This window comes from Lytechinus pictus, chromosome 15 (assembly GCF_037042905.1).
Source record: "Lytechinus pictus isolate F3 Inbred chromosome 15, Lp3.0, whole genome shotgun sequence".
NCBI lineage: Eukaryota > Metazoa > Echinodermata > Echinoidea > Temnopleuroida > Toxopneustidae > Lytechinus > Lytechinus pictus.
The window spans coordinates 337,053-625,410 of NC_087259.1; the positions used below are offsets into that span (position 1 = coordinate 337,053).

General features: G+C 38.0%; 5 protein-coding genes and 1 long non-coding RNA gene across 7 annotated transcripts; 5 read left to right on the top strand and 1 right to left on the bottom strand.

The window, feature by feature from the left end:
- The first annotated feature begins 3,713 nt into the window (after nt 1-3,713).
- LOC129278120 (centriolin-like) lies at nt 3,714-40,394 on the top strand. Its single transcript, XM_064110359.1, has 3 exons — nt 3,714-5,540; nt 37,082-37,207; nt 39,814-40,394. Exons 1-3 carry the CDS (start codon nt 5,289-5,291, stop codon nt 40,066-40,068), a joined length of 633 nt encoding a protein of 210 aa, XP_063966429.1. The 5' UTR covers nt 3,714-5,288; the 3' UTR covers nt 40,069-40,394.
- An 8,571-nt stretch (nt 40,395-48,965) lies between these two features.
- On the top strand, nt 48,966-68,586 carry LOC129278125 (myosin-4-like). Its single transcript, XM_064110606.1, has 6 exons — nt 48,966-49,014; nt 51,116-51,225; nt 56,053-56,250; nt 56,827-56,980; nt 65,424-65,617; nt 68,509-68,586. Exons 1-6 carry the CDS (start codon nt 48,966-48,968, stop codon nt 68,584-68,586), a joined length of 783 nt encoding a protein of 260 aa, XP_063966676.1.
- Nucleotides 68,587-86,367: 17,781 nt separating this feature from the next.
- On the top strand, nt 86,368-121,370 carry LOC129278122 (golgin subfamily A member 2-like). The gene is made up of 9 exons (XM_064110607.1): nt 86,368-86,436; nt 87,068-87,343; nt 88,108-88,200; nt 96,399-96,494; nt 98,247-98,411; nt 102,015-102,164; nt 107,708-107,861; nt 115,416-115,523; nt 121,336-121,370. Exons 1-9 carry the CDS (start codon nt 86,368-86,370, stop codon nt 121,368-121,370), a joined length of 1,146 nt encoding a protein of 381 aa, XP_063966677.1.
- Nucleotides 121,371-125,589: 4,219 nt separating this feature from the next.
- LOC129278128 (uncharacterized) lies at nt 125,590-126,948 on the top strand. Its single transcript, XM_054914346.2, has 3 exons — nt 125,590-125,744; nt 126,146-126,624; nt 126,877-126,948. The coding sequence occupies exons 1-3, from the start codon at nt 125,594-125,596 to the stop codon at nt 126,940-126,942; spliced, it is 696 nt and encodes a 231-aa protein (XP_054770321.2). The 5' UTR covers nt 125,590-125,593; the 3' UTR covers nt 126,943-126,948.
- A 1,057-nt stretch (nt 126,949-128,005) lies between these two features.
- On the bottom strand, nt 128,006-132,363 carry LOC129259149 (uncharacterized). Of its 2 annotated transcripts, XR_010295944.1 has the most exons (5): nt 132,102-132,363; nt 131,321-131,507; nt 130,545-130,662; nt 130,025-130,139; nt 128,006-128,347 (listed from the first exon to the last, which is right to left on the bottom strand). It is a non-coding gene; the product is annotated as an uncharacterized LOC129259149 (long non-coding RNA). The 2 variants fall into 2 exon arrangements; XR_010295945.1 differs by lacking the exon at nt 130,025-130,139 and having other exon boundaries at nt 128,068-128,347; nt 132,102-132,357.
- Nucleotides 132,364-134,131: 1,768 nt separating this feature from the next.
- Nucleotides 134,132-202,307, top strand: LOC129278129 (centriolin-like). Its single transcript, XM_064110608.1, has 9 exons — nt 134,132-134,158; nt 138,415-138,578; nt 149,551-149,758; nt 153,223-153,494; nt 159,743-159,869; nt 165,493-165,711; nt 176,752-176,916; nt 181,880-182,155; nt 202,086-202,307. The coding sequence occupies exons 1-9, from the start codon at nt 134,132-134,134 to the stop codon at nt 202,305-202,307; spliced, it is 1,680 nt and encodes a 559-aa protein (XP_063966678.1).
- Nucleotides 202,308-288,358: the final 86,051 nt, after the last annotated feature.

Consider the following 288,358-nt stretch of genomic DNA (forward strand, 5'->3'; position numbering starts at 1 on the left):
AACGTTAAAGTTTACATGCAAGACTCTTGTGACACGTAACTCCGCAACCATAAGTCACTTTTCAACCAAACTTGGATGGTAGATGGACTTGGGGGGCCTGCATGTTATGCTGCAGTCAGAGGTCACATGGTAAAGTCAAAGGTCATTTTCAAGTCAACGTTGAAGTTTACGTGCAAGACTCTCTTTCTCCGCAACCGTAAGTCACTTTTCAACCACACTTGGATGATAGATGGGCTTGGGGGACCTGCATGCTAGGGTCATTGTCGCCATGATAATTGTATTTATTTGTCAAATTTCTGTGTGAGCTCTATATACATGTATCACAATGACGGATGACGCGGTGGGTTCGGGGGATACATGTGCTCGGCTGCGCAACCCCCCGAGCATCTCTATTTTTTGTTCTCTTTAATCGTCATAAGAGGGACTTTATTTTTTAATATGATATTTACAATCGTTTTTACAAAAGTCACATACAAAAATATACATAGATAAACTAACAAAACAGGAACTAAAGGATTGAAAGAACCTTTGAGACCTGTTTTAAATCAAGTCTCTTCTGATTACATTTTTTTCTTAAATAACTTAAAATTTCTACCTTTAGATCTTTCATAAAATAAAAAGCATGAGTCATATGCTTGTCGTTTCCAAAACATTTTCTAATATAATTGCTATAGATTACAAATTGTGAAAAATTTAAAATTTCTGTTTTTTTCTATTTCATGACCTTTCACGATAATTTTTTTCGTTCAAAACAATCTTTACATCAAACAAAGCATTTATTAATTTAGAAACAATTTTCCAAAATACTGTTACCACTTGACAGGTAAAAAGAATATGAATACTGGTTTCTGGAACTTTACAAATATTACGTAAAATATCATTTTTAATTTTCCATTTGCAAAGATTGTATTTACTTGGTAGTATTCTATGAATAAATTTAAAATTAAATTGTTTAATCCTGTTTATAAAATCAAGTTTAAACTCTAATGATCGTTTCCAATTAAATTCAAGAGGCAAGCTAAAGAAATTGTTCCAAAAATGAATACAAGGGAGGTCTCTTTTCTCCTTTTCGATCATCAAATGATAAAAATGTCTGGCTTTCATGCCATTGATTTCTATACAGTCACCTGTTGATATTTCAATAGTGCTGGATTTCGATACCATGCTGTTTACATTTAGTGCACTATTAAGTAATTTGTCAAGCCAGAACTTCGGGAACGCATGTTTTATTTCCACCAATTCAAAGGTAGAAAGTAATTCTCTTTAAGAATAGTGCATATTGAATCAATCTTCTTCCATTCACCACCTGGTAGGATTTGTTTAACTTTCAAAATATTGTTTTTTTGTCCAGTTAGGAAAATATAATACATCCTTTTTATACTTAATGTTTCTATTGTACCAAATAATTTCGTTTTCAATATTCGTTACTTTAAACATATCAATATACTTTAAATCAGCCCATGAACAGTACATGTCAACATAAAATATGGACAAATGTTTTTTCATATAAACATGATACATATCACTCTTTTTGCAATTAAAAGTCAAACAAAGAGGCAAATCCCTGCCGATTTTCTGAGTCCAATATTGAAACAGGGTTTTCCAAGCACTGTCTTCACCTGTCAAATATTTATTGATCCATGATAGACGTAGTGATCGACATTTTGTCTTTAAGTCAGCCATTCCTAATCCCCCTTCTTTTTCGGGATTATGAAAAACATTACATTTCACCATTTCTTTTTTTAGAATTCCCCCAAAAATTGTAAACTAGTTTATTAATATCTTTGATTATTTGAGAAGGGATTGGTACTGCCGTAGCAGTATGTACTATCTGTGACATTACTAAAAATTTTATTACCACCACTTTTCCATGTACGGATAGTTTTCTCATTTTCCATGAGTCAAGTTTATTTTTTATTTTTTGAACTTTATTTTCCCAATTGAGAGATTGGACAACAGAATATTTTTTTCCAACTAAAACACCAAGACATTTTATAGGATCTTCTGTAAAAAGAAGATTGTTAATTTCATTGTTGTTTATATTCATTTTCATAAGATTTATTTAGTCCAATTGATTTTTGGCCCAGCATATTTTCCAAACGTCTCGACTTCTTTCATTATCTTTTTGATGCATTGTATAGAATCAGTAAAAATGGTTGCATATTGTACGATACGTATATCTCTATCGTTCAATCTATGTGGAATTTGGATCCCTTGTATTTGATTATTTTGTCTAATTTTCTGAGCTAAAACCTCTGCAACAATAAATATATATGCCGAAAGTGAGCAACCTTGCCTTACGCCTCTCTATTGCAAATTTATCTGATATCCAACCAAAATTTTAAACACGTCCACATGCACCGTTATATAACGTTTTTATCCATCTTAAAAACAAATCTTTAAAATTGAGTTCTTTTAACAATAAGAATAGGAAATCATGATTAATGGTATCGAAACCTTTTTTGAAATCTAAAAACATCACAACACCTTGTTTCTTTGTAAACACACAATAGTCAATAGTATCTTGAATCAATCTAATACATTCAGAAGCAGATCGATTTTTTAAAAATCCAGCTTGATCTTGTGATATCAGTTTATTTATCACTTTCTGTAATCGTAAAGAAAGGATACGGGCAGCAAGTCTATAATCAATGTTTAGCAACGAAATAGGGCGTCAATTATCTAAGAGTTTTTTATCACCCTTTTTATACAATAAGGTAAGTATGCCCTGTATTTGTGTACAAGACAACTGTTTCTTTTCATGACCTTCATTGAGACTATCAATTACCATATATTTGATTTCCTCCCAAAAGCATTTATAAAATTCGACGCTGAGTCCATCACTCCCAGGTGATTTGTTCAGCTTCATTGACTTTAAGGCCTCAAAACATTCATTTTCTGTAATCTTTCCTTCACATAATTTTGCATCTTCTTCATTCAGAACATTTAAATTGACATCAGATATATAATCTTTAAACCCATCTTTAATATCACTTCTTTTATAAAGTGAATTGTAAAAATCCTGTATTAGTATCCCTAAATTAGACCCCAAAATAGCCAATCTGGAATAAAATTATGGGAAATGGTTTTTTGACTGATTTGAGTAGGTATGGGTGTCAACATTTACCAAAAAAAGTTAGGAGGAATACGGGTTGGGGAATGTGCTTTTTTTCAAGGTCAAAGGTCAATGACCTTTTCATATATACTGTATAATGGTGTCTCTGAGATGGAAAGGTGCAGGTTGGTGATTATGGTGTCAAAATGCACAAATTCTTACCAGAATATCAAATAAAATAATTTTAAGTACCTAGAATGCACATTCCCCCACAGAATTTAAGGCCAAAGGACCTTTTATACATTATATACCATATTATACAGTGCGTCCCACAAAAAACGAAACCAAGATTTATCAATGATTTATCATAACTTAATCACAAATACAATAGACAAATGACCTACCATTATAAAGCTTAGAATCTCCCCTTTCATCTGAAATTACTCAGATTATTTCTCATTCATGCATGAGTGAGCAAACACAATTTGAAGAGGGGATACCAAAAAGTCATTTGGCGGGCTGTACCAATTACAAGAAGCTGTATAATCAGACAATATTTAGATGGATCTAGTCGTCTAGAATATGTTGGCTTTGGCATAGACATTTTCATTATCAAGGCCTTTTCTAGTAGGGCTGATTGAATATTCATACCCCTGAGGATAAGGTTAATGCCACTTAGTTTTTTTTTTTACCCTTTTTTGTACTGGTGGGTAGCATTTGTATCTCCTTATCTTTAAAATCTGTAAATTGACATAATAAAGTAGAAATATTAAATGAGAACAGGTTTGAAATTCAATATTTTATTCGGAGGGAGAAACTAGAAGCCTGTGTTTTCCTTCATTTACCCATCTTTGTCTCACCTGCATAGCAGAGTGAGACTATACATGTAGGCGCGGCTTTTCCGGCGGCGGCGTCAACACCAAATCTTAACCGAAGGTTAACTTTTTGAAATGACAGCATAAACTAGAAAGTATATGGACCTAGTTCATGAAACTTGGACATACAGTTAATCAAGTATAACTGAACATCCTGCCTGAGTTTCAGGTCACATGACTAAGGTCAAAGGTCATTTAGGGTCAATGAACTTAGACCATGTTGGGGGAATCAACATCAAAATCTTAACCTACATGTAAGGTTAAGTTTTTGAAATGTCATCATAACTTAGAAAATATGTGGACCTAGTTCATGAAACTTGGACATAAGGTTAATCAAGCATAACTGAACATCCTGCCTGAGTTTCAAGTCACATGACCAAGGTCAATGAACTTTGGCCAAGTTGGGGATGTTTGTTTAATTATATGTACCATCATAACTTTGACAGTTTATTGGTCTAGTTCATAAAACTTGGAAATCAGAGTAATCGAGTATCACTGAACATCATGTGCAAGTTTCAGGTCACATGACCAAGGTCAAAGGTCAATGAACTTTGGTCATGTTGGGGGTACATGTATTTGTTGAATAACCATCAAAACTTTGAAAGTGTATGGATCTAGTTCATAAAACTTGGACATAAGAGTAATCAAGTATCACTGAACATCTCATGCGAGTTTCAGGTCACATGACCAAAGTCAAAGGTCATTGAACTTTGGCCATTTTGGAGGTTTCTATTAGATTGCTGTCATTACTTTCAAAGTTTATAGATGTACAGTAGTTTATAAAATGTGGATATAGGGGTAATCAAGTATCACTGACAAGTCGTAGGTCGCATGATCAAGGTCAAATGTCATTTATTGTCAATAAACGTAGTATTGTATCATTATATGAATGGTGTTTTTTGTGAAAAATTATTTTACAGTAGTTTTCAAAGTCAGCACTGCTGCTACCGCGTGATGCAGGTGAGACTGCCAGAGGCGCTCCACATGTTTTTTATTTCAACCCTAACTTGTTCTAATTTAAATTATTAGTCTTTCAGGTTTACTGCAGGATTGTTGCTTTGAATAATAGTTGGCATGCCGGATCTCCTGTAATCTTTCCCTTTGAATTACTCATAAAGTACATGTAAATATATTTCAAACCCTGTTCTCATTTAATTAATTTATTAATTTATCTATTTTTATCTGTTTATGTATTATGTAGGCCTGTTTATTTTTATTTCATTTACCAGTATTTCTTTATTTCTGTTTTCTTTAGAAAGCATGTTAAACTGCTTTTTTTAGATCATTATACAGTGTATGGTAATGAACAGTAAAAATAATATAATAGAATTCAGTCTTAAATAAAAGTGTTGATTGTGATGTTAAAATTGAAATATATAATTAGTAACCATTATTGCCATAACCATTATTTATCAGAGGAGATTGAAAACCTTGAGGTTCAGTTAGAAGCCAGAAAGAAGAGCTTCCAGGCTCTTGAAGCAGATCACACTACCACCTTGGATGAGAAGAAGAAAACTGAAGGCAAGGCTCAAGAATTGAAAAAGAAGGCCAAATTCAACCAGGAGAAGGTCAAAGAACTAGAGAATGAACTCAAAGCTAAGGATGAGCTGGTGAGTATGGTGACAAATAATTGTTCCTGTTGTTAACAAAGGTTATTTTCTCAACCATCTAACCAGCCTATTTTAGTAGCTCAAACAGCAGAGGGAATGGGTTTTTGATTTGTACATGAAATCTTGTTTTTGTGCAATTTTGGTCTGAAGTTCATAAGCTGTGTACCCAAGCTTCGCAAATTTGGTCTCAAAAGTAGCATATGTCAACTCTTTGCCCGCCACGGACGACTCGCGGCACATACGGCGGACTGCCAATGACGACTCAAGTCACAGTTCACACACAATGCATACGGAACGCATTTAATTGTAATTGTGTGCACACACATACAATAGCGACACGCGTATTGCATTGTTTACGAATCTAGCTTTCGTGTTATAGCTTTCGCCGACGTTGTTTACATAGAGATTTTTCGCGTAAAATTGAGTTTTTTAAACTGCTTTAGGATATATTTCGATGAGCTTTCAATAGCTTGCACTGCTTTCCTTGTAATAAAAGAATGATACAAATTGCCACCTCCCTATAACAATAAGGGGATCAAAGTATCAATAGAAGTCTCCCAAGACGGGAAGTCTATTGAGAAGTAGCCAGGGTCAATTTCAATAGAAGAGTTTAGTTCATTGTCAGTTTACTCTTTTTGAATGCCCCATTTCAATCCTAAACTGCTTAGCTCAAAATGACCATAAAGACATGGATTTGGTATGTAATGAAAGCTAAAGAACACATCTTTTCAATGGACTAACTTAGAAATTTAACCTTCATTAGGAAGTATTGAATATAAAATACCCTCCTAAACGAAAAATTGGAAACAGAATGTAAAGTTGAAATTCTCAAAATCTATGATTTTATACATAGCAAAAATGATAACATTTGCAAGAGTATTCATTTCTCTAAAACTTTGCTACACAATTTTTTTCAATACGACAAACCAGTAATAGGTTATTGCGAGTTGAATAAGACAGTGCACGCAAACCCCCTCTGAATGTGGCACCCCAAAATTAATGTGGCGCAGGGGGGATAGTGTACGTGGCAGGCAAAGAGTTAAGAAATACTGTGGCAAATAAATTAGGTGATTGGACTTTATATCTTACGAAGAGCAAAAGCAGTCTGGAAGGGCTCCCCACCCTATTTACGCTTGCGATAACCCTGGATTAAAGACTGGACCAAAATGTGAAATTTACCAGTCATATAATGTACCTATCAAATATAAGTGAAATACGACAATGGAAGTTGTATGCATTTCACTGCTTGCCAGCTGAATATTTGGCTTATGAGTAGCTCTAATTATTGGGTTTCGAAAATAAACTTTCCTGTGCTTTTCACCATCAAGATCGTGACATCATGTTGTGTTAGGAACATTGAGATTCCTTAGGTTTGTTGATCTTCACAGGAAAACTTGGTGATTTTACTGCTCTATCAGATAAAGATATTATAAATATATTTTTCTGCAAGCTGGAATTGACAAAATCTACAGCTTTGGAATACAATAGTTTTCGCCATATTTTATTTCCGGCAAATATTTTTTGATGGGGGTGTGCCACACGAACCCCTGAAATGGGGGTCTAAGGAACTGACCACAAGGGTAAAATACTTGGTCTTGGGAACTAAATATATAATGGGCAGTGTGCAGCTCTCTCATGCGAGCTCACGCTGGACAATTTTGGCAGGGCAAGGGAACTGAGATGTTTTGTTAAGGGGGTCTTGCGAGCTGGGCGGGGCAGCTTTTGAACAGAACTTTTGTCATTTGGAGTATCTAGAGAACTGAAAATTAGGTCTGAAAAAGGGGGTCACCCCCGGGGGGGGTCTCTCTCCACATGGACTGCTACCCACGCGTGTCCGACAACCTCAGAAATGCACCCTAAATGGCGTAATGACATTATGTAAATTTGCAACCCTAAACGGCGTAACCCAGAAAAGCCACCCTACATGTAAGTGGCGTGAACAGGGAAATCCCCTAATTTGATACCCTAAGTGGCGTAAACATAAAAATTGATAATGTGATACCTGTGCTGTGGGCCGTGTGGGTAACACGTGCTGCCTAGTATAGAGCCAGGTGTAAGAGACTAGCTAGAACTGTATGGGGTGGGGGGGGTAACTCTTATCATGGATCTAATATAGGTCCATGCTCTCATAAGTGCTGCGCTGGCGTGTGGGAGGATTATTTTTTATCCCTAAAATCGTCTGTCATGGTGTTTATGACTTATGTCTGCTCCCGGGTCTCCTCAAATTTGCCCAAGTTTGCACCCCTAAAATGGCGTAATTTTCATAACCAAATTAGGAACCCTAAACGGCGTGAAGAGAGAAAGAAAAGGCTACCCTTATCGGCGATTTACGAGCAAATGGTGCTGAAATGCAACCCTTTTTGCCAAAGACGTTGACGCCGCCCGAGTGCCTGAAACGGGACCCTTTTCGACGCTTTTTCTTGACGCGGGTGCGTAGCAGGCCATGTGGAGAGTGACCCTGGGGGGTCACCAAAGCGGCATGTCCCCGTACCACCAATACATTTGAGTGCCCCCTGGGAGACTACAGGCGCTGCTTTACCGATGGTGGCGTTGTCAACATTGAAATCTTAACCAAGGTTAAGTTTTTGAAATGACATCATAACTTAGAAAGTAAATGGACCTAATTCGTGAAACTTGGACATGAGGGAAATTGAATTTTCTTGCAAAATCAATTTTTTTAGGAGACACCTTAGGAGAATTTAAAGCGAAAGTGTATTTCTTTTTGGTCGATATTTTCCGTTGTTTACTCACCTGTTACGTAATGGCAATGATGTTGTTACTCAAAGAAGTAAAAGTAGTTCCTCAGATTTATAGCTGATTATTCTCATAAATGATGTGTATGATTTTTGTGTTAAAAACATAGTTGTTTTCATCATACTTTTCCATTGATACTAAATCTAGTAATATGTCATAAATATTTGTGATGTTGTGGAAGGATATTTATATCAGATAGCATCATAGCGTTCAACTGTAGGTGGCGCGAAAGAACAAGCGTTTTTGTTGTTACGGCGGTATGATAAATCAGAAAGCGATTGGTGACGGCAGTGCACGTTAGGGCTATGTTGTTCGTTCTTCCAAGCCATGCTCGACAAGGAGGCATGGAATTTCATTTGACGTACCATGTATGAGCGATGTCGAGTGAAATCTCCGGAATGTGACTTGGTGGATGTACCCTGTTATCTCTTGGCCAATAGTAGGGTTTTTTTCCTTGTTTTGTATGATCTACCCGGCTTTCAATAAATGGCTGACCCACCCCCCTACTTCCTGTCTATGGTTGCATGTCCTGACTGAGTACTTGAACCCCAACCCATACTACCACTCGAGCCCAGTTTACTACAATGGTGTCAGAAGTGGGATCACCGGTTCGAGATTGATGCAACCCCCTACTACATCAGAGGACGCCAGCAGGTCAAGAGGATAAGAAGACGCCATTAGATATAGGCTATTTTAAGGTTGGAAGGTAATTTGGTTAAAATAATTGAAACAAGTTAAGAAATTATATTTATATTTTGTAAGAAGTTGTGTTTCAGAATTGTCATAGATTTCTTTCCCCAAATAAACCAGCAGGATGCCTGGAGGTAATGACTGGGGCTGGTGCAACCCCTAGCACTAGCCTCGAAGACATGATTGCTTCTATGACTGGTGCGTTTCGAAGTATGTCCATGGTAGGTCAATGCCCTCGATGAAGTTGCCTAAGTTTAAGGGTATTCCACAAAAGCCTGGTGATTTGACTGTACGTGAATGGTTTGATGAATTCAATGAATACTGCCAATATTACCAGTTATCAGAGAGGGAGAAGGCACAAGTTCTTGTGACTCATCTAAGTGGTCCAGCCAAGGATGAGGTCATGTGTAGGGAGGCAAGCCTACGTGATGATCCGACTGGCCTGAGAAGGGTTCTGATGACTCGGTTTGGCTTAAGAGAGAGCGTCCAAAGCTTGAGTAGTGAAATTCACAGTCTTGTCCAACTTGACGGAGAATCACTTGCCGATTTCAGTAGTGTTCTTACCCGTTTGCATGATAGGATGGAAGCAGCCGCTTCCATACCTGAGTAGGAGGCTCTGCAAAGATTAAGAGACATGACCCTCAAGGAAAAATTTGTGAGAGGGGTGCGGGACAAACAGATCCAGAGAGAGCTGAGGAGGATCCTAATTTCTAGCGGATCTGGGACATTCCTGACGATGAGAGAAGAAGTCCTGAATTTATTCCAAGACACAAATACGGTCCCAAGACCAAGGGTGAGAGAATGTGAAGTAGAGACTGCTAGGGTCGAAGCATCTTCTGAGACAGCTGAGATAAAAACAATGAGGGAGGAAATATCTCTTCTTAAAGAGGGACTTAGTGAAGTTGTCAAGGAAATTCAGGCCCTACAGCTCCCCCCTCATCTTCGACAAAAGCCAAAGAGGAAAGGAGAGTTACATTGCTTTAATTGCAAACAGAAGGGCCATGTACAGAAAAATTGTGTTAAACCACCTAGATGTTATGCCTGTGACAAGCCAGGTCACTTTAAGAAAGATTGTCCAGATGTTATGGAAACGGTGAGGAGTAATCCTGGAAATCAACTGAGTGAAGGATCCGCTGAAGTCCTCACAGTATCCAACTCCTCAAATTATCTTTCATCGCTAGTATCAGGAAGTCCAAAAGCCATAGTCAAGATAGCTGGAGTAGAGACTGGATGTATTCTAGACACGGGTGCCGAAGCGAGTCTGGTTCCACTGAGTTACTACGAGAGATGTTTAGAAGGGATCATTGGGGCCCTCGAAGGCACTGATAGTGGTTTAAGAGTGACTGGCATCTCAGGAGCTGTCCCAATCGTAGGTTACTTCAGGGCACCAGTTACAGCCAATGGGAAGACTGACGAAGTAGGATTTCTCGTGATTAAGGATGTAGTCCCTAGTAAAAGAAAGGAATACCCAGTTTTATTAGGCTCCAATGCTCTTTATAGCTTTGTGGGAGATGATGAGTCCCAAAGTGGAAAAAGTGACTGGCAGATGGTTGTGGAGGTCTTAAAGGCATTTCCCAAGCCTGTGTTGAACCAGGAGACTTCAACTGTGCTTAAGACAGGAGATAACAATGAGGTGATACCACCACTCACTGCCAGGAGATTAGAGTGTCACATGGATAATGCAGTCCAGTGGGATGGTCGAGATGTTCTTGTCCAAGTTGTACACGATGAGTCAGAAGACAGACCAAGACTGAATTCGATCGACCTTTTTGATGGTTGCACTCAGGTGAAGGGAGAAAGGCTTCATGTGACAGTAGCTAACCGGAGTGAGCAGCAACTTCTCATTGAGCCCAATACAATACTAGCATCTGCTACAAGGATTGAAAGAAAGAGTGAAATAGTACTACAAGGACAAAACAATACAGTAGAAGTCATGGTCACTGATATAGAAGTTGAGCCTGGCGCAGTTAATAATGAGGCTCCAGTGAGTGATGCGATTGACGGACCAGAAACTAATAGCCAAATTCACACTTGCCTGGACGGTCGCAATCTCAAACTACCTATGGGGGTTAATTTAGATGGACTGGAAGCTGAGAAAGCTGATGTTATTGCTTCACTTTTGGTCAAGAATGCGGCTGAATTTTCTGAATCGGAGATGGATTTGGGTTGCTGTACAGTCATTCCGCATCAAATCCAGACGTCGGAAGGTCCACCTATCCGGTTGCCATACCGTCGTGTTCCTCCTAATCAGGCTGCGGAGATGAAGAAGTTACTGCAAGAAATGTTAGATAAAGGAATAATCCAGCGCTCCAGGAGTCCGTATGCAAGTCCCCAGTTCCAGTAAGAAAGAAAGATGGCTCGTTAAGGCTTTGTATAGATTACAGACAGTTAAATGCTCGTACAATTCGGGATTCCTTTCCCTTACCACGTATAGAGGAAACCCTTGAGGCCCTAGGAGGAGCTTCATATTTCTCCTCCCTAGATTTGGCTAACGGATATTTTCAGGTAGCCATGGACAAGGATTCCATAGACAAGACAGCGTTTCGTGCTCCTTGGGGTCTGTTTGAGTTCAAGAGGATGCCACAAGGCTTAGTTAATAGCCCCAGTACATTCCAGAGGGTGATAGAATTGGTCCTTGGAGATTTGAATATGACACAAGTAATCATATACTTAGACGACATACTTATCTATTCAACCACATTTGAGGAACATATAGAGAGGCTTCAGGCTGTTTTCACAAGATTGACTAACAATGGTCTTAAGCTCAAGGGGAAGAAGTGCAAGTTCCTTCAGGAAAGGGTGAACCATCTGGGTCATGTGGTGACTGCAGAAGGCATATCTGTAGATCCAGGGAAGATAGAACGAATCAGGGACTGGCCAACCCCTAACTCACCTGAGGAACTTCGGTCATTTTTGGGCTTGGGATCATATTACCGTAGATTTATCACAGGTTTTGCACAGATTGCCTCCCCTCTACATGCCTTAGTCGGGAAGACACAGAAGTCATCGAAGAAGTCCAGGCGGTATCAGAAGAAGAAAGGTGACGTATCAGCAAAGTTTGAATGGACAGATGAAGCAGAGAAATCATTTGCCACACTCAAAAGATTGTTGACATCGACACCAGTTTTGAGCTATCCAGTATTTGGGCATGAATTTGTCGTAGAGATCGACGCTTCACTGAAGGGCTTAGGAGCCTGTCTATCTCAACATGGCGATGATGGGAAGTTACACCCATTAGCATTTGCTAGTAGAGGTTTGAGAAAGGCCGAGAAGAATTATTCAGATTATTCTAGTTTTAAGATTGAATTATTTACTACACTGCGCTATACTTACCTATACCATCTCATCAAATTGCTATTCGTTACCCTGACTCGAATAGCCACCGGTAAAAAACTCCCCAAAAGAGGCTAACTGCAATCAGGTAGCCCGGGAAACCCGTCACGGAACGAGACCCATAAAACCCGCTCGCCGCATATAAGCCTCCTCTTTCGTGACCGCGACGTCACTGAGTACACTCGAAACGTTTTAATAGCCACCGCGCTTCAGTGCCTTTCTTTATGAATCACGATGTCTTAGAAATAACTGACATAAACATTGATAATTCCCAAGCCTCCCCCATCCCAAGAGATCTCAATAAAGGGGAGAAAAACTCGGTCAAGACAAAGCCGAGAAATAATAATAACAAAGATGATAAGGCGGCCAAGACAAAGCCGAAGAACCCTATCACTAATAACCCGGCCGGCCAAGACAATGCCGGCTGATGACTCTACACAATCAGACACCCAGTCCCATAGGCGGGAGGTAGACAAGGGTACGGATAAATCGGAAGAGACTGTTTACACTCCTTCCGATCGGGGTAGCTCCTCATAAAAAATAAATAAAATAAAATCAAAGGGTAGGGTGGGCAAGAGGCCTCGCGATGACCACTCGTGTTCTAATGTCAATCAGGCTCGAATTAACGACTCACTACTACCCCCTGTAATTCAGAAGAAGAGCCTACTGGCCCGGGATTGTGACCGGTCAGTCCATTCATTGCCAGACCCCACCGAGGCGGGTAGTTGGATCTTGGAAGCCTTGCAGGTGATCCTCCCCCAGCGGGGGCCGCCATCGACCTATACCGACCCACTGGACTTGATTACCGCCGGGAAACGCAGCCCGGCTAATAGTAGACAAAGCCGCCCGAGACAACGGGCTAATGAAAACTCGACTCATTCTAGACGTAGAGAGAGGTCTAGATCGCCTTGTACCGGTCGCGGAGTGGGTGCTAATGATAACTCGCCTCGTACTAGCCGTTGAGAAAAAGCTAGCGAATACTCGCCTCTAAGGGACGGAAAGAAACAAGTTTTCCATTGTGGGAGAATCTGATTCGGAATTCGATTACCCCCAACCTGTTACATCTCGCAGAAGAGATTGGGGCAATATCTCCCCGTCAAATTCTAATAGCAGCCCCGTGCATTCCCTGCAAGCTGCCCAGCAAATGGGATTCGAACGAGGAGAATCACCATTAGGGGTACGAGAGAGTTCTGGCATACACGAACGCGATACTCCGGCTAGTGGGAACAGGCATCAGCCAGCCCTGATCTGACTAAATACTGCCCTCTACTTCGGGCCGAAGACAGTACCAGTAGCGAAACTGTGCGAGAGAAGTCAATCTTCCGCCTGAACTCGTCCCTTAGTAGTTGGGACGAAGTCAGTCCTGCGATCAAGATGGACGCTCCGTATAAATCCTGTTTTCGGGGCCTAGATAAGCAACACTCTCGGCTTATACCGATCAGTAAAGAAGTCTCGAAGGATTACTGGTTTGTCGCTCGGTCCCGGACGTTGCTTTCCGTGTCGGGGATGCGGGAGCGAGGAAGTCTAGATCGGGCTGTAACCCTCTCCGCGGCACTGCCACTGGTTACCGCTCAGCCGACTGTATCAGCTAGCAGCGCTGGAGGCGGCCACCCGGAGCGGTATGAGACTCGCGATGTACCAGGGGTGCCTGTTAACCGCTCTTAGTGAGGCTCAGAGGCTTAGTTGGAGTCTCTACCATGACAAGAACTTATTGTTAGAGTCACAAAAATCACTGATCTCCAGTATAAGCAAGCAGCAAGATCAACACTGCTATGCACGAGGGCAAGGAGGGCTAAAGTTCTAGATGCTCTCAAGATCGAGAAAGGGGCAGCCAGACTTCTCAATAAGCTTCCTTTCGAAGGTAAGGACTTGTTTCATGGACACTTTCAAGAAGTATTGGACGAGTCTATTTCAGCCAGCATCACAGCTGACAAGATATTTTATAAGCTCTCCTGGAGTAGACCTAGTCCGCCGGGCCCTAGACCGGCCCAGGGCCAGGCCCAAAGATCCCCTTATGCTAGCTCGAGCTCCAGACCCCGGCCCAGACCTACAATGAACATAAGGGGTCATCCCTCTCCTTCCCTCGCTCTGATGGCGACGCCAGGAATGAAAGGGGCCGCGGGGAAAGTCATACGAAACCTCGGGGTGGGGGACGGGGCCGCCAGTCCCACTGTCAGCGCACCGAATTCAGGGCCCCCACTCATAACCGGGACTTTTGACAATCAAACACTAGTCCTTCCCCACCTTCAGCAAGTCCCAGTAGGGGGAAGACTATTTCTTTGCTATTGCATTTTATTTTCTGAAATCTGTTCCAAGTCCACAGCAATATGTGATATTGTTGTTTTTTGTGTGTGTGGTGTTCCTGAAAGTCTGTCATAATAAGAGGTGTTCAAGTTGATTTGCAGTAAAAATCTTTTTCATATCAGAAGAACATGAAAAGGAGGAAATAGTGGTGATGGATGAGGTTGTCAAAATCATACCATGCATAATGGTAAAACTTGCCAAACATGGGTTACATACAAGTTGAGATCACTCGTGTTGAATGTAGACCTAGTAGTTCTGTTCATGATGTTTATGTGGCATCTGACTAATATTGGCTTATAAAGGAATGACAGAAGCGCCATTATTAAGAGACTACTACAAAGATGGACAACCGGTCACAATGGAATAATGTTTAAGCATTTATTCAACATACTCACGCAACGCAAGCTGCCGGCCGGAAGGGGCGAATACCCCAATGAACAGTAACAGCAAACTGTAAAACCTAGGCCGCAAGTGGGCGGCATACAACATAAAGCCATGGCGCAACCACTTTTTCTTCCTTCCTTCTTTTGTCATATACCGGTAACAATAAAACCCTAAGCAACACAATCTAATTCAATACACGTTCATAAAAAGTTGCAAAACAATCCAACCTGCTAAGTCATTATCCTAAACTATGTAAGCACACTGGTTTATGGAAGTTGCAACTGACAGTAAGTAATATGTTAGTCAACAACAACTATGCTCAATAAAAGTTTTCAAAAAAGGAAGGCACCTAAGTACTTTGTGACAAATGTACCTCATAGTAACTCATTATGATCTAGGCTAATAAAAGTGAGTTACCACTAAAATCAAATACACAGAAAACAATATATATAACAAGGAAATAGTCATAAAATCTTAAACAACAAAATCTATCTCAAACTACAAATTCATCTATCTGAGATCATGTGTATCGATATCAAACTCACAGTCTGTCTTATCTGTCCCCCTAAAAACCAAAAACAACTTTATTATACAAGCAAACTTAAAGGTACAGGACATACTGCATAAGCATCACATACATTAATGCAGCATTCTACAGTGTAGTGACCACACTACACAAATACACCTGTGTGACTAGTGGGCATTTTTAAATGTTTTGCATAAGTACTATGACTAATAGTCATCCTAAACAAAATAATGTAAAAAGCAATATAACAAAACTATAAAAATAAATCAATACGCACAAAATATGCAACATTTCAAAATCTGGCTAAGCAGAAATCAGTGTAAGGCATTAGCCTGCATGTGCAATAATGCAACCAACATTACCTGATGGGAAGTAACATACAATGACCAAACATTTATATTAATGAAAGGAAAATCAACAATTAAAATACAATATCTTAATACAAAATACTGCATAAAAAACTAAAATCATTGGTTCTAATTTTTTTTTTCAAAAAAAAAAATACATTCCAAATATATGTAAAAATAAAATTAAACACATGGACATGCCATATAACGAAATTTAAACAAATGAGTAACTTTTACATTATCCATCTCTTATCCCTTAACAGCCTGTATCATAAATTACATGTATATAAAGCAACACAAGCAATGATTTTTATAACACCAATCTGCTGGTCTGTACAAGCCTGCAACATAAATACAAAAACAAAAACTTTAAGCAACCTGATAATATAACAGTACATGGATGAAGAAACAATTAAGTTTGATTCATTTATGCATATACAAAAGAGTAAATAAAAAGTATAACAAAAGGGTTACTCAACAAATCTGGTAATATAGGGCAGAGACGTATCAGAAAATAATGACTAACAGTCTAATACGCATGTTCATAGAAATATATTACAAAATACATTAAATACCATCACATCCTGCAAAGAGTAATATAAATAACAACAAAGTGAAAAACATAAAGTATTAAATAAGGCTGTTTGCTGCATGTAGAATTGTATACGAACTCATCTAAAACAAAATGCACAACCACAGATGCATATAAACCCAAAAAGCAAAAATTACAAGCATAATTCCCGATATCACTCTCCTTGCTTTGTAATTTAAATGACAAATTTAGTGACGCAATCACCGCATACATTAAAGTCAAACCACACACAACACTCACCAATCCAGCAGTGAATCGACGCACAACCTTAGGGGAAAAAAATAAATAGCAAAAGTACAATTGCCCTTCACTAACATCATAAGCATACACAAACTTTAATAATGGAAAAGTATAAAATCATTACATAATAAAACATCCGACTAGCAAGAGGCAAAATAAGGTATTGCAATCAATGTCCATCTAGTGTCAACATTTGCAATAAAAATTTCAAGCCAGTAATGCAGTTTTTCATAAGCTCATACTATCAACGTCGTCAAGGAAAGCAGTCATGGCCAAAGGTGAAGGTAGGACTCACAAGCGCAGAGGCATTAAGTTAAATGTCCTGTGGGCGGCCCAAATGGAGTCCCAAGAACAAGCTAGTGAAGTGGCCCAGACGAAGCGTTGCGATAGGTGGCCTGTCAGAGATGGGCGACGCCAAGAAATGTAAATGACGACAATATGTACCAGGAGACTTGACAGAAAAGAAGTCAGAAACGTCCCTAGTGGAGACAGCATCGAATCCACCGGGAGCACCTGGCGGGGGGCCAGGAGGATCACTTGGGGAGATAGTACACACTCTGTTTCGTCTACCGGGAGCACCTGGCAGGGGGCCAGGAGGATCTTCGACCTGCACTGTATGTGGGATGTCATCAGGGCCACTGATTGGAGAGTAAACTGTGGCCTCAACATCAGCTCTGAAATTCTCTTCGTCAACAAATCGGGTAGCTGGAGAATTCTCATCGAGACACCAGCCAGCATCAGACGAAGGAAGACGGACAAAGGGGTCAGACAGCTGGAGACGGATGGACAAAGCTCTACTGGCAGAATCTGGAGGGCGACCAGGAGGGTCCTCAACCTTGATGGTGTAGGGTTGAGAGGGTTCACCGAGTTGGAGGGGAGTGGCAACGCCACCGACGTGGAGTTCAAGCGAGCTGTCTGCGAGCTGGTAAGTAATGTCCATGGTGGGCTGGCAACTGTCTGTTGAATGCTTGTTAGCAAGATGAGCAGCACTATTGCAATCGGCATTGACGTCAATAAGCATGGTGCTGGATACATGTGGGCTAGAAGTAGAGGCTAGTCCAAGCTGCCTGGGCTGACATGTAGCATCAGGGTCAAGATGTCGGGTGGGCTGGTCCACGGACAAGCTGTCTGCGCCAGGTGATTGAGTTGGTGCAGATCTTTCACTGTCAAACGAGCAAGATGAGACATTTGCGCGAACGCTGAGCGGCACCGGAGGCGATCTGTCTAACTTAGCGGAGACGAATGGAACACAGTTTTTACTGTCTGTGCGTGCGGTACGCTCGGGACCATAGGTATACGAGGGTCCATCACCGAGTACGATACAGTGTCTTGCAGGACGGATAGTGATATCATGACGTGCAATGAACGGAATGCCAGCGTGTATTGTTACATCTGAGGACTCTACAACAAAGCCTTCAAAGAGAAAGACCTGGTCTTCTCTCGTAAAAGTGAGAGATGTGGTCCCAACAATATTACCAGGAAAGGACGGTTTTTGTGTAACAGAACAAGATGTGTCTATTATAAGACCTCCAAGATTTCTAACAAGTGAGGAACAGATTAGATTCACTGAGGAACCACTAACCAGGTATACTCGGACACACTTTGAGCCATGGAAAATATCAACGTGTGGAGACGTAGCCTTACTAGGTAACTCAGAGAATCTGGCCACTGGAGACTGTGGCAGAAGATCACAAACCCTGTTGTGGACATCATCTAACTCTGATGAGCCACTCGCATCACTGCAGAAATCTTCTCCCTGAAGCTGTGGTGACCTGCCTAACTCATGTAGGTCCTCGAAGCAACCAAAAGTACCAAGCAGGGGTTCCAAAGAAACCCTAGCAGTCAAGTTTGGACTTGAACCTAAAGCACTACCAAGATCGTAACAATCTTCAACAATGTCATCATCCGATAAGTCACTGTCAGTGTCAAACTCAGAATACATGAGATCATGATCAAGACTATCATAAGTACTCGAGCTACGTGATTGGTCTGAACAATAGCGTATTGACATTGCCCGGCGAGCGCATGCAATTATTCTTTGTTCATGTTCCGGCAGAAACGGACAATCGCTAATGTGATGTTGGAAATCAGAACGACTAGCTGCAAGGCATAAAGGGCAACACCTATGGCTAATTCTATCATCACATTTACAATCAGGTTTACTAAAGCCAAAAGTAATAGCACTACTAGAAGATCTGTGTGAACTAACATGGCTAGTTATGGTAGTGTGCATTGCCCTTATTGTCTGGGGATGAGGTTGGTATGGATCCCTGATTGGATTATCATCAAAATCATCATACAAATCATCATCATTATAACCGAGACTCGAATCACTCTCGGTCACATATCCATTCATCTCATTTCCATTGATTTGAATTGACTCAAACTCTACATCAGATTTATCAGGGCTGCAAGCTCTAGGTCTACTTGAACTGACATAACCAGATATGGTAGCATGCATTACCCTTACCTGCTGGGGATGAGGTTGGTATGGAACCCCCATTAAACTACCATCATCAAAATCATCATCATCAAGACCAACACTCAAATTACTCTGTCACATATTCATTTCTCTCATTTCCATCGATCTGAATTGACTCTGACTCTTGATTACAACAAGTAACATCAATATAAGAATGATCAAAATGTAACTGTTGATTATTGCGCCCTTTATCTTGGGCCTGCTAGAGACGAGGTTGTGACCACCGCCTCGAAAAGGGACAGGGAAAAGCCATCGAAATGGGCTATAAGTGGGACTACGGCAGTGCGAGCAAACATTAACCACCTATCACGACAACGGCTTTGTCGACCGACTGGCTGCAAGAAAACGCATTAAGTCCATCGCAAAATAAATCAATGGTGAGTACGAAATTCCGCAGCTGCCACCACGCCATTATTAAGAGACTACTACAAAGATGGACAACCGGTCACAATGGAATAATGTTTAAGCATTTATTCAACATACTCACGCAACGCAAGCTGCTGGCCGGAAGGGGCGAATACCCCAATGAACAGTAGCAGCAAACTGTAAAACCTAGGCCGCAAGTGGGCGGCATACAACATAAAGCCATGGCGAAGGAACATTTAGGTGTGGTTTATGGAGTAGTCTGTGGATGCCCAGACAGTCTTGAGCTCTCAAACCAAAGCCTGAGGGTGGTGAACCCTGCAGTAAGAATTGCTACTATTGTCCATCAGATTCTACCACACTTGCCACAATGATGTTCAGATTAATTTATTGTTGATCCATGATAAAATACATAGAAATTTGGCCTCCACTGGCTGTACATACAAATGATATAAAGTTTACAAACACAAACGACATATTCATTGGGCGAATATATTGAAAGAAAATATACATAAACAATAATTTCCTTCGAAATAATTATGACAGTTAACAATCTACTGTGTGTTCCAATGATAAAGTTTCCCATACAATCCCAGAGTTCTCAATCAGGGATTGTGATTAAGAAAATATGTTATTGTTCGTATTAGAATTCTGAGAATAGAAATATTCCGAAAATTCATTTTACCCAATTGATCGTGAGCCCGGCAGCCACTGTGCAGCTCCAGATCGATGAGGCTCTATCCTCTAAATGTTGAACGCCAAACAGGGTAGCAGCAAATCCCCCCCACCTCCCGGTTGTGAGACTTACATTCTACCAACTGATCCAACACTCTGGTTCTGAAAGTGTACAAGGGGTGGTCAATTCTTTCCTGCATCAAAATTGACCTGATATTTTTTCCAAAGAATCAAATATTGATAGGCTAATATGGTATCTCGTAAATCTTGGCTTCAACTTTCATTATGAATTGGTTAATAATAATAATGCAGTTCTTGTATAGCACATTTCACATTATGTCCAAAGACTTGGATATTTTTACCCTGGCTTTTCGAGGAATGAAGTCCTGCCAGGTACCCATTCATCTCACTTGGGTTGAGTGCTGCGCAATGTGGATGAATTTTTTTTTGCTGAAGGAATTAAGCCATGGCTGGGATTCGAACCCACAACCCTCTGTTTCAAAGTTGGAAGGCTAATTCACTGGGCCACAACGCTCCACAACATCAACATCTGTATGATATTCATTACTCTGCAAATGTCATTGGTTTGATCATGGAGACCTCGATGTTTGGATCTAAGAAGTCCTTTGTATTATATTATCAATTAAGTCACTATGGACCTTGCAGCAATCCAACAACTATCAAAAGGGTTGAGCAAATACTGTGTAAAGAGATTTCCATCCATATGTACTATTTGAAAAGGATAGAAAAGACAATTCTAGATTTGTTGGGGATTCCTCCAGAAAGGTTACATCCTGTGATGCTATGACAGGTCTGTTCACAAACCAGGGCCCCGTCTTACAAAGAGTTACAATTGATCCAATCAATCGTAACTCTATGGAAATCCATCAGTGTCATAAATTTTTCTACAGGAAATTTGCACAATATCATTTGTAAACAAAGAGAAGCACACTGAATTTTCAAGAAAACAATGAATGCATGAATATACATCATAATTAGAACACTTATGATTCTAGACTCCAGAGATACTTCCGGTGGTGTGGCAGTTTACAGATTGATCCATCCTCTGCCTCTTTAGGTAAGATAGCAGATTTCTTACTTCTATTATTTGACGAAGGTTTATCAATCTCCTCCATAGGGGGTTACAGATCAGCCATAGCAGCCATTCATTCAGACTTCTCTAATGGGGAGACTATCTCATTTTCAGTTGTCCTTGCCAGACTAACAAGATCATTTTTCTTACAAAATCCTCCTAGCCGAAGACTCTTCCCCAAATGGGACCTTCCACGGGTCCTTCAGGCCCTAGCCAAATCCCTCTTTGAACTTATGCATAAATGCTCCCTCTTTGATCTGTCCATTAAGAAAGCCTTCTTGTTGGCTATAGCTTCGGGTCAAAGACATAGTTTGCTTCATGCACTCACGGTAAGGCCGGGTCATTTCCGTTGGGAGAAGGACAGAGTCCACTTGATCCCTAGACCAGGTTTCCTAACTAAGAATAAAAAAGAAACCTCTAAACCCTGTGAAATTTGTTCTTCCAGCCATCAGCAATCTCTCGTCAGTTTCCGAAGATAGGTTACGGTGTCCCGTACGTGCCTTTAAGTGGTACATTGATAGGACTAAGTGTATTCGCACTTCCCACCAACTGTTCATTAGTTCAATAGAACCTCACGGCCCTGTTAGTCCAATTACGATTTCTCGATGGTTAATGCAGGGGATAAGGTCGGGTGGAGAGGACGCCATATTATCAGAGTCCATTAGAGCCCACGTTACACGGGGCATAGCAGCATCTTGGACGCTCTTTCAGGGTACCTCTATGGAGGATATCCTCCAGGCAGCCTATTGGACCAATTTCAATACATTTGTATCTTATTACTTATCTGATATAATTAGCCGAGACACAGGTTTTGCCTCGACGGTTCTGTCTTGTCCTAATCGTTCCTAGACTATTTCCAGTTGATATATTTCATTAACGAGGTTGATGATATTAATATCCCTTTATTCCTAGAGTAGCTTCTCCAGTTGGGAGACTACTCCATTTTATAGTCAATCGGTATCTTTATCGTTGTTATGCTAACATGTCTGGTAAGGGTCTCAATTCTGCCCCTCCTCCAGTTTTTCCGTGCTATTCTAGCAAATTGATGAGATGGTATAGGTAAGTATAGCGCAGTGTAGTAAATCAGAATGCTCAGTAGTGAGCATATTATTTACTGACAAGCTATACTTACCTATAACTCCCCACCCGTCCTCCCCAGCAGACTTCGCCCCTCCTTGGCTACGAAAGAGGAGGCTTATATGCGGCGAGCGGGATTTATGGGTCTTGTTCCGTGACGGGTTTCCCGGGCTACCTGATTGCAGTTAGCCTCTTTTGGGGAGTTTTATACCGGTGGCTATTCGAGTCAGGGTAACGAATAGCAATTTGATGAGATGGTATAGGTAAGTATAGCTTGTTAGTAAATAATATGCTCACTACTGAGCATTCTGATTAGGGCTAAAGTGGGCAGTCACAGAGAAGTTTAAGGACTATCTGATTGGGAGCCACATTGTGATACTTACGGATCACAATCCTCTAGCCCATCTACAGACAGCCAAGTTAGGAGCAACGGAGCAGAGGTGGATCGCCCAACTAGCTCCCTTTGACTTGGAAATCAGATACAGGTCAGGGCGTTCCAATAGATGTGCTGATGCACTTAGCAGGTGTTCAGTTCTTCCAGTGGAGTTGTCGACTGAGTCTCAAAACAAGAGGAAAGAGTTAAAGGAAGAGCCATTGCAAGCAATTGGCCCTGGAATCTTTTTTTTTTTTTTTTTTTTTTTTTTCAAGTTTCAAGTTTCCTTTATTTCATTTCGACTCAACATATTACACAAACATGAAATAATACCCATACAAATCAGTACAAGGGAATATACATTGTAAGCAATATGACCATACAAATGAAGTAGATAAATGTATTTGGTAAAACTTTAAACATTAATGTTAAAGCAAGGCTAGTTATATTTATCTTTTTAATAAAATAAAAGTTGAGGAAATGGAGGGATGCACTGAAAAGCTGGGTTGTGGATCCCTCAAAGAATTGGATAACAGATTTAGTAGATATAAGTATAACATATGAAGAGGGGGAAATAAATAAAGTTGAAGTGATGGTTGATAATTGAATATGGAGTTAATGAAAGAAAGAAAAATAATCGATATGATAGGTTGTTGCTTATGTGTGGGTGAAAGAGGAAGAGGGGAAGGGGATTTTATTGGCAATCAAAAATCAATAGGTACAGAGCACAATGAATAATACAATCACTGATATAAACAATGAACTGACAAGTATAACAAAATAATTTTACATGTTGAAGTCAAACAGTACAAAGATTTTTCAACCGAAACCATCTTTTGTCAAATCTGCGTTGTTTGAAATTAAGTTGGGCAATGTATTTCTCATTTTGATAATAATTGATTGAGGATTTAATGATACTGAAAAGAGGAATTGTATTGTTTATTTTACAATCATATACAGTTTTTCTTACTATAATAAAAATACAATTAAGTGCACAATTGTTTTTTCCAATAAATCCGAATATTTTATTTTCATCTGAAAAGTGTAGAGTCTCACTGGTTTTGGTCCTAATCCAAACCTCTAACTCTTTCCAAATGTGATTAACATGCCTGCACTCCGAGTATAGATGCAAAACCGTTTCGATTTCTTTTCGGCAGAAGGTGCATTTGTTTACTGAAACTAATTTCAATTTGAAAAGCAAATCATTTGTAAATAATATACGTTGCACAACCTTATATTGAAACCAACGCAATGTTACATCAATGGTACACTGAAAACCCAATGAGCAATAGGATTCCCACCTTTTATCGTTCAGATCAAATATGCACTTCTATTTAAGAAAGCTTTTGTTTTCTGTTTTTCGTCGTTTCAATAGAATGGAATAAATATGCGAGCATCCTTTTTTATGTTTAGTAATAAATGATAGCACATCTGGAATTAATGGTTGATGGATTCTATTGAAAGTGGACCTTTTGTAGGCTTCCTTGATAGCAGCACACAGTGAATGATAAAAAAGAAAATTTGACTGGACATCATAAAGATCCTGAAAATCTTTGAAAGATAAAAAATGCCCTCCTTCATCCAAAATATCATTAATGAAACGTATACCCCTTTCACTCCATTTCTTCATATATATTGGCAAATTGCCTATTTTTATGTTATTATTCCATAAAGGATGTGAAGGTATATTGACATGATTATTATAATAGATAGTTAAGAAATTACTATAAGCAAAAAACATTTCACTCCAGAAAGAGTTATAGGTCTGTTTTGATAATTCTCGAAAGTAGTGACTACCCATATATGTCATATACAAAAGAACATCTTGTAGTCTTGGCAAGGATAACGTAAGAAAGCTTAGAATGTAACTATCAATTGATCCGTTTACAATTCTCCTAATCCAAGAAATCTTTAATGATTGACAGTGTGAATATATGTCTATCATTTTAACCCCACCGTTTAAATATGTTTGGGACATTTGAATCCTACAAACTTTGTCCGGTTTTTCCTCCCATATGAATTTGTAAAATAATGAATTTAAATCCTTTAAAACTTCGTCACTAGGATTCGGAAGAGACATAATGAGGTAATTAAGCTTAGAAACCAACAAGGATTTAACCACAGTTACTCTTCCTAACACAGTTAGATATCTTTTTAACCATGATGTCATTTGACTCTTTATTTCTATAATTTTTTCGTTGTAATTATATTGTACCATCTTCTGCAAATCCGTACAAAAATCAACACCTAGATATCTAAAGAATTCATCAAATACCCATGTTAAATTACGATCAATAAGTATCTTGTCTTTTTTGTTTTTATTTAGCCCTATCCAAATCGCTCGTGTCTTATGAATATTTATTTTTAATCCAGATATTGCAGCATATTCATCTAAAATATTTAATGCGATATTCAATTCCGAAGCGGTACCGTTTAACGTGAGTAAAGTATCATCCGCATACTGAATCAATTTCAAATTTTGTTCAGATATCCTTATTCCATTAATACACCTTGTATTTCTAAATAAAATTCCAAGAATCTCTGCACACAAGAGGAAAATATAGGGAGATAATGGGTCCCCCTGGCGACAACCTCTTTCGATTCTAAATCTCGGAGTGAGGTGTCCATTTACCACAATACAAGATTGAATATTTTCATAGAAGACATTAAACCATTGTATAATCGATGGGCCAAAATTAAAGTATTTAAAAACTTTTATAATGAAGCTGTGAGAAATCGAATCGAAAGCCTTTTCGAAATCGATTAAAAGCAATAAACCGGGGATATCGTTCACATCTGTATACAAAAGCAAATCATATAACAGTCGAATATTTTCACCAATAAACCGGCCCTCCATGAAACCTTTTTGGTTCTCATGTATTAAAAAAGGAAGCACCTTTTTGAGTCTATTTGCGATACATGCCGAAGCTATTTTGTATGTAAATCTTCCCTTCGTTCAGCCTCAAAGAACTGAAGAGACTCCAAGAGCAGGATGAGTTACTTGGGGTGATTTGGGACTGTTATCGGAAGGGATGGCAACCAGGTCAAGTAATCTCTGAGGATAGTAAAGAGGTGCGAAGTTGGCTGAAAGAGTGGACAAGTTTGACTGAGAAGAAAGGAGTACTATATCGACAGGTCCAAGTGATGGGGAAGAACATCTTACAATTGTTAGTTCCTGAGAAGCTTCGGAAGACCATTCTTGAATCCGTTCACGACAGATGGGGACACCAAGGAGTGTCACGAACCTTGAGTCTGTTGCGTGAACGGTGCTTCTGTCCTGGTCTACATGCAGATGTAAGACGTCATGTGAGGAACTGCTTGAATTGTAATGTGGCCAAAGCTCCATCACCAACAGTGAAGACACCCATGAGACATCTTATAGCTTTCAGACCATTGGAAGTTTTGGCCATAGATTTCTTGAAGGTTGACAAGGGGAGAGGAGGCTATGAAGATATTCTAGTCATGTCTGATGTTTACACAAAGTATGCCCAAGCTGTTGCGTGTAAGGACCAAACAGCGGTGACAGTAGCAAAAGTACTTCGTGACTCATGGTTCTCACATTATGGTATACCACAGAGAATACACTCTGACCAAGGCAGGAACTTTGAAGGGAAATTGATACAGGAGCTATGTAAGTTGTACAATATCACCAAGTCCAGAACCACCCCCTACCACCCAGAGGGAAACGGGCAAATTGAGCGTTTCAACCGCACTTTGTGTACTATGATTAGGTGGATGGAACCTAATGAGCGCAGACACTGGCCAGAGATGTTATTTCAGTTGGTGTACATATATAATAGTACACCGCACCGAGTTACTGGTTACTCACCTTACCGACTGATGTATGGGAGGGTCCCATCAATACCTCTTGATCAACTCTTATCTCAGCAACAAGGAGACTGGGATCAAGACTATGTTGCAGCTCAAGCTGATGCTCTTACTAGGATGAATGCAATAGTAGAAAACAACACGAAGAAGGTAGCAGAGTATAACAAGAGTAGGCATGATCTTGGGCTGAAGGAAAAGAAGATCACGATTGGGCAACATGTATTATTGCGAAGGACCGCGTTCAAGGGAAGACATAAATTAGCTGATCATTATCATAGAGACAAGTATGTCGTAGTTTGGATCAATCCTGAAGAAGATGTGTGTAGCATCAGACCTTTACATGGAGGCAGAGTACAGACAGTGAACAAGAAGTATCTATTGGATTATCCGAGAGAATCTGAAGAAGAAGGGGATCCACCAGAATTATGGCCTCCAGTAGAAGATGATGAAATGTCAGACACCTCTAGCAGTGATGAAGATGACGAGAACCATATCATGCTCCCTAACTTCAATGATAGACTTCCAGTTCGGGAGGAAGTAGGTCAGAGGCAACTACGACGCTCAACGAGAGTAACTAAGAAGATGCATAGCAACCCTTATAACCTGCCCAGGATGGCAGTGAGATGATTTTCACTTTTCTTCTGTCATTTTTCTTTCCATAATGTTGGATATTTACATTTTTCATTTTAGAGATATTAAAACTACTCAGATGAGAATTTTTGCTTGAAGTTTAGGTATAGATTGAAATATTTCATAATAGGAGCATATTAAATAATATATCTGGTAAAAATGCAATTTTTGTAAAAATATTAATGTTTAATTGAAGAATTGAAAAATAATTCTAATAGAATGAATATTATCTATAACATGGAGAAAATGTTATTTTGTCAGGATGGATTGTGGGAAATTGAATTTTCTTGCAAAATCAATTTTCTTAGGAGACACCTTAGGAGAATTTAAAGCGAAAGTGTATTTCTTTTTGGTCGATATTTTCCGTTGTTTATTCACCTGTTACGTAATGGCAATGATGTTGTTACTCAAAGAAGTAAAAGTAGTTCCTCAGATTTATAGCTGATTATTCTCATAAATGATGTGTATGATTTTTGTGTTAAAAACATAGTTGTTTTCATCATACTTTTCCATTGATACTAAATCTAGTAATATGTCATAAATATTTGTGATGTTGTGGAAGGATATTTATATCAGATAGCATCATAGCGTTCAACTGTAGGTGGCGCGAAAGAACAAGCGTTTTTGTTGTTACGGCGGTATGATAAATCAGAAAGCGATTGGTGACGACAGTGCACGTTAGGGCTATGTTGTTCGTTCTTCCAAGCCATGCTCGACAAGGAGGCATGGAATTTCATTTGACGTACCATGTATGAGCGATGCCGAGTGAAATCTCCGGAATGTGACTTGGTGGATGTACCCTGTTATCTCTTGGCCAATAGTAGGGGTTTTTTCCTTGTTTTGTATGATCTACCCGGCTTTCAATAAATGGCTGACCCACCCCTACTTCCTGTCTATGGTTGCATGTCCTGACTGAGTACTTGAACCCCAACCCATACTACCACTTGAGCCCAGTTTACTACAGACATACGGTTAATCAAGTATTACTAAACATCCTGCCTGAATTTTAGGTCACATGACCAAGGAAAAGGTCAATGAACTTTGGCCATGTTGGGGGTATCTGTTGAATTACTACCATCATAACTTTGAAAGCTTATGGATGTGATTCATGAAACTTGGACATAAGAGTAAACAAGTATCACTGAACATCTCATGGGAGTTCCAGGTCACATGACCAAAGTCAAAGGTCATTTAAGGTCATTGAACTTTGGCCATTTTGGAGGTAATTATTAGATTGCTGTCATAACTTTCAAACTTTATAGATATAGTGTATAAAATGTGGATATAGGGGTATCACTGACATGGTCTAATGTCATTTATTGTCAATGAACGTAGTATTGTATCATTATATGAATGGTGTTTTTTGTGAATAATTATTTTATAGTAGTTTTCAAAGACAGCACTGCTGCTACATGTATATTGAATCGCGTGATGCAGGTGAGACTGCCAGATGCGCTCCACTTGTTTGTATTTAATGCCTTTTAAGATAATTCTTTATAATTATTATCCATGATTCCGTTTCTTGCAACTTTTTTTACCATCAACACAATTTTTCTTTAGATTAGATATCATTATCAAGCATACCAAGAACTAGGCCTGGGAGTAAACATTGATCTATCGAACGATTTGAATGGCTTGCCGCCAATTGCTGATCGTTTAGCAAAATTTACACTGTTCGACAGATACCGATTAGACACTTGGGATAACTCGGAATACTCAAGTAATAGTAACTAAATGACAAGATAACAGGGCTTATTATAATCACTCGGGTCGCGTTCGCGTTCGAAATCACTCGGGTCGCGTTCGTAATCACTCGGGTTTTGGATTTTTGGCGATTTTTTTTATTTCGATGCGATTTGATGTCTTCATTGGGACAAACACGCTGGGAAAATGAAATGAAATTGAAATTCTAGTTTCGTGTTAAGCTGACAAGTGCCTCAAATAAAATGCACCCGCCTACTGCTTAACATAACAAACAAGCAAATCAGCCATGTGGCTCAACTATCCTAGAATACATCCAGACTTCTACTATTTTTATACGAGGACTCCGAGTCGGAACTTGCCATATCTGCCACATCGATATGACATCGCAGGGGCCGTGGAACGGTTTTCAAAGTGGGGGGGCTGAGCCAAAAGTGGGGGGGGGGGGGGCTGACCATGCAAAAAATCACAATCATATGGTAATTTTTACGTTTTTGTACACGGTTTTGGAAAAAAGTGGGGTGGCTGAAGCCCCCTCAGCCCCCCCGCTTCCGCGGCCCCTGCATCGTCATTTCCATGTGCGGACATGCATGCCTGCATGCAATGGCCCCAAGGCGGAACCGGCCACGGTTGGACACGGCGTGCATCGGTAGCATGGAGCAAAGTAACGTGAGTCGAGCCGAGTTAGATCCCACGTTACAGTGCCAGTCAGTCCGCAGCTCGTCCAAAAGTATTTAATTCAGCGGTATGCATAGCCAGCCATCCGTGGTTTAATGCATATATACGTAATTAGACCAAGAGCTTCGGTCTCTGCAATGTTCGTTGTTCCGCTGAACTTCGTTAGCTCCACTCACCAATACAGAGACGGAAGTTCTAGCTCGATCTGTACAGGGACTCAATGGCCATATGTTATGCATTAAGTTCCAATAAAACGGGGAAGTGAAGTTGCGCGACAGCCGAAGCAATTAGTTACTGTTGTTTCCCCTTTTAAGTTTATTTTCCCTTTTTTTGGTGCATTTTAGGGCAAAACGGAATAATAATCTTTATTTGATACAGTTCTTTTCATATATTTTTATGAAATAAAGACAAAAATCGATGAGCGCCGTCTGGGGGATTTTGCATTGTTAACCCCGTAATGATGATTGCACCATAGCGAGCCGTCTGTGTACGAGGAGAAATAAAAATGTAAAAGAAAACTCGAAACAGACGGCTGCCAGCTGTCTAATACGTAATGAGCTTTGAGGACGATCTTTCCGATAGGCGTTTTAAAATTCTGCTCTTAATTACTGTCCATTTCTCATAAAATTTGTCTTATTTTATAGATAAAATGGCCATATCATGTTTTAAGTAACTGGAGACTTAAAAATTTCCCTACCTAAATTCTCGAAACATTGCATTAGGTGATGTGCTTAATTGATCTTCTTTGTGCTCGCGTGCCAAACGTATACGTTGAGCTGAACGGGGATCAGTCTTTCTCTCTCTCTGTCTCTCCTACCTTTCCGAAATTAAAACGGTCCCTCGATCGGACATAGTTATTTAGACGCAGGACAAATAATGCTCTGACAACCAAACTAACTTTTCGTCAGCATCAGTAAAAATGTGAATGGGCTTTTAAAAACTAATACTAAAACTGATCTAAAATTGATCTTAGATCGATCTTAAAATTGATTTTGGAAATCGATTTTAAATTAATTTTAAAATCGTAATTGTACCTGTTCTAATTAACCGATTTTAAAATCGGCTCCCGATTTTACCACAATCGGCGATCACCTGCCAATCTTCGATCATGCCCCTTGAAGGGAAAATCGGATATAAAATATCGGCGTAGATCACGTTACCTTGCTCCATGCTACCGATGCACGCCGTGTCCGACCGTGGCCGGGTCCTGCCTTGGGGCCATTGCATGCAGGCATGCATGTCCGCACATGGGAATGACGATGTAATATCGATGTGGCAGATATGGCAAGTTCCGACTCGGAGTCCTCGTATAAAAACAGTAGAAGTCTGGATGTATTCTAGGATAGTTGAGCCACATGGCTGATTTGCTTGTTTGTTATGTTAAGCAGTAGGCGAGTGCATTTTATTTAAGGCACTTGCCGGCTTAACACGAAACTAGAATTTCAATTTCATTTCATTTTCCCAGCGTGTTTGTCCCATTGAAGACATCAAATCGCATCGAAATAAAAAAAATCGCCAAAAATCCAAAACCCGAGTGATTACGAACGCGACCCGAGTGATTTCGAACGCGAACGCGACCCGAGTGATTATAATAAGCCGATAACAGTGATGACAATTGTTTTTAAATACTTGATACAGGCTTAAATATGATGTTACCGATGTAATTTGTCAAAAATGAACAATGATTGTATCACATGTAAACACCAACCTGAAAGAATTCTGAAATTTTAATCCCACCCGGCCTTGCATGCCCTCAATACACAATGTATGTTGTATGCATAAGTGTATATAACTCTGTGGTTGCATGTCTGTGTGCTTAAAACAGAAAGTATACACACACACAACTAGGTGACTTGAGCTGATATGTGATTGGAAAATGGATGGCCAATGAAACTTGTGGGAGACAAAGAAGAAGCTACATGTATGTACGTGCGTTGATCCCATTAAGGTCGTGACTTGAGAAGCAAATTGACCCCTCCCCATCTTTGTGTGTGGGTGGGTGTGTGTGTGTGAAAGAGAGAGAGGGGGAGAGAAATTAGCGGTGGGAGCAAGAATTCTTTTCATGTATCAAAACAATGCAATCTCTTTTAGCCCCGGCTCCTCCCCCACTCACACAATCAAAACAACATTCCAACACGTGCCATCTTCTAATTACAGATGTCGCTAGTCTCCCAAAATACTGTAGACCCAGTTATAGGTTCAAATGATAAAAAATTGTAATTTTGAGAGGTACTTCAAACAAAAATATTTTGCAAATTTTTAACATCGTGGGCAGTGCCACAGATGGGAGTTGGGGCATGGTGTGGGCAATGGATGAAATATTTCAATAAGTAAAAGGCACCACATGCATGTCTGTCTCAAAGAATACTTTATGAATGAGTTGTTTACAGAGACGTAAATTGGACCCAAGACTGTAGCCTGATTAGAGGGATGCATAATACAAGCATTGATTTAGGAAAGATTTGTTGTTGGAACAATAAAGTTAAAGTTTTAATCTCATTTCAAATAGAAATGAAAGAGAAGGGGCTTACTTTTATTTATGAGGAACAGATAATACTCTACCCAACATGTAGATGTTATTGACCCAAGTTTGGGAGGTCTTCTTAAGTAGGTCAACTATTGGCTTAGAAGACTTGATCCCTGATGAACAATTGAATGATTCAATTGTTTTTTCAGGAAATAATTGAATGGTAAAATTGACATTCATCCCAGGCCTACCAAGAACAATCCCAACCCAGATTTCTGTTTTATTTTGAAATCTTTTGTATGGAATACATGTTTCCCTCTTTCAGCTGGCTTGGTGTAAAAATGGCAGAGGTGAAAATGGCAGAGGTAAAAGTGGCAAAGGTAAAAATGGCAGATGTAAAAATGTCAAAGGTAAAAATGGCAGAGGTAAAAATGGCAGAGGTAAAAGTGGCAAAGGTAAAAATGGCAGATGTAAAAATGGCAGAGGTAAAAATGGCAGAGGTAAAAATGGCAAAGGTAAAAATGGCAAAGGTAAAAAAGCAGAGGTAAAAATGGCAAAGGTAAAAATGGCAAAGGTAAAAAAGCAGAGGTGAAAATAGCAAAGGTAAAAATACTAATAATAAAACAGCTCCATAGAATGGTACCAAAGAAACACCCATAAATTTAAATCCCTGATTCACTACACATTTCAAAATTCATGCGGTAACTGTTACCATAGAAACTAGTTTAGGAACCTGACATCCACTTGGACTAGCTGCAATGAGCTATTGCTCTGAAAAACTGAACACTGATTGCTATTATTATATCATTTACATTGAACTATATACATATCATATCAATATCTATTCGGATCCATTACGATGTTGAAATATGAAAAATTACTTTTATTACAGAACGTTTTGCTATTTTCCTGTTATCCAAGTTATGCAAGTGGTTCAAAGAAATCCCGAATTTGTATATTTTAGTGTGTTAATGGTAGCACACGTTGATGTTTAAATTAAAATTTGTTTGGTATGTATGTGATGATGTGCTGTTCTACTATACAAACTGGCCAAGATAAATCCTTTCATCACTCACTGGCTAATTGAAATCATTTTGGCATGAAAATGTTTGAGTTTAATCATATCAACAATAAAGTATAGACCTAAAATGATGAAAAATAATCCAATAGGAGTCCATTCAATGTCAATAACTGTGACTGATATTAACCGGAAAGGCTCTGTCTTTTCCTTTTTGATGTAGCATGTCATGATCTTTACCTCTGCCATTTTTACCTCTTCTATACACAACAAAAGAGTAAGTCCATCCTTAAACAAACATCCATAATTTCCGAACCAATGCAAGTTTTAATATATTTTCACATGAGCGTGTACAAGCTACCCTCTGAGTAAATGTAATGTACGTATTTTATGTCATGCTTCAGTGAGCACCGCCAGAAGGCAAAATTGTCACTTTTCAAAAGTCACAAGCCAAATATCATGATTTTGATTCCACTTTATTGGAACGAATTCCACATTCTCATCATGAAAAATAGTCAGAAGGCTTCTAAAAGGTACTTTCCAAAAGACGATAAAAGGTTTTTGGCTAAATTTCAGGGTTGAATAAACACAATTAAAAATTTGCTATAATTGGATTTTTTACACATTTCTATCGATAAAAATGATTGAATATGATGACAATTATTTTTGAGAAAAGTATCTTCAACAATATTCATCGTTTCACGGATCAATAAACATTTAATGAAACCAAAGAATACGAATTTCAAATATCATAGGCAAGTATTGTTTCATTTTGGTAACTGAAATGATCTTTTCTCAACTTTTTTCGTTGTGTTCATGACCAATTAACAATGCTTCAATGATTCAAATGCGTTTAATTAAACATTCACGCTTGAATCAACATGTAAAATGTGATTAGCTCTTTTTTACGTTATTGAAAAAAATGCAATTGCTAACTATGGATATCTGCCACAAACCTCCTTCCATAGTTCATTTGATTTGATTTTTATGAAAATCCCGATGTTTAATGCTTCAGTGAGCACACAATATACGAAAATTATGCAAACAAGAAGAAAGTTTAAGGCCTTGGCCTCACTCTCTGCCATATTGAATGATTATTTTGGTGTGTGCGCCTTATGGATAGTGTCAATCTAAAGCTATGTGCAAAGTTTCATGAAAAAATTGTTGGCAGAAGTAACAAAACCGTCCATGAAACAAACCCTCGTTTCATTTTTGTTAAAATTTTGACTTCCTCTCTCATAGACATTGTGTACACTATGGGTGCATATGTTTAAGAATAAGTGACCCCATTCAATATGGTGGAACTTTTTTTCAAGGCTGTCTTTAGCAATGTCATTTGGCAGTTATGTTTATCAACCTATGGGCAGAATTCTGTGCAAAAATGAAATTGATATGTTCATGGATGAGTGAGCATGCATCACTGCCTCATTTTGAGGGGGTAATTAAGTGAATAATGGGGGCGAATTCGGTTTCAAATATGACTTAATTGCTGTTGTTTTTATCATCCATCAATTTTATCACCACACCCTTTCCGAACTTTTTACATTTTCATGGTTGAGCGAGTGCATTCAAAATCTTGGGAATGAATACTCTTTATACTGCATGAATGCATTCTTTTCCTAACAATTTCTCAGGATCAGTTGAATTTATGGACAAATCAGAAATGGATCCAGAATTTTAAAATGGGGAGGGGCCGAGTAATTGGGGGAGCCACCATCATTTTCCAATTTTAACATGCTTTAACAAGTTATAGGGGATACTGCCATAAACCCCTATGATGATACATGTACAAAAAATTGTGCTCACTCAGCTATAAACATACGATATCAAAATTTTGTGTGAAGTGGCTAAACGATGGGTAGGAAAACAGCATTAACACCATAAAATTCACCTAAAAACAACCTTTGCCCAACTTTGTATTTACACAATCTGGAAAACGACTCTTGTGACTTTAAAAAATTGTCATTTTTAATTCAAACTTTGATTACTCAAGCATGACTCAATCGATCAATCTCATTTTTCTCCAGGAGTTTTTTTAGTGAGTGTAGAAAACCACCTACGAAATTTCATATTTTAAAATTATTCCGTTCAAAAGTTACAGCAATTTGATTTAGGGAGGACTTACTTTTTTTTGTTGTGTATATTTTTTACCTCTGCCATTATTACCTCTGCCATTTTTATTGCCATTTTTACCTATGCCGTTATTACCTCTGCCATTTTTACCTCTGCCATTTTTACCTCTGCCATTATTACCTCTGCCATTTTTACCTTTTCCATTTTTACCCGGCAGCCTTTCAGTTTACCCCTTGTTAATAGCTTTTGCTTGTTTAAAAAAAAAGTATTATTTCATACAATCACTCTTTAGACAGTTAGAAATTGCACGGATATATATTGTTATCCTTTCAATATTGCTCAAATATATACATTTATATAATTATGTTAAAAATGTTCATTGTGTAAAATGTTCATATAACTTTAGTCTACTCCTTATCTTTTCCCATTCTTCTTTCTAACATTACTTCTTTCTTTGTATACCTTTCTCTCTGTATCCCCATCCCTATATCATACATTGACATACGTTGTTTTTTGTGGTTTTTTTTTACTGTTTATCTGTTTGTGTACTGAAATTTTACCCTGTACAAATTTATATAATTCAGCCTTTGGCTGCTAATTGAATTTTATCAAAATAAACACCATTTATCTATATATCTTATCTATCTACATGAAGAAATAAAAATTGCAGGAGTGGTTTATGATACACAATGTGATAAGTCCTAGATGGGCTATATATATGTAAGAGAAGTGCCTGGGTAGCGGTAGAAGTGAAATGGAGAGGCAAAAGAGTGGAAGGTTTGACTGGGAAGTGTTCTTTTTTTTAAAGAAAAAAATATGTTTTGGGTAAGGTTACAAAATTCCTGAGAATTTTTGGGGCAATTTTATTCTCTGTATTGTTAATCTAAAAGATAAAAGACCAACTATTTACAAGAATAGTCAATGAGACACCACACATAGTATTGCCATTAAGAAATATTGAACCAAAGATGATTGTTCTCATGAGGGTTTTCCAGACTCTTTAAGTAGAGTTATACTATGGTTGGTTCCTACATTGTACATGTTAAGCCCTTGACATTCACAGAAACTAAAAAAAAAAATAACTGTGTGAGGATCTTATCCTTTTTTCATATTCAATTGATGTAGAAGTTTCATTTTGAATATTATGCTCTATCCTTGTAAAGGGTTCATAGGGCCTACATTGTACATACATATAATGTATGTATGTACACTTTGATATTAAATGTCCTGGCTTTGTTATACACTGAGCAATTTATGAAAAGTATAATAAATGAGCATGTGAATTGTAATTTTGTTTTTGACAACACAATTTTTCAGTTTATGTTAAAAAATATAAATTCCCAGTGGCTGAAAATTTCTGAAACTTTCCATGGAAAATTGCATGAAATGTTGAGTCTTCTCTGCTGCTGCTGTACAACTCCACTTATCAACTCAAGCCAGCTTTGTCTTATCTCTTCATCTACTAGCCTCTCAACTTTTCTGGTTTACAATTTTTAAAGGGCTACACTCATTTTCAGAAAAGAATACTCTACTTTCCAACCTTCCACTTTCCATACCGTTAACCTACCACCATGCAAAACTTCAAACATCATTAAAAACACTGCTTTGTGAAACATGAGCATAACTTCAAAGTGCCATTTCTTTCTTATTCAACATCTAATATTTCAATGATATTGACATCACTATGTTTGATTTTCTTGATTTGGTCAAACAAACTATTTGTTGGGATGGACTTGAATTTGAAGTATGATATCGTGTATGAGTGAGAGAGAGATAGGAAGATGGAAAGAGATAGAAACTAAATGTGATTGTACATGTACAATTGGTATGTGGATGAATGAATGAATGAATACATGCAAATACATGAATTGATTATTAATTCACTGATTAACTTGAATTATTTGTGTATACAGTTAAGGCGTAAGACTGCTGAACTGACAAAAGCCTGTGAGAAACAGTATCGCCTGGAGCAGGAGCTAGCATTCCATAAGATTGACGCCAAGTTTGAACCCCTTCCTGATATGGCTTTCATTGACCAGGTGATATGAATTGCTTAATAATAGCCAAGACATTGCTTATTCCTAGGTTACTTTCAAGTAATGAAGAATTTTGGGAGAAAAACGATGGAGAAAACTTAACAGTAAATAATGTTCAATATCAGGGCTTTGTAAGTAATATTTTTTTTTAATTTGCACTGGCAAGCCAAATTTGTAGTTACATACACAATTTGTTTAAAGGTCAAGTCCACCTCAGAAAAATGTTGATTTGAATCAATAAAGAAAAATCAGGTAAGCACAATGCTAAAAATTTCATCAAAATCGGATGTAAAATAAGAAAGTTATGACATTTCAAAGTTTCGCTTATTTTTAACAAAATAGTTATATGAACGAGCCAGTTACATCCAAATTAGAGAGTCGATGATGTCACTCACTCACTATTTCTTTTGTTTTTTATTGTTTGAATGATACAATATTTCAATTTTTACGAATTTGACGATTAGGACCTCATTGCCTGAACCACAAAATGTTAAAATAATGGAATTCTACGTGTTCAGGGAGGAATGAGACTTCATTTCACATGACAATGACGAGAAAATTTGAATATTTCATATTTCATATAATAAAATACAAAAGAAATAGTGAGTGAGTGATGTCATCGGTTCCCTCATTTGCATACCGACCGGGATGCGCATATAACTGTTTTGTGAAATGAAGCGAAACTTTAAAATGTCATAACTTTCTTATTTTACATCCGATTTTGATGAAATTTTCAGTGTTATGCTCGTTGAATTTTTCTCTTTTTATTCAAATCAAGTTTTTGTTGGGGTGGACTTGTCCTTTAACATACCCACTATCACACATTTCTTTCTTATTCAACATCTTATATTTCAATGATATTGACAGCACTATGTTTGATTTTCTTGATTTGGTCAAATCAACTATTTGTTGGGATGGACTTGAATTTGAAGTATGATATCTGAATTAGAAACTTTGCCATACTCCAAAAATGAAAAAGTTTAAGAAAAATACATGAAGTCACATGGAAGGGAAAAAGGGCCTTCACCAGAAGAAAATAATCTTCTTCTTTGTCTTCAAGTTATTTCTTGAAGCAGGGTCAGCAAAGTAATAGTGCTTTCTTTCGGCTAGACAAAGGCATCATTTTTGTCTCGCCCACCAGAGATGAAGGCGAGACTAAGGGATCCAAATGTCTGTCCGTCAGTCGTTTGTCCGTCATAAACATGACACATAACTCCGCAACCATAAGTCACTTTTCAACCAAATTTAAGGTGATAGATGTACTTAGTGAACCTGCATGTTATGCTTCAGTTGGAGGTCACATGGTAAGGTCAAAGGTCATTTTCATGTCAACGTTAAAGTTCATGTGCAAGACCCTCTTATGACACATACATGTACCTCCACAACCGTGAGTCACATTTCACCCAAACTTGGGTTGTAGATGTACTTTGTCACATTGTAAGGTCAAAGGTCATTTTGAGGTCAATGTTATGACACAACTCTGCAACCGTATTTCACTTTTATACCAAATTGGGTTGTACATGTGTAGTTGTAGTTAGGAGACCTGCATGTTATTGTGTTCGGGGGTCACATGGTAAGGTCAAAGTTCATTTTGAGGTCAACAAAGTTTACGTTCAAGACTCTTATGACAAATGTTATTCCATCCCAGTTATTTCACAATGAAATTTTGATACAATTCTGTTGCGTGGCCTCGCAAATCACGATATTTTTGGTTATTTCATAAGTAGGCAAGACACAAAATCGCTTATGCCTTGTTCAGAGTTCAAGTTGTCTTTGGTGGTGAACCCAATCAACAGATGGATGATAACAAGCAGTATGTAAGACAATCGAACTTGCCTAATTTGCATGTGCTAATCGAGAATCATGAAAATAGCTTCATAGCTTCACCATTGAAACGAATGACCTACAGGATCAATATAATGGTATGGAAATTAGAAATTGAAATCAGTAGCATGAGCCAAAAATATAAGGGGGAGACACGGCATATAGGGAATTTTTTTTTTTAAGTTGAAAGTGAACGAATCTATAATTATAATTTTGTGTTATATTTTGAGATAATATTCAGAGAACGATGTCATTTCACCACTTTTTCCCTTATTTTTTGGGGTTGTGAATATTTTTCGGGTCCATGGCCGTCTACAAGCCCCCCATCTGTACACCAGTGATTAAAATAGAATGCTTTAGAATACCTCTCACTGAGAAAAAGTCTAATTATGTATTAAATGAATTGATGGCCCCTGAAATTTAGAAAATTTAAGTTTCCTTTTTGAAACATTAAGTACTGAATTGAGGTTTCCATGGCATACATGTATGCTACAACTGTCATGGTGGATATTGATATAAGATGTCCAACTTCGTTTTTTTCTGCTGTTTCTTTTCTCCATCTTTTTCTTTATTCTTTCTTCCTCCTTCCCTTTTTCTTCATATTATTTTCATTTTTCTTTATTATTCCTTTTTTCTTCCATCATTCATTATTCTTATTTTCCTTTATCTTTCTAATTTCATCTTTCCTCTTTGTTATTCATCTTTCCTTTTTTATCTTCCATCTCTCCTCTTTTTTACTCTTCTGCTCTGTTCTCTCTTCTCCTCTTCCCTCTTTCCAACCTCAGATGGATGGTGGTACACAGGAGAGTGCATACATTGGTCAAGCCAGTTTCAAGCGTAATGAGTTTGCATCTGAGCAGTACTTGACACCCAGAGGCCAGAAGTTGAGATATAACCTCACTCCTGGGAGTGTAGAGGTGGACCCTTCTATGAAGAGACAACTCAATCAGACCCTAGATATTACCTTAGCAGACAAAGAAAAACTGATTCAAAGGGGTATGGATATTTCTTTTGTGTTCCATTTGATTTTTTTTATATGAATCAATATTTTGTTACTTTTCAGACAAAATTATATAGACCCTTGTCTGAACTCTGATGTAGGGGAGGGGGCCTTAAAGACCCCTCTCTACATTTTTCACGACTACAATGTGAGAAGTTCATCCTGCACTGTTGCATTATTTTTATTTTAAATTTGCAATGCCTGGGTAAAAAAAAAGACGGTTTTGAAATTAAGCAACATTAAGCGTGACTTTCATGTACAAATCAAATGCAAATTTTCTGTACAGCCAAAATTCCTAATATTTACATTTTTAACTGATTGAAGTGAATAAATTTTGTTTTATATTGATCATGACATTTCCATCTGAAAACAATAAAAAACAAGTAAAAAAAAAAGAAATCTAAAAAATCATGAAATACATAAAACAGTTCGATATAGATCAGAATCCCAGAAAGAGTCTTTGGGATGGCCATTCAAAAATGTTCTAAGAGATTAATTTTATAGAGTTAACAGTCATATCCTAATTTCATGCATAAATTTATAATAAATTTGAATGATTTGGGACAACTATATATACAATTTAATAAATTACATTATAGATGAGGTGATATATGTCATGATCATGTGATCAACAGCCGAGATCTTTGGGGTTTATTTTTGGTGTTTATTTTGATAAAATTCAATTAGCAGCCAAAGGCTGAATTATATAAATTTGTACAGGGTAAAATTTCAGTACACAAACAGATAAACAGTAAAAAAACCCCACAAAAAACAACGTATGTCAATGTATGATATAGGGATGGGGATACAGAGAGAAAGGTATACAAAGAAAGAAGTAATGTTAGAAAGAAGAATGGGAAAAGATAAGGAGTAGACTAAAGTTATATGAACATTTTACACAATGAACATTTTTAACATAATTATATAAATGTATATATTTGAGCAATATTGAAAGAATAACAATATATATCCGTGCAATTTCTAACTGTCTAAAGAGTGATTGTATGAAATAATACATTTTTGTTTTGTTCTCAGACTAAGCTTAGATTTTATTACTAACTGTAACACTGACATGTATATATAACTGGTACAGAAGGGGGGGGGGGGGCGGTGGCTGTCTAATGCCCCCAAAGATCTCGGCTGTTGATCACATGATCATGACATATATCACCTCATCTATGATGTTATTTATGAAATTGTATATATAGTTGTCCCAAATCATTCAAATTTATTATAAATTTATGCATGAAATTAGGATATGACTGTAAACTCTATAAATTAATCTCTTAGAACATTTTTGAATGGCCATCCCAAAGACTCTTTCTGGGATTCTGATCTATATCGAACTGTTTTATGTATTTCATGATTTTTTAGATTTCTTTTTTTTTTACTTGTTTTTTATTGTTTTCAGATGGAAATGTCATGATCAATATAAAACAAAATTTATTCACTTCAATCAGTTAAAAATGTAAATATTAGGAATTTTGGCTGTACAGAAAATTTGCATTTGATTTGTACATGAAAATCACGCTTAATGTTGCTTAATTTCAAAACCGTCTTTTTTTTTTTACCAGGCATTGCAAATTTAAAATAAAAAATAATGCAACAGTGCAGGATGAACAAGGTTAGCTAGCTTCTTTGCTCTTGCACCTGTCCCTTCTTCCTGTTTTCAGTGTCCATGGCAACAATGCAAGGGAACAAGATTTTGGTGAAGAGATATTGGTTGCATGTTGCATTCCCTTTCTTTTTTTGAAGAACACTTTTCATCAGAAGATTACAAGTATAGGGTCGTAATAACAAAATATAGAGATTTTATAGAGATTTTTAAGTGTTAGTTGTTGGCTCAGGTCTTTTTATATTTCAAACCATTATTTCATCATCTTCAAGATCCTGTTGGTAAGTCCACATGGTAATGTCATAGAATGACACAGTTTGAAATTCAGATATTGTTGCTTTTCAAAATAATTGGTTTTAATTTCATGTACTTGATTTTAGACTAATTACCCATTCAAGGTCAAAGCAAGGTCACAGCTAAAACAAGACCGTTCGAAGGTACATTGACCTTGGTCGATCCTGAGTTTTCTTTGTTTTTTAATACAAAATTGAAGGTACGTTAATTCTGTTTGTTTAATATTACAGTGTAGTTTATGCTTGATTCCTACATGTACATGTATTTCTTTAATGTTTTTAAGGTGATTAGGGTCAATTTTAGGCCTGTCTTAAAAGATGGATAATAGGAAATTAAGTAAGATAGAAACATGTTCAAGATGTCAGCGTACCGAGTGAAAGTGCAAGTTCAATTCATGAAAATTTGTTAATGTTATTCAAGGCAAATGAGAGAAACAAAAATGTCTCATGATAGTTTGTCAATTATTTGAAAACATGTATTTTGTTTAATTTGGTTCAACAAATCATAAATTTGAGGTTAAATATGAGACATATTACAATTAACTGACACACTGACAAAGGGAAACTTCAACATAAAGAAGTGGCAATCTTATGTCAAAAGGGAATGTGATGAGACAGAAAACACTGAAACTGCTACAGTTCTCGGTACCAGTTGGGATGTATCTAAGGATACACTGAGCATGAAGAAGGTCAAACCCTCTGACAATATTACCCTGACCAAATGGAAGATTCTTGCTCAAACAGCATCCCATTACAATGTTTTTGGAATGATTTCTGGTCTGTTGGTATGCCCCAAGATTCTTCTTTAAAGGTTATGTCAAATAGACCTTGACTGGGACTCCCATATTGACAAAGGCAGTGAATTGTATGCCATGATGAGTAAGATCAACAGAGACCTTGACTTGGATAGCATTGAGATTCCAAGATGTCTGATACCGGAGCCTTACAGGGGAAAGAGACCTCTACCAACAGCATACGTATGCATGGGTTTAGCGATGCATTGGAGGACGCCATGGGTTTCGCAGTTTGGCTGAGTTGGTCCCACTAAAGCAAACAAGTACATGTAAGCTTGGAAAGAGTTAAAGCTCTTCTCCTTCTATCCAGATTGATGTTCACCATCTGAAGTGCTCTACACCTCAACATAGAAGGATGTAATATATGGACAGACAGCATGACGGTGATTAGTTGGCTAAGAGGGCAATCAAAAACCTTCCGCTCATATGTTGCCAATTGAGTTGGTGAGATCACTTCTGAATTTGACCCCTACAGTGATATCGCCTACGTTCCCACAGATGAAAATGCAGCTGATCTCATTTCTAGAGGAGGCTATGTCACAGACATGCAGGAGGTCTTTGATGGACCAAGATTCTTGAGATTACCTCCTCAATCATGGCCACCTGAAAACATTTCCGTCAAACCAGGAGATCCTGAACGAAAGTAATTTCACTCCCAAAACAGCAAGACTTTCGCATTAGCTGTGAATGCTGTGTCCAAGAATTTTCCAATTGTTGATGCTACCACAGTCTCTTAGTGGTCTAGACTCCAGATGGTCATAGCCAGGGTGTTATCCCTCAAGGAGCTTCCACGGAATCAGTGGCTTAAGCAACTCATCCGGCAGATCTCTGAATGGCCATCCCAAAGAATGATCAACGAAGCAGAACTACATGTATATTGGGTCAGGCAAGCAAAGAAAGAGATAGATTTCCAAGATCCCAATATACAGAAACTCAATCCATTCCTTACATTGTGATGTTTCTTTTTCTTTCTCCTCTCTCTCACTTTTGTTCCTCTTTCTTTCTTTATCCCCTTGATCTCTCCTTTTTTCTTCCACTTTTCTCCAACTTCTCTTTTCCTGATTTCATCACACTGTTATCTGCATTTTAAATCTTTAGACAGCTTTATATTCACAAAATTGCTTATTCCCCATATCTCAATTTTTATGTGCTTGTCAGTTTGCTCATTTTGGGGATGATTTTTATTTTAATGATTGCTCAAATGTAATTAAAATGTAATTTTTAAACAGCTATCTTTCACATGTAAAGTACATGTAAAGTTTCGGGCAGGTTGACTGTCCGTCTTCAGGAGAAGACGGACAGTCAACCTGCCCGAAACGTCGAGTCTCTCTACTACTCATCATCTCTACTCGCAGACTCAAGCCAGCATCTCCTCACTAGCTCTACTACTCAAGCTGTTCTCAACTCATCAATCTTACCTGGTTTACAGTCCTTTTCAGGACTACTTTCAAGAAAGAATACTCTAATCTCAAATCTCCACTTTCTCGCCTATCCATTTCTTCTCTTCTTCTATCCACCGTTTCTATAACACTTCACATGGTGTACCGTAAACCACATCAGCAACCTCTATTCAGTATTGCAATTATAAGAAAAAAAATTAAATCAGAGAAATTCTTGAGAAATTCACAAAACAATAAATGAAATACATATTAAATCAATTGTTTGAGCATATTTTGGGGGGTAAATAGTCGTTAGAAATTTCAAAATTCATATTTTTTACCCTAAATTAGCAGTTTACTAGCTAATTAAGTGAGTTCAAGGCAAATCATAATTTCATACATTAGTTTTCATAATTATTTGCGTTAAAATTGTAAAATAAAGGGGTACTCCAGGCTGAAAATTATATGAATTGAGCAGATAAGTAAAATCAAGCAAATAAAACACTGAAATTTCATTAACAAAAATCAGACTTTGTTGAAACAGTTCTATGAATATCTTCTTGAATAGCAAGATTATGATGTCTTTCCTCCATGTATTCTTTTCTTTTGTATACATGATATGATATATCAATTCATATCTCCTAGGTATACTTGTATCTGAAATAATTTTTGTCTCGCCTGCATAGCAGAGCAAGAGGACATATGTTGCTTTTCGGATAGCAACATTGGCAGCGGCATCAACATTGAAATCTTAACAGAGGTTAATTTTTTGAATAATCATAACTGTAGGCCTATATAGACCTACATGTATTTCATGCAACTTGGACACAAGGATAATCAAGTATCACTGATAAGCTTGCATGAGTTTCAGGTCACACGATCAAGGTCAAAGGTCATTTAGGGTCAATGAACTTGGACCATGTTTATGTTTGAAATGTCATTCAACTTTGAAAGTTTATAGATCTTGTTCAATGCTTGGACTTATTAGAGGGTAATCAACTATCACTCATCGTCTTACGCAAGTTTCAGGTCGCGCAATTAAGGTCAAAGGTCTTTTAGGTTTCATGAACTTTAACAATGTTGGGTGTATCAACATTGCTATCTTAACCAAGATTAAGAATTTGAATGTCATAACTTTACCCTAATTAGACGGGAGGTGGGGAGCTTGATTCAGCGCCCTCTCAACACTTTTTGTGATAAATCATTAACAGAATGGTGCTGCACGATGATATTACTTTTTCTTTCAAGTCTTGTTATACACCCATCCAATGACGGGACATATTATGGTATCACGCTCGGTGTCCATCCGTCCGTCCCTCCGTTAACTTTTCCTTGTAAACGCGATAACTTCAGTTTGACTTAACCGAGGCTCATATAATTTGGTGTGTATGATACTAGCATGGATCCCAGGAAGCCTACTGATTTTGATGTCAAAAGGTCAAAGGTCAAGGCCACATTGACATATTTTCATCTCACCCTTCTGCATTCCTTGTATACTCGATAACTTCAGTTTAACTTAACCTAGGCTGATATAATTTTGAGTGTATGATACTAGCATGGATCCCAGGAAGCCTATTGATTTTTAGGTCAAAGGTCACAGTGACATATTTTCATCTTACCCTTCTGCAGTCTTTGTAAATGCGATTACTTCAGTTTAAGGCCCTGTCACATCGTTCCCTGCAAGCCTTGCGGGCGACTTGCGGGTAACTACTTTTGCTACCCGCAGGTCGCCCGCATCGACAGTATCTCGCTCGCATCTCACACACATGTTGCCCGCAGAGGCGCACGCAAGTCTGAGTTGCCCGTAGAAAAGTTTTGAACATGCTCAAAACTTTGTACGGGTGAGTTGCGGGTGATTGCCCGCAACTCACCTGCAGAACACCAGTAGGGGGCCGTAGCGGCCGCAACTCACTCGCAATCAACCCAAATGAAGACCGTGGATTTCTGCTCGATGCCAACAAACATGCAGTGAAAAATAAATCAAGTTAGATTTAACTCAATATTTTGAAATAGAATTTGACACATTCTTTTCTTAAGAAATTAAATTGGATATAAGAATAATAATGATGATATAGGATTTATCCACCTTGTTAGGTGTTCATGGCGCTCCTATACTCCAGTAAAGCTAGTCTACCGATTCCTGTGCTTACAGCTTTTTGAGGAATTACTTCCTGTTGTTATCCATTTGCCGATTTATGAAATTAAATATTTAAAATGATGATTAAAAGTTATAAGATGAGTTTGTTTGTTTGTTGGACAGCTTGAGATTGCATGCACAGTGTAATTTTGTTTAGGACAATTCGTTAGTATTCTTTTTAAAAGTGTGTTTTGATTTTATACAAAGCTTGATTATTGTTAAAACAATATTTCATGATTTGAAAATAATTATGTCTCAAATGGTTGGTGTTCACAATACTGCAACCAATTATGTAAAAGTGTATGCAGATGATTTTGTTTTAAAAAATAAACTTGTCAAAAGAACCGATACTTAATTTAATGGAGAGATGAATAATAATGATAATCAAAAGTTTTAAATCTTGCCAATATTTTCTGATTCATCTTCGTCGGGATTTAGAATATCGTCTGTCTCTGTGGCATTGGCCGTCGCTAAAAGGGGGGTGCGACACCCACAACCCCCCCCACACACACACACACACACTAATTTGGATATCGTCGGTAAATCAGCGCTGCCTTCGGGAAAAATGATTTTTTTTTTAAAGGAGCGAGAAGGAAATAAGAGGAGAAAAAGGGAAAGAAGAGAAAGAGAAAAAAAAGAAAGGAAAAAGAAAAGAAATAAAGGAAGGAAGGAAGGAAGGAAGAAAGAAAGGGACAAAGAGGAAGAGGAAATTAAACCAAAGGGAAGGAGAAAAATCAGAGGAGAAATGGGGTTGACAATGTTTTGATTAGGTAAGCCCGTGTGTCGGAGTGACGGTGTAACTCAAGATGTGGAGTCTTAAATGTTGGAAAAATTATAAATTGTCTGTTTCGCAAGCGCAGGGTCAATGGTCAATCGCGGGGTCACACGTATTTAGGGAATTTTTCCAAAGCTTTTTTTAAGGACTAGCCAAGCGTGTTAAGCGTATGTTTTTCCCCCAAGCTGTTTGCCTTTTCCCCGGGGTCATATTCTGGCAACAACTTGTTTCAGGGCCAAAATGTGCAATGAAGCCCGTGAACAAACTTGTTTAGGGGTTTATTTGCAGACAGAAAAACTTGTTTAGGGGGTGTTTGGAAATATTTTGGTCACGCATGTGTACATCAATACATTTGACTGCCCATAGGGTGAAAATAGGGTGAACGTGCGAAAATGTTAAGTTTTCAAGTCAAAGTATCAAGAGTGCTAGCTCATACTTCTGTACCGACAGTGAACCATTTTCTTTCGTGTTGGACAGTGCTTAAAATGTTCCTTTTCGGGTCAGTAAATCAAAATTTCAGCTCGCGCTCGTATTATGTTTATTGAGATACAGAGCTTGTTCAATTACAGATGCATGAACTGAATTTGTTTAATGTAAAAACATGTAAAAATTAAGTTTTCAAGTCAAAATATCTAAATTTTTTAGCTCGCTTCACGCTCGCATTTTGTTTGAGATACATGTACACAGCTTGTTTAATCACAGATGCAGAAACTGAGTTTGTTTTAATATAAAAACTGACATGAAAAATGTTTAATTTTCAAGTCAAAATATCCACAATTTTCAGCTCGCGCTTCGCGCTCGCATCATTCAGTGATACCCTTCCTCTTCATGATTACCAAAAAAAAATGCATGGAATGCAGATAACCATCATGTTCATGATTGCAAAAAGTTTTGAAAATGTCAAATTTATAGGTTGTAAAATTAAAAAAAATCAGTTCACGCTCGCAACAGGTGCTTAGTTCTATGCTGAAATTCTTTATGGTTACACAAATGTTCTGTTTTTAGTTCTAATTGTGAAGAAAACTTCAGCTTGCGCTTCGCGCTTGTATGATGTTTATTGTAATACACAGCTTGTCTAATTAGGTCTACAGATGTGGAATCCGAGTACGTGTAGAAAAAGTTTAAGTTTTCAACTTAAAATATCAGAAATTTTCAGCTCACACTTCGTGCTCGCATTATTTATTGATACCCTTTTCATGATTATGAAAGTGCATGAAATGTCCGATTTCAAGTCTAAATCTAGAAAAAAAAAACCATCTTGTGCTTCGCGCTCGCACTACTTAATTGTTTGATTTGATAAACATCGTGTTCATTATTGCAAAAGAGTATTTAGAATGTCCAATTTTCAGGTTTTAAAATAAACGAAAATTTAGGTTGCGCTTGCAAAAGTTATTTAGTACTATGCCCACCTTCTTCATGGTTACATTAAACTTGCTTATTTACTGTCTTTATTAAAATGTACTTAATGATTTCATTTTTCAGCTTGGATATCTAAAAATTTTTTTTTTTCCAGCTCGCACTTCGGACTCGCTCTAATTAATCAGTGCGAAATGTATTCTATTAATGAGTCACTGCATTTATTGCATTATTGTTTAATTATTAAAGCATATTATTCATAATTAGTGTTTATAATGTCAAAATTTCAGATCGTACATGTATATCCATCCTCTTCATGATCACAATCGATTATTCAGGTCGAAATAAAAAAAAATTCAGCTCGCGCTTGCATGGTCATTTATATTGAGGCCACATGAAATACTTTGTCTTGTTTCTAAGAATGAAAGTTTATTTAGGACTAGTCGCTAAGATTTGGGTGGCCATAACGGGGGAAATGTGAATGAAATATATTTTCCCGCCCCCTCCCCTTCTATTGATAACTTGAGCTGGATCTGTCCCTTGGTATGACGAAAGAAAATGTGACTGATGATAATGAAGAACCGTACCATGACTCATGATCGTGGGACGTCGGGAATCGGTACTGATATTTTTGTCGGTAATCAGCAGAGCCTCCATCCCCCACTGTGGACTCCGAGTCGTCGACCTCGTGGTCGCTATATCGATTCGATCGGCAACGGTCTCAGCACGAGGCGTGTTTACTTATGGGAATTACTTGAGAAATTATGAAATGCCCAATGCTTGCACCTTGCACGCATTTTACACACAGGTAACACGCAGGTTGGCAGTAGATAACACGCAGGGCACGTATGTCGCCCGCAACTTACACGGAAGATAGCACGTGCCTCGCCCTTTTGATAAATCACACGCAATGCATGCAAGTCGACAGTAGAATGCACGCGTCCCGCACGCAGAACTTGTGAAAGTTCTTGTTTGCCTGCAGAAATGTTGTTGTGTGCTGGAAAATAGTTACTCGCAAGTCGCCCGCAAGTCTTGCACGGAACGATGTGACAAGGCCTTTAACTTAACCTAGGCTCATATAATTTGGTGTGTATGATACTAGCTTAGATCCTAGCAATTCTATTGATTTTGAGGCCAAAAGGTCAAAGGTGAAGTCGCCACCTTCTGCTTTTCTTGCTTGACCAATAACTCCATTTTCTGCGTTACAGACGCGTATTATGTGCTCGCCTTAGCGACACTCTTGTCTAACTATTGAGACCAAATTTGGGATCCCAGATATGAGGTTCTGAAATTGTGCAACAATTCTTTAAGTACATGTCAGACCCAATATTACTCACATTATTAATGTAAGATTATTTTTACTGTCATTGATAAAACTCAATTTCATCTTGTTTTTGGTCAGAATTAAGTTGCCGACTTCCATCAAAAGAAGCAATAAGGAACAGAAATATATCATAGATTTGAAAAACAATAATATATTTATAAGAAAAAATTGTTACATTGAAATTTTAAAGGAAAATTTGATCAGAATAAGCAAATTGCAGGCATTATTAACAAGTAGTTAATTAACAAAAAATTGATTTTACACAAAAGTTTACGTGATTAATCAGTATTGATATATTTCAAAGGATTTGATCTTACTGTTTTGTAGATTATGCCATAGTTAATGTGCACACCAATTTTCATCGTGATCGCATGGTCAACGGTTGAAATCATATTAGAAGGTGGCTGAATCACCACCTCCCCCCACATCTTCTTAGGCATCAAAATAACCCAGTCTTTTTAGGGTTAAAAGCATATGGACATATTTCATGAATCCGAGACATAAGGACAATCAAGTATCATGAACTCTGACCATGTTATTTCAACATTAATAAATCTTAATCAAGGTTGATTTTTTTAAAATGTTAACTTTGAAAGTAAATGGATCTCGTTCATAAAACATTGAAATAAGGATAGGGGTTCATCTTTTATCACGGAGTCATTTCCTTTTCATTTCTTTTGAATATGCATTTGTGATTATGTATTTTGATGTCAATGTTTGTAAACGCTGTGTACTAAATGTTGGTTATTATTATTATTATCATGAGTTGCTGCACACATGATCCAGACCTGCCAACCAGTACGTTTTTAGGGTATTTAGTATGTCTTTACAACCAAAATATGGCAGAACGTTTTTTCTTTAAAAAATATGTTTTTACAAAATCGTAATTTACAGAGAAAAATCATATCTATATGTCTCTATTTCATAAAACTTACACAAATATGATTATTAGATCAATGTAATTTCAGGTAACTTTTTTTTTTTTTATCATTTTGTAAAAACCAGGGTGAGATATACACATGTTTCAATTGTTTTTTTTTCATCTGCAAGAGCAGCGCGCATTTTAGCTTGCATGCAGCTTGAGCGCCGCGATGAGCGAGTGCGCCACGCATTTTATTATGAATACACTTTTTTGGGGAAAAATACAGTTTTCTTAACACAATACAATTTTTCATTCCCAGAGGTTGGCAGGTCTGATGATCAAGGTCATACATGTAGGTCATTTAGGGTCAATGAAAGTGGTATTTGATTGTCATATGATTGGGTTGTTTTGTGATTAATTACATGTACATGTATTAGTAATCTTAGTTGTTTTCAAAGTCAGCACTGCTGCTATATTGAATCGTGTAATGCAAGCGAGACTGCCAGAAGTGTTCCACTTATTATTCTACATGTACTTATTTAAACTATATAGCTGAAGTACGACTTGAGAAATTACACAAGCAACTGGCTGATGCTGATGATGAAATCATACTAGCAAACAACAAGTTACGGGAAGCAGAAAGCAGAATGGAGAAAAACCCTGTAAGTTATCCAATTGTAAGCTGGACATTTTTTTAGCATTATGTTTGGTATGTGAAGTCAGTGATCAGAATTTTGTTCTTCAGTCAATCTCTTCTGTCTTAATTTGTGTAAAGACTTATGGCTTGGTCCCACTGCACTTAGGGATGCAGAGAGAATGTAAAATGGAAAAGAATCTTGCCATCTGTTGGAAAACGTTATATATCTGTTGTGTACTCTTTGCACACAGTTTCATACGCTCTGTATCCATTAAGGCCCCCATTCCACAGAAGGGAGAACTTTGAAGGACCTTTGAAAGACCAATAGACCAAAAATTGACAAGGTCTTACAGCAGTCTCCAAGATCACTGAAATTTGTCATCTCTGTGGAATGGCTCAGAAAGACCCCTCAAAGAACTCTGAAAGACTGATGGATATTTCTTGTCTGTTCTTAGACTAGTCCTATCTTTCAATGGTCTTTCAGAGATCTGTTATGCAACAAGTGATCTTTCAGAATTCTCTCCATAGACTTTGCCTGGTCTTTCAGTGATCTTTCACTGACCTTTCATTGATCTATCATTAGTCTTACAGTGATCTCCGTAAAAATGTTGAGAGACTGTCTAAAGATCATGCAAAGAAAGTTCATCGAAAGACTGCTGAAAATCCATCAAAAGACCATTTTCCTGTAAGACTTCTGAAAGACTGTTTTAACCGTTTCAAAAAGTTTTGGTGATAATGGAGACCACGAAGACCACTGAAAGAGCCATCAGGAATTGTGAAAGACCTCAGAGATCTTTGAAAGTTTGTTGAAAGACCTTTGAAAGATCAAGCAAGCTTCATGGTCTTACAGCAATCTTTCAGAGGTCTTGTTTTCTGTGGAATGGGGACTTAAGCATCCGTTCCTTTAGGGTTAATGTTGCGATGGGTACAGAAACTGGCATGGATGTTATTACATACATGTATACTCAGAAAATTGTCTATGGCTGTGAGGATGATCCCATGATGTTACATGTAGGACTTAAGTAATCAGCCATGCACATCATGGGTTCTTTCATGCAACTCTAGCTGGGTAGATTTATGTGAATATACTAATCTTACAATAAGTAGAGAGTTGTTCCATCTTTACATTTTAGTCCTATATTTCCTTACTGGTGACATACAAGGTACATACAAGTAGTCCAGGCTAGGCCCTCGATAGAAAATGGACCGAACATTGCTTTTTAGATACAAGTAATACAATGTTTTTATTCATGGTTTCTTGTCAATTCGAGAGTAGCATCTATATGAAAAAAGGGAATGTATAGATGATATTAATTCTAGATTTTTAATGATTTATGCAGGTGTTCTACAAGGAGGTATTTTTTCTGAAAACATACCTGTATAAGAGTGTTTTTTTGTTTTATAGACATTGACTTATTGTTCAGACATGTACATGTATTATATGTAAATAGTTTTTGTTGTTCTGCTCTGAAGCACCTTGAGCATCTAATCAATATGGAAAGTGCGCTATACAAATCTCATGTATTATTATTACTTATATTAACAATATGTAAGCCTAAAATTTTGCATAAAACTCTTTACCTGAGAAAACTCAGGTGGTTTTTTACCAGAGTTTTTGCCCTGTGTTAACGTCAATGGCAGAAATCAGACTAATCGTAGTTTTCAGTTTTTACCAGAGTTTTCTCAGGTAAAAAGTTTTATGCAACAGGCCCCTGAACTTCCAAAATTGGAGCTACATGGCGTGTGTAACCTAATATATGACAAATCTGGACTTTGATTAGTAATAAATCTAATTATTTTAGAGATTTAGTATTCAAAGGTTATAAACATTAAAATGCTTAGTCGGCTATCATTTTGAAATATTTTTTGTTGTCTCCAATATGCAATTTCAAGGTCAGAGATCAAAAGAAGTGGGTCACATGTGTGACTTCATACGGAAGCATGATTTTGAAAGTTTAATTTCATTTTTAAATTCCTGTGAATTTCAAAATGAAATTAAACTTTCAAAATCATCATACATGTAATTAGTTATACATGTAAATCTCTAAAAAAATTTAGATTTATAACTTTTTAAAGTCAAGATTTTTCATCATTTACGTCTTACACATGACCAAGTATGGTTTTTGGCTTTCATACATTGTACATGTTAATTCTAAAAAAACTTATATGATATTCAAGCAAAAAAAGGAAACTTTCTGAATGAATCTGTGATGTTACATTACATGTACATGTATATACTCTACATCATGTTTTAAATACCACATTTCTTGGAGTGACAATTGATGAAAATCTTTCTTGGGCTCCTCACATTAATATTATCCTGCAGAAGATGTTGTGCGCAGTTGGTATATTATACAGAAAAAGACACTTTATTCCTTTGAAAATATTGCTTAAACATAATTATGCTATCATTCTTCCTCATCTGTCATTGTACATGTACTTTGAATTTATTAATTTTGCCAAAACTCTTCTACATGTACATACAATGACAAATGACAACTTCCTCTGAACCTATTTTTAGTTTACATGTACATATACACTATAATTTCAGATACATCTACATAAACTGCAAGTTTTATAACTTATTAGCCGACATTTTTATACGCCCCTCCTACAGGACGTACATGTACATTGTATTATGGTATTACGCTCGGTGTCCGTCCGTCTGTCTGTTAATTTGTCCTTTTAAGCGCGATAACTTCAGTTTAACCTAACCTAAGCTCATATAATTTTGTGTGTATAATACTGGCATGGATCCCAGGAAGCATATTGATTTTGAGGTCAAAAGGTCAGAGGTCAAGCTCACAGTGACATGTTTTCAACTTCAGTTTAACTTAACCTAGGCTCATATAATTTGGAGTGAATGATACTAGCATGGATCCCAGGAAACCTATTGATTTTGAGGTCAAAGGTCAAGGTCACAGTGACATGTTTTCATCCTACCCTTCTGCAGTCCTTGTAAACGCGATAACTTCAGTTTAACTTAATCTAGGCTCATAATTTAGTGTGTATGATACTAGCATGGATCCCAGGAAACCTATTGATTTTGAGGTCAAAGGTCAAGGTCACAGTGACATGTTTTCATCTTACCCTGCTGCAGTCCTTGTAAACGCAATAACTTCAGTTTAACCTAACCTAGGGTCATATAATTAGTGTGTATGATACATGTACTTGCATAGATCCCATGAATTCTTTTGATTTTGAGGTCAGAAGGTCAAATGTGAAGTCGCCCCCTTCCACTTTTCTTGCTTGACCAATAACTCCATTTTCCGCATTACAGGCAGGCATATTATGTGCTCACCTAATGATAAGTTCAAAATGACCAAAGATGTCCATCCACATTTAATGCTACATGTAATGATTTGAACATGTATTTTCCTCCGCTAAAATATCAGACTTCATGTAAATTGGTAAAATGTTCTGTGTGATTACTTAAAATGCAATGCCAGTCGATTAAAAAAAAATGTGCTCGTCCATTAAATGAAAGTATGTACAATGTACCAGTAAAGCATGTCATGGAAGAATCATGAGTACATGTATAATCTAGTCATTATAAATTACACATTCATGTAGTTAGAGTTTGGCAAGAGTTTTGGAGTAAAGACAAAAAAGTACTTTCCCGAATCAGGTCAGCAAAATTCACACCTGTAGTGAAATGAAACTTTATAAATCTCGTATGAAAAATATTTTTTCTGCCAAAATAATAACACGATTATGAAAATTATACAGATTCTGAAATTACTGATTTGGTGTTGTGATTGGAGGAGCAAGTTATTGAGTTATAAGTAGTTGTTTCAGTATTTGTTTTGAGTCTTGTTGTGATTAGTGCAGACTTGTAATGGGAAGAAAGGTGCATATGCTGCAATGGTTCATCTAATTTTAAGTTTGACAATGTTTCACTTTGAAATTTTACTCATTTTAAAAACATTTTAGTATTTTAACAATTTTTATAATGTATTTTCAGAGCATTTCTTTGAAAACAAATATTAGTAAAATTTTTGTTATATGTTTGATATTTTTTGTTTTAAGTTTGATCTTTCCTCCTCTTTATTTCTGTCTTTTATTTTTTTTATTTCCTTCTTTTCCTCTCTTCTATCCTTTATTCCTTTATTATTCTTTACTTCATTTTTTCTTTCCTTCCTTCCTTTCCCTTCATCTGGAGCTTTTTCCTTCAGGCCTTTTTTCTTTCTCTCCTTCATTCCTTCTTTCACCCATTCGTTCATCATCCCTTCCTTTCCTTTCCTTTTCTTCTTTCTTTCTCTTATATTGACCCTAATTTTGGTCATGGCAGGCATGATGAAATCACTTTGGAACAAAAATGCAAGTACACAGTTCATGTCAAAGAGAGAAAGAAAAAAGTAAATGGTATATAAATCCACAATACTTTCTTATGAAGAAGTAAAACTGTTTTGAATGATTTTTGGGGGGGCAAGTGAAATATATTTTTGGGTCAGTATTTCTAATTATTGAAAAATTTACTTGCCAGACCTGGCAAGTGCTTAAGAAAAGTTATGTACATGTAGTGCCCTGCTCATACCAAAACAAGGATTAATATCAGTCATACTCGTGTGTCAAATACTCAACGCTACATGTATTCTGCAATGGAAGACCCTTTCTTTTGAAAGTAGTTTCCATTCAGTTGACACTGGCTTTTGTATTGCTAATTTATATGTATTTGTATTACATTTGTATCCTTGTCTTCATTTTTCACATTGTACCAAATGAATGAATAAACAAATGGATGAATGAATGAATACTAGTAAACAAAAAGATGAATAAATAGTAAAAACATATAATCCCTGTGAAATGAGATAAACAAAAAAAAATTTGAAGGAAACTGTCTATTTTTCAGCATCTAGATGAAGAAGAGCGGCATCACCTTGAGGGGTTGCTGATGGACCACCTTCAAGCAGTTAGAGGGCTCAAGGACCGTGTGACTCAGCTAGAGGAAGGCATGGCAACCACTCTAGATATCATAGAGTCTAAGGATAGAGAGATGGCTGATCTGAAGAGGCAGCTTGCACTCGTGGAGGAAGGGGACCCCAGACATGTATGTACATGTATAAATACATTTCTTTTGATGATCTTTGGAGGTTTGCATGGTGGAGTTTATAACGTGGAGAAGGTTTACGGTTCACCATGACTCCTGAATACGGACAGTCAACCTGCCAGAAACTTTGAGTAACCTCTCTTCACTTCATCCTGCTACTACTCAAGCCATATTCAGGTCTTCTCATCTGGTTTACAGTCCCTTTCAGGACTTCACTCACTTTCAAGAAAAAGAATACACCTGTACTTCTAATTTCCTCTTTTCATCCTTTCTCGTTTTTCCAATTCAATCTTTCTGCCTGTATTTCCTTCCCTTGTTCATATTACACATGGTGAACCATAAACCTTCTCCACGTTACATTTTTTCTGTAGAAAAATAGTTACATTGGTTGCCAATTCGCAATTATAGAATGTGCATCAAGATAAAAACATAAGTCAAACAGTCAGAAAATTAAACGATGTAAATTATACCATAGACAAGGACATACAGCCCTGTAAATGTAGATAACATTCATAGATTTATGTAACAAATAAAAATATTAATTATGATGATGATTTTCTTATCATTATATTTCAGGCTGAACTTGAAGCTCAGCTGGCTGACAAGGAATTGCAAGCAGCCCAGGTGGCTAAGGACTATGCAAACATTCAGCATGACCTTGACAATACATTAGGCAGACTTACTGCAGAGATGGATAGAGTTAAAGGTCTAGAACAACAACTAGTAGATGGTAAGAGGTTCTAGTCGCGGGGGGTGGGGGGGGGGCACTTCCATTGACGAGTGGATACCATGCGTGACCATGGGGTCTTGAAAAGCACCCTTAAAAAAGTATTTTACATATTCTGAAAATGCACCCCTTAACAAGTATAGGCGTGTGAAACCCTACCCTTAACAGGTATTGGAAACAAAACAACACTCCTGGCAAGTATCCCCTGAATTGAACCCCTAAACAAATACAGCGATATTAATTGTTACATGTATGTCACAGACATTGGTCGTTGGTTTTACCTTTACCTACATCATTGGGTTAAGTACGGCCTCATCTCCCACACCTCGCACAAATCGTACTCTAAACACGGCTGTTGGGGCAAAAAGTACATCCTTCATAAAACATTTGTCTTAATTTTTTATACCCTCGCAAATCTGACCCTAAACATTTAGCTTTCCTACATGTAGCTAGTGTTTTTGACACCCTTATTACGTTACGCACGTAACATGCCCTATTTTGAAAAAGACATCCTTTTACGTGTTTTTTTTTTGTTGCCTATGGTATCCATTCGTCAATGTAAGTGGCCCCCCGAGGTTCTAGTACAACTCCCTTGTCAGGTGATCAACTCTTATGGTAAAGTACACATGTAGATGGTATGGTGATCCACAAAGTGATGACCCTAGAATATAGGCAGGGGCGGCAGTTACATATAATGTCTTTGGAGGCTTAAAAAAAAATAGTAATGTCTTTGGAGGTTTAAAAAAAAATAGTAATGTCTTTGGAGGTTTAAAAAAAAATAGATGAGAAAGGTATCTTTACTCTGAAAGTAACATTGATTTCATTACATGTATATGGCCTAAATGAAGAAACTGTTATTTTTGTGACCAACTTAAACCATACACGATGAAGTTTATGTTTTATTTTATTTTATTTGTCTTCTCTACCCAGGGTAGCCTGTTCAGTGGTTTAGACACAATACATGTACATATATACATAAAACAATCAAAAGAACACATTATATACAACACATTATGAAGTCGACATTGTTACACTGCAAAACGATTAGAGAGAAATAATTTGAGTACATGTACTTGAAAAAGGAAGCAGTATTGGAAATTGACAGGAAAATAAGGAAAATTGATAGGTATGTATTTTCATTATTATACATGTACATGTAGGTTACTATGTTTTTATTATTATAAACTTATCAATTTGAAATTGCAGGGGTGAGTTTAGAAATCGATCTATCATACAAAAAACCTCATTGAAAGAACTATGAGTACATGTATATACCAGATACACAATTTACTTATACTTACACTTATACTACAGAGTGGTTATTATTAATCAATAATGGTTCGACTAAATCATATTATTATAGTTAAATAACAATTATTTACATTTACTTCACACAGCATATACATGTAATAGATTACATATGATAATATGAGTATTGAAGATTCAATAGTGACTGTATGTTACATGATAATATAAATTTAAATAAGATTGCTATTTAAACAATTTACACTCACTGGCGAGCTAACAACTGCATAAACAAGTAATGACAACCCCTCATGAGTTTTTGCTAACCTCCAGTATAAGGTGGTGAATGCTTCTTTAGTTGTTGCATATTTAAGAGCTCAAGGAAGTCCGTTCCACAAGATCGACCCTTCATGAGAAAAAGTTTTTTCCCCATCTTTGTTTTGACCATACTTACCAGCAAGCCTTGTGAGGTGGCACCTCTCGTACTGTGAGTGTGGACACTATTTCAGTGCATTATACATTAATTTACATTTGTTGAATTTCCATCTTTGTTTACCCATTTCAGTTGTGACAATATATCAAAAGTAGGTGTCATAAAATTGCATCTAAGGACAAGGCTTGCCATTTTCTTATGTTGGGCAATGAGAACATTCTTCATGTACATGTATTGTGAACAGTTAGCCCAGGAAGGACTGCAGTAGTCAAAATGAGGTGTTATCAAGGCATTAGCTAGTTTGGCACTATCGATAGTTAAGTACTTTCTATTTAATAAGGCAATACGTGAGCCAATCTTTTGCCTCATTTCATCAACTTGTTTTTGCCAGGTGAGTGACTCGTCCAACCAAGTGCCCAAGTATTTGAAATTTGAAACTCTTTCAAGGACATGATTATCAACTTGCACATTTAAGGGATTTGCATTTTCAATTTGTTTGAGGTACCAAATTACATAAATTTTGACTTTTCAGGGTTTAGTGTATGTCGATTTAATATTAGCCATTGACTTATTCTCTGAAGATCTGCATTGATTTCTTTTTTCAATTGTTTCAGTACATTTAGCGCTGTACATTAATGCAGTGTCATTAGCATAGAGCATGATCTTACATTTCTTAAGTACATTGGGCATGTCATTCACCATTATAGTAAACAGGAGAGGCCCCAAGATTGAGCCCTGAGCCTATTGATCTTCCACTTTTAGCTCATCCGGCCCGAAGGGCAAGATGAGCTTATGCCGTGGCGTGGCGTCCGTCGTCTGGCGTCCGTTGTCTGTCGTCCGTCGTTTGGCGTCTGTCATGCGTCCACAATTTCAAAATGCTTCTTCTTCGCCATTTCAAGTCCGATTTCAATTCTGTTTGCTTTATATGATAGCACTAGGTGGGGGATTTAAAACTTCTACACAGAATTTTGAAACTCAAAATACATGTATGCTAATTTATGCGCATTTTTCAAAATTCACAAAAAATGCTTCTTCTTCTTTATTTATTGACCAATTTTGATTTTTTTGCTTCCATCTGGTAGAGCTTTATGAGGTTCACCAAATTTTTACACAGAATTTTGAAATTTTTACTAGAACAATTTTTATGCTCATTTATGCGAAATTAATTTATGCATATTTTTAAAAATTCACATAAAATGTTCTTCTTTATTTGTTGACCGATTTCGATTTTTTCTTCCATCTGGTAGAGCTTCATGAGGTTCACCAAACTTCTACACAGAATTTTTAAATTTGGAGTAGAAAATTATTTATGCTAATTTATGCGAAATTCATAAATCACAGAAAATGCCCCTTTTTTTATTTGTTGACTGAATTTCAAAATGCATCTTCTTTGTCATTTCAAGTCTGATTTCAATTCTGTTCAATTTATATGATAGCATTAGGTGGGAGATTCAAAACTTCTACACAGAATTTTGAATTTCATTAAATATGCAAATTTATGCGTATTTTCAAAAATTCACATAAAATGCTTCTTCTTTAATTGTTGACCGATTTTGATTTTTTTTTCTTCCATCTGGTAGAGCTGCATGAGGTTCACCAAACTTGTACACAAAATTTTGAAATTTTGTCAGAAAATTATTCATGCTAATTTATGCAAAGTTTATTCATAAATCACAAAAAACTTTTTTTCTTCATTTATAGATCAATTTCAATTTTGTTTGCTTCATATGATAGCTCGAGGTGAAGATACAAAATGTCTCTTTCTATCCTCTCTTCCTTCTTCTTACGCTTTTATTTTGTTTTCTTGGATGCAAAACCAGTTTGGTGCTTCAACCAATCAACCTTTTAGCTTACATGTATGTTCCAACACCTTTGTTCATTATTTACTTGTGTTTTATATATATTTATATATTATCTGTGCATTCTTTTACATTGTACAGTGTACATTGTAAACATACATGAACGAATAAATAAAAATAAAATAAAAAAATTCAACATGTGAAAAGCATGAAGAATAGCAATTCAAGTGGTTTTGATGGTACATGTATATTGTCAAAAGTCATAAAGCATGTAATTTTTTCCATAGCCGATCCGTTATGTTATATTTTCAATCAATGTTTAAAGAAAGGTATATTTCCCGATAAATTAAGTTTCTAAAACGATTCCAATTTTCAAAAAGGGTGACAAACACGAAGTAAATAACTACAGACCTATTTCTATTCTGCCATTTTTTCCCCAAAATACTCGAAAAAATACTTTATAAAAGATTTTCACTCTTTATTGAAAATTGTGGTATAATCTATAATTGTTGCATGAATTACCTTTAAAAACACTTTATGTACTGTATAATAGCTTCCTGGGATCCATGCTAGTATCATACATACCAAATTATATGAGCCTCGGTTAAGTCAAACTGAAGTTATCGCGTTTACAAGGAAAAGTTAATGGAGGGATGGACACCGAGCGTGATACCATAATATGTCCCGTCATTGGACGGGTGTATAACAAGACTTGAAAGAAAAAGTAATATCATCGTGCAGCACCATTCTGTTACTGATTTATCACAAAAAGTGTTGAGAGGGCGCTGAATCAAGCTCCCCACCTCCCGTCTAATTAGGGTAAAGTTATGACATTCAAAATCTTAATCTTGGTTAAGATAGCAATGTTGATACACCCAACATTGTTAAAGTTCATGAAACCTAAAAGACCTTTGACCTTAATTGCGCGACCTGAAACTTGCGTAAGACGATGAGTGATAGTTGATTACCCTCTAATAAGTCCAAGCATTGAACAAGATCTATAAACTTTCAAAGTTGAATGACATTTCAAACATAAACATGGTCCAAGTTCATTGACCCTAAATGACCTTTGACCTTGATCATGTGACCTGAAACTCATGCAAGCTTATCAGTGATACTTGATTATCCTTGTGTCCAAGTTGCATGAAATACATGTACATTTAGGTCTATATACATGTAGGCCTACAGTTATGATTATTCAAAAAATTAACCTCTGTTAAGATTCCAATGTTGATGCCGCTGCCAATGTTGCTATCCGAAAAGCAACATATGTCCTCTTGCTCTGCTATGCAGGCGAGACAAAAATTATTTCAGATACAAGTATACCTAGGAGATATGAATTGATATATCATATCATGTATACAAAAGAAAAGAATACATGGAGGAAAGACATCATAATCTTGCTATTCAAGAAGATATTCATAGAAATGTTTCAACAAAGTCTGATTTTTGTTAATGAAATTTCAGTGTTTTATTTGTTTGATTTTACTTATCTGCTCAATTCATATAATTTTCAGCCTGGATTACCCCTTTATTTTACAATTTTAACGCAAATAATTATGAAAACTAATGTATGAAATTATGATTTTGCCTTGAACTCACTTAATTAGCTAGTAAAGTGCTACATGTACTTAAATTTGTACAAACAAATTCTGCCACATATTTTTGACAATATGTTTTCTACAGCAGACTCCTTTCATTCTCACTACACAAGACATACATGTAACACATATCTCTGCACCCCATTTATGAAATCAAACATGCTTTTTTCAAACTAGATCACAGTGAATGGTTAAAAGCTTTGGAATAATACGCCATTCTTAAATACTTTAAAGAAATATTACAAGTCTTTTCTACAAGCTCACATTAAATGAAAGCATATGTACATTACATCAGGGTATTCATCTGTGTATGTAGTTGTTGTTGGTTTTTGTGTTGGGTTTGTCTGGCCTTTAGGAATGTCTCCTTTTATTATAAACTTGCATATTTTTATTCAGTCTCTCTTGCTCATCTTTTCTACTTTGGAGCTCATTTTATTCTTCGCTTTTCTCCTACATGTATCTTTCACTTTCCCTTTTATTTCCTTCTACATGTACATCTACCCCCTTCTCCTGACTCTTCTCTTTACTTGTACCATTTTTAGCTCATCCGGCCCGAAGGGCAAGATGAGCTTATGCCAAGACGTGGCGTCTGTCGTCTGTCTTCTGTCGTCCGTCCACAATTTCAAAATGCTACTTCGCCATTTCAAGTCCGATTTCAATTCTGTTTGCTTTATATGATAGCACTAGGTGGGGGATTCAAAACTTCTACACAGAATTTTGAAATTCATTAAATATGCTACATTTAATTTATGCCCATTTTTCAAAATTCACAAAAAATGCTTCTTTATTTGTTGACCGATTTTGAATTTTTTGCTTCCATCTGGTATAGTTTCATGAGGTTCACCAAACTTCTACACAGATTTTCGAAATTTTGACTAGAACAATTTTTATGCTAATTTATTAATAAATTAATATTATTCATATTTTTAAAAATTCACATAAAATGCTTTTTCTTCTTTAATTGTTGACCGATTTTGATTTTTTTCCTTCCATCTGGTAGAACTTCATGAGGTTCGCCATACTTTTACACAGAATTTAGAAATTTTAAGTGGAAAATTATTTATGCTAATTTATGCGAAATTTATTCAGAAATCACAGAAAATGCCTCTTCTTCTTTGTTGACCGATTTTGATTTTTTATCTTCCATCTGGTAGAACTTCATGAGGTTCACCAAACTTCTACACAGAATTTTGAAATTTTCAGTAGAAAATTGTATATGCTGATTTATGCGAAATTGATTCATAAATCACAGAAAATGCCTCTTCTTATTTGTTGGCAGATTTTGATTTTTTTTCTTCCATCTGGTAGAGCTGCATGAGGTTCACCAAACTTGTACACAAAATTTTGAAATTTTGTCTGGAAAATTATTTATGCTAATTTATGCAAAATTTATTCATAAATCACAAAAAATGTTTTTTCTTCTTCATTTGTTGATCAATTTCAATTTTGTTTGCTTAATATGAAAGCTCGAGGTGGTGATACAAAATTTCAACACAGAATTTTGAAATTCATTAAATATGCTAATTTATTCATATATTTTCAAAACTCACAAAAATTACTTATTTATTTGTTGATTGATTTTGATTATTTTTGTTCCATCTGAGAGCTACATGAGGTTCACCAAGGTTCTACACAGAGTTAAGAAATTTTGACTAGAAAGTTATTTATGCTTAATTTATATGAAATTTATTCATAGATCACAAAAATGCTTCTACATGTATGTCATTTCTTCATCGATTTCAATTCTTTATCCTCAATTCAAGTACAGTGTCAACTGGGCTGAAATTAAAATTGTGTTAAATTTCGTTGTGAGATGCCGGATGAGCTCCACATCATTGATGTGCTAGTTCAGCTTTCTGCTCCAACCCTGTGTTCTTCTCGTTTATCTATAGCTATTTTTTTCTTATTCAGGCTACCTTGCCTGCAGGCCTCTAGGCCTTTTTAAGTGTGCCTCACGAGCCTTTCATTATTTTTAGAACACATCCTTTTATTTTTCCTTTTCACTGTAATGATTAGTTACATGTACAGTAACATATATTTTATTTTACCTCAATGCATTATGGAACATCTACATTATAATGTGATGAACTGCTCTACATTGTTATCTTTGAACTGTTTGTACTGTATTTACATGTATGTTGTTTTTAAAAGAGCCTTTTTAATCGGCTTGTGAAATAAAGATGAATTTAATTTAATTTAAAAAAGTAATCTTTAAGATTTTAATAGGATGATTTTCAGAATCACAACGCCGGGCATTCAGTTAAAGAATTTTTTTCAATACAAAGTTTTCAATTGAAATGTGTTTTTTCATGACATTTTGTTTAAACTAAAGATCACCAATACTGAGTGCTATACATTTTTTTATACTGTAAAGGAAACAACTGAGCACTTCTTAAACTTTTGTGCTTTCTGTAGAAACATTTGGAGTAAATGTGGATATCATTACTTCTAATGTTTACTCTTACTCTCTACAGAATATATTGTTTGGGTACATAGAAAAGCGAAATGATGCTTTAAATTGTATTATGTTAGTAAAACAACAATTATTCTTCTGAGGCTTGTTAGGATATTGCAACAAATAACTTAACAAATAATCAGAAGAATGAAGTTAAAGTATTTTTCCACTGTTTATTTACACGAGAAAGAATACAAACTAAACAAAATAGAAATTTATCATACATACGTATCTTGAAGAGTCAGTTCTGGATAATCCACAAATAAACCTGTATTAATTCGGAATAATGAATAATGTTTGGCAAGCAATAATTCCTTAAAGTCCACAATGCTGGTGATGATGAAAGTGATGTTGAAAGGCAATGGATAATTACAGTCACTGTAGTGAGTTGAAATGTCCATGAAGATGAAGTAGATGATGACAAACAGTCAATTTCAACATGGACCTACTACTCTGATGATTTCAGCAATCCATGGGTTGACAAATGTTCATTAGAACAGGTTCATGATTTCGATGAGAACTGAGAAATCCTCTCTCAGAATTACTGTAAACAGTTTATTGATGGTGTGCAAATAATTCCACAGAAGTTAATGTTGTATTTCACATAGAAGTGAACAATGCTCTGAAATGAAGACTGGCATGAAACTCTGACTTCTGATCTGATATGATCCTTGAAGAAACTGCTAGCTTATATATATATAGAAATTCCCACAATTCTGGAAGCTGCTAGTATTGTCTTTAAAAAGACCATTCTTCTTTCTAGAGCAGTCCCATTCTAGGTAGGATGGAAGATTTTTGTAGTCCTTCTGCAAGGAATTATTGTTAGACCAAGTGTGCTTAGACCAAAAGGATTATTCAGTCCCTTTGAACTTCCAATATTGATCTAATTGGCATTGTATTCTGACTTGTACAGGGCAAGCGGATCTTAACAATGAGCTTCGGAGTGAGCTTGAGAACATCGTTCGAGGCCTGACCAACTACCTGAACCAGGTCAAAGGTCAGGTGGTGGAACAGCAGAGGGAGAATGCTAGACTGCAGCAGGAGAGAGAGGAGCTCCTTGTCAGACTGGCTGAGAGAAAAGATGGGCAGAAGAATGCACTTGAAAAGGTATGTAAATATATCTAACCTTGCAAATTATTTTATATACTGTAGAGGTGTTGTGACTCAGTGGATAAGTCTCCAGACTTTTAACCACAAGATCTAGGGTTCAAATCCCACAGCAACAATCATATCCTCTAACAAGATGTTTATCTAGATTTCCCTCTCTCCATGGGTAACCAGTAGGAAGGAATGTCTTTCATGTTTGAGCATTCCATCAGGGTAACCATGCTTAAAGCCTGTGTAATATTATGTACAAAAAAATTTAAATTGCTGTATACATGTACATATTGTATACATGACGAAAAACCTCCATTTGAGAACACTATACCCCAGTTTCTTTTTCACCAATTCTCTTCTCCAAGTACTATAAGCCCCAAGCAAGCAATTTAAGTATCAAAACACCTGTTTCTTGACCTCGGTCCGAAGATAACACGACAGCCCAGCACATACAGTCACAGCAGGGGGCCACACACGATGGATTGCAACGTGTCTAAGAGCCTGCTATGGAGTTCCGTGTATACACGCGGTGAAGTGCAACTTTTTTCTTCTTTCTTCCTTTCTTTCTTCCTTCCTTCCTTCCTTTCTTTCTTTCTTTCTTTCTTTCTTTCTTTCTTTCTTTCTTTCTTTCTTTCTTTCTTTCTTTCTTTCTTTCTTTCTTTCCTTCCTTCCTTCCTTCCTTCCTTCCTTCCTTCCTTCCTTCCTTCCTTCCTTCCTTCCTTCCTTCCTTCCTTCCTTCCTTCCTTCCTTCCTTCCTTCCTTCCTTCCTTCCTTCCTTCCTTCCTTCCTTCCTTCCTTCCTTCCTTCCTTCCTTCCTTCCTTCCTTCCTTCCTTCCTTCCTTCCTTCCTTCCTTCCTTCCTTCCTTCCTTCCTTCCTTCTTTCTTTCTGTCTGGCTGTTTTTTTTATCGAACGTTAGGACTGTATCAATGCGCGAGCCAACGGCATGCATCCCATATTTTCTTGCTGGACGGACAGAAACTATGGGATGCATCGCAGCGCTGAGGGTGGTCCCTGCATGCAAAGTATACCGTAATTTTTATTCGCTTATTTTCCTTATTTCGAGGTCGATTTTCTTCGTTCGAAATTGAAAAAGGACTAATATTGGATGTCTGAATACAATATGCCTTTGGAAACGTGATTAAATATCGAATACAATAATTTCATTCCGAAGGTCCTTCTCCAGGCAGAGAAGTCTTACGTAATAGCACAGCTGTTGTTTATCATTTCGTCCTTGGCTTTACTGGCCTGTGGAGGTGAAATTGAGACAACGGGGATTACCTGGCCAAGATGGGTTTATCGGGGCTTGGAAATGTTCAAATGAAAAATGAGAGTTTCAAATGAAAAATGGGGTCTAAAACCGCAGTTTGCGATCCGAACTGCGGTGACGCCTCAAATGGGGTATTTTCGTAATGAATATTAGAAAGCCAAGACATGGCCAAGCGCGATTGGTTCATAGCGCATCACATGATATGATCAAAATCAGTTTATTTTCCCAGCCGGTCCACTTTCGATGAATATATTGACCAGCTGGTCCATGAATATATTTTTCTACGTGTATAGCTCCCTCTTGTGCATTAGATGTTACCAATTACACGGAAATGGCATATGTGGGACTAAAGTAGCAATCGTTTGCAATCGATCAACACTCAACCGGACCGCTAAATTTAAGTGGGTCCGACGATGACGTAGGACTATGAGCCTTCTATGAGTTGGGTTTAATGTTAGACCTACATGTACATGTAACGTTAGGCCTTCTTCATTTACTAAAATGGAGCCGAGCTTTGTGTAGACAGGAATAACCGTCGTTTTCAAGGTTCTGTGGATTTCTTAAACAATTTCTGGATATGTATTGGTGAGTGGAGCCAACGTAAGGGAAGCTTAACTTAAGCCTTACATTAGGCTAGTATAATCTAGAGCCTAAGGCTTACATGTAGCTTATACTCTATACAGGCCTACATGTAGGTCTAGACTTAACGTTAGTTTTAAAACTTTTAGTTTTGGATTTGGTCTAATGTCAAAGATTTGTGGTGATGTCTGATGAGCAATGAATGAGGAATAAGATCAGCTTTTGGTTTGTGGACGATGAAATTGGGTAAGTAGATCTAGATCTAGGCCTAATGTGGTTACACTTCGTAATTCCGAAGGTTCGTAATTCCGAAACACGTAAATTGCCCATACCTCGATGTTCGTTAATCCGAAAACGTAAAAGGGTTTGTTAATCCGAACATTTGTGGCGTTATTCCGAAGGTTCGATAATCTGAAAACAAAATAAGGTTCGATGTTCCGAAAGCGAAATAAGGTTTGTTAATCATTTCGTTTTCGGATTAACGAACCTTCGGAATTACGAACCTCACTTTGTTTTCGGACTAACGAACCTTCGGAATTACGAACCTCATTTCGTTTTCGGACTTACAAACCTTCGGAATAACGAACCTTCGGAATATCCGAACCTTCGGAATAACGAAGCTTCGGAATTACGAATGTATGCGCCTAATGTTACATGTAGATCTATAATAGGGCCTATAGGTCTAGAATCTTGATCTAAGTTAGATCCAACATTTGGTCTAGAGTCTAGGTCTAACTTTTTAACATGTTAGATCTACATTTTTCATCTAGATCTAGGACTAGGCCTACGCTAGAGTATAAATTTAGATCTAGATTATAGTTAGAGAAATCTAACGTTAAATCCTGCTAAGGACAATGTAATTTAGTGCTAACGAAACATTAGGCCTAACGTTAGATCTAGTTAGATTTGGTCCTGGACATGGTTCGACAACAGAAAGATCAGGACCACCACCAATAGTACATCTGCAACCTAACTTAGGCCTAGTCTGATATGTAATAACAGATCTAGATCTAGAGAGGCTTTAGTCATGTTTTTTTTTCTCTCATCCTAAAGTTAGATCAGAATCTGCACCTGATCATGGCTCAACATGCATTCTCGCCATCTTGGTCTGCCTTGGGTCCTGGACCTTGACCGTATTCGAACGTAGATCTAGATTAGGCCTAAACAAATTTAATTTTAGTCTTACTGTACATGTACGTACCTTCGAAGCAGAGTGAGACTATACATGTACATGTTGGCGCCGCTTTTCTGACGGCGGCGACGCCAACACCAAATCTTAACCAAAGGTTAAGTTTTTGAAATGACAGCATAACTTAGAAAGTATATAGACCTAGTTCATGAAACTTGGCCATACGTATTACTGAACATCCTGCCCAAGTTTCAGGTCACATGACCAAGGTCAAAGGTCATTTAGGGTCAATGAACTTAGACCATGTTGGGGGAATCAACATCAAAATCTTAACCTAAGGTTAAGTTTTTGAAATGCCATCATAACTTAAAAAATATGTGGAACTAGTTTATGAAACTCAGACATAAGGTTAATCAAGTATTACTGAACATCCTGCTTGAGTTTCAAGTCACATGACTAAGGTCAAAGGTCATTTAGGGTCAATGAACTTAGACCATGTTGGGGAATCAACATCAAAATCTTAACCTAAGGTTAAGTTTTTGATATGCCATCATAACTTTAAAAATATGTGGAACTAGTTTATGAAACTCAGACATAAGGTTAAATCAAGTATTACTTAACATCCTGCCTGAGTTTCAAGTCACATGACCAAGTGAAAGGTCATTTAGGGTCAATGAACTTAGACCATGTTGGGGGAATCAACATCAAAATCTTAACCTACATGTAAGGTTAAGTTTTTGAAATGCCATAATAACTTTAAAAAGTATATGGAACTAGTTTATGAAACTCAGACATAAGGTTAATAAAGTATTACTGAACATCCTGCATGAGTTTCAAGTCACATGACCAAGGTCAAAGGTCATTTAGGGTCAATGAACTTTGGCCATGTCGGGGGGTATCTGGTGAATTTCCATCATAACTTTGAAAGTTTATGGATCTAATTCATGAAACTTGGCCAAAAGAGTAATCAAGTATCACTGAACATCCTGTGCGAGTTTTAGGTCACATGACCAAGGTCAAAGGTCAATAAACTTTGGCCATGTTGGGGGTATTTTTTTAATTACCATATCCCTATAAGTGTAATGGTCTAGTTCATGAAACTTGGCCATAAGAGTATCAAGTATAACTGAACATCTCTTGCGAGTTTCAGGTCACATGACCAAAGTCAAAGGTCGTTTAAGGTCATTGAACTTTGGTCATATTGGAGTTTATTATTAGATTGCTGTCATAACTATCAAATATAGTTTATAAAATGTGGATATAGGTCTGGGTAATCAAGTATCACTGACAAGTCTTACAATGTACATGTACATGTAGGTTGCATGATCAAGGTAAAATGTAATTTATTGTCAATGAACGTAGTATTGTATCATATGAATGGTGTTATTTGTGAATAATTATTTCATAGTAGTTTTCAAAGTCAGCACTGCAGGTGAGACCGCCAGAGGCGCTCCACTTTTTATTAGAAAAGGGTCCTTCACTGTACCTTACGTTACTCATACCAGTTTCATCAGTCACTGTAAATTTCTTAAGTCTTGATCTACTGCATGCATCATAGACCTGACTTTAGATCTTTCTTTGTCATTCAAGGCTATCTAATATAACAGATATTGACTGATGGGGTGTGTAAAAAAACATTCTTTGGACTGCCTAAAAGATATTTTCCCTCAGCGCTGCACTGAAAATATAACGCTTCAGGAAAATATAAATCCGGCGGTCCACAGAATGTTTATATTACACATCACATCAGTCAATATCTGTATATTATTATTTTATTGTTTATTATCTCATCTTCTAGTGTAAATATTATTTTGGTTCAGACAGTAATTCAAGAGCCCTTAAATCTAATTATGATCATGTCTTTCAGCAGGAATCTTATCAAGTAATGCTCTCCAAAGCCACCTGTTGAAGAGCACAGAGTAGGCCTATGATCCTAAAGCAGGGATTCTCAAATGGTGGCGCGCGCGCCACTTGTGGCGCACCGAGCCTTGCGGAGTGGCGCATGGGAGCCAGTAAAAATAAGAAAAAAAAAAAAAACATGGGGAAAAAGTTTGATGATCTATTAATCTGTAATTGAGATTTGATGATCGTTTTATTAGTAAGGGAAAACAAGAAAAGGAAAACAAAAACTTGGCTATATTTTAAAACTTAATGTTTTATTGATTTCCTCTGATTTTGTATGATTTTGCATTCGATAACCCCAATTATGGGGGATCGATCGTGTTACTTATTCTCTGCTTGGTGTATTCATGTACGACTGGTACAAAGACTATATGCATCACAAGTGGTATGAAAGTCTCGCTCTTCGAAAGTATACGACGTGTAATTTTCTCACTGCAAGAGTGTACATTTTTGGTAAGTTCTAATAGTCGAATAATTTGACAGTCAAAGAACACCCTGTTCATAGAAATAATAAATTTTGGTACCGAAGCTGATTTAAATCCAAAGTTGTAAAAGTAAAATGAGGTGATGTATTGTTTGCCGCGATTTTTTGAATGCACCTGTCACCTGTGCTTAACTGAATGAATGATGCCCGACGTGCACGTGGGTCGAGTGAGGGAGAGAGAGGCTGCAGTTTGGGGCGTCAGTGCAGTCTCGCGCCGGGCCAAACCCCGACAAAATACACCTGACTATTAGTCACATTCGATTATCCTTCTCATCAGCTGGATAGGGCGGTATAGGTGCACAAGTTTATTTCCTGATGTCTGACAAGGTATGACACTGCACTTGCGCCAAATTAAAATCAAGTTTATTTGACATACAGTGTTGTCCCGATTTCTTTTTTACGTAATAGGTTCACATCTTAAGTTGATAACAAAAACTGTGTGTTTTTCATGAAAACTTACTTGAAAGGGGCGGTTTTTAGGGTGATATGCATATTTTGATGAGAATATTTTTAGAGATTGAATTATACTGCACGGGTAATAAATAAATGTGATAAATCAGTGAGTTTCATTTTCTATCTTCATTTCATCTTCCATACTGAATTGATTGTGATGTAATTATTTATATCAAATTTTTGGTGCTGAAGTTATAATCTTATCGAGTAAGTTCTTGTTGTTGGTTCTTTTGTTTTGAAACCTCAGTTGGATATCCATCTGGATTTCTGAATGAAAATGGCTGCTCCCCTCCAAAGAAATTGAAAACGGACACTCGCAGGTTTATCAGCTTTATCAACTGATCAATGTCCTTGTTGATGTTTGGCCAGAACACTGTCTCAAGAGCAAGTCGCCTCGTGCTTTCGATTCCCATGTGTCCTAGGTGAAGCTGTCTAAGGATGTCATTCCTTAGTGTCTTCGGTATGATGACTTGACTTCCCTTGAAGAGTACTCCGTGTGATGCTCCGATTTCATCTCTGTAAGATCAAAATTGACGAAGGGATGTCGGCAATTCTTGGATGGTCTCAGGCCATCCCTGAGTGACTATTTGCCATAGTGATCTGAGAACAGGATCATTAGCTGTTTCTCTCTGAAGCTCTGTTCTCTTGTGTCGTCCGAAGTATATCAAGTCAATCTGGTGCGAATCTTCGGCTTCAGAGCAGATGCATTCCACTCTGACATCTAGCGGAACATCGCGTGCTTCCTTGGGATTAGGAAGTCGGCTCAAGGTATCGGAAAGAATCATGTCTTTTCCTGGTCGATACTTGACTTGACATCGGTATCCTTGGACTTTAATAAGCAATCTCTGTAGACGTGGTGGTGCACTTCTAAGAGGTTTCTTCCATATCATCTCCAATGGTCTGTGATCTGTTATGACGGTGAATTCCTTCCCGAACAGATATGTATGGAAGCGGTTGATACCAAACACTAGGGCTAAGGTTTCCCTCTCTATGTTGGAATAGTTGGACTGTGCAGTGGAAAGACTTTTGGATGCAAATGCAACTGGTTTGCCTTGCTGGAGCAGGCATGCTCCTAGCCCTTTCATCGATGCATCTACCTCAAGAGTTGTCTCTTTCTTTGGGTCATAGAATTGTAGACATGCACCTGATGATACTGCACTTTTCAGGCTGTTCAAGGAATGTTCATGATCATCGTCCCAGATGAATGGTACTTCCTTGTGTAGAAGTTCTCGAAGTGGCGCTGACTTCTCTGAGAAGTTAGGAATGTATGCTGCTACATGTAGGTATGTGAATAATCCTAGGCATCTCTGAACATCTTCCTTGTCCTTGGGTGATGGCATTGATGTGATAGCTTCTACCTTGCTCGGATCTGGGTAGATACCTGATCTAGTGTACTTGGAACCAAAGAAGTTAATGGCTTCCTTCTTGATAGTACACTTGTAGCTGTTGAACACTAAGCCTTCTTGCTTTGCCGTCTCCATGAGTAAGTAGAGATTCCTATCGTGTTCCTCCTCCGTTCTTCCTACGATCGCTATGTCATCTGCGATGCATATGCAGCCTGGCACATTTTGGACAATCCTATCCATATGCTGCTGGAAGATATCCTGACTAGTACATAACCCAAATGGTAGTCTTTGGAAGCAGTACCTTCCAAATGGTGTACGGAATGTGGTGAGATCCTGGCACTCCTCTGATAGGTGAACCGACCAGTAACCAGCCTTCGCGTCTAACTTAGAGAAGTACTGAGCTCCTGCGAAGACAGGTTGGACCTCTTCCAAGGTTGGTACATGTACCTTGTGCGGGCGTCTCTTCAAGGCATCATTTAACCTCCTGGGGTCAAGACAAATCCTGATGGATCCATCTTTCTTCACAACAGTGGTCATGGAGCTGCACCAATCGGTGTGGTACTCGATTTTTCTGATGACTCCTTGCTGCTCCATACTGTCCAGTTCCGCCTTGATTTTTTCTTTCAAGTGTACGCTGCACTTGCGGGGTGCGTCTATGGTAGGTTTAGCATCGTCCTTGACATGAAGCATTGCCTTCCCCCGGAAACTACCAATAGCGTCAAACTGATTTGGATATGCTTGTTTTAGATCCCTTACACTTGTGATAGGTGTTTGTTTAGGTTTAGGATTGGGTGTAGGTGTTTTGTTGTGCATTGAGTGAATTGTGATTATTCCAAGGTCAGTGCAACCTAACAACCCTAGGATCGCTGGACCATTGACATCTGCTACATACATGTAGAATGTCTGTGTTGACCATTTTGTACTCTTGTATCTACACTTTATGTCTAGTGTACCCTTACATGGAATTGATGTCTCTCCGTAAGCTGTAAGTTTTATTGTTGTTTGTTTCACTACCGATTCCCACTTTGGACCGTATATTGCTTTGGCGGTATGTACTGTGATAGTGTTAGCACTTGCCCCCGAGTCCACTTTTAGGTAAAGCCTATGTTGACCTACTCTCTGTGGGCATATTATGTCAATGTTAGCAAATGCTACAGTACCTTCTGGATTTACAACTGTGTGTGGTTCACTAGTGTGTATGGTGTCGAATTGTGCTACATTGAATGGACTATCTGTAGATTGATAATGATCATGATCTGTGGTAGTATCATGTGTTATGTCCATTTCGCTTATCGGTTTACTTTTTTTACTTTTCGACTTTGATCGTGATTTGTTTTGTTTTGGTTTCCGATCATCAGATACCGTGTTGGATCTTCGGTCATCTGATCTACGATTCTGTTTACGACTACGATCATATTTCGATTTACGACAGAATTTGGCCCAATGGCCCTTGGTGCCACAGGCACTCATCGTCATATGCAGGGCACTGACGAGGTTTGTGGAAACGTCCGCAGTTACCACATGCTTTTCGTCCCTGGTTACGCTTGAATGAATCGATATTCTGTTTAGGGTCTAGTGTCTCAAGACATTGTCGGCTTGCAGCGACTGCCTCGTATTTACGACCTTCTACCAAAATTTGTTAGACCTTGTAACCTTTCGGTTGATCTAGCAATGACTTTTGGAATTCGAGACTTGGAGTTGACGCAATCACTAGCTCCATGATTCGCTCATTTAACTCTGCTTCCTCGAAATCGCAATTTTTGGCTCTGTCCCTACACCTGGTTACGAATTCATCGATCGTTTCATCTGGTTTCTGCCTGTACCGCATTAGCTCTAAGCGGTGTATGCGAAAATTTATATTGACCTTTAACTGTGCCTCTAATAGTTTCCATAGCTCTTGCGGTTTTTCTTTATCGGTCTCTGATAGCCCCGATGCATTGATTCGACGCAAGCAGGCATGGTATCCATGTTGCGGGAGGTGTATGAAGTGCTTAGATATCAATACTGATATCCTAACAATGTGCAAAACATATTTTTCCATGTGTTAGAAACTGTGTTGTCATTTTACATGTGTAAATATTTTGCAGATTATTTTGCTCATGAAATTTTGCACGCAAATAGGTAAGATGTGCAAGATACATTTTTTTGCATTTGTCAAAAATTTTGTTGCCTTGGTAATGACACATTTGTATGACCCAAAACCCAGGAAACCCATTGCGGATTAAAACAGTTTCCCAGTTTTTGGCCAGTGCTCATGACAGTTCGCAAACATATTCATTTTTGGGGTAAAGGCATAACACATTTATTTACCTGATGTTGTAAAGTAAATGGTATCAATCCTTGCAGTTCTACGGAGGTTAGCAAAACATTCTAAAATCATAATCAAACTAAAATTTGTCACACTGTTCAAATGTTTACTGTGTCTCACTTCCTTTGATCTTTGGGACAATAGCTTTGATGTTTTTTTTTTACATTCAAAGTTTGAGTTGGTTTGTAGAAGGAATCAGTTATTGAGGTGATTTTTGGTGTAATGAACTCAAAAGCAAATATGGAAATATATCTGTATTTAAAGTGTTTGTGTTATATTTATCCAGGATCATCAACAACAAGTTCTGCTTTGCAACCCTGTTCAAATAAATCTGAATATGAATCAATGTGTATGAATGAGTGAATGAATGTGAAAGAAGCAATTATTGAAGGAATAATTGATTTAATTAATTACGTAATTGATTGATCAATAATTAGTGAAGAAGGGGCCTGAATGAATTATTGGATCAATGATAACTGAACAAGTGAATGAATGGCCAAACAAGATCATGACTGGATGAATGACATAGCAGGAACGTGAGTCCTGGACAAAGCCAATATATTGAGTAAATTTATGGGATATTGACTAAAAGAATGACAAATAAAGAATGTTGATAGTAGATTGATAATTGATTGGTGTTTGACTGGTTAGTCAGTTGATCACTGTATTAATCAATTAAATGAATGATACATACATGTAGATTAGTTATTTGTTAGTTGATTAATTCATTAATCAATATTTATGTATAAACATACACCTTACCCCAATACAGAAACTAAGAGATGCAGAAGATGCTCTTCATGATATTCAGGCTGAGAGTTGGGCTATGAAGGAGTCACAAAGCAAGTCAGACCCTGAGAGAGATGCTAGGCTTCAAGCTGCCATTGAAGAGACTAATAAACTTAAGAATGCTCTGCGGAGACAACAGAGGGCAGCAGAGGTAAGAAATTGATATTCATTGATACATGTACATAACATGCCTAATTTAACGCATTTTAAATGAAATTATGCAGAAATCACTAATATTGCATAACTCCTTGTTATAATTCAAGACATACATACATGTATTATTTACTCAGTCCCTGTTTGACCTTGTACATATAGGCTGAAAAGGAGGCACTAGAGCAGGAGATAAAAGCTCAATGTAGTGAACTAGAGCGGTTATCAGAGCAGTCAAGAAGAAGACAAGCCAGGGGTAATCAAACAGAGGCTCAGAATAGAGATATCACCGACCAGCTTGCGGAGGCACAGGTACAGTTGATAACTGACTTACTTCCTTAGTTTCTTTTCTGAGAGATAACATTCTACGTATTCCATTCAATACTACTCTTCCACAAGCAGCTTTAGATGAATTAATAACTGAATACTGTTTCCTCATTGACTTTGGTACAGAAGTTGCAATTAGATTCTTATTTCATTTTTCATTTTCTGTCAGAAAAGAATTTACCAACAAATATCAGAATTTTATATCAAATGAAAACATATCATCTCATCTCTCAGAAAAGTTAGCCATACATGTAAGTCATGCGATTCAAGCATTGATCACAGAAAGGACTGAAAATGTACATGTACACCACGGACTACAGTGTAAATGATTCATAAGTCACTCATGCATGACTGATCACAATATGCAACCGGATGAAAAACAATTGATGTACAATTCATTACATTCATGATAGGCAGGTTAGGATTATTTTTTAAAGCATACATGTAGTTCATCTTCTCCTTGACAGTATTTTTAATATCAAGTGTACAGAAAACGAATTAGGGCTTTGTATAATTGTTGCCAATTTTATTGCAAAGTAACACTTACATGTATCCCATTTAAATACATGAAAATTCTTTTAAACCAGTACACACTGGTAATCAAATGACAACAATCATGTTTTCGTGGTTACTAATTCAAAGTCAAAAGTCATGAAAATTGGAAGTCAATATAAACTAAACTCGGTTCTAAAATAAACTGATCAAACTTTACAAAGGCACTGCACAAAATCTATACGCCCAAAATGAACAATATTTTTACACAGGCTAGCTTCAATAATCTTTACCAAGCACATGTCAATCATTGAGAGATTAATTCAATCACAGAGAGTCTATAGCCCCCCACATCGATTGCTTTCAGAATCCAAAGTCACAAAATGGCAAAAGAAAGACCAATGAAAATAAGATGGGATTAAACAAACTTCCCAGTTTATCACAAAGATCCTTCACAGTTATTGGCTTGATCACAAAGAAGCTACAGGAAGTTAAAATCGAAATGATTGGAGCAATCACACAGCCACACACCAATCCTCGGGGGATGATCTTAACACAGAAGGTGGTTTCAGACCGCCTTGAAGTTTGTCAGTTCCAGGTATTTTCTGATCGGGAAATTTACCCGATCAGAAAATACCAGGTAATATTGGCAATGTGAAAGCAAATTACGCATAATATCCCCGAAAGAAAATACCCACTAAATAGTAGGTACTTGGCAAAATTACGAGAACTTTCGCGGGGATTTTTCCAAGGTCGCAGGTATTTTGGCAATGTGAAAGCAATTTACGGGAACTTTTAGCCCAGCGTGTAGTTGGGCGCAGGCGCCGTGGGTGGCTGCTGAGCTAGTGGTTTTGAATTCCGCGCCATGCCTGCTTATCAGACCATCCTGCGCATGCTCCTAACTTCAGGAATAATATCCCGAAGGGTATGTTTCGGGGCGGTGTGAATGCAGGAATAATTAATGGGTATTTTTTAGCCTAAAAAAGTTCTCGTAATTTAACGGGGATTCTTGTGATCGAGGCGGTTTGAAACCACCTAGTGTTATCTGTGTGTGGCTGAGTGAGATACATGTACACACAGACACACAGTGTTCAGATTATCCCCCGATTACTAGGACGTCCCAGTGGGGTTTTGTGTGGCTGTGTAATTCTTCCATTCATTTAAACTTTTGATGTTAATTTCCTTTATTTAGCCAATCATTCAACATGCCAGTGAAAGACATGATTATTGTGTAATAAACTGGAAAGATTGTTTAATCCCATCTTATTTTCATTGGTCTTTCTTTTGCCATTTTGTGACTTTGGAACCTGAAACCAATTGATGTGAGGGGCTATAGTCTCTCTGTGATTGAATTACCGGTAATCTCTTAATTATTGACATTTGCTTTAATAGCAAAGATTATTGAAGCTACATGTACATGTACATGTAGTCTGTGTAAAAAATATTGTTTGTTTTGACTAAGGGGAATTTGTGCAGTACCCTTGTAATCTTTGATAAGTTTTTGTTTTTACCCACCTTATAACTACCCCTTAATTTCAATTTGAAATTATTTTTACAGAAAGCTAACCAAGAGGATTTTGTGAAGGGAATTTGTGCAGTGCCCTTGTAATGTTTATTGTATCCCCCGAACAGAGTTCGGAGGATACTATGGATTTGGCCTCGTTGTGCCGCCGCGTCCGCCGCAGAGATTTCCTTGTGAGCGCTCTGTCAGCTGCATTTCTTCTCCGATCATCTTCAAATTTGACATGAAGGTTGAGTATGGTATAGCAAAGAAGCATATCAATTTTGGTGTGGGCGGAGAAATCGTTGCCATGGTAACCAGTTTTTGTGGAAATAGCAGAGATGTCCTTGTGAGCGCTTTACCAGCTGCATTTCTTCTCCAATCATCTTCAAATGTGGCATAAAGGTTGAGTGTGGTATAGCAAAGCCGCCTATCGATTTTGGTGTGGGTGGAGACATCGTTGCCATGGTAACAAGAGGTTTTGTGGAAATAGCAGAGATGTCCTTGTGAGCGCTCTACCAGCTGCATTTCTTCTCCGATCATCTTCAAATGTGGCATGAAGGTTAAGTGTGGTATAGCGAAGCCGCCTATTGATTTTGGTGTGGGCGGAGACATCATTGCCATAGTAACTAGTTTTTGTGGAAATAGCAGAGATGTCCTTGTGAGCGCTCTACCAGCTGCATTTCTTCTCCAATCATCTTCAAATATGGCAGTAAGGTTGAATGTGGTATAGCGAAGCCGCCTTTCGATTTTGGTGTGGGCGGAGACATCGTTGCCATGGTAACAAGAGTTTTTGTGGAAATAGCAGAGATGTCCTTGTGAGCGCTCTACCAGCTGCATTTCTTCTCCGATCATCTTCAAATGTGGCATGAAAGTTAAGTGTGGTATAGCGAAGCCGCCTATTGATTTTGGTGTGGGCGGAGACATCATTGCCATACATGTAGTAACAAGTTTTTGTGGAAATAGCAGAGATGTCCTTGTGAGCGCTCTACCAGCTGCATTTCTTCTCCAATCATCTTCAAATGTGGCATTAAGGTTGAGTGTGGTATAGCGAAGCCGCCTATTGATTTTGGTGTGGGCGGAGATATCGTTGCCATGGTAACAAGAGTTTTTGTGGAAATAGCAGAGATGTCCTTGTGAGCGCTCTGCCAGCTGCATTTCTTCTCTGATCATCTTCAAATGTGGCATGAAGGTTAAGTGTGGTATAGCAAAGCCGCCTATTGATTTTGGTGTGGGCAGAGACATCGTTGCCATGGTAACGAGTTTTTTTGTAGAAATAGCAGAGATGTCCTTGTGAGCACTCTACCAGCTGCATTTCTTCTCCGATCATCTTCAAATGTGGCATGAAGGTTAAGTGTGGTATAGCAAAGCCGCCTATTGATTTTGGTGTGGGCGGAGACATCGTTGCCATGGTAACGAGTTTTTTGTAGAAATAGCAGAGATGTCCTTGTGAGCACTATATTTACTATCAATAACTGGGATATACTCATTTGATTTGCTAGTTCATTACGATTAACTTGCACGCCGAATAAAAGTACACAGTTTTTCCTGCGCGGGCGCAGCATATCCCTACGCACGCACTATCCCAAGATCATCACGCAAATAGGCGTCCATTTCCTCTTTTACTTTCGCCTGCCGCCGTGATCAGACGTATAGCTAAGTACACTCCCACTTTGCCCCTTTTAAAGTGTCCGTTGTTGACATATTTATCTATATTTTTACTACCTATTTCAATCCTTTGCCCTTCGGCTTCTGATTGATTTCATTTATATCTACTCTGCGTGGAACTTTTGTGTTATTTATTCACGTTTTCGTTAATTAAATTGTGTGAGTTCCGAACCGTCAGTTTCGTTTTGCTCACAGACGGGTTGCTCTGCTTCCCTTTCCCATAGCTCCACGCTCTACTGCGTGCCGCGGGAATTAATGCGACACTTCACCTTTCTTTATAATTCCTTATAATTCTTTTAATTCTTGACTTGCTCCTTCGCCTCGTCTTGAATTGAATTGATTTTAATTCCCTCTCCACAGCTTAGGCTATGCTGGACAGGTAGGAGCGTCGCCCTTTGTTTGTTCTCAAACTTGTTTTCAACTTGTTGTTGTTCTTGTTTTGAGTCGGTTGATTGTTCTCTTATGTTTCAATCAATCTTTTGTTCTTAATTAATTGATCAATTGTTTAATTAACCTTTTGGTTAATTGTTTAATTATTAATTAATTTTATTAATTATTTTGTATTGAAATTTTTTTTTTGACTTTTTGTCTTTTTGCCCTTACTTCTTCCTTTCAGATCAGCTTAGGGCGTCTTTTTTGCCGCCTATTACTTGTTTTCTTTATCGACCTTTGTCAAAAAGAACCAAAAAAAAAAAAAAAATCCTAGTGTTTTTTTTTCTTAGCTGATCCTGCTCTTCGACTTGGACTTAGACGTTTTCTTTTTTTAATTAATTAAGTCATGTCGAGTCCTGCCCGCTCGTGTAATTACATGTAATTAAAGAAAAAAAAAAACTTTGGTTTTTTCTCACTTGAGCTTCTTAACTTTGTTCTCATAACTCATGTTAAGAAGGTGGTCCTGTTAATTACCTGACTTATTAATTTTATTATTAATAATTTCTGGAAGGGATCTTGTTTTGTCACCTTTCTTGCCCACCCACCCCTCCACCCCCTCTCTGTTTTTGCCCCTACTTGTTCTTTCAGGTTAAGAACTTACCAGGTAGATGAGCTCTTCGACTCATCTCTTGATGACTCCAACCTGCCGCTGGGAGAGAACCAGACATGATATTGTCCCTGTGATCAGCGGCGGTGAGTATGAGGGCAAGAGAGCGAGACCCTTTGCATAGGGCTCTATATAGGGTGGAACCATGGTTTGCGTCCACGTGCCCTGGAAAAAGAAGGGTGGAACCGTGGAGTCGCGTCCACGTGCCCAAGAGGGTGGAACCGTGGAACCGCGCCCACGTGTCCGAGCGTTTTAGGGTGGAACCGTGGCGCGGCGGCCACGTGCCTGAAAGGTGATAGCCAAGGCTCCCTCGACGGGACCTGAACCTATTTGGGGAGTGTTGTACTAGTATAGAAAACCTCACTCCTCCAGGGCTGCTTGAGCCACCGGCTATCGGGTCCGACAAGTCCGGGTTAAGAGCGTGGGACTCTTTTCCCGGCACAGACTAGGCTCGATGCTTTGTCAGTCTCTGTCAGGGAGCATTAGCAAAGGGCTACCAGCCCCTAGTCGCTAGAGACACGTGAGCTCGACCCCGTCAATCTCACGATTAACTGATCAGGGTGGAACCGTGGAATCGCGTCCACGCGCCCTTAAAGGTGGAACCATGAAATTGCGTTCATGTGCCTGAACGGCTTGATCAGATTTGGGTGACTTTTCTCATGCGAGATATCACGTCCCCCTCCCCGTCTCTTGTGCCCTCTTCTGCCCCCCCCCCCCCCGGCGGGGGCCGCACAGAAGAGGAAGAAAAAGAAATTCTAGGTCGCTAATCCCGCTTTGCGGGCAGACCTTTCTTTCTGATTCCTGTGACGATGGCCAGGCGTCGTAACTTCATGATACAACAGAACGCCCTTGAGTATCACGGATCTTTATCCTCATGCTCCCTGTCAGCTAAAACCGCCGTGTCGAGCACCGGGCAGGTCAAGCAGACATTCGCCATCTCACACCTCGGAGAGTCACCGGCAATATCATGATTCGCCGGCTCACGCACCTGCAAGGGAAATCCCCGCTAATACACAGGTGTTATCGACATACGGGCGTAGCTCCCCATTATGTCACCAGACTCCCGATAATGTGGGTCAGGCGTCGCAACTCTCATGTTGCTTCACACACCCACGAGCAGTGCGGGTAATTCCCCCACGCTTCATATCAGCTTCAGCCGCCGTGCTAAGCACTGTGCGGTTAAAGCAGTCACCTGCCCTCTCACGCCGGGCATTTATTGAAACGCTATTCACCTACACGGTGACCCCGTTTCTATGCAGGTGCTTCCAACATACGGCTTTCAAGCCAACATGTCGGCAAGCTCTCGGTGACTGACGGCTGGACTTTGCATCCGTACAGGTTGCATCTATACGTCCCCGAGCATTACAGGTTCTTACCCTCGTGTTCTCCGTCATTATAAGACCGCCGCTACGCGACGGCCGAGCTTTATCAGCAGCCTCGCACCAACCGCCGGCTCTTTTTTATGAAATTGCCGGCCCTTTCACCCACACGGGTGAATTCTCGATATGTATAGGTGCTGCTGACGTATGGGTCTCACCCAGTAAGTCGGCAAGCTCCCGAAATCGCTGGTTGGATGCTGAAGCCGCTTTGCTGTTTTTTGTCGGTCTTATTGCCGGTGTCGGGTATTGAGCGGATTGAGATTTCTCCCGCCAACCCGCACCCCGGGGAGCCGTCGGCGAGTTCACCTGCATGGGTATCCCCCATTAATATGCAGGTACTCCAGAATTCGCCCTCTACGTCAAGTTTCACTTACGGCGACGACTCTTTCAGCGGTAACTCACTCCATTCTACCCCCTAGGCGGGTCTGTAGATTGGAGGTAAGAATTTCTTACAGACCGCATACCGTCCTTCTCTTGTGAGAATGTTTGGCTGCCTTTGAGAGGGCAACCTATCACGCCCGCGGACCGTCCGCCCAGGCGACGGGACCGTCAGCTTTTTGCCTGAACCTCACTTTCTATACGAAAGTAAGGGTGCCCTGTCTTTACCTTTAAATCCTACTCTTGTAAGGTTTGAGTCAGGGCTAGTACAGACACCAGTCCTCCAGCGATCGCCGCTGTAGAGAGGGCGACTCCGATATTAGCACCATCACCGCTCAGCGGTATGTCTCACTATCTCGTAGCTCTCCGAGCTTATGAGCATGAATATCGGATCTGAATGTCACGGCGATTAATAGTTCACCTATACTTAGTAATCGCTATGCCTTCACCACCCGGTGCATTATGGTTATTTTTAACCTATTTATCTCATATTCGGGCGGCTCGTACGAGCCCTGCCCGAGCTGCCATCATCGGTCGGACCCCGCCGGCAGCACCCGCACCGAACACCTGGAGGGAATCGGCTATTTATATGCTAGATACCCCCTCCTGTTGATATTCATAGCTTCTTCCCCGAGTCTTTCCCGGTCGGGTGAGCATCATCTCGAAAGGAAGAAACAGCCGTATACATGTATGTCATTAGATTGTTGGCTGTGTATGTGCGTTCAGGCTTGTTTAAAGCCCCAGGCTTTTCTGTCGGCATTTCTATGCCTACTTCCTGGGTGCACCCACCGTGCCGGGTCGGCGAGTTTACACCAAACTGTCCGCCGCCAGGCCATCGGTCGAGCTCTAACAGTCTATCTTATAGACTGCCCTCTATGTGGGTCAAGCTTGCGGGCGTCTCCGCCGTCTCCTCCTTGTGTGGAGTGGGCTACGGTTGATACATTTACCGTGCCCGTTTGTCGAGTTGTCTTCTTATTTAGAAGCTTTTTCACTCGGCACACTTGAGTCGCCTCGCAGGCTGCTTTCATTCTCCTTCCATGCAATGTATGTGGCCATGGTCACTGCGCGACCGAGGATGATGTAATCGTGGATAGATGTTGCGTGCATGCATATGTATATATATATATATATATATATATTGGATATACATTTATGTATAAAATGTATGCGTGTGTGTACTTATGCCTGTCTAACCACGATCACCACGACCCGCTTTCTCTAGGGCCGACTGTGGATGAGTCCCTCCATGAAAGTGATTTACTTCACTGGAGTTCTTCTTTTTAGAAGCTTAGATTCTCATCTCCCGCTGCTTAGGGCGTCATTTTTGCCGCCCCCGCAGCTTCTCGGAACTCCTTATCTTACCGATATCAGACTGTTCCATGCTGTCGCAACCGGCGCCAGCGGTGCTTGCCCTTGCGATCACCAGAGAAACCAGGCCTTGTGGCTGTTTTCGTAAACAACTGGTTCTCATCGCAGACTGAGGGAAATATTGGTGATTATTTTCCTCAAGTCGCCTTACTCCTCCGCTTGTTTCGTCAAGCGAGGACTTAGACACTCTTAGCCAGTTTCCGTCTCTAACCTTGATAGGACAGGGCCGTTGTTACCTCACTCGATTCCGTCGGGAACGTAACTGTTGGGGTATCATGTCGGGCGATGTCTGTTGGTTCAGAACATCTTGACTGACATCTATTGATCATCGTTTACACGTAAGATCATGACAGAGACATTGTTCGCCAGCTCACCTCTGGCGTACGCTTGCCGCGGCTAGAGATTGCTCCACTCAGCAGACATCCATCGCAGCCTAGCCTTACGGGCCCTCTCGGCGATGGTGGCTTCAGCCAAACCACCTCCCACCTCTCCCGCCGCTGGCACTGCACCCTCGGGCGGGTGTTTTATTTAGTACGGGAGAAAGGGGATCCGGGGTCCTCTCTCGATCGCTCTGTCTATCACACTTATTATGTCGTGATGAGTGCCGCGTTTTTTCTCCGACACGCCCGTTTGTGCTGTTATGACCAGACTGTTCTATTCTACATAGATAGCAGGTCCGTGGCATTTTCTTATTAACAGGATGGCACTCAGTCGCCTTTCTCGACACATTGACTGCCTTACGAGTGGTTTACTTCAACCTTACTCTCTGTCGTTCCATGTCCTTATCGGACCGCTGGAAACGTCCTGCCACAGCTCTCTATCAGAATTCTGCAGATGTTCTGCCCTCACGCATTTGAGACAGATATCGAATTCTGGGCGCTTTCTCCCACGCGGGGGCTTCTGAGATATCTCGCATTCCTTACGTTTGCATGGTTGCGGCTTGGCTTAAATTATTAAGCCGGTGACTTGACCGTGGCTTTTATTAGCCCCGCTGTTGCCTTCTCAGATTGATTGATTGATCACTTACTGAACCGTACAAGTTTCAGTCTTCCGATCACGATTCTTGTCGAAATTTTCAACAAAATCGGATCGTTTTTTGATCATCGGCAATTATCATCCGTCCGGTTACGGATGATTAATACCTTCGATCCGAATCTTACATCCTCTTGAGTTCTTCTCAAACGTTGAGCTTGTATGGCTTAGTCCGTCATGGCACCTGTCGGTCGTTCTTGACGCTTGACTAACTCCCTCTTGGGTCGGTATTCAGGGTATCTTTTGTCTGTCTATCAGTCGAGATCCCTCCTGTATCTGTTTATATATAACCATTTACAGTACAAAGCTTTGCATACTTATGCATCGCTCCCGGACCGTTGCCGGGATTGGCTTAGATTAGGTGTGACTTCTAACCCTTGTCTTTGTTTGCCATTCTTCAGACAATTCCCAACTCTGTGCAGTTGGTTGTTTTGTCGCGCGAGCCGTTTGCGGCAGCTTCTCGAGACATCTTTTCACGCTGGATTGTTGAAACGATCAAGTCAGTTGGTGATGATGTTCTCCTTCTGACACTAGGCCGAGGGCCCATGATACTATAGTATCATTCTTCTTGGGCTCTTTCTATGGAATCGTCGTATACGACATCTTGAGGACCACATTTTTGACGCTCTTCTATTCCTTCACCTCCTTGCTCTTAAGGACTTTACTTCACATGAGGCCTTATTTGCCTCCTCTGTCCTTAAGGCAGCGGCCTTCGTGTCTTCATCTCCCTATTTTTTACGCACTTCTTAGTCTAGACATGCCTCCCTTCACGTTGAATCCGTGTTGGTTTAGCAAATCAAATGAGTATATCCCAGTTATTGATAGTAAATTATGAAAATACTTACCATGATTTTCTTATTTACGAGATAACTGGATATACTCATTTGAACCCCCCACCGACCCCTCGCCTTGCATGGCAACATTTCCTGCGTTCAGGCTCATAAGAGGAAATGGACGCCTATTTGCGTGATGATCTTGGGATAGTGCGTGCGTAGGGAGATGCTGCGCGCGCGCAGGAAAAACTGTGTACTTTTATTCGGCGTGCAAGTTAATCGTAATGAACTAGCAAATCAAATGAGTATATCCAGTTATCTCGTAAATAAGAAAATCATAGTAAGTATTTTCATAACCAGCTGCATTTCTTCTCCGATCATCTTCAAATGTGGCATGAAGGTTGAGTGTGGTATAGCGAAGCCGCCTATCGATTTTGGTGTGGGCGGAGACATCATTGCCATGGTAATAAGTTTTTTGTAGAAATAGCAGAGATGTCCTTGTGAGCACTCTACCAGCTGCATTTCTTCTCTGATTATCTTCTGATTTGTCATGAAGGTCCATTATGGTAAAGCAAAGCTGCCTAATGATTTTGGAGTGTGTGGAGACATGGTTGCCATGGTAATCATATTTTTGTGGAAAATTTGGTAAAACCTGTAACTTCTGCTTTTTTCCAATTTGTCATAACAGTTGGCATACAGAAGCAATATTAGAAGGTGAAGCCAAGATGCCTATCATTTTTGTTGGGGGGTCTCAGGGGTAGGTTTATAAGATATATCCATATTACTCTATAATTGTATTCCCCAACAGGTGATAATGGACAATATTTTAGGTTCTGCAGTCATGCTGCTACATGTACGTCATATTATTGTCGTCAAATTTGGTACCCACAGGCAAAATGTGGGCAGGGTCATTGTCGCCATGACAATTGTATTTATTTGTCAAATATCTGTGTGAGCTCTATACATTGCAATGACGGATGACGCGGTGGGTTCGGGGATACATGTGCTCGGCTGCGCAACCCGCCGAGCATATCTAGTTTTTTTTACCAACCTTATAACTACCCCTTAATTTCAATTTGAAATTATTTTTACAGAAAGCCAACCAAGACATGAGGAACCGCCTCCGTGACCGACAAGCCCAGTACGACGACCTCCTCAACTCATCCCTCCAACCTGAAGATGTAGCTCAGCGTATCAACCATGTTGGCAATATGATGGCAACCGAGCAAGTCGAGGAAGAGAGTCTAGTGGGACCTCAGGGAGAGGGTGATGTAGTAGGGCAATCCCTGGCAGGATTACAGGTACAGCTGATGGGGAGGATGAGACAGGCACAACAGGAAGCCGAGAGGGCCAAACGCTACCAGCAAAAGGTTGTATTCTATATGGCAGTTTGCAAAGATTTGCAGGCCTTAAATTTCTTCATATTTAGGACCAGACCACTATATGTATATTTCTATATTGTAGCACAAAAGGGAAATTAAAACAAATCTTCATGGCAAATGAAAGGGACATCAAGGTCAGTCAACAGGTCATCCATAGCCATAACCTTCAAGGGCCTTGCATTGCTTTAAGAACTGACATTCTTGTAGAGGAAATGTTTTGCCTAGGAGCGATGAGTATAAAAAACAAGGCATTTTTCCAGGTTCAGAATGATTGTTTTGATAACTGCACTCTTCATTATTAAAAATTCCAGTTGATTTGCTGAGAGCAAATCTATATTGAACATTCACTTCAAAATTTTGTTATGGCAACATGCTTTTAATGGAATTGTGAACAGCTTGAGAAATATTGGAAAAACTAGGTTTAAATGCAAGTTAATTTACTTATTTTAAATCTTATTTTTGTATGTAATAATAATGATATGTTGATGATGACTTTGTATATTGCAGCAAATATAGAGATATACTCTGCTGCACTTTTGTACTCGTATCATACTGCACACTTAAAAACAATTTCAAAATTTTCATAAGAACTCTGAATTTTTATTTGTTGAAATAATATTCATAATTGTTATGGTAAAATAAATACATGTATTGTGCTATATTAATTTTGAAAAACAAAATACATTGAAAATAGAACTCTGATAACTTGGAAGTTAAAGATAAGGTATGGTGCTTATTATTTTTTTTAACAGGCAGAATGGGAGGCAAAGTCTTTGAGACATCACCTAGAACAGATGCAAGCAAGGTTGAGAGACATGGCAATGAGAGACCAAGACCAAAACAAGGTTAGAAGATCTCAAACATGATAGTTTCATATAGATTGGTCAGGTTGATTATATGTTGATTACAAAATGGAAAGCAAGAGAAGGAGACGACGGCAGGGGCCCATCTTACAAAGAATTGTTATTGATCCGATCATTATCAACTATGTTAAAAAGAGCACACACATTTTTAAAGAAAATTATGCATATAAGAGGAAATAACATGTAAACAGACGCAGAAGAAAAAGCGTTTTTGGGAGGAATAGGTAGCGCAGCAGAAACACAAGGCAACGACCTCCAAAATCTTGTCTGTCAACTTGGCAATTTGTTCGATTAGAACAGTGTTCGAGGATGAGGTGAGTATGATCATCACGTTGTTGGATAGACGCTGAAGGAACAGCTGTTTGAGGATGCTCTCTTCGAGAGTCGAATTGCCAAGAAGCTGTCTCATGCGGCAAAGAGTTGTGAAGGTTTCTAATCACCAAGTTCTTTTGCATTGAGAAGCTGATTTTCAGAAACAGTTCTCTAAACTAACTCCGCTTTCAGCTTGTTGTATCTGTCTTGGACTTGTAGGGCTGATGATGAAATCCCAAATCTCCTGCGCCAATTTGGCTTGCAGAGAACTAATGAGCGAACTTAGTCTCTTGCTTCATGATATTGCAAATAAGGAACTGTACCTCCACTTGCGCGAACCATAGCCCCGGGTCCCCGGACCAGTACGGCAGAGTTTTCAGTCCAAGGTAAGCAGCCACAGCTGACCCGGTGTCGTAGTTCTCGTTCATTGTGCGTGGGTAGAAAGTGACAAAAATATATCTATTTCGATCGGAGAATCTCACACAACGAAAATATGGGTCACCACAGAAGAAAATATTGGTTTTGTATTTTCTAACAAAGGAATGCGTCTAAAGCTCTGAAAATAAATCAAGCAGGGATTGTAGCTGGCAGTAGATCTACTTGGATTTGATCAGTCGGCTGAACAATACTGTAAAGTTCAGAAAGACTCATGAGTTGCGGAATGTTTTAAAAGAGGCCAAGAATGTGTGTAATGCATAAATGAAGAAATGTTCTTTTGAAACAAGACAAAAAACATGACTAAAATATGGCTCTAAAATATGGCTGATAATAAGTAATACTGTACATACAGTGTATGATTTGGGCATTATAATTTTCATGTTTTCATAATTCATCAACTTATACACAGCTTGTTCTTTATATTTATAACGTGCTTGAATTATCCAGTTTCAGATCAGAATATAAAAAAACTTCTGCTCGCATTATTAACATTAATGTAGGAAGATACCTAGTTACCCATCCATTTTACAATTTACAAAACATTAAAAGAGTGTCCTGTTCTTAGATCCAAAATCTATTTCTCGGCTCGCGCTGCCGTCAATTGTTTAGTTATGTAACTCGAGTCCTGAAGAAAATACCGGTGATTGGACCCATGGCAACGATACCAAATGATTGTTAGCAGAAATGGGTTTAGACAAAGTGATAGCGAACACCTGAAGTTAGACCAAATGGAACATGGACGAAATGAGAGTAGACCAAGTGGTTATTAGACCAATTGGCTATTAGGCCAAAAGATAATAGACGTAATGATATTTGACAAAGTGGATATTGGACCAATTGAAAAAAAAAACAATTAGACTAAATGATAAACAAAACGGCTATTAGACCAACTGGCTATTAGACGAGATGGTAATTAGACGAAATGGTTATTGGACTATGTTGATAGTTGATTAACTAATGGTAGACGAAATGATATCAGACCATGCGATAGTGGGGAAAAAGGCAGTAGACAAAATGGCAATAAACCGATAAATATCCATATAAAGAGTAATCCTGATTTCCAAATCACTTAATTCTCTTTCTCGTGTCTCAAAATACTTAGTGAAAGCATATTTTATATCTTATCTGTAGCTCGATTCCTGAAGAAACTACCGCTGTGACATTATGCGTTGCGACATGTGACATTATGAATTGACAATTTGCTGCGACATTATGCGTTGCGACATGTGACGTTATGCGTTAGAAAAACTACGACATCATGCGTCGGACGCTCTTGGCATAATGTCGCAATTTGCGACATTATGCGTTGGTGCGACATTAATAATAATAATAATACATAAGATTTATATAGCGCACTTTCCATCTTGATTAGATGCTCAAGGCGCTTTAGAGCAGAACAACAAAACTATTTACATATAATACATGTTTGAACAATAAGTCAATGTCTATCAAAAAACACTTTTATACAGGTATGTTTTCAGGTTGCCCTTGAAGGTGGTCACTGAAGTCTGGGTTTTCACACTGTGTGGGAGAGAATTCCACAGGCTAGGCCCTGCATGAGCACAGGCCCGCTCCCCGCATGATTTCTTAGCAACTGGAATTTGGAAGAGATTAGATGATGAGGATCGTAAATTTCTTGAGGGTTGGTAATAGACAAGACCAATATGGGGAAAATTTGAGTTCAAGAAGCATTTTGGGGTAAAAGTTGGGAACCGGTCTTTTTCACCTAATTTGAATGTGCTGAATCTGATAAGACCGGTTCCCAAGCCAATTTTTCATGTTTTTACCACCTAATTTGCATAAACAAAATGGCTGCCAAATTGACTATTTATAATCTTATTTCTACAATATTCTTTTATAATATTCGCTTTCACCGATATGGATACTGCAAAATCCTGCATACATAACATGTACCATTCAGGAAAATTTGTTATTTCTGTTTGCGGCTAATTAATTATGCAAATTTATGCATATTTTGCAAAAATGTGCTATAATTTAATAATTACTCCTAAAAAATTATTATTCTGGGTACAAATAGCATTTGTATCATTATGATAAATGTTTGGCCCTTAAATGTAATATTTAAGTCAATTTTATATGTATTTCATTATTCTTTTATATTTTTTTATGTTCTTGTATTTTTAACCATCTTCTTTGTATATGTTTGATATGACCTTTAAAAAAAATAATATCAATGGCAGACAAATATTAAGCTTCAAATGTTAAAATATCTTATATATCCTTTATAATTAGATAACAGACCCAATAATCAATTAAACGTATGATTTATGCAGTGTAGTTAATCAATCGGAAATAAGTATCAGTACATTGTTAACATCCTTGTAGCAAAATTATATCTTTGATTCGGCTCCATCAGAACGGCAATCATGACAGTTAACATGGTTAACAAAATAACAATTTGTAATAAAGGCAAAGGGTCTGTACTACCGGATCACTTACTCATTTTTTGGTCATTACCGATTTATTTTTTCCCCTGAGTCAACCATCAAAGTAATAACTGAATACCACAGCTTCTATCCAATCCTTGCCATTGAAGATTCTTTGCCGAACGATACTGAATACAGAAGAGGAAATGATAAAAATAGGGGGCTAAACATAGATTAGATCCATGGTAAAAAACATGGGCAAAACAAGAAGGTTTCCAGCCCAGTCATTGCCCAATGCAGAACAAATTTTCACACTGCGTCCTATGGTTAAAAAGTGCTAGGGATGCCTGAGGAAGGTAAACCAGCATGGAGACAGTTTGCAGAAGTCCAGTCTAGAGGTTATCTGGTCATGGATGATATTTTCCGCACCACCTCATGTAAGACAATGTCTGATCTCAGCAATTCTGTGAAGCTGATAATACGCAGATTGGCAGACATGTGATGTGTATTTCTTCATGCTCATTGTTCTATCAAAAGACTACGCCAAGATATCTAGCCTTGCATACTTGAGATATATAGCTTCCTCACCTATATAAGACTGGAGTTGTAGTCATAATAATTACGCATATGGAGATGACAGAACAAGATACTTCGCTTTTAATCGTTAAGCTCCAGGAAGTTGACCATCATCCAACATCAAATCCTCAATGGCAGCACCAACAACAGCAGCTGCACGAACCTCTGTATCTTTAACTTTTGGATCAAAAGTGAGGTATACAGCTGGATGTCATCAGCATAGAAGTGTATACCAAGACCATGTTGCCACATTATAGAGCCAAGAGGAGTGATGTACAGTTTGAAGAACACGGGACCAAGGACAGACTCCCAAGGAACTCCATAGCAAAGGGTAGTCACAGGAGACTGCATGCCAGTGATGAATACAGCTTGTCCTCTGTTGGAAAGGTAAAGGGAAAGCCATTGGAGTGCAGAATCATCAATTCCAAAACAGACTGTCAGTCTCCCAAGAAGAATGACATGTTCAGTGGTATCAAAACCGGTTGACAAGTAAAAAATAACTTAGGCAACTGCTTTCTTCATAGAAAGAGATCTCCTGGCTCTACAATCGAAGAAATTCTCGACCTAGACTTTAATGGTGATATCTCAGACTCGCATGCAGCCTATCAGAGCTGGGTAAGCTATTGGATGCTGTTGGGTTTAATACCGATCAAAAGAAGTGGATTAATAATAACCTACAGGAACACCAAACATGTCAGGAACCCACCATCCTCTGAAAGATATCTTCGTTATCAATTAGAAATAGTCTATCTTATGAAGATATGAAGATGTGTGAATATTAGAAGTTCGAAAAATGGCCAAGGGGACATTACACAGTTCACTGCGGTATTGAAAGGTGCACTTCGAGCATTTTAACACCTGAATGTTGACCTCTAGAGCAATAGGCCTCCTTATTTCAATTCTTGCTTGGAATTTATCTGAATAAAGATCTGGTCAGACAGCAGATTCTCTCTCAAGACAAAAGTTTTTGGTTTTCTCTATGGATCTGTGACATGAGAATATGTCATATCTCAAGAACACAAACACGATGACTTCGATCCGAACTGCCTCCGCAGAATACTTGTACTAAATTGATTTGATTTCAACAATTAGAGATCACTTTTATAATATGAGGCTGCCCTATCAATCAAGCCATCCAATGGAACACCAGTTCGATGATAACTGACATTGATCATTCAACACCCCGAAGGTAAAAGTGTATATCAAGCTGGGGGGAAGCTGGATGCCTCTAAGTTGGATGAAGCGGCAATCCTTGATAGGACAGGTGTATACTGCATTGGAAAATATATATTATGGAGATGCACATGTAATCAGTTAATGAAGTCCAATTATCAAAATTTGTTATTAAAAGGACATGCAGTGACTTATTCGTTGTGGAACTTTAGAACACCACAGTCTGGCTTTTAAAACATGGAAAACGGTCTAATTGATAGGCAAAATGAGACATTAGATGGTTTATTAATATGTGGGTTCAGTTCTGAGAATTTTTTTTTTTCAAAATTGGGACAATTTGACAAGCATAATGGAGAACACACAAGACATCTCATTTTCAGCAGACTGTTTTCTCTACATTTTGCTAAAGAAAAACGCACTTAATATATATATATTATATACATGTATGTGTGATTAGATTCTGTTGGTCGGGGAACATAACTACTCCAAAGGATATTAAATGCAACTGATTGACTATTAGGAGTTGAGATTTACAGTACTGTCATGATTCAAATTTAATAAACCATCATCTAAAATTGTAAATATGAATGAATTGATTGATATCATAATTCAAAAAAACATTTTATAATGAAAATTTAAGCAATTAACCCTAATTCTCCCGGGGGGGGGGGGCCATTATGGCCCCCCCCTCGACAATTTTCGCGATATATCTGCTGCGCAAAATTTTTTGACCTCGCCGCTCACTGACTTTTTACTTTCAAGTCTCACGCAAATTTTGAGCCCAAATTTGTGACGCCCGAGTACACGGTTACGACATTATGTAAGTGCATGTCAGACCCAAAATTGCTCATAAACGTGATTTCATTTACAAATCCAATGCAAATTGTGTATTTAGCCAAAATTCATAAATGTATCATTATTTCTACTTTTACTGATTAAACTTAATTAATTTTGCCTTGTTTATGATCAGAATTAAGTCTGGAACAATTTCCATTGAAAAAACAATAAAAAACAAAAAGTAAAAAAACAAAGAAATACATAAGAAATTCATAAAACAATAAAATACATAAGAAATTAATTTCCAAACTGAAGTTTTTTTTAATTGCGATTGTTAAGAATGCTACAAAGAATATTTTTACCAAAATTTAGCATTCTAGAGGCTTTATTTAGTTAATTAGAGCAAAAAGTATGATTTATGCATAAATTTGCATAATTAATTCATATAAAATAAAATCTCATTATTTTGGAAAATTTTACCATACAGCCTTGTAGATTACATCGCACACTACCAGCGTGCAAATGTTTGCGTCGCTCGCGCGATCGGCGGCCGAGATCTTAAGGGGGGGCCATTATGGCCCCCCCTTAAGATCTCGGCCGCCGGGAAGGACAAGAATCAAAATACCCCGGGAGAGTTAGGGTTAATAGTGACATTCGCTTGAATACAGATAGGTTCATGAAATTCGTTGGATCACCACCAGTGTGCTTTTAAATGGGAAGGCCCTCCTTGCAGGAATTTACCTTTGTATGCAGATGTGAGTGTGGGAGTCGGTGCATCTGTTAATGCCCATGGATATGTACGAATACAAACCTGTAAAAATCATTGAAACTAATTATTGTCTGCCATTGATAATCAATACTTTGACAGATCCCATAACAAAACATGCACGAAACAAAAGGTACAAAATACAAAGAAATACATAAGAAATTCAAAAACAATAAAATACATTAACATTCACTGTGATATTATATTCTAAGGGCCGTACAATTATTCATAATGATGCAAATGCTATTTGTACCAAAAATATAAACATTTGAGCTGAAATTATCAAATTAAAGCATAATGATCCAAAATATGCATAAATTTGCATAATTAATTAGCCGGTAACAAAAATAACAAATTTTGCCGAAAGGTACACGTATGTATGCAGGATTTTGCAGTATTCATGTCTGTGAAAGCGAATATAATTAAAGAACATTGTCGAAATAATATTCTGAATTGTCAATTCGGCAAGATATATATCATTGATCAGGCAATGAGAGCGCGAAGCGTGAGCGAAAATCTTACATAGTGACACAAAAGATTTTTATATATTTTCTAAGTCTTCCCCTCATCTTATTTTATTCACTTGTCTTACTCCTCTCATTTTCCTTTTCTATTTTTTTCTCTCCCCCTTTTTTTTCTGCTCCGCCAATAGAGGGGCCCCCTGGATCGGGGGTGGATGTCTGGGGGTTTGTTGTCCGGAGGGTAGATGTCCAGGGGTAGATGTCCTAGGGGGTACTTGTCCTAAGGGGGTGGATGTCCGGGGGGTGGATGTCCAGGGGGTAGATGTCCTGATACGTTATGAACACCCACTTGCACAGATTGGCCTAACTCTTTGAACCCTAAATTATTAGGGGCGGTGGTGACCCATACCCTGAATTATTTGCACGTATCGACCACACTCACAATCTCCCATGATTTGAGTCCCAACGGCATCTTTCTCCCGCTAGTACCCGGGCCAGCTAGGCTGAAGTTATTTAAATTCTTGTAGGCCTAGTCTACATACAGAAATATCAACTTTAGTGTCTGTTTTAGGCTCAAAATCACTGTTTTGACTAAGTTAGATTTATCAATAGCTTCCCCATAGTTAGCACGTGACTGGCCACGTATTACAACGTCTATTATGGCACATGCCACACGAGCCACCGCAGTTAAGTAGCATAGTTTGGCCATTTTTTAATGCTAAATCCTTCTGAAATCAAGATCAAACTTGACTGAAATTATCGACTAAATATCCTTACACGTACAAGAAAGATGACATCATTTTTTTAAGATCACCAGACATTTAGAACCCATGTTTTAAAGTCACATGCCTATCGGGTTTATGCGTGTCCTCTGGTTTGCTGATATTCCGGCCTATTGGGTTCAAAGGTTAACCCTTTAAATGGGCTATTTCAGACCAGTTTATTCTGGGGGGGGGGGGTCAATTTGACCCCCCCCCCCCTTTGATCTCGGTTACTGATTGCATGATCGCCACAAAAATTTGCACGCGCATAGAGCCGGATGTAAACTCCAAGACTGTATAGTAAAATTTTCAAAAAATTCATTGTTTACATTTTTTTATTAATTAATTATGCAAATAAGCATATGAAATTTGCCCTAAATTTGTTTTTTGTGTGTATGTTTTTGCCTTTAACTCATTTTGTATAGCTACTGTAGTAGAATGCTAATTTTGATGAGAGTATCAATTTGACCCCCCCCCCCCCCAGTTTAATAATGGTTAAATATCAAATGTGTGTGTTTTTGTGTTACAGGTTAAAGGTACTGATTGGGATGAGGAGGAGATGATGAGAATGAGGGACGAGGTTGGACGATTGAGACGTCAACTCCAGCATGCCAAAAACCAGCAGGTGATAAGGAAAATTGTGACTTTTACTCATGAAACAGAAGCTTTCTAAAATACATGTACATGTACTGTACCTTGCAAATCATATAATTTTTAGCTCATCCGGCCCGAAGGGCAAGATGAGCTTATGCCGTGGCGTAGCGTCCATCGTCCATCCACAATTTCAAAACGCTTCTTTGCCATTTCAAGTCCGATTTCAATTCTGTTTGCTTTATATGATAGCACTAGGTGGGGGATTCACACTTCTACACAGAATTTTGAAACTCATTAAATATGCTAATTTATGCACATTTTTCAAAATTCACAAAAATGCTGCTTCTACTTTATTTGTTGACCGATTTTTAATTTTTTGCTTCCATTTGGTAGAGCTTCATGAGGTTCACCAAACTTCTGCACAGAATTTTGAAATTTTGACGGGAACAATTTTTATGCTAATTTATGCGAAATTAATTTATGCATATTTAAAAAAATTCACATAAAATGCTTCTTAATTTGTTGACCGATTTTGATTTTTTTTTTCTTCCATCTGGTACATGTAGAACTTCATGAGGTTCACCAAACTTCTACAAAGAATTTTGAAATTTGGAGTAGAACATTATTTATGCTAATTTATGCAAAATTCATAAATCACAGAAAATGCCTCTTTCTTTGTTGACTGAATTTCAAAATGCTTCTTCTTCGTTATTTCAAGTCTGATTTCAATTCTGTTTACTTTCTATAATAGCATTAGGTGGGGGATTCAAAACTTCTACACAGAATTTTTAAACTCATTAAATATTGTATGCTAATTTATGTGCATTTTTCAAAATTTACAAAAAATGCTTCTCCTTCGTTATTTGTTGACCGATTTTGATCTTTTGGCTTCCTTCAGGTAGCACTTCATGAGGTTCACCAAATTTCTACACAGAATTTTGAACTTTTGACTAGAAAATTTTTGTATGCTAATTTATGCGTATTTTTAAAAATTCACATAAAATGCTTCTTCTTTAATTGTTGACCAATTTTGATTTTTTTTTTTCTTCCATCTGGTAGAACTTCATGAGGTTCTCCAAACTTCTACACAGAATTTTGAAATTTTCAGTAGAAAATTATTTATGCTTATTTGTGCGAATCACAAAAAATAAATTAAAAAAATGATAAATCACAAAAAAACTATTTTTCTCCTTCATTTGTTGATCAGTTTCAATTTTGTTTGCTTTATATGATAGCTCTAGGTGGTGATACAAAATTTCAACACAGAATTTTGAAACTCAATAATATGCTAATTTATTCATATATTTTCAAAACTCACAAAAAATACTTATTTCTTATTTATTTGTTGATTGATTTTGATTATTTTTGATCTATCTAAGAGCTACATATGGTTCACCAAGGTTCTACACAAGAGTTTAGAAATTTTCACTAGAAAATTATTTGTGCTAATTTATATGAAATTTATTCATAGATCACAAAAAATGCTTGTATGTCATTCATCAATTTCAATTCTATATCCTCAATTTATGTCACCAATATCATTCACTACAGTGTCAACTGGGCTGAAATAAAAATTGTGTTAAATTCGTTGCGAGATGCCGGATGAGCTCAACATCATTGATGTGCTATAGTTCATATTAATGTAATTTTGTAGCTGGTATGGTGAAAGGAGTCTCACTCTGTTTACTGACCAATAAAAGTAGATGTCCAACAAACATAAATAGAGAAGCTGTCCATCACGAAACATCATCATTGTTGTTATCATTTTTACTATTATCACCAGCCTCCACCAAGACCTCCTCCTGAGCCGCCTGCTGTAATGATAGATTCTAGAGATGAGCCCTCTCAGATGTACCCTGGGGTCAATGACCACATGCAAAGGTTGCAAGGTGATGTGGCCAATTTGAGGAACCAACTCCAGAACAAGGATCGAATGGCGGCACAACAAGTATGTCACAATACCTTTATTTGGCCATTCTATTAAATGTGAATGTCCAACCCTCTTAGTGTGGGGGTGGGTGCTCTGTATATTTTGGACAGTGGGTTTGTGCTGCGGAGGGGACCCCCCTTTTTACACTAAATTTTCTGTTACATGGCATACTACTTTCCCTTCCATGGCCAGGTGCAAAAGAAAACCTGTAACGAGAGAGTTGTTTTCTCTCCACTCCACACATCCCCATACCATCGCAGTTGAGGGGGCTTATTATAATCACTCGGGTCGCGTTCGCGTTCGAAATCACTCGGATTTTGGATTTTTGGCAATTTTTTTTTTATTTCGATGCGATTTTTTTTCTAGCAGTGTCTTCAATGGGACAAACACGCTGGGAAAATAAAATGAAATTGAAATTCTAGTTTCGTTTTAAGCCGGCAAGTGCCTCAAATAAAATGCACTCGCCTACTGCTTAACATAACAAACAAGCAAATCAGCCATGTGGCTCAACTATCCTAGAATACATCCAGACTACTACTGTTTTTATACGAGGACTCCGAGTCGGAACTTGCCATATCTGCCACATCGATATTACATCGTCATTCCCATGTGCGGACATGCATGCCTGCATGCAATGGCCCCAAGGCGGGACCCGGCCACGGTCGGACACGGCGTGCATCGGTAGCATGGAGCAAGGTAACGTGAGTCGAGCCGAGTTAGATCCCACGTTACAGTACCAGTCAGTCCGCAGCTCGTCCGAAAGTATTTAATTCAGCTGTATGCATAGCCAGCCATCCGTGGTTTAATGCATATATACGTAATTAGACCAAAAGCTTCCGTCTCTGTAATGTTCATTGTTCCGCTGAACTCCGTTAGCTCACTCACCAATACAGAGACCGAAGTTCTAGCTCGATCTGTACAGGGACTCAATGGCCATATGTTTATGCATTAAGTTCCAATAAAACGGGGAAGTGAAGTTGCGCGACAGCCGAAGCAATTAGTTACTGTTGTTTCCCCTTTTAAGTTTATTTTCCCTTTTTTGGGTGCATTTTAGGACAAAACGGAATAATGATCTTTATTTGATACAGTTCTTTTCATATATTTTTATGAAATAAAGACAAAAATCGATGAGCGCCGTCTGGGGGATTTTGCATTGTTAACCCCGTAATGATGGTTGCACCATAGCGAGCCATCTGTGTACGAGGAGAAATAAAAATGTTAAAAAACTTGAAACAGACGGCTGCCAGCTGTCTAATACGTAATGAGCTTTAAGGACGATCTTTCCGATAGGCGTTTTAAAATTCCCTACCTAAATTCTCGAAACATTGCATTAGGTGATGTGCTTAATTGATCTTCTTTGTGCTCGCGTGCCAAACGTATACGTTGAGCTGAACGGGATCAGTCTTTCTCTCTCTCTGTCTCTCCTACCTTTCCGAAATTAAAACGGTCCCTCGATCGGACATAGTTATTTAGACGCAGGACAAATAATGCTCTGACAACCAAACTTACTTTTCGTCAGCATCAGTAAAAATGTGAATGGGCTTTTAAAAACTAATACTAAAACTGATCTAAAATTGATCTTAGATCAATTTTAAGATTTGATTTTGGAATCTACTGGCCCGACAGCGATTAGATCAATTTTAAAATTGATTTTGGAAATCGATTTTAAATTAATTTTTAAAATCGTAATTGTACCTGTTCTAATTAACCGATTTTAAAATCGGCTCCCGATTTTTACCACAATCGGCGATCACCTGCCAATCTTCGATCATGCCCCTTGGAGAAAAAATCGGATATAAAATATCGGCGTAGATCTAGTTACAGTGCGTGATCGTACAGAACATTTCAAGATTTTTTTGAGGTGCTAGCTATTTAGAGGTCGCATTAATCAGGGAGAAAGACACGGTATTATCTCTGACGATGTTTACGAGGATAGATATCTTCTCTTCAACCTCGTGGTGATAGCGGATGCCGCCGTGAACTTTTAAAGGTCGTATTACCGACGGACATCACTGCACTACTCTCTTACCTCCTTTATGATGATAGACACTTCTCTTCAACCTCGTGGTGATAGCGGACACCGCTTCTATTATATTTCTTCTTGGTTATCAAAAGTTAATTTCTGAAGATAGTAATAAATTGATTTGAAAACGCTAGCTCCCCAAAGCATTTTAATAACATGTTCCGAATCATCGCGCGTGCTTGCGATTTCTACTACATTTTAATTGCCCTTGCGACTTTAAGATGATGCGTTGTATGAGACCAAGAGATCATTCCAATAATTCTAAATCGCTAGCACCTAAAAATACTTACAAATGATGTCCCGCCGATCGTTCATTAACCTGTGATCTATGAGAATTATTTTCATTTTATTTTCCTTTGCGACTTTGCTCGGAAGATGCGTTTTCATCTTTCTAATAAAAATCACTCGGTTTATTTCAAAGCAGTAACACCTCAACACCCTTTCAAAACATGTTCCAAACGATCGCGCATGTTACCTGTGACATGTGTCCATCCCAAAATTAAAGGTGGACCCCCCTAAAAAAAAATTTTCTTGGACACTATCTCGGCCCGCGATAAGTTTCAGTATTTTTGGAGGACACCTAGTGGCATCCCTGCAGATGGCAAAATGAGAACAGAAGATTTTTTCTTTGGAAAAGGTTTAAATGTAAATGATCTATTTTCTCTTAACGAGTTGTATAACAAGATGCCAATTGAATGGAAGAATAGGAGAACATTCTCAGGGAGAGGTGACACATGGCACAATAATATTGATTTTTCTAACATCTATTTTGATATTAACAAGAATGTGTTTTCCTTTACCTCTGTGTCGTCCACAATGATCTATAATATATTTATGAATACAATACAAGATTCATTCGCTTTTAAACATCCAGATGTATCAGCTTTAAACTTGAATAAGTCGGCAGTTGCAACTTGTTTTTCTTTCCCTCGAGTCTCCATATTAGACTGGAAGTTAAGAGAATTTCCATACAAACTTAGCATCATAGCATCATGTTTTGTAATGACAAACTTTTCCAGTTTGGTATAATACATTCCAATACATGCTCCTTCTGTAGAAAAGAAATAGAAACAATGTGCTGAAGTGTCTAAGATTTGGACTGAAATAGGAAACAAATTACATTTTTTAAATTCCTTGATATACAATGGCTTAAAGTATTACTTGGTGTTAGAGACAATATAAAACATAATGCTCTATTAAATCATGTAATAATTTTGGTCAAATATATGATTTACAATAACCGTCCCTACATGTACATGTAAAGAAATATGCAGTGCCATTAAAAGGTCAAAACAGATTGAATATGAAAAGGCAAAAAGAAAGGATAAATTGACTCTACACCATACTATAGCCTAAAGGCACTGCTTTGCATGGTTTAAACCCAGCAGTAGCTTCGAGTAAACATGCTCAACACTGCAAACATACATGTAGTTGATTCAGATTGTCTGGTGGTCCAATGTTTATGTTTTATTGATGTTTTTGCTGCCCCTTTTTTCTGTGCAATTTTGTGAACAAATTTTTCAAATTCCATGTAAGTTTATGGATATTCTGGCATTATCCCTGTTGCAAATGTTTTTATTTTAATCATATGTTGATAGCTTGCAGATGCAGAGAATGAGATTCTTCAGCTTCAGGTGGAGCTTGGTAAAAGGGAAAAGGAGTCAAGTGAAGGAGAACGGACCAAGCGGAATGCCCAGGAGAGAGAAGCTAAAACTACAGAGAGAAGACAAGCTTCTGCATTGGCACAGGTTAGTTCGTATTTAATGACTTGGTGACAGCTGATCATGTGTGTTAGAAATTGTCACATGTCATCGGGATAATATTCTACTTGGTCTAAAGCAACTCTGTCTACTTCCTGTTTGGTCTCATCCCACATGGTCTAATCCTAGTTTGGTCTCATCCCACGTGGTCTAATCCTAGTTTGGTCTCATCCCACATGGTCTAATCCTAGTTTGGTCTCATCCCACATGGTCTAATCCTAGTTTGGTCTCATCCCACATGGTCTAATCCTAGTTTGGTCTCATCCCACATGGTCTAATCCTAGTTTGGTCTCATCCCACATGGTCTTATACTAGTTTGGTCTCATCCCACATGGTCTAATCCTAGTTTGGTCTCATCCCACATGGTCTAATCCTAGTTTGGTCTCATCCCACATGGTCTAATCCTAGTTTGGTCTCATCCCACATGGTCTGATACTAGTTTGGTCTCATCCCACATGGTCTAATCCTAGTTTGGTCTCATCCCACATGGTCTAATCCTAGTTTGGTCTCATCCCACATGGTCTAATCCTAGTTTGGTCTCATCCCACATGGTCTAATCCTAGTTTGGTCTCATCCCACATGGTCTAATCCTAGTTTGGTCTCATCCCACATGGTCTAATCCTAGTTTGGTCTCATCCCACATGGTCTAATCCTAGTTTGGTCTCATCCCACATGGTCTAATCCTAGTTTGGTCTCATCCCACATGGTCTAATCCTAGTTTGGTCTCATCCCACATGGTCTAATCCTAGTTTGGTCTCATCCCACATGGTCTAATCCTAGTTTGGTCTCATCCCACATGGTCTGATCCTAATTTGGTCTAATCCCACATGGTCTAATCCTAGTTTGGTCTCATCCCACATGGTCTTAAACTAGTTTGGTCTCATCCCACATGGTCTAATCCTAGTTTGGTCTCATCCCACATGGTATAATCCTAGTTTGGTCTCATCCCACATGGTCTAATCCTAGTTTGGTCTCATCCCACATGGTCTGATCCTAGTTTGGTCTAATCCCACATGGTCTAATCCTAGTTTGGTCTCATCCCACATGGTCTAATCCTAGTTTGGTCTCATCCCACATGGTCTGATCCTAGTTTGGTCTCATCCCACATGGTCTAATCCTAGTTTGGTCTCATCCCACATGGTCTAATCCTAGTTTGGTCTCATCCCACATGGTCTAATCCTAGTTTGGTCTAATCCTAGTTTGGTCTTATCCCACATGGTCTAATCCTAGTTTGGTCTCATCCCACATGGTCTAATCCTAGTTTGGTCTCATCCCACATGGTCTGATCCTAGTTTGTCTATAATCAGTTTGTGGTTGCTGGTAGGTTATAAAGTGCATAATATAAGCAGAAAAGATTATAGATCTTCCTGTCCCCAGAGTAAATGACAGTTGACCGAGACCAGGTGATGTTTTTACCAAATGGTAATTAGACCAAATTCATAGTACATGTAGTTCAAGTGAGTTTAGCTACATGAATGATGGTATTAAGCCTGACTAACACCTTTGGGTCTTAAGCTGCGTATTGCTGCATTATCTGTAAAAAGCAATGCACAACCTAACACAGCATACTATGCAGCAAATTATTGGTTGCAATCACACTTTTGACTAAAAATAATCATAATAATACATGAGATTTGTATAGCGCACTTTCCATCTTGATTAGATGCTCAAGGCGATTCAGAGCAGAAGACAAAAACTATTTACATATAATACATGTTTGAGCAATAAGTCAATGTCTATCAAAAAACACTCTTATACAGGTATGTTTTCAGGTTGCCCTTGAAGGTGGTCACCGAAGTCTGGGTTTTCAAATTGTGTTGGAGAGAATTCCACAGGCTAGGCCCTGCATGAGCAAAGGCCAGTTCCCCGCACGATTTCTGAGCAACTGGAATTTGGAAGAGATTAGATGATGAGGATCGTAAATTTCTTGAGGGTTGGTAATTATGCATCAGAGACCTATTATAACTGGGGGAAGTTCCATTGACTATATGAAAAATCAAAAGAAGGATCTTAAAGACTATGCATTCCTTCAGGGGCAATCAGTGAAGAGTTTTCAACATTGTAGGGGTGATGTGACTGCGCTTGCTAGTTAGATAGAGTTACAATACGCACAGCTGTATTTTGCAACCTTTGCAATTTTTGAAGTTGAGAATCTGGTAAGTTGTAAAGGAGGCTATTACCAAAATCAAATTGTGAAGAAATGAGTGAATGTACCAGTTTATCTGTTGCTGAGCGAGTGAGATATTTTCTTATGAAGCCAATATTGCGCAATTGATAATGAACTGATCTGCAAATGCTTATAATCTGGTTGGACATGGACATATGAGAATAAAAAATAACTCCAAGATTGCGACATGATTTTGACAAGGAGATGTCATAGTCGGATAGATATGATCAACATTATTGCATGACCGTCAAGTTGGGTATGACTGCGATTTTCTTGCTGGAAGCTGTAGTATGGGGAGTCAACTTCAAGAATCCGACGAGTGCCACCTGGGCACCCATGGGCATTTTTTGTTATTGATGTCATAGGCCACGCCCACTTTTTCACATACCTCTTGAACATGAATTTCACATTTTAAGGAATAATTATGTCATGCTGTGCTAATGTTGGGGGTATTCGTTGAATTACCATCATAACTCTGTAAGTGTATTGGTCTAGTTCATAAAAATTGGACATAAGAGTAATCAAATATCACTGAACATCCTGTGCAGGCTCTAAGTCCAAAGTCAAAGGTCAATTAACTTTGGCAATGTTTGAGGAATTGTTGAATAACCATCACAACTCCGAAAGTGTTCGGATCTAGTTCATAAAACTGGAACATAAGAGTAATCAAGTATTACTGAACATCTCATGCGAGTTTCAGGTCACATGACCAAAGTCAAAGGTCATTTAACCCTAAGAAGACGGGGAGGGGGGCTGAATCAGCCCTCCCCCTCAACATTTTTCGTGATAAATCCGCCGTGCAAATATTTTTTACCACATCGCTCGCTGACTTTTTAATTTCAAGAATCACGCAACTTCTGAGACCAAAATTGCGACCCCCGGGTACGCGATTTCGAAATTACGCAACATTTCATAAGTGCATGCAGACCCAAAATTGCTCAAAAACATGAATTTGTGTACAAATCCAATGCAAAAAGTGTTTCCAGCCAAAATTCATAAATGTATAATTATTTTTCTTTTTACTGATTAAAATCAATTAAGTTTATCTTGTTTATGGTCAAAATAAAGTGCCTGACAATTTCCATTTAAAAAACAATAAACCAAAATTTGAAAAACAAGGAAATACATAAGAAATTTAGAAAACAATAAAATACATAAGAAAATAAATGTGATATTGAATTTTTTTTAAATACATTTGATCAGATTCCTATAAAGAGTATGTGAAACAAAAATTAGCAATTTTAAGGGCATTATTTTGTTAACTAGAGCAAACTTTTGATTTTACGCATAATAAATGAGCAATGAGATTTTTCACAGAATTTGATGGTATAGTTTTGTAGATTATGCCATGGGAAACGTGCGTGCCAATTTTCGTTGCAATCGTGCAATTGAACACCGAGATGATAAGGTGGGGCTGAATCAGCCCCCCCCCCCCTCAGTCTTCTTAGGTGTCGAAATAGCCCAGTCTATTTAAGGTTAAGGTCAATGAACTTTGGCAATTTTGGAGGTAATTATTAGATTGCTGTCCTATCTTCCAAAGTTTGTAGATATAGTTTATAAAATGTGGACATAAGGGGTAATCAAGTATCACTGACAAGTCCTACATTGTAGGTCGCATGATCACGGTCAACTGTCATTCATTGTCATTGAACGTAGTCATTATATGATTTGTGTTTTTGTGAATAATTATGTTATAGTAGTTTTCAAAGTCAGCACTGCTGCTATATTGAATCGCGTGATGCAGGTGAGACAGCCAGAGGCGCTCCTTGTTTTTCTCTTTTATTTCTGTTTGAGCCCAAATGATACTGTATTTAGATAATGATAAAGCTGATCTAAGCTTTAATATGATATAGATTGTAAAGGAATTTGTTTAATCGGGTCAAGATCACACTTTTCCTAGGCCAAATACATTTCGCAGCTTTCAAACAAGAATACTGCATTCTGTTTGGTCAAGGAGACCACATACCCATCAACATTCCATTCCTGAGGCTTGTACTAGGTCACATTCCCCATGTGGTAATCTCCTCAAATTTATCGGGCTTGTTGTTATGAAGCCTTATTCAGCCAATCAGATCTCTGGATTTCGTGCTACTCAGAAATGTCAGAAATCACATCTTGTATCTTGATGGGAAAAGTGTGATTTTGACCAGATTAAAAGGTACCATATATTGAGAGTGACATTGTGAGAAAGTACACACTTTCAGCTTTATGATGATGTAAATAGTATTTAGGCTCAAAATAAAAAGTTTTGCACAATTTGCAAGAGAAAAAGAGGAAGAAAATTCAGTTTTGAGCCATCTTTTCAGGCCTAAAATTCATTTACTTGTCAACATCTTACATGTATAATAAAAAAAGAAATGACTAATATAAAAGAGTAACATTTATTTCTTTTGATTCATGATATTCCATTTACCTGAAGATAGTGGGGTTTAATTATTTAAGAAAGAAAATCTCACGAATCATGAGATTTTGCAGGGAGGAGGATTCAGCCACGAGAGGATTTGGATGAATCTTGCCTATTTGCTCATTAGCATAGGAACCTGCAGACTTACTGCATAAGGGTGATCAAATATTACTGAACATCCTGCCCAAGTTTCAAGTCACATGACTAAGGTCAAAGTCATTTAGGGCCAATTAACTTTGGCCAAGTTGGGAGTATTTGTTGAATTACCATCATAACTTTGAAAGTTTATGGATCTGATTCTTATAACTTGGACATAAGAGTATTCATGTATCACTGAAAAACTTGTGTGAGTTTCAGGTCACATGCCCAACGTCAAAGGTCATTTAAGGTTAATGAACTTTGGACAAGTTGGGGGTATTTGTTGAATTACCATCATAACTCTGAAAGTGTATTGGTCTAGTTCAGTCATTCTCAATTACTTTTGTTGAAGCTCCACATTTCTTGTTGAGAATCTGTACTGCTCCACTAGCGCTAACGAGCGAAATATTGCTAAGGGGCCCCTGGTGGGCTCAAGGGGGCGGAGCCCCTTGAGCTTTGGAATATGAGGCTTTTTAAATGGCCAAGAGGGGATCTTATTAATATCAATACAAGAAACACAAATGTAAACAAACTACACAATTTATTATTTTTCATATGATAAGTGACTTTTCACAACATACCAGTGATACCGCTAAGTCACAAGGGCATGCACACATCACAGTATCACACCTTGCAGCTTTTCTCTTTCACAACATTGTATTTTAAATAATTGGCTTCGGAAACAAAGTTTCTGATTTTCAATATGTCTGAAACTCCTTCTGAGAAAATTATTTGATGGTTAAAACTTAAAAACAGATGACTTGAAAAATATCCTTGCTAACAGAGACACTTATCTTATCTTCTTTTCTTTATTTTTTTAAGGTGGAGATTGAGGGTGGTCAGATAGCTCAGAGAGCTATCAATGAACTTGCCAAAGCTCAAGAAGAAATAGATGGCTTGGAGGATATCCTTGCTAACAGAGAGAGGGAGTTGGAGGAGACATTACTTCACGGAGAGACTGCATCACAGGCCATTGGTAAAATATTGATCATTTCATGTCACAAATAAAGAGTAGCAGTTGGATATGAAGGAAATAGATTTTTCAAGTCAAAGCCTAAATAATATGTCATCTGTGCACATAAAGTTTGTAACCTTTTCCTTGTTCCTAACTCATCTTTTCATCCATTTTTATACGCCCGTCGTAGATGGGACGTATTATGGTATCATGCTCGGTGTCCGTCCGTCTGTCTGTCCATCCGTTAACTTTTCCTTGTAAACGCGATAACTTAAGTTTGACTTAACCTAGGCTCATATAATTTGGTGTGTATGATACTACCATAGATCCCAGGAAGCCTATTGATTTTGAGGTCAAAAGGTCAAGGTCACAGTGACATATTTTCATCTTACCCTTCTGCAGTCCTTGTAAACACGATAATTTACTGTCAATAACTGGGATATATTCATTTGATATGCTAGTTCATTATGATTAACTTGCACGCCGAATAAAGGTACACAATTTTCTTGCGGGCGCGCGTGGCATCTCCCTACATGTATGAACACACTATCCTAAGATCATCGCCCAAATTCGCGACCATTTCCTCTTTTACTTTTGCCTGCCGCCGAGCACCACGTAGCTACATACACTCCAAAATTGCATTTTAAAACGTTTGTTTTGACTGTTTTATCTTTGCATTTATCCCTTATTTCAATCTCTTCCTTTGGTTATAGATTGTTTTAAGTCATATCCCACCGCGTGGAGCTCTGCATGATGTTTATTTCATTTCTTATGCCGTATTTCTTGTGAGTTTGAAAACATAAGATACGTTTTCTTGCAGACGGGTTGCCTTCGCTTCCCCCCCCCCTGCTGCTCCGCGCTCTTCTGCGTGCTGCGGGCGTTGATCCGACGCTTCCTTCCTTCTTATTTCCTTCATAATTATTCTAATTCATTGACTGTACGCCTTTCGCTTTGTCTTGAATTTATTCTCCTCTCCACAGATGCCTTTCGCTTTGTCTTGAATTTATTCTCCTCTCCACAGATGCCTTTCGCTTTGTCTTGAATTTATTCTCCTCTCCACAGATGCCTTTCGCTTTGTCTTGAATTTATTCTCCTCTCCACAGATGCCTTTCGCTTTGTCTTGAATTTATTCTCCTCTCCACAGATAGGTTCTGCTGGATTGTCAGGAGCGTCGTTCCCTTCCTCTTAAACTTGTTTCAACTCTTGTTCTTGTTTTGTTTGGGGTTGCTTGATTCATTCAATCCTTTTGTTTCTATTGTTCTTGCTATTAAATAATTTAATTAATTAATTAATTTTGTATATAAAAAAAAAGAATTTTTTTTTTTAGACCTTGTCTTGAAATTTTTTTTCTTTCTACGCAAGAAATTATTTTCGGAAAGCCTATTTCAGTTCTTAGCGTTTTTTGATTCGCTAATTTCTTTCTTCGGTCTTTCTTTTCAGGAAAGCAAGTTTGTACTTCTTTCTTTTCAGGTCAGCTACCGGTCTCCGGATATTTTCCCCTTTTTTTCGACAACTTGTAAAAAAAAACACAATTTTTTTTTTCGTACCTGATCCGGTTCTTCATCAGACTTTTTCTTGTATATATATTTCAACACACATACAAAAAAAAAATTGTTTTTTTCTTTTAGGTGCTCTCCTTTCCTTTTAGGAATTTGTCAAGAGCGTCTCTCCTTGTTGTGTTCTCTTAACGAACAAAAAAAAAAAAGAATTTTTGGAAGACCAATACATAATTTTCGTAATTATTATTGCTTTCCTTTTGTGATAGTACTCATTTTGTACTTATCCTGTCAGAGATATTAAACTAATTTAATTCTCTTCAAGTTTGTTTTGAAATTTAAAATTGTTTAAGTCTTTTGACTTCAAGGTTCTGGGGTTTTCACCCCCTTTACCCGCCATTTCTCTGTTTTGTTCTACTTGCTACTAGATTCGAGTTCTACGTCAGCATGAGTCTCTCGGATTCTTCTTTAGACGAGATCGATATGGCCGCTGAAGAGGTGCCTAACACAGTGGTAACATAGAAAATAACAGAGAAAGACCCCTCGTGGGCTCCATCAAGGGTGGAACAGTGGATCCGAGTCCACGTGTCCATGGGGGTGGAACCGTGGAAGCGCGTCCACGTGCCCCACAAAAGAAGGGTGGAACCGTGGAACTGTGTCCACGTGCCCGAAAAGTGGTAGCCAAGGTTTCCGCCTCAGAACCTGAACCTTTAATGGGGAGCGTCGTACTAGCTGAGAAAACTTCGACTCTCCCAGGGCTGTCAGACCCACCGGCTACTGGGTGATTCCAAGACCGGGGGGAGAGCGCGGATCTCCCTTCCCGGCAATGACTAGGCTCGATACCGTGTCAGACTCCTCAGGGGAGTATCAGCAAAGGGCTACCGGCCCGTAGTCCCAAGAGACTTCGTAGCCCGACCCCGTCAGACTCACGATTTAATCTGGCCCCGTCAGATTCGGCGGACATCTCTAGGTCGGTAAGCGCTCCCCGAGGGAGAGCTACTTCGAAGAAATCAAGGCCCGCCCAGTCTATTGCTCCTTCTTCTGCCCCTCCTTCGGAGCCGCCGAAGAAGAAGAAGTCGTCGGCCGTAAGCCCTGCACCACCGGGCGGTCTGCCTTCTGATTCTTCTGCCGATGGCCAGGCCTCGCAACTTCTCAAGTTGCTTCAAAGTGCCTTTGAGCACTGCGGGTTTTTACCCCCTCGCTCGTCCTCTGCTCCTGCCGACGATGCTACGCAACACCAAGCAGAGCAAGCAGACACCAGCCACTCGGCAGTTCGGAGAGTCTCTAGTGATTCATGCAAATCACCGGCTCCCGAACCCACTCAGGTTATGCCCGTGAGCACACAGGCTCCGCCGGCTTCTGGGGTCCGCCCCCACAGTCCCGACTCTGGCCCACTCGGCAGTTCGGATAGTCTCTAGTGGTTCATGCAAATCACCGGCTCCCGAACCCACTCAGGTTATGCCCGTGAGCACACAGGCTCCGCCGGCTTCTGGGGTCCGCCCCCACGGTCCCGACTCTGGCCCGTGCCGCCGCACAAGCTGCTCACGGGCCCCTGCCGCTCTCGGGGCTCTGCCCGGAGAGGAGACGTGGATTGATTCCCCCCCTGGGTGGCGGAATTGGCTTTATCAGAGGATGACTGTATTCCTGATCCTCCGGGTAGCCCTGCACCTCAGCCGTCTGTCAGCAGGGCTCAGGATGCCATAGAGATCCTACAAAGATATCTCCCACATATCTACCCCGCCATTGAGCCGGTAGAGGGAGAAATGGATTTTCTAATTTTCTCGCAGCCACACAAGATCCATCAGGGCATTCCCCTGACTAACGATTTTAAGGCTGCGTACGAGAGGGCGGCCTCACAGGCCAGCATGCCTGCTGCCCAAGGGAGAAAACCGGTAGCCTTTGGCAAGGCTTTTGCCTTTTCCAAGGACGACACCGGGGCATTTTTCTCCCCAAAAACGTTCTCTCCCCAGCTTGATCGCATTGGGGCATGTTTGGGTACCCGTTTCTCTTCCAATGACTTTGTTGAGAAAACAGACCTCAAATATGAGACACTGACCCGGTCAGCCCTCAGACTCACAGCCTTCCTTGGCGCCTTGTTAGGGCTACGTGCTCAGTCCTCCGAGCTGGAGGTATCAGCCAATGACAGCATCCTCCTTGACGAGGCGCTTCTATCATTGGTGGGTGAGCTTTGGATGCAATTGGCCACTGCATCCAACTCGTGCAGAGTCCGTGTCCTTAATTGACTGGATATTACATCCAAGGACCTGTTAGAGTTTCTCCCAGGCGTCCCCCAATGGAACAAACACTTGTTCGGGGGGGGGGGGGGAGGTGGCCTCGCTTCTGAAAGAAGAAATCGAAGGCTGCAAACAGGCTTCCGAGCTTCTCAGAGAGCGCAGCTCTGTGAAAGCTCGGGCTTATGGCAAGTCTTGTCGACATGCTGTTGGATTGTCTCCTGCTTATGAGACCCTTTCAGAGACACGTCTTGTGCTATTACAGACCGAGCGCAGACTCTCTGCATCTTTGGATCCCTCTTTCGCAGGAGATCCATCACAGCCTGACTGCCTGGATACGAATGTCCGTTGTAGCGAGGGGCAAACCATTCCGCACTCCTATCCCGTCGGCCGCTCTGACCACAGACGTGTCGCTTACGGGATGGGGTGGTCATTGTGCGGGGGAGGTGATCTTGGGTGTCTGGTCGTCCCGTCACACCTTACCTAATATCAATGTGTTGGAGATGAGGGCTGTCACTCCCTACAGCATTTTCGACACAAGTCGGGCGAACAATTCAGGTACGCACAGACAACAGACATCAATTGCCAAAGCGGTACCCGATCGAGCTCTCTCAACGCCCTTGCTGCGGAGCTCTGGAAGTGGTGCCGCCAGGCGAAGATTGTTCCAGTCGCTTCTAACATTCCCGGCAGCGACAACTTGATAGCTGTCTTTCTTTCCCGGGGCCGGTGCCTTCCATTCGAATGGTCGCTTCACCCGGAGATATTCCAGTCTATCCAAGCCCACTGGGGGCCCCTGGAAATAAACCTTTTTGCTACGGCTCTCAACCGGAAGTTACCGATGTTCTGTTCTCGTATAAATGAAACAGAAGCAACCGCCCTAGATGCGTTCTCCCTTCACTGGGGGAGTTGGAGGTGCTATGCGTTTCCTCCCTCCCTGATACCGCAGGTTTTGAGGAAAGTGAAGGAAGACCAAGCCTGGCTTCTTCTAGTGGCCCCCGACTGGCCGAGGAGGTGTCAGTTTCCTCTACTCCTCGAACTGTTGGAGGAGGAACCATTCACTCTTCCTCTGAGACCACACATAGTCTCTCAGCCTCTGTCGGTATCGTGCACCCTCGGCCAGCAGCCCTCCACTTAACCGCATAGCTGTTATCGGGCAAGATGCGAAAGCACTAGGCCTTTCTGATCATGCCTCTCAGTTGGTGATCCGAAGTCGGAGAGACTCGACTCGTGATCTTTACAACTCTCGTTTGGGCCGGTTCGCAAGGTGGTGCACCGCGAAGTCTGTTGATCTTCGCAATGCTTCTTACGTCTCTAACTCCAGCCTTCTTACGAGACTGATGAGAGCGTTTTTTTCTAAAGTCACTGAAGAAAAGTCTGGCTCCTTCTTGGAGCCTCCCGGCTGTCCTTAACGCTCTGGCCAAACCACCGTTTGAGCCTCTGGCCAAGAGCTCTACTTAATTTGACCATTAAGACTGCCTTTCTCATTGCTGTAGCATCCAGACAAAGACGCAGCTCCATGCACACGCTGTGTATTTCTCCCGGTCACATCCGGTGGGAGCGACGCAGAGTCCGCTAGATTCCCACCCCGTCTTTCATTGCCAAGAACCAGACTGAATCCTCTGGTTCGGTTGAGTTCTTTCTAGCCCAACTTTCAGACCTTTCCGAGGATAAAGTCAGGTGTCCGGTCCGGGCGTTGAAATGGTATGTAGATAGAACTAAGACGCTTTGCAACTCATGTGAGCCGTTCTCAGCAGCGTCACGAGACACCATCTCTCGCTTGATCGTTGAAGCGATCAAGTCAGCGGGTGATGATGCTCTCCTTTTTTACACTAGGCCGAGAGCCCATGATACTAGAAGTATCGCTACTTCCTTGGCTCTTTTCATTGGAGTCGCCTAAGACGACATCTTAAGAGCCACCTTTTGGCGCTCCTCAAAATCCTTCACCTACTTTTACTTAAAGGACATTCCTTCGGGAGAGGCCTTGTTTGCCTCCTCTGCCCTGAAGGCAGCGGCCCCTGTGTCTTAATCTCCCTATTTTTTTGCTCACATTTTTTATAGACGTGCCTCCCTTCACGTTGAATCCGTGTTGGTCTAGCATATCAAATGAATATATCCCAGTCATTGATAGTAAATTATGAAAATACTATGGTTTTCTTATTTACAAAATAACTGGATATATTCATTTGAACCCTCCCACCTGCCTCTTGCCTTGCGTGGCAACATGTCTTGCGTTCAAGGTCACAACGACATGTTTTCATCAATACCCTTCTGCAGTCCTTATAAACACGATAACTTCAGTTTAACTTAAGCTAGGCTCATGTAATTTGGTGTGTATGATACTTGCATGGATCCCAGGAAGTCTATTGATTTTGAGGTCAAAAGGTCAAAGGCCAAGGTTACACTGACGTTTCATCAATACCCTTCTGCAGTCCTTGTAAACGTGATAACTTCTGTTGAACTTAACCTAGGCTCATATAATTTGGTGTGTATGATACTAGCATAGGTTTCAGCAATTCTATTGATTTTGAGGTCAGAAGGTCAAAAGTCTTGCTTGACCAATAAATCAATTTTTCCATGTTACAGGCAGGCGTATTATGTGCTCGCCTTAGCGACACTCTTGTTTAAGCTTTGTTATATTGGTCAGGATTAGGGAATAGCACTTCTGTAACACCTTGAAAAGCTATTACATTATTACCAGTGACATACTGTACCATCAATCAGTTTGGAGTTGGTTACATTTCTGTCGCTGATTTTTCAGAATATTGTTATTCTCAGATTTCTATTTCGATCAAAAAAATGTATAGATTTTCTTTTTTTTGTCTCACCTGCAGAGTAGAGTGAGACTATAGGCGCCGCTTTTCCGCAGCGGCAGCCTCGACATCAAATATTAACTGAAAGGTTAAGTTTTTGAAATGACAGCATAACTTAGAAAGTATATGGACCTAGTTCATGAAACTTGGACATAAGGTTAATCAAGTGTTACTGAACATCCTGCCTGAGTTTCAGGTCACATGACCAAACCAAGGTCAAAGGTCAGTTAGGGTCAATGAACTTAGACCATTTGGGGGGAATCAACATCAATCTCTTCACGTAAGGTTAAGTTTTTGAAATTTCGTCATAACTTCGAAAGTGCATGTATATGGACCTAGTTCATGAAACTTGGCCATAAGGGTAATCAAGTATTGCTGAACATCCTACCTGAGTTTCAAGTCAAATGACCATGTTGGGGGTATTTGTTGATTACCATCCTAACTCTGAAAGTGTATTGGTCTAGTTCATAAAACTTGGACATAAGAGTAATCAAGTATCACTTAACATCCTTAGCCAGTTTCAGGTCACATGACCAAGGTCAAAGGTCAATGAACTTTGGCCATGTTGGGGGTATTTGTTGAATAACCATCATAACTCTGAAAGTGTATGGATCTAGTTCATAAAACTTGGAAGTAAGAGTAATCAAGTATCATTAAACATCTCGTGCGAGTTTCTGCTCACATGACTAAAGTCAAAGGTCATTTAAGGTCAGTGAACTTTGGCCATGTTGGAGCTAATCATTTAATTGCTGTCATAACTTAAAAAGTTTATGGATATAGTTTATGAAATGTGGACATAGGGGTAATCAAGTATCACTGACAAGTCTTAGGTGACAAGGCAAAATATCATTTAGGGTCAATGAACGTTGCATCATTATATGAATGATGGTTTTTGCGAATAATTATTTTATAGTAGTTTTCAAAGTCAGCACTGCTGCTATATTGAATCAGGCAATGCAGGTGAGACTGCCAGAGGCGCTCCACTTGTTATCCTATAATATGTAATTTATTATTTTTTTTATTTTGTTGTTTTCAAAGCTAATCAACAGGAGGAGATTGGAGCCTTACATGATGTATTGGAAGCACAGAAAGATGAAATCCTGCGATTGAATAATCTCTTAGATGGAGTTACACAGCAACCATCAGGTATAATTAATACAATGGGGCATTGCAATGTTCAATTGCAAATTAAGCATAAGTCCAGAGTCTCCTGGATTCTATGGGAGTCTTGAACAATGTCACCCCCTTCTTTCTCTGGAAAAATCACTGGGATTCCAGCCACTTTACGTGTAAATATTATATGTACAGTATATATATATATATATATATGTATGTATATGTATATATCTATATGTATATATATATATATAAATGTAACCAGGCATCTACTCCTTAACATGACTACCGTGTCTTGTACCAAATACTTAGGCGAAAAAAATGACAAGACGATTGGACGTTGCTGATAGAACACAATTTTAATCTGAGTTTTCGGCCTTAGGCCTTCTTCATGGGTTCTATGTTAACAAAAACCAACAAAACATATCAATAGTATAGAGGGAGCAACATATGGACATATAGGCATATACATGTACAGATATAATAACTGATATAACAACATATGTAACAACAACGTCGTATATAATATATGCACACATACACACATGCACATACACATATACAGTGCGTATAAAAAAAACGGGACAGATTTGAAAAGTCTATAACATTTTTATTTTAAATTATGATGTCTATATTTTAGTGTAAATACATGTAGGTGCTCTAAGGTCTTATCTTTGAAATGCAATTAAAAAAATAAACTTTGTTCATGCTTGAGCGAACATGGGACGTTTTTGTTGGGGGTTCAAAAAGAGGCTTGTGCCAGAATATGAGTAATACATGTATGATGATCAGACTTCGTGCTAATCAGGAGACTTCCTCTTGACCTTTTCAATTTATTATCTGTGCCATAATTTTCGAATTATGCTGTCAAATTCTATTTACAAATTTATTTATTTACTTGAATTATTTTGTTTTTTCATTTAAATTTCTCTTACCTTTTAATTTTCCTTCATAAGTAACTGAGAAAAGAAGAATTTTTGTCAACCCAAGCAAAAAGATTTTCATTATTGATAGGGAAAACTTGTGATTATTCAAATCCTTTTATTATTGTGAAACAAATTATGTTATGTACCTTTAAAAGACATGAATCTATTTTTCAAGGGGTCATTGATTCCTTGACCAAGTTTAATTGCTTGACAGGAAACACAGGAAGGGATTCATGTCTTTCAATGACAATGGTGTATCGAGTCAATTTTGAAGGAGCTAGATATGGCAGATCGGGTAAAATGTATTAAAAAGTTGTGAGCGAGCGAAGTGAGCACGCAAATATTCCCACTTTTTTATTACAATATCAAATTTTGTGATAGATTTTGACATAAAATTCAGAAATAATATCATATTTTACTTTCTATCTTTCCTTTTATTTCCTGTCCATTTTTTTTTCTTGGTCATGATTTTTTTTAATTGAGGGGGGGGGGAGCATCCCGAGCCCTCGCCCATCTGTGTAGCACTGTTCAAAAGGCACCATAACCTTTGTAGCACACAATGAAAGTATTTGAAAAAAAATCCACACTCTCCCATACTTCAGTTGAAACAAAATTGTTTTTGCTTGAAGAAGGAATATTCAAAGCTAACAGAGAGCATATTAAAAAGAAACAACAGAACAATTCAAGCAAATAAATAGATCTGAAAATGAATTTTGACCGCATGATTTGAAAATTATGGCAAAGATAATGAAAAGTTTATGAGGAAGTCTGCTAATTAGCAAGAAGTCAGATCATCATATTCATAATTTTATGCCATTTTGGCGCAAGCCTCCATTTTAACCCCAGACAAAAACATTCCGTGTTCGCTTAAGCATGAACGAAACTAAATTTTTTTAATAGCATTTGAAAGATAAGACCTTAGAGCACCTACATGTATTAACACCAAAATATAGACATTATGATTTGAAACAAAAGTTTTATAGACTTTTCAAATCTGTCCCGTTTTTTTTATACGCACTGTATATATATATATACACATACACATACATGTATATACTGTACATATACATACACATACAATGTACATATATACACATACATATGTATATGTGTATGTATATGTATACATGTATATGTGTTTCTTTTGACTTTGATCGATAATCCCTCCTCGGTTTTAGTAAATTTCAATGTGTAATTAATATCAATGAATAGATCATTTAATTTTCTTTAAAATGATACCCTACATGATATGATTATGGTTCACATGGAGGTGCAGTGCCTTGAAATGTGGGGCAAGGTCAAAATTAAAAAGTTGCAAAATGACACTATAGTGAAAGTCACTGTTCTTTTTTCCCCGGTGATGAGTGAGTTTCTCAGCGGTTTCTTTTAATTGTTTTCATGCACCTTAACATCAACATTAACATGCAATCAAACACACCTCTGCACAAGCAAACACATAAGAAACAAACAAACATGCATGGGTATTTCAAACCACGACTCAAACCATGTTATCTCATAGAACCATCACTACATAAACCACAACAAAAACATACAAAATGAAGAAGCAGGGGCTTGATTTGAATGGATTTTCATCTCTATTGACACAGACAAAAGAATCATGTTCTGTATTGACCCTTCACGACTATTTCTGCTCGTTTTGCAGCTTTTAGATTCAGACCTCATCCAACACTTTTGAATCCTTTTCGTGATGGCATGATCATAACAAGCATGGTATCATGTTAAAGAGAATTAACCCTAAATCTCGTGGGGTATTTTGATTCTTGTCATTCCGGGGGGGCCATTATGCACCCCCCCCTTAAGATCTCAGCCGCGGATTGCGTGATCACAACGAAAATTTGCATGATGGTAGAGAATGACGTAATCTACGCAGTTGCATTGGTAAATTTCACTGAATTCATATAATTTTATTTTATATGAATTAATTAAGCTAATTTATTCATGAAATCATACTTTTTGCTCTGATTCACTAAATAAAGCTCCTAGAATGCTATTTTTGGGTGAAAATATTCTTTATAGCATTCCTAACAATTGTGAATGAAAAAAATTCTGGTACCAAGACTGACTTCTTATGTATTTTATTGTTTTTTTAATTTCTTATGTATTTCTATGTTTTTTACTTTTTGTTTTTTTTTTATTGTTTTTTCGATGGAAATCGTTCGAGACTTAATTCTGATCATAAACAAGGCAAAATTAATTAAGTTTAATCAGTAAAAGTAGAAATAATGATACATTTATGAATTTTGGCTAAATACACAATTTGCATTGGATTTGTACATGTAATCACGTTTATGAGCAATTTTTGGTCTGACATGCACTTACATAATGTAATGTTGCGTAATGTCGTAACCGCGTACCCGGGCGTCACAAATTTGGTGTCAAAATTTGCACGAGACTTGAAAGTAAAAATCAGTGAGCGGCGAGGTCAAAAAATTTTGCGCAGCAGATATATCGCGAACATTGTCGAGGGGGGGGGCCATTATGGCCCCCCCCCCCCCGGGAGAATAAGGGTTAAATTCTCCTTACTCAGTTTAAAGAAATTTGCTATTATCTGTTCACTGTAGTCATTTATCCTTCAATTACTTTGTGTCTTTTGTTTGTTTGATTGACTGCACTAGAGTTATTGTTCTCTTTAGCTGTACTTAAGTTCAACATTAAATTTGATTTAGCTGCTGAAGAACCCTCAGGGGGAAACAGTCTGTACAACTAAAATCTAAGCAACTCGCTCCACCCTATTACTATACTACATGTACATGTAGTTGAGCACTTTTCAGTAACTGCAGTTTCGTACAGTCGTTACATATATCTCCTGACGAGCTGGTTCGTTTCAGCTGCAATATACATGTACAACCAGTTTGTGTAAAGTCCTTTTTTTTTCACTTCTGACTCTTTGCTCCTTCTCAGTAACTTACTTTATATCTCATGGATTTCAACATCTCCATCATTCCGTATCTCCATTATCTCAGTCATTCCAGTAATCAGTATATCCGTAATTTCAGTATTTCGGAATCTCAGTAATTTCAGTATCCTCACTCATCTCAGTATTTTCAGTATCTTGGTAAAGTCAGTATTTTCCGTATCTCAGTAAAGTCGGTATTCTCACTCCTTCTCTAGTCAGTACTTCTGCTTTTCCGACCAGGTATACTTGTAGCTCCATACAACAAAATAACAACAAGCAGGAAGCAAAGCATTCATTTTTTATAACTTTACTAAAGAAATTATGCTCATCCTGTCGCAGCAGGTTCCAATGGAAATTGAACAGAGTTTCGTTCAGAAACCTCTCACTGCCAAGCATATTGCATGGCTCATAATCGAGCATGGAGCTCGATTATGCTCAACGATTCTGGAAGGAGATTGTCAGGCCATGAAATTTAATCATCTTTTAAAAATAGTTAAAGTCATGAAATAAATCTTTTCAACAACAGCTATGGTGATTGTTACTAATATTTATACCCGAACAGTGAAGAACAATTAAAGATACATATCTAACAATCATACAGTTGTAAACATCGTTATTTCTCAGCAAATAGTGCTTAAACACATTTTAAAGAAAATACCTACATAATCGATTACTTAAGGACGTTGCACAGTTAAAGTGAAATCCATGTCATTTTCACCAAACTTTGCACATAGATACTTAAGAACCTTAATATTCGAAATATGCAAAAATTAACATAGGTCCATGTGCTTGATTTTTTGCTATAGAGCTTCAAAGTTCACCCAAATTGATGTTCTTAAGAATTGCGCATTCAAAAGAATTTGGCATTTTTAGACCGCCCAAGATTACTACAATGAGTTTAAACCTGTATTACTCAGTCAAAATACATGAAAAAGTCGTCAAATTTCGCGAGAGAGTTAATAATTGTATCGTTAGAATGGAAAATCTATTTATAGTGCTATTTGTTTGCAATTTTAAGTTTAACAGCACTGTCAGTTCTTAAAAATGTAGTAAAAGATAACAAAATCCAGATCTAAAAAATGTAAAATTTCAGCCGCAAACTACAAACGTACAATGAATGCTGCACTTTATTCAAAATCCATGTCATTTTCACCAAAATTTGCAGAGTTGTAGAGGAGGGTATACCTAAAAGGTACAAACATTAAAAAATAGGGGTTCATGTGCTTGTTTTTTAACTATCAGCAATTTTATTAGAGCAAATGTGCTTTTTAAAACACCAAAAATGCGCGAATGCCTTGTATCTATGTGAAGAAAAAATCAAAACCACTCTACCATCTATTCAAACTCGGGGTAATATTCGTGATTCTTGGCAGCACTGCAGAGTAAAGTATTTGGAAATTGTAGAGAATTTCTTTTGAATGGTCCATGGAATAATTCAATTTTTTAGCTTCATGAAATAACGCATCGGATCTGCAGTTAAAGTGCAGAAGATGAGAAAAATCAGCTCATACCCGCAGCTAATTAATCACCTGTTCATCCATTGTGACGTCAGCGCGCAGAGTGTAAACTATGCGCAGATCATAATGCGCACAAGCATAACTGTGGAACGTCCTTAATTTCCCTATGCAACTACATGTATATACATGGATTAAAAATTATTCTACGCTCTTCACTGTTACGAAACCATGCTGAAAATTAAATAAACCTTTCATTTCGTTACAATATGTATATGTATATAATTGTGAAGAGCAAGGACCTATACATTGCGAGGTGCTTTCTATTATATATTTGAGAAGATGCTATATGTAGATACAGCGAATAAAGCAATCGACGTAGCCGGGGTTTACATGTAGTTCATCAAGTTTATTTACAACAAGCTTTCGGCCATATCTGGGCCTTCTTCTTCAACGACTTAAATTACGACCTAAATTAGCCTTACTTAAGTTGTTTGTACATTTGTTTATACATTTGTTTGTACATTGTTTCTCTTGTACTTCAGAGATCCCTGAAGAAGAATATCTTGTGAAGAGGTGAGCGCATATGGAAGTGGGTTGTTGAGTACACTGTAGGTGGAGAAAGGTGTGGCCATTGTTGGTGGTGATGTTTTTGTTGAAGGGTGGGCTGAACCAAATGATATTCCTGTGTCGTCTGCACTTCGGATTTTGCTTCGTTTTGATGTATGAGAATTGGGGTGTATGACCACTATTCTGGGTAGGCCGAGTTGAATGTGGTTCTTGAGTCGGAGAGGTCATTGATGCGTTTGTTGATTGCTGCAGGCAGGTGCTTGATAGTGGATGGGGGTGGTTGGAGCCGGAGTTGATGTACATTGGTGAGTCATTAGGTTTTCTGTATGGCCGGAAGGATCCATCTAAGAGAGTGTAGTTTCAAGGAAGTGAGCTACATGTACCTTTAGGTTGGCTTGGGCTGTTATGTCCAGTTGGAACTTTTCTTTGAAGGCTTTCCGAAGGACTGGAGGTTTGCAGGAAGGTTGTTTAAGATGTATGTCCTGACCAGCTCACACACTTTGGCGCTGTCCAAGCTGCCCATGACATGACATCGAATAAGTCGTTGGTGGCAGACTTCTTTTGCCATGCTCCACTTTGGTCGAATAGTAAGGACTTTCTGGAGTGCATGATGATGTCGATCTCTTTACGGGTGTGAGGGCCTGGGCAAATTCTAGGGCATTGTTAAGGAGGCATTGAGTTATAGAAGGGAAGAAGTTGACAATGTCGAACTGGAGGAATTAGCAAAGTGGTTTGTCGGGCAAGCTTGCGAACCAGGAGATGGCAGATGCAGTGTTCTTCCATTGGTTGACGTGGGTTTTGGTGTTTAGCTCGCTGTTAGCCCTGTCAAGAATTTGTTTGCTCACAGATCCGATTTCGGTTTTTGTTGGGTTGAGTACAGTAGTCTATATGTAGTTTTGTTTTCAAAGTTTTCTTTGTGGTCTTTTAATGTGAAGAAAGCAGGTTTCCGGGCTAAAGCCTCAATTCGGTCTGCAAGATTGAGCTTCGTGGCAATGTCCTTGGCCTCACTGTTGATAATTTGTTCGGTATCAGGGTCTGCACGCTTGTACATCTTTGTGATGCTAGAAGAGTGAGGGACTCATATCTGGGTTTGGAAAGCCTGTAGAAGTTCCCGGTCTTGTCTGCTGATACATGTAGGTAGATTTGGTTTGACGATTTGATGTTTGTGATGTCTCTGTTGAGCTTCTTAAGGAAGTTGTCATTGACATGTTTTGTTTGGACGTTGCTGACCAGTTTAAGTAGGTCATCTTTGAAGGGCCGGTGGGCATCGATTTACAGTGGAGCTTTGGTTGTTTTGAAGCCGTATTTTTCCTTCTCTTGACTGGTCGCAGGGTTCAGATAGAAGTGGGCCTTCCAGTTTATAAAACTTGGACATAAGAGTAATCAAGTATCACTGAACATCTCATGCAAGTTTCAGGTCACATGACCAAAGTCAAAGGTCATTTAAGATCATTGAACTTCGACCATTTTGGAGGTAATTATTAGATTGCTGTCATAACATTCAAATTTTTTAGATATAGTTTATATAATGTGGATATAGGGGTAATCAAGTATCACTGACAAGTCTTAGGTCGCATGATTAAGGTCAAATGTCATTTATTGTCAATTAACATAGTATTGTATCATTACATGAATGATGTTTTTTGTGAATAATTATTTTATTGGAGTTTTCAAAGTCAGCACTGCTGCTATTTTGAATCGCGTGATGCAGGTGAGACTGCCAGAGGCGCTCCACTTGTTAGATTGTTACAACTGTTTAGAGCATTTATCATGTTGAAAATAAACAGATGAACTAATTCAGACATACATGTAGAGCAGAACTAATCCCTGATGGGTGTTTCATAAAGCTGTTCGTAAGTATAAAAGCTACTTTAAGAATGACTGGTGAACCTTTCTTACACTGTTAACCATCGCCAATTACTATACCATTTACCACAAGAAAGGATCACCAGTAAATGGTATAGTCATTGGCGATGGTTAACAGTGTAAGAAAGGTTCACCAGTCGTTCATTAAAGTCGCTCTTAACTTGCGATTGGCTTTATGAAATGGCCCCCTGATGTTTAATCTGGTTTATGGGGGTGTTGTGGTCTTGTGGTTACAACTATTGTCGTTCAATCAGAGGGATGTGGGTTCAAATCCCAGCCATGCTGTGTTTTCCTTCAAGAAATTTATCACATTCTGCTGCTTTTGACCCAGGTGAGGTGAATGTCTACCTGCTGGGATTCATTCCTTGAATGCTTTAGTTCCTATACGGCAGCTCAGCATCAGCTGGGGTAATAATATGATACCAAGTATAAAGCACAGTAGAGTATATATAACTGAGCTATGTGAATCATATTATTATTATTATATCATATGTCCATTTATATAGCACAGTTACTATGAGCATATACTATATTTTACTTTCTAAACTTTATCATTTTGGTACATGTATACGTGGTGTTGCGTTTAAGTGGTTTAAGGATTATTTATCTGATCGTTTCAATTATACTGTATACATTTATAATAATGCTGTCTCTCGTCATGAGAGGGTCCAGTTTGGAGTCCCCACAGGGCTCCACACTGGGCCCTCTCTTAATTTTGATATATATTAATTATTCATGCAATGTTACTGATTTTCTTCACTTTGTCCTCTTTGCAGATGACACAAACTTAATTGCTTCCAATTTTGATTTTGATATTCTTGTGAAAAATACAAATGAAGAATTAATTAAGATTACGAATTGGTTCCAAGCCAATGAATTAGTAATAAACTATGATAAGACAACCTTTATGTATTTTAGTAAAGATCATATAAAACATTGTCTTTCAGATGTTAATATATTCATGAATGGAATCCCTTTGAGTATTTCGAAAACCACTAAATTTCTTGGAATTACTCTAGATGATTCATTATCCTATAACAACATTGTTCTATTATATCTAATAAAATTGCAAAAAATGCTGGTATTCTTTTTAAGCTTAGCAGCTTCTTGCCACAGAAAGAGTTGTTTATGATTTATAATAGTCTTACCTTACGTTACATGTATCTCCAATATTGCAATATTGTTTGGGCAAATACTGGAACAACAAAATTGGAACCCTTTCATAAATTGCAAAAGAAAATTCTAAGAATATGTTCAAATCCACCTTTGAAATCTCATTCACGACCTTTATTTTTCTGTCTTAAAACTTTAAATATATATGACATTCATAAATTTCAGATTGCATCTGTGATGTTCCGAACAGTTAGTAACATAATCCCTTCTAACATCTCCCAAATGTTTCTCATAAATTGTTCAGTTCATTCTCATAATACTCGGTCAAGCAATAAATTTCATTATCCCCAAGTTAAATCCCAAATTCTACTTAATTCATTAAGGCATCGTGGCCCTCGTATATGGAACAATCTTTCTGATAATATTAAGTGTTCAACTACATTAACTTCATTTAAAGCCAAATTAAAAAACGTGTATATAAGTGAATATTCAAAATAATTTTTTTTTTCTGCCTAATTCTACACTTACCCCGATTGTCCCCATCCCCCTTGTATGTATGCTGGTGATTGCTGATGCTGTGTGTATATTTTTCATTTGATTTTCATATGTATTTTACCTTGTTTTACTGGGAGCTACAACTCACAAGTTCTTATGAACTTTTCAGTAGTTTCCGTTTTTCTCTGATGTAATTTTCATTCTTGTATATATTGTATATTGTTTTTTATATTGTTGAGAAAATAAAATTGAACTTACTCAACTGCGCTTTGATACTTGGTATCATATTATTACCCCGGCTATAGCTGAGCCGCCATATTGATAGGCGCTAAAGCTTTCAAGGAAAAATCCTGCCGAGTACCCATTCACCTCACCTGGGTCAAGTGCAGCACAATGTGGATAAATTTCTTGCCGAAGGAAATTACGCCATGGCTGGGATTCGAACCCACGACCCTCTGTTTCAAAGTCCGGAGACTAATGCACTGGGCCACAATGCTCCACACATATCTTTGAAGAGGTTTATCTGTTGGGTGTGATGAGATGAGAAATTACTCTTATGCCACAATTTTCTTATTTTTGTTAACCGTTTTACCTGTTTTGGAAATTTAGAAAGAAAAGATTGTGGAAAACAGAAGTTTGGGGGGTTTAATATAGCAAAAATCATCAGATATATGAATAAATCTATTTGTGAATTATTCCAAAGAAAGAAGATGTGATTAATTTTACATATTTGTTGGTACTTATTTTCTAGCTCCCCAGATGGCGACTGATCTGGAGAATTTATTAGGAGAGATAGCTGGTTTGAGACAAGCCTTGTATGGGCAGCAACACCACTTGAAAAACAGAGGACCCACAAGGGATGCATCGTTACCTCTCATTAACTCAGTAGATCCTGCATTCAGTAATACAGGTATATTCAGTTCTTATCAACTGGCTCTCAGACAAAAATGTTAATACAGTATATGATGCATTATTTCATAATCAAATTTCTCTAGTTTTTTAGAGTTAATTCCACTCTTTATTTGATCATTTGTAATATGCCTGTGACTTTACTGTGTAGGAATGACTTACATTTACCAGTGATGTATTTGCAGAATCATGCTACATGTGTAGTGAACATGTACATGTATGGAAATGTCTGTTTTATTTATTGTTTAACATGCAAATCATGTTTACCATGCAGAAAAGTTTATTAAAAATCTTATGCATAGTTGGAACAAAGAGGAAACATAAATCATGTTTGAAATGCATCAAATTGGTCTTTAACTTGATGTACAACTGTGAAGAACTCTTGACCTTTTTCTTCCTCAGGTTACCATGGAAACTCAAATGTTATGCCTCAAAGTAATTTACAGCTACCACCAACAACAAACATGAATTACATGCCCCAGCCTCTGCCTTACACTCATCAACAGTCTATACTGCCACCAACACAGATTCAGGGTACCCCAGGACCCATATTTCAACCGTCCGTTTCATTTGCACCTTTGGACCAAAGTCAGGTGCCAACCATGCAACCACATATGCAAGGCAGTGCTCCAGTACAGCCTACCATAGTACCAGCCACACTGTCTGGTGTATCATCTCAAAGTAATACTATACACATGGAAGGTGTTGCTGGTGAACAAACAATATTTCAACCACAAGTGCAGCATGGTCATGCTTCTCAAGGGGAACATCCAGGGAGAATGCTAGGCAGTACCTTGTATAAGGGCAGAAGGGGCAAGTTGAGACACGTTGAAGGACAAGTGGAAGGATTATTTTGCAATGTTCCAGAGCACCATGATTTAGTAAGGCACACATTCATGACTAATTGTTTGCAGATTAAAGGCATAGGCTAACATTGATTTGACTTTGAAAAATCTCACCTGTAAGGTCCCACTTTTCACATGTGTCTGTGATATGTTATAAAAATGATGATGAGGGTGATAATTGAACTACATGTACATTCAGTATGTTTCTAAACACATTAGATGATCATGTACATTTGAAATATCATTCAAAGTGTTCGTTGTCAATTTATCTTTTTTTTTAACCGACAGGAGGATGAGATCGACAAACTTCACAAGCAACTCGACAACCTGAAGAGATTTACTTTAAAGGTATGATGCCCAGGTAAAAAAACCAGTTAAGTACCAGTTCATCCAACTGGTACTGGTACCAGTTGATTCCAGTTAGCGAACTGGATTCAATATGGAAATTGGAATACTGGAATCAACTGGAATCCAGTTGATTCCAATAATGGAATCAACTGGAATCCAGTTGACAAATTGTAACTGGTACCAGTTGGAAATACCAGTTGGCAACTGGTCCTAACTGGTACCAGTTGGAAACTGGTACCAGTTAGGACCAGTTAGAAACACGAGTTGTCAACTGGTGCCAGTTAAAACCAGTTGGAAACACCAATTGTAAACTGGTGCCAGTTAGGACCAGTTGGAAACATGAGTTGTCAACTGGTGCCAGTTAAAACCAGTTGGAAACACAAATTGTCAACTGGTGCCAGTTAGGACCAGTTGGAAACATGAGTTGTCAACTGGTGCCAGTTAAAACCAGTTGGAAACACCAATTGTCAACTGGTGCCAGTTAGGACCAGTTGGCAACATGAGTTGTCAACTGGTGCCAGTTAAAACCAGTTGGAAACACCAGTTGTCAACTGGTGCCAGTTAGAACAAGTTGGAAGCACCAGTTAGGACCAGTTGGAAACACAAATTGTCAAGTGGTACCAGTTAGAAACACCCTGCAATGTATAGCATAAACAAAAATGAATCATGTGGATATGTACATTCCTGATCTTTCACTCTTCTCGTATAATCACTCCTTCGTTTTCCTTGCCACACACACATTAGAATATTGGTGCCAACACCCCCCCCCCCCCTCTCAGGCGGTTATTAACTTATTTCAATTAATTATCTTCAATTATCTTTACATTGAATGTCCACTCCTGTTATAACAATGTGCATGGACAAGTGAAATAATTATCCTTGCACATAGGACTGATGAAATGAATCAAGGTAAATTTGTAGCATTGTATTGAAACCTTGTTAATTTCCACATGCACAATATTATATAACAGGATTGGACTGTAAACTTGCTCTGGTAAATCAATCCCTCAGTCTCTTGAAATCTGTACCAAAAAACATCAGAGAATGACAAGTCACAAAAAACATCTATATGGTATTAAAACTGGGAATTTAATGAAAGAAAATTATGTTACAAACTGTAACATACTGTGTATAATTCTTGTATTATGTGTCAACAAAGATCATTAACTTACACAGTAAATATGTAGTCAATCCAATTTTTACAAGCTAGCTTGGAGACAAAATTTGAATATAATGCATCTAAGCATTTACCTTCAATATGTACTATTTTTAAAGGAATGATAAAGGAGTCTTTTTTTAATTATTATTTATTGAGATCTTGGGGCCCTCACTGGCTCTGAAGAGGAAACGTGAGACAGGTACCTTCCTTTCCTGTAGTGGCACTTGATCTTTGCTGGTAGATGCGATGTATCTGAAGATTAGAAAAAAAAACAATGGAATTAAAAATAATAAGTACAGTGAATACCGTAATACAAAATTTCAGGGGTGTAAAATTATATCTGCACATAAAGAAAATACATGGGATAGTGAAACTTCTCTAAGTTCCATATTTCAATGATTCAATTATAAATGATAGACAGCACATCATCATTTTTATTACAACATGTATAGTAAGTTCACATGGTCTTGGGAATACTTCTGAAATTGACATCGCAGAGATGAAATTGCCTCGACCTTATACCTATACATTTATTTTAATAATAAAGACATAGACTATGTATGTTTGCATATATGTATCTAGGAGTCTATGTTGCACATTATCTGCTAACATCTGATGGGTATTTCATGATTGTCAGTGCCGACTATTTCAGTGAAATCATTGCTTTTGATTGGCTGAGAAGCACTGGCCTCTGACTGTTACTATGGTAACTGTCGGAAAAAGACAACTTGTTAATGCTGACAACTTTCAAAAAGCAGTTCCCAGAGCATGTTTAAAAACGCAAGACAAAGCAAAAAAAAATTGAAATTCAAAATTTTATCCGAGGATTAAAGGGATGGTCCGGGCCGAAAATATTTACATCTAAATAATACTTGAGTAAAATTCACAGAGCAAAATGATGAAAATTTCATCAAAATAGGATAACAAGAAGTTATTGAATTTTAAAGTTTATCAATATTTTGTGAAAACAGTTGTATGCACTTCGTCATGAATATTCATTAGGTGGGCTGATGTCACATCTCCACTTTCCTTTTTTTATGTTACTAGATGAAATCATAAATGTTTGATTTTTTCATACATGTGTAAATGATGCGTCTCCATTGTAATGAAATAAGTTGCGTCAATAACTAATGCACCTAATCAGTTGTCAATCCAATTGTCAATAGTTCTTGGTTAAAAATATCTTAATAAACCTAATCTCATATAATAAAATACAAAAGGGCAATTGGGATATGACATCATCAGTCAACCTAATGAATATTCATAAAGACATGCCTAGAACTATTTCACCGGAATAATGCAAATCTTTAAAATTCAAAACCTTAATTAGTTATCCAATTTGATCAAGTTTTCAGCATTTTGCTCTGTGAATTTTACTCTATTTATTGAGATATGTTTCCAGCCTGGACCATCCCTTTAATTCTACTTCTACGGTACCCCTACACATACTGGTAAGTCAGAGGTAAAAACAACGAGAACCAATTTAATTTCAAAGATACAAAAATACCTCAGCCTCCAGATTTAAGAAAAATTCAGGAAATGTTATTTTAGTTCAGACTAATTGTGCACGTTTCATTTCGGAGGTCAATCTGAAATTATACTTCCAGTTTTAAATTCACGCCATTTGGTTATGCAAAAGCATGAATTAAAATTGATGGGCATGTCACTGGCTAGCCTAAAGGACTCCATGAAGATAATTTTATCATTTTTACATTGTATTTTCATCACGGAGCCTAGACAAGCCTCCTATAAGGTTGCTCATACAACTGTGTAAACAAAGATAGATTTCCCTCGGAAATCCACCTTTCCCCATAATGATTTTTGGGCAAACATTACATTTTTACATTTTGTAAGCCTTGATACTCTAAATGTGTACAAAGGCTTTAAAAAAAATTAATTGTAAAATGTACAAATTGGAAATTTTCTTACAAAAAGGATCACTTGCTTGCAGATCTTGTCCTCACTGCCTCTGAAGAGTTCATGTGCGACAGGTACATTCCTTTCATGTACTGGCACACATTCTTTGCTGGTAGATGCGATGTATCTGAAGAATTTTTTCAAAAACAATGGAGAGAAAAATAATCAGTACAGTGAACAACAGCGAATAACAAATACGTCTATATTACAGTGAATAGCAATACATGTCTACACCTAAGGCGGGCAAGGGTTACTACAGAGTGTTGTAAAATTCCATTTGCACATGAAGAAAAATACATGGGATTGTGAATCAATTTTTACATTGTATTTTCATCACGGAGCCTAGACAAGCCTCCTCGTACAACTGTGTAAACAAAGATAGATTTGATTTTTCCTCGGAAATCCACCTTTCCCATAATGATTTTTGGGCAAACATTTAATTTTTACATTTTGTAAGCCTTGATACTCTAAATGTGTACAAAGGCTTAAAAAAAAATTAATTGTGAAATGTACAAATTGGAAATTTTCTTACAAAAAGGATCACTTGCTTGCAGATCTTGTTGTCCTCACTGCCTCTGAAGAGTTCATGTGCGACAGGTACATTCCTTTCCTGTACTGGCACACATTCTTTGCTGGTAGATGCGATGTATCTGAAGAATTTTTTTTTAAAACAATGGAGAGAAAAATAATCATGTACGGTGAACAGTGAATAACAAATACGTCTATATTACAGTGAATAGCAATACATGTCTACACCTAAGGCGAGCAAGGGTTACTACAGAGTGTTGTAAAATTCCATTTGCACATTAAGAAAAATACATGGGATTGTGAATCAATGATTAAACTATAATGATAAACAGCACATCATCATATTTATTTAAAAAATGAGTAAGTTCACTTGGTCTTGGGAATACTTCTGAAATCGATGTCGCAGAGATCAGTCCTTCATGTTTATAATTCCATGGAGCTCAATAAATGGCTCTCCTTATGTTTTTGAGTAGCTCAATCGAGCTCCTCCGAATTTGCTTTCCTAGACACACTCAATTTTATAAAATGCTCAATTGTTGTAGATTGTTATTAAAATTGTAAATGCAACAGCTGTGTAGCTATTAATTAATCTGTGGTGAAACTAGGCTTGGGTCATGTACAAAAATATCGCGCTCCTCAAAAAAAATTATTAGGCCTAAAAAAAGTGCTAGAATTTCATATTTTACATCTTTAAAACCATGAAATCACCATCTCTTTTCCATAATTCTCATAATAGAAGATACACAAAGACCCCAAAAGAAAACTTGACATCTGAATTACCTAACTTACAGCCTCCTCGCATGGAGGGCAGCAACGAAGTATTCGGATCTCCACTCCTGGCGGTTCTGAGCTGGGCCTTCTTCTGGAAACTACCGGTACCCCAGCGGCCCCCCAGGTCATGTTCACTGACTTCATCTCCTCCTCGAGGCTCAGTATGACTCCAGGTGGTTTTGGGTCTCCCTCTCTCCTGAAATACACACAGTCAAAAAGTGATAAACAGCTATTCATGAAAAAATCTGACTCTTAAAATGGTGGAAAAAATAATGAATTTCGATTTTCGGCATTTCATGTGATTCTCATCAAAATCCTCAAATCGTGTGTAAAGTTATTGGTGCGCAGACACGAGGCACTGGCCACTATCATAATGTTAAATCTGAAATTGAAAATCATAACTGGCTGAGTCTCAGATTTTTCCCAAGGCCAAGAAAATCAGTTTCACATTCGATCACATATCTCTCTCATTTTCTAAATAGATTTATTTTGCATACTTACTTATAACAATATATGGAACAATATCAACTGAAAGATTTTGTGAAATGAAAAGAAATTCATGTTAAATCTTAACACAAATCGTAAGGTCAATATGATGTATGTGCGCAGACTTGCACCGGCATGGCAGCCACACATCCACGCCCGAGTAGTCGCGGCCGGCAGGCAGCGCTGAGGGGCAGTAACAGGATGTCCTGACGAACTCTAACGTTACAGCTAGCCCCGCAGCTAGCTGCGAGCCGCGCCATTTAACAAACTACGAAAATAAAATCATAGAAAATTGTTAACTTACCTGTAGAGCCTACTGCGAATGTCTTAGCTTTCAAGTCATTGTCCAAATCTGGTCCGTGTGATTTCAGTGGTTGAATTATTATTAAAACGGCCTTCTTTACCCTTCTTTATCGCACTCGATAAAAGTGCAGTGCAAATTAACGGCGCGGCGAAGATGGCTATTTCAAATTCAAATTAGATTGGCGGTTTGCGTTTGGCGGCTGGTTAATTTGCATAATTATACGGACGATAGCGATCAGTGGCACTCAGTGCGCATGCGCAGGCCCGCCCGCGCCCGTTGATTGAAGGAAGATCTGCTGAGTCAGGAATAATGAAGGGGGGGGGGGGTCTAAAGCAAGAAAGAAGTTTTAAAGTAGATATACTAGTATACGAACTTCTTAACATAAAAAATTTCTTCTTGTTTGGTTTTAGTTGGCAACCAGTCTAGAAATGACGATTTTTGCCTCTGCTTTTGGAGCTTTTTTTTTTCTTTGGAAGTTTAAGAATGAATTAGCTTAATATTTGTTCTTTATTTCTATTTCATTTATTTTCTTTTTCTTTGAAAGATAAAGATAGCCTTGCTTAACATGACAAGGTTGTAAACTAGCAATAAATATGCGCGTTATAAATAGAAAAAAATAGCTATTCTATTCACCTTCAAAAATATTTTTAAAATATCAGTGAGTTAAAAAAAAGAAAAATACACTAATTTTTATATGATTTGAAAAAATAGTGTAAAATAGTCCTCTTTAACTTAAATTAGAAAAAAGGGATTAAATAGGAAGAAATATTTTTTCTCGCAACAAATATCTAGGATAACAATTTTTTAAATGTAAACTAGAAAATTTCTCTGAGAATAACATGTTTCGATTTAAGTTATATGGTAATATCGAACCACATACTTTAATGAAACTTTTCAAGGTGGAAATATTAAAATTAACATAAAGAATAATTAAGTTAGTTATTATGTAGATATTTTTTCCTCTTATCCTCAATCGAGCTGTTTTAATCACAACAACGTATATATATATATATATATATATATATATATATAGGATGGATAAATGCATGGCATTTATTGTGGTAAAAGGCTGAATTTCATGAATTTGTACAGAGCAAAATTTCAGTAAACAAATAAGCAACAAAAAATAACAAAGTATACTAATGTATAATATTGGAAAGGGGATACAAAAAGAAAAGTATACAGGGGGGGGGGAGGTAATGTCAAAAGCAGGAACGGGCAAAGGTTGGGAGTAGGCTAAATGTATATACCTTTAACATAATGAACATTTTCACATAAATATATATTTAACCAATGTTGAATAAATAACAATACATGTAGATTAAAGAGTGGATTGTATGAAATAATACTTGCTTTTTTAAGAAAAGTAACGCTGTGTTGATGGTTACAATAATAATAGTTATAGGAAACACATTCATGAATGATAATCATAAAGAATTATCTCAAAAGGAATTAAAAACAAAGATAAGAGGACTTTGAAGTAATATGATCTGTACAAAAAATATAAATATTAATGTAAAGTGGGTTACAGCTATATTGATCCAGTGACTTGTCGGGTAAGAAATTTGAATGATTACTGCAGATATCAACAATTACAAAAATATTTCAAAAGTCAGTTACAGTTTAAGAGAAGCGACAAATAAAACAACAAAGGTATGAAAACATAGTTCTTATATAATATATATACATATATATATATAAACTCTGTTGGAAATAAGTACAATGCATTACCACTCTGCCTCTTATATACATATATATATATGTATATATTATATATGTATATATTATATATGTATATACAGGTTCTTACTAGAATCAACTGGTAAGTCCTATTGGTTCTAACTGGTATCATTTGGTTTGATATTCCAGTATGGTTAATGGGTTTCAAGTGGGTTATGGGTGGCCTATGGGTTCCAACTGGTAAAATCTGTTCCAGTTTGGTTTATGGGTTTTAACTGAAATCAGCTGGTAGATATATACTGGTAATGCCTATTGGTTCTAACTGGTATCAATTGGTTTGATATTCCAGTATGGTAATGGGTTTCAAGTGGGTTATGGTAGGTCTATGGGTTCCAACTGGTAAAATATGTCCAGTATGGTTTGTGGCTTTTAACTGGAATCAACTGGTAGTATACCAGTAATGTATGCTGGATTTAACTGGTATCAATTGGTTTGAAATTCCAGTATGGTTAATGGGTTTCAAGTGGGTTATGGGAGGTCTATGGGTTCCAACTGGTATAATCTGCTCCAGTATGGTTTATGGCTTTTAACTGGAATCAGCTGGTAGATATGCCAGTAATGCCTATATTGGTTCTAACTGGTATCCATTGGTTTGATATTCCAGTATGGTTAATGGGTTTCAAGTGGGGTTATGGGAGGTCTATGGGTTCCAACTGGAACACTCTGATCCAGTTTGGTTTATGGGTTTTAACTGGAATCAACTGGTAGGTACATGTATACCAGTAATGCATGTTGGTTCTAACTGGTATCAATTGGTTTAATGATATACCAGTATGGTTTATGGGTTTAAGGTGGCATTAACTGGTATATACACCCATTGGGTTTCTATGGGTTCCAACTGGCATCAAATGGTCCAGTTTGGCTAATGGGTTTTAAACTGGAATCTATTGGTAGATAAACCAGAAAGGCCTATTGGTTTTAACTGGTATTAACTGGTGTACTAATTTATACCAGTATAGTTAATTGGTTTCAACTGGAATAAACTTGTATGTTTTCAGCATGTCCAGTTGGGACAATGGGTTTCAACTGGAATATACTGGTATGGTGGGAGTTTACCAGTTGTGCCAATTGGTTTCAACTGGTACCAGTTGACTCCAGTTGAAACCAGTTAAAATTTCAACTGGTTTCAACTGGTTTTTTTACCTGGGTGGTAAAAGGGTGGTTTATGCAACTGTGTATGTACATTAGTAAAACTGATGGTAATGATTTTTAGCTGTTAAATTGTAAAATTCATACAAACGACTGTTTTACGAGTCTAGCATGTTCAACTCCCTTTACACCCACGTGGAACCTCCTTATCACATTTTCATTTTACCCAGTAACTTCTACCAGTTTTTGTATAATCATACATTGATTTCCAATGTAAATGAAGATAATTTTACTGAACGACTGGTGAATTACCGGTAGTCTAACAAGCCATGTTTTTCTGGTTCTGCAATGTGTGTGATGGAAACACTTCAGCAGCACTCCATGCACATGCCCCCCGATGCAGCAGGCCGCGCCGCGCCAGGAGGCTATGAGAAGGGAAGTCCACGAGCACTGCGAGACATTTTTCAGAAGCTTGTGTGCGCTTTATTCGAGCTGAAACTGTAGATCAACGATAGGATTTACAAGTGGATTACACCCCGACTTTCAGGAATAATTTTATCGACAGAACAGAATCAAAGTGGAGATTTTTTCGCCTACTTTCACTTTGGTAGATCGGATTCGAACATTTTATCTTATTGCGAGGTTAGTATTTGTATACTAACCTCGCACCATGAACTGTGTTTGGCAGTGGATTTCTAACTAGTGGGTCGCGCGTGCTGCGATCCCACTTCTGGTGTCCACAACACACGACTTCTATGGCTTGATTTTTCTGTGCGCGGCGGCATGTAATGAACACTTGAGTGGCCTTGCGCTGGCTGTGCGTGCCTTGCTACAAAAGGCAATTTTCACAGGAATCCCTTGGCCCTCAGAGACTTTAAACAGGCCACATATAAGTCTTTACAGGGCCAGGTAAGCTCATCTACATGTACCACTACTGCTGCCCCTTCCCCCTCTGGATAATAAAGGTATTTTCATGTTGAATGCATTCTTTTATGAATCATTTTATGTTCTACTGTATTGCCTGAAGCTTGAAGTATATTTTTAGTCAATGGCAATTCATGAAATCTCTCTAATGACTTGTGCATTTGAATAAATCTATGTTTGTGCCAATAGTTTTGATGGTTTAGACAACTGTCAGTTACTAGTTTCCTAATGTGTTTTGCTACCCAAAACTCCCATCCGTGGGATGTCTCGCCGCGCGTTCCCTCACAAAATCATACCTCCGCAAAATCTTCTGGATTCTATCATGCCAATGTTGGCAGCTCTGTACTATTGCTACTACTTGTATTTCTGCTACTACTGCTGTACTTCTCCTACTTCTACTATTACTGATATTAAAGGCATGAGTGGAATGGTACAAGACTTTGTGTGAGGTGAAAGATGCTCTATTCATCCCAGTGAGTGTCTCTTTCACCGAATGCGAAATAAACCATATGATTGCAATTGTTAACCTTTTTTGTCTCGCCCACCAGAGGTGAAGGCGAGACTTAGAGATCCAAATGTCGTCCGTCCGTCACAAACCTAATGACACACAACTCCACAACCGTAATTCGCTTTTCAACCAAACTCTGATGGGCGATTCAGGGTTGATACTGTAGCACTTGGAAATGAAATATCTTGGTTCCTCCAACGAGGATTTTGTTATCGGGGTATAGGACCGTAGCAAAAAAAAACATTAGCTGGTGCGGCAAATTCTGCAACGAGGGATTGATGTCATGTGCGAAATTGGGGATTTTTAATGACGTGTATGTGTGTACAAAAGACGTGATTGGCTCTCCCACTTCAAGCTCCACTTTGCGTGCAAAACCTGTTGTGAGATACTTTTTCTCCACACTGTCACTGAATACTTCGATCACAAAATGAAAGAAATTCCAGAAGTTTATCTAAATTTGGATTTTGAAATTGATGATTTTGATGATAAAGAGATTGATGGTGAAGTTTCTAGCTCTACTAAACAAAGTGACACGGATGAAGGTGAATTAGGGGAATTACGCCGGTAATGATGAGTCGGACAATTAAACTTTCATGCCAATTCGCTACCAACTCATGCTGCTGCCAGCTGGGCTGCATCACGGGCCAAATCCATGAAAATGTCTTCCAGCATGACAACATCCAGAAAGAGTCCCTTTCCTCAATCAACAAAATTTACTCTTAATGAGAAGGAAAATAATGATATAACTGTAATACATGTATGTGAAAATATCCGAACGAAATAATTTCTGAAGGCAAATCAACTCGCGAATAGCAGCAGATGATATGCACTAACGATGAACTTCACATAGCTGGAATAGATTCTCTCTCGTTCTCTAAGATCAAATTTCGATCTCATTATTTTGACAAAATTACGAAACTCAGGGAATTATTTTTCTATGTAGAAATAAAGTTACACCTTGTACTATTTTTTTAAATTATGATAAAACCTTTGTTGAAGCAAAAAGTTGAGGTAAATTAAAATTAGATTTGAAAGATCATCCGCAACATGTGTAGCTCGCTTGCGATTGTAAACAAACCATCAAAACAGAGCCAGCTTGCTCGCTGAGATAGTACATGTAGATGCATATGCTGCACAGCTCTCAATCAGCAAGGCGAGCAAGCTACATGTAGCTCTGTTGGTTTGTTTACAATTGCATGCAAGCTGCGCATGTTGCGGATGATCTTTTACATCTAATTTAAATTTCCTCAACTTTTTGCTTCAACAAAGGTTATATCGTAATTAAAAAAAATAGTACTACATGTAGGTGTTACTTTATTTCTATATAGAAAAATAATTCCCTGAGTTTCGTAATTTTGAGCACCTATCTCCCTCTTGATTGTTTAAGATGCCATGGTCATGTGACCATGAATTGCCACGGATATTAATGAGTGGTTTGCACATGGTAATCAACCAAAAAATGATGGCCAGTATTCCATTCGGAACTAATAAATATGTATTTATTGTGATTGTGTTTTAAATACATCTAGTAATAGTATGGGTTTGTAAACTTGTAAACTTGTTATCGGTACCACTCAGGTTCCGTGATGGATGTTGTCAATTACTTGGTCAATTGAACTCCAGTCCCAACCACAATTGGCCATGATTTGTGATTTTAGATGGCGGTATTTTAATAGAAAATCACTACTTGAGTACCTGAGAAAACTTAAGTTGAATTTTTTCTACTCTAGTAGTAAAAATCACTATTCGTAACAGGCACCCTACAATTTATTCAAACTCGAGGTCATCGGGTGATTTTAAGTACGGTGTTGAAATCTGGTGTTAGTGTTATGACAACACCAACACCATACTTGAAATGATGCTAGTGTTGGGATTGAAAGAGAGAGAAAGAGATTGCAAGCAATCTGCAATATGTTTATCTGGAATTTTTTCCTTCTAACATTCTTTTGTGTATCTTCAGCAATGATCTGTTTTTTTTTCTATGGACCCTCATCATATACATGTACATGTATCTGCTTTATTCCTTTCATATTCTGTGTTGTCGGTTTTCAGGATAAGCATGTGGAGTTGGATGCCCTTGACTTGGCTGTGTCCAGACAACAAGTGATGCTGAAAAGACTGAGACAAGATGATAAAGATCTGAGATACCAAAAGGAAGCAAAACTTAGAGAACTGAGGGATCTTGATCAAGCTGTGAATGAAAGAAAATCTAGGAGGTACATGTATATGTAGCAGTAATCCATACATCACCTTTTCTGTGTGGTTACAATGAGCTTAACAATATGTTCCACTAGATATACATGTTGGCCACTCATTAGTGATAACATTTCAAAAGAACAATTGAGCAATGCTCATTGTCACAGTTTATTAATAGTTCAATATTTATTATTATTACATGTACCTACATTGTATACAAGGCATTTCAGCAGATCGATAAATGTTATATTTTGCTTGCTACTTTCAATCCGAGACCACCAGGGTAAACATTTGCCATGTTGCCCTCGCCGTGCTTCGCCCATGAGAATACTGTGCAAAAATAGAGGGCAATATTGGCCATAAATCTGCTGGTACACTCGCACGGTAGATGCCCATTATGATTGCTAATTTCAGTATTTGCGAAATCTGGTTGGAACCAATGCATTGTAGATGCATGGCACGGCCAGTGCATACACATTCCAAGCTGATCAGACCCAAGCGCAAGATTTTTATGCGTTTAATGTATGTGTGCACCATGCACGAATGCACAGTAGCCTGCTTAAGACTGTGATCAAATGGTCGGTCAATAAGTTTCCATCGTTTGTCACGTACCCAATGTGTGATGTCACATGTGAACAACTTTCTCTTTGATGGACTATAAAATACCCTCAAAATGTCTCTTTCTGCTTTTTCTTGTGGTGATACAAACTCTTTATCCATGATGTATTCTTTAAAAATCTGTATTTCATGCCCTCCTGTAGAAAGAACACATGATCTACTGATAGATGTGATAAAAGAGGCAATTTAAGTGAAATATATACTAAAGTAATGGGGAGAGTTGTTCACAAGTGACATCACACATCTTTGTCGCATTGCCAATATGAGGATCTGCATAGCATTAGTTATCGCAATATTCAAATGCTCATAACTTTCTCATTATTTGTCTGATTTTTCTCAAACTTTCGTTCTGTTTCTTTGATTATTCTGTTTTCACACAAGCTATCTTGTTCCAAAGGTTTCATTCTCCTTTAAGCTAAACTACTTGCACACTGAAACAATAGACACAAAACTTCTTGCGCTATACATGTAGCATCATCTCCATGTGCGTCCTACATGTACTACAGAGATCATTGTACTCTGACATCATTTTCCTCTTTTCGCTTTTGCGACACACTGTGAACGGTTGTCAGATAAGTGCTCTCCCAAAACTTTTGTGTTTTGGTAGCTTTTATTGGTTTTTTCACAAAAGTCAAAAGCATGGTAGTCAGTCAGACTCTGTTATATTTTTTTTGCATATCAAAACAACATCCATTGAATGACTGGTTATGGTGTTTTTTTAGTGTAGCCTCTTTGACTGCAGTACAAGTACTGGTAGCTGTAGCACAGGACCTAAATAAGGCCTCTAACTGTAAACATGATTATGTACACTAAAAAGCAAAAAGGAAGTAGTACCTCTTATCTCCAGAGCTGCATCTCCTTAAACACTGTGATGGAGAACTGGGCATCTGATGCAGCCTAGCCCCATGATCCGCACGTTGTTTGTGGCTCAGGGCAAGCTACTTTGCACTTCTCTCCCGTCTGCCTCAGTGGCCACGGACGCCTCGCTTTCGGGCTGGGGCGGCCACTGGGCAGGGAGATGGGGTCGATGGGTCTGATCCCAGCAGCACACCTGTATGAATGTGCTGGAGATGCGAGCTGTGCACAACTCCCCCAACTTTTCCAGCACAAGCTTGTGGTCCGGACTGTGTTAATCCGCGGCTTACATGAACCGGCAGGACGGCACTCAGTCGAGCTCCCTTGACATGCTTGCGTGCCCTCCGAGTGGTCTCTCCACCCAGAGATTTCTTAGTCGATCCAAGCCCTTTCAACCAGAAGCGACAATTGTTCTGTTCTCGTGTGAAGAAGAAAGAGGTCACCTTCTTCCATGCCTTCTCCCTTCATTGGGGGCATCTGAGATGCTACGCATTCCATTCGTTTGCATTTATACCGCTTGCATTACGCAAAGTCAAGGCAGACAACGCATGGGTACTCCTGATACCCCCCATGTGACTCAGGAGTCTGCTGTTCCCTCATCTCTTCTCTCTATTAGAGGGGGAACCTCTCACCCTTTCCGTGAAGGCACACCTGGAGTCTCAGCCCTCTTAGGAATCAAGCATCGACGGCCAGCGTTTTTTTATTTATCTGCTTGGTCACTCTCGTGGAGGATGCTAGGGCCTAAAGTTTTTCCTAGCGAGCAGCTCAATTTTTTTTGTGTGGCGATCATTCTGCTGAGGTGCGCAAGGCTCCAGTGTCTCCGATTGCTGATTTGCTTGTCGGACTTTTCAACAAAGATAGATCATTATCGACCATCAGGGACTATTGCTTAGCCATTGCAGCCACTCATGTCGGTTTCCCTGATGGTTCGAATGTCTCCAATCCGAATCTTCTTACAAGACTCTTGAGATCCTTCTTTTTTTCTCATACGTCTGCCTAGTATAAGTTTACCCCGTCATGGAGCATATCGGCCGTACTTAACGCTTTGGCTAACCTTCTTTTGAGCCGATAGCTAGGGCTTCTTGGCATAATTTATCTATCAAGACAGCCTTTTATAAAGTTATTTCTGGCTTCCCTTCAGACTTTTCCTTCTCTTCTGAGGATAAAGTGTGGTGTCCTGTCCAGGCTTTGAAATGGTATCTCGATTAGACAAAGTGTGTTCGTACATGTAAATCTGAGCAATTCCTTGTAATTTCTCACGATCCTTTCACTGCAGCATCTCGCGACTCTTTCTCAGGCTAGATTGTTGTAGTGATTAGGTCTGCAGAGGCCTACATTAAGACCCACAATACCAGGAGTATCGGGTTGTCATGGGCCCTTTTCCAAGGTATTCCACTTGACGATTTTTTAGGGCTGCTTTTTGGTGTTGTGCCAATTTTTTCATGTCTTTCTATTTGAAAGACATTCCGTCTGACAAGGCGAAATTTGCCTCCTCAGCCCTGAAGGCAGTGGCCTCCGTGTTTTCATCTCCCTAATTCTTGACGTACTTTCTTTTTGCTGTAGACATGCCTCCCACGGCTGAATCCGTGCTGGTCTAGCATAGATCAAGTAGATGTTTCCTAGTTAATAATAATAATACATGCGATTTGTATAGTGCACTTTCATCTTGATTAGATGCTCAAGGCGCTTCAGAGCAGAACAACAAAAACTATTTACATACAAGTATAATACATGTACTGTACATGTCTGAACAATAAGTCAATGTCTATCAAAAAACACTCTTATACAGGTACATGTATGTTTTCAGTTTGCCCTTGAAGGTGGTCACTGAAGTTTGGGTTTTCAAACTCTGTAGGAGAGAATTCCACAGGCTAGGCAAGGAAAAAAAGGAAAAGAGAAAAGGGAAGAAAGGTATAGCTTTGTTGTTTTTTCCTTCTTTTTTTTGGTCAAAAGAATAAAAACCTAAACGAGACATTCTTCTCTCTTCATACAAAAATTTTTCTTCCACGCTCTGCATGGGAAAAAATATAAAAATTGGCATTCCCTTAAATTGTTTCCCACACATTTTTTCTACTCCATTTTCCCCTTCCCGGCTGTGGGAATGGTATATGCTTGCCAGAAATCATAAAGTATACATGGGTGTTAAAAGTATGAAAAGTATTTCCTTTAAATTGCATTGACACAAAATTTTGGCTCTTCTGTTCGGAGCAGTAATATTACCGTCACTCCCAGAGTCCTCAAATGCTATTTCTTCCACTTTTTTTTTTGCCGGAGTTTCTGCATTTTATTCAAAAATCAATAAGAAATGAAAAAAAAATTGATACAATAACAATGACATAAATGAGTACATTTTGCGTGACAATCGAAAAGATAGAAAACTACATAAATGAAGCAGGTAAAATAGTAAAGTGGGTAATAGTGCAGGGGCCATCTATAATAAGCATGTACATGTAACTGCTTGAAACAATAGCAGTCATGAGGCAAGTAATTTTTTCAGCAAGTATTTTTTGGCATACTTGTAGTATCTGCTCAAAGGGGGAGGCATTAAAATCGTGCCATGCTACATGTATATGCAAAAATACTTACGATATTTAACTCTATTCTATATCGCTGCACATCCATCTCCTGTCTTGTTTTGTGCCATTGATTTGAAATTTTGAATATCACTAAAGTTTCTTAATCAAACAAAAGGGAGCGCTTAATATGAGCGAAATTACACAATTTTATTTTCTTACAAAATAAATCAGAGAGGTTTCCGTGCTTCGCGAGCATGGGAAAGGAAAAGTCCTTCTTGTAGCTTGCATCATCCCTTTCACATTTTGAGCTTGTTTTTCTTCTTAATCAAGATATATATTTTATATATATATATATATATATATATATATATATATATATACTCTAAAAATTATCAAAATTAAAACATATTAAAGTTTCTGAGAAATTTTTAAAATTCAGGGCTTCACCGCCATTCACAGGAAGGAATAGGGCCTATTTCCTTCCTGTATAAACCCGTCTTCTACTCTGTTTGGCGACTTGATCGAGTTAACAAAATTTTAATGTGGATAAACTTTTTACAATTAAATCTGATGTGACCAAGGTAGGCATAATTGTATCATTTCTGTTCTCTATTTTCATAAAACGTTTTAAGCTTCCGTGCTTTGCGGAGGAATTATTTGAAATTTTTTAGTCTTTTCCCATTTTGGGGGCGCTCACAATTTCTTTCGAAAACAATTTTTTTTTTAATCACAGCAAGTCAATATTAGAGTTGATAAGGGTACTAGAGATGCAAGAGACGCCTTCTCTTGATTTGAATTTGATGAGATATCCAAAACTCCCCCCTCTCTGCACCCTCCCCCTAAGGGAGCGCGCTCTTTAATAATAATGCGACGTTGCTTGTATAGCGCATATCACTATGGGCGTCTCTATAAGTGTTGGCACGCTTTGTGTGCACTAACCGCCCCCTCCAAAATTAAGTCCTGGCTATGCGGTTGCTGGATGCATCTACTAGAGTCCCTCCCACCGGCCCCTTGCCTTGCGTGGCAACATGTCTCATTGTCACAGACTTAATTTGAGGAAGATGGGGGTCATTGCACAATGATCTCTGGAGTATGATGCACAGGGAGATGATGCTATAGTGCAAGAAATTCTGGGTTCTATCATCTCGGTGTGCGACTTTATTAGCATAAACTAGCATAGATCAAGACGATGTATCCAGATATTTCGTAAATTATCAGGTATTTTCATGGTTGTTGCGCCAACAGAGGCTCTATTACAAATTAGGCAGCGATGCCTAATGTTACAACAATGGATACACATTCTAATAGATGTTTTGACTTCACATTCTGAAAGATATGACTGAGCTTACTGTTAGCGCTCTGTTAGGCTAAGGTCACAACTCCGATTAGTAGCCTGCTCGGGCACCGCTGGAATTTAGGCATCGCCGAACTCTTTTTGTAGAAGTCGAGCAGGCTGTAAAAATACTTAGCGGTGGCCGAGCAGTTGCTGGTCGATTATTCATTACTCGAGGCCAAATCTGGGAACTTTCTGTTTGGCGTCCGAGCATTGATAGGCTGACGACCTACCGATTCCCGGGCTGTCTCCCAACGGCCTTCGGCTTATTTTTGTCTCAGCTGCATAGCAGAGTGAGACTATAGGCGCCGCTTTTCTGGCGGTGGCGGCGGCATCAACATCAAATCTTAACCGAAGATTTTGAAATGACAGCATAACTTCGAAAGTATATGGACCTAGTTCATGAAACTTGGACATAAGTTTAATCAAGCATTACTAAAGATCCTGCCTGAGTTTCAGGTCACATGACCAAGGTCAAAGGTCATTTATAGGGACAGTGATTTTCCGTTTCTAAAAATTGCCTTTTCCATTTCAGAAAATCTTAAATTCTGTTCTAGCATGTCTGAAAACGGAAATTCCCCATGGACTATGTGTCCATGAAAAAATGGCAATTCCGTTTGCATAGAAAATGAATACGCAGTGAGTGGCTACATGTACATGTATGTCAAAATGCTCGTGCTCATCAAAATTTGTATCTGCCACTGTACTACATGAACCAATGCTTTAAAGTCAATTTCAATTAAAGAGATTCCGAGTACAAAACCTGTTCAAAGAAACATAATCAACATGAATACATGTACATTGTACATGTACATCCTCACCTTTCACATTATTAGCATTTTATGGTTAAATGAGATTTTATCGCTGATTTGGGGACTTTTTGGACATCGTTTTGAGCAGTAGTCGACTTTGCCTATCCTCCATTTTGGATTTGTTGAATACCGCGATCATTATATTATGACCAAACACAGAGGGCAGCAACACACGGCTGTATTTCTCCCTTATATGCGGACGTGAGTGTAAACTAATTTCAATACGATCGAGTGATGGAGGAGCTCGAGAGCAGTTACGATGTGTGGATTTTCGTATTTCGTTGAGGATTTGCGAGTAATTTCTGTTGCTATTCTGTGCATTTTGTAAAAAAGTATGTTTTCCGTAATTTTCCGTTTGAAAAGCCACTTTCCGTTTTGAAAGGCTGATTTCGATAATTCCGTCTGTTTTCTGCGATCGCAGGAAATCACTGTCCCTACATTTAGGGTCAATGAATTTAGACCATGTTGGGGGAATCGACATCAAAATCTTAACCTTTAGAAGGTTAAGTTTTTGAAATGTCATTATATGGACCTAGTTCATAAAACCTGGCCATAAGGGTAATGAAATAATATTGAACATCCTGCCCAAGTTTCAAGTCACATGACCAAGGTCATTTAGGGTCAATGAACTTTGGCTAAGTTGGGGGTATTTGTTGAATTACCATCATAACTCAAAGTTTATGGATCTGATTCATAAAACTTGCCAGACATAAGAGTAATCAAGTATCACTGAACATCTTGTGCAAGTTTCAGGTCACATGACCAAGGTCAAAGGTCATTTAATTAAGGTCTATGAACATTGGCCATGTTGGGGATATTTGTTGAATTACCATCATAACTCTGAGAGATGTATTGGTCTGGTTCATAAAACTTAGACATAAAAATTATCAAGTATTACTGAACATCCTGTGCCAGTTTCAGGTCACATGGCAAAGGTCAAAGGTCATTTAAGGTCAATAAACTTTGGCCATGTTGGGGGTATTTGTTGAATTGCTGTCATAACTTTCAAAGTTTATGGATATAGTTTATGAAATGTGGACATGCAGTAATCAAGTATCACTGACAAGTCTTAGGTCACATGATCAAGGTCAAATGTCATTTAGGGTCAATGAACATAGTATTGTATCATTATATGAATGGTGTTTTTTGTGAATAATTATTTTATAGTTTTGAAAGTCATCACTGCTGCTATATTGAATCGCATAATGCAGGTGAGACTGCCAGATGCGCTCCACTTGTATGGTTATCGCCCGGCCAATCTTGAATTCGCCGCGAGATCATTGAACAATCTACATGTATGACCGACTGGCCGATGACCACTCGACAGCCGTTGAGCCAACGAGTTCAATTTTTTACGTGAATACGACCGCCCGGGCACCGAGCATATTTAGGGTGGCGAGTAAAAAATGACCAGGCTCCGCCAGAATTTTAGCTCTGCACTAAATCCTGAGCGGCAACTGAGCGATGGCACAAAATCCAATGGTGCCTCAGTGGCCACTGCTCGTGCCCGGCCAAAATTGATCAAAAACTCGCCGCCAGGTCGCCAAGCAGGCTGGTTTTTGGAGTTCTGACTTTAGCCTTAGGCTAACAGCGTTTCTCTGCGGCCGGCACTGATTGGGATGAGCGCAGGGTGTGTACTGGTTGATACTAGCATATACATGTAGAGACTTGTTGTAATCGGAGGGTGCATACTGGTTGATACTGGCATATTAGAAACTTGTTGTAATTGGGTGCAGATCCATTGATTATGTGATAAACCAGAAGTAGAAGTTTGAAGATTATTTGATCCTTTATGGGTAACCAATTGAGGTTTTTAGAACAGGAGTGATGTGATTTTGTTTATTTAACAGAGAAACAATGCGAACTGCTTGATTCTGTAGTTTTTAAAAGTCGAGTGATTTTTTAGTTTGGTATATTATAGAGAAGGCTACATGTATTACTAAAATCAAGACGTGAAGAGATGAGGGAGGGAGCAAGTTTTTCAGTTGCAGTACGAGTTAAATAATTTTGTATGAAGCCAATGTTGCGAAATTCATAGTGGACAGATTTACAAATACTTGTGATCTGAATAGACATCGATATTTGGGAATAAAAATATAACACCAAGATTGCAACGTGAATCAGAAGAAAAATGGGATTACTGGAAATGATACCATATACATGTAGATGATAATAATTATATTGGATGATGATTATATTGGATGGCTTTATTTCATGGAATACCAGAAATATTCCACTCGTTAAGGCCAATATTCCCCTCGTCTGCAATTTGTGGAATATTTACTCCACACTCTTTGAATAATTATGGTATTCCATTCTGAGCCATCCAATATAATATAGATACTAATGTCAAAAGAGATACATTTACAAAGGTACACCTCCATGTAAGAAATAATGATGCTGGGGAAACGAAATCTTATATACCGTACACTGTAATACAGTGCCTCCCGTGAAAAAGGAAACCGATAATTATCGATCATTATTTAATCAAAAATACAATAGACAAATGATCGATCATTATAAAGCTCAGAATCTCTTCTTCTACAGTCATATGATTCTTCATTCACACATGACTGAGTTTAGGAGGTGAAACATGTTTATATTCACTTGATCTACAATCACATGGTCTACTCATGAAGTCTAATGCCACATTACATGTAGCTATACCCATATGGTCTACTCATGAAGTCTAATGCCACATTACATGTAGCTACATGTATACCCATATGGTCTACTCAGGAAGTCTAATGCCACATTACATGTAGCTACATGTATACCCATATGGTCTACTCAGGAAGTCTAATGCCACATTACATGTAGCTACATGTATACCCATATGGTCTACTCAGGAAGTCTAATGCCACATTACATGTAGCTATACCCATATGGTCTACTCAGGAAGTCTTATGCCACATTACATGTAGCTATACCCATATGGTCTACTCAGGAAGTCTAATGCCACATTACATGTAGCTTTTCCCATATGGTCTACTCAGGAAGTCTAATGCCACATTACATGTAGCTATACCCATATGGTCTACTCAGGAAGTCTAATGCCACATTACATGTAGCTATACCCATATGGTCTACTCAGGAAGTCTAATGCCACATCAGATATACCCATATGGTCTACTCAGGAAGTCTAATGCCACATTACATGTAGCTATACCCATATGGTCTACTCAGAAGTCTAATGCCACATTACATGTAGCTATACCCATATGGTCTACTCAGGAAGTCTAATGCCACATTACATGTAGCTATACCCATATGGTCTACTCAGGAAGTCTAATGCCACATTACATGTAGCTATACCCATATGGTCTACTCAGGAAGTCTAATGCCACATTACATGTAGCTATACCCATATGGTCTACTCAGAAGTCTAATGCCACATTACATGTAGCTATACCCATATGGTCTACTCAGGAAGTCTAATGCCACATTACATGTAGCTATACCCATATGGTCTACTCAGGAAGTCTAATGCCACATTACATGTAGCTATACCCATATGGTCTACTCAGGAAGTCTAATGCCACATCAGCTATACCCATATGGTCTACTCAGGAAGTCTTATGCCACATTACATGTAGCTATACCCATATGGTCTACTCAGGAAGTCTAATGCCACATTAGCTATACCCATTTGGTCTACTCAGGAAGTCTAATGCCACATTACATGTAGCTATACCCATATGGTCTACTCAGGAAGTCTAATGCCACATTACATGTAGCTTTTCCCATATGGTCTACTCAGGAAGTCTAATGCCACATTAGCTTTTCCCATATGGTCTACTCAGGAAGTCTAATGCCACATCAGCTATACCCATATGGTCTACTCAGGAAGTCTAATGCCACATTACATGTAGCTATACCCATTTGGTCTACTTAGGAAGTCTAATGCCACATTAGCTATACCCATTTGGTCTACTCAGGTAGTCTAATGCCACATTACATGTAGCTATACCCATATGGTCTACTCAGGAAGTCTTATGCCACATTACATGTAGCTATACCCATATGGTCTACTCAGGAAGTCTAATGCCACATTAGCTATACCCATTTGGTCTACTCAGGAAGTCTAATGCCACATTACATGTAGCTATACCCATATGGTCTACTCAGGTAGTCTAATGCCACATTAGCTATACCCATTTGGTCTAATTGCCATTTGGTCTACTCTACACTAGGTTATAGTCTAATGCCTAGATGGTCAGATTTTCTCTTTGTCTACTAGTTGTTTCGCATTGTATTCAAATAAACATTTGATTCGGAAGATGTTTGAAGATTTGCATGATGGCATGAACAATTGCAGAAGTGGTTTACGGTGCTTTAGATAGAGATAGAAGTGAAATGGAAAGGTGAAAAAGAGGAGGTTGGGAAGTAGACTAATAAATAAAATAATAATACATGTAGCTAGTTTTTATATAGCTCTTTTCCCAGAACGGCTCAAAGCACTTTAAAGCATATTATTACCCTAGTCATTGGATTCATTTAAATTCCGCATGAAAAGTGCACAATTTCCACTCCCAGGGGACCATTCCTTGCATTGAATTTTTTTTAAATGAGTGTAGTCCTTAATAGGACTAAACCAGAGGAGTGGAAAGCTGAGTAGTAGGCAGGGTGAGATGCTTGAGTAGAAGGCTGGTTGAGTTGAGAGGTGAGAGAGGCTTGAGTACATGAGAAAAGGCTGGCTTGAACGGTATGATTTTAATAGCAGACACAAAAAATCCCACTGAATTTAACATTCTTAGCATTATTACAATACAATCATTTTATTATCAACAAATGTAGATAAAAATGGCAGTACAGAACACACCCTTATTTTCAGTGTCTTGATCATTTATTCTTTTAGGGATTTTCTACACCATCATCATCAATTTGAAACAAGAGCTGAAAACTATGATGTAGTAGACGATCACCATCTCTTGGATGAGAGTGCATTCCTTGACGAGGAGATTGAGTGCCTGGAGGACACCTTAGCAAAGAGAAGAGCTCAGTTGAGGGAAGCTGATAAGTTACTGCTGCAATGTCAGACTGATTTATATGAAGCTCAAAATAAGGTGTGATTGTTAATCATAAAGTGTATTATTAATATAGTTGTTTATAACACAGATTCAAGGATACAGCCAGGATATGCAATTCACTTGTTCATACTTCGTGGCAAGCCTGCCCAAAACCAACAATAAGTCTCCAGGAAAGGTTCTCTGTAAATGGCCAAAAATAGTTATTTGGCCTTCAAAAAGTAAGAATTACAAAACTTATCTGAAAGAGTAATTCTTCATACTATCAAAATTTAAAGTTTCAAATCACATTCTTAAAGGAAAATGAAATCTTTGGAACAAGAAAACTTGTGTGAAAACAGAAAAATCAAAGAAACAGATCAACAAAAGTTTGAGAAAAACAGGACAAATAATGAAAAAGTTATGGGCATTTGAATATTGCGATCACTAATGCTATGGAGATCTTCTAATTGGCAATGCAATAAAGATGTGTGATGTCACTTGTGAACAACTTTCCCATTACTTTAGTATATATTTCACTTAAACTGCCTCTTTTATCACATCTATCAATAGATCATGTATTCTTTCTATAAGGAGGGCATGTGATACAGATTTTCAAAGAATACATTATGGATAAAGAGTTTTTATCACCATAAGAAAGAACAAAAAGAGATATTTGGGGTGTATTCTATAGTCCATCAAAGGGAAAATTGTTCACATGTGACATCACACATCTTTGTCGCATTGCCAATGGGAGGATCTCCATAGCATTAGTGATCGCAATATTGAAATGCTCATAACTTTCTCATTATTTGTCCGATTTTTCTCAAAATTTATTTGTTCTTTTATTTTTCTGTTTCCACGCAAGCCCACTTGTTCAATAAGTTTCATTTTCCTTTAAACTGTAAAATATCTAAAATTTCATGATTTTGCTCTAGATGTCTGATTTGGATAATAATAATAATAAACTAGATTTTAATTCGTCATGCGGACGAATTTAGGTGGTCTGTCGTAGACAGACAAATACTAGTACATAAACATACATAATTATTCATCAAATGAGTAGATATAAGATTGAAAGATAAATAGACAGTCAGATAGACAAACATATTTAAATAGATACACATAAGAAAGATAGATAAACATACATAATAATTGAAACACATAAATGTATATTAAATTGAAAGATAAATGGATCGATAGACAGACAAATTCAAACAGATAGAGATATAGAAAGAAAGATAGATAGTTAGATAAATATATCATGTAGGTAGATAGATAGATAGATAGATATAGATAGATAGATAGATAGATAGATAGATAGATAGATAGATAGACATATTTAAACAGATAGATATATATATTAGACAGAGAGAGAGAGAGAGATAGATAGACAGATAGATAGATACATGTACTGTAGGTCTACAATATAGACAGACAGACATATGGATAGATAGAGAGAGAGAGACATTCAAACAGATAGATATATATTAGACAGAGAGAGAGATAGATATGTCATGTAGGTAGATAGATAGATTTTAACACAGACAGCGGATAGATAGACGGATATGATTAGATATCAAAAAAGTAATTATAATCTGTTTTATTTTGCAATATTTTAACTATTATTTATTAGAATTCTTATAATTGATCGTGCGCAAGTAAAAAAAAAAAAAAAAAAAATCATGTTCACCCGCGGACTCGAACCCCTGCCCGCATGATTGAATGAGATGCAAGTCTGACGCCTAACCGATTGAGCTAGAATATTTCCCATAGACTTTACACGTAAGGAAAATACGAGAATCTCAAATCCAATTTTGCAAGTGAAATACGGGCATGATCCCGGCATCTGATCGAAAAATAAAGGCAACATTTCCGAAAGCTTAGAATCTCAGCTACAACATACTAAAAGCTCAGGGATAACTGACAAGAAAAAATGGAGATATGACTCAAGAAATAAAGGAATGTAGAATCTAGTTTTGAGAAAAAGTCATGTCCCATAGTGATTACATGCAAAATGAGTAAAAATGACACGCCTTTATTATTTGCAATTTTTGAGGATAATCCGTTTATTGAAATGAAATATAAAGGCAATAACTCAGAAAGAGTAAGACCTACATGTAAGCTACAACATATCAAAAATTGGGCGAAATTTGATCAATATTCACGGAGTTAGAGCCAAATTTGCATAATTATAATAACGTCATAACACGCAAAATGGATATTTTGACTTCCGACGCCATTTTGATGACGTCATAGTATACTTAGGGTCAAATGAGACATGAAATCATATGTATGATTCATATTCTATCGAAATATTTAAAAAAAATTGGGGGTCCCCGTCCGTTCTGAAGAGCTACAGTGAATTTTTAATAGGCATGTTTTTGCCCGTATGGCCTATAGTGAGAGCTCGCGCGGACACGTACTGCAAACTTTAACGGGTGTTAATTTCGTTATTAATGGTCGTAGAAGGTTGATCAAGGTATCAAATTGCTCAGAATTATATTATCAATGCAATGATATAAAAAACGGTGTTTCTGCGTTGTGTTGGAGGCGTTACGCGCATACGTGTACGTGCGCAAATTTTTGAAATGCTTAAAATGACCTGAAATGTACTCTACTTTGGTCAAAAAGTGATTTTGAGCAATTTGAAATTTTGACGAGCGCGTACGCGCGCGTCGTGACCTCCAGGTGACCTTTGATGACATGACCTGTTGACCCTTGACCTGAAGTTGATGTGATGTAAATTTGATTGATTTTTGATAATTGATAATGTGATTTTACAAAATGGCGTCTACATGTAGATGACGTCATCATGACATGACCTTGAAAAGCTTATTTTGGCGTTTCCATGACAGATGCTACATGTATTGATGACATGAAATTCAATGAAATTGACATGGTCAAATTCGAGATATCTTGGCGACAAATATGTAGTCATTAAAAATAAATAATAAAAATAATGATAATAAAGAAAATTCTGACGAAATTAATAGGTGATCTGTCAAAGACAGACCACCTAAAAATATTGACTGGCTCCTCTTTCAAGAAACTTCAAATATATTGCTCTTGAAAGAACCATATACCCCCACCAAACAAAGTTTGGTGGCCATCATGGCCTCCCCCAACAGTCCTCAATACAGATGTTGTTTGAAGGTTTGCATGGTGGCATGTACAATCGATGTGGTTTACGGAACACCATGTGGAGTATTATAGAAACAGTGGATAGAAGAAGAAAAAGGAAAAAGAAATGGATAGGTGAGAAAGTGGAAATTTGAGAGTAGAGTAATCTTTCTTGAATGTAGTCTTGAAAAGGACTGTAAACCAGAAGAAATTGATGAGTTGAAACAGCTTGAGTAATAGGATGGATGAGGAGGTGCTGGCTTGAGTCGGCGAGTAAAAGCTCATCATCTCTACTCGCCGACTCAGCCAGCTCATCATCTCTACTCGCCGACTCAAGCTGTTTCAACTTTTATTTAAGAAAGATTTCCCCTTATCTCCTCTTATTTCTTGAATTCCATCAGGCTTGTGAAACACTTCGACAGTACGACAAAGCAACTCATGACCTCGCAATGACAAAAGAGGAGAGAGAGGAACTCGAACAGAGGTCACATGAGGTCGCCGTAGCCCTGGTCCAGGCCCAGGAACGGCTCCTTGTCTTGGAGAAAGAGGTGGAAGAGCTGGAGAAAAAGCGTAGAACCGTTGAGAGGGATGCGGTTGAGGTGGAGACCCTACTTAGTAGCAAGGAGATGGAGATTAGAGCAGTGGAGGCAAAGAGAGACCAGAGTTGTAAAAGGTATGGTGAAGACAAAATATTAAATGAAGAAAAAAGTCACAAGGGCCTCTACAGAGCTGCCAACCATTACGTTTTTGCCGTAATCATTACGTTTTTTCATTCAAATTACGGCATTATGGTTTTTCTTTTCAAATTACGTTTTTTGACAATTTTGATAATGTGTGTACATAATTGTATGTAGGCCTATGTGTAGTGCGTGTTGAGCCCGAGATGAGCCTGGTACTTGCGCGTGCGTAGTCGCCCGCCAGCCGGTTTTCCAACGCACTTTAATAATTTGATAGCGTGCACGTACATATACGTTCGTTGAATATGCGAGCGGAATGCATGGCACAAATCGCGATGTATAGCGACTGGTAACTACGTCTGTAAGGATGACGTTATCCAAGATGGCACCTTACGATGACCAACGAAAGGATCGAGGATGATTATGTTTTGATCATCATTTGAAAGGAAATGGCAGTTACTGCGGTATAAGGTACGATATTTACATCAATAACTGGGATATACTCATTTGATTTGCTAGTTCATTACGATTAACTTGCACGCCGAATAAAAGTACACAATTTTTCCTGCGCGCGCGCAGCATCTCCCTACGCACGCACTATCCCAAGATCATCACGCAAATAGGCGTCCATTTCCTCTTTTACTTTCGCCTGCCGCCGTGATCAGACGTTAGCTAAGTACACTCCCACTTAACTTCTTAAAAGTGTCCGTTGTTTACATATTTATCTATGTATTTGTATTTCAATCCTTTGCCTTTCGGCTTTAGATTGATTTCATTTATATCCTACTGCATGGAGCTTTCGTGTTATTATTCACGTTTTTCTTTAAATAAACTTGTGAGTTCCGAACCGTCAGTTTCGTTTTCTCACAGACGGGTTGCTTCCGCTTCCCTTCCCCATAGCTCCGCGCACTCCTCCTGCGTGCCGCAGGCATTGATACGACGCTCCCTTTTCTTTATAATCCTTTTTAATTCTTTATTATTATTGACTTGCACCTTTATCTCGTCTTGAATTGAATTGATTTTATTTCCTCCCCACAGCTTAGGCTATGGGACAGGTAGGAGCGTCGTCCTTGTTTGTTCTCAAACTTGTTTTCAACTTGTTCCTTTGTGAGTCGGTTGATTGTCTCAATCAATCTTTTGTTCTTGTTTGATTAATTGATTGATTGATTAAGTAATGAATTAATAATTGTTTAATTAACCAATTGTTTAATTATTAATAAATTTTAATAATTATTTTTGTATTGAAACATTTTTTTTTTAGACTTATTGTCTTAAAATAAATTTCTCTTAAAATTTTTGGGAAGCCCCCTGTTATCTATTAGCGTCCTTTAAAAAAGTTTTCGCTAATGAGTTTTCGGCTTTCCAGTTTAAGGGAAATAAGTTTTTACTTCTTCCTTTCAGATCAGCTCCTTTACCTATTTCTTTTGACCCTTGACAAAAAGCTGATCCTGCTCTTCGTCCTTAGACTTAGACGTTTCTGTTTTTAATTAACTCATCTCCTGATGACTCCAAACCTGCCGCTGGGAGAGAACCAGACATGGTATTTTGTTCCCGTGATCAGCGGCGGTGAGTATGAGGGCAAGAGAGTGAGACCCTTTGCGATGGGCTCTATAAAGGGTGGAACCGGGGAGTTGCGTCCACGTGCCTTGGAAAAAGGAGGGTGGAACCGTGGAGTTGCGTCCACGTGCCCAAGAGGATGGAACCGTGGAACCGCACCCACGTGCCCGAGCGTTTTAGGGTAGAACCGTGGCGCAGCGGCCACGTGCCTGAAAGGTGATAGCCAAGGCTCCCTCGACGGGACCTGAACCTATTTTGGGGAGTGTTGTACTAGTATAGAAAACTTCACTCCTCCAGGGCTGCTTTACCCACCGGCTATCGGGTCCAACAAGTCCGGGTTAAGAGCATGGGACTCTTTTCCCGGCACAGACTAGGCTCGATGCTTTGTCAGTCTCCTTCAGGGAGCAAAGGGCTACCAGCCCCTAGTCGCTAGAGACACGTGAGCTCGACTCCGTCAATCTCACGATTATCTGATCAGGGTGGAACCGTGGAATCGCGTCCACGTGCCCTTAAAGGTGGAACCATGGAATTAGCGTTCATGTGCCTAAACGGCTTGATCAGATTTGGGTGACTTTTCTCATGCGAGAAATCACGTCCCCCCTGTCTCTTGTGCCCTCTTCTGCCCCCCGGCCGTTTTTCAGGGTATCTTTTGTCTGTCTATCAGTCGAGATCCCTCCTGTATCTGTTTATATATAACCATTTACAGTACAAAGCTTTGCATACTTATGCATCGCTCCCGGACCGTTGCCGGGATTGGCTTAGATTAGGTGTGACTTCTAACCCTCGTCTTTGTTTGCCATTCTTCAGACAATTCCCAACTCTGTGCAGTTTGTTGTTTTGTCGCGCGAGCCGTTTGCGGCAGCTTCTCGAGACATCTTTTCACGCTGGATTGTTGAAACGATCAAGTCAGTTGGTGATGATGTTCTCCTTCTGACACTAGGCCGAGGGCCCATGATACTATAGTATCATTCTTCTTGGGCTCTTTCTATGGAATCGTCGTATACGACATCTTGAGGACCGCCTTTTTGGCGCTCTTCTAATTCCTTGTTCTTAAGGACCTTTCTTCACATGAGGCCTTATTTGCCTCCTCTGTCCTTAAGGCAGCGGCCTTTCGTGTCTTCATCTCCCTATTTTTGTACGCACTTTCTTAGTCTAGACATGCCTCCCTTCACGTTGAATCCATGTTAGTCTAGCAAATCAAATGAGTATATCCCAGTTATTGATGTAAATTATGAAAATACTTACCATGATTTTCTTATTTACGAGATAACTGGATATACTCATTTGAACCCTCCCACTGACCCCTCGCCTTGCGTGGCAACATGTCTTGCGTTCAGGCTCATGAGAGGAAATGGACAACTACATGTATTTGCGTGATGATCTTGGGATAGTGCGTGCGTAGGGAGATGCTGCGCGCGCGCAGTAAAAATTGTGTACTTTTATTCGGCGTGCAAGTTAATCGTAATGAACTAGCAAATCAAATGAGTATATCCAGTTATCTCGTAAATAAGAAAATCATGGTAAGTATTTTCATAATTTCTTAATTTTATATATTTTATCTTAAATTTGCATGTAAATTATTTCCTATAAAGTGATGTTTTATGTACAAAAAAAGGATCCGAAAATCGGATTTCCGCCGAATGTTAGATCTAACGTTACTGCTAATACGTTGTCTTTACGCACGGGCCAACACTCTTCAGGTGAGTGGAGCCCATGGAGCCAGCGTCCTAGATGTCTGCTCTATAGTGCAGTCACTGCTGGGGATGATTGAGTGTGCATGCAGTGTGATTGAGGCTGAGCTGTGCCGGGAGCTGTGATCTACGATGGGACTTTTGTGGAATGATTTCAACTTCTAATCTATAGATCTATTTGAATTTTAGATTAGATTGATTTATGAATATTTTTTTTTATTTGTGGAATGTTACATGTACTTCCATTTTATGACACTTTAATTTTAAAGGGTACTGTTTGGCAAAAACAATGCATTTGGGAAGAGAAGTCTGAATTGATGTGAACTTTTTTTTATTTCTCTTAGTCTACAATTTGGTAGTTTTGTCAGGAAACTCAACATAAAACAGTGAATTATTTAGAAGTGGAAAGGAAGCCCCAGAAAAATGGAGCCCTAAAAATGTTCACCAGAACTGATTTTGGTGCCCCTGAAAAAAAAATTCTCGACAGATCTTCACTCTGATAAGGAAGTGCCGGTGTAGATTGCACTACAAAATTAAAGGCCTACTTGTCATTTTTAGAAAAAATTGCCTTGGTGCCCTTTTGACTAGAATAAAAGTGGCCATCATGCTATTTAGAATGGCCTTGATGCCCCTTGAAATTTTGGGGCATCCAAAGGCCACTTTGCCGGTTGCCCCAAGCTGAAAGTGCCCTTTTAAAAATGGCCTTGCCCCTCTCAATTCTTAATTCGAGCCCTGCTACTGACTTAATTAAAGTTGGTAGATTATATCAAACAGGCCCAAGACTAAGGGTCCGATTTGTAACACTCTGTTACTAAGCCCAGACTAGGCCTAGAGATTAATTTTTTTTGTATTGTTTACTGCATACATACTTTTTGCATTGGATGTTTGGCGCGTGTGGTTTTAAGGTTCGTTTTAACACATTCCTTTTTTTGTTGGAAATTCCTTTTTTTGCCATAATGATTCCTTTTTTTGCTTGCGCAAGGTTGGCAGCTCTGCCTCTATCCCCATTGCCCCCTCGTTAATCAAACTATAAAGCATTATAGACTTGGCTATTTTGACGCTTAATAGAGTATGTTTTGCTCCCTTCTAAGCGCCTTGAGCATTTAATCAAAATGGAAAAGACACTATATAAATCATATGTATTATTATTATTATTAAGAAGACTGGGGGGATGATTCAGCCCCCCTTATGTTCTCAACCGGCGATCGCACGCGCATTACCCATGGCATAATCTACCAAACCAGAAGATTAGATTCTGTGAAAAATCTCATTGCTAATTGATTATGCCAATTTATGTATAAAATCAAAAGTTTGCTCTAATTAACTAAATGATGCCTCTAAAATGCTAATACAGTGTATTTGGTTTACAGACTCTTTATAGGAATCTGATGAAATGTATTTTATCAGATATTGTGGGCGCATCATGGTCTAGTGGTTCTGACTCTTGCCCTTCAAACAGAGGGTCGTGGGTTGGAATCCTTGCCATGATGTGTTTTCCATCAGCAAAAAATTTGTCCACACTGTGCTGCTCTTGACCCAGGTGAGGTGAATGGGTACCTGTTAGGATTAATTCCTTGAATGCACTTAGCGCCGATGATAGTAGCTTGAGCTAAAGCGCTTTGTATCCTAGGCAAAAAGTGCTTTATAAATCCAGATATCATTATTTGATTTTTTTGTTTTTTTATTGTTTTTTTATTGTTTTTTCAACAGAAATTGTTGAGGACTTAATTTTCACCATAAAAAAAGATGAAATTTATTTATTTTAATCTGTAAAATAAGAAATGATACATGTATAAATTTTGGCTAAATACACTACATGTATTTGCATTGGATTTGTACAAGGGATTCACGTTTTAGAGTAAAATTTTTGGTTTGCATGCACCTACAAAATGTTGTACAATTTTGGAACCACATACCCGGCAGTTGCAATTTTTGTCTCAAAAATTGCAGGCGACTATTTATTTATTGTGAAAAATGTCACATTGACTTCTATCCCCACTGCCCCCTCAGTAATCAAACTACAAATGATTCAGCTGATTGATTTGGTCTGAGCCAATTACATGTAGATGCAAGGATTCCACTAGCTTCACCCTAAACAAAATTGCACTAATTTGACGCCCAAGAAGACGGGGGGGGGGGGGTCTGTTGTAGTGGGATTACAATGCATAGGATAGTCTTCAAAACTGTCAGATCATTTTTTGTTTTTGTTTTTATAACTCTTTAATAATGCTAATTAATGCATAAAATCAAAGGTTACTCTAATTAACTAAGTAGGCCCCCAAACTGCTAATTTTCTATTCACAGACTTTCTGTAATATTCTGATCAGTTTTACTTTTAAAAAAGAAATAGAGATGACAACTTAATTCTGATCAAAACAAGATGAAATTACATGACTTGTAATTGAGTTGAATTATTAAATGTAGAAATAATGATATTTTGGCTAAAAGCACAATGCTTGATTTGTAGGCATATTCATGTTTTTGAGCAATATCCGGTCTGACATGCCCTTGCAAAACTTTGCGTAAATTGCTTAATTCCTCTATTTTGTCTCACAAGTAGGAGGTGCAGCAAAGGAGGCTTCGTTAAGGCCTCTTCTGTTTTTAGCCGCACATAGTTTTGTAGAGATTTTTACTCGCACTATTCATCTGGGCACTTGACAAGCACAACGAGTACGATAATATGCCAACGGCAGTCTGTACTTTACAGGAAGAAGAAGTTGCACGAAACTTGAAAGAAAATAGTCATTTAACGTTGTTGCTGCGTCATTTTTTGGTGTTACAGATTTATTTCTTTATTTAATTTTTTGCATTAAAGAACTGTATCATCCCCCATCTTATAAGGGTTAAATCATTAAAATTCATTGACAATTTATTTTCTGAAATGAATGTTTCATGTCTATCAATGTTGTACACAGAATGTTGCCAAGCTTCTCTGCTAATCTGTGCTGTATTTATGTCTGAATGATCCTTGATTGGTATAATCATTTTTTCTAAAGGCTTGAAAGACTGAAATCTGAGGTGATAATGGCCGAACAGAAGCTATCTGAACTGCAGTCATCATTGAGAGATGGTGAAAGAGAACATTTGAACAGGAAAAGTGAGCTGGATAGGCTACAGGATCAGGTATTGTATTTTACAGGATCACATGTTTTATTCTAAAGCCTGAATTCAGTCCCAAGCAGAAGTTATAGCAGATTGTCTTAGTACTGTAGATTCTACAATCTGTGTCAATGAGTACATGTACATGTAAGTATAGTCACGTATTGTATTACCGGACTCTATTATGATTCCGGACGCGCATATTACTGCGTTCGAAAACAATTTCGTACGGTAAGACTTCCGCAATTCAATTTCACAGAGCAATACATAGAACAGGATTGCAAAAACAAGGCGAAAAAAATTCAACTTTTAACTTATTTATCTCTAAAATGACAGAAAATGCTTAAAATATCAAATAACATAGTTTTGCATTAACAATTGATATATTTTCTAACGGAAATATGGGTCTGATCTGTCGAATATCAATCTCGTCCGCTCCTTCGATCGAATAATGAGGTGTGGTGTATTGTGGGTGATCGTCGACGGCTAGTTCTCAAGGTACCCGTGCGCGAGGTTTACCGCGAGTATAGAGCCGTCGACGATCGGCAGCGCATCGATAGAACTTGATGAGCGTCACGATACGAACGAGCATAATATTGGAAAGTTCCATGAAACATGCAGCTAACAAGAAAAAATAAAATAAGTTATCAAACACGAATTTATTACCAACATCTGCTCAGAATCGATATAAGAACAGCAAACAAAAACTTAGGATTTACTCATGATACATGTATGATATAAGAAGAAAAAATCACACAAATTTGTTCTTACATCATTATAATCAAGAATATCTTTACCCGTCCGGCGCGCGTCCGGAATCATGATGTAATTTGTCACGCACGAAAATAACTGTTTTTCGTGGAGGGGTATGCGGCAAGTGCGATGCAAAGAAAATGGTTGGTAAATATAAAATAATTTTACCATATTCATAATTTTCATAATATTTGGAATAGCAAGTGCAAATTTTTCTTGATTGTATTTCCTCTAGTTGTCATTTTTAAAGCACTGAAATAAAGGTGTCCGGCAATAGGATACACTGCCATACATGTAGATACAATAAAAAAAATGCAGATTTACCTTTTTTGAACTAAGTCTTAATCCTAATAGGACTGGGCTATTTGAGATGTATTGAGGACTGGGGAGGGGCCATGATGGCCCCCCTTCTCATCTCAAAATTTGGCACACACATTCTTTATCACATAAACTACAAGCCAGTATAAAAATTTTCATTTATTATGATCAAAATATGCAAATTTATTCGTGAAAAACATTTGCAATTTAATACCCAATTTCACTTCAAATTTTCTCCTTTTTTCCAGATGTTATCTTTGTAATCTAATTTAAAGGTTTTCCACAAATTTTTTTTTTTCTTTATGTATTTCTTTTTTTTATAATTTCTTATGTATTTCTTTTTATGCCCCCGCAGACAAAGTCAGGAGGGGGATTAGTCCGTCCGTCCATTGGATTTTAAATTTTTTTTATGTGTATATGTAGGTAGATGACACCAAAATACAGGCTACATGTAAGTTCGAATTCGGAGTCTGCTGGTCAAAGGTCACAGCTCATTAAATATGTGAGTTGGTTTCCGCATGATATACATGTATTTAACGAAATAAAAAAAAATTGGTGTGTAGGTAGATGACACCAAAATACAGGCTTAGTTCGAATTCAGAGTCCGCAGGTCAAAGGTCACAGCTCATTAAATATGCGAGTTGGTTTCCACATGATAACTTATGAAATATTCAACAGATTTATAAAAATTTTGTTGTTTAGGTAGATCACACCAAAATGCAGGCTTAGTTTGAAATTGGAGTCCCCAGGTCAAAGGTCACAGCTCATTATACATGTATATGCGAGTTGGTTTCCGCATGATAACTTATGAAATATTCAACTGATTTTAAAAATGTTTGGTGTCTGAGTAGATAACACCAAAATACAGTCAGGTCACATCAAATGACCTGGGGACCGTTTCATCAACATTTTTGTCCGACAAGTTGTCAGATCTGACATCTTTCCTTGATTCTGATTGGCTGAGAGGCACTGTTACTATAGTAACTGTCGGATAGAATGGGACTTGTCAGATAAAACGTCCGACAAGTCCTTTCATGAAACGCTCCCCTGAATGTCATTTTCTGTCAGAGATTATTATGGACAGGATGAGTCTTTAGGTCAAAGGTGTAAATCTGTTCATTATATATATATATATGTATATATGCATATTGGTTTCTGCATGATATTAAGTTCAGTCATATTGAATGAATTTCTGTTTGCGCTAAGCGGGGGCATCTGTGTCCTTTGGACACGTCTAACATCTAGTTTTTCATTGTTTTTTTCAATGGAAATTATTACAGACCATGTACACGTAACAACTAAATTGAATCCTAAATTAATTAAGCAGACCAACTAGAATGAAAAATAATCACGCTTTTATGAATTTCATCTCCCATAGACTTTGTACACAAAGTATAAAAATGAGCCATTTTCGCCATGACCTTGCCTTGTAAATAGTCACGTGGCGTCGCGATGCTATACCTGTATATGTATGTTGCGAATTCAGTCTCAAAAGTAGGGCGAGACTTCAAAGAAAAAAGTCATAAAATTTTGCGGCGCTATCTTTTTGCGTTTTGGAAATATCACGCAAAGCATCGAGAGTGGGCCATCATACCCCCCCCCCTTTTTTTTATGGTTAAGAGCCTATGGAACATGAAACTCTTAGAAAATTGACTAACATAGCAACACTTCAATTGATATAATTCTGAACAATGAGCCATCCTAGTTATTATGATTAGCATAATTATTACAGCTTTAGCTGCAGAGCACCTGCTAGGCAAATTTTCTGTTTTGTATAATGCAAATTTACATGTGTTTCAGTGTTCCAAAAATCACATTCTGTGTTTTACGGTGACGATACAAAATAAAATCAATTGAAAATAGTGACTATTTTGTAGAGCAACCAAATGTCAAAAAGAGATCTACATGTAGATAAGGATTTAACAGCAAAATTTGTTAATGCTTGGCACCCAGCTTAAAGTCTTGCCAAAATACCCAGGAATAGCGTATGGCCAGATGCCAAGGGAAATTTTGAGTGAAAGTGTCATTTTAGCGTGAAATGTGAAAGGATGTAAAAAATTATGCATTTTTATATTTTGACGGAATAAGTTTGAATTTTTATTAGCTTTGATATGCGATCCCTTTTATTGTCTCACCCACCAGAGGTGAAGGTGAGTCTTAGGGATCCAAATGTCGTCCGTCCGTCACAAACCTTATGACACATAACTCCGCAACCGTTAGTCACTTTTCAACCAAACTTGGATGGTAGATGGACTTGGGGGACCTGCATGTTATGTCAGAGGTCACATGGTAAGGTCAAAGGTCATTTTCGGGTCAACGTTAAAGTGTACATGCAAAACTCTTATGATACCTACATGTAACTCCGCAACCGTAAGTCACTTTTCAATCAAACTTAGATGGTAGATGTACTTGGGGGACCTGCATGTTATGCTGCAGTCGGAGGTCACATGATAAGGTCAAAGGTTATTTTTAGGTGAACATTAAAGTTTACTTGCAAGACTCTCTTATGACACATAACTCCACATCCGTAAGTCGATTTCAAATCAAACTTGGGTTGTATCTGTACTTAGGAGACCTCCATTGTGTTTGGAGGTCACATGGTAAGGTCAAAGGTAATTTTGAGGTCAACATTAAAGTTTACATGCAAGACTCTTATGACAGATGTTATTCCATCCCAGTTATTTCACAAGAACTTTTGATGCAATTCTGTTGCGTGCCCTTGCAAATCGTGATATTCCTGGTCATTTTCTCAAGTGGGCGAGACACAACATCGCTTATGCTTTTTGCTTTCATAATGAAGAAAAATACTTCAGTTATCATCCCCAGACAATTCTGAACAATTTGGGTGTCATACATGAGTTAATAAATTGAATGTGTACTGTTAAAGATTTATGCTCCAATTGGCTTTCCATAGTTAACCCTAATTCTCCCGGGGGGGGGCCATAATGGCCCCCCCCTCGACAATTTTCGCGATATATCTGCTTCGCGAATTTTTTTTACCTCGCCGCTCACTGACTTTTTACTTTCAAGTCTCGCGCAAATTTTGAGACCAAATTTGTGACGCCCGGGTACGCGGTTACGACATTACGCAACATTATATAAGTGCATGTCAGACCCAAAATTGCTCATAAACGTGATTTCATGTACAAATCCAATGCAAATAGTGTATTTAGCCAAAATTCATAAATGTATCATTATTTCTACTTTTACTGATTAAACTTAATGAATTTTGCCTTGTTTATGATCAGAATTAAGTCTGGAACGATTTCCATTGAAAAAACAATAAAAAACCAAAAGTAAAAAAACAAAGAAATACATAAGAAATTCATAAAACAATAAAATACATAAGAAATTGATTTCCAAACCGAAGTTTTTTTTAATTGCGATTGTTAAGAATGCTACAAAGAATATTTTTACCAAAAATTAGCATTCTAGGAGCTTTATTTAGTGAATTAGAGCAAAAAGTATGATTTATGCATAAATTAGCATAATTAATTCATATAAAATAAAATCTCAATATTTTGGAAAATTTTACCATACAGCCTTGTAGATTACATCACACACTACCAGCGTGCAAATTTTTGCGTCGCTCGCGCGATCGGCGGCCGAGATCTTAAGGGGGGGCCATAATGGCCCCCCCCCCGGGAATGACAAGAATCAATATACCCCGGGAGCTTGAGGGTTAAACCACAACTTAAAACCAGGGTTTAATTTAAACCCCGAGTTCAGAATATGGGCCTATGCATCTATTAAAAAAAGCCAGTACAAGTGCGACCTGGCTGTTTTTTTAATTAGAAACAAAACATTCTAAGGTGCCATACATGTAGCTCAATCGGTAGAGAGGGGGTTTCGGATTCCTATGACCTGAGTTCGATTCTCACTTTATGCGCTAGTGCCCTTTGGTAAGGCATTTAAATCCTCATTTCTGAAGGTTGATTATCCAATATTGTTTAATTGCTGCTCTTTGTGCTCTTAATTGATTATTTTTTTTAATTAATCCGTGTCTTGTCTTAGAATTTTTTTTCTGACGGACAGACTTCTCCTGCCTTCTTTGAATTTTTTTTTTCTTACAGATAGACTTCTTGAATTTTCTTGTCTTCGGACTTCGTTTTTAGGAAGCCTTCCATTGTTTTAATTATGTAGTGATAATTGATTCGTCTTAATTTTTTTTTTATTCTTTCAGGTGGGTAATTAATTAGCGACTTCAGTTCTCCCTCATTAATCAAAAAAATTTCTCACAGGTGGTCTTCTTAATTTTTTGTCTGTGGATATAGATTTAAGAAGCCTTGTCTTGCTTAATTAATTAGCGACTTCAGTTCATCTTTATTAATGATCAAAGAGTAAAAGACAGGTAGTCTTCTTAATCTCTTCAGACTTAGATTTAAGAACTAAGTCTTGCCTTGTTTAATATCTTCAGTTGGTTTTATTAATTAAAAAAACAAAACAATGTTTAAAGGTACATGTATGGCATCTGATGCGATCCCTTTTATCCTTCTTTAGGTTTTGCATCTTAGCTTCACCTTGCCATAGGTGGACTTTTCTTCCTTTTCTTACCTCCCCCCACCCCTTTGCACAGGGCTCAAAGAAGGGTGTAACCGTGGAGTCACTTCCACGTGCCCAAGAGGGTAGAACGATGGAATCGCGCCCACGTTCCGAGAAAAATGGTGGAACCATGGAGTTACGTCCACGTGCCCAAGAGGGTGGAACCGTGGAATTGCGCCCACGTGCCCAGGGGAAGAAGGGTGGAATCGTGGAGCTGCGGCAACATGCCCGAAAGATGATGGACAAGGATCCTGTGATGGACCTGAACTCATTTTAGGGAGTGTTTTACTTGTAGAGAAAACTCAACTCCTCCAGGGCTGTCTGACCCACCGGCTATCGGTTCACAAGACCGGGATAAGAGCACCTTCCTGGCATAGACTAGGCTCGATGCTTTGTCAGTCTCCCTCAGGGAGCATCAGCAAAGGGCTGCCAGCCCCTAGTTTCAAGAGACATAGGAGCTCGACCCCGGCGGGCTCACGCAAAAATCTGACCCTGTCTGATAAACAGTCGGATAAACACCTCTTGGGGGGAGAAGCAGCCACACCTGTCAAAGGAGGAGATCAATGGCCACAAACAGGCTTCCAAGCTTATTATTAACTCTTAACATGCCATACACACTACTAACCCAACGCCACAGTGCTAATCCGATGCTAATCCCCTATGCCAGCCACAAAACCCCCCTGTGCCACATTGATTTTGGGATCGCAAGTCGTATTCACTCCTTTCAATAGTCATGATTACAATATTGCTTGTAACTCTAACGATTAGTTTATCCACAAAATATTGTGTAGTAAAGTTGTAGGAAATTTCATACTCCTTATAATGGTGTCCTCATTATATAGATTGGTTATCATCTTTACCGCTAAAATATGAGTTGTATCAAGTAGTTCCATTTTGTGGAGTGTTTTGTATGGATCAAAAAACCTAGGTCTCTTCCCTCTCGGAGGCGGAGCCATGTCTTGTAAAAAAGGTAGAAATACTCGAAAAAGTCGAATGTAAACCGCGTGAGTAATTTGATCTGTCAGAAAGCAGAGTTCGCACTGCACACAATAGTGTTAATTACGGCGTGCATGCGATGCGCAGTACAATGCAAAACGGCGTAACAATGATTTTAATTCCGAATGTGCGCAGTCATGCACGAAGCAGGCAAGGGTAGGAAACAATGCAAGCACAAAGCAATCAATAGTAGGCGTGCGAGCACGAGTGTGGCATGTTATACATGTAGAAGGATACGTACATGTAGCGTGCACAAAGCACTCAATGAGTTAAAACAGCTCAAGGCCTCCCACCCGTTGGCACCTTCCGCCAAAAAGCCTGCCGTGTGGGCGCGCCCACCGAGCGACTGCTCAGAGACAGTCCCGGGCACCTGCCCCGTCAGTTCGTTGATCCAGCGCCAGTCCAGCGGCTAACGTTTGCCTCGGTGGCAGGGGCAGAGTTTGGCGGTCCGTTGCCAGGGTTTCGGCCAAGCCCAAGCATTTATTTTAATATTTTATTTCATTTCCAGGTACACATTATACTCGTAACAATAGTCAAATTCATTACATTTAAAATAATCATACAATATCAACAAAAAAAACTAAAAAAAAGGAAAGATCACCAGCTAATGCCTGGGGATGGTTTGTTACAATCGTTTGCGGAGCGGGAGTGGCAGCACCCTTTTGAGAAAACCGGGGGAGCTTTTCTCAAAAGGGTGGGTTGAGAAAGGGGAGTCAAAATAATGCACCTTTTTGAGACAACTGAGGGAGCTCTTCATGAAAGGCATTGCTGAGTAGTCTATTGTACCAGTTGTTTATTTGTGTGAGGGTATGGAGGCCCATATAATGATGTTGTGTGGGTGCATTTGTGTCATCTTTGGAACACTTCAGTGGACTTTGCATTAAAAAAGGAAGGAAAGAAGGAAAAAACACGATTTTGTTCATTTTCATTAAGACTTATTTATTTTCAATAGTCTAGGCGGTGCACGCGTCGACCGGGGTCTGCCGTACATGGTAACTATTTTATTAGTACTAGCTAGCAGCTTGCGAAGGAAAGCCAGTTTCAAAGTAATTGCTTCAGTGGTGTAAATATGAGGGGGGGGGCGGACTTCGGGCTCTTGCCCCGTCCCCCTCCCCAACAAAAAAGAATCATGACCAAGGGAAAAAAAGAAAGGGAAAGAGAGAATGGTGAAATATATTTTTTTCTGAATATTATGCCATAATTGGATTCTTTGAAAGATAAAAGTGTCTAAATTTTTGCTCGCTCACAACTTTTTTTTTTTTTTTACCGATACCCCATATCCAGCCCCGTAGCATAGATTAAGTACATGTATCCCAGTTATTGAAGTAAATCATGAAAATACCTGATTTACGAGATGACATCTACATGTACTCCCTCCCATCCAGCTCTTATTAATGATTATTATATGCAAATTATTGTTAAAATATTAAGATTGAGTTATGTGCTATGATCTTGATAAGAAACGTTATTATATGCAAATTATTGTTAAAATATTAAGATTGAGTTAGTGCTATGATCTTGATAAGAAACGTTATTATATGCAAATTATTGTTAAAATATTAAGATTGAGTTATGCGCTATGATCTTGATAATAAATGTTATTATATGCAAATTATTGTTAAAATATTAAGATTGAGTTATGTGCTATGATCTTGATAAGAAACGTTAATGAAATCAAGGTTCATTTCCCAGCTTATTTCACGTTTATCGCATCATAATTTTCGTTTTAACGTCCATTTCGATCCTTGCTTGATTAAAGGTCAAGTCCACCCCAGAAAAATGTTGATTTGAATCAATAGAGAAAAATCAAACAAGAATAACGTTGAAAATTTCATCAAGATCGGATGTAAAATAAGAAAGTTATGATATTTTAAAGTTTCGCTTATTTTTCACAAAACAGTTATATGCACAACTCGGCAACACACAAATGAGAGAGTCGGTGATGTCCTCCACTCACTGTTTCTTTTGTTTTTTATTGTTTGAATTATACAATATTTCAATTTTTACAGATTTGACCATAAGGACCAGATTTACTGAACCATAAAATGTTAGAACAATTGTAATTCCCCATGTTTAATGAGGAAGAAAACTTATTTCACCTTCCAATGAGGAGAAAATTAAGATATTTCATATTTCATACATGTATAATAGAATACAAAAGAAATAGTGAGTGAGTGACGTCATCAGTCCCCTCATTTGCATACCGACCAGGATGTGCATATAACTGTTTTGTGAAATTTAGCAAAACTTTAAAATGTCATAACTTTCCTATTATACATCCGATTTTGATGAAATTTTTAGTGTTATACTTCTTGGATTTTTCTCTATTTGTTCAAATCAACTTTTTGTTGGGGTGGACTTGTCCTTTAAAGCACAGTGCGCATGCGTGATCAATGACGATGAATTCCATTCATGAATTCATCGTGCAGAAATTATCTCAGCACTGATAGTACAGACGAGTAAGACTTGAACTGAGACAAAAAGAAAAGTATCCAAATTAATGGTGAATAGGCATCATGATAATTACTCAATTGCCCAGGGTTATTTTGGGGGAAAATAATTCAAGTAAGAACATGTAGTTATACGTTACTGTTTATTTTGATGATTGTGTGTACCCAGCGAAACGGCCTTAGTTTTTTTCACACTGTCATTTTTCTTTATCAATGCACCGATCTTGGAAAATCTGCAGCCGTGTGCACTCGATGCCATGACATCGAGATTTACTACACTGCGCTATACTTACCTATACCATCTCATCAAATTGCTATTCGTTACCCTGACTCGAATAGCCACCGGTAAAAAAATTCCCAGAAAAGGCTAACTGCAATAGGTAGCCCGGGAAACCCGTCACGGAACGAGACACAATCAGACACCCAGTCCCATAGGCAGGAGGTAGACAAGGGTACGGATAAATCGGAAGAGACTGTTTACACTCCTTCCGATCGGGTAGCTCCTCATCAAAAAAAAAAAAAAAAAATCAAAGAGTAGGGCGGGCAAGAAGAGGCATCGCGATGACCACTCGTGTTCTAATGTCAATCAGGCTCGAATTAACGACCCACTATAACCCCCTGTAATTCAGAAGAGGAGCCTACTGGCCGGGGATTGTGACCGGTCAGTCCATTCATTGCCAGACCCCGCCGAGGCGGGTAGTTGGATCTTTGAAGCCTTGCAGGCGATCCTCCCCCAGCGGGCGCCGCCATCGACCTATCCCGACCCACTGGACTTGCTTACCGCCAGCCCGGCAAGTAGTAGACAAAGCCGCCCGAGACAACGGGCTAATGAAAACTCGACTCATTCTAGACGTAGAGAGAGGTCTAGATCGCCTTGTACCAGTCGCGGAGTGGGGGCTAATGATAACTCGCCTCGTACTAGCCGTTGAGAAAAAGCTAGCGAATACTCGCCTCGCAGAGCAAGGAAGGGACGGAAAGAAATGAGGAGTTTTCCATTGTGGGAGAATCTGATTTGGAATTCGATCACCACCAACCTGTTACATCTCGCAGAAGAGATTGGGGCGATATCTCCCCATCAAATTCTAATAGCAGCCCCGTGCATTCTCTGCAAGCTGCCCAGCAAATGGGATTCGAACGAGGAGAATCACCATTAGGGGTACGAGAGAGTTCTGGCATACACGAACACGATACTCAGGCTAGTGGGAACAGATATCAGTCAGCCCTGATCTGACTAAATACTGCCCTCAACTTCGGGCCGAAGACAGTACCAGTAGCGAAACTGAGCGAGAGAAGTCAATCTTCCGCCTGAACTCGTCCCTTAGTAGTTCGGACGAAGTCAGTACTGCGATCAAGATGGACGCTCCGTATAAATCCTACTTTCGGAGCCTAGATAAGCAACACTCTCGGCTTAAACCGATCAGTAAAGAAGTCTCGAAGGATTATCGGTTTGCCGCTCAAGACTTTGAAAATTTGTTTGTGCACATCTTCGATCCCGGACGTTGCTTTCCGTGTCGGGGATGCGGTAGCGAGAAAGTCTAGATCGGGCCGTAACCCTCTCCGCGGCACTGGTTACTGCTCAGCCGACTATCAGCTAGCAGCGCTGGACGCGGCCGCCCGGAGCGGTATGAGACTCGCGATATACCAGGGGTGCCTGTTAACCGCTCTTAGTGAGGCTCAGCGGCTTGGAGTCTCTACCATGACAAGAACTTATTGTTAGAGTCACTCACAAAAATCGCTGATCTCCAGTATGAGCAAGCAGCAAGATCAACACTGCTATGCACGAGGGCAAGGAGGGCTAAAGTTCTAGATGCTCTCAAGATCGAGAAAGGGGCAGCCAGACTTCTCAATAAGCTTCCTTTCGAAGGTGAGGACTTGTTTCATGGACACTTTCAAGAAGTATTGGACGAGTCTATTTCAGCCAGCACCACAGCTGACAAGATATTTTATAAGCTCTCCTCGAGAAGACCTAGTCCGCCGGGCCCTAGACCGGCCCAGGGCCAGGCCCAAAGACCCCCTTATGCTAGCTCGAGCTCCAGACCGCGGCCCAGACCTACAATGAACATAAGGGGTCATCCCTCTCCTTCCCTCGCTCTGGTGGCGACGCCAGGAATGAAAGGGGCCGCGGGGAAAGTCATACGAAACCTCGGGGTGGGGGACAGGGCCGCCAGGCCCACTGTCAGCGCACCGAATTCAGAGCCCCCACTCATAACCGGGACTTTTGACAATCAAACACTAGTCCTTCCCCACCTTCAGCAAGTCCCGGTAGGGGGAAGACTACTTCTTTGCTATTGCATTTTATTTTTTGAAATCTGTTCCAAGTCCACAGCAATATGTGATATTGTTGTTTTTGTGTGTGTGGTGTTCCTGAAAGTCTGTCATAAGAGGTGTTCAAGTTGATTTGCAGTAAAAATCTTTTTCATATCAGAAGAACATGAAAAGGAGGAAATAGTGGTGATGGATGAGGTTGTCAAAATCATACCAGGCAAATTCTACAGGCATAATGGTAAGACTTGCCAAACATGGGTTACATACAAAGTTGAGGTCACTCGTGTTGAATGTAGACCTAGTAGTTCTATTCATGATGTTTATGTGGCATCTGAGGTATATTTCTATTCTGACTAATATTGGCTTATAAAGGAATGACAGAAGGAACATTTAGGTGTGGTTCATTACGAAAATACCCCATTTGAGGCTTCACCGCAGTTGGGATCGCAAACTGCGGTATTAGACCCCATTTTTCATTTGAAACTCTCATTTCTCATTTGAACATTTCCAAGCCCCGATAAACCCATCTTGGCCAGGTAATCCCCGTTGTCTCAATTTTACCTCCACAGGCCAGTAAAGCCAAGGACGAAATGATAAACAACAGCTGTGCTATTACGTAAGTCTTCTCTGCCTGTAGAAGGAACTTCGGAATGAAATTATTGTCTTCGATATTTAATCACGTTTTCAAAGGCATATTGTATTCAGACATCCAATATTAGTCCTTTTTCAATTTCGAACGAAGAAAATCGACCTCGAAATAAGGAAAATAAGCGAATAAAAATTAGGGTATGCTTTGCATGCAGGGACTGCCCTCAGCGCTGCGATGCATCCCATAGTTTCTGTCCGTCCAGCAAGAAAATATGGGATGCATGCCGTTCACTCGCGCATTGATACAGTCCTAACGTTCGGAAAAAAAAACAGCCAGACAGAAAAAAAGAAAGGAAGGAAGGAAGGAAGGAAGGAAGGAGAAAAAAGTTGCACTTCACCGCGTGTATACACGGAACTCCATAGCAGGCTCTTATAGACACGTTGCAATCCATCGTGTGTGGCCCCCTGCTGTGTGTGCTGGACTGTCGTGTTATCTTCGGACCGAGGTCAAGAAACAGGTGTTTTGATACTTAGGGCTTATAGTACTTGGAGAAGAGAATTGGTGAAAAAGAAACTGAGGTATAGTGTTCTCAAACGGAGGTTTTTCGTCATGTTATGGAGTGGTCTGTGGATACCCAGACAGTCTTGAGATCTCAAACCAAAGCCTGAGGGTGGTGAACCCTGCAGTAAGAATTGCTACTATTGTCCATCAGATTCTACCACACTTGCCACAATGATATTCAGATTCATTTATTGTTGATCCATGATAAAATACATAGAAATTTGGCCTCCACTGGCTGTACATACAAATGATATAAAGTATACAAACACAAACGACATATTCATTGGGCGAATAGATTGAAAGAAAATATACATAAACAATAATTTCCTTGGAAATAATTATGACAGTTAACAATCTACTGTGTGTTCCAATGATAAAGTTTCCCATACAATCCCAGAGTTCTCAATCAGGGATTGTGATTAAGAAAATATTTTATTGTTCATAATAAAAATCTGAGAATAGAAATATTCTGAAAATTCATTTTACCCAATTGATCGTGAGCCCGGCAGCCACTGTGCAGCTCCAGATCGATGAGGCTCTATCCTCTAAATGTTGAACGCCAAACAGGGTAGCAGCAAATCCCCCCCCCCCCCACCTCCCTGTTGTGAGACTTACATTCTACCAACTGATCCAACACTCTGGTTCTGAAAATGTACAAGGGGTGGTCAATTCTTTCCTGCATCAAAATTGACCTGAATTTTTTTTTCCAAAGAATCAAATATTGATAGGCCAATATGGTACATGTATCTCGTAAATCTTGGCTGCAACTTTCTTTATATTGGTTAATAATAATAATGCAGTTCTTGTATAGCACATATCACATTATGTCCAAAGACTTGCATATTATTACCCTGGCTTTTCGAGGAATGAAGTCATACCAGGTACCCATTCATCTCACTTGGGTTGAGTGCTGCGCAATGTGGATGAATTTTTTTTTTGCTGAAGGAAATTAAGCCATGGCTGGGATTCGAACCCACAACCCTCTGTTTCAAAGTTGGAAGACTAATTCACTGGGCCACAACACTCCACAACATCAACATCTGTATGATATTCATTACTCTGCAAATGTCATTGGTTTGATCGTGGAGTCCTCGATGTTTGGATCTAAGAAGTCCTTTGTATGATGTTATCAATTAAGTCACTATGGACCTTGCAGCAATCCAACAACTATTAAAAGGGTTGAGCAAATGCTGTGTAAAGAGGTTTCTATCCATAATTACTATTTGAAAAGGATAGAAAAGACAATTCTAGATTTGTTGGGGATTCCTCCAGAAAGGTTACATCCTGTGATGCTATGACAGGTCTGTTCACAAACCAGGGCCCCGTCTTACAAAGAGTTACAATTGATCCAATCAATCATAACTATATGGAAATCCATCAGTGTCATAAATTTTTCTACAGGAAATTTGCACAATATCATTTGTAAACAAAGCTCTAGAAGCACACTGAATTTTCAAGAAAACAATGAATGCATGAATATACATCATAATTAGAACACTTAAGATTCTAGACATCAGAGATATTTCCGGTGGTGTGGCAGTTTACAGATTGATCCAACCTCTGCCTCTTTAGGTAAGATAGCAGATTTCTTACTTCTATTATTTGACGAAGGTTTATCAATCTCCTCCATAAGGGGTTACAGGTCAGCCATAGCAGCCATTCATTCAGACTTCTCTAATGGGGAGACTATCTCAATTTCAGTTGTCCTTGCCAGACTAACAAGATCCTTTTTCTCACAAAATCCTCCTAGCCGAAGACTCTTTCTTTCTTTGGCGGGCCCTAGCCAAATCCCCCTTTGAACCCATGCATAAATGCTCCCTCTTTGATCTGTCCATTAAGAAAGCCTTCTTGTTGGCTATAGCTTCAGGTCAAAGACATAGTTTACTTCATGCACTCACAGTAAGGCCGGGTCATATCCGTTGGGAGAAGGACAGAGTCCGCTTGATCCCTAGACCAGGTTTCCTAACTAAGAATCAAAAAGAAACATCTAAACCCTGTGAAATTGTTCTTCCAGCGATTAGCAATCTCTCGTCAGTTTCCGAAGATAGGTTATGGTGTCCCGTACGTGCCTTTAAGTGGTACATTGATAGGACTAAGTGTATTCGCACTTCCCACCAACTGTTCATTAGTTCAAAAGAACCTCACGGCCCTGTTAGTCCAATTACAATTTCTCGATGGTTAGTGCAGGGGATCAGGTCGGGTGGAGAGGACGCCATATTATCAGGGTCCATTAGAGCCCACGTTACACGGGGCATAACAGCATCTTGGACGCTCTTTCAGGGTACCTCTATGGAGGATATCCTCCAGGCAGCCTATTGGACCAATTCCAATACATTTGTATCTTATTACTTATCTGATGTAATTAGCCGAGACACAGGCTTTGCCTTTGCGGTTCTGTCTTGTCCTAATCGTTCCTAGACTATTTCCAGTTGATATATTTCATTAACGAGGTTGATGATATTAATATCCCTTTATTCCTATATAGAGTAGCTTCTCCAGTTGGGAGACTACTCCATTTTATAGTCAATCGGTATCTTTATCGTTGTTATGCTAACATATCTGGTAAGGGTCTCAATTCTGCCCCTCCTCCAGGTTTTCCGTGCTATTCTAGCAAATTGATGAGATGGTATAGGAGCGCAGTGTAGTAAATCAGAATGCTCAGTAGTGAGCATTCTGATTTACTAACAAGCTATACTTACCTATAACTCCCCACCCGTCCTCCCCAGCAGACTTCGCCCCTCCTTGGCAATGAAAGAGGAGGCTTATATGCGGCAAGCAGGTTTTATGGGTCTCGTTCCGTGACGGGTTTCCCGGGCTACCTGATTGCAATTAGCCTTTTTCGGGGAGTTTTTTTACCGGTGGCTATTCGAGTCGGGGTAACGAATAGAAATTTGATGAGATGGTATAGGTAAGTATAGCTTGTTAGTAAATAATATGCCCACTACTGAGCATTCTGATCGAGCGAGCGAGCACTGATTTTAGAATTGATTCGAGACTGGATTTAGACCAATCATACACTTTTGCGCCTCTGCCAAATCTCATTTCTCAGAAAATCTGAGAGAAGTGCTTCTTCTCTGTTCTGTAAGCTCTGACACATTTTGAAAATTTATTTGATGGGAGGAATCGTTTCTGAAAATTTGGCTTTAGAACTCTTCTCTTTCTTTTTTTTTGAGTGCCCGAAGGTCTGATCTAGGCGCCCATGTGTCCTGAGCGCCTGCTAATGTTGAGCCCTACCTTATTAGACAAAGCTCTAAATGCACAAAATTCCTTCTCTATTATTTTTTACATGCATTTGTCGAAATCAAGTTATTAGCAACATGAACTTTTCATTTGTTATAATCTACTTATTAAGACCTTTCTGTCTGGTCAAAATGTATACATGTGAAGACAAATTGAAGACAATTTTATATTCATAATGAAACTTGATAATGAAAACATAATTGGTAATTTTTGATAATTTTTGTAAGTTCTTCAAAGCGATTACCGGTATAAACAAAAGGGGTGAGTTTTAACATCAAGTGCATTTTTCTTTTTAAATTTCATTCAAGCTATCTAAAATCCACCAAAGCCACCATTACCAAAGATATATCTCTAACGTTATACATTTATTTACTTCCTGATTTGTTTTTGATAATTAGATAACTTATGTATACATGTATTGCATTATGCTACACCTTCCTTATGTTACATTGTAAATTTCAATTCGTCATTTCTCTTTGTATATAGATGTATATATTTATAATAATTGGAAATCTATGTATTGATGTATTACTGATTTATACGACATACATGTACAGTAATGAATGTTTTTGTTTGTTATCATTGTATATAGTTTAAAACAAAATATTCATGCCATATGAATGAAGTTTATTAATAAATTCAAAAAATTCATGTGAGAAAATGGTTCTCCTCAGAATCCAAAAATAAACATTTCCAATCATTACAGCTACATGTATAAATCGTTTGCATTTTGCATAACTATTCAATCCAGATTGAATCTCAAAACAAAATTGTGATTTTGAGTACATGCAAAAGCAAAGGTGTACAGATTTTGTTAGTAGTCGGTATAAAGTATATTAACTTACGGTTTTAAAAACTAATACTGTACTTGTCAATAGCCTATTCCATACTTATTTAAGTGGAAATGAGTGCACACTACACAAGTCTTCCCAAAAGGGTTGAAAATGATCTGCTTTCATTTCTCAAATTAGCTAGCTTTAAAACTTCCTTTAACAGTTTTGAAAATATATCAACAAAATGTATTTCAAAACTTGCCAATTTTTAAATTGTTACCATTACATAACCATTTATAAAGTAAAGTCATTAGTCCCATTGAGCCCCATGCCTAGAGAACTCAAGATTAGGATCTCTTGAAGTATGTATTCTAAAATTATATGTGTTCAACAAGTTAATTAACTTATTAATCTTTCAGCTTGATGAACAACAAGATGCCATGGAGAAGGTCAATAGAGAGATAGGAGCCAAGCAAACTGACCTCCGAACTTTGACCTGTGAAACTGACAAACATCAACAACAGCTTGTTACAGCACTGCAAGAAGGTGAAAGTGAGATAGCTGCAATTCAACAAAAAGTCAAAGTAAGAGTGCTCTTTTTTATTTTTGCCTTTTTCAATATATACATTGTAGTGGGTCCCAGAGTATGACCAAGGGTTCACTTTGAACTCTGGTCGTAAAGGACAAGTCCACCCCAACAAAAAGTTGATTCAAATAAAAAGAGAAAAATCCAACAAGCGTAAAACTGAAAATTTCATCAAAAATCGGATGTAAAATAAGAAAGTTATGACATTTTAAACTTTCACTTAATTTCACAAAACAGTTATATTCACATCCTGGTCGGTATGCAAATTAGGAGACTGATGATGTCATCCACTCACTATTTCTTTTGTATTTTATTATGTGAAATATGAAATATTTTAATTTTCTCCTCATTGTCAAGTGAAACAACGATTATTTTCTCCCTGAACATGTGGAATTAGCATTGTTTAATACTATATTATTCAGTCAAGTTGGTTCTTATTGTCAAACCTGTAAATAATGAAATATTGTATAATTCAAACAATAAAAAACAAAAGAAATAGTGAGTGAGGGACATCATCGTCTGTCAGATATGCATTTCACCTAGTTGTGCAAATCACTATTTTGTGAAAAATAAGCAAAACTTTAAAATGTCATAACTTTCTTATTTTACATCCGATTTTGATGAAATTTTCAGCGTTATGCTAGTTCGATTTTTCTCTTTTAATTCAAATCAACATTTTTTGGGGGTGGACTTGACCTTTAAGTTCTTGTTAACTCAGGAAAGTCAGTTGTGAACAGGATTCATTCAGTTGACACTATGCCTGGGAGTAAAATTTGATCCATCGAAGCATTCGATCAGTTTGCCAACAATCGGCACTCGAATGTTACTTTTTACACTAATCGAATGTTCGCCAGATGATGATTACTGATTTGAAACATTCGATTATCAAAAGTACATGACTGTAAACTTAGATTTTTTAAAACAAAGTGCAAGATATCAAATGAACATTATGCTAAAATTAACGAATTCCAAAGATCGTATCTCTTTCATGACACACAATGACGGCTAAGCCGCGGCCACCGCGCACAATTCAGATGTGTTGGGCTGATGTGCACGTCTCTATAGGCGCTGTGCTGGACTCACTGAGTCGGGTGAGCTCAGTTTGCTCATTATATGTGATTACAGCCATGCCCAATAATCATTCCAAAAGCGCTAAGAAATACGCCCATATTGTAATAATAGTTAACTTGTACGCGAATCCTCCGAATCAGTCCTGAGAAGCCACACCTCATTATCGAGCTTGCTATATTATGTTGTACCCGCCCACTCAAACAATATCAGTGACTTACCACGTGCGCGAAAGCATTGTCACTGTACGAGGTTGTTTTGAGGCAGAGCCTAAACCAACTGGAACCGCCCACGAAATAGGCCCCTGCAAAATTCCCTTCTCTGCGTTACACAATTGTGGGCAGGATCTACGTTTGCATCAGCGCAAGTACTAACATACGTAGTACATACATGTACAACACGTCCATTCACAGTCACGCACAGTTCTTAATCTCCTTTGCTATTCGTTCTTTGAATGGGCTCATGGGCGGGACCTACATGTACATGTATGTTCATATCAGCGCAAGTACTAACATACGCAATACATACATACATACAACACATCCATGCATTCTAGAGGTCACGCACATAGTTCTCAAACTCCTTGTTATTCGTCCATTGTGTGCACTCATGGGCGGGATTTATGACATATCAGAGCAAGTGCAAGCATAGCTAATACATACAACACATCCATGCACCATATAGCGGTCACGCACAGTTCTCAATCTCCTTTACTATTCGTTCATTGTGTGCAGTGAGGGCGGGATAAATGACAAATGTACATGTTTCTTGTATGTACATACAATGCATTTATTTCAAGTTCCACTCTCATCATACCAGTTAGTGCAGCTACCGGTAGGTCATGGAAGTAGGTCAATTTTTGTGTGTGTGATTTCTGATATTCCAGGAATCTCGATTAATCGAACTAATCGATTGTTTACTCTGGCAAACAATCGAATGGCAAAAAGTGTATTCGTCCCAGGCCTAGTTGACACTTCTATTATTCATATCTTTCTAGGAATAATTGTATAGTTTGCGTCTCCAGTAAGAAAAGAGTAAAGTGAACAGAAGAAACATGAAATATATACAAAACATATTATAATACAGAAAACTTTCATCTGTTGATGATTGATTAAATAAAGTTTAACCTTCGACCTTTTAATTTTTATGGGGCGAGCTTTCGTCCATTCCTGTGGACTTTCTCAAGCCAACTGATCAGTCACAAAGTTTGCTGCCTGTGGTGGTCTGTATCTCTGTATTACTTGATCACTGGACCGAAGATAGGAGACAATGTATATTTCAGAGTCTCTATTCAATACTGGATTTATCCACAGTGATTCTTTCACCTTTCTTTTCCAAAAGTTAGTTTCAGTAACTTGGGCATCATCTCATCCATTATCATGACCTGTACTGAGGGCATGCTCTGCTACACAAAACAGTGTTTCTCATATTTTGAGTACATGGTTAGACCATGGCCTAACTTGAGTTAGCCTGTACAGCAGGTCCAATAACTTGAATTGGCACTTTAATTTGAAGGAAATTCTGTTACACAGAGTTGAAACCTGCTTGGTCATATTATACATGTAAATGAAACTTGATTCACATATAAAGTCTAGTCTAAATATGAATAGCACTGCAAGATTTCATATTCTTTATCTAATATTTATAGCAAAGTAATTGTACCGTTAGATCAAACATGGATCTACTGAATGATTTATGGGAGCTTCATGGTCTATTCGTTATGACTTTCATCTTTCAATCTGAAGGATGTGGGTTCGATCCCAGCCATGGCATGTTTTCCTTCAGCAAGAAATTTACCCACATTGTGCTGCACTCAACCCAGTTGATTTGAATACATGTAGGTACCAGGTAGAAAGACATTGACTGCTTGAGCATCTTGGCAGTCCCCCCTGAAGAACAGTTTTCGGAAGTGAACTGTCTACCAGGGAAATTTTTTTTTTTTCACAAGCTCCATTCTAAGCTCCATTTTAAATTTTTTGTCAAATTTCGGGGGCTCCATTTCTACCTTTCGGGGGCTACTTTTTGCATTTCGGAGGCTCTTTTTAAATGCTACTTTTTTGTATTTTGAGGAATACATGTACCTGTTCACTAATTAATGAATTATTACTTTATGTTTAATATTGTATGATTTTTTAAGTTATTTTTTTTTCTTGCTTAGAATCTTGGATGTGAGTGTGTGTGACTGTGAGTTGGACTTGGACATAAATGAATTCAATATCTAATTTCTACTCGATCTATTCCAGTACAATACCCTGTACTCGGCCATGTATATGTAATAAAGGCCCACATACCCTAACTTTTCCTGAAGTTTTTTGAAAATGCAGATCTCCATGAAAATTATGGGGGAGTCTAAATTCAGTGAGAATGTATTCATTAAGAACTTAAATATACATGTACATGACAATGAAGAAATCATCAAACTTTATTGGCAGTTTTGAATAATATACCTAAAATGTAAACTCTGTCTGAAACAGAAAATCACCATCATTGAGGCCTTTACTGAGCGAATTGTCCCCCAGAGCTCTGGCAGAGGGACAGAGCTCAGACTGGCTAGCTAGTACAAGCGCCAATGCGTGCGTGCCTTGTAAAATAGATGGAGCTTTGTTTGATGATTTATTGTCTGATATTTACCTCATCCCCTAGAAAAATAAAACAAATGATTTTTAAGTTATAATTAATAAATAAGTTAAGTTATTTTTTATGTTATTAGGCTGTTTTGAAAAGCAAAGCCGAATGAAAACTCACCAATGTTAGGTTATTAGACTCTGGGATTTATTTCCTGTGTAATTCGAATTATTTTATCACAGAATTGTGATATCTGTAGGGGAAACATGTGCATTAGAAATTGCACATGGTGGTAGTCATAATTGACCCCTATACATGTATATGCAACTGTTTCCCGATCATTGCATTGATTTTTTTTTTTTCCATACCTGGTACCATGTGTATACGTGGTACAGAAAAAAGTTGCAATTTTGGAATTTGAAACTGCACTCCTCACTATTTTCAAGGCTTATTCATTATTTTGAGTGTGGATTTTGGATGATTATTAAATGGTAAGCGGAGCTCGAGCATATGGTGCTAGTGGGCCGCTGAGTTGTTATCACTCGGCAATAATTTCGGGGGCGACATTCAGATTTTATGTCGCCCCCAAAAGCATGATTTTGGTTGATTTTTAGGGCGACTTCAGGCATTTCCGGGGCAAATTCGCCCGCCGCCCCCATGTATTTTTTTCACTGCTGTCTACCCTGGGCAAATATACCATTATTATTATACATTGAAAATTATTTCCTACTCATTTTGTCTTAATGGTATAGCTTTATTAAAAACTTAATTATAAAATTCATGTTCAGACAATTTTCACATGGAAATAGGTGAAATCAGCTTGCAACAGGATTTACTCAGAAGTTTTTTCCTTTTTTAAATCTTTATTGCTTCAATAAAACAAAATATATGTACAATATTCATCGTGTACAACAAGATACATCAATATTCATCGTAATGAAAATAAAGTAAATAATTAAATATGTTACAAATGAAAGCAAGTCTCAACTTAGTTCAAAATTAGTAAAAGGTCTCCATTTTTTTATAATGTTGCATCTCCTTGCCCTTTTTTTTCTAGATTTTTCTCCGTAGCTAATAAGTATATGAAGTTTGAGCCCACTGCTTATGTTAATTTACATAATTATCTCACTAATTATTGCTGTGATCTTTAGTAACGAGCACGAATTTAGCACCTTAGGATGAAAGGGAACATGTATTTTCAGACTCTTACTCAAAATATGCACCAGATTAAACGCAATTAATTCCTGAAATCTACATAAATCATGGTTTCAAACCATTAATTCATACCACCTTTGTGAATTTAGGGAATTTTGTTCTTTTGCACCAAGGACACCAAGAACAACCTGGACAGGTTGAGACGACAGCGGCAGGAGACCAGCCAGGCTTTAGATCAACGGCGTGATGAGCTCTCCTTTCTTCAAACCAGGGTGAGTGATGCTGAGGGTGCCCTTCATGATGCAAAGTCAGCTATGGAGAAGCAGCAAGTAGAGTTAAAACACACACTTGAGATGGTTCACATTGAGAAGACAGAGTTAGAGGCACTTAGGATGCAGCATGAAGCAAAGTTGGCAGAGCTGGAGAAGACCCAGCTAGAAGCTCTACAGGTATGTACTGTGGAACCCCAAAACTATTCCCTTGATGTTAATATGAAACAGAAACCGACTTACCCAGTAGAAAATGTTACATCCCAAGGTACAGTTTAATATAGTATCAATAATAATGGTAATGATAATAAAATTGAACCTGTCTATTAAGGGAACCCAAGTGAAATTTAAAAAGTGACAACTGTAGACATGGGATCTTTATAGACAGCTTCTTTAGCTTATTGTCTCATAGGATTTTTAATTTACATCAATAACTGGGATATACTCATTTGATTTGCTAGTTCATTACGATTAACTTGCACGCCGAATAAAAGTACACAATTTTTCCTGCGCGCGCGCAGCATCTCCCTACGCACGCACTATCCCAAGATCATCACGCAAATAGGCGTCCATTTCCTCTTTTACTTTCGCCTGCCGTCGTGATCAGACGTTAGCTAAGTACACTCCCACTTTACTTCTTAAAAGTGTCCGTTGTTTACATATTTATCTATGTATTTACAGCCTATTTCAATCCTTTGCCTTTCGGCTTTAGATTGATTTCATTTATATCCTAGTGCATGGAGCTTTCGTGTTATTATTCACGTTTTTCTTTAACCCTTTGCGTGTGACGGGCTTCCACAGAAGCCCAGCGAGTCATTCACTTAGCTACGACGGGCTTCTACAGAAGCCGAGAAATGTTTGGTTTAATTCAATGAAGTTTTTCAGCTTTTTCGTAATTGTTATGTACTAAAACCTCTGCCACTATTTACTTTATAAACATATTTCGATAACAGATTGAAAAAAATATACAGCTACGTGGGGAAAAATCCAGAAAAATAGGAAATCATTTCAACTTTACCCGATTTTTTCGTTGGAGTCGGACGGGAAGGATAAACTTTGTGACGAGCACGTACGCGCGCGCATAAGGCCTGATCACGTGATTTGATCCATATCGTTGTTCTGATAGATATACGCTAACATCTTTTCTGCAAGATCGTCACGTAATAAGCTACGCGTTTATTCACCATTTTCGTCTTATTTGTTTAATCAAGAAGATATCACTCTAGATAGAATGATATCTCCTTGGTTTCATCGATTGATTGCATTTTCAGAAAAGCAAAAAGCTTGTAATGTCTTAGTACTTTGAGCTGATCTCGGTGTACTTTTGAACTTTTTCCCTCCCCATCATCCCTCTTCTTCTCATTATTTTTTGTCTATACTATTATGAAAAAAAAGAGAAAAGAAAGCAGTTTAGCACACCATTCATCTTCTGTTCTTTTCAAAAGGGGAACGTCCATGTAGTTCATGATATCGGCACTACCCGAACAAAAGAATGTCTGGGCGGCCACTCAAGCAAATTCCTTCCTAAAAGAGCAGGATACAGATGGTCAACGCCCCGAACAAAAGGAAGATTAGTGTTTATCGGCAGGATGACCCATTGAACGCTTTTCGTACTTAGCAATACAAAAAGCTTTTATGAATCTTTTTTTTTTCGACCAACATACCGTATCTACAAAAAAAAAAGGTCTCGTTTACCGACAACACAGGTGCTTATGACAGCCGTCAGTGATTCATATTGCATAAAGGCGCTTCCCGGCTGGGTGATGATGCATATAAGGATGAACGAATAATTATTTAGGGAAATTATCGAAAAAAATATGTTCAAATGTCAGGGATAACGAGAGAGAATGAGATACAGTGATAAAAGGGGGAACAGACAAGTGCGCTTTTGCTAAAAATTCCATGCATGAATATCTACTTAAACGAATTACAACATGACTTTATTTTTTGGTTAGATTACTTCAAAAAATCCCACAACGTTTATTTGTTGCAACTCGGTCCTCAGACCCTTGCCAAACTGATGACTGTTTATCATTGTTCTTGTTTGACCCCCCCCCCCCCTCCCCCCGATGGAAATGTTCTGACCTACACTCTCATATATTGCTTGTTTGTCTCCTCTGTCCGATTTTCTGTTTTTTAATTGCGAGTAACGCGGTGGAAAAGATAAGAATAAAGACCGTCCTGGCCCCCTTTTTCCCCGTTACGACCCCCAAAATTCGCATTTGGGGCGCTTACCATGGTTTGCATCTAAACCAAAATGTTTGGAAAAAGATGTTATACAGGGACAGCAATGTTTTTTTTATGGTACAGGGGTTGAGCTGTGGGACGGGGATGAAGCGGCTAAAATATTACAATTTGTTTATTCATATCATTTTACAGAATGAATTTATAATAGGTTAGGTTTTAGAAGCTCTTCATCTTATTTTCTTTTCTCTCCCAGATGAAAACTTTTGCATTGAAAAGTTGACGGAATCATAATCACTTCAAATGATAAAACCAATAAAGAACTAAAAGTTTCCTCGCGCGAACTTGGAGGAAATAGAATGATACAGGATGAGAAATTACGCTAAGGCACCCCTATAAAGAAAACACGTTTGTCTGGCGTGTCACCCGATAGAACCCTCTCAATCCTACAAACTTTTATTCATGTGTAACCTACACCCCCCCCCCCCAAAAAAAAAAAAAATGTTGATACCGACCAAAATTTTATTGAATTTCCTACTTTTTTGCCAATTTCTTTCTCCCTTTTTTTTACCGGCGAATAGCGTGGTAGAAAAGATTCATAGAGGGAAAAAAAATTGCTTTCGTTACTGAATGTGGGAGGGAGTGGACCGGCCGAAAAAAAAAATCAGAAATTTATATAGACTTCGGATTTTTTGTACATGTTTGCTGCAAGGGGTGAGGACTGAAAATACCTACCAACTCCGCCGCCTCTGTACTATTAGATTGAACGATTAAAACGATGGAGACAAAAATGAATTCTAACTATTGTGAATGTTTTTTTTTAATGATTTATTTTCGGTTGTGAAATCAAGGAGACAATAGAACAGAACGAAGGAGACAATCGAACAAAACGAAAGAACAAATAAAAAACACTTATGATTGCGGATGCTATAATTTATTCAAGAAAAAAATTACTTTCTGTTACTTTCAGTAATTGCTTGGCTCTTTTTGAGGGAATAGTAAGATAAAGAAATAAACGTAGAAAGTGACAAGAAGAGAGTCGGGAGGTATGATTTCAGACTTACAATTTTAGTCACTTTTATTCTTTTAACTCTTTTAAATAATTTCAGGATATTATAAATCGAATACCGATGCGCAAACTTCAGGAACAAGATTATTTTATTATTATTATGATATCTGCGTGGGAAATCGACTTAAATGAGACATAAAATTTATGAAAAAATCTAAAAAAAGAAAATTACTTTTAGTGAAAGATTGAGGCCTCTGTCTTGCCATAACCCTAAGCCCCAAGTTCACAAAAAAATAGTTTAGTCGTGCATTTTTATACGATGATGATGATCATCATCATCATATTGTCTTTTGCGAAAGATATCTACCCACGTTATCAATATAGAAAATGGAAGATGATATAGAAATTATTGTGAATTGACAGTTACAATAGTAATTTTAAAAGGTTTTTCGGGACATTATTTGAGAAACAGGGGGGAAAAACACCAACATTTTCGACATGATGACCACGATGCAATAGGACGAGAGGCCCACAAATGCAACCATCTCCGATCAATACAAGTTGCCAAAAACGAGGCATTCTCTCGGAACCGTTTCCGATTAAGAGAGAGAGAGGGGGGGGGGGAGACGTTAGATGTAATGTAAAATGACAGGTACTGAGAAGAAAAATCAGAAAGGATTGAGGGGATGGGGGCAGGTATATACCTCGTAATCCAAATCGGGAAGAAAGAAGACGATACAGATATTATTTAAATGAGAAGAACTTAGAGAAAAAAGGTGTAGAAGGGAGGGGATAAAGAAAGACGATAGATATAAGGGAATGAAAGCGATAGATAATACATTCAGTTACAGGTTAGAAACCAGGGAAAAGGGAAAACGAGGAAATCTTTAATTGGTACCGTTTTATAAATACATTATACATGCACATTTTATATTGAAAAATGCGCAATAATTAAAAAAAAAATTACCATCCGCCAGTTAAATAAAATGGTTTCAGTAGCTTTCAAGTGCTATTGAAAATTTGTAAACAAATTTTATATAATACGAGCCCCTGGAAAACTTTTGAACCCCCACCCCCCGCTTTCTCTCGTTCTCTCATCCAATATTGCTCTTATTTTTGTCCTCTATTTCAAAGGAAACAAAATAAAGGAATTAATAACGCCGTTTATCCTCTGCTCTTTTAAAAATGAACAAAAGAAAGTCATGGCGGACGCTCAAACAAATTCCTTATAAAAAGAGCAGGGGACAAATAGCCAACGCCCTGAATAAAAGGAAGATTGGTGTATTTCGTCAGGATGACCTAGTGAATGCTTCTCGTATTTAGCGATACAAAAAGCTCTTAGGAATACTGCTTTTTATATTACGACAGTAACAATAAAAAAGTAAATGTTTACTTATTTAAAACATGCAGGCGCTTAAGACATGCCAAGAAAATTTTCTTGAGCATGACAGCGCTTTCTTCACAAAAAATACAATTTTCCCCTGGGTGATGATACCCATAGGGATGGAAGAAGATGCAAGTGAGATTTTAAAAAAGAATAGAAAATGCAAATCGAGATACATGTATAGGAGAATGATAAATCGACAGAAAGAATGGAAGGGGAAAAAGAGGAAATAGAACAAAAAGGTATAATGTAAACCATTATGTGCGCTTTTGCTATTGCATAAATATTTACTTATAAAGAATTAGAATACTACAGTGCGTCCCAAAAAAAAATATACACTTTTGAAATGGCTGCCAAATAAAAAATTGTAGCACTTTGGGGGAAAAGACTTATAGATATGGAAAGCCAATAAAGTCAACTTTCAAATGACACCAAACAGTTGGAAAACTATTCATGCTTGAGCGAGCACTTCCCACTGAAACAAAGGGTATGAAAATTAGGGTGGGCTGGAATTAGCCTTCCAATTTCTTTCAGGTTTTTTTGTTTGGTACTTAAAAGTTGAGGGTTATTTGGTGAATTAAAGATCATTTGTGATCAGTTTGTTGTTTGTGAAAATGTAATGCGTTATTAAATTGAAATTTAATGCATGAGTGATCATGAATTGCAATTTTTAGTGCAGCATTTTGTCTTTATCATGTGGATCTCAACAATGTGTTCATGAGAGTCAGGAGAAGAGGGGGTAATATGACTTAGGTAGGTGAAGTACGTTGATGGGATAAAGGTCAACAGAACATTTAAGCAACCCCTCTCTCCATCTCAACCCCCCAGCCCCCCCCCCCCCCCTTCTCTCCTGAGAGATTAAGCTCGGCTAGACTATGGGCAGGAATTAGCCTTACAGTTTTTTGGAGTGGTTAGTCCTTTGGAACTTGCTAAGCTAAGGGTGTTAAGCTAAATTGCAGAGATGCCAACCCTCCCGATTTCATCGGGAGGCTCCCGAAAATTCATCCCAACTCCCGCCCTTACGATTACCATCCTTATCCTCCCGAAATTACGATTTTTTTTGCATTGATCAAATTGGATTGGAAGTACATGTATCGTCTGCTGACTTTAGCATGTAGTAACTCCATTACGTTTCGCTGCTACTAAATTCTGTGTGAAAGGCAGACAAATAAGGAGCAGCGAAAAGCTGGTGCATGTGATATGCCCAACGGGAATCCACTGTGCACCAGGCCGGTAGGCCCGGCTAGCTTTGCGAGGCGTGTGCGCTCGCGGCCGCTGGATTTGTCGAGTCGTGCGATGGAATATCGGTGTGTGATTTTGGCGTATTGATGGGTTGATATTGACACGAAATGGCGGAAAATCAACAAAAAAAGACCAAGAAATGGTCTCAGAAGTATAAGACTGAATACAGTCTCCAGTACCCAAGTATTCGGAAAGAGGAATCTACCATGCATTTTGCACAATTTGCAGCGTGGACATTAAAGTTGAGCACGGAGGTCGTGATGATATTCGGAAGCACGTAGGGAGCAAACGGCATACGGACATTGCGAAGACGAGATCTTCGAGCTCCACTAGTACCCTGTTGACTTATTTCACCAAGCAAGGGACCAGCGAGGAGGAAGACGTTACCCGCGCTTTAATAATAATAAAGAGGATAATTCCTCATTACTATAGTTGAACAGGTACTTTTATTCTATTGTCCCCTCATTTTTTTTACATGTAAAAATGCATATTTGATATTTTTATTTTTATGTCAAAAAAGTGGGAACAATGTTTTTTTTAAAACATGTGAAATGCTCCAAAATAAGGGTCAGATTGCACCAGAGAGCATCTAGAAACCCAGAGCTTCCAGGGCCCGCAAGGGTCGAGCGCTCCGCGCTCGAGATGTGCGCTACGCGCACATAATTTGGTGTCGGTTGCAAATCCTCCCTAATTCTGATTTCCAAAAGTTGGCATCTCTGAAATTGATGAGTAAGATAAGTTTTGGTTTCTTAGGCAAATTTCACGAGTTACTAAATTGAAATTTAATGCGTGAGTGAACCAGAGTTGTAATTTTAGTGTAGCATATTCATCTTGTGGACCTCAGAAGTGTGTTCGTGAGAGGCAGAGTAATGTGATGGTACCTGTTACAAGCAAGAGGGCGAGATATGCTTAGACTTGGTTAAAAGGGCATTCCTCTTCTTTTTGTCCTTTTTACAAATTAATAGTCATATGTACCATCCCTTCTCCACCTCCATTTCCCAGCCCCCCCCCCCCCCCTCTCTATCTCTCTCTGTCTCTTTTCCTGGATTGTAGCCTATTCAAAACTTAACTGCCAAGTGACCGGTGGCTGATGGTCATTTTTTTTATTGAATCATTACCAAGAAATTTAATGATTATGATGATTAATGAAATGATTTATTAAAAAAAAATGAATGTTTGATTGATCACATTGCACATTGAATGAGTTGATTTACTAATAAATTGTTGATTCAATGATTGATAGGAAAAAGTTGATGCCCCAATTCAGAATTTATCATTAAATCGACATTCTGCTCTGGACTTCACGCATACATGACAATAGCCATCAGTCTCACAACAGGAGGGAAGGATGGGAAAGAGGGAGGGGGAGGGTGGGAAAGAGGGAGGGGGCGGGGACTTAATGTTCTGTTGACCCTTATTCCATCAACCTGCTTCTCCCACTTAAATCCTATCTCACCCCCTATCCTCCAGACTCCCATGAACACATTGCTGAGATCCACATGATAAAGTTGAAATGCTGCCCAAAAAAGAGATCCAAATGATAAAGTTGAAATGCTGCCCCAAAGGTATAATTTATGCTCACTAATGCATTAAAGTTCAATTTAATAATTTATGAAGTTTGCTTATGCAACCAAAACTGGTCATGGTTGATCATTAATTTATCACAACGCCCTTAACTTTGCAAGTTTAAAAGGATTTGTCTCTTAAAAACTGACACAAATTGGAAGGCTAATTCCAGCCCACCCTAACTTTCATACCCTTTGTTTCAGTGGGCAGTGCTCACTCAAGCACGAATAGTTTTCCAACTTTTTGGTGTCATTTGAAAGTTGACTTTATTGGCTTTCCATATATGTAAGTCTTTTTCAGCAAAATGCTCAATTTTTTATTTGGCAGCCATTTCAAAAGTGTATAGTTTTTTTTGGGACGCACTGTATAGTCCCCCGCCTCAATTTGAAATTCACGTCATTTAATAGAATGAATTTGTCATGTTAGGTTTTGGAAGCTCTTCATCTCATTCTCTCTTTCTCTGCCATGTGAAAATTTTTGCACTGAAAATTCGACAAAAGCATAATCAGTTCAAACGCTAAAACTAACAATGAACTAAAAGTTTATGCTACAATTTCAATAGATAATAAAATTTACTTTCTCTCATTGTGACGAACAGTAATCGGTAGCATCGTTATTTTGGAGGGAAAAGGGAGCTAGAAAAATGAAACGTAGAACGAGACGAGGAGAGCGTTGGGAGGTGTGATTTCAGATTTGAGTCACATTTACCCCCTTCGCTCTTTGAAATTGCAACAGGAAAACAAATCGAACACTGGTATGCAATCTTCAGGAACAAAATTATTTTTTATTACAAACTATAATTTATGAAAAGAAGAAACCAAGGACAATTTTTAGTGAAATATTGAGGCCACCGTCTTGAAGCCCAGAAGCCAAAAATCACAATATAGTTTCGGACTTTCGTTGCGCAGCATCATCATCGTACTTGCAAGTGAATATATTCACCCTTTTTTATTCATTCTGGAAAATAAAGGTATTTGGTATGCTGTGATTTCACCCAAAACGGATTATCGTCGTAATTATACACTTTGCAAATGATCTGAATACAAGGAGGTAAAGAGACCATTCATGAGTAGCGTGACAATAGGCAATGAAAAAAGCACTAGAGCAGACAACAAAGCGGTATCGATCGAACCCGACTTGTCCGCGCGTGCTGATTGCCCTTACGCAATTTTGTACACAGTGGCTATTGACTTGGGGAAAAATGAAGATTTTACAAAATAACACGACTTTTTCCTCGTAAATTTCTTAACTATTCTGTTGATTTGAGAAGCGAGACCTTTAATTCTAGAAAGAAAAAAGGCTGATCTTTCATCTTTACATTTACTAAAAATCCTGAAAATACTTCAGTTTGGCACAATTAGCAATAGATTATGAAAACACCGCCACAGATCAAAATAGCAGCAATGTACAAAAACGGCTCCGCCGCAGGGAGAGGTATCCGGTTTCGCGGGCCCGCACGCAAAGGGTTAAATAAACTTGTGAGTTCCGAACTGTCAGTTTCGTTTTCTCACAGACGGGTTGCTTCCGCTTCCCTCCCCCATAGCTCCGCGCACTCCTCCTGCGTGCCGCAGGCATTGATACGACGCCCCCTTTCTTTATAATCCTTTTTAATTCTTTATTATTCTTGACTTGCACCTTTGCCTCGTCTTGAATTGAATTGATTTTATTTCCTCCCCACAGCTTAGGCTATGGGACAGGTAGGAGCGTCGTCCTTGTTTGTTCTCAAACTTGTTTTCAAGTTGTTCCTTTGTGAGTCGGTTGATTGTCTCAATGTATCCTTTGTTCTTGTTTGATTAATTGATTGATTGATAAATTAATGAATTAATTAATTGTTTAATTAACCAATTGGTTAATTGTTTAATTATTAATTAATTTTAATAATTATTTTTGTATTGAAATTTTTTTTTTAGACTTATTGTCTTTGAAAAAAATTTCTCTTAAAATTTTTGGGAAGCCCCCCTGTTTTCTATTAGCGTCCTTTAAAAAAGTTTTCGCTAATGAGTTTTCGGCTTTCCAGTTTAAGGGAAGTAAGTTTTTACTTCTTCCTTTCAGATCAGCTCCCTTGTCCAAAAAAAAAAAAAAAAAAAACGTGTGTTTTTTTTCTGATCCTGCTCTTCGTCCTTGGACTTAGACGTTTCTGTTTTTAATTAATTAACGTCATGTATACGTGTAATTGATTAAAAAAAAAAAAAAAATTAGTTTTTTTTTTCTCACTTCAGCTTCTTAACTTTGTTTGATCTCATGTTTAAGAAGTCGGTCCTGTTCTTTCCGAAGTTATTAATTTTATTATTAATATTTCTGAAAAGGATCTTGCTTTGTCAACTTTCTTGTCCACCCACCCCTCCGCCCCCTCTCTGTTTTCGACCCTCCTTTTGTTCTTTCAGGCTAAGAACTTACCAGGTAGATGAGCCCTTTTGACTCATCTCCTGATGACTCCAAACCTGCCGCTGGGAGGGAACCAGACATGGTATTTTGTTCCCGTGATCAGCGGCGGTGAGTATGAGGGCAAGAGAGTGAGACCCTTTGCGATGGGCTCTATAAAGGGTGGAACCGTGGAGTTGCTTCCACGTGCCTTGGAAAAAGGAGGGTGGAACCGTGGAGTTGCGTCCACGTGCCCAAGAGGGTGGAACCGCGCCCACGTGCCCGAGCGCTTTAGGGTGGAACCGTGGCGCAGCGGCCACGTGCCTGAAAGGTGATAGCCAAGGCTCCCTCGAGTATAGAAAACTTCACTCCTCCAGGGCTGCTTTACCCACCGGCTATCGGGTCCAACAAGTCCGGGTTAAGAGCATGGGACTCTTTTCCCGGCACAGACTAGGCTCGATGCTTTGTCAGTCTCCTTCAGGGAGCATTAGCAAAGGGCTACCAGCCCCTAGTCGCTAGAGACACGTGAGCTCGACTCCGTCAATCTCACGATTATCTGATCAGGGTGGAAACGTGGAATCGCGTCCACGTGCCCTTAAAGGTGGAACCGTGGAATTAGCGTTCATGTGCCTAAACGGCTTGATCAGATTTGGGTGACTTTTCTCATGCGAGATATCACGTCCCCCCTGTCTCTTGTGCCCTCTTCTGCCCCCCGGCGGGGGCCGCATAGAAGAGGAAGAAGAAGAAATTCTAGGTTGCTAACCCCGCTTCGCGGGCAGACCCTTTCTTTCTAATTCTTGTGCCGATGGCCAGGCGTCGTAACTTCATGTTACAACAGAACGCCCTCGAGCATCACAGATTTTTATCCTCATGCTCTCTGTCAGCTAAAACCGCCGTGTCAAACACCGGGCAGTTCAAGCAGACATTCGCCATCTCACACCTCGGAGAGTCACCGGCAATTTCATGATTCGCCGGCTCACGCACCTGCAAGGGAAATTCCCGCTATTACACAGGTGTTATCGACATACGGGCATCGCCCCCCATTATGTCACCAGACTCCCGATAATTGTGGGTCAGGCGTCGCAACTCTCATGTTGCTTCACACGCCCACGAGCAGTGCGGGTAAATTCCCCCACGCTTCATGTCAGCTTCAGCCGCCGTGCTAAGCACCGTGCGGTTCAAGCAGTCACCTGCCCTCTCTCGCCAGGCTTTTATTGAAACGCTGTTCACCTACACGGTGACCCCGTTTCTATGCAGGTGCTTCCAACATGCGGCTTTCAAGCCAACATGTCGGCAAGCTCTCGGTGACGGACGGCTGGACGTTGCATCCTTACAGGTTGCATCAACACGTCCCGAGCATTACGGGTTCTTACCCTCGTGTTCTCCGTCATTACAGACCGCCGCTACGCGACGGCCGGGCTTATCAACAGCCTCGCACCAGCCACCAGCCCTTTTCTTTGAAATTGCCGGCCCTTTCACCCGAAAGGTGTTTTTACGATATGCACAGGTGCTGCTGACGTATGGGTCTCACCCAGCAAGTCGGCAAGCCCCCGTATGTCGCTGGTTGGACGCTGCAGCCGCTTGGCTGTTTTCTGTCGGTCTTATTGGCGGTGTCGGGCATTGAGCGGATTGAGTTTCTCCCGCCAGCCCGCACTCCGGGGAGCCGTCGGCGAGTTTACCTGCATGGGTATCCCCCATTAATATGCAGGTACTCCCAAATTCGCCCTCTACGTCAAGCTTCACAGTTTGACCGGGCATCGCTTACGGCAACGGCTCTTACAGCGGTAACTCTCTCCATTCTACCCCCTAGGCGGGCCTGTAGATTGGAGGTAAGAATTTCTAACATACCGCATGCCTTCCTTCTCTCATGAGAATGTTTGGCTGTTTTTGAGAGGGCAACCTGGCACGCCCGCGGACCGTCCGCCCAGGCGACGGGACCTTCAGCTTTTGGCCTGAACCTCACTTTCTATACGAAAGTAAGGGTGCCCTGTCTTTACTTTTAACTCCTTCTCTTCCTTGTAAGGTTAGAGTCGGGGCTAGTACAGACACCCGTCCTCCAGCGATCGCCGCTGTCGTGAGGGCGACTCCGATATTAGCACCATCACCGCTCAGCGGTATGTCTCACTATCTCGTAGCTCTGCCGAGCTTATGAGCATAAATATCGGATCTGAATGTCACGGCGATTAATAGTTCTGCTATGCTTAATAATCGCTATGCCTTCACCACCCGGTGCATTATGGTTATTTTGTAACCTATTTGTCTCATATTCGGGCGGCTCGTGCGAGCTCTGCCCGAGCTGCCATCATCGGTCGTCCCCCCGGACCCCGCCGGCAGCACCCGCACCGAACCCCCGGAGGGAATCGGCTATTTATATGCCAGATACCCCTCCTGTTGACATTCACAACTTGTTCCCCGAGTCTTTCCCGGTCGGGTAAGCATCATCTCCGTGGAAAGAAACAGCCATATATCTCTTTAGATTGTCGGCTGTGTGCGTGCGTTCAGGCTTGTTTCAAGCCCCAGGTTTTTTCTGTCGGCATTTCTATGCCTACTTCCTGAGCGCACCCACCGTGCCGGGTCGGCGAGTTCACACCAAACTGTCCGCCACCAGGCCATCGGTCGAGCTCAAACAGTCTATCCGATGGACTGCCCTCTATGTGGGTCAAGCTTGCGGGCGTCTCCGCCGCTTCCTCGTGTGGAGTGGGCTACGGTCGATGCATTTACCGTGCCCTTGTGTCGAGTTGTCTTCTTTTTTAGAAGCTTTTTCACTCGGCACACTTGAGTCGCCTCGCAGGCTGCTTTCATCCTCCTTCCATGCTATGTATGTGACCATGGTCACTGCGTGACCGAGGATGATGTAATCGTGGTGGATATACATTTATGTATAAAATGTATACGTGTGTGTATGCATACTTATGCCTGTCTAACCACGATCACCACGACCCGCTTTCTCTCGGGCCGACTGTGGATGAGTCCCTCCATGAAAGTGATTTACTTCACTGGAGTTCTTCTTTTTAGAAGCTTAGATTCTCATCCCCCGCTGCTTAGGGCGTCATTTTTGCCGCCCCCCGCAGCTTCTCGGAACTCCTTATCTTACCGATATCGGACTGTTCCATGCTGTTGCAACCGGCGCCGGCGGTGCTTGCCCTTGCGATCACCAGAGAAACCAGGCCTTGTGGCTGTTTTCGTAAACAACTGGTTCTCATCGCAGACTGAGGGAAATATTGGTGATTATTTTCCTCAATTCGCCCTTCTCCTCCGCTTGTTTTGTCAAGCGAGGACTTGGACACTCTTAGCCAGTTTCCGTCCCTAACCTTGATAGGACAGGGCCGTTGTTACCTCACTCGATTCCGTCGGGAACGTAACTGTTGAGGTATCATGTCTGGCGTTGTCTGTTGGTTCAGAACATCTTGACCGACATCTCTTGATCATCGCTTACACGTAAGATCATGACAGAGACATTGTTCGCCAGCTCACCTCTGGCGTACGCTTGCTGCGACTAGGGATTACTCCGCTCAGCGGACATCCATCGCAGCCTAGCCTTATGGGCCCTCTCGGCGATGGTTGCTTCAGCCAAACCACCGCCCACCTCTCCCGCCGCGGGCGCTGCACCCTCGGGCGGGTGTTTTATTTAGTACGGGAGAAAAGGGATCCGCTGTCTATCACACTTATTACGTCGTGATGCGTGCCGCGTTTTTCTCCGACACGCCCGTTTGAGCTGCTTTGACCAGACTGTTCTATTCTACATAGACAGCAGGTCCGTGGCATTTTCTTATTAACAGGATGGCACTCAGTCGCTTTTCTCGACACATTGACTGCCTTACGAGTGGTTTACTTCAACCTTACTCTCTGTCGTTCCATGTCCTTATCGGACCGCTGGAAACGTCCTGCCACAGCTCTCTATCAGAATGCTGCAGATGTTCTGCCCTCACGCATTTGAGACAGATATCGAATTCTGGGCGCCTTCTCCCACGCGGGGGCTTCTGAGATATCTCGCATTCCTTAAGTTTGCATGGTTGCGGCTTGGCCTAAATTATTAAGCCGGTGACTTGACCGTGGCTTTTATTAGCCTCGCTTTTGCCTTCTCGGATTGATTGATTGATCACTTACTGAACCGTACAAGTTTCAGTCTTCCGATCACAATTCTTGTCGAAATTTTCAACAAAATCGGATCGTTTTTTGATCATCGGCAATTATCATCCCTCCGGTTACGGATGATTAATACCTTCAATCCGAATCTTACAACCTCTTAAGTTCTTCTCAAACGTTGAGCTTGTATGGCTTAGTCCGTCATGGCACCTGTCGGTCGTTCTTGACGCTTGACTAACTCCCTCTTGGGTCGGTATTCAGGGTATCTTTTGTCTGTTTATCAGTCGAGATCCCTCCTGTATCTGTTTATATATAACCATTTACAGTACAAAGCTTTGCATACTCATGCATCGCTCCCGGACCGTTGCCGGGATTGGCTTCTAGATTAGGTGTGACTTCTAACCCTCGTCTTTGTTTGCCATTTTTCAGACAATTCCCAACTCTGTGCAGTTGGTTGTTTTGTCGCGCGAGCCGTTTGCGGCAGCTTCTCAAGACATCTTTTCACGCTGGATTGTTGAAACGATCAAGTCAGTTGGTGATGATGTTCTCCTTCTGACACTAGGCCGAGGGCCCATGATTCTAATACGAACAATAAATTATGGATTTTTCATGGATACTTTAGTATCATTCTTCTTGGGCTCTTTCTATGAAATTGTCGTATACGACATCTTGAGGACCGCCTTTTTGGCGCTCTTCTAATTCCTTGTTCTTAAGGATCTTTCTTCACATGAGGCCTTATTTGCCTCCTCTGTCCTTAAGGCAGCGGCCTTTCGTGTCTTCATCTCCCTATTTTTTACGCACTTTCTTAGTCTAGACATGCCTCCCTTCACGTTGAATCCGTGTTGGTCTAGCAAATCAAATGAGTATATCCCAGTTATTGATGTAAATTATGAAAATACTTACCATGATTTTCTTATTTACGAGATAACTGGATATACTCATTTGAACCCTCCCACCGACCCCTCGCCTTGCGTGGCAACATGTCTTACGTTCAGGCTCATGAGAGGAAATGGACGCCTATTTGCGTGATGATCTTGGGATAGTGCGTGCATAGGGAGATGCTGCGCGCGCGCAGGAAAAATTGTGTACTTTTATTCGGCGTGCAAGTTAATCGTAATGAACTAGCAAATCAAATGAGTATATCCAGTTATCTCGTAAATAAGAAAATCATGGTAAGTATTTTCATATTTGGTGTTCAAAGATACTATTGACTGTGTGTATAGACCTACATGTACATGTACATGTATATTGTGAAAGGAATGAATGAAGAGGACAATGGTAGGCATAGCTTAACCCTAAAAGGACTGGGCTATTTGAGGGGGGGCCATGATCTCGGCTGTCGTTCACGCGATTCAAATTTTCTTCTTTTTTGCAGATGTCATCTTTTTAATCTAATTTAAAGATTTCCACAAACATAAATTGCAAAAGTCAATTTTTTCCTGATGTATTTCTTTGTTTTTTTCATCTTTTGTTTTTCATTGTTTTTTTTTCAGTGGAAATCATTACAGACTGTTTAACAACTACATGTAAATTAAACCCTAAATTAATTCAGCAGACCAATTAGAACGAAAAATAATCACCCTTTTATGAATTTCCTCTCCCATAGACTTTGTACACAAAGTATAAAATGAACCATTTTCGGCATGACATTGCCTCGTAAAATAGTCACGTGACATTGCGGTTGTATACCCGTATGTCGCGAATTTGGTCTCAAAAGTTGCGCGAGGCTTAAAAAAAAGTTATACAATTTTGCGGCGCTATCTTTTTGCGTTTCATAAATATCGTGCGAAGCGTCGTCCCTCCCCCCCCCCCCCCCCCCGTCCTTTTAGGGTTCAATCAAGAGAGCTACATGTATCTACCCTTTGGAAACATTGGTGAGGCCAAAAAATGTCTCTGCTGAGAATAGAACCTGTTTCCCCTGCTTTGAAAGCTGTCACAGAAACTCAGGAAAATATAAATGTAGTCAAGACATAAACAAATGATTTGTTCAGTTGAGTAAATATGGAAATAAATATATTTATTACTGTATCTCTGTGTTTTCATTATATTATTTGGGTTTACATGCAGGAAATAGAATAACTATGTTCTGTCATTATTGTACTTTTAGACTGTGGGATGGTCGCTAAAATTGTGACTTTCCGTGGGGCAGCAAATGCAACCACGATTCTTGGACATGATAATATGTACAACATTATGTGTGAATGCATTCGACATGTTGCCATCGCTGAATTCTGCTCCTGAACTAAAAATTGAAATAATAATATGCGAAATCGTAACATTGATTTGACTGGAAATTCTGCCATTCACCCTGTGTGTTAAGGACTTCTGCAAACGCGCACAAGCGTGTACAATGCATGTTACCTCGTTCGCGTTTTTTTTTTTTTTTTTTATTCGCTGTACATGCTATACGTTATATACAGAATCTACAATGGCTGATAAGATGTCGTCGTCTTCGTCGTGTTTTGACAGCGAAAAATGACGATTTACCACCAGCAAATATACATGTATGCTACATGCACGTCTTACCCAAGGAGAGAGGGCCAGTAAATTTCTTTCAAGTAAAGAGCTGGAACAAATTTAAACCTTTGCTGCATTCGTTGGTGTAGACTACCTGGGACTTCTGAATAAAAATAGCTATTCGTGCAGCAGAGAAGTTTAAGATTGACTTGCAGCCCGGCCCGACCAGCATTTCAGCAAGATCCGAATGGATCAAGCTAACGTTACAGATGTAACGTGTTACATGTACATCTTGCCCAAAGCCAAGTCAAACATCGTTCGTATTACCAGCAATCAAGCGATCAAAGGTAATTTTTTTTCACTTTGTGCTCTTGCATTTCACTCTCTGCAAAAGTGAAGCAGTGTAAATTTTGATGATTTTTGTATAGGTCTAGATTTCTTAATTGAGTCGATGAATAATGTGACTCATGACTTACTTCATCTTCTATTCATACGCGGTGTAAATGTGGTGGTGAAGTAAGTCATGACATGAGTCACATTTATCAACTCAATTAAGAAATCTAGACCTATACAAAAATCATCAAAGTTTGCACTGCTTCACTTTTGCAGAGAATGAAATGCAAGAGCAAAAAGTGAAAAAAATTTGGCATGGACAAAGATCACCTTCAATCGCTTGATTGCTGGTGATACGAACGATGTTTGACCTGGCTCTGGGCAAGATGTACGTGTAATGCGTTACATCTATAACGTTAGTTTGATCCATTCGGATCTTGCTGCAATGCTGGTCGGGCCGGGCTCCCTGGCAGGGGCGTAACAGGGGTCGGTGGCCAGGAGGGGCAAAAGCCAAAAATTTCCCGGTCTTATCAGGGGCAGATCCAGGATTTTCCAAAAGGGGGGCAAATTTTGACAAGCCCCCCCCCCCAAAAAAAAAAAATGTTTTCAACCACAAATGAAGGATATTTCGTACCCGAAAAAAATTGACAAGCAAAACTTTTTTTTTAAATTTAAGAAAATAAAGGTTTCAACCACAAATTAAGTATATTTCGTACACAAAAAAAAAAAAAAGGGTCTTCAATTTCAAAAGAGGGGGCACACCTCTGGTTTAATGGCATTTTTACATTACAATTTTTTATATTTTTGCTTCTCAAAAGGGGGGGGGGGACAGGCAATCATGGAACAGGCAATGGCATCATGAGGCAACATTTTGAGGGGCAATATGGTGTATCAGGTTAAAAAAATGCGAGTGAGCAAAAATTTTGACATTTTTATAACAAAAATTCTATTTTGTGATAGATTTTGACATACTGTAATGTTAAAGAAGATAATATAATATTTCACCCTTCTCTCTTTCCTTTTCTCTCTTTTTTCTTGGTCTGTACGCCACGGTAAACAGGATTTTTGTTATGATTTTGCATGCGCGAGCATCGGCGAAGCTCTATGCTCGAGGGGGCCCAGTATGGCGCGTGTGGCAAGAAGTAGCTTAATATAAGTCCCGAGCGAGCGAAGCAAGGGAGATTTTAAAAAAATAACCTTTTCATGACAATCCAACTGTTCTTCTTTCCTTCCTTTTCCCGTTTTCACTTTTTATGTTTTTTCTTAGTTTTCTTTTCCCTTTTCCTTTCCCTTTGCTTTTCCCCCTTTCCTCTTTTTTCCCTTTCTTTCTCCCCTTTTTTTCTTTTTCCCTTTTTTTTTTATTTTCCCGGTGAACTCCGCCAGGGGGGACAGCTTGCCCCCCCCCCTGTTACGCCACTGCTCCTGGGGCCAGGCTGCCAGTCAATCGCAAACTTCTCTGCTGCACGAATAGCTATTTTTATTCCGAAGTCCCAGGTAGTCTACACCAACATTTTCGCTGTCAAAACACGACAAGGACGACGACATCTTATCCACCATCGTAGATTCTGTATATAATATATAGCATGTACAGCGAATTAAAAAAAATAAACTCAAACGAGGTAACATGTATTGTACACGCTTGCGCACGTTCGCGCTGGTTTTACATGTTTCCAGTACTGGTTTGACATTATATGAGTGATAATTCGCCAATAATTGTGATTTATCCAAAAGTTATTGAAATTTATTGTCATCTTATTTTTTTTTATTTTCATAACAACCACTTGCACGATCAGGCAATTTACTTTGAGAAATGCTTGCCCGCAAGTCATTTTCACTTGCCCCAGGCAAGTGGGTTTGTCGCACCCTGGATCTTTATTTTCACACAAAACCCAAAATAAGAGAACAAATTGCAAAAGAGCTACATGCTTTCAATTTTGGTTTGAGTGGTTTAGATTTCCCTGCTCAAAAACGACATAGGGGATACAACAACCCTGAACACGATTTCAATGCGCATGATCAAGCAAAGCATCATATTCCTCTATTACGTGCAAAGTCAGTGCAGATACGATGGTTTGGCTGACCATGCATTTGATTTTTAAGTGAGCTCAGTTGTTGTTTGCTTTGCTACAGTCTCCATTTTCACTGGGTTTTGTGCATTTTATCGACAATTTGTTTGGCATCACCATAAAAATTCCCACATACAGTGTATCTCAGAAACTTTTGGAATGTCGCAGATCCAACACCCCTTTCGAGTCAACAAATCGGAGTCGGGAGACGGTGACTAGCGTGGAATGTATTTCTTTATTAGTATACAACAGATCCCCTAGGTGGTGTATATAAGCTTAGACATCTCCATTATGCCATGCCTTAAACATGTCGTCGTTTACAGAGCCACGTCAGCATGCCCATTTCTAAGTCGTCTAAAACATGGCTATGTCAACGCCAACACGTATAGCACCCACTGGCAAACGGTCTTGTCGGCTGCTATTTCAAGTGTGTCAATGGACGTATAAAGTGGATGTTGCCCGCCGTATCACTAAAAATAACTAACACCGGTATTCGTGCATTCCTCTTACAATATAGCTCCACTTTCAAATCAAAAACATAATTATTAACAATTCTGTGGAACTGATCAAATATAACAGTTGCAAATCAAGGACTCTACAATTTCATTAATACTGGTCCTAATGCAATAATTTCCATTATTATATTTAAGCAGAAATTATAACTTGTTACGGTTCGATTCCAATGACAATTTACTCGAATATTCAATTTAATTCATCCGCATTTAGAGCCCGGATCTAGAGTATCCTCAAAAAGGGTAGTTTGACACTACAAACTTACTAGATAAATTTCTTCCTATACATGTGTAACTTTAATTATGTATAAAAAAGGACTTGTACTTTCATTTTCTATAAAAATCTCAAAATAATTTTTTAACCTAAATTGAGTGATTCCATAGTTGGGATGAAAAACAATGTTACATAGATGTATAGTGACAATTGCAATGATCAATAACATAAAATGCCCATGGTGCTGATGATGAAGAAGACAAGAAGAGTAAGAAAAAAAAAGAAAATGAAAAGAGATAAAAGATGAAGAAGAACAAGAAGAAAAAAGGCGAAGAAGGGGAAGATGCCTCGAGTGCTAATTAGCACGACCCCACCCCCCCCCCCAAAAAAAAAAAAAAAAAAAAAAAAAACTGGGCTCTATAGGGTCAAACAACCTGATGCGAATAAGTTAAACATGGCTGATGACCTGTTCTTGTGCCATTAACATACCCATTTTTTCCAAATGAAATTCCTATCACTCCACTTAAATTTTGACTTTTAAAGTTGCATTCAGATGCATATTAACAATTTTAATTCTCAAAATCATTTTTCAACCTGGTGATCAATCTAGATTTAGCACCTTAAAACAGGTCACCAGTCATGGTAATTTACTGTAGTACTACCACCCTTGAGTCCTCTTTCTTTCTTCTGTTTTAGGAGAGAGCATCATTGGAGAAACTGAAGGAGGATGGTCAAAGGCAGAGGACTGATTCAGAGCTGATGAGAGAGGAGATGAGAAGAGCTAAGGAGGATAGAGAGCACATCCTCTTTGAGAAACATTCTCTGGAGGAGAGTATTGAAGGACTGATGCAGGAGGAAAGTGCTCTTAAACAGGGATGCAACTCACTGGAATCTAAACTCAATCATCTCAAAATGTAAGTAGATTGGTCTACATCCATTTAGTCTAAATGCCAATTCAGGTTATACCCATTCGTCTATAACCCACTTAGATTAGATGAACTGGTTGTTTTCATTTGACAAAGTGAGAAATGATATGTAGGGTAATGAAATATTCAACCATCTTGGTATTCAGACTCAGTGAGCCCAAGTCACATTGTGTTTGATGTATTCATATGGCAGGTTATTCACCACCCAAGAATCAAGCTATAACATAGAATCAGGCATTCTTGTTTAGAATTCTTTGAAGCTCCATAAATCGAACTATTTTTTTTTTTGGAGCTCAATGTAATAAAAGGTGCTAAAATGTCTATTTCCATAAAAAATAGTTGTTCAATTAAGCCTGAGTCATATCGATTATTTTGTAATCCGGTGTTTGACTGCTTTGCTTCGATCATCATACTTGACATTATTTCATGAGCAAAGACGGGTAGGCCAGGTTTTTTTTAGGTGTTAGCTGGCGGGGGGGGGATGTTGAATCAACCCCCTTGAGATCTCGGCTGCCGATTGCGCGAACGCCATGAAAATTGGCATGGTAATAGTGTGGGATGTAGTCTACAGGGCTGTATGGTCATTATTTTCCAAAATAATCAGATATTTAACTAAAGAGTACTTTTTGCTCTAATTCACTATAAGAAGCTCCTAGAGAGCTAATTTTGGGTTTCAATATTTTCTTTATACCATTGCTAATAATTACAAATTAAAACATTTCTGGTTTGAGATGAATTTCTTATCTATTGAAATGAATTTCTTATGTATTTTATTGTTTTTCAAACCTTTTTGATTTTCTTTGGGGTTTCTTTGCCAAATTTATAGCTGAACCTTTTGAAGCATATTTATGCTAAAATTAATTTTAGCTGATGAAAGTAAAAAAATAATGATGTCTTTATAAATAAGATTAGAATTTACATTGACTTTGTATTCAAAATCATGTTTTTAAACAATTTTTGGTCTTACATGCACTTACGTAATGTTACATAATTTTTCTACTGCATACCTAGGCATCGGTCTCAAAAGATGCCCAAGACTTCACAATTTTTTATGGTTAACATACATACATGTAGATAGGTTTTATTATTATTATCTGCATAGCCAAATGAAAAGGGTAACGAAAGTAGCCAGTATTGGTTACACAGTGGTATACGCAGGTGGGGGGTTACAGGTGCATATATGAACAGTAATAGCATAAGGAATTAGGTCTTCTGCACAGCCTCCTGCGCACCCATTTGGGCATCTGGAGGGTCGTTTTTGGCGCATCAAAGGCTCTGTACCGAGCGCGTTTCCGTGGCTTTCCGGCATACGGGCCTGTCGGCCAAGAGTCCCAGAAGATCGTTTGGGCATGGAATTCAACGTCGACCTCCCAATCGCCATATTTCCAGCTGTTTTCTCAGCCACCTGTATCGAAAATGAGACGAAGCGATAGCACCACAGATGATGGCAATCAATTATCCACTATTTGTCACAGTCTGCAGAGGAGCAGTAGCATGTGGCATATTAGTGTATTGTCATTTTGAGGTATCGAACTGTCATAGATTCCCATACGTTAGTGTTGGTTCAAATCCGATTCTTTTTTCCAAATTTTTTTTTTTTTTTTTTACTTAACATACTCTCAATTTATTTTTCAATAAGTTGATAGAATTTCGTCTTTTCCTGCATCTTCCAACCCAAGTCCCCTATCTCTTTATTACTTTTTTTCTCACTTTGAGATTTTTGTAATATGAATTAAAAGAAATATAGACCATCCTGTAATACTAATAAGTACACTGTATTAGTGAGAAATTAGTTCAGAGTACAGCAGGATGAAACGGGAAAGGATGGTCAGGAAAGGGAAAGAAGTATGCAAAAACTAAGGGAAAGGAGGGTATAGAATAGAATGAGCTAAAAGGCTGGGGGAGCTGAATTGGAAAAAAGGAAAAAAAGTACTAAGAACACGGCTGGGCTGCTATGGATAGATAATAAAGAACAGGAAGAAAGAATTGGAAGGCATACTGTATGTGTATGAAGTCTATAGGCTTCCACCTTTTTTTTAGGGAGAGGAGGGAATATTTGTTTTTCTTTCTTTCATATAAATCATTTACCTTCCCATTCAAACCACAGGTGGGCATTTTCACGGTAACTGACATTACACGGCACAATGTTTTCACACCTTTCATTGTGTGTATCTCTAAAACAACAAATGATGGGAGTTTGCTTTTGATAGAGCTAATAAAGTGAACCTTGCTGTATACTCTGATACTAAGTTTTCCTATGTAACCACATTTTTTTTACGCATCAGCAAGCAAAAATATGTCGGTAACTGACATTACGCAAAAGGACATGCAATTTCAGGGTGTTCATTAAAATTGAAATATCTCATGTCCCTGAGTAGATAGAGTAATAATTTGAATATTTAAATATACCTCCGTTACTAGGTTAAGATGTGTCAAAATATCAAACAATTCATTTTTGTATTTTGGGGGCTATGATAATTTTTCCACAACCATGCTGGTAACTGACATTACACTTAATTTGCCATAGAGATAACACATGGAAGTCAAATGTGTGGAATCATTGCATTGTATCTTCTGTGCAGGGCTTCACATGAAAGTGAGCTTGATGTGGAAGTATACCCGAGTTTCTAGGAACATTTCTATGAAAAAAAAAATTCTTTTTCTTAATTCCTTTCTTTGATTTGAACATTTTTATCATTACTTGTCGGTAACTGACAATACACATTAACATTTACCAGTGCTATATGATTTTCAAAGGCATAATTTTCTTGGTACTTAAATATATGTAAGGCTTTTTAAAATCATAAAAGTTTCATAATAACATTTTTAATTATCAAAAGATAAGAAATGTATGTTTTACTTACTCGGGGGGGGGGGGGGGGGGGTCATAGCAGCTACATGTTTTCCTATAGTAATTTAATATTGCATTGACTGTACACATGGATTTATCTGACTATACACCCATAATATATTCATCAGTTTTTGTCTCGCCCACCGGAGGTGAAGGCGAGACTTAGGGATCCAAATGTCGTCCGTCCGTCACAAACTTAGTGACACATAACTCCACAACCGTAAGTCGATTTTCAACCAAACTTGGATGGTAGATGGACTTGGGGGACCTGCATGTCATGCTGCAGTCGGAGGTCACATGGTAAGGTTAAAGGTCATTTTCAGGTCAACGTTAAAGTTTACATGCAAGACTCTCTTATGACACCTAACTCCGCAACCGTAAGTCGCTTTTCAACCAAACTTGGATGGTAGATGGACTTGGGGGACCTGCATGTTATGCTGCAGTCATAGGTCACATGGTAAGGTCAAAGGTCATTTTCAGGTCAACGTTAAAGTTTACATGCAAGGCTCTCTTATGATACCTAACTCCGCAACCGTAAGTCGCATTTTAACCAAACTTGGATGGTAGATGGACTTGGGGGACCTGCATGTTATGCTGCAGTCAGAGGTCACATGGTAAGGTCAAAGGTCATTTTCAGGTCAACGTTAAAGTTTACATGCAAGACTCTCTCATGACACCTAACTCCGCAACCGAAAGTCACTTTTCAACCAAACTTGGATGGTAGATGGACTTGGGGGGACCTGCATGTTATGCTGCAGTCGGAGGTCACATGATAATGTCAAAGGTCATTTTCAGGTCAACGTTAAAGTTTACATGTACATGCAAGACTCTCTTATGACACCTTACTCTGCAACCGTAAGTCGCATTTTAACCAAACTTGGATGGTAGATGGACTTGGGGGACCTACATGTTATGCTGCAGTCGGAGGTCACATGGTAAGGTCAAAGGTCATTTTCAGGTCAACGTTAAAGTTTACATGCAAGACTCTCTTATGACACCTAACTACCCAACCATAAGTCACTTTTCAACCAAACTTGGATGGTAGATGGACTTGGGGGACCTGCATGTTATGCTGCAGTCAGAGGTCACATGGTAAGGGCAAAGGTCATTTTCAGGTCAACGTTATAGTTTACATGCAAGACTCTCTTATGACACCTACATTGTAACTCCGCATCCGTAAGTCACTTTTCAACCAAACTTGGATGGTAGATGGACTTGGGGGACCTGCATGTTATGCTGCAGTCAGAGGTCACATGGTAAGGTCATTTTCAGGTCAACATTAAAGTTTACGTGTAAGGCTCTTATGACAAGTGTTATTCCATCCCAGTCATTTCACAATGCAGTTTCGATATAATTCTCTTGCGTGCCCTCGCAAATCACGATATTTCTGGTCATTTTCATAAGTGGGCGAGACACAAAATTGCTTTTGCCTTGTATAATGACTTTTTAAACCTTATCCTTCTCCAAACTTCCCCTCCCCTCAAAAAAGGCAAAATGAATAAGGGTCTCCTCCCCTATGCTACACGTACCTCTCCCCCGAATCTCATGCAGCCATGTAGTTTTATTGATTTCTATTCTGGTCAGTGCAAGCAATGCTTGTTCATATCTGTCGGATTTCAATTCTCTTCATAATTTTTTTAATCATTTTCTTTGCTAATTTCTTTTTTAAGCTGTCAACAAAAAATAAACTCCAGCTTCTAAACTGAAACTAAACTATTTGTAAATTAGAAGAAAAAAAACAGTTTTAGTAGATCCATGCAACATTGATCAGAACCGTCAAATTTCACTTTTCATCTATACTTGTAAACCAAAAAAAAAATTATATCACACATCCACACTACTAACAGGTATAAAAACCAGGAATTTACTTTTAGCGAGGCAATGCTCAAAAGAATCCTAGAAACTAAAAAAGGGACCCTGGAAATCCCCTTCATCACAATGTTAAGCTTAAAAAATGTTGCAGATTTAGGCAATAGGTTGGGAAAAGTACCCCCTACCCCCCCCCCCCCCCCCCTCGAAAACCAAACAAAAATTGTCTGATACAAAATTACAAACAATCACTGTAGGTACTTGGTAAGTGCATGTACAAAACAATTTCATAGTAATTTTTTTTTGCACGATGGGAATGCAACTTCCTTCATAATTTCATATAGTATTCCTTGTGAACTATACCTTTTAAAAGTCAATAGCAAGCTCCTTCTGGTGTGACTTTTAAAGTGAAAGAAGTATACAATATTTCTTCACCATAAAATTGACCACATACCGTATTTTCCGGTGTATTAACCGCACCTTTTTCCGTCGGGGAAAACCTCGAAAATGGGGGGTGCGGTTTATACACGAACACAGAGAAATCCGACCTCAGAAACTTGATTGACTTGACGAAAATTTAGCATATATAATGAATGTGTGACATGTTTGAAACGTGGACTTGTAAAAAGAATGAAATAAAACTCACTTTACATCATCTCTGTCTTTCTCTTTTCATAATTTAATGATTTTTGTCATGGCGTTCGCGGGACGGCCAATCCATGTTCGGTGAGCGCTCCTCGGTAGCGCCTGCCAGTGCCTGCTGGCATGGCTGGCCGGCGCTGGGCGCGCCGCAGCCTAGCGACAGGGAAACTGAAGGCGGAGCGTCGCGCAGTACCGTAGACGTAGTTAAGATTTTACCCTCTTCTGTTTGACCGATCTGCTAGTGTAATTGACAGCTAATGTCATACCTCTAATACTGAACAGTAGGGCACTAAATTTTAAAGCTGCCTACTATCGCTTTTCCAAACCAAAAATAAGAAAAATCCCAGAAAGAAACAGAAATCTTGCTCGAGGCCTTTCTAATGTGCAGCTAACTAAACTTGAAGACTGTACGTGTTGAAGCGCCATCTACCGGTATTAATTGCTTTTGCAGCAATGGAGAACGTCGCCAATTAAGTCAAGGAAGCAATGATTTTAGGCCTTATCTGCAGTTGATAAGATTTATATTTTGTTCGTGCATTTATGAAAATATAATTTTACATTGAATTTGAGTGATTTTTTAATTTGAAGTAAAATATTGATTTCATATGAACAACGTCGACTCGAATTGGATATAGAAATAATTGAGAACAATTATATGGGCGGGCCCTTTTCAGGGCCACCAATTCTCCAAGAAAGAATAATCTTAATACCCCATATGAAATAAATATTCAATGTTCCCTTAATATGATATACGATATCATTACAAAATAATAATATACGATATCATTAACAAAACTATATCAAGAAGACAACAAAACAATTTTTAAAAAAATTGTTAAAAAAATTGTATTTCATCCACATCCACATCACATCATTTTTCTCATTTTTTTTAAAAACTTAATATCAATGCAAGATGAAATGCCCGATCGTCCCTTCCCATCCCCCCCCCCCTGGCTGCGGCGACTCACGAGCAACGCGCATGCGCTCCCTCCATGTATGCTCAGAAAAAAAAAGTTAAAAGCAGACGTGACTGCTCGTCTCGCTCGGCCAACAGTCCGTTCTCAAATTATTTGGTCATGTGATGGTGTTGAGTTGCTTAAGTAAACACAATCCCAATTTGTCGTCAACAGGTAATAAGTCTGTTTTATGAGTATTTATGCAAAATTCATACGTCAGGACGAATCACTTTGGACGTACCAGAGGCAGAGCTCGGGGCAGCCGGCAGCTGCCCGTAGACTCAGCACCACGTACCGGTACGGTACAGGCATTATCGCTGTGTATTGCATGAGCGAGATAATTGCGTCAAAATTGTCGAAGTGAAAACACTTTGCATCGAACAAATAATATCTTTTCGTATATTTTATTGCTTCAGTATCACAGAGAATGCATGAAGATATTCCTTCAAATGTATAGAATATTACACAGATTTCACTATTTCTGGTTTCCTCAATTTTTTTTTTCTTTTTCCAAGAGTCAAAAATTGGGGGTGCGGTTTATCATGGACCTATGAAGAGATGGACGATTAACGCGAGCATTTCTTTGACCCAATGATAGTCACCGTCACCTGGTTATGCGCATCTTAATGAGAACATACAGGTGTTGTAACAATAGCAATTACCATGACTACCAAGGGTATCTGATCACTCAAAGACGGAACAGTTTCCCGGTCTTGACTTTTGTTGGCTGATCCCCTGTTTCAGTATGTGCCTTTCAGTCAATTTGCTTCATATATGGATCAGCAAACTTGAGAAGCAGACGATTTTTATGATATAAAATATGATATTATTCGATCCGCTAACTACCGCTCACACATAAGGACCTCAATAACATTGAAAGATACACGATCTACACATGTTATGTGCCACGTATATCTGGAATATTATGGAGAAACTTGGGAAAATTGAATTTTAAATGGTAAACAATCAATCACAATATTGCCTCTATATCAAAATATGCAGACATTTCACCAAATAAAACACATGGAACTAAGATTAACAAAGGTAAACAAAAACTGCACATCGATTATCCATTATTTCATTGATTTTCTATCAACTGCGCATATAATTTGTGAAATATAAATGTCCAATAACGAACTAATTCAGTCCCTTCTCACGGTGACGATCATAGGACCAAAGAAGACTAGTATGAAGAGAATGTTATTCAGATGACAATTACCGTCACCTGTTAGTGAATTCATTATCTAAGCGATGAATGTCCATCTCTTCATAGGTCCATGGGTTTATACACGGCCGCGGTTTATATACCGGAAAATACGGTATTTGCATTTCAATATTGGTAACCAACGTTTTATCATGGTAACTGACATTACATCTCGGTAACTGACATTACATTTTCCACTTGGTAACTGACATTACATATATTTAATGGTACCCTATGGCTTCATTGTTAATTGGTAATCTTTAATTTTGGTATAGAAGGGAGGGGTGTTACCTAGAGAGGAAATCTACCAAGTTTCATATAATATATCCTCTTTTCCAGGAAATAAGAAAAAAAAAGTTCATGTTTTCGGTAACTGACATTACATACCATATCACATACTTCATCAATGTTTTTTTATCAGATGAATGAATTACTGGTGTTTCTTTCTGTGGGATTTTAAAAAGTGTTATAATAGCAAGCTAAATCACGGGCGAAAACAACATGATCAAACCTGTTCTTTAAAAATCTGTCAAAAGAAAATATGTATCAATATACTATTTTCAACACTAATTTGTATCCGTACTTTGGCAGCCATTTTGAAATAAAAAAATGGCTGCCAGAGTCGGAAAAAAAATTGTCTCAGAAACTTCAGGTCGTGTTTTATTAAAAAACATAAAGCATTTGACATGAATATCAACTTGATTTTTTTGCCTCTGTGTCCATCTGTGGTGAAAATGCCCAGGTAGAACTATTGTCACAGGCCCAGTGCAAAAGCAAAGGACAAAAAAAAAACTCTAGAGAAAAGATAATTGCCTATGTACTGTTTACACAACAAATCACGAAATAGAAAATGGATTGGAATTACAAATCAAATGAAATATCTTTAATTATAATTAAATTCAATACGTTCACTTCTGTGAATAATATGGCATAGCATCAAAGAATAAATTCATAATGAAATTTCAATTCGAATAATATAAAGTCCTTAGCTGTTATCGTTTCGTTGGGGCCCATTGAAGAGAACTGACGAGTTTATCGCGATCGGTGGAGAATCCGAACATCGATGACTCATCACTATGACATCACACTGGAGGACGATTCTGCCTTTAGAATCTCGGTACTAAAAACCCTACAATAGATAATAAACATGGAACCACACTTCTAATACATTGATGTAATCATGCAATTGATTGATTAATTAGTTTTGCATAATTAGTTGTGTCAATAAGTGTCCATGTTTGATTGATGGAAATTAATTTCAAAAGTATCCATAAAGTAATCTTTCAAAATTTGTTTAATCTTACAAATTAATTATTCCAATCCCTTATAGATAAACTTCATAATTGTCAAACATGCAACCATGTTCAGGTATAGTATGTAAACAAACCCATTAAATGGACGTAATGTCGACAATCTTTTAAATTGTTTTAATTTGCAAAATTCAACAATAAATAAGTTTCATATAATCTCCAATTAAGTTAACACCTTATTTCGTGCAAATTTCCGTCTTAATTTTAAAGATTCTTGAAATATCCTAGTAGGAATTAATTTTGACTTACCACGTATGTGGGTTAAGAAATACATCATAGAAATCATCTAAAACTCCATCCTGACATAGCAGCATAAAATATGATAAACTCGTCGATAAAACAAATCCATTATGTGTCTGCTAAATCATAGCAAAATTATAAAAACGATGAAGTTGATATTGCCCCTAAGGCAAAAACAAATCAAGATAAATCACGTCAGCTCCATCCAAACCAATAAAACGTAATGGCCAAAATTAATAGGCCTACAGTACACGACGCCTTCGGAGGTTTTAGGGCGTAGTTCATTTGACTAACAAAAGTTTTACGAATAATTTGCGTATACGTATGCGCTTCGCCTAGACGTATGTCCAGTCTTTAAGAAAAGCTCTAAATTAGTTAAATTCATACACTCAACCTTGACAACTATCTTTATTTATTTTATTTTTTTTACAGCATTTGATTTTCCAAGTGCTGGCTAGGCATAAAAGCTAAAGAGAGTGCTAATCATCATGCTCACACTATATCATATTTCTCCCAAATCAATCATATTTTTCAATCTAATCAAAATATTTTTAAATAATTCTATGTTTTTTCTCTGTTATGATTTTTATCTCAACCCAATTCCTTATCTCTTTAATGATAATAATAATAATAGGCATTTGTATAGCGCCATCTATCTAGAAATATTCTATTCCGAGGCGCTCAAGAAAACAAAGAATGAGAAAGTTTGGATGAGTGTCAAAGTGCCAATATCTATTAAGATAAGACTTTAGTTTAGATTTGAAGGTCTCCAGTGATGATGTAATTCTTAAATTCAATGGCAAATTATTCCAGAAAGGTGCCTAGGCAGAGAAAGCTCGCGCACCGTATGCTACACATATCTTGGGAGTCTTAACCTTAAAGGTCAAGTCCACCCCAGGAAAATGCTGACTTGAATAAATAGAGAAAAATCAAACTAGCATAGTGCTGAAAATTTCATCAAAATCGAATGTAAAATAAGAAAGTTATGACATTTTAAAGTTTCGCTTAATTTTCACAAAACAGTGATATGCACAACTAGGTGACTCAGTCGATGATGTCCATCACTTACTATTTCTTTTGTTTTTTATTGTTTGAATTATACAATATTTCATTTTTTATAGATTTGACAATAAGGACCAACTTGACTGAACCATATAAAATTAAACAATGCTAATGCCAAATGTTCAGGGAGGAATTAATCGTTGTATCACTTGACAATGAGGAGAAAATTCTAATCAAACTAGCATTTGATTAGAATATTTCATTTAATAAAGTACAAAAGAAATAGTGAGTGGATGACGTCATAGTCTCCTCATTTGCATACCAGCCAGGATGTGCATATAACTGTTTTGTGAAATTAAGCGAAACTTTGAAATGTCATAACTTTCTTATTTTACATCCGATTTTGATGAAATTTTCAGTGTTATGTTTGTTGGATTTTTCTCTATTTGGTCAAATTACCTTTTTGTTCGGGTGGACTTGTCCTTTAAAAGAGCCGGGTTATTTAGACCCATCTCACAGCGGGGGGGGGGGGGCGGATTCCTGAGATCTCGGTCTTTGTTCGTGCGAGCGATTATTTATTTTCTCTCTTTTCCCATTTTTAAATTCAACTTTTCCCCTTGCCTTTTAGGTCATAGATTCACTTGTCCCATGGCGATATCGCCGCGAAAAAATAACGGGAAAAGGGGAAAGAAAGGGACGGAGAAGGAAGAAAGAAAAGGAAAAACAGAGTGCAAAAGCATCACACCCAATACCTTCATATCTCTCCCTCTCCTTTATTGTCTTTCTCAGTGGCATAACAGGCTGGGAGGAGGCAGGGGACCAGTGGAATGGGAAAGGATGGCAGGAAAGAGGAAGAAAAAGAAGGGTAGGGAAGCTGGGCAATTCCATGGTAACGGAATTACAAATCAGAGAAATTTGGCTGTTATTTTTGCTCACAGCATCCAGATATCTCAATATTTTCCCATTTTCTGAACTTAATACTACGCATGGCCACTTGTGCTATATTCTGAACCAAGATTTTTAGAAAACCCCTCACACGTTCAGATGTGAATGACGGATATGTGCTCTGGTAACGGAATTACCAGAGAAATGAGTCACTTTGCAACCCAAAGTTTAGTCAAAGTTTCTCTGAAATCTACAACACACTAGCTCCAAGTTAATGTCTGATTCAATTCATTATAATGTCAACTTTATTTTGAAAGTAATTTATTCACAAATATCATCAACAAATTTTCATGATTGGTCTTTCTTTTGGGGAAGTACATGGTAACGGAATTACACATAATGGTAACGGAATTACGCCTCTGACATTTGTGAAGGAAAATAATATTTTTAGGCATTTATGACTGAAGAAATGCCCCAATAAAGCTTGTTTATATATTCTTCTCTAATATTTAACACAAACTAAGTACTTCACGTCTATAATATCAAATAAAATACAAGTATATAGTATGTAATAAGTGGCTCTACCATGAATAAACAGAATTTTACAAAATATTAGGGATCAATGGTAATTAAATTTTAGTTCATTTTCAACTTCAGGGGTATTAAGACTTACTAGCCACTTTTTGCCTCCTGTATTGATGAAAATAATTATGCAAAGGCCAAAAATCATACTAATACTCATGGTAACGGAATTACATGGACTACAGCCATACGTATACACATCAGAAATTTTACAAAACCTGAGGACAGCATGTGATCAGATCTGCATATTTAGTCAAAAATTTGTGTAGATGATAGTTTAAGATATTCTTAAGTCTTTGAATACTCAAAAGAAACATAGTTTCACATACAATTGGCATCTTAAAACAGTTAAACTGAAAATTTTCTATTTGGTTGTTCAATAAATGTACTGAAAACGAGAAACAATGCTGAAACCACATGAAAATAGTATTGACATTTACATTTTGAAAGAATGTTGTGGACAACTATTAAGCAATAAATTGGTTCTTTAATTAGTGCACTAATTAATCTAATTCTCTTTAAAGGTAAGGATTCACTTTCTGTCTATATGTGGCTCACTGAGGACTGCAATTATAGCAGATATGACTATAAAGTCAATATCAGACATCTTCCTGACAGATGTATTTCCCAAATGTGACCCTAAGAAACTGCAGTGATTTGATGATCATAAGTTATTCATGACTGAGTTGGTTTTCTTAGGCCATGATTTTTTATTTTGTCTCTATTAAAAATTTCTATCTTTCATATAAAATATAAAAATTTATTCGAGATAATTGTTTTCTTCCGTATCTATATGTGACAAAGCAATGCCTAGGATGTAGACATGTTCATCGCGTATCCAACCATTCCATCACAGATGATACGCCTGCGCCAATATTCCTCTGAAAAAAAAAAGAACTCCAAATTGGGTGGAGGCTATTCTCTCTATCCATTTTCAATTTCAGCAATATTTCTAGGTCAATTCGCTCAAAACTTTGACATACAAATAAAGGAAAATAATTAATTATTTAATCATGAGAGTACTACTCTAACATTATTCTTGTAGATTAAAGAAATATTTCAAATAATTTTATTGACTAATATTGTCTATGAAATGAAATGAGGTAGGAAATGATGTGATATTGACTTCTGAAATAAAGTATTGTTCATTTAAAAAAATTAAATCCCTGTAAGCTCAGAATTTGATTTGATGCAATCTCACTCATTTGCCGAAACTCATGGCAGAAAGGCGTTTCATTGGTTGAATAAGATGAGTCTAATAAAAAACGGCCTTTCTCATTGGAAATTGTATCATAAATAGGTACGTGTCACAGAGATAAAACGAAGACAAAATGGTTTATATTAGAATACCATTTCGGAACGAATTTTAGGTGATTTTATATCACTTATTTTAATAGAGATAAAATATTTTATTTTATCTCAGACAAACGTATCTCAGAATACTACCAGTGTCTCTTTGCATTTCTTTCACAGCAGAATGCTGTACATTTCTATTCATTTCCAGTTTCCATTTTGAGTTTGTCTTCTGTTATGTTGCTGTTCTCAGATATTTTGTTATTGATGACACTGTTGGTCTCAATATTATCACCATCCTCTCCTTAGAGGAGTGTTCATTCTGTGTATCATCCTCACTTGAAGGGTCATCGTTGTTACTCACTTACTCCATCCCTGAAGCAGTGATTATTGGATGATTCTGACTTTGCATGTTTCTGAACATCCATTGCATGGGGGTGGAGAACAGTATTGGTTTGGTGATAATTAAGACATCTGAATATCTTTGCCATGTGTATCAAGATTTAATATGAAGTTTTGGCATGTGACTCTTGCAACATCTGCAAATTATGGATCTCTCTTCAACCTTTTCCTCTCATTACTTTTTACTGCTCACTACACTGTTCGCCAATGCCAGAGTCTGGTCCCTCACCATGGCTTGTTGCAAAGAATTTCCAATCTTCCGATTCAAGCCCAGGGGGGCCAGTCAATTATATTGCTGTACACACGCGTGACAAAAAAAAACGTTTAAAGGGGTGTTTTTTCAGTTTTGGACGCGGTCCGTGCGTGGACTCGTTTAGGGTATCAAAAACACAGATTTTCAAGAAAAAGGGTGGTTTTGAAAGACTGTTCAATTGTCAATTGCAGGATCAAACGTATTTAGGGTATGTTTTTTCCCCCAAAAGCTTTTTTTTTAAGACTAGCCAAATGTGTTTAGGGTATGTTTTTTCCCCGAGGTCATATTTGGCGACAACTTGTTTAGGGACCAAAATATGTAAATAAAGCCCGCTAAAAACTTGTTTAGGGGGTTATTTTGCACACAGTAAAAAACTTATTTAGGAGGTGTTTGGAAATTACTTGGTCACGCGTGTGTACAGCAATATATTTGACTGCCCCCCCCCCCCCTCCCCGGGGATGCAAGGAGAGTTACACAGAAGATATCGCTTAAATTATTAGGCAGTACCATCTGAAAAATATAACAACTTCTTTGAAGCATAGAACTACTCCCAGACATCCCAGATTTTCTTTTACTGAAAAGTTCACTACAGACTGTTGAGGATGAGTTGATCAGAGGCAATTACAAAAAAATGAATGCCATTCTTTTTCAAGGCACACTTCGTGATTGTGCGTCCAGTATTGTGGATCTCATTAGAACTGGTTCTTGGCAGTGACATTTTTTGCAAAATCAATCTGGATGACAATTTTGTTTAGATCATCCTGCAAAATCATTCTTCTACTCTTCCCCAAGAAGTGATTGCCCATTAATCCTTTGTAAGGCATTCACCTACATGTACATTGTATGATCCATCAATATACTTCATTAATGCCAATGTACATTATCTTGCCTTTTTTCTAAATATTATACTGAATGGGAGCTTGCTGTCAAGTAATTGTATAATCTCATCCTGATTTGGAGTGTAATTACTAATCAGAAGGCTTTTAATGTTTATAAGTATGATCTACAGCTAAGATATCAACATGCCAATGGAACAAAATGGGCTAACGCACACCCCTTCAAAGATATGATAATGGTAATTCCGTTACCATGTAATTCCGTTACAACAGTTACAGCAGAATTAGAAATTATATTTCAAAAAAATGTTGCTAACTCTTTAGTAAGTCACATGAAATCAGAGAATTCAGAATTATATAAAATTCAAGTAAGTATTTAGTTCATAGGAAAAACTTTTTCAGTTTTATGGTAACGGAATTACATCCGTTTTGTAGTAGATTGCAAAATTTTCTCTGAGAAATTTGAAAATACCCATGATAAAGACATTTGCTACTGGTAATTATTACACCTTCACACACAACATTGGATGATTTTGAACCAAAAATGTAAAACATTTTTTTAGTTATCAAATTTATCCAAAATAATGTAAAATATATGTTCTCTAATTGAAAATGGTCATCAAATTCAAAAGATCATTCAGCAAAAACCGTAAAAGATATTTGAAAAAGGATTTCAGTTCCTTAAAATATAAGGTTTTGTGTAAAAAAGACATTCACATTCAGATGCATATTATTAATTTTGAAATTTACTGTTTTTACCCTCTCCCATGTGGAATTGCCCAGCTACATGTACATGTATGACCTAAAAGGCTAGGGGAAAAGCTGAATTGGAAAATGGGAAAAGAGAAAAATAACACTACTGGGCCACCAAGGATTAAAGATATGAACGGGAGTGGGACAGTGGCCCATCATCTTCTAATCAATGAGGGGGAAATGAATGGGATAGGGAAGCAGAAAAGGAAAAGAAAAGGGACGAAAAGAAGGAAAGTGAGGTTATTGAATGAGCTAAAAGGTGATAGTTGGAAAAACTCAATTGGAAATGACGAAATGGGGAAAAGAAAAGAAAATAACAAGGCCGGGCTGCCGAGGATTAAGGACAGGGAAAAAAAAATGGGATAGCATATGACAGGTTTGCTAATGTCCATGCTCTAACGGTCAAAATCAGGACGATAAGTATTCTTTTTTTTTTTTTTAATGAGTTTTATTTGCAATTCACATTTTAACAAAAATATCTCAGAAACAGATACATAATTCTTTTACATTCATATAGATAGACACCATGCTAGGTTAAAGTAATATACAACAGATCTAATTCAAAACAACAAAAAATAGATCTATGCCCTTTACTCTTTCATAGTAATTATATTCCACTTTTTTCTGTGAAACTCCGAACGATTATGTTTAAAAGAAATGTAGCACTCTGTTTTTTCTAACTGTGTTAGAGTACATAGAAACGATTTAAAAAGAGGAATTGTTTTACTATATTTGCATGAAAAAATGAAATATTTGCCGTATAGTATTATGGTATTTACCAAATAAAAATGTTCTCTTTCCAATGTTCCAAAACAAATTTCTAAATTACATAACTTATAAGAACGGATATTTTTTAAAGTCAACCAAGTACACAAATCGTTCCAAAAGTTCGAAACAAATTGGCATTAAAAAAACAGATGCATCAATGTTTGATTTTGTTCATTACAAAAATCACATATGTCTTGATAAAAAAAGTCAGATTTTATATAAATAACGATTTGTCGACACTTTTCTGTGTATAAATTTAAATTGGAAATTCCTTAGTTTGTTATCTATTGACGATTTGTATATCAGGGTAAAACGAGAATTCCAAATTTCATTATTTGATAATTGCAGTGAAAGGTCGTTTTCCCATTTGTGACGTTGATCTGTCTCTTACACGTATAAGTATAAAAGTATAAAAGTATAATTATTTATAGAATGAGAATAACATAGTTTAGAAACTTTTTTGTGTTTAAGAAAATTACGTAATCGATCGTCGTGTGGTTCAAAAAGTGTATTCTTTTTTATGTATTTTTTTCTAATAACTCTTTTCCATTCATTTGGTATGGCAGATAATAATGAATTATACATCATAATGGATGTGTAACCGTAGTTTTCAACTATAACTTCAAAAGACTTAAACAGTCCATCTTCTGTTAGAAAATCGTAAATAGTGTTTAAAGAAGATTCTGACCATCTTTGAATATAAAGAGGTTTTCCATCAACTAAAATGTGTGAATTGAACCGCAGAGGTTGCGACAGTATTTCCTTAAACTTAACAGGATTATAGTATCTGTAATATGACCATGAACTCAATACATCATTCCAAAAAGTTTCGGTACATGGATTGAATAATATATGACTTTTGCTAATATTCCAAATCGTAAATTTGCTCTCACCAATGAAACGAACAGATTCTTTAAAAAAACACTTCCATTTCCAATTGTTATCATCATCTAAAAATATTTTGACCCATGATACTTTAAGTGCTTGATTAAAACATGACAAATGTAACATTTTTAGACCACCATCTTTGTAGTAATTGTATAAAAGAGAACGCTTAATTTTATCATCTTTTTTACTCCATAAAAAATTGAATAATTGCTGTTGCATTTCGATAAAGAAGGTCGGTGGTGGGTCTGAAATAATGCTTAAAAGATATATTAGTTTTGGAATGACCAATGTTTTTATTACTACTATCTTTCCATACAATGGAAGAGATCTGAGAATTGATCTCATCCAGTTTTGGTATAAAGTTTAAATAAAAAAAAGTATGTTTATTGCTCAATGGGATTTTTATGCCTAAATAAGAAAAATAATCTACGGGCCATTGAAAAGGAATGTCTTGGCATAAATACATCGTACAATTCCCAAGTTGAATAACATTACACTTTTCAACATTGACTTTCAATCCAGACATTTCTTTAAAAGTATTTAATACAGATATGCATTTTCTTAAGTTTTGTTCGTTGGGTTCAAGGTAAATGGTTGTGTCGTCTGCGTATTGACTTATTTTTATTTCAGTATTATCATATATTTTTAAACCACAAATTTCTTGATTTTCTCGAACTAAACAACCTAAAATTTCAACAACTAAAATAAAGAGATATGGCGAGAGCGGACAACCTTGTCTTACTCCGCGGTGTATTTCAAAAATATTTGAGGAATAGCCATTATTTATTACACAACCTTTAATATCAACATAAAGAAGTTTGAACCCAACGAACAAATTTTTCACTGAAACCGAACCTTCTTATAGTTTTGTATATAAAAGACCACTCAACTGTATCGAACGCTTTTTCAAAGTCAATACAGAGTGCAAGACCGCCAACATTGTGCTTTTTGCAATAATTTTGAATATCAATAAAAAGTCTTATATTTTCGCCAATATAACGTCCTTTGAGAAAACCACATTGATCATGATTTATGAGAGGTGATATTACTTTTTTTATTCGGAAAGAAATTATTTTTGCGAGAATCTTATAATCACTATTTAATAAAGAGATTGGACGCCAATTTTTCAGTAAAAGTAAATTTTTCCCTTTTTTAGGCAACAGTGTAATAATACTTCTCCTCATTGAATGAGGTAATATATTTTTTTCAAAACTTTCATTAAAAACTAAACATACAGTAGTAAAGGATTTATTTCATTCCAAAAAGTCTTGTAGAACTCAATTGGCAACCCGTCACTCCCTGGTGACTTGTCATTTGCAAAAGACATAATCGAATCATAACACTCCTTCTCTGTTATCATTGATCCCAACATATTTATGTCACTCTCATTTACAGTTGGTATATTTAAGTTTTTCATTGATATATTCCTATTCAGAATGTTCTCTTGAGATGAATACAAATTAGCATAAAAGGTCCTTTCTTTTTCAAGAATATTTTTTTAATTAAAAATAATACCTGTATCTGTTTGGAGCCGAAATATACATTTCTGTTGGTAATTTCTTTTTTCTAAGTTTGCAAAGTATTTGGTATTTTTCTCTCCCTCTGCGATCCATCTCACTTTCGATCGCACGATTCCCCACGTACAACACCTTCATGTAATATTTCAAATTCTCTTTTTTTCTCTTCTAATTTGTTTGCTAATTCATTATCCACACAACTTTGAATAATATCATTTAAATAATTGATTTCCTTTTCTAAACTTTTCATTTTCTCCTGATCTTCCCTTTTCTTTCTCTTCCTTTTTTCTTCAAATATCAGAGAATGTAAGTCTTCGAAAAAAGAACTGTCGTCGTTGTTTGGACCGTATATATTTCCTACTGTTAACATCATTTCATTTATTTTTAATATCGTAAGTAGTATTCTTCCGTGGTCGTCTTTAACAGTGTTTACAACGTCAAATGAAGCAGATGGTTTGAAGAGAATGCACACTCCAGCACTTTCTGATGTTCCGTGATTAAATAATATTTTATATCCCCATTCGTGTTTCCATCTTCGCTCTGATCTCGTTGTCGGGTGGGTTTCTTGTAATAGTATTAGATGAAAGTCAAGAGTCCTGATCCAGTTGAAAATGCACCTCTTAAAATCGTTTCTCAATCCCCTTACATTCGGGGAGCAAATTTTTATATCTATAAAATCGTTCATAACGTTGATAGGTTATTATGTGTTGATAACAACCGTATAATTAAGTATTGAGATATCTTCACAAATACAAACATGGAAAGTAAAATATAATGTGAATTACTTTCAGGCCTAGATTTATAGGCAAACAAACAAAAACCTAAAAACCGGACTACCCGTACCAGACACATACAAAATAAGGGTAAAAAAGAAGTCAGAGGGTCGACCGCTTTAAGTCTACCTATCATGATGGAAAAAACAAAAAGGAGTGCAGGGAGGGGAGCTCCTGGCAGTAAAAGATTAGTTGTCGGCACAGACATTCGTATGACATAAAAAGAGAGACGTACAGTAGTCGTATTGTTTATTTCTCTAAACACTTTATCAGACCGTTTTAACATTGCCGTTATCAAGATCGGCCAACCTCAATGTTTTAAGGGGGTCAGGTAGATCTTTGGGGCCATCTTTATACTTTATAACACGTGGTACTGAGTTTGGGATGAATGCAAATTTATTTTGTGATCAAAGATCTTTCATTTTCATCATTAGCCTCTTGTGTTCGTTTCTTGTATCCGTGTGAACATCATCGCTTATTCCAACACATGACCCCTGAATTTCAACTGCTTTGAGTTTGCCGCTTTCTTTCAAGATTGCCACTCTATCTGTGTATCGGAGCGATTTAACGTGCATTGGGCGTGGCCGACTCGGTCTCTCGCTTCGCTGATCTCTGGCGCTGGCGGGGGTTCGATGGGCACGTTCAATCTCAACATCATTGATATGCAAATACTGCCTGAAGAAGTCACGTGCAAATGTTATGCAATTGCTCGGTGCGCCTTCTACCCCTTCAGGAATCCCATGTAGGATCACGTTGTTTTGCTTGCTACGGTTGACTAGATCTACTACATCTCTTCTCAGCTTATTAACATATTCATAGCTCGCTTTTGTTGCTTGAATGTTTTGAATTTCTTCCTACATTTCCCTCATTTCTTCCATAAACTCTGTCGCATTTTCTACATCTTCTCAAACTTAGTTTCAATTCTGCTCATTCTCTCTGATATGGTATTTACATGTATATCAGTTTTAATCTCATCAAGAACAGACACCTTCTCGAGAATGTTACGTAACATCGTATCTGTATCGTTCGTACTTGCAGTACGTACCTTTTCCCGGGGCGTGGCAGTCTTGTCAGAATTGTTCGCTTTTCCCAATTCGATGTCACTTTTTTCCTCAGAAGTTGCTTGGCGTTGTCTCTTAAGTCTGTCACTTTTACCCATCTTCAGTTATTTTATGTCTCACGATGCAGAAAATAGACTTTTGGCCGAAAATTCAAAGTTTAAAACGGAGCTCCATAAAAAAATCTGCTACTTAGCTAGACATCAAGTATTCTTGGAGGTACCACTCAAACCACCCCCCCCCCCCATTGCCAGAATAAAAAGAAGAAATGATACTAAGATAGAAAAGGAAAAAGAAAAGTGTTTATTTGATGATCAATCTGAATATATGTCAAAATCTATTATAAAGTAAGATTCTCATGATTTTTTGGCTCGCTCCTTTCGCTCTCTTGAGACTTTAAAGAAATATTTTCCCCATATTTGACAAACCTTATATACCCCATCAATTTTTTTTCATTCAACTGCCTTTAGGAAATATTATTTTGTGTAATACTTATACCCGTGATATCATTAAAGATAGCGGCCAACTTTAAGTAAACAAGGCATAAGCGATTTTGTGTCTTGCCCACTTATGAAAATAACCAGAAATATTGTGATTTGCAAGGGCACTCATCAAAATTGTATCAAAACTTAATTGTGAAATAACTCTGATTTAATAACATTTGTCATAAGAGTCTTGCAGTAAATTTTAATGTTGACCCCAAAATGAACTTTAACCTTACCATGTGACCTCGGATTGCAGCATAATATGCAGGTCCCCTAAGCACATCTACCATCCAAGTTTGGTTGAAAAGTGACTTACGGTTGCGAAGTTATGTCATAAGAGTCTTGCATGTTAACTTTAACGTTGACCTGAAAATGACCTTTGACCTTACCATGTGACCTCGGATTGCAGCATAATATGCAGGTCCCCTAAGTACATCTACCATCCAAGTTTGATTTAAAAGTGACTTACGGTTGCAGAGTTATATGTCATAAGAGAGTCTTGCATGTAAAATTTAACGTTGACCTGAAAATGACCTTTAACCTTACCATGTGACCTCAGACTGCAGCATAATATGCAGGTCCCCTAAGCACATCTACCATCCAAGTTTGGTTGAAAAGTGACTTACGGTTGCGGAGTTATGTCAGAAGAGAGTCTTGCATGTAAACTTTAACATTGACCTGAAAATGACCTTTGACCTTACCATGTGACCTCTGACTGCAGCATGACATGCAGGTCGCCAAAGTATATCTACCATCCAAGTTTGGTTGAAAAGTGACTTACGGTTGCGGAGTTAGGTGTCATAAGAGAGTCTTGCATATAAACTTTAACGTTGACCTGAAAATGACCTTTGACCTTACCATGTAACCTCCAACTGCAGCATAAGATGCAGGACATCATTTTGCCAGAGCAGTGGCATAATTACCACACTCAATATCTTTGAAAGGGTCAAACATCCTTGGCTTTGCCTCCACAATTTAAGAATTTAAAAGTAACCTAGCTTGTTCATCTTTGGTACTGTATCATTGTTCTAGAACTCACGGAAGCATGCAAGAATCATTGTGTGTCAATCAACACAAACTGGAAGGCATCAAACAAGATCTTGTTACCATGGAGACAGACCTGGAGGACACCAAGAGGAAGAAATCTGAAACAGTGAGGGAGTTACACAACTTGAAACAGAACATTAAAGGTAAGAATTGTAATTTTTATCGCTTACATTGTGAACCTACATGTAGGTTTGATTACACGTGAAACATATAGAATTCGAATTATTCAATCAAGAGATTATTTTGAATCTTAAAAAATTGAAAAGAAAAATATTTGATGCTTTCAGATACAAGGAGAAATAAAAGATTGTGTGGCATTTTCAACTTTCTCATTTGCCTGTCACCCCTGCTAGTCCGGGAGGTTTATTTACCTGAATCAAAGGTGCTACAAGGGGAAGATTGGACACTTAAGCAATTTTTTGAAACGGTAGATTAATGCTCATGGGGAAGGATGCCCACTAGCGTTTAGTAAGTAAACCGCAGCATATCGGCACGCTGCTACATGTATGTATAAAACATATGGGGAAAATGAGAAAGGGCACAAGGGCGACGCATGGGAATAATTCCTTATTTTATTACCCAGAAACCTCTAAAATGTTTTCATTTCTAATTTTAGAAAAAAAAATTGAAGAAAAAAATCTTAAATGTATAAATCGTCTATTCCTTCACCCCTCCACCATTTCTCTCATGCATGTATGTTTTGTACACAACCATATTGCGATATGCAAAGGTAAAAAAGGTTGTTACTTACTCAGCGTTGTGGGGCGCTCTCTATGTACTGTCTGATCTTCCCCATGTAGTATCTTTGCCTGAATGCCATGTAAAATTACTCCATTGCTGGATGGTATTATCCCTGGAGTTATCAAGATTGCATTTCTGCTGGGTTTAATCTATGGCTTCCCTGCTAGGATACTGAGCACTTTTAGAAACGTATGTCCACATGACGACTGATACGAGATGACGTCATTTTTTGGCCTGCCATATGCCTCAGGTCCTCACACACGTCCACTATCAGAATCGAGAACCTCGCCACATCCAGTTTGCGGTTCTCCTAAATCATAGTGGACGTGTATGTGAGTGACGTCATTTTGACCGTTCAAGCCCAGCATGAAGATCAACCTTTCCCTTTCAAAACACAGTTTTCAGTGACTTTTCACAAAATTAATGTAAGTTGTAAGATGCATTATGTTTATCATATTTGGAATTGCTTTCTGACCTCCAAAATTTATATCGATATATATCCTAACTCGAGTAAAAAGGAATCAAAGGAAGTGAAAGGGCACGTGTGCACAAGTTGCACTTTCGCATCACCCGACCGGGTCGCCAGGCGATGGTACGCCAGATCTTCCGGGCCGGGCAGCGTGTCATGACCCGCTGGTTATCGCGCTGTTTCACATGGACGTGCGTACACGTACAAGTCCAGTGAAATCTAAAGTATTCGCAATTGTAGTGAACAAGGGCAGACGACGACGTTGACTCAAACGATCAGACGACTGCTAAGTCGTTCTCGTTCACTGCTCCTAAAACTCTCCACTCTCTCGAATTTGGGCTACCGGTACAGTGTATGTGTAGACTGCCTGAAAAAAGTTGAAAAGGGTTCAATTTGTAGTGACATCATCAGGCCTCTACAAAAAAATTGTCATCACTTGCCCTGTCGGGCAAGTGATAAAAAAATTTGCTTGCCCGATTTTTTTTCAAAAATTCTTTTGCTCTTAATTATTCTTTTCTGTCCTGGTTGAACTTGATTTACTGGCGCTGGCCTCGGTATTTCTCCGCAACCATACTCTTGTTCAAGTTCTGGTCGCCGATCGCGACGACAAAAGTCGCCTATTTTAGTCTGACGACTCATTGTTTATTTGGTTTGAAGTTGAAGCCGAGTCCTGGCCGAGTCAGTCCGAAGCTTGCATGCATTCAGCGCGATCTAGCTCGAGAGTCGGCTGGCTCGCGATCGCTCGTGTACGTACGTACATGTACTTTAGCGCCGATGTATTAGAGCATGTGCTAAGAGGGCGAGAGAGGGGTTCCCCCAGCTAGCTCCTTCGTCGATTAGTTGCGCATGCGAACAGTATAGTTTAGAAAGTAAGATGGCAGCCCCCATCGAACGGGACCGTTGGCGATAAATTGTCGGTAAATTGGCGCTGATTTGACATGTTTCCACTGTTTTTTTTACTGGTATGACATTTTGTATGAGAGATAATTGGCCGATAATTGCAATTTATCGAAAAATTATTAAAATTTACTGTAATATTGTTTTCATTGTCAAAACAACCACTTGCCCGATCGGGCAATTGACTTTGAGAAATGCTTGCCCGCACATCATTTTCACTTGCCCCGGGCAAGCAGTTTTGTCGCGCCCTGCATCATATATAATACCATTTTGACAGGAATGCCACTGATAGAACCTGGCAGTAAAGCATATTTTCAAAACTCCGGGGACTCCAGCTATGGGGTCATTTGCTTATCCAACTTTTGGTTGAATAAATCCCACTGGCTGTTGATCTAAAGCCGGGGTAATAATAATAGCAGGGCCCACTGGGAGAACAGTTTTCGGAACTGAAGTGGCTACCCTGGGTAAATATGCCGTTATTATTATTATTATTACATACCTGCCAACCATTCCGATTTTGGCGGAATTATACAAATTTTTCGACCTCCATTCCGAATTCCGAATTTTAAAGCCAAAATTCCGATTTTGGGGTTAATCAATATAGTGTTGAAATTATTGAAACGGCTGTATAATGCGACTAACGCATGCACGGCTGTAAGATGCGACTAACGCATAATCGACTGGAGCGCACGGCTACGGTACGCAAATGCGCTAGCTACACGATATACACAGAGAGCATAGAGATGTATACTAATTGGGTGATTTTAAGTCCGGTGTTGGCCTTGGTGTTGGTGTTAGTGTTGAAATTTGGTTTGCTTCCCCTAGCTCCAAAACTAATTCAGATTTTGGAAAACTTATCCAGATCACATGATTGACATCTCAACAACTAGTGAGTGACTTTTCGGGACCATCTTCATGTTATTTTTGGTGTTATAATCGTGTAAAAATTGACCTAACACCAACACCAAAAGGTCAACACTGAACTTGAAATCACCCACTATCTCTATGACAGAGAGCGACTTTAAACGGCGCGCGAACACTGCTAAGTGCGCAGTTCCATTGCAAATACATCTGAAAATTAACGAGCGTACACGCAACGGCGCACTTAGGTGTTGTCGTTAGCGTTGACTTCCGGAAAAAAATGGCGGCTGACATCGGCTAGCGAAAGAGCCAGTTTTTAGTGAGGACATGTTTTCATAATCCACAAACATCGGAAAAACCATGAAAAAGTAACCTTTTTAGACCCCTTGTTTCCGAACTACGATGTTAAGAATCACCGATGGTGATATTTTTTACGCGAAACATGGTGATTTAGGTAAGTAAATTTCACTTTTTATTTGAGGTTTTTGCCCATGTCGCCGGATGATTTTGTAGTGTGGGAGTGAGTTAGTGATGTAGCGTACATGTCTAGAGTGTGTTGGTGATTACAGTGGTATATTGCTGAGTCTGCTGATGATATGAACGGCAGGTTGTTGAACACCGGCCCCCGCCTAGCCTCTTGTCGAGGCCCTGGCGGCTGCTTCCCGAGCGAAGCGAGGGATTCCCTAATTCGCGAAGCGAATTAGGCCTGGCGCGAGCCAGGGCCTCTTGACATCTGAACTGAATTATATATTCATGAGGAACGTCTTCCTAATGAATATACATGAGTCATGGTATTACTGGTCACCGAGTAAACCAATGATATGTCAGAGCTGTTTCGTTTTGGGTTCGGAGTGCAGGGGATTCATTTAATTGCGGGACACTAAAGGGGATATAACCTGCAAAATGCTACAAGTAGTGGTACTACAACTACTACTACTACTACTACTACTACTACTACTACTACTGGCCGTAACAGACCCATCACCGCCCCGAAACTTCCCGGGAGATACTGCTCAGCCGCTGGTCAGACTCGAGTCAACTCCCAGCAACTCCACCCCAGCTTCCCTCACTGCACTGCACAGCGGAGATCGATAATCGACGCCCTGGTTCGACCGGTGGAATCGCATGAAAGATAACATTTTTTCCATATCCTGTGGGTAGATTTACAAAATCATCTCGTCCTTTCAGTGCAGAGTTAATTTTATCGACTTGCAAATCCTTAAATCGGTCAATATTCAGCATTTTAGAGGCATATTCAATGCTCTTTGATATTTCGTCGTCATTCTTCGCCAAGAATCCACGGGTCGCCATTCAAGATGAGCTCATGAATATTCAATATGACGTCATAGCAGCCCGCGCTCTCATTGGATGATTTTCACCGACCAGTTTTTGGTCGGTGAATTGGTAAAAACAATAAAAAACAAAAGAAAGTCGGTGAAATTCGGGTCAGATGTCCAGAGGCCCTGTCTCGCGGCGCTCTGCTTCGCTCTCTCCCTTGCTTTGCCATGTTCGCTCGGAAAGCAGCCGACAGGGCCTCGACAAGAGGCTAGCCCCCGCCTGGCCGCGTACCGACGCAATTAAGTTAGTTCTATCCCTACGCAATTTTAACATTGATCTGTACTTTATTTTTCGAATAATTGTCTATTTTTTTAGGAAGAAAGATTGGCTTACCTTTAGAATCCAATGTCATGAATCGATTACAAAAATCTCTAGATTTTAAAACGAGAAAACAACGGATACAACGTACTTGTTTAACTAACTTTTTTAGAACTTAGGTCCTTGACTGAGATAGAAGTGGATACATGGATACGTAGATACGCGGATACGTAGATACGCGGATACGTAGATACATGGATACGAAGATACGTGGATACGTACTGATAAGTGGATACATGGATACGATTACGAGGATACGGGGATACGTGGATACGTACTGATACATGTAAGTGGATACGCGGATACGTGGATACGAGGATACGGGCAGCGGGGATAATGCTTGAGGATATGTTATACAGGGGAGGATCCAGCTTTCGCGAAAAGGGGGAAAAGGAAGGGAGTCGGTAAAAAATATTCCCATCCACATTTCAGTCGGTCGATCTGTCGCTAACTAAAAGTAGAATTTTGTTTGTTTATTTTTCTTTTCTTGGTTTAACATGGCCCAGTCAGGATTGATAAGCCGCTTTTATTTAGATCTTATTAAAAAAAATCAGTTTCAAGACAATATAGGCATAGCTCATTTTCTGTCCTTGTTTAAACACTTTTCCTTTTTTTCTTTACATTGTTTTTTTTTTCTTTTCTTTTCTCTTTTTTTTTCTTTTTTTTTCCTTTTCTCTTTTTTATTCTTCCTATCTTGTCCCTTCTATATTTGTTTCTTTTTTCATTTTTTCATTCTTTTGTATAGGCCTACCTATTGTATTTTTTTATTAATTAAATTTTTTTTTTGCTTGTGTTTCTTTTCATGTATTTTGCAATGTTGTTTGTTTCTGTGATTTTCACAGTAAACTATAAGAGAGAAAACTGGAGTTGTGGTTTGTTAATTAATAATATATATATACTCTTTTTTTTTTAGTATTGTACACCAATGTTTTTGCTGGTTTTTCCTCTATAAATCTAGAGATTATGATGAATATGACATGGATTTTAAATATTTGGGAGGATAAATATGAAACACTTTGTATTTTAGACGGGATTTCAAGATTTTGCAATTTTTTGGCGCATTACGTGTGGTTTTTAAGTCAGTTCGCAACTGTTTGGACAATTAGTTTGAAAATGAGTACATGATCCCTATATTTTTAATGTTTTATTCTCTTCAGTATATATTCCTATTAATCCACCTCAATGCATATCATGTAATTGTACACTTATAGTTAAACACATCCTCATTGAATGTGCTGATTTTGCACATATTCGTACTAACTTTTATGATGTTCCTGACCTTAAGACATTATTTAGAGATATTTCACGATTATGTATTGTAAATTTCCTAAAGGAGATCAATCTTTTTATTAGATTTTAGGTGGGAAACTGTTCGAATCCCAATCACAACAGGTATACCCTTGGGCGAGGTATTTTATTCCAATTGTCTAGTCTTTCGGAGGAGACTCTAAGCCGTCGGTCCCGTGTAAAGGAGAGTCACACCATTTGCACGTTAAAAAACCTACTCCTCTTTTCGTAAAGAGTAGGGAAGTTATCCCGGGGAAGTAGTTAACGTATTAATTTATTACTGATAATTACTAATTTATAATCCTGTTCCTTTGTAAAGTTGCATTAGGGTAATTTGTACTGTATTATAGTAACCTTTCCAGATTAACTGTCCGACACTTATATGACACGCATGTGTTGATAGTGTCGTTAATTTTTTATCAATCAATCTACTAATCTATAGATTATGCTGAATATGGCATGGATTTTGAATGTTTGGGGAGATTAATACGGAGCCATTCGTATTTTAGACGAGATTTGGCGCATTTCGTGTGGTTTTACGCCAACTCGCAACTTTTTGATACCTTTAAAATGAGCACATGGATCCTTCTTTTAATTTTGTCTACTCTTTTGATCTGCATTTGTCTACAATTTCACCTTTTTTTGTGTGAAAATGACATAATAGGTATAACTGCCAATGTTAGTTTTACCCTACATAGGCACCTTGTTACAAATTTGGAAAGTTTGATATACGGTATTTAAACTTGTTTGCTTTATTCTTGAGGTCTAACAGAGGCACAAATTTCTTGTTTGCGCATCTTTCCATAACATCAAATTACAGCAACTTTAAAGTCCCTTAGAAAAAAATTAATCACATTAACCTATATTATTTATTGCATTTTCGGCATACAAAGGTATCCCTCTGACTAGAACCACACTCGCACAAAAAACCATCATTTACACAGGTCCCAAATACTGGAATGGTATTCACCAAAGCCTTAAACAATAAAGAAATATAAACACCTTCAAAAAACACCTAAAACTCTCATTCCTTAATGAGTACAATGTATGAAACACATGAACTGCTTTATCTTTTCCACGATACTTGCCTCTCGACCCTATTTCTCTTTCTCCTCCCCTTTCCTTTTCTGCTGGGCACATAATCGTTTCTTTTTGTTTTGTTTTTTTCCCCCAGTTATTTAATATTCCCTTATCCCTCTAACCTATGTAGTTACTGCCCCCCCCTTTCTTTCCTTGTTATTCAAACCTATTTTGCCGTTCTTCATATATGGTCTAGATTGTCTTACTTTACTTTTAATTACATACGATAAAGATTACTACAAATTTATCCTAAGGGGCTTACAATTACAAGCTTCGCTTTTTAATAAGTCCCTCATTTTCATTTTCACATGCTAACTGTAATCTATAATTTGTCTAATCATCAAAATGTATCTTGAACAAAAAATTGTACACATTTCATCTATTTCCTACGAATTTGTAAATTGATTATTGAAGTATTCTTATGACACTTATTCTGTTTTGTACATTTATACATATGTGTATATATGTTTATTATCAGAAAATGGAAGTGAAATAAACTAAACTGAAACTGAACTGAAGTAACACTGTGCAAAATTTTGTGGAAATGACATGGATTTCGTTTTAACTGTAACGTCCTTACATGTAAGTTCAGTAGATCAATTTTTGAGCTCGCACTTTGCGCTTGCATAATTGGTTTAATGATATCCCAATTATGAATTAAAATTGAGCTTTAAGTGGCCCTGTATACAGATCATTAGATTTTAAATTTTATCTTGCGCTTCGCGCTGGAATTATTGTTTGTATGATATCCTGTTTATGAATTCAAATGGAGCTTGAAATTCCCCTTCTTTTCAGATCATTACATTAACATTTTTCAGCTCGCGCTTTGTGCTTGTATTTATTCATTAAAAAAGGGGTGTAGGTCCTATTACATCATTATTATATTAATACATATTTTTGTCTCACCTGCATAGCAGAGTGAGACTATAGGCGCCGCTTTTCCGACGGCGACGGCGGCGGCGGCGTCAACACCAAATCTTAACCTGAGGTTAAGTTTTTGAAATGACAGCATAACTTAGAAAGTATATGGACCTAGTTCATGAAGCTTGGCCATAAGGTTAATCAAGTATTACTGAACATCCTGCCTGAGTTTCATGTCACATGACCAAGGTCAAAGGTCATTTAGGGTCAATGAACTTAGACCATGTTGGGGGAATCAACATCAAAATCTTAACCTAAGGTTAAGTTTTTGAAATGTCATCATAACTTAGAAAGTATATGGACCTAGTTCATGAAACTTATACATAAGGTTAATCAAGTATCACTGAACATTCTGCATGAGTTTCACGTCACATGACCAAGGTCAAAGGTCATTTAGGGTCAATGAACTTTGGCCGAATTGGGGGTATCTGTTGAATTACCATCATAACTTTGAAAGTTTATGGATCTGATTCATGAAACTTGGACATAATAGTAATCAAGTATTACTGAACATCCTGTGCAAGTTTCAGGTCACATGATCAAGGTCAAAGGTTATTTAGGGTCAATGAACTTTGGCCAAATTGGGGTATTTGTTGAATTACAGCCATAAATTTGAAAGTGTGTTGGTCTAGTTCATAAAACTTGGACATAATAGTAATCAAGTATCACTGAACATCCTGTGCGAGTTTCAGGTCACATGATCAAGGTCAAAGGTCATGTAAGGTCAAAGAACTTTGGCCACGTTGGGGGTATTTGTTGAATTGCCATCATATCTCTATAAGTGTATTGGTCTAGTTCATAAAACGTGGAAATAAGAGTAACCAAGTATCACTGAACATCTTGTGCGAGTTATAGTAGTTTTCAAAATCAGCACTGCTGCTATATTGAATCGCGTGATGCAGGTGAGACGGCCAGAGGCATTCCACTTGTTCCTTTAAAACATCATTTTTTAAACGATGTTTTAAAGGAAAAATATGTATTAATAATGATGTCATAGGACCTACCCCCCCTTTTTTTTAATAAATATATACAAGCACAAAGCACGAGCTGAAAATGTTGATGTAATGATCTGAAAGATGGGTATAGTGTTAAATAAAGGGTTGAAGTTGGTTTTTATTAGTGTGTGGAATTTGGTTACAGCCCGATAGACCGCGGGTCCGATAGACCGCGGGTCCGATAGTCCGCGGGTCCGATAGACCGCGGGTCCGATAGTCCGCGGGTCCGATAGACCGCGGGTCCGATAGACCGCGGGTCCGATAGTCCGCGGTGTGTGTAAAATTATGATCAGGATATAGTGAGATCCAATGTCATCAAGAGGTCAAAAGGCCAATGTTACGAGTCCATGGGGTTCTATAACGATGACCCAAAGGACAATCGCCCCCTGACATCTACTTCAAGGAAAATATTATCCCCATATTTTTATCGTGCAGGGACTGTTACCCCCCCCCCCCGGAAATTTACCCTCTAGACGCCATACGGAGCCTCTAAAATGCCATCGACTTGACGACATGGCAAGATACTTTATCTTGCCTTGTCGACTAAATAAGCTTATTATGTCCGCATGGCGCGACACGTTATCCTGCCAAGTCAGTCCACTTATAAAAAGTTATATGTCAACATGGCGAGATATTTTATCTTGCCAAGTCGACTTAAATAAGTTACATGTCAACAAGGCGATATATCGGGATTCTCGCCGGGACTTGTACACTTCATATCTCGCCATGTGGACATATCGACTTGACAAGATAGAATATATCGCTATGTCGAAATAATAAGCGTATTAATTACTTAGGCGGTGGAAGCGGGGGGGGGGGGTCTTTCCCCTCTAAATTTGAGGTGGGGGACGGTCCCCCCTAGATTTTTAGTTGAGAACCTTTTTGTTTGCTTGTCAATTTGTTTTCTACGTTCCCCCCCTAAATTGAGGTGGGTCCCCCTAAAATCTTTTTGTCCCCCCCCCCTAATTTTGGTTGATAACCTTTTTTTTTCTTGTCAAGAAATTTTGGTGGTCCCTCCTATAGATTTTGGTTGATTTGCTTGTCAAAATTTTTACCTGTGTCCATCCCAAAATTTCAGGTGGACCCCCTAAATTTTTTTGCCTTCCGCCACCAATGATCATTAATTAAGACATGGCAAGATAAAGTACCACGCCATGTCTTCACGTTGATGGCATTTTCAAGGCTCCGTACTAGGGGTAATTATCCGGGGTAATTGTCTGGAGAGTAAATTTCCGGGGGGGGGGGAGGGGTAATAGTCCCCGGCGGTAAAAATATGGGGATAATATTTTCCTTGAAGTAGTTGTCAGGGGGTGATTGCCCTAATTGGGTTATTGTTATAGAACCAAGGCGCGGATCCAGGATTTCGTGGGGAGGAGGGGGGGAATTTGATCTGATTTTTGGCGCCCATGTGTACTTTTCGAAAAATATTTCGACATAATATTTGGAAAATAATATTATATTTCATCCTAATCCATTTCCTTTTCTCCCTATTTTTTCTTAGTCTTGATTCTCCTTTTTTTTTTTGGGGGGGGGGGGTGGGCAAAACACCCATGTCCTAACAGTCATTTCCTAGCTTTACTTTATAAGCAACATAAGTGTGTAATAATCTCTTAAGCCCTATGTAATCTAAAAATGAAATTTCATGTATTTTGTCCTGAAAATTGAACATTTTGGGCAATGTTTGTGAACCTGAACAGGACGCGTATGTAACTAGATAATTACCACGAGCGCGAAGCGCGAGCAGAAATGTTAAATATTCGTTCTGGCCTGGTCGAAAATGGACCTGTTAAGGATGTTTTGTAGTTAGCCATAAAGACGATACATATTTCAACGATTAAATAATGCGAGCGCGAAGCGCGAGCTGAACATTTTTGATATTCCAACCTAAAAAGATGAGATTTCAAATCCCCCTATGGGACATTCGATTCATGTTTGTCAATCATGAAAAAGCATGGGTAATTTTTGGTATCTTCCTACAATAATAATGCGAGCGCAAAGCGCGAGCAGAAAATTTTTGATATTCTGATCCGAAACTGGATAATTTTAGCACATTTTGAATAAGATCAAGCTTTGTATCTAAAAAAACATGCGTGCGCGTGTTTTAGAGTTCGACAGAATCCTGGCAATCTGAATACATTTCATTTTTCATCATAAAAATCAATAATGCGAGCGCAAAGCCCGAGCTGAAAATAATATTTGAAATTCCGATATGAAAAGGGTTAATTTAAGCACTGTTTACAGCACTGTGTATATAGTGAAATTTGAAAGCACTATATAAATAATGCGAGCGCGAAGCGCGAGCTGTTTTTTTAATTATTATTTTGACCTAGGATCGAGACATTTTAGGCCTAAGGACATTTTGTCATCATATAAGAATGATGACTGTCTTCTATTTCTTTTCCTAAAACTTGTCGATATTTATTTCTGAAAAAGGGACAATTTAGTTATTATGAATTCATACAAATTTTATTTAATATTTATTAATCTGTTAAGCCTAGTGTGTGAAATTTGTTGACAGTGCATGAGGCCTGAAAACTGGATATTTTAAGTATTTTTGTAATCATGAATAGGATTCATTGGTTGATATATTTTTAGCAAATAATGCGAGCGCAAATCGCGATCCGGAATTTTTTAATGGGGGGGGGGGTTAAGTAGTTTGTTATAGAATTAATACATAGGTATACATAACTCATAAATCAAAATGCGAGCGCACAGCGCTAGCTCATAGGCCTTTATTATTATTGTTTTACAATCGAGACACCTGAAAAGGTATATTTAGAGAATCTTATATGAAATACAAAAAGACAATAGGTAGGCCTACTTGGCAAATAGTGCGAGCGCACAAAATGTTGTAAATGTTGATTCAAACCATAAAACGGACATTTTCCAGAGCACTTAAAAACATAAATTGGTAAATAAAACAAAATAATGAAAGATCGATGTCCGAGCTGAATTATGTTTTGTATATTGATATCAAAACTTGATATTTTAAACTACATATCAGCATATTGAGCAAGATATGTATCTCATCGAACAGGCAATGCGAGCGCGATGCGCGAGCGAACCTTTAATATAGTGACATTAAATATTTTCAAAAATTGTTTTCCAAGTCTTCTCCTGACCTTATTTTATTCACTCGTCTTCCTCCTGTTATGTTTCGTCTTCTTTTTTCTCCTTTCTTCCCCCCTTTTTTTCTTTCCCCGTTTTTCCCAATTTATTTGCTCTGTCAATAGGGGGGAGGTTGCCCTTGGGCCGCCTGGATCCGCCTATGTTAGTGGTTGTTATGATGAACACGATGCATATCTATTAAGAAATGAATGCGACCGCGAAGCGCTAGCTGAAAACTTGATGAAATGAAAAATACATTTTCAGTTGTCAGGTTAGAATATCAAATATTTTCAGCTTGTGCTTCTCGTTCGCCTAAAAAAACTGTAAGGTCGGGATGCGTATATAACTAAACAATTTATTGATGCCAACGCGAAGCGCGAGCTCATTTTTTTTATATACTGACTTAAGAAAGACTAAGGTATAATTCCTATTCTAATTGCCTGTCCTTTTTCTCTTTTTTTCTGTTTCTTACCCTTTTTTTGCGCCACCATGGGGGGGGGGGGAAATCTTTGCCCCCTGGATCGGCCAATGTATGTTGACTTGAAAAACATTAACACTTACATGTGGGATTGATGCAGAGGATGCATACCTCATTAATCAAATATTGCGAGCGCGTAGCGCGAGCTGAATTTGATAATAACCCTTTTTGTGACCCTGAACAGGGTATCTATCTCGCTAAACAGACTTAAAACTCGAAAACATTGGTTTTGTCTGTTATCGTAAAAACGGGATATTTTAATTCAGCCGCATTAATTTAAGTTTTTTGGGCAGGACATATATTTCACTATAAATAGGCAATACGAGTAATGTTGCACCCCCGGTCGAAAATGAATTTGCATTAAGCCCCCTAAGTTCAAGGTCAATTTGTCGCCCTCGGTTGAACATAAACTTGGCGCCCCCATGTGAAATATAACTTTGCCCTCCCTCCCCCTCTCTGAAACATGTATTTGTCGCCATATGGTCAAAATTCAAATTAGCGCTCCCCTAGTTCGAATATCAATTTGGCGCCCCCCTCCAGTTCAAACATCAGTTCGGCGCCCCATAGTTCGAACGTCATTTTGGCGCCATCAAATCGACGTCCAGGTCAACATCTCCCTCTTCCGTTTCCCATCTCCTTTTCTTTCTTTTTTTCTTTCTCTTATCCTCATTCCCCTTCCTTCCTTTCTCTTTCTTTCTCTCTTTCTTCCCCCCTCTTCCTCTCCCCTTTTCTTCTTCTCTTCTTTTCCTCCTCTCTCTCTCTTTTTCTTTTCTTTATTTTCCCCTTTTCTTCTCTCATTTCTTGTCTTCCTTTCCCCCTTTTCTTCTCTTTTTCCCCCATCTTTTCTTTCCCCCTTTTCTTCTCTTTCTTCTGTCTTTTCTTTCCCTCTTTTCCTCTCTCTTTTCTCGTTTTTCTTCTCTTCCTCCCCCCTTACTCTCTCTTTTTTTCTTCTCTTTGCCCATCTTCCTCTCTCTTTAAATATTATTCTCTTCCTTCCTCTTTTTTTCTTCTTCTTTTCCTCCTTTTCCTTACTCCGTTCTTTTCTTTTCTTTCTTTTCCCCTCTTCATCTTTTTTTCTCTTTCTCCCTTTACTTTTCCCTTTTTCTTTTTCTTTCCTTTCCCCCTTTTTTCTTTTAATCTTTTTTTCTTCTCTCCCTCCCCCTTCCCCTCTCTCTCGCTTTCTTCTCTTCTTTTCCCCTCTTCCTCTCTCTCTTTTTTCTTATCTTTCTTCCCATCTTCCTCTATTGAAATATTATTCTCTTCCTTCCTCTTTTTTTTCTTCTTTTTCCTCCTTTTCCATTCTCCTTTCTTTTCTTCTCTTCCTTTTCCCTCCTCTCTTTTTTTCTCTTCTTTCCCCTTTTCTTCTCCCATTTTCTTTGTCTTTCCTTTCCCCTTTTTCTTCTCTTTTTTTCTTCTTTTCCTTTCTCCTTCGTACTCTCTTTTCTATTCTCTTCTTTTCCCATCTTCCTCTTTCTTTTTTTATTTTCTCCCTTTTCCCCTCTTCCCCCCTTTTTTTTGAGCTGGGGGTGGGGGGGGGGGGGGCTGAGGCAGTTCCCCCTCGGCCCCCCATGGATCCGCACCTGATAGAACCCCATGGCCTCGTATCATTTGACCTTTGGACCTCTCGATGACATTTGATATATCTGATCATAATTTTACACACACTGCGGACTATCGGACCCGCGGTCTATCGGACCCGCGGACTATCGGACCCGCGGTCTATCGGACCCGCGGTCTAACGGACCCGCGGACTATCGGACCCGCGGTCTAACGGACCCGCGGTCTATCGGACCCGCGGACTATCGGACCCGCGGTCTATCGGACCCGCGGTCTAACGGACCCGCGGTCTATCGGACCCGCGGTCTATCGGGATGTCCCCGTGGAATTTATAGCGGAGCAAATATTGTCGCCAGAGCCAATGTCATGGAACCTCAATATGCATTATGGCACTTACATTTTGTTTGTCTGGCGGGAGATGGGTGGGGAGCGCATTTTTCGAAAAGGACACAGGGGCGCCTAACTCAGGTCGGGTTCCTTAGGGTGCAAAATATTGCATACGCCCTTAAAAATGCTTTACTGTTTGATTAATCTTTCTCTCTTTCTCATTTAAATAAATTGTTTCCAATATACGTCTCTCCTCTTTTCTTTCTTTTCTCTGTTCTAAATATTTTCTTTCTTCGTTCAATATTTTGAAATATTTCGTTAAGATTTTATTGTATGATTATTGCCTTTTTAAAATTTTACTCATATAATTTTCTTTATTTCTTTTCTGTAATATTCCTTTTGTACATCTCCTTCCTTTTTCTCTTTTTTTCTCTCTCTCTTTATTTTATCTTTCTTTCCTCATCCCTTTCCTCTTTATTTCTTTTTAATATAATAATTCATAATAATATCACAACTTTAACCTACATATTCACGCTGAAATGAAGTGCTGATTTAGAATTCACACAGCTAAAATTGACTGTATTTCGTAGTATTGTTTTAGTTCAATTGTAAATAATTGATACTCTGAACTGCTGTCAGTTTATACATGTATTTAAGTGCTAAATTTGTAATTTCATTTTTTAGAATGTAGGTGTGTGAAGAAAGAGAGAAAGAAAAAAATGGAGAAAGGATATATATATATAAAGAAGCTTTCATTACGAGATAAAATGGGTTGATACTGAAAGGGAGAGACAGAGAAAAGAGGAACAGTAAAACAGGAAATAAAATCAAAGAAGAATTAAAAAAAAAAAAAAAAAAAAAAATATTTTTAAAGCTTTTCCTTTTATTGTAATCTTGTTTATTATTTTTTAATTTGTTTAGGATTTTTTCATACTCCCCCCATTTCTCTCTTTGCCTCTCTCTCTCTCTCTCTCTTTCTTTCTATCCTTCTCTCCTCTCTTTCCCCTCTCTTTGTTACAATATAATTATTCATAATAATACCATAACTTTAACTTATATTATACTCGGTAAAAAAAATAAAGTGCTAATTTAGGACTCGCACAGCTTGTATATTGACTGCATTTCTAAGTGCTGTTTTTAATTTGAATTTTAATTAATTAAATACTCCGATCTGCTGTCACCTATAAGCTTTTTTTGTGCTAAATTAGTAATTCATTTTTAGAATGTAAATATGTATAAACATAGAGAGAAAGTGGGAAATGGCAGACAGAGATCTATAAGATTTCATTACAATAATAGGTTGATATTGAAAAAGAGAGAGAAATAGAGACTCAGTGAAAATAGGAGGAGCACTGAGAAATAGAAACAAAAATGAAGGAATGATTAAAAAATAGATAAATGAAATTTTTCTTGACTGTTTTCTTGTTATTGTAATTTGTTAACATTTTAATTTCTTTTACTTTCTCTCACTTCTTCTTTTGTTCTCTCTATTTTATTTCTATTTTTTGGTTCATGTCTATACATCATTTTTTTATATTTAAAGATGTATGTGTTTTTTTATTGCCTATTTTTGTCTTTTAGTTCTGTGTTTTATATTATTTTGTTTGGGGGTGGGCAAATTAAACACTATGAAAAAAAGAAAGTATCAATGCAACAAAAATATATTTTAAAAGCGTGTACATTGTAATTTATTATATCCACAATAATAATAAATATTATCAATTGATAATATCTTTCTTATGCCAAGAGATTCTTTATTGTAGATGAGCGTTTCTTGAAACTGCATATTATACAAAATAGACTTAGGCTATATATATGTTTACTTTGGAAGACTATCTGACTATACGAGATAAATTGTTCTATGCATTACATCAGAGTTAACTTTGGTAATTGTATCTTTCAATTAAGCATTTCTGTCAACAATTTGATTCACACTATAAAAATTTATCATTTCATAACATAAACAAAAAGGGTAAATTACAGCTGGAAAATTTGAATGGGTTTATGTTAATATATAAAACATCAAAAGAAATTAATGCAATTTGGTAGTGCTATTTCAAAACATTTGAGCATGATATCAATGATACGAGAAATTTGTTGATAAACCTATTTCATTTATTTCATTAATAGTTTTCATATCACATAAAAATATCAAACAATACTTATTTCTAATTTAATATACGGTATAATACGGCTGAGAACAACAAACTCTCTGTTATTGTAGATGAAACATGTTTCTTTAAGAACAAAGAAGGCGCTACTACCATTGACTTATTGACTCTGAGAAATTAATAACTATATGCATTGACTGCATTGACTTCGTGAGCTTATTGAGAAAGAAGATATTGACTAACAGCCTTCTGGCTATATATTTACCGAACATCTTAATCATGATTAAGGGACTATTGGCTTTCAACGGACGATATTAATTAATTTTTTCGTAATGTAAACTTATTTTTAAGAGCATATAATGTCCGTTTTTAGGTCTAAATTTCCACACACAAAAAATCTCGCTCAATCAGAACGAGACATTCACATAACAACCCACCAATTATAGTCAAATCCAATTTATGCTTAGAACGAGATATTATATCACAGGCGTCAATGCATGCACATCGTTCTGTTACAATTGCAGTTCTAGTAATACATCTGTAAGCATTTAGATAAGTACAATTGGGTCTTATAAGCGCATTACAAATAACCTGATTACATTGGAACAAGGTATACCAGTGGCTTAGGTATATGATATGTGTAATGCTCGTTTTTATCATAAAATGGGAATGAAATTCATTTGTTTAATAAAAGAATTGTGATATAGCCCTATAGTCAGATAACGTTCCTGTTCACTGTCACAAAAAGCGATAAGAAAGTCAAGTATTTCCAAAAACCGGTCAGAATATTCAATAATCAGGTCTAAATTTATGAAATATTAAAAACTTCAGTCTTTAGTTAGAAATTAAGAATAGAACGAGTCATATTAGATAATACTTATTCGTATTTATAATCAGAACGAGACATTCACATAACAACCCACCAATTAAAATCAAATCCAATTTATGCTTCATGTCATTACTCATTATACATTGTCCAGCACTGTGTGCGCCTCATTGGCGACTGGCTGAGATACTCTCCAGGGAGTGGAGGATGTGCATACGTTGTCTGCGGAAATAATTGCTTAAATCCGATGACCAAATCTGTAAGCGTTTAGATAAGTACTTTGGTTCTTTAGCGCATTATAAATAACGAGATAATATTGCAACAAGACATATAGGAATGAAATTAATTTGTTTAATAAAAGGATTGTGATATAGGCCCTACAGTATGTTATGTCTCCTTGCAATCACAAACAGGAGGGGGTGTATTAATTTGTCGAATTGTAACCATGAAAAATATGTCTCTTTCCGACATGTTTTGAAATTAAATGGTCATGTTAATATAACCAAAACGTGTCAGTATCATATCATTCTTATTATAAACGGAACTGGAATTAATTGTTTATGCTGTATAGTAACCATGTATTTCTCGTATACTTAACTATTTGTTTATTCTCTGTTTCTCGTGTCTTATTGCATATCACTGAGTTGTGCATGATTGTAATTCTTTTGTCAAATATAAGCGAAACTTCAAAATGTCATAACTTTTTTTTACATCCGTTTTTGATAAAATTGCTTGTTTGTTATTTCTCTATTGATTCAAATCAATAATTTTCTGCGGTAGACTTGACCTTTAAGCTTAGTCATATTCGTACATGTTCTTATATTTCCCTACTTTTATGTCTGACTGAAATGTCTCAAATAATCCAACTACTACTACTCAACTACTCCTGCTACTACTATACTACTACTACTACTACTACTGCTGCTGCTGCTGCTGCTGCTGCTCCTCCTCCTCCTCCTCCTCCTCCTCCTCCACTACCACTATATACTACTACTACTGCTGCTACTACTACTACCGCTAACACTATATACTATTACTACTATTACTACTACTACTACCACTATATACTACTACTACTACTACTACCACCACCACTACATGTATATACTACTACTACTCTTTCTTCTACTGTAATTATGACCTATTGAAATCCGTGACAGCTGTTTAGTAAATGCATACAACAAGACCCACTACAAAAAGAGCATAGAATGTCCGGTTTTTGGTCTAAATTTCCAAACAAAAAAGCTCGCCCTTCGCACTGCTTGTGTATTTACAAAACGTCCTCAAAATATGCAGTTTCCGATCGCAATAGGCCCTATAACAATTTTAATTTGCGCTTCGCACTCAAATCAATATTATTGTTTAGTCATACATGTATAACATTCCTGTTCACTGTCACAAAAAATGCTAAGGTCAAGTATTTCCAAAAACCGGTCAAAATATTCAATTATCAAGTCCAAATTTATGAAATATTACAAACTTCAGTCTTTAGTTAGGAATTAAGAATAGAACGAGTCATATAGGACTAATACTTATCCGTATTTATCATTAGAACGAGACATTCACATAACAACCCACCAATTAAAGTCAAATCAAATTTATGCTTAGAACGAGATACATTACATACTCATGTCATTATACATTGTCCAGCACTGTGTGCGCCTCATCGGCGACTGGCTGCAATACTCTCCAGGGAGTGGAGGATGTGCATACGTTGTGTGCGGGAATGATTGCTTGAATCCTATGACCGAAGTAATAATGTATCTGTAAGCGTTTAGACAAGTACAATTGGGTCTTTAGCGCATTATAAATAACCATATTAGGCTATATATTACAACAATTAAGACAGTATACCAGTGAATTAATTGGCGATGTGGCTTAGGTATGTGATTATGTATAATGCTCGTTTTAATCATAAAATGGGAATGAAATTAATTTGTTTAATAAAAGGATTGTGATATAGGCTCTATGATATGTCTCGTTGCAATCACAAACAGGAGGGAGTGAAATTAATTTGTCGAATTGTAACCATGTAAAATATGTCTCTATTAAATTAATTGGTCATTTTAATATAACCAAAACGTCAGTGTGGTACAGTATATCATTTATATTATCCCCTTAACTATTTTGTTTGTTCTCTGTTTCTCGTGTCTTATTGCATATCACTGAGTTGTACATGATTGTAATTGTTTTGCCAAATATAAGCGAAACTTCAAAATGTCATAACTTTCTTATTTTACATCCGTTTTTTGATGAAATTTGCTTGTTTGTTATTTCTCTATAGATTCAAATCAATAATTTTCTGGGGTAGAATTGACCTTTAAGCTTAATCATATTCGTACATGTTATTATATTAGCCTACTTTTATATTTGACTGAAAAATCTAAAATAATCCAAATAATTTATTTGTATTTTTTTGATGAAAATCAACTTAATTAAATAAAATCAATCATACATTGTAAAAGGGATTGTAATCATATAGGCTTAGGGAAGTGATATACTGTAAAAGTGGAAATTTTCACGGATTTCGCGGCAAGATCGGCGAGCGCGAATTTATGAGCATCTATTTTTATGCAAGTTTTGAGCCGCGGTTCAATTGCGTGCATCGTTTTGGCAAAGAGATTGCATAATTTGACCTATAGAGGGCGGCATTTAAGCAAGCAAGCTTGAGTTCCAAAATCATATGATTCTCGAGAATTTGTTCCAAAGCAATGCGATCGTTTTTTTAACAGTCGCAGATCGATGTTTAAATTATGATTTTGGTTGTAATATAAATTGCTTTTGCTGTTTGATTGGTGAGTGTTTAGATCTGTTTAGTTTTTAAGAAGACGTTGGGTCGATTGCCCATGTTTGTTGATTGATCCCATGCACTTTGAATAGCCGTAATCCCCCCGGTCCTTACCCGGTGCTCGGCCGTCCATACCAGGCCAGCAGCGCCTCCGTTTTGCCTTCCCCGATGTCCGCCCCGCAAAGAAAAGTTGCGCTAACTGTCACAAATGCTCATGATTGGATCAAAACAATGCTGAATTATGCCGCTTTAGAGCTAGAATTATGATCAGAAAATACAATTTCGTTGCTGAAATGTTAATTAAAACCATTCACAGATGGGCAAAAAGGAAGTGACTTTGTGATTATGGAGAGTGCAGCGCAAATTCAAGAACCCGCGAATATGTTTTTAAGCCGCCAAGCGCGAAAAATTAATCCCGCGAAAATAACAGCGTTTACAGTATATCTCGTTCTAATTAAAAAGAGATCAGTCAATTTTTAACGATTCACTGATTAAAGTAGCCTTTTCCATCTCTCTCTCTCAAGAAAAATACAGATTAAAAATGATGTCAATTATCTGAAAATAAGGTACAGTGTAATTAGGGTGTGTGATGCTTCGTTCTAAAAGTACAGTTAGTATCATGCACTTATTCATGTGGTTTCCATGTTCCCGAGTATCAAAAATTCCTTGATGTTCATATCCAAATCCAAGTATCTATGTATCCAAGTTTTCATGTAGGCATAGGCCCGTAGCCGCGTATCCAAGTATCCACGTATCCGCGTATCCATGTATCCAATAGTATCCAAGTATCCACGTATCCAAGTATCCAATAGTATCCACGTATTTATATCCATACATGTATGTAATATAATAGTATCGAAGTATCCACGTATCCAAGTATCCATAGTATCCACGTATCCATGTATCCAACTATATCCATACATGTATGTAATATAATAGTATCTAAGTATCCGCGTATCCATGTATCCAATAGTATCCAAGTATCCATGTATCCAATAGTATCCAAGTATCCATGTATCCAATAGTATCCAAGTATCCCTATAGTCCTGTATCCATGTATACATATCAACGTATATCATTCCTTAAACAAAATATAAACATTATCAAAATAATTATATACCATTGCACATGTCCTCGATCACGCGCCCCCTCTTTGATCCCTTCATATATCTTCCCTTTAAAAACACTCTAGGTGGTTTCAGACCGCCTCGAAGTTCGTCAGTTCCAGGTATTTTCTGATCGGGAAATTTACCCCGATCAGAAAATACCAGGTATTTTGGTAATGTGAAAGCAAACTACGCATAATTTCCCCGAAAAAAAATACCCGCTAAATAGTAGGTACTTGGCGAAATTACGAGAACTTTCGCGGGGATTTTTCCAAGGTCGCAGGTATTTTAGCGATGTGAAAGCAAATTACGGGAAGTTTTAGCCCAGCGTGTCGTTGGGTGCGGCGCCGTGGGTGGCTGCTGGGCTAGTAGTTTTGAATCTCGCGCCTTGCCTGCTTATTAGACCATACTGCGCATGCTCCTATAACTTCAGGAATTTATCCCGAAGTGTATGTTTCGGGGCGGTCTGAATGCAGGAATAATTAATGGGTATTTTTTAGCCTAAAAATATTCTCGTAATTTAACGGGGATTCTTGTGATCGAGGCGGTTTGAAACCACCTTCTGATTATCATATCACCTGCCATACTCTCTCCTACTACATGTACATCAACCATATTGGACAAGTCGTGTACTCCCCCTACGGGGCCACCCCCCCTCCCTCCCCCCATCCTTTATCCATCTCCCGATCCCCTGCTTGTCGCCGGGGCCTCTTAATTCACTCACGAACGTAGAGGGCGACAAAACTGCTATCACACACCGGCAGCAGCAATTAGGAATAGGAGGTAAATTGCTCTCATAATCGATTATAACATGACATTGGATTCTAAAGGTATAGTCACGTATTGTATTACCGGACACTATTATGATTCCGGACGCGCATATTACTGCGTTCGAAAACAATTTCGTACCGTAAGACTTCCGCAATTCAATTTCACAGAGCAATACATAGAACAGGATTGCAAACAAGGCGAAAAAATCCAACTTTTACCTTATTTATCTCTAAAATGACAGAAAACGCTTGAAATATCAAATAACATAGTTTTGCATTAACAATTGATATATTTTCTAACGGAAATATGGGTCTGATCTGCCGAATTTCAATCTCGTCCGCTCCTTCGATCGAATGATGAGGTGTGGTTTATTGTGGGTGATCGTCGACGGCTAGTTCTCAAGGTACCCCGTGCGCGAGGTTTACCGTGACCGTCGACGATCGGCAGCGCATCGATAGAACTTGATGAGCGTCACGATACGAACGAGCATAATATTGGAAAGTTCAATGAAACATGCAGCTAACAAGAAAAAATAAAATAAGTTTAATATCAAACACGAATTTATTACCAACATCTGCTCAGAATCGATATAAAAACAGCAAACAAAAACTAAGAATTTACTCATGATATGATATAAGAAGAAAAAATGACACAAATTTGTTCTAACATCATTATAATCAAGAATATCTTTACCCGTCCGGCGCGCGTCCGGAATCATGATGTAATTTGTCACGCACGAAAATAACTGTTTTTCGTGGAGGGGTATGCGGCAAGTGCGATGCAAAGAAAATGGTTGGTAAATATAAAATAATTTTACCATATTCATAATTTTCAGAATATTTGGAATAGCAAGTGTGAATTTTTCTTGATTGTATTTCCTCTAGTTGTCATTTTTAAAGCACTGAAATAAAGGTGTCCGGCAATAGGATACACTGCCATACCCCGAAAGATTATCAACTTTCGATCTCGGGTTGAGCCTTCGGAGCCGAACGCCAAATCTACTTTACTTGCTTCGCTTGCTTAAACTCCCGGCGCCCGCCCAGTGGCTGCGCCTCAGCCTCCCCGTCTTACCGGCGCACCGCAAGTGCAGTGGTGGGTGCGGGTCAGGCGCATGCAGCCGTTAGTTTCGGCTCCGTTTTTGTCATGGTTGAAAATCTGCTTTCTTCTACCAACAAGCACTTATCCAATGTAGGTTATGATATAACCTTGTCCTCAGTCAGTAACCCCTGTGTAGTGAAATAACATGAATATTAAAGACGATGTCAATGTTTGGCTTATTTTCTCTTGATGCATGATTGATAGATAGGCTGGATAATAAATGTTTGATTTTTTGGCTTGTAAGTTTTTAATACAGTAGGGATAACTTAAATCTAAATTCATCATAAAAAATATGCCTTGGCCCAAAACTCAATTGAAATCTTGAAGTTATTTTTTGTCTAATTAAAAAGAGAATGTGTGGAGATGAAGATCTGCATCAATCTCACTTTCCACCAATAGAGGGCCTCACAAAAATATGCTCAAAATCAAAGTTTTTAGAGAGCTCTGATGAACAAGAAAAATTATCCCTAAGTGTCTATATAGATTTAAATGAAAACAAATCACACCTGAATGATACTGGGTGGTTTTTTGGCACAAAAGTGATATTTTAAAGACCTTTTTTAAATTTTTAATTGATAAATGAAGGTAGACTCTACATGTAGGTCATCCTCTGGTGTGGTAATGAGGGTAAATTTGCTTTAAAAAGTGTAGGGAAATGCTACTTTTACATGCTGAAAATGCAAAGAGTCCCTACCGTTGGAGCGGGCCGGACACCCGCTCGGCGCCCTCGGCGCCCTCGGAACTTTGATACTGATTTTTTATTATCAAAGGCTGGCAGGCATGTTATTATCTATTTATGCATGCAACAGTTTGTGGCATGACGAAAAACCTCCATTTGAGAACACTATACCCCAGTTTCCCTTGCAATCAATTCTCTTCTCTAAGTACGAAAAACCCTACTGCCCCAAGCAAGCAATATAAGTATCAAAACACCTGTTTCTTTACCTCGGTCCGGATATAACGCAACAGCCCTACTGCGGTCCTTGCAAAGCATGTCGCCATTTTTATTCACTTACTTTCCTTATTTCGAGGTCGATTTTCTTCGTTCGAAATTAAAAATGGACTAACATTGAATTTCTGAATACAATATGCCTTTGAAAACGTGATTAAATATCGAATACAATAATTTCATTCAGAAGGTCCTACTACAGGCAGAGAAGTCTTACGTAATAGCACAGCTGTTGTTTATCATTTCGTCCTTGGCTCAACGCTCATAATCTGGCCTGTGGAGGTGAAATTAGGCGGTGCTGCACCATCCCGAGTTTGCTCAATCTCGAGATTTTAGCCCGATCAGCCCTCTTCGCGATTAATCTCGAGATTCAAGAAACCCCGTCTGCACCATCCCACGAAGAGCGATTCCTGCTCGAGCGAGGCAACAAGCCCGATATTACGAGCATGCGCACTTTCGGATCTTGGAGTTTCAACGGCCCGCGCTTTTGAATAACTTCCCGCGATATGCAAGCAATGTACTCTAGATCCTTTCACTAGCACTTTCGCCGAATTCAACCGGTGTTATGCAACAATCCTCTCAGCTCAGCGAGTGAAGAAGTGATGTATTCTTCGTTAAATATGATGGCGGAGTAGGAGGCAACGACAGAGAGAGAGAGAGGGAGAGAAGGAGGAAAGAAATGCTATTTGCTCACATTTTTCGAATAAGACAACACTGCTGTCAGTGTTGTTATTGAATATGACCATCGTCGATGAGCGCCTCCCCCTACGGTCTGGTCTCTCCCAAAATCCATTCACTGGTGGGACACCATCGTTGCTTATGAACGCTATTCGCATGTATAAAGTTGACTTTCGCACGTGTTTATGTTTTGACCAAGGCGGAAGTGGAACGCGAATTGCATTATGGACTGACGTCATGAATAAATTACCCCGAGTCCAATCTCGAGTGCGTCTGCACCGACGAATTAGCGGGATAATTCGTAAAATAGCGCGCTATTTTGCAAATAAACCCGAGTTGACTTGGGATTGCAATCTCGAGATTAATCCTACGAACTAGCGCGATAATTGCGTCTGCACCGCCAACTATCTCGAGATTTTTCAGATCGGGATAATTTGCCGGATCAGAAATAGCGCGCTAATTTGAAAACTCGGGATGGTGCAGACGGCCCTAAAGAGACAGCGGGGATTACCTGGCCAAGCGGGGTTGATCAGGCGGGTGTTTCATAAAGCTGTTCGTAAGTTAAGAGCGACTGGTGATCCTGTCTTGCGGTAAATGGTACACACTATTGGCGATGATCACCAGTCGTTCTTAAAGTAGCTCTTAACTTACGAACAGCTTTATGAAACGGCCCCCTGGGCTTGGAAATGATGTTTTAGATTTTCAAATGCAAAATGGGGTGAAATACCGCAGTTTGCAATCTGAAGTGCGGTCCGTTCCCAAAGGGGGGTTTGACGTAATGGGTTTTATTTGTTTGATTTATTTATATATTTATTTATTTCTAATAGTCACGCAGGGTGGTACATGTATGTACAGTATAATAATAACCAATATATAGTATACTAGATATATACAAGACATATACATATTTACAACAAGAGTAAGTGAAACTTCACAGTGTCATAAATTTCTTTTTGACCTCTGATTATGATGGAATTTGCAGGTGTGCTGTTTGATTTTTCTCTTTTCATTCAAAACTTGTTTGGGGGATTGCACCTATTAATTCACATGTTAACTTACTTTCCAATCTTTTATCTACTTGAAAAACAAAATGTTGGTGAACCTGAATAGCTCAGTTTAATGGGGTTGCAAAGGGCTGGAAACTTTCCGGAAATTTTTGAAAATTTCCATGGAAAGCTTCGGGAATTTTCAGCTGCTGGGAATTTTGGGAATTTTCATTTTTTTCACAAAAGTGATAAAATGTGTTTTTAAATACAAAATTATAAATTGATATCCTCAAATATTATATTTTCATTTGTATTTAAGCTATTCTTCATTCTCTAAATTGCCCAGGGTATAAAATATTCATCAAACTGTACATAGATACATTATAGTACATGAATATTTATCCAGTAACATGATGGAGCATAATGTACAAAATGAAGCTTTTCAAATGAACATGAAAAAAAAAAAACTTTGCATTACACTATTTTTCATTTTTCTTTAAATGTCAAGGGTTTTTTTAAATGTAAGAACCTGCCTTCCATTTACTATTACATAATAAAATGTTAATAGAACAGTGCCCCCTACTTGTAGTCTGCACGCACAGACCCTTATTGAAACTCTGATCCACAAGTGGGTTTTCACACTAGACTAGCACGAATACAACTTTCTATTGAACAAAAGGACCTATACACAAGTCATAGGCAGAAACTTTAGGCTGCATAGTCAGACCACTTTCCTCGAGGAAGGGTTTGCACTTGTCTGCTGTGCAAAGCCTTCACTCGAGTTAATGGTCTGAATGTGCAGCCTACTCATGTCTTGTGTACGAAGGGCCTTCTCACTCAGGAAACAGCAAGTTTTGTATGTGCTAGTCTTTGCATGGAGACCCACTTGTTGATCAAGGTTTCAATCAGTGTCTGTGCCTGCAGACTAGGTTTTCACTGGCTTGAGTCTTTAAATACAAAAAATCAGGCCCAGGAAGGAACAATGTTAATTTTTTTTTTTTTTTTTTTTTGCAGGAGTTTCTGCATTTTATTCATAAATCAATGATAAATTAACATGTTCACATAATTGAATGAATACAATTTAAATGTGACAATTAAAGAGATACATTGTAAATAATACAGAAAAGACTGATAATTAAATCATACCTAAGCATGTGATATAGTTCGGTAAAATACAGGGGCCAGCTATTATAAGCACAGAGGTGCTTGAAGCAATAGCAGCCAGGAGAGGGGGCTACATGAAAACCATCATAAATCATATTTGATAAATTGATCGTCACGAAATATAAGATTAAAAAATATATATATATTGGTAGAAAAAATGGTAAAAAAAAGTGCAAGTGTGTGCATGTGGGTGAGTGCAGGTGAATCAAATTAGGTATACTTAGAAATAAGAAATTTTTTCAACGAAGCTTTAAACGAATAGAGAGATGTACATTGTTTAATATCCTGTGGCAATGCATTCCAAATATCTGGGCCATGGTGGCGTATTGTCTTATGAGCGAGTAATATTCTTGGGTTGGTTAAGTGAAGATCTGTTGAATGTCGTGTTGGATATTTGTGAATGTCTTTGTTGTAAACAAAAAAATTGCGAAATGGAATCGGGATAATATTGGATGAAAATTTAAACATAAATATGGCCGTTTGATAAATGTTAATATCTTCAATTTTCAATGTCTTTAAGTTGTGAAATATTGGATCAGTATGTGCAATGAAATGTGAATGAGTACATACGCGGAGTGCTTTCTTTTGGAGACGGAAAATCGTTTCTATTTTTACCTTACTACTATACCCCCATACTAAGTTGCAGTAAGATAAGTGGGATAAAACGAACGAATTATAAAGCATAAATAATGATTTTTTGGAGAGATGATATTTTAATCTAAACAAAATTCCTATTCCTCTGGATGCCATCATGCAAATATTGTGAATGTGACTGTTCCACGTTAAATTTGAGTCAATCCATACACCTAAAAATTTGGTTTCTTGTTTTTCAATGATAGGTATGTCATCTATGTATATATTAAGGAACATATGTTTAGTTTGAATGTGTTTAAAATACATAAAATTTGTTTTGCTTATATTTAGGGAGAGTTTATTAGCTTTGAACCATTTTGATAATTTCTTTAATTCAAAATTAAGTGTCGGGACGAGTATATTTAAGTCTTTGTGGGAATAGAAGACATTTGTATCGTCTGCAAATAAAACGTATGTTAATTCTCGAGATGCATTTACAATATCATTCATATAAATCAAAAATAGCAAGGGACCTAAAATCGATCCTTGTGGTACTCCACATTTCATTGTACAAATATTGGATGTTTTTGATTTGAAAGAAACATAATGGCGTCGATTACTTAAATAATCTTTGAACCAAGTGAAAACCACCCCCCTGATTCCATATCTCTTTAATTTACAAAGTAAAATGCGGTGATCCATTGTATCGAATGCTTTCGATAGATCCATAAAAATCCCAACAGTGTGTTCTTTTTTAGAGAGAGAATCAGATATTTTGTCGAATAATTGTAAAATAGCATAATCGGTTGAATGATTCTCTCTAAAACCATATTGATTTGGAATTAATATATTATTATTGTTAAAAAATGAATACAATCGCTTGTAAACTACTTTTTCAAGAATTTTAGAGATACTCGGTAATAAAGATATTGGTCGGTAGTTGGAAGTAAGACATGGATCATCTTTCTTATATATTGGTATTATTTTTGCAATCTTAAGTGGATCGGGAACAATGCCATGATACAGAGAAAGGTTAAAAATATGCATGAGCGGTGAAGCTATAAAGTGAATTATTTGTTTTAATAAATAGACACTTATTCCATCATGCCCTGAAGATTTAGTCGGTTTCAAAGACCTAACAATTTCTAAGATCTCATGAGTATTAGTCGGATTAAAAAATAAAGAATTTTCCGGAAAGTCGTTTAAGTACTCCGAAAAGTCATTATCATTAGATACTATTTTTGAAGCTAAATTTGGACCGATATTATTGAAGAAGTTATTAAAGGCATTAGCAACATCACTTGGGATTCGCAAGTGTTGACCATTTTCTACGAAATTAATGTTATCATAGCTTTCTTTTTTCTTACCTAATATCTCATTTACAGATTTCCATAATGAATTTTTATTATCTTTGTTATTTTCAATTTTATCAGAAAAGTAAGATTTGCGAGCTTGGCGGATAACTGAAGTTAATTTGTTGCGGAATTTTTTATATTTATTTATGTTTTGAATTGTAGGCGATTTAATGGATATTTTATAAAGTCTATTCCGAGTAAATATGGATTTAATTATACCTTGTGTAACCCACGGTTGTTTGTTCTTCTTTTTGCTCGATTTAACTCTTAGTAATGGCACGTTTTTATCATAATAATAAAGAAGTTTATTTAAGAATATTACATAAGAGTCATTTGCATTTTGTTCTAGGTAAATATCATGCCAATCTTCTTCAGCCAAATCTACCTTCAGGGATTCTATATTACGTTGGGTTTCTTTTCGTCTGGTTATGTTTTCTTTGTCCCTAGGTTGGTGAGGGCGTTTATCATTTGGATACATTGCAAAAATAGGCAGATGGTCTGAAATATCATAGTATATTATTCCATTATCATTTTTATCAAGTGCATTAGAAAAAATATTATCAAGTATTGTATTTGATATGTTAGAAATTCTAGTTGGTTTATTAACGAGATGTTGTAATCCAAATGATGATAATAAATTAGTAAAATGTTGACCTATTGTAGTATAGGGAGAGGACAAATCAATGTTAAAGTCGCCCATGATATAGATTTTTTTGTTTTCTCGAGAAACTGATTCGAGACTAGATTCCAATTCATTTAAAAATATATCAGCATTATTGGTTGGGGGTCTATAGATTACACCGATTATTTTATTCTTATTTTTAGCGTTAGAAATTTCAATGAATAAGGATTCTATATTTTGAAGTTCAATATCATGTCTTACTTTGTAATTAAGATCTTTTTGTACATAGAGAGCGACACCTCCTCCCTTGCCAACTTTTCGATCTGTATGGAGGAAGTTGTAATTATCAATGTTGTAAATTGGAGGAGACATTGAATGCAACCATGTCTCTGTGAGACCAATAATAGAAAATGGAAATGTGTTTAATGTGGATAAAAATTCGCAGAAAGTATCAAAGTTTTTTGGTAAACTTCTTATATTTAAATGCATTAAACTAAAGTAGTCGGGAATATCACTTTGAGCTACTTTAAGAAAAGCCTTATTAAATTCACTGGCTGTATAATATTTACACTGGGGAGAAAAGGTTTCACCGTTTAATATATCTGCTCTATTGAAAAAGAATAAATAGGATTTTGTTTGAAATCGTTGAAGAAGTAACCGAGGTGCATGGTGCATGTGAGTGCAAGTAAAGGTGTATGCCAGAAGCATTGAAGAAAGTGTTATACATGTTCACTTACGTGTGACGATCTGACAGACTCGGGCTGGTGCTTACATTATTGTCATTAAAATAAATTATATGATGGATCTTTGAAAATATTGAAATATCTTTGTCCAATATTTGGTAAAATAAGTTTTAAAGATAATATGAAATTGAAATGACTTTTTAAACCTTTTAATACAATTAACAGCTGGTAATTTACTTATCTCTTTCTGAGATGGCCCCCCTCCACCCCCCAAAAAATGAGGGGGGGGGGCAAGATATAACAATGTAATGGCTGACTTTGAAAAAAATCAAGATGAATAATTTTTCACAAAGGGAAAAAAAATGCACTAAGTTTTTTTACCTTTAAAAATGAACTTTGACCTTGATTGAGATTGAGAATAGTAATTCCATATCTTTTATGATATTCAATGACAGTCTCATATCAGTTTCATTCAATTTGATCTAGTATTTTGAAAATAATTAACAAAATATTTATTTCTAAGAGGGTTAATTGAACTGAAATAAACTTTAAGCTTGAACCAGCAATCTGTATTTTGTCAAATTAATGCCGCAAACACCACCAAGTTCTCACTTCTGCTATGCAGAAATAAATGAAGAAAAAAAATAATGCTTATAACAACAATATATTATAATTGTTAATAATGATTCTCATCATCTGCAAAAAGATCAGAATATCCAATAATTCGATGAACAATGTATATCCTTGTGTAAAGCATGCAGTGTACATGTACTGCCATCACACATACCATTTACTAATACAGTAAATCAACTTTTACATGAAATTCATTGAAATTCTGCCTTGTCTGACTGTCTTAGCATGATATTTGGCTTGAAACTTGCAGACAAAGCACAATCAAGCATCATCTCCCAGGGTACTCCTTTTAATTCCTGTATATAGCCTACAGTGTAAATATAAGAAAATTGCTATTTTTTTGAAAATTCCCAACATTTCTTGAAAATTCCCAATAAATTTATGTTTATTCCCATGGAAAGTTTCCACCACAAAAATTCCTGGGAATTTTGCCACCCTAAGCTCAGTACTTGGCCCTAAACTTGCAATCAGTTTTGATTTTCAGAATCCTACATGTATGTGATTTCCTTGCTCTCAACCAATCAAATTTCCTTGTTTTAATAGATTGTAATTTTTTACTCATAAAAAGTTTGTTGAAACTTTTCCCTTGTTCAGTGACAGATTAAAGTAATCCTTTGTAAGTGTAGAAAATATTGCATGTTATTGAGTTTAATAGTGGCATTGTCCATTGAATTTATGGATTTCTACCAGAACTGTGTGTGACAATACATCTCAAATAGCCCAGTCCTTTTGGGTTAAATTATTTTGACTTAGTTGGAAATTATCAAGAAAATCAAGAATATTCACTTCTTTCTTGACTCTGAAAGATCATTTTCATTTGATCTCACAATCAGTCATCCTACATGTGGGACTACAATAATTGCATAATGAAAAAAGATGGCTATTTCATGGATATAAAGTTGTTAAATGTGAAATGAGTGAAGGCTTTTTGTCTCGCCTGCATAGCAGAGCGAGACTATAGGCGCCGCTTTTCTGACGGCGGCATCGTCAACATTGAAATCATAACCAAGGTTAAGTTTTTTAAATGCCATATGGACCTAGTTCATGAAACTGGATATAAGGGTAATCAAGTATTACTGAACACCCTGCCTGAGTTTCAGGTCATATGACCATGGTCAAAGGTCATTTAGGGTAAATGAACTTGGACTATGTTGGGGTAATCAATATCAAACTCTTAACCAAGGTTAAGTTTTTGAAATGTTGTCATAACTTCAAAATTATATGGACCTAGTTCATGATTAAGGTCAAAGGTCACTTGGGGTCATTGAACTTTGGCCATGTTGGGTTTATTTGAGGAATTATCATAACTTTGAAATTTTATGGAACTAGTTCATGAAACTTGGACAGAAGAGCAATAAAGTATCCTTGAACATCCTGTGTGAGTTTCAGGTCCCATGACCAAGGTCAAAGGTCATGTAGGGTCAACAAACATTGGTAATGATGGGGGTATTTATTGAATTACCATCCTAACTATGAAAGTTTATGGATCTAGTTCATAAAACTTGGGATATAAGAGTAATCAAGTATCACTGAACATCCCCTGTGAGTTTCAGGTCACAAAACCAAGGTCAAAGGTCAGTTAAGGTCAATAAATTTAGGCCATGTTGGGGTAATTATTGAATTGCGGAACTGTCATCATAACTTTTAAAAGTTTATGGATCTAGTTAAGGAAACTTGGACATAAGAGCAGCAATATATCCCTGAATACCCTGTGCCCGTTTCAGGAACATGGCCAAGATCAAAGGTCATTTACAGGTCAATGAACTCTGTCCGTGTTGGGAGTATGTTTTGAATTGGCATCATAACTTAGAAAGTTTGTATATCTAGCTCACAAAACATCAACATAAGGGTAATCAAGTATGAATGGTTGTTTTGCGCATGTCTTAGGTCACATGGTCTAAGGTCATTTTGGGTCAATGGACATAATATTTTATTATCATATTAGTGTTTTCTTCTGTGAATAATTAATCATTAGCTTTTTTCAAAGGCAGCACTGCTGCTATATTGAATTGCGTAATGCAGGTGTGACTGCCAGAGGCGTTCCACTTGTTTTTTGTATCACCTGCATAACAGAGTGAGATGTACATGTAGACGCCGCTTTTCCGACGACGACGGCGGCGTTAACATCAAATCGTCAATGAAGGTTAAGTTTCTTAAATGACAGCATAACTTAGAAAGTAAGTGGACCTAGTTTATGAATCTTGGACATAAGGTTTAATTAAATATAACTAACATCCTGCCCGAGTTTCAGGTTACACGACCGAGGTCAAAGGTCATTAAGGGCCAATGAACTTAGACCACGTTGGGGGAGTCAATATCGAAAGCTTAGTGTAAGGTTAAGTTTTTGAAGTGTCATCATAACTTAAAAATTTTATGGACCTAGTTCATAAAATTGGCCATAAGGGTAATCAAATAATACCTAACATCCTGCTTGAGTTTCAAGTCACATGACCAAGGTCAAAGGTCATTTAAGGTCAATGGACTTTGGCCAAATTGGAGGTATTTGTTGAATTACCATCATAATGATAGTATATGGATCTGATTCATAAAACTTGGATTAAGAGTAATCAAGTAACACTGAACATCCTGTGCGAGTTTCAGGTCACATGACCAAGGTCAAAGGTCATTTAAGGTCAATGAACTGGCCATTTTGTTGGGATTTTTTTAATTATCATCATAACTCAGAAATTGTATTGGTCTAGTTCATAAAACTTGGACATAAGAGTAATCAAGTATCACTGAACATCCTGTGCAAGTTTCAAGTCACATGACCAAGGTCAAAGGTAATTTAAGGTCAAAGAACTTTGGCCATTTTGTTGGTATTTGTTGAATTACCATCATAACTCTAAAATTATATTGGTCTAGTTCATAAAACTTGGAAATAAGAGTAATCAAGTATCACTGATCATCCTGTGCAAGTTTCAGGTCATATGACCAATGTCAAAAGTCATTAAGGTCAATTCACTTTGACTTTGTGTGAGGTACATGTAATGATTAAATTGCTGTCATACATGTAACTTTCAAATTTTATGGATATAGTTTATGAATTGTGGACATACATGTAGGTGGAGCGTTGTGGCCCAGTTGTTAAGTCTCCGGACTTTGAAACAGAGGTTCGTGGGTTTGAATCCCAGCCATGGCGTAATTTCCTTCGGCAAGAAATTTATCCACATTGTGCTGCACTTGACCCAGGTGAGGTGAATGGGTACCCGGTAGGATTTATTCCTTGAAAGCTTTAGCACCTATTAATATGGTGGTTTAGCTACAGCCGGGGTAATAATATGATACCAAGTATCAAAGCGCAGTTGAGTATATGCACATAGTAACTGCGCTATATGAATGGACATATTATTATTAATATTATTTAATCAAGTATCACTGACAAGTCTTAGGTCACATGATCAAGGTCAAATGTCATTTAGGGTCAATGAACGTAGTATTGTATCATTATATGAATGGTGTTTTTTGTGAATATTTTATAGTTTTCAAAGTCAGCACTGCTGCTATATTGAATCGTGTATGCCCACCAGTTAACCCTGCTCATTTATTAATAGCATTTGTTAGAATAAGTATAATTGCTATTAAAAGTCAAGTATTGATCTAGTCCAGTGTCGGGTCTGTATTTTAAACCATGCCAAAGTTTCTCTTGCACACAGTTCCTATGGATCCACTTTAACCCATTCATAATTTGTATACTGACTTTTGCTCTTTTACTTTGGAATGATGCATGTTGAGGTCTGTTTTGTTTCTTGTTTCTTGTTCATCGTAGAGGCAAAATCTAACCTGAAGCATACAAATTCGGACATACAAGATGCTGGCAGTCAAGCAAGTTTACAAGAAGTAAGCACTTATTTTTCTTTGTTTACAATATGGACTTAACCTGAGGTGGGTAAGTCCCTGAACATTGAGTAAATTTAGTAAAGCAGGCAAATGTAATTTGTATATGTAAAACTCAAATTTTCCAGACACAAGGTATACATATAATTTTTGTGTAACCTTGTTTGTTATTTTGTCTGAATAATACCATAGAATGCAGAAGGCTCAATAGGTATCATAAAGCATGCATGGAAGGGGAAATGATTTGGTTGTTCATTTTCAAGTCATGTATGTATGTATGTCATGAGGAACATTACCTACAAACCTTATTTACTATCAATAACTGGGATACATCCATTTAATCTTTGCTATTCATTTACAATGAACCCAGAACACCAAAGACAATAGCATACAAAATTCCTTGTGCTGGCTCATCTCCCTGTGCGTACGTGGCGTGTCATAGTAAATAATTTCCATTTCCTCTTTTTACATCGCCTGTCATTGAGGACAGACCTCTGAGATAAGTGCTGTCCCCAAACCATTCATTTTACAATGTTTTGGTAACTGTTATAATCATTATATTGTTTGTTACTCTTTTGGTTTTACATCAAATTGATCCCCTACCAATGAATCGTTCATGAAGTCCCTAAAAGCTTGTCTGTTTTTATAGACAACTGCCTTCATTTATATTTGTTTGTCATTGTCGTGTGTTTTGGTGTGAATATATAAATTGACATTGTGAGGGCCTTGGGCTATTTGGGAAAAACGTGTCATAAATATTGGATATTAATATACAACATTCTTGATGAATCATATATAATTTTCATATACCAGGAAATTCACAAACTTGTGAAGCAGAAGGCCCAATTATCTTCCCAGTTAGACCAGATGTGTAAGGTTCTGGACCAACATCATCACATGTTAGAACAGAGTGAGCAGCTGGAGAGGTCCAAACAGGAAGCTCTAGGCATGATGGGAAGGGAGCTGGAGGAGAAGAGAAGAGAGCTGGAGGGACGCCAGAAAGATTTGGAGAAGATAGCAGATATGGTCACACAAGAAGAGGATAGACTTTCAAAGGTAGAAATTGTTATGCAGAGATAACAAAATTATATTTTAATTTCTGTACTCGTGTTATTTGTTGTAACCATGATTTTGTTATGGCGTTTATAAGTCATGTTTAATGATGTCATTAGTCTGCTCATCTCACATTATTTTGTGCTAACTTGCTTTGATTTATGCTAACTTCAAAGGAGTTTGATTGATCCACAGATTTTTTTGCCCCAAAATTGAAATGGGTTATGTAGCTGTGCTTTGTTTCCCAAACTAGCCTTAATTGTACAATCTTTAGGGGGAGCTTTTAATGAAGAAATGTTTTGTTAGTAATTTTAACCTGCTCCTAACCCATCAGATGAAAGGATTTGCAGCAACTTATGGCATTTGTCTGTGAAATAATTAGCAGTACTTTTCATAAATCATTCCCTAAGATGATTAAGACATGATGAGAGACCGGGCTCTGTAACACAAAGATAAGTGATCAATTGCTAAATGAATTGACCAATCAATATCAATGTTACCCGCGCATTTGGTTTAAAATACTGACCAGGGACCAATCAGTGCGGTTCTTTCATGTTTGCAATCCATTGCAAACCTTTGTGTTACGGAGCCCTGGGGGGCGTTTCATAAAGCTGTTCATATGTTAAGAGCAACTTTAGGAACAACTGGTGATCCTTTCTTGTGGTCAATGATATTTACAATTCATGTTCATTTGTGATTATTTAGAGCATAAGAAAGGATCACCGGTCATTCTTAACTAAGGCTGTAACCGAGTTTAATATCGGCTCTTGATTTTATCCAATTTTACCACAATCGGCGATCACCTTCCGATCTTCTACACTCTGTTAGAGTGTAGATGACTGAAAAAAAATCACCTGATACCTACCTGTTCCTGTAGCTGATTACTTATATGTACGTGCTCACTTATTGTGACGTCGACGCGCATGGCTTAAAATATGCGCAGATAGTGATGCGCACAAACATAATTGGGGAACGTCCTTAAATCTTGTGAAACAGGCCCCAGATCAAAGGAACAACAGATTATATCAAATAAGAATAACCCATCAGAGCAGTGGAAAGTTCCTAAAGATCTTACACCAAACTCTTATGAGTCTAAACTTGAATGATTGTTCTGAGTCTGATCCTCTCATACTTGCAAATGCATTTAATCAATTCTTTGTTTCAGTTGGAAGTGAACTTGCCTCACGTTTCCCCCCTACAGATCATGCTCCTGTTTCTGATGGTGGAAATAATTGTATCCATTCTGATTTTTCTTATGTTGATGTGCAAGAAGCTTTTGTCTTTAAAGAGTTAAAGTTGATTAATATCAATAAGGCAACAGGATAAGATGGAATCAGTGCAAGGTTACTGAAGCTACATGTAGCTGCACCCCTCATCAGCAGTTGGATTACTAAACTCTAATTTATCTCTTCGATTAGGAGTAGTCCCGCAGGAATGGAAACAAGCTAGGGTTACCTCAATCCATAAAGGTAGAGATAAGAATATTGTAAATAACTATCGCCCCATACCAATCCTTCCAACAATCATGAAGATATTAGAGAAGGCTGTTTATGCCCAGCTTCATGATCATTTGATAGAGTCTGATTTGCTTAACTCTTTGCCCGCCACGGACGACTCGCGGCACATACAGCGGACTGCCAATGACGACTCAAGTCACAGTTCGCACACAATGCATACGGAACGCATTTAATTGTAATTGTGTGCACACACATACAATAGCAACGTGTGTATTGCATTGTTTACGATTCTAGCTCTCTTGTTATAGCTTTCGCCGACGTTGTTTACATAGAGATTTTTCGCGTAAAATTGAGTTTTTTGAACTGCTTTAGGATATATTTCGATGAGCTAGAATGGCTCCTACAACTAGGCGGAGGCCTCAGTACTTCACTGCTGATGAGGTACGAGAAATGGTGATGGACTCTGTTCCAATAGCTGACTCGGACTCAGAGGAAAGCGAGAGAGAGAGAGACAAAATAGAGTGAAAGTGTTTATGAAAAAAATAATCAAATATAAATAACAGTTCTTGTATTACAACGCATATCACATTACATGTGTTTATGCACCTCAAAAGGACTTCGATATTATAAAGTCCCTTCTATTTTTCTATACCTAATTTCCCATCTCTGTTTTCTTTTTTTCTTCTTCATTTTATTTTATCTCTCACTATCTATCTGCCTTATTCTTATTCTACCCGCTTCTCTCTTTTTCATCAAATCTGTCTGTCTCTTTCTCTCTCTTGAATTCATCTTCCAACTCGAATTCCCTTTCTGTCTCTACCTTTCTATGCCACTTCCCGTTTCCTTATAAGTCCTTCTATTAGATATGCCTGACCCCTTTCCCCAACCTCCTTCTTTCTCTCTTCTTCTTATTCACATTGCAACCCCAGGTGGGCCACTTCTATTGACGAGTGGATACCATGCGCGACCATGGGGTCTCGAAAAGCACCCTAAACACGTACATGTAATTTCCATATTCTGAAAATGCACCCCTTAACAAGTATTGGCGTGTGAAACCCTACCCTTAACAAGTATTGGGAACAAAACGATACTCTTGGCAAATATTCCCTCAAATGAGCCCCTAAACAAGTACAGGAATATTTTATTGTTATGTCACGGGTCCTTTGGTCGTCAGTTTTCATTTGGTTTAGTACGACCCCACCTTCCACACCTCGCGCAAATCGGACTCTAAACACGTAGTGTTGGGGCAAAAAGGACATCCTTTATACAACATTTTAATTTTGTTTTATCATCCCCGCAAATTTGACCCTAAACATGTAACTTTCCTAGCGAAATAGATACCCTTTTTTCATTATTTTTGTGTTTTTGACACCCTTATCACGTTACGTACGTAACGTGCCCTATCTTGAAAAAGACATCCTTTTTACGTGTTTTTTTGGTCGCGCGTGGTATCCACTCGTCAATGTACATGTAAGTGGCCCCCCCCCCCGGGATTGCAACTCTCTCTCCATTTGACTCTCTCCATTTCAAATTCAGTCCACCTCTCTGTCTATTCATACCTTTTTTTCCTATTTGACTTTCTCTCTCTCTGCCTGTTCCTCTCCCCTCTTTATATTCTATCTTTTATTTTTACTATCTGTGTCTTCCCCCCTCTCTACCATCGTTTCCGTATCTGTCTTTTTCTTCAGCAACCTGACTCTTCCTACCCCTCTCCTCTCTATGCCCCCCCCCCCCCCCTCTCTCTCCTTTTATTCACAAGGTCACTTTCTATATCTGGCACACCCTTTCTCTGTTTATCTCTCCATTTCTTTTTCTGTCTCGTTATTTCTCTCCTCTGCCCCCCCCCCCCATCCTAAGTCCTATACATATCTCTCTCTATATTTGTTACTCGTTACTCCTTTCTATATCTGCCTTTCACTTTCATATCATGTCCGCTCCTCTTTATTTATCTTTCTCTTTGGCTCTTCAATACATGTTCTCACTCTGCTGGCTATTTTTTATTCTGTTTGCTTATCCCTCTTCCCTCGATCTCCTTCTCTTATTTCTACTCAAATTCTTTCACAGTCACTATCTTTCTCTCCCCTCCTTTCTATCCATCATTTTTGCCTCCCATATCAGCTGACACAAATGAATAAGTCAACATGACACAGATTATGTTGATGAACATATTCCAGTTTATTTCATCTTACAACAGCTTTCTAAAACCAGGTAAATAAACAAGGACACATTATGTTCATGACTAGCCAATTAGAGTAAAAAATCAATTCTTCTATTCATTCTTTTTCAATAGCTTGCACTGCAATCCTTGTAATAAAAGAATGATACAAATTGCCACCTCCCTATAACAATAAGGGGATCAAAGTATCAATAGACTGGAAGTCTCCCAGGATGGGAAGACTATTGAGAAGTAGCCAGGGTCAATTTCAATAGAAGCGTTTAGTTCATTGTCAGTTTACTCTTTTTGAATGCCACATTTCAATCCTAAACTGCTTAGCTCATAATGACCATAAAGACATGGATTTGGTATGTAATAAAAGCTAAAGAACACATCTTTTCAATGGACTAACTTTCATTAGGAAGTAATGAATATAAGAGGTATAAAATACCCTCCTAAACAAAAAATTTGAAACAGAATGTAAAGTTAAAATTCTCAAAATATATGATTTTATACATAGCAAAAATTATACCATTGGCAAAAGTATTCATTTTTCTAAAACTTTGCTACACAATTTTTTTCAATACGACAAACCAGTAAAAGGTTATTGCGAGTTGAATAAGACAGTGCACGCAAACCCCCCTCTGAATGTGGCACCCCAAAATTAATGTGGCGCAGGGGGGATAGTGTACGTGGCGGGCAAAGAGTTAATGTACAACACAGGTTTCGTACGGGTCATGGAAAACCTGGAGAGTCATGGAATTTCACTTTTTTGTGTTTCAGGCCTTGAAAGTTATGGAAAGTCATGGAAAATCATTTATTTTTAAAGTTCAATGATTTTTTGTTAGAAATAGTAATAAATAAAAATATATACTCGAGCTCCGCTTACCATTTAAAAATCATCTAAAATCCACACTCAAAATCATGAAATAGCAAGGAGCGCAGTTTCAAATTCCGAAGTTGCGTCTTTTTTTCTGTACCACGTATTTCCTTACCCTTGGTACCAGGTATGGAAAAAAAATCAACGCAACGGTCGGGAAACAGTTGCATGTATAGGGGTCCATTATGACTACCACCATGTGCAATTTCTAATGCACATGTTTCCCCTACAGATATCACAATTCTGTGATAAAATAATTCAAATTACACAGGAAATAAATCCTAGAGTCTAGTAAACTAGCATTGGTGAGTTGTCATTCGGCTTTGCTTTTCAAAACGGCCTATTAACATCCAAAATAACTTACCTTATTTATAAATTATAACTTAAAAATCATTTGTTTTATTTTTCTAGGGGATGAGGTAAATATCAGACAATAAATCATCAAACAAAGCTCCATCTATTTTACAAGGCCGGCGGCAGGCTCACGTACGCATTGGCGCTTGTACTAGCTAGCCAGTCTGAGCTCTGTCTCTCTGCCAGAGCTCTGGGGGACAATTCGCTCAGTAAAGGCCTCAATGATGGTGATTTTCTGTTTCAGACAGAGTTTACATTTCAGGTATATTATTCAAAACTGCCAATAAATTTTTATGATTTCTTCATTGTCATGTATATTTAAGTTATTATTGAATACATTCTGACCTAATTTAGACTCCCCCATAGAGAAATGCAATTTTCATGGAGATCTGCGTTTTCAAAGAACTTAAAGGGAAAGTTAGGGTATGTGGGCCTGTATTACATGTACATGGCCGAGTACAGGGTATTGTACTGGAAAAGACGGAGTAGAAATTAGATATTGAATTCATTTATATCCAAGTCCAACTCATAGTCACACACACCCACCCACACACACACACCCAAGATTCTAAGCATGAAAAAAATCATACAATATTAAACAAAAAGTAATAATTTATTAATAAGTGAACAGGTATTCCTCAAAATACAAAAAAAGTAGCAGTTTAAAAGAGCCCCCAAAATGCAAAAAGTAGCCCATGAAAGGTAGAAATGGAGCCCCCAAAATTTGAAAAAAAAATTAAATTGGAGCCCCCCCAATTTTTTTTTCCCCCTGCAACCAGAGATCTGTACGTAACCGTACAGATCAGCGCCATTGAAAACAAATTAAAATGCCATTATTAATAATTTTTGCTTTTCCAATAAACAGAAAAATATGAATTATTTCCCATGTTTTTTTTGTTATTGCAATTTTATATAGAATGAAACAATTCACAAACCTTTACATGAACGTACCATAACATCTTGTCGATATTTACATTTCGGCAATGCATAGAAGACCGTGTGGAGTTGTTGTACATGTATGTATACATGTGCGTTTGGAATTAGTCAAGGCTAGTACTGTAGGAGTGGATATTTTTACCGTAACATTTTTGTGAACGATTTTAGGAAAAGGGAAATTCAAAATGCCAAGAAATTGTCATTTTAAGGAAGCTTGGTTGGAGCAATTGGAATATCGTGACTGGATTGTGAAAGAAAGCTCAGATTTGGAGATCGCGAGATGTGCTGTTTGCATGGGTAAATTCAGCGTTCGTAATATGGGCGAAGCAGCCGTCAAAAGCCACAAAAAGAGTGAAAAACACACAGCAAAACCCAAACAACGCGGTAAGTGATTATGCCAAAACTTTGTTTAAAAGTCATGGAATTCTAGCTAGAAAAGTCATGGAAAGTCATGGAATTTTATTCATGAAAAAGAGTATGAACCCTGCAACAGTCAGGATTCCGAAAGAGTTACTCAACAAATACCTTGTTGACATATGTCAGTGATAAGTTACATAAGAATATTGATAGTGGCGAACTCACAGGGATTGTGTTCTTAGATAAATGGAAAGCCTTTGATTCTGTAAATCATAGTGAGTTGATAAAGGAGTTATACAAGTATGGTGTAAATGGTACTACACTTTCATGGTTTGAATCTTACTTGAATTGTCGATACCAGTGCACAATGGTACAAAGGTATACATGTATTCCAACCAAACAGGGTTGTGGATGGGTTGTACAGCTTGTTGTGCAGAAGCCATTTCGGAAAGCTGTTGTGAAGTTAGCACGTGAAGGAATCATGGGCAGACACCAAGGTGTCAAGAAGACGTCGGATAAGATAATGTTGAGTTTCTTTTGGCCAGGTTTACAGGCCGATGTAAGTAGATTTGCCAGTCATGTGACATCTGCCAAGGAACCATCAGCAAGGGCAGAGTCCCTCGTGTTCCTCTTGGTAAGATGCCAGTTATCGACGTTCCTTTTAAGGGGATTGCTGTTGATTTGGTAGAACCAATTCAGCCTATCACTTCACGGAAGAATAGGTATATTCTTACAGTAGTCGACTGTGCCACAAGGTACCCTGAGGCGGTAGCCTTGCCCAACATAGAGACAACTACATTTGCAGAGGCACTTGTTCAGATATTCTCCAGAGTCAGTGTACCACAGGAGATTTCGTCAGATCAGGTTACCCAGTTTACCTCTGATATTATGAGAGATATTGGGAAATTGCTTTCTATAAAGCGAATTGCCACGACCCCATATCACCCCGCCTGCAACGGGCTTGTCGAACGGTTTAACCCTAATTCTCCCGGGGGGGGGGGGCCATAATGGCCCCCCCCTCGACAATTTTTGCGATATATCCGCTGCGCAAATTTTTTTGACCTCGCCGCTCACTGACTTTTTACTTTCAAGTCTCGCGCAAATTTTGAGACCAAATTTGTGACGACCGGATACGCGGTTACGACATTACGCAACATTATGTAAGTGCATGTCAGACCCAAAATTGCTCACAAACGTGATTTCATGTACAAATCCAATGCAAATTGTGTATTTAGCCAAAATTCATAAATGTATCATTATTTCTACTTTTACTGATTGAATTTAATTAATTTTGCCTTGCTTATGATCAGAATTAAGTCTGGAACGATTTCCATTGAAAAAACAATGAAAAACAAAAAGTAAAAAAAACAATGAAATACATAAGAAATTCATAAAACAATAAAATACATAAGAAATTGATTTCCAAACTGAAGTTTTTTTTAATTGCGATTGTTAAGAATGCTAAAAAGAATATTTTAACCAAAAATTAGCATTCTAGGAGCTTTATTTAGTGAATAAGAGCAAAAAGTATGATTTACGCATAAATTAGCATAATTAATTCATATAAAATAAAATCTCATTATTTTGGAAAATTTTACCATACAGCCTTGTAGATTACATCGCACACAACCAGCGTGCAAATTTTTGCGTCGCTTGAGCGATCAGCGGCCGAGATCTTAAGGGGGGGGCCATAATGGCCCCCCCCCCCCCCCCCCCCGGGAATGACAAGAATCAAAATACCCCGGGAGATTGAGGGTTAATGGCACGCTGAAGAAGATCTCCGTAGGATTTGTTCAGACTGTCCCTGTGATTGGAATCGGTATCTTGCTCCTATTTTGTTCGCGTACAGAGAGGCTCCACAGGCTTCAATGGGTTTCTCACCGTTTGAGCTCGTTTGGAGCGAAGCAGACAAGAAAGCATTTCAGCAGTTAAAAGACAGCTCCAATCCTTTGCTTAGCTGACATTGCTAAGCCATCCATCATCCACACTGATGCCTCAGCAACAGGTATCCGAGCAGTTCTCTTTTAAGAGAAAGAAGAAGGAAAATGCGCTGTCGCATATGCCAGAAGGAAGTTACTTCCCTACGAGCAAGCTTACTCCGCAATTGACCGTGAATGTCTTGCAATTGTATGGGGAATCAGCAAGTTCCAGGTATACTTAGATGGACAAGAGTTCATACTAGAGACGGACCACAAACCTCTAGTCTACCTCAATCTGTCAAAGTCAACAAATAGTAGAATCATGAGGTGGTCCCTTACTCTTCAACCCTACAGGTTCCGTATTGAGTCTATACCAGGTTCAGAAAATGTTGGTGCGGACTTCTTAAGCAGGGCAGTGTAAAATTTAAGCATAGTTACTTTTCAAGCAGATTTTTCTGCAAGGATCAAGCAAGATAGCTTATATTTAGTTTACTTTCAGTCAGAACTTTTAGGAATAGATTGAATCATAAAGTAAATATATTTTTTATATTCAACCTTCTTCCCCTATGCTATCCCCTATTGTTATGCACAATTTAGGCCTGGGACTGAATAAACCATTGTTACTTAGTCTTAGGTTCCAGTGCACTCTCCCTGGCTTAACAGGTGGAACATTTTTGCATTGGGTGGGTTGCCTTACCAAGCACTTAAACTTCACTATCTGCTCAGAAGTCAAACGGAGGACCAATGGGTCAATTATTGGTTCAGAAATGTTATTGGAAAATTGAAGTTTTTAGATTTGAATTTATGGCAGATAGCGCTGCATTTTCCATGTCAAAGTGTCAAGAACATTACTGCTGACAATTGAGGCCTTCCTGATTATTTCCTGCCTTTAGTCACACACGTCAAACTGTAAGTGAAAATGATTTTGATTACTGTTCATTTTGTACTGTGATTGTGTATTTGAGAAAGTCAAGGTCATAAAAGGACCATTGAATTTTATATAAAAGAGAAGAGTGTTATAGTCTATCTCAAATTCAATCAATGTCATGTAAATTAATGATTAATATAAAGAAGTTGAGTTGTTCCAGGGCACAGATTTATTAACTTTTTAATCTCAGAAATTGGAAAGGATCTTTTAAAAGAAATGTTTTTAGAAAGAAGTCATTTTCTTGTTATATGTAAAACATTTTGAGGACTGATCATGCTTATGAGTATTTTAAAGATTGTAAGATATTATTCCTTTGAATACTGGAATTAATCCAGAGAATTACATTTATTAATATTGTGAAGATTTAACAATGTTATTATTCCTTAGATTATTTATAGTTTGGGTAATGTTTGTTTTTAGATGGGTTCCCAGTCTGATTCCACTGGTTGTTCCAATAGCCATTCCTATTGCCGTTCCAGTAGCCGTTCTGGTCCCATTCCCGGCTTTGGCTTTACCATGATTATGACTGTCAAATCCCGCAATGGACAAGACTTCTAAAGAGAGTCAGAGAGGGAAGACAGATTTGTTGTCGAATGATGTAACTAGTTAATGATTCGTCAGTATCAATGAACATTGAATTGGAGTGATTATTTCACCGCATAAAGAGGGTTACTTTGTATGTTATTTCAAAGACATAAGTTATATTTTATTTTGATGCTGAAACAAAGCCGTTGAATTCAATATCTCGGGTATGGTTAGACGAACATCTTTAAGTTGATATAAGAAGGAAATAAATATCCATAAATTTGGTATCCAAGCACGCCTACATCTCTTATAACCTGCTCATCGACATATTACATCATACAAATCTTGTGGCTTCTTAATGTCCTCAATTGAAATGCCCCCAAATAGCCTCCTCCATGAACGTGAAAACTCCGCATCGAATATGGGCCAATTCGTGTGACGTCACATTATGCCTTTGGTCACCGGCTGTGCACCCCACTGTGCACAGAAAACAATGCAAGAGCTATGGAGAAACTATGTAATGTATTTTTTAAATTGTTGAAAATCTTATAACCCGAAACCCTATGTATGATTGTTCATATCATGTACAGTATGTAGTTCACACTATGAATTAACATTTGCTGACTTAGATTTGTGAGATACGTGTGCTTACAATGGGTTACTTGATGTTTTTAACATGTATTTTTTTTTCTTCCTTGCTGACTGGTGAGATTGCCCGTGTTTACTCTAGATCCAGTTATTGTTTTTTTCGCGGTAGCACACTGACGTGTGTGCGAGCTCCATATACACACAGGAGAATTGTTTACATGGAAGATTTGAGGATGTTGGGGGTTTGGTCTCCCATAATTTTCCTTTCCCTTGTCCTTTTTCGGCCCTTGACATGATGACCCACATCTTAATCGTTTATTGGTATAAAAATTACAAGTAGGTCAGCCTGGGGTAAGTTAAAGTCACTCTCATAGTTCACTATAAGGAGAAATATTCACATGTATTCAGCAGAGTTTGTGCAAAGCAAGCTATCACTATTCGCTAGCGATTCTACAATGCTCAACCCAGTCTGGTCTTAGTCGCATCACTTGCAGAAGAATATGACATTGATTCACAGCTTAGAACCAACAGACGAGGAAACTTGGCTAAAACTCGAGCTAATAGGCTTATTATGAGGATTATTTTAAAATATCAGAGTATGAAGCTTGTTTTATGATATTTTAGGCAGTCACACACGATGAAAAGAACAATATGATCACAGTTCAGTCATCAGTTCACTAGACACTTCCTGAATCAGTCAGTCCGCAAGCCCCTGTGTTAATGAGCAAATGAGCAAGATTTATCCAAGTCCTCTCGTGGCTGAATTCATGTCCCTGCAAAATCTCGTGAATTGTGAGGCTTTCTTTCTCAAAGAATTTAACCACTTTCTCCTTGAGTAATATTGATTATTTTTGTACCATGGGCAAGAGTAAATGTTACTCTTTTATAGTGGTCATTTCTTTTGAATGAAATATTTTGATAAATAAGTGAATTTTTTACCTGAAAAGATGCATCAAACAGAATTTTCTTCCTCTGTTTTCACTTGCAAATCGTGCAACATTTTGTGTTTTAGGCACCAACATTATTTATATCATCAGAAAGCTCAAACTCTAAGTATTACTTTCTTACAATATCACTCTTGATATGTGGCATCTTTTAGATGGGTCAGCAGCCAGCTTGTTCCATCAAGATGCAAGGCGAGATTTCTGAAATTTCTGAGTAATATAAAATCCAGAGTTCTGATTGGCTGAATACTGTTTTCAAAACAAACAGGCGCGGGTAATTTGAAGAGATTACCACATGGTGAGTGTGATCTTGCAGAGGCCCAGTGTGGGGAACATTGGAATTTGCGTGGGTGTGTGGTCTTTATAACCAATCAGAGCGCAGTATTCTTGTTTTTGGGCTGCTGACCCATCTAAAATACATCTTCTTATAAAAATTATATCATTTTGTTTCATGTTTTAGATCAATTTTTTTCCAATATTACAACATTCTTTTAAAAATCCAAACACATGACCTGAAAGAATGATTCTTCTTCTTTACAAAGATACCAAAAACATGAAATTTGGTCAATATTTAGAGCAGCAATGGCCGAATAAAAAGAGGTGTTTTGGTTCGCACCAAGCTCATTAACTATGCAAAAACCCTCTAGTCATGAATATCACTTGGATAAAAGAAGCTACTTTTTCAGGGCTTGCGGACTGACTGGAATCCCTCATATACCATATGTACTTTTGTTTAAATGTGTCTAACCTTGTTTCCTATTATATTCCATCAGCTAATCGTTAATAATCTTTGTGATGAAATACAAAGAAATATTGACTGCATGATATTGCTCAGTTGTTCTTTTTCTGAATAAAGTAAAAATCTTAAAAATAACCATGCTGCCAGGGCTAAATATAGCCTCTGCTGTTGGGAGATGTGTGGGTTTGTACTGTGCTTGTACAAAACCCAGAAACACAATACCACTGCGTGGCGTCACATGAACGGGCCCTTTCTCCGTGAGTGAAATTGCGTTCCCAGCACTCAGATTTGGGTGGCGTTTCATAGGTTGAATTTGGGGTTTTCTTTTTGTTTTGTTACCTGGATGGAGTTAGATGCTATTCAAGGGGTTGTAATCTTTCTATTGATGTGAAAATCTCAGTTTTTGTGATCGTCTTCTTATGTCTACTTTAACTGGAATGAACACATAAGGCATACTACAGGCAAAATTGCATCAAGTCTTTCACTACTAAGACGAGTCCGAAAATATCTGACAGTGGACAGTGCTAGATTACTAGCTAAAGTCCTAGTATTACCATATTTTGATTATTGCTACATCTCATGGTCTAATTGTAGTCAAGGTCTTCGGGATACCTTGCATAAACTTCCCAACAAATGGCTAGAGTAGTTTTACAAACCAATACTTTCATTTCAAGTACTGAAATGTTCTCTAAGCTAAAGTGGATACATATGAAAAATAACGATGGCCATTTCAGAAAGCTGAAGTAATGTTTGATATCCTTATTGGTAATTCCCCCTCATATCTTCATGATATATTTACACAGTCTGCTATGACACATCAGTATAACACCAGAATATTTCATAATCATTGATTACAAGTTCCTAAAGTAAGAACTGAACATTGCAGAAAGACCTTCTTGTTTGAAGGTGCCTGTATTTGGAACAACCTTCCAGCTGAAATTTGGAACTCTCAAACCAAGCAATCCTTCTGCTCTAGATCTATAAAGTTAATGTACCGGTAAACAAAATAATAAGAAATACACTTAGAACTAGCATCTATACTGACACACTTAATAATAAATGCCCACTGTAATCATTATTAATCCCCTTTCTTCCACGTAAATTCTTTTATATATTTCTCTGTCTGAAACTCAATAACTCGTTTCCCGTGTGTGTGTCTCTCTATACATTGTAATTGACTATGCTATAAATGATAAAATTGATGACAAAGTATCTTGTGTTTTTAATACTTTTTGTCTCGCCCACCAGAGGTGAAGGCAAGACTTAGGGATCCAAATGTCATCCGTCGTCCGTCCGTCACAAACCTTATGACACCTAACTCCACAACTGTAAGTCACTTTTTAACCAAACTTGGATGGTAGATGGACTTGGGGGACCTGCATTTTATGCTGCAGTCGGAGGTCACATGGTAAGGTCAAAGGTCATTTTCAGGTCAACATTAAAGTTTACATGCAAGACTCTCTTATGACACCTAACTCCGCAGCCGTAAGTCACTTTTCAACCAAACTTGGATGGTAGATGGACTTGGGGGACCTGCATGTTATGCTGCAGTTGGAGGTCACATGGTAAGGTCCAAGGTCATTTTCAGGTCAACGTGTAAGTTTACATGCAAGACTCTTATGACACCTAACTCTGCAACCGTAAGTCACTTTTCAACCAAACTTGGATGAAAGATGGACTGGGGGGACCTGCATGGTAGGCTGCAGTCGGAGGTCACATGGTAAGGTCAAAGGTCATTTTCAGGTCAACGTTAAAGTTTACATGCAAGACTCTCTTATGACACCTAACTCTGCAACCGCAGAGATGCCAACCGTTACGGATTCTCCGTATTTGTTCCGATTTTATTCCTCCAATTACGGTGTTACGGCAACAATAAAAAGGTTACGGAAAAAACAACTACAATACATGTGTATTGTTTATTGCTTTGCTGTGCATGTGTATATATGCGTGTATTGTGTATTGTGCATGTATATGCGTGTATTGTGTATACATGTATCGTGCATGCAGCGTGTGTGTGGCCAACGGTAAACCAACGGGAGTTTCTCTACTATAATTTATAAACGCACGCACTGCCTACTACGTTCATTGAGTTATGCTTTTATCAAGGCTTTCTGATTAGAATTATCGATATCCTGGCCAATCAATGCGAGCGACAAGTTCCGAACGCACGCACATAGACAAGCACAAATCAGCGGCACGAATCGCGGTATAATAGCGACTGGTAAATACGACTGTAAAGATGATGACGTCATCCAAGATGGCAACTTACGATGACCAACGAAGGAATCGAGGATGACTAAGTTTTGATCATCATTTGAAAGGAATTAGCGGTAACTGCGGTCTAAGGTACGATGTTTCTGAATTTTATATATTTTCTCGTAAGTTTGGATGTAATTATTTTTTCATAATGTGACATTTGATGTACCAAAAACGATCCGAAAATCGGGTTTCCGCCGAATGTTAGATCTAACGTTACTGCTACATGCTGATACGGAACTCAGGGAGCTCCGGCCCGAAAAGCGGGCCGGAGCTCCTTGGGTTACGTACGTATCAGCTAGCCCAGAGCTCCCTGGGTTAGCTGATACGTTGTCTTAATGTACGGGCCAACAACTCTTCAGTCTATGTATTGGTGAGTGGAGCCAACGCGGTTCAGCTGAACAACCAAAATACAGAGACTGAAGCTTTTGGTCTAGCGTTCTATGAGAAACACACAACTAACTACCGTCAGTTTTTCAAACCTAATTGACTTCAAAGTCATCGATCACAACAAGGTAAGAAGCCACTTGGTCCTCCCCCCCCCCTCCCCTAAATTTGAGGTGGGGGCAGACCCCCTCCTAATATTTTTTTTTTTGCTTGTCCAATTTTTTACCTGTGACATGTGTCCATCCCAAAATTAAAGGTGGACCCCCCCTAATTTTTTTTTTCTTGGACACTGTCCCGGCCCGCGATGAGTTTCAGTATTTTTGGAGGGCACCTAGTGGCATCCCTGTATAAACGATGCTACTTCGCGGAATGTTCCTGAGAAACTCCCATTTGTTCCTGACAAATATGGTAAATATTCCTGACAACCATCCCTTTAGGTTGGCATCTCTGCAACCGTAAGTCACTTTTCAACCAAACTTGGATGAAAGATGGACTGGGGGGACCTGCATGGTAGGCTGCAGTCGGAGGTCACACGGTAAGGTCAAAGGTCATTTTCAGGTCAACGTTAAAGTTTACATGCAAGACTCTTATGACACCTAACTCCGCAACCGTAAGTCGCTTTTCAATCAAAAATGGGTTGTAAATGGACTTGGGGGACCTGCATGTTATGCTGCAGTTGGAGGTCACATGGTAAGGTCCAAGGTCATTTTCAGGTCAACGTTAAAGTTTATATGCAAGACTCTCTTATAATAATAATAATAATAATATAGGGTATATATATTGTGCACATATCCACCTTGTTAGGTGCTCAAGGCGCTCCTATATTACCCGGCTAAGCTAGGCGTTCATAGCGCACTCAGCTTTTTAAGTAATTACTTCCTACCGGTACCCATTTACCTCACCTGGGTTGAGTGCAGCACACTGTGGATCAGTTTCTTGCTGAAGGAAATTACACCATGGCTGGGATTCGAACCCACGACCCTCTGTTTCAAAGTCCGAAGACTAATCCACTGGGCCACTATGACACCTACATGTAACTCCGCAGCCGTAAGTCACTTTTCAACCAAACTTGGATGGTAGATATACTTTGGTGACCTGCATGTTACATGTACATGTATGCTGCAGTCGGAGGTCACATGGTACATGTAAGTTCAAAGGTCTTAAGTTTACGTGCAAGGCTCTTATGACAAGTGTTATTCCATCCCAGTCATTTCACAATGAAGTTTCGATACAATTCTGTTGCGTGCCCTCGCAAATCACAATATTTATGGTTATTTTCATAAGTGGGCGAGCCACAAAATCGCTTTTGCCTTGTTTTATAACTTCTTTCTAAAAAATAAGAGGATTGCGCCTACTGTACACTTCATTTATGACCAAATTATACCACACATTATTTATCATAATATTCTTTGTTAAAATATTCATTATGATATTCCTTTATGTTAACACGTTCTTTTGTATAGATGCAATCAGGGTTCTACAAAAGCACTTGCCCGATTGCCCGTGGCAAGTAAAAGTTAGCGTTGGGCAAGTATTTTGAAGTAAAGACCATACAGTGCCGCTCTCGGTAAACTTGACACTGCGGTTTATCGCGGTTAATCGCGGGAGCGCGTACGCGTTTAACTTCGATCACCACAGGCCATCGTACATTTTGATATAGCGCCAGCTACGTTGAAATTTCGTAAATTCTACCGGCGTTTCCTAGCGCGCACGCGGTACCGCAGTTTGGATCGTACGTGTACATGTATGCAAGTGACATTGCATTTTTCGGAAAGTAATTATCTTTTAGCTGTTTTGAATATTACTTTTGATTCTCATGTCATTTTTTTTTTTATTGTTGATTAATGATCATTTAAAGGATTTTCAAATTATTGATTTGGTGATGTGATCGGAGGTGCAAGTTATTGGGGTTTTAAAAATAGTTGCTTCAGCCGTTGTTTTGAGTTTTGGGAGTGATGCGGGCTTGAAATGTGTTCATGGTCACTAGATGAATCATTGCGGCACCATGATGATGCTGCAAATTCATCTTTTTTTCAAGTTTAACAATGTTTCAATTAGATGTTTTACCCATTTTTTAACATTTTAGTTTTTAACCATTTTTAAAATACATAGAATATCATTTGAGAACAAATACATGATTCTTATTTTTGTTAAAGTCTTAGGCCTATATACATGTTGCTTGTTTTCTTTCTCAATTATTTGACGCTTTCTTTATCATTTTTTTGTTTCTTTCGTTCCTTCATCCCTTCTTGTTTTATTTTCCTTTCTTTTCTTATTTCATTTCTTTCCTCCCTCTATTCCATTATAATTCTTTTTTGCTTCCTTTCATCCTTTCCTTCCTGTGCCTTTTTTGATGTCCATCCTACTTTTTATAGTTTTCTTGTCTTCCCTTTTCGTTTTGTTGTTTAAATTATTCATTTCTTACTCTCAATTTCCCTTTCTTCCCTTTTTTTCTTTGTTCAATCTTTCTTTCTTTCATTCTCCCCTTCATCTTTCGCTTTCATCTTTGTGTATTGGCTTACTTCGTTCCCCTCGAAGTTTTCAATGATCCCGCATATATACAATAAATGAATTTCCGAGAATGACACAAGATTTACCGATAATCATTATTACAATTACAGTAATAACTCGTATTATTATTATTATTATTATTAGAGAGATGTATTATTTCGTTTGTCAACGTCATACTCTACATGTATCTATTATTTTTTGACTTCCACTACTTCGTTTATTGTCTGTTGGCAGACTTCGTTCAACTCGGAGTTTTCAATGATCCCGCGAATAATTAATGAATTCCCGAGAATGAAACAAGATTTACCGACTTGTTGACAAACGTATTAAAAGCTATAATCATTATCATTCCAATTACAGTAATTATTATTATTACGAGATGCATTGTTTCGTTTGTCAATGTCTATAGAATTCCATTGCTTCGTTTATTGCGTATTTGCAAACTTCGTTCAACTCGGAGTTTTCAATTATCCCGCGCATAATAAATGATTTCCCGAGAATGACACAAGATTTACCGACTTGGTGACAAATTTCAATTTAAAGATAGAATTACATGTATTATCATTACAATTAAAGTAAGTATTACTATTATTCTTAGGAGAGAGATGTATCATTTCGTTTGTCAATGTCGTACATGTATTTTGTTGAATTCCATTTCTTCGCTCGTTGTTGTATTGGCAGACGCCGTTCCCCTCGGAGTTTTCAATGATCCGCGCATAATAAATGAATTCCCGAGAATGACAATATTTTACTGACTGGGAGTCAAATTTAGATTACAAGCTATATCATTATCATCAGTTAAAATTACTGTAATAATTACAAGACACGGCCCGCGGAACCAGGGGGATGGGGGGTTCAGCCCCATTACTTTTTCACAAACCGTGAACAAAAACGTAAAAGTGACCATACATGGCTGTGATTCTTTGCATGGTCAGCCCCCCCACCTTTGTCTCAGCTTTGAAATCCGTCCCAATGCCCCTGCCAAAGAGATGTGTTATTTTGTCTGTCATTGTCATGTATTTATCTATTTTGTTTAATTCAATTTCTTCATTTATTGTGTATTGTCAGTCTTCGTTCTACTCGGAGTTTTCAATGATCCCGCGCCTAATAAATGAATTCCCGAGAATGACACAAGATTTACCGAGTTGGTGACAAACTTCGATTTAAAGAGATAATTATTATCATTACAATTACAGTAATTATTATTATTATTACGAGAGGTATTGTTTCGTTTGTCAATGTCTATAGAATTCCATTGCTTCGTTTATTGCGTATTTGCAAACTTCGTTCAACTCGGAGCTTTCAATGATCCCGCGCATAATAAAATGATTTCCCAAGAATGACACAAGATTTACCGACTTGGTGACAAACTTCAATTTAAAGATAGAATTACATGTATTATTACAATTACAGTAATTATTATCATTATTATTAGGAGAGAGATGTATCATTTCGTTTGTCAATGTCGTACATGTATTTTGTTGAATTCCATTTCTTCGCTCGTTGTTGTATTGGCAGACGTCGTTCCCCTCGGAGTTTTCAATGATCCGCGCATAATAAATGAATTCCCGAGAATGACACAATATTTTACTGACTGGGAGGCAAATTTTGATTACAAGCTATATCATTATCATCAGTTAAATTTACAGTAATAGTTACAAGACACGGCCCGCGGAACCAGGGGGGGGGGGGGGGTTCAGCCCCCTTACTTCTTCACAAACAGTGAACAAAAACGTAATAGTGACCTTAATAATTATGGCTGTGATTTTTTGGATGGTCAGACCCCCCCCCCCCACCTTTGACTCAACTTTAAAATCTGCCCCGCTGCCCCTGCCAAAGAGATGTGTTATTTCATCTGTCAATGTCATACATTTATCTGTTATTTATTAATTCAATTTCTTCATTTATTGTGTATTGTCAGTCTTCGTTCCACTCGGAGTTTTCAATGATCCCGCGCCTAATAAATGAATTCCCGAGAATAACACAAGATTTACCGAGTTGGTGACAAACTTCGATTTAAAGAGATAATTATTATCATTACAATTACAGTAATTATTATTATTATTACAAGATGTATTGTTTCGTTTGTCAATGTCTATAGAATTCCATTGCTTCGTTTATTGCGTATTTGCAAACTTTGTTCAACTCGGAGTTTCCAATGATCCCGCGCATAATAAAATGATTTCCCGAGAATGACACAAGATTTACCGACTTGGTGACAAACTTCAATTTAAAGATAGAATTACATGTATTATTACAATTACAGTAATTATTATCATTATTATTAGGAGAAAGATGTATCATTTCGTTTGTCAATGTCGTACATGTATTTTGTTGAATTCCATTTCTTCGCTCGTTGTTGTATTGGCAGACGTCGTTCCCCTCGGAGTTTTCAATGATCCGCGCATAATAAATGAATTCCCGAGAATGACACAATATTTTACTGACTGGGAGGCAAATTTTGATTACAAGCTATATCATTATCATCAGTTAAATTTACAGTAATAGTTACAAGACACGGCCCGCGGAACCAGGGGGGGGGGGGTTCAGCCCCCTTACTTCTTCACAAACAGTGAACAAAAACGTAATAGTGACCTTAATAATTATGGCTGTGATTTTTTGGATGGTCAGACCCCCCCCCCCCACCTTTGACTCAACTTTAAAATCTGCCCCGCTGCCCCTGCCAAAGAGATGTGTTATTTCATCTGTCAATGTCATACATTTATCTGTTATTTATTAATTCAATTTCTTCATTTATTGTGTATTGTCAGTCTTCGTTCCACTCGGAGTTTTCAATGATCCCGCGCCTAATAAATGAATTCCCGAGAATAACACAAGATTTACCGAGTTGGTGACAAACTTCGATTTAAAGAGATAATTATTATCATTACAATTACAGTAATTATTATTATTATTACAAGATGTATTGTTTCGTTTGTCAATGTCTATAGAATTCCATTGCTTCGTTTATTGCGTATTTGCAAACTTTGTTCAACTCGGAGTTTCCAATGATCCCGCGCATAATAAAATGATTTCCCGAGAATGACACAAGATTTACCGACTTGGTGACAAACTTCAATTTAAAGATAGAATTACATGTATTATTACAATTACAGTAATTATTATCATTATTATTAGGAGAAAGATGTATCATTTCGTTTGTCAATGTCGTACATGTATTTTGTTGAATTCCATTTCTTCGCTCGTTGTTGTATTGGCAGACGTCGTTCCCCTCGGAGTTTTCAATGATCCGCGCATAATAAATGAATTCCCGAGAATGACACAATATTTTACTGACTGGGAGGCAAATTTTGATTACAAGCTATATCATTATCATCAGTTAAATTTACAGTAATAATTACAAGACACGGCCCGCGGAACCAGAGGGGGGGGGGGGGTTCAGCCCCCTTACTTTTTCACAAACAGTGAACAAAAACGTAATAGTGACCTTAATATGGCTGTGATTTTTTGGATGGTCAGCCCCCCCCCCCCCACCTTTGACTCAACTTTAAAATCTGCCCCGCTTCCCCTGCCAAAGAGATGTGTTATTTCATCTGTCAATGTCATACATTTATCTGTTATTTATTAATTCAATTTCTTCATTTATTGTGTATTGTCAGTCTTCGTTCCACTCGGAGTTTTCAATGATCCCGCGCCTAATAAATGAATTCCCGAGAATAACACAAGATTTACCGAGTTGGTGACAAACTTCGATTGAAAGAGATAATTATTATCATTACAATTACAGTAATTATTATTATTATTATTAGGAGAGAGATGTATCATTTCGTTTGTCAATGTCGTACATGTATTTTGTTGAATTCCATTTCTTCGCTCGTTGTTGTATTGGCAGACGTCGTTCCCCTCGGAGTTTTCAATGATCCGCGCATAATAAATGAATTCCCGAGAATGACACAATATTTTACTGACTGGGAGGCAAATTTTGATTACAAGCTATATCATTATCATCAATTAAATTTACAGTAATAGTTACAAGACACGGCCCGCGGAACCAGGGGGGGGGGGGGGGTTCAGCCCCCTTACTTCTTCACAAACAGTGAACAAAAACGTAATAGTGACCTTAATAATTATGGCTGTGATTTTTTGGATGGTCAGACCCCCCCCCCCACCTTTGACTCAACTTTAAAATCTGCCCCGCTGCCCCTGCCAAAGAGATGTGTTATTTCATCTGTCAATGTCATACATTTATCTGTTATTTATTAATTCAATTTCTTCATTTATTGTGTATTGTCAGTCTTCGTTCTACTCGGAGTTTTCAATGATCCCGCGCCTAATAAATGAATTCCCGAGAATGACACAAGATTTACCGAGTTGGTGACAAACTTCGATTGAAAGAGATAATTATTATCATTACAATTACAGTAATTATTATTATTATTACGAGAGGTATTGTTTCGTTTGTCAATGTCTATAGAATTCCATTGCTTCGTTTATTGCGTATTTGCAAACTTCGTTCAACTCGGAGCTTTCAATGATCCCGCGCATAATAAAATGATTTCCCAAGAATGACACAAGATTTACCGACTTGGTGACAAACTTCAATTTAAAGATAGAATTACATGTATTATTACAATTACAGTAATTATTATCATTATTATTAGGAGAGAGATGTATCATTTCGTTTGTCAATGTCGTACATGTATTTTGTTGAATTCCATTTCTTCGCTCGTTGTTGTATTGGCAGACGTCGTTCCCCTCGGAGTTTTCAATGATCCGCGCATAATAAATGAATTCCCGAGAATGACACAATATTTTACTGACTGGGAGGCAAATTTTGATTACAAGCTATATCATTATCATCAGTTAAATTTACAGTAATAGTTACAAGACACGGCCCGCGGAACCAGGGGGGGGGGGGGTTCAGCCCCCTTACTTCTTCACAAACAGTGAACAAAAACGTAATAGTGACCTTAATAATTATGGCTGTGATTTTTTGGATGGTCAGACCCCCCCCCCCACCTTTGACTCAACTTTAAAATCTGCCCCGCTGCCCCTGCCAAAGAGATGTGTTATTTCATCTGTCAATGTCATACATTTATCTGTTATTTATTAATTCAATTTCTTCATTTATTGTGTATTGTCAGTCTTCGTTCCACTCGGAGTTTTCAATGATCCCGCGCCTAATAAATGAATTCCCGAGAATAACACAAGATTTACCGAGTTGGTGACAAACTTCGATTTAAAGAGATAATTATTATCATTACAATTACAGTAATTATTATTATTATTACAAGATGTATTGTTTCGTTTGTCAATGTCTATAGAATTCCATTGCTTCGTTTATTGCGTATTTGCAAACTTTGTTCAACTCGGAGTTTCCAATGATCCCGCGCATAATAAAATGATTTCCCGAGAATGACACAAGATTTACCGACTTGGTGACAAACTTCAATTTAAAGATAGAATTACATGTATTATTACAATTACAGTAATTATTATCATTATTATTAGGAGAAAGATGTATCATTTCGTTTGTCAATGTCGTACATGTATTTTGTTGAATTCCATTTCTTCGCTCGTTGTTGTATTGGCAGACGTCGTTCCCCTCGGAGTTTTCAATGATCCGCGCATAATAAATGAATTCCCGAGAATGACACAATATTTTACTGACTGGGAGGCAAATTTTGATTACAAGCTATATCATTATCATCAGTTAAATTTACAGTAATAGTTACAAGACACGGCCCGCGGAACCAGGGGGGGGGGGGGTTCAGCCCCCTTACTTCTTCACAAACAGTGAACAAAAACGTAATAGTGACCTTAATAATTATGGCTGTGATTTTTTGGATGGTCAGACCCCCCCCCCCCCCACCTTTGACTCAACTTTAAAATCTGCCCCGCTGCCCCTGCCAAAGAGATGTGTTATTTCATCTGTCAATGTCATACATTTATCTGTTATTTATTAATTCAATTTCTTCATTTATTGTGTATTGTCAGTCTTCGTTCCACTCGGAGTTTTCAATGATCCCGCGCCTAATAAATGAATTCCCGAGAATAACACAAGATTTACCGAGTTGGTGACAAACTTCGATTTAAAGAGATAATTATTATCATTACAATTACAGTAATTATTATTATTATTACAAGATGTATTGTTTCGTTTGTCAATGTCTATAGAATTCCATTGCTTCGTTTATTGCGTATTTGCAAACTTTGTTCAACTCGGAGTTTCCAATGATCCCGCGCATAATAAAATGATTTCCCGAGAATGACACAAGATTTACCGACTTGGTGACAAACTTCAATTTAAAGATAGAATTACATGTATTATTACAATTACAGTAATTATTATCATTATTATTAGGAGAAAGATGTATCATTTCGTTTGTCAATGTCGTACATGTATTTTGTTGAATTCCATTTCTTCGCTCGTTGTTGTATTGGCAGACGTCGTTCCCCTCGGAGTTTTCAATGATCCGCGCATAATAAATGAATTCCCGAGAATGACACAATATTTTACTGACTGGGAGGCAAATTTTGATTACAAGCTATATCATTATCATCAGTTAAATTTACAGTAATAATTACAAGACACGGCCCGCGGAACCAGAGGGGGGGGGGGGGGTTCAGCCCCCTTACTTTTTCACAAACAGTGAACAAAAACGTAATAGTGACCTTAATATGGCTGTGATTTTTTGGATGGTCAGCCCCCCCCCCCCACCTTTGACTCAACTTTAAAATCTGCCCCGCTTCCCCTGCCAAAGAGATGTGTTATTTCATCTGTCAATGTCATACATTTATCTGTTATTTATTAATTCAATTTCTTCATTTATTGTGTATTGTCAGTCTTCGTTCCACTCGGAGTTTTCAATGATCCCGCGCCTAATAAATGAATTCCCGAGAATAACACAAGATTTACCGAGTTGGTGACAAACTTCGATTGAAAGAGATAATTATTATCATTACAATTACAGTAATTATTATTATTATTATTAGGAGAGAGATGTATCATTTCGTTTGTCAATGTCGTACATGTATTTTGTTGAATTCCATTTCTTCGCTCGTTGTTGTATTGGCAGACGTCGTTCCCCTCGGAGTTTTCAATGATCCGCGCATAATAAATGAATTCCCGAGAATGACACAATATTTTACTGACTGGGAGGCAAATTTTGATTACAAGCTATATCATTATCATCAATTAAATTTACAGTAATAGTTACAAGACACGGCCCGCGGAACCAGGGGGGGGGGGGGTTCAGCCCCCTTACTTCTTCACAAACAGTGAACAAAAACGTAATAGTGACCTTAATAATTATGGCTGTGATTTTTTGGATGGTCAGACCCCCCCCCCCACCTTTGACTCAACTTTAAAATCTGCCCCGCTGCCCCTGCCAAAGAGATGTGTTATTTCATCTGTCAATGTCATACATTTATCTGTTATTTATTAATTCAATTTCTTCATTTATTGTGTATTGTCAGTCTTCGTTCCACTCGGAGTTTTCAATGATCCCGCGCCTAATAAATGAATTCCCGAGAATAACACAAGATTTACCGAGTTGGTGACAAACTTCGATTGAAAGAGATAATTATTATCATTACAATTACAGTAATTATTATTATTATTACGAGAGGTATTGTTTCGTTTGTCAATGTCTATAGAATTCCATTGCTTCGTTTATTGCGTATTTGCAAACTTCGTTCAACTCGGAGCTTTCAATGATCCCGCGCATAATAAAATGATTTCCCAAGAATGACACAAGATTTACCGACTTGGTGACAAACTTCAATTTAAAGATAGAATTACATGTATTATTACAATTACAGTAATTATTATCATTATTATTAGGAGAGAGATGTATCATTTCGTTTGTCAATGTCGTACATGTATTTTGTTGAATTCCATTTCTTCGCTCGTTGTTGTATTGGCAGACGTCGTTCCCCTCGGAGTTTTCAATGATCCGCGCATAATAAATGAATTCCCGAGAATGACACAATATTTTACTGACTGGGAGGCAAATTTTGATTACAAGCTATATCATTATCATCAGTTAAATTTACAGTAATAGTTACAAGACACGGCCCGCGGAACCAGGGGGGGGGGGGTTCAGCCCCCTTACTTCTTCACAAACAGTGAACAAAAACGTAATAGTGACCTTAATAATTATGGCTGTGATTTTTTGGATGGTCAGACCCCCCCCCCCCCCCCACCTTTGACTCAACTTTAAAATCTGCCCCGCTGCCCCTGCCAAAGAGATGTGTTATTTCATCTGTCAATGTCATACATTTATCTGTTATTTATTAATTCAATTTCTTCATTTATTGTGTATTGTCAGTCTTCGTTCCACTCGGAGTTTTCAATGATCCCGCGCCTAATAAATGAATTCCCGAGAATAACACAAGATTTACCGAGTTGGTGACAAACTTCGATTTAAAGAGATAATTATTATCATTACAATTACAGTAATTATTATTATTATTACAAGATGTATTGTTTCGTTTGTCAATGTCTATAGAATTCCATTGCTTCGTTTATTGCGTATTTGCAAACTTTGTTCAACTCGGAGTTTCCAATGATCCCGCGCATAATAAAATGATTTCCCGAGAATGACACAAGATTTACCGACTTGGTGACAAACTTCAATTTAAAGATAGAATTACATGTATTATTACAATTACAGTAATTATTATCATTATTATTAGGAGAAAGATGTATCATTTCGTTTGTCAATGTCGTACATGTATTTTGTTGAATTCCATTTCTTCGCTCGTTGTTGTATTGGCAGACGTCGTTCCCCTCGGAGTTTTCAATGATCCGCGCATAATAAATGAATTCCCGAGAATGACACAATATTTTACTGACTGGGAGGCAAATTTTGATTACAAGCTATATCATTATCATCAGTTAAATTTACAGTAATAATTACAAGACACGGCCCGCGGAACCAGAGGGGGGGGGGGGGGGTTCAGCCCCCTTACTTTTTCACAAACAGTGAACAAAAACGTAATAGTGACCTTAATATGGCTGTGATTTTTTGGATGGTCAGCCCCCCCCCCCACCTTTGACTCAACTTTAAAATCTGCCCCGCTTCCCCTGCCAAAGAGATGTGTTATTTCATCTGTCAATGTCATACATTTATCTGTTATTTATTAATTCAATTTCTTCATTTATTGTGTATTGTCAGTCTTCGTTCCACTCGGAGTTTTCAATGATCCCGCGCCTAATAAATGAATTCCCGAGAATAACACAAGATTTACCGAGTTGGTGACAAACTTCGATTGAAAGAGATAATTATTATCATTACAATTACAGTAATTATTATTATTATTATTAGGAGAGAGATGTATCATTTCGTTTGTCAATGTCGTACATGTATTTTGTTGAATTCCATTTCTTCGCTCGTTGTTGTATTGGCAGACGTCGTTCCCCTCGGAGTTTTCAATGATCCGCGCATAATAAATGAATTCCCGAGAATGACACAATATTTTACTGACTGGGAGGCAAATTTTGATTACAAGCTATATCATTATCATCAATTAAATTTACAGTAATAGTTACAAGACACGGCCCGCGGAACCAGGGGGGGGGGGGTTCAGCCCCCTTACTTCTTCACAAACAGTGAACAAAAACGTAATAGTGACCTTAATAATTATGGCTGTGATTTTTTGGATGGTCAGACCCCCCCCCCCCACCTTTGACTCAACTTTAAAATCTGCCCCGCTGCCCCTGCCAAAGAGATGTGTTATTTCATCTGTCAATGTCATACATTTATCTGTTATTTATTAATTCAATTTCTTCATTTATTGTGTATTGTCAGTCTTCGTTCCACTCGGAGTTTTCAATGATCCCGCGCCTAATAAATGAATTCCCGAGAATAACACAAGATTTACCGAGTTGGTGACAAACTTCGATTGAAAGAGATAATTATTATCATTACAATTACAGTAATTATTATTATTATTACAAGATGTATTGTTTCGTTTGTCAATGTCTATAGAATTTCATTGCTTCGTTTATTGCGTATTTGCAAACTTTGTTCAACTCGGAGTTTCCAATGATCCCGCGCATAATAAAATGATTTCCCGAGAATGACACAAGATTTACCGACTTGGTGACAAACTTCAATTTAAAGATAGAATTACATGTATTATTACAATTACAGTAATTATTATCATTATTATTAGGAGAGAGATGTATCATTTCGTTTGTCAATGTCGTACATGTATTTTGTTGAATTCCATTTCTTCGCTCGTTGTTGTATTGGCAGACGTCGTTCCCCTCGGAGTTTTCAATGATCCGCGCATAATAAATGAATTCCCGAGAATGACACAATATTTTACTGACTGGGAGGCAAATTTTGATTACAAGCTATATCATTATCATCAGTTAAATTTACAGTAATAGTTACAAGACACGGCCCGCGGAACCAGGGGGGGGGGGGGGGGTTCAGCCCCCTTACTTCTTCACAAACAGTGAACAAAAACGTAATAGTGACCTTAATAATTATGGCTGTGATTTTTTGGATGGTCAGACCCCCCCCCCCCACCTTTGACTCAACTTTAAAATCTGCCCCGCTGCCCCTGCCAAAGAGATGTGTTATTTCATCTGTCAATGTCATACATTTATCTGTTATTTATTAATTCAATTTCTTCATTTATTGTGTATTGTCAGTCTTCGTTCCACTCGGAGTTTTCAATGATCCCGCGCCTAATAAATGAATTCCCGAGAATAACACAAGATTTACCGAGTTGGTGACGAACTTCGATTTAAAGAGATAATTATTATCATTACAATTACAGTAATTATTATTATTATTACAAGATGTATTGTTTCGTTTGTCAATGTCTATAGAATTCCATTGCTTCGTTTATTGCGTATTTGCAAACTTTGTTCAACTCGGAGTTTCCAATGATCCCGCGCATAATAAAATGATTTCCCGAGAATGACACAAGATTTACCGACTTGGTGACAAACTTCAATTTAAAGATAGAATTACATGTATTATTACAATTACAGTAATTATTATCATTATTATTAGGAGAAAGATGTATCATTTCGTTTGTCAATGTCGTACATGTATTTTGTTGAATTCCATTTCTTCGCTCGTTGTTGTATTGGCAGACGTCGTTCCCCTCGGAGTTTTCAATGATCCGCGCATAATAAATGAATTCCCGAGAATGACACAATATTTTACTGACTGGGAGGCAAATTTTGATTACAAGCTATATCATTATCATCAGTTAAATTTACAGTAATAGTTACAAGACACGGCCCGCGGAACCAGGGGGGGGGGGGGGGTTCAGCCCCCTTACTTCTTCACAAACAGTGAACAAAAACGTAATAGTGACCTTAATAATTATGGCTGTGATTTTTTGGATGGTCAGACCCCCCCCCCCCCCCACCTTTGACTCAACTTTAAAATCTGCCCCGCTGCCCCTGCCAAAGAGATGTGTTATTTCATCTGTCAATGTCATACATTTATCTGTTATTTATTAATTCAATTTCTTCATTTATTGTGTATTGTCAGTCTTCGTTCCACTCGGAGTTTTCAATGATCCCGCGCCTAATAAATGAATTCCCGAGAATAACACAAGATTTACCGAGTTGGTGACAAACTTCGATTGAAAGAGATAATTATTATCATTACAATTACAGTAATTATTATTATTATTACAAGATGTATTGTTTCGTTTGTCAATGTCTATAGAATTTCATTGCTTCGTTTATTGCGTATTTGCAAACTTTGTTCAACTCGGAGTTTCCAATGATCCCGCGCATAATAAAATGATTTCCCGAGAATGACACAAGATTTACCGACTTGGTGACAAACTTCAATTTAAAGATAGAATTACATGTATTATTACAATTACAGTAATTATTATCATTATTATTAGGAGAGAGATGTATCATTTCGTTTGTCAATGTCGTACATGTATTTTGTTGAATTCCATTTCTTCGCTCGTTGTTGTATTGGCAGACGTCGT

Coding starts and splice junctions, on each gene's coding strand:
- LOC129278122 (XM_064110607.1), top strand. CDS start 86,368: ATGAAGGTTGAGTGTGGTATAGCGAAGCCGCCTATCGATTTTGGTGTG. Junction 86,437..87,067: donor GCGGAGACATCATTGCCATG/GTAATAAGTTTT, acceptor TTATTTTTACAG/AAAGCCAACCAAGACATGAG. Junction 98,412..102,014: donor ATCGAATGGCGGCACAACAA/GTATGTCACAAT, acceptor ATATGTTGATAG/CTTGCAGATGCAGAGAATGA.
- LOC129278129 (XM_064110608.1), top strand. CDS start 134,132: ATGGTAATGGGTTTCAAGTGGGTTATG. Junction 138,579..149,550: donor AATGAAAGAAAATCTAGGAG/GTACATGTATAT, acceptor TTATTCTTTTAG/GGATTTTCTACACCATCATC. Junction 176,917..181,879: donor CAATTCAACAAAAAGTCAAA/GTAAGAGTGCTC, acceptor TTTTGCACCAAG/GACACCAAGAACAACCTGGA.
- LOC129278120 (XM_064110359.1), top strand. CDS start 5,289: ATGTTAAAATTGAAATATATAATTAGTAACCATTATTGCCATAACCAT. Junction 5,541..37,081: donor TCAAAGCTAAGGATGAGCTG/GTGAGTATGGTG, acceptor TTGTGTATACAG/TTAAGGCGTAAGACTGCTGA. Junction 37,208..39,813: donor ATATGGCTTTCATTGACCAG/GTGATATGAATT, acceptor TTCCAACCTCAG/ATGGATGGTGGTACACAGGA.
- LOC129278128 (XM_054914346.2), top strand. CDS start 125,594: ATGGCGACTGATCTGGAGAATTTATTAGGAGAGATAGCTGGTTTGAGA. Junction 125,745..126,145: donor TCCTGCATTCAGTAATACAG/GTATATTCAGTT, acceptor TTTCTTCCTCAG/GTTACCATGGAAACTCAAAT. Junction 126,625..126,876: donor TTCCAGAGCACCATGATTTA/GTAAGGCACACA, acceptor TTTAACCGACAG/GAGGATGAGATCGACAAACT.
- LOC129278125 (XM_064110606.1), top strand. CDS start 48,966: ATGACTCATGATCGTGGGACGTCGGGAATCGGTACTGATATTTTTGTC. Junction 51,226..56,052: donor GCAGAATGGAGAAAAACCCT/GTAAGTTATCCA, acceptor TCTATTTTTCAG/CATCTAGATGAAGAAGAGCG. Junction 56,981..65,423: donor AGAACAACAACTAGTAGATG/GTAAGAGGTTCT, acceptor TGACTTGTACAG/GGCAAGCGGATCTTAACAAT.